Below are 288,358 nucleotides of genomic sequence, written 5' to 3' on the forward strand. Positions count from 1 at the left end.
ACTGCCAGAATACAGAAAGGCCACCCCAAACACAGCAATCTAAACAAGATGAAAAGGCAGAGAAATACACAGCAGGTAAAGGAACATGATAAATGCCCACCAAACCAAACAAAAGAGGAGTCTACCTGAAAAAGAATTCAGAATAATGGTAGAAAAATGATCCAAAATCTTGAAAACAAAATGGATTTACAGATAAATAGTTTGGAGACAAAGATTGAGAAGATGTAGGAAATGTTTAACAAGGACCTAGAAGAAATAAAAAAGAGTCCATCAATAATGATTAATGCAATAAATGAGATAAAAAACACTCTGGAGGGAACCAACTGTAGAATGACTGAGGCAGAAGATAGGATAAGTGAGGTAGAAGATAGAATGGTAGAAATAAATGAAGAAGAGAGGAAAAAAGAAAAAAACCGTAAATGAGGAAAGCTCAGGGACCTCTGGGACAATGTTAAACACCCAACATTCTAATCATAGGAGTCCCAGAAGAAGACAAAAAGAAAGGCCATGAGAAAATACTTGAGGAGATAATAGTTGAAAGCTTCCCTAAAATGCAGAAGGAAATGGTCACCCAAGTCCGAGAAAAGCAGAGAGTCCCAAACAGGATAAACCCAAGGCAAAACACCCCAAGACACATACTAATCACATTAACAAAGATAAAACACAAAGAACAAACATTAAAAGCAGCAAGGGAAAAACAACAAATAACACACAAGGGGAGTCCCATAAGGATAACAGCTGATCTTTCAATAGAAACTCTTCAGGTCAGAAGGGAATGGCAGGACATATGTAAAGTGATGAAAGAAAATAACCTACAGCCCAGACTACTGTACCCAGCAAGGATCTCATTCAAATATGAAGGAGAAACCAAAAGCTTTACAGAAGCTAAAGCTGAGAGAATTCACCACCACCAAACCAGCTCTTCAACAAATGCTAAAGGATCTTCTCTAGACAGGAAACACAGAAAGGGTATATAAATTCTAACCCAAAACAATAAAGTAAATGGCAATGGGATCATACTTATCAATAATTACCTTAAAAGTAAATGGGTTGAATGCCCCAACCAAAAGACAAAGACTGGCTGAATGGATACAAAAACAAGACACCTATATATGCTGTCTACAAGAGACCCACCCAAATACAAGGGACACATACAGACTGAAACTGAATGGCTGAAATTATAGATATTTCACGCAAATGGAGACAAAAAAAAAAAAAGCAGGAGTAGCGATACTCATATCAGATAAAATAGACTTTAAAAGAAAGGTTGTGAAAAGAGACAAAGAAGGACACTACATAGTGATCAAAGGATCAATCCAAGAAGAAGATATAACAATTATAAATATATATGCACCCAACATAGGAGCATCGCAATATGTAAGGTAAATGCTAACAAGTATGAAAGGGGAAATTAACAGTAACACAATAATAGTGGGAGAGTTTAATACCCCACTCACACCTATGGATAGATCAACTAAACAGAAAATTAACAAGGAAATACAAACTTTAAATGATACAATGGACCAGTTAGACCTAATTGATATCTATGGGACATTTCACCCCAAAACAATCAATTTCACCTTTTTCTCAAGTGCACACGGAACCTTCTCCAGGATAGATCACATCCTGGGCCATAAATCTAGCCTTGGTAAATTCAAAAAATCGAAATCATTCCAAGCATCTTTTCTAATCACAATGCAGTAAGATTAGATCTCAATTAGAGGAAAAAAACTATTAAAAATTCCAACTAATGGAGGCTAAACAACATGCTTCTGAATAACCAACAAATCACAGAAAAATCAAAAAAGAAATCAAAATATGCATAGAAATGAATGAAAATGAAAACACAACAACCCAAAACCTATGGGACACTGTAAAAGCAGTGCTAAGGGGGAGGTTCATAGCAATACAGGCTTACCTCAAGAAACAAGAAAAAAGTCAAATAAATAACCTAACTCTACAACTAAAGCAACTAGAAAAGGAAGAAATGAAGAACCCCAGGGTTAGTAGAGGGAAAGAAGTCTTAAAAATTAGAGCAGAAATAAATGCAAAAGAAACAAAAGAGATCATAGCAAAAATCAACAAAGCTAAATGCTAGTTCTTTGAGAAGATAAATAAAATAGACAAACAATTAGCCAGATTCATCAAGAAACAAAGGGAGAAGAATCAAATCAACAAAATTAGAAATGAAAATGAAGAAATCACAACAGACAACAGAGAAATACAAAGGATCATAAGAGACTACTATCAGCAACTATATGCCAATAAAATGGACAACTTGGAAGAAATGGACCAATTCTTAGAAAAGTATAACTTTCCAAAACCGAACCAGGAAGAAATAGAAAATCTTAACAGACCCATCACAAGCACAGAAATCAAAACTGTAATCAGAAATCTCCCAGCAAACCAAAGCCCAGGACCAGACGACTTCACAGCTGAATTCTACCAAAAATTCAGAGAAGAGCTAACACCTATCCTACTCAAACTCTTCCAGAAAATTGCAGAGGAAGGTAAACTTCCAAATTCATTCTATGAGGCCACCATCACCTTAATACTAAAACGAGACAAAGATGCCCCCCCCCCAAAGAAAACTACAGGCCAATATCACTGATGAACATAGATGCAAAAATCCTTAACAAAATTCTGGTAAACAGAATCTAACAACATTAAAAAGATCATACATCATGACCAAGTGGCCTTTATCCCAGGTATGCAAGGATTCTTTAATACCCACAAGTCAATCAATGTGATACACCACATTGACAAATTGAAAGATAAAAACCATATGATTATCTCAATAGATGCAGAGAAAGCCTGTGACAAAATTCAACATCCATGTATGATAAAAAACCCTCCAGAAAGCAGGAATATAAAGAACATACCTCAACATAATAAAAGCCATATATGATAAACCCACAGCAAGCATTATCCTCAGTTGTGAAAAATTGAAAGCATTTCCCCTAAAGTCAGAAATAAGACAAGGGTACCCACTCTCACCACTACTATTCAACATAGTTTTGGAAGTTTTAGCCATAGCAATCAAAGAAGAAAAAGAAATAAAAGGAATCCAGATTGGAAAAGAAGTAAAACTTTCACTGTTTGCAGATGACATGATCCTCTACATAGAAAACCCTAAAGACTCCACCAGAAAATTACTAGAGCTAATCAATGAATATAGTTAAGTTGTAGGATATAAAATAACACACAGAAATCCCTTGCATTCCTATACACTAACAATGAGAAAACAGAGAAAATAAGGAAACAATTCCATTCACCATTGCAACGAAAAGAAGAAAATACTTAGGAATAAATCTACCTAAAGAAACCAAGACCTATATATAGAACTATAAAACACTGATGAAAGAAATCAAAGAGGACACAAACAGATGGAGAAATATACCGTGTTCATGGATTGGAAGAATCAATATAGTGAAAATGAGTATACTACCCAAAGCAATCTATAGATCAATGCAATCCCTATCAAGCTACCAACAGTATTTTTCACAGAACTAGAACAAATAATTTCACAATTTGTATGGAAATACAAAAAACCTCGAATAACCAAAGCAATCTTGAGAAAGAAGAATGGGATGGGAGGAATCAACCTGCCTGACTTCATGTTATACTGCAAAGCTACAGTCATCAAGACAGTATGGTCCTGGCACAAAGACAGAAATATAGATCAATGGAATGAAATAGAAAGCCCAGAGATAAATCCATGCATCCCACCTTATCTTTGACAAAGGAGGCAAGACTATACAATGGAGAAAAGATTATCTCTTTGACAAGTGGTGCTGGGAAAACTGGTCAACCACTTGTAAAAGAATGAAACTAGAACACTTTCTAACACCATACACAAAAATAAACTCAAAATGGATTAAAGATCTAAATGTCAGACCAGAAACTATAAAACTCCTAGAGGAGAACATAGGCAAAACACTCTCCGACATAAACCACAGCAAGATCCTCTATGACCCACCTCCCAGAATATTGGAAATAAAAGCAAAACTAAACAAATGGGACCTAATGAAACTTAAAAGCTTTTGCACAACAAAGGAACCTATAAGCAAGGTGAAAAGACAGCCTTCAGAATGGGAGAAAATAATAGCAAACGAAGCAACTGACAAAGAATTAATCTCAAAAATATACAAGCAGTTCCTGCAGCTCAATTCCAGAAAAATAAGCAACCCAATCAAAAAGTGGGCCAAAGAACTAAACAGACATTTCTCCAAAGAAGACATACAGATGGCTAACAAGCACATGAAAAGATGCTTAACATCACTCATTATCAGAGAAATGCAAATCAAAACCACAATGAGGTACCAGCTCAGGCCAGTCAGAATGGCTGCTATCCAAAAGTCTACAAACAATAAATGCTGGAGAGGGTGTGAAGAAAAGGGAACCCTCTTACACTGTTTGTGGGGATGCAAACTAGTTATAGCCACTATGGAGAACAGTGTGGAGATTCCTTAAAAAAACTGGAAATAGAACTGCCAGCAATCCCACTGCTGGGCATACACACTGAGGAAACAAGAATTGAAAGAGACATGTGTACCCCAGTGTTCATCACAGCACTGTTTATAATAGCCGGGACATGGAAGCAACCTAGATGTCCATCAGCAGATGAATGGATAAGAAAGCTGTGGTACATATATACAATGGAGTATTACGCAGCCATTAAAAAGAATATATTTGAATCAGTTCTAATGAGGTGGATGAAATTGGAGCCTATTATACAGAATGAAGTTAGTCAGAAATAAAAACACCAATACAGTATACTAATGCATATATATGGAATTTAGAAAGATGGTAATGATCACCCTATATGTGAGACAGCAAAAGAGACACAGATTATAGAACAGAGTTTTGGACTCTGTGGGAGAAGGCGAGGGTGGGATGATTTGAGAGAATAGCACTGAAACATGTATATTATCATATGTGAAACAGATAACCAGTCCAGGTTCGATGCATGAGACAGGGTGCTCAGGGCTGGTGCACTGGAATGACCCAGAGGGATGGGATGGGGGGAAGGTGGGAGGCGGGGTTCAGGATGGGGAGCACATGTATATCCATGGCTGATTCATGTCAATGTATGGCAAAAACCACTACCATATTGTAAAGTGATTAGCCTCCAATTGAAATAAATTTAAAAAAAAAAACATGGAGTAAGTCTTTGTGATCTCAAATTTGGAAGTGGAACATTAAATATGACACCAAAATATGAGCAACAAAAGAAATAGATATTAAAAAAAAAGAAATAGATAAACTGGATGCCTTCAAAATTAAAGCCTTTCATGTATCAAAGGATACTATCTAGGATGTGAAAGGATCATCCATAGAATGGAAAAAATAATTACAAATTATATTTGCAAAAAAGAGCTTGTATTCAAAATATATAAGAATCCTTACAACTCAATAATAAGGCAAATAACTCATTAAAATGGACAAAGAATTAGTATAGATATTTATCCAAAGAAGATATATAAAGAGACAATAAGCACATAAGAAAATGTTTAACATCTTGCAAGCTAAAGCCACAATGCTGCTGCTGCTTCTGCTACGTCGCTTCAGTCATGTCTGACTCTATATGACCCCATAGATTGCAGCCCACCAGGTTCTGCTGTCCCTGGGATTCTCCAGGCAAGAACAGTGGACTGGGTTGCCATTTCCTTCTCCAATGTTTGAAAGTGAAAAGTGAAAGTGAAGTCACTCAGTTGTGTCCAACTCTTAGCGACCCCATGGACTGTAGCCTACCAGGCTTCTCCGTCCATGGGATTTTCTAGGCAAGAGTACTGGAGTGGGTTGCCATTGCCTGCACTGAAAGCCACAATGAGACCACTTCATACCCAGTCAGATTGGTATAATTTTAAAAAGTCAGATGGTAACAAGTGTTAGGATGAGGGGAAATCGAATCCTCACAGATTGCTAGTGGGAATGTAAAATGTTGCAACCACTTTTGAAAGAAGTCTTGTAGTTTCTCAAATAGTTAAACTTAATGTTGTCATGTGATTCCACTCCTCAATACACACTTAAATGACAATGTAATGTCCATATAAAATCTTACACAGGATTGTTTATAGTAGTATTATTTATAACAGCAAAAAATGGAAACTGCCCAATGTCCATTAACTGATGAATGGATAAATAAGTCCAGTATATCCACAAAATTGGATATAATTTGGCTATAATAGGGAATGAAATATTGATTCATGGTACAACATAGAAGAGCTTTAAAACAGTATGTTAAATAAAAGAAGTCAGCCACAAATGATCACATATGTGATTCCATTTATAGGAAATATCCAGAATAGGCAAATCTACAGAGACAGAGTAAACATTAATTATTGCCTGAGGTGGGCAGGGTGAGAGTGCTAGAACATATGGGGTATCTTTTTAAGTTGATAAGAAAATTGTAAAATTGACTATGGTGATGGTTGCATGTATCTGTGAATATACCAAAAACCATTGAATTATATACCATAAATGGGTAAATTGTATGATATATGAATTATATCTTAATAAAAGTATATATGTGACTTCCCTGGTAGTTCAGCTGGTAAAGAATCCGCCTGCAATGCAAGAGACCCTGGTTCAATTCCTGGGTCGGGAAGATCCCCTGGAGGAGGGTATGGCAACCCATTCTAGTATTCTTGCCTGGAGAATCCCCATGGACAGAGGAGCCTGGTGGGCTACAGTCCATGAGGTCACAAAGAGTCAGACCCGAATGAGCAACTAAGCACAATGCAGCAAAAGTATATATACCATATATATATTCTTATATATATTTACATAATATAAAATATGTTTATAAGTAGTTATATTTAACATGTAATGTATTTTTCATATATGTAAATATAGTCAAAGCTATGGTTTTTCCAGTAGTCATGTACAGATGTGAGAGTTGGACCATAAAGAAGGCTGAGTGTCAAAGAATTGATGCTTTCCAACTGTGGTGCTGGAGAAAACTCTTGAGAGTCCTTTGGACAGTCAGTCCTAAAGGAAATCAACCCTGAATATTCACTGGAAGGACTGATGCTGAAGCTGAAGCTCCAATGCTTTGGCTACCTGATGCAGAGTTGACTCATTAGTAAAGACCCTGATGCTGAGAAAGACTGAGGGCAAGAGGAAAAGGGAGTGACAGAGTATGAGATGGTGGGATGCCATCACTGATTCAATGGACGTGAATTTGAGCAAACTCCAGAAGATAGTGAACGACAGGAAAGCCTGGTATGCTGCAGTCCACTAGGACACAACTTAACAACTAAACAACAAACAATATATATTTTTATATTCTTTTATACATAAAAGAATATAAAATAATGCATTCAATTTGGCTTCCATATTAGATGGAGTTGGACAGCTCATCCTTCCAAGGGCAGACTCTTCCATAATGTGAAGGGCCCCCAGGGAAAGGACATCTACCACCTCCTACAACTCCTAGCTTCAAACAACCCTCAAGGGCAGAACACTGTCATCATCTAGTCCATAGAGCTTTACTGAGAAATTTTGATATTCTACATCTTGGTGTCAAATTTAGATAATTTAGATGCCCGTAGGGACAAGCTAGGTAGTAGAAATGTGGCTAAGGGCAAGGGAGCCCTGGGACATTTGGTGGACAGGGGAGCAGTTGGGAACTGCCACTCTGTGATGTACACAGACCTACAGCCCTGAGAACTCAACGAAGACTTCTGAAATTAAAATAGAACAAAACAGAACACATAGCCAGTACTAGGTCAAGCAACGAAAGCATGGCACTGGGCAAAATTTCTCCTGTGGATCATGGGTTCTTGATCTTTGGTCTACAAGAGATGAGCAGTAGCTGTAAGTAATGTCACTTTTTCCTTTTCCTGGCTGAGTTTTTCAACATTCTAAAGGTCTTGCAGTCTTAAAAGATCATCTTTCTTTCCCTTATTTGCCATCTCTGGTGCTGGTTGTGTGCTGGGCTGATGAATTAGTTAAGACCTCCATTTCAACCAGGAAAGCAGCCTGTGTCTGAGCCTCTGCCTTCAGCTTTCACTACTGGCTCACATTACCCATCTCGGGGTTTGCAGTGCGCAAAGGTGAAGTGGACAGACGCACTGGTTGCCATTTCTTGTACTTCCGTTGTGTCTGCAGAGAGCCTTGCTACCTGCAAACTCCCACTGGCTCCTCTCTGTTCCCAGCTGCAGCCCTCATTAGTGGTGAATTGATTGCTGGGGCTGCAGCACCCGGTCAATGGCAGACACCCCCTCCCTCCCTCCCCCTGGTGAGAGGTAAAAGACTGCAGTCCCAGTGGGGCACTTGCGCTTACTGTAAACCCATCCAGATGCCCCACCGTGTGTTTGCACACAGTCCCGACGTGTTCAGCCCCCTCACTATAGAACCTCCACAGTAACCATTTCAGCAAAAGTGCATTTTATGCGAGGCTGTGAAATGTGAGCTCTGAAGAGACATTTTGTAGTTATGGGAGAAAAGGACACCCCAAGTCTCACACATACAACACTTATTAATGGGTGAATACTTGGATTTTATATGAGTGTGGAATTCTGTTTCTAAATTCCCCTATTATCTAGAGATCAGCAGGATTAGTTTCACTGGCAAATAATGAGACAGAAAAGGCCCAATTAGAGTATTTAGTCCTTATATGGTACATTTCATCCAAGTGTTTCAAAGCCCTTTCTGTTAGTCATAAAATTTACCCCTCTGTCCTCCTCCCCCAATTATCTTGGAATCTAAGACAGACCTGCAGTTGAGACCAGAAACTTGTCCTTTCAGACGATTCTTGACACTTATCCTTGTCTCATTGCTTCTTTTCTGATTTCTGCAATCAGTTTCAGTGCAAATTTTCATTTGCTGCATGTCTAAGACCTATGAAGGAGTCGTTGTGTTATGCGATCGTTTGGTTTTTAAAGAGAGGTCACTGGTCTCAGGCATAAAATTCTTGAATTATGAAGCTGGAAAGGACCTTAGAGATCACTTGGTCTTATCTCCTTTGATGTCGATACTATTCAGAAGACACAGAGAGGGGTCACACAGCAAGGTAGTGGCTGAGACAGGACTAGAACTCTAGATCTGGAAATTGGGAGGTTTTTGCGGGGTTTGTTTTTGACAACCATTAACAGAAATTCAGAGATTATATCAGCAGATTCTAAACATGATGAATATGCAGTTTGAACATTATAATGGTGAAATACAAAGATATCAGCCAAACTCTGAATTTAGGTGATTGAATGGAAGACCACCCTCAATCTCCCTGCACCCCCTCCAACACACACATATAAAAGATAAACACAGCCCTCTAAGCATTCATTTCCTAAGTTAGTCATAATGGTGGTGATATCAGCAGACCGTGGGGAAAATTGAGCTGGGCAGCCCGAGTTGAGGGTGCTGTCTAGTTTTCTTCAAGGGAGAAAGGCTCTGTGTTTAGTGAACTCACATTGTCCAGCCATTGATTGGATAAACTTTGTCAGAAGGGCAGGAATAATTCACCAGGCCTTTCAGAAACTGGATAGAAATGTTGCACGAGATTGTTCTGCTCCTTTCATTCTGATTACATACTCTTCTATCAAGTGTCTGATTCCTACCTTGGTATTTTAGGCAACTGGGTTCTGGAAAGGTGGATCCCTCAAAAAGTAGGGATGACCTTTGTTAAAAAGAAAGCAAGAGAGTTCTATCTGTCATTATAAACTAATGCACTGGCTTTCTGATTTATACATTAATTTCTTATAAGTTTGGTTACTGTGAGCCATCCAGTTATCTCTGGATGAGCCATTCATCTTCAGACTGTGCAAAGATACAGAGATAGTACCATGATGATCCCCCCTCTCCATTCCCTCCACACCCCCCTCACTGAAAGCTGGAACTCTGAGACCCAGCTGGAGACAGCATCCTTGTGCCATTAGATATTGCTAAATCATAGCATAAGAATATGTGGATTTCAGCAGGGGTAAAAAAAACCATAGGAATATAGCATTTAATATAATATAGAGACAGTGGTTGTGGCAGGTTCATGCACATAGTGGGTGAAACAAGGGAGAGTCCTTTCCTACTACAGAGGAAGTGACCTTGAGCAGCACTCCAGGGAGCTTGGGTGTTGTGGGGTGCAAACAAGGAACAGTAACTGTGGTCTGGACATGTGGAGGGAAACAGGAGGTGAGAAAAGTTGACTGAAGTTCCTGCCAGAGGCCAGTAACATGCATGAATTACACAAGGTGAATGTTTGTCTGTGAGTTGAAGGACACTGAACTTGTATGTATAGGATGCCCTTTAAGAGATGGTTCAGAGGCAGCATTTAGGCTTTAAATGAGGATGATGGATGAGTGGGTTGTAGGATCCATGGGACACAGTGGTGGAAGTCAAGTAGTCAGAGGAGTCCCCACATGGGGCTTCAAAGCTGGCATATAGATCATGCACCTGAGCAAAAACCCTTCTAGTGAGCGTCAGTGTATGTTAAAGCCACAGGCAAAGAAGACAGTTTCAGCAAAGACACTGAGGAACAGCCACAGAAAGACAGTCCTGGAAGCGGGAATGAAAGACGCTATCTGAGGAAGAGTAGCAATGAGGGAAAATGCTGTGTTTTAAATATTTTGCAGTGTAATTCTCTTAGAAGTGAAGTTTTAATAATCCATATGAACTTATTATTCACAATTTTTCTGAAGGATGACAGGCAAAATGGTCTTCTCTGTTGTTAGGAGTGACAACAGAGCCCAATTATGCAGAGCTTCTGTTAATAATGGAGCAGAAGGTGCCTACTTTCCTGAGGCATGGCGAGCCAGCAGCCACTGTCACCTTTTCTGTCAAACAAAAGGAGAAATTCATCCATTCCTGCATCTGGTCCAGACAGCCACTCAACATCTACTGAACTGTGCACCAGGACTGGGTAAGTGCAGGGTAAAAAAAAAGCTTGATAAGATCCAGGCCTTGTTCTCCCAAAGCTTATAGTGAATGGAGGAGGCAGAAGAACAGGAAATTACATTTGTGTGAGAAGCTCAGCTGAAATGCAAGTGCATCTCTTCTCAGAGGGCACTCTCACCTCCCCACCCTTCAGTTGGAAGGTTGTCTCGGTTCCTTACTCTCTCCTTACCCTGGTTACAGACACTGTGTGGCTCAGTGTCCCATTTCCACTGAGCCAGTGTTCTTTCCTTCTCTGCAGAGCCAGGGGACATAACGAGAGGAGAGACTCTTTCATTCCCTGATCACTCTGTCCTGCTGATAGCATCAGACCCACGTGGACTGCTTTGCAAATAAAAAGTTCTCTCCTGAAAGTTAGGGCAGCCGTGGCAGAGTAGTAAATTCTGGCTCACTGGGACTGACTGTGCTGCCCAAGGCAGGCCTTCAAAAGGACACTTTACAGGGAGAATGTCTCACATGTGGCCTCCACTGTCTTCTGGGCTCCCGTCCCCATGGCATCCACGAAGATGGTCTATCTTTTCAGCTCTGGAAGATTTCAGGATATCTGTACTGTTGGTGTGGAGGTTTTATGAGGCTGTATCTAGGTGTGGTTCTTTTATTCCTCATCCTGGAAACTAACTGGACTCCTTTGACATGAGACTCATGAAGTTTCACTTGTATGTTATGTCTTTGATTGCTCAGAGGTTCATCCTCCTGGACTGGAAATCTGGGTTTCTTCTTGTGTCTTAGGGCTTGTTAACTACTTGGTCAGCTTTCTGAACTATTTCCCTGACTCCCAAATTTTCTGATGAAATGTTATAACTATGACACTGATCATTTTATTTCAAAGAATTCTTTATGGATTGCTGGTAGTTCTTTTATCATGGAAACATGATCTCATTTCATGGATACAGTTTTCTCTCACATCTCACAGAATGCCAGAGAAAGAGAGTTTGGTTCACTGAATTATTGCCAGTTCCTCTGGGGTCATTGTGTTTTTTCACCTGGCTCTTTCTTATTGATGTTTGTGATCTCCTCAGGTGTCTGATATTCCTTGGTTATCTGTTCATGGGAGATTGATAGGGTTGGTGTGCATGGGTGGAGAGTGTAGACTGGCAGGATTGAGCAGACAGGGAGCCAACCGGCATCTTGAGAACTCCTAAATGCTTGAATGTGGAAGTTTGGGCTGTACTATCCCAATGCTCACATTAGCTGCCATGGTTTTCCTGCCTGAATGCTTGAGCTTATGAAACTAACATCTGACATCTTCATTTTCCAGCACTCTGACATTTCCAGCCATCAGACCTGCTAGTGTTTTCAACTGTACATGTCCCCAGTACACTCTCTACCTCCCCAGCCCTGTTTCCTTCCCCAGGCTTCCTGTTTCTCATAGCTACACTGTCTTCCCAGTGTTAAAAGCCACAGAATAATATTGGAATGATCTTACCCTCCACACTTAGTCTGTTCCTGAGCCCTTGAAGATACCTCTGTCACTGTCCATCCTCCTCTTCCCTCGTCAGCCTCTCCAGTCAGATTGTCATTATTAATACATAATGGAAAAAATTACAAGTTTCCCTTTAGTCTCCAATCTCTCAATGTTGTATTGATATTCCCCAAATGTAGTTCTCCTTATATTATTCTGATGCTCAAAATTCTTTCCTCCAACACTTCTTTTTACTCATTACTACTGAATTCTTTAATCTGGTATTCAGGAGCCCTACCCACTTCTCCCATATTGCCCACCGGGGGCAGAAACATGCAGGTGGGCTCTGGGGGCAAAGGGACACAGTCAGGGCCTGCCGCTGATGCTTATGCGGCAAATCATTTGCCGTCTCTCAGCCACAGGTTTCTCAGCTATAACTTTGGAATAACGGAAGTACCTACTTTATGGATTATTGAGAAGACTTAATGAGATAATGCTAGTAAAAGAAGTAGTACATGACCCCGTGCATAATAGTAAATGCTATTTAAAAGTTATACTTATGATCACTCCTCTTGTTATTGTTATTATTGTTGAAACCAATATCTTTCAGCCAAATTGGTCTCCTCCGTGTTTCCTGAATGAAGCCCATCCCTCCCATTTCTGTGCTCTGGCTCAAGTGCCCTTTCTCTTCTCAACACTTTTAAAAATTGTGGTAAAATAGATGTAACATTAAATCAACCATTTTAAGTGTACCATTCAGTGACATTGAATGCATTCTCTTTATTGTGTAACCATCACCACCATCCATGCCCAAAACTGTTTCATCTTGCCTGACTAAACAAAAATTCACTTTCTCTACCCTCCAGCTCCGGCCAACCTCCATTCTACTTTCTGTCTCTATGAATTGTACTCTTCCAGGTACCTCAAATAAGTGGAACCATACAATATTTTACAATATTTTACCCTTTTGTATCTGGCTCATTTCAGTGAACATGATGTCTTTAAGGTTCATCCATGTTGTAGCCTGTATCAGAATTTCATTTCTTTTTTAGGCTGAATAATATTCTGTCATTCAGATCTATCAAAACCTCTATCCATTCATCCATCATTGGACACTTGGGTTGTTTCCACCTTTTGGTTGTGAATAATGCTGCTGTGAACATGGGAGTGCAAATTACCCTTTTTTGCCTCCACTTTCCCTTCTTTTGGGTATTTGCCAGAAGTGGAATTGATAGATCATGTTGTAAGTCTCTGTTTAACTTTTTGATGAATGGCCATACTGCTTTCCATAGTGGCCACATACACTGTCAATTTTAATTATCCTTTAAGGTCCACTTCCATTGCTTCCTCCTCTCTGAAGCTCTTCAGTTCCCTTTTTAGGTAGAACTCAGGTAGCACTGGGGTTGGGTCACGACTGTGCCACCGGGGAGGCACAGTCTACACCTTGGGTTATGGTGTGTGCTTGTAGATCGCCTTCCCTCAGCTCCTTCAAAGGCAGCTTGTTTTCAATGCTGCCTCAGTCAGAGCACCAGATGCTTGATACGGATTTTGTGAATGAATGAATGAAGTCATCACCAGCCTTGCTCTGAATTACCAGGAGATGACGACTCCCCTCAGGGGAGGGTGCAGGGGAAACTCCCCAGCCCAGAAGAGGTCAGCTCCCCAGATACTTTCCTACCTGAGTGAAGGTGGTGAGCCTCTCCTGCAGCATCCCCATAAAGCCAGCATCACGTCTTCGTGTTGCTTGCCTGGCTCGGTCTCCTCTAACACAGTAAGCAGCAGCCTGTGTTGCCAGTGTCTGTCAGATTTCCCTAATGAGGAAAACGGGTTGCCACCTGGGTCTGCAGAGACATTGCATTTAGATGCATTATATTTAAATTTGGTTTTCATTGAAAATTTATAGCCACCCACTTCTACTGTAATGTAATGAATAATTAGAAGCAATTACAAGGAAATTTAGCAAATTACTAAACCATCTAGGAGTAAAAATGAGTGTTTATGATATTTTTCCTTTGCTGCCTGGCAGTCCAAAGTGATATATGATGTGCATGCAGACTCCATGCACAGATAGCTTTCTATGCACCTAGCAGTTTTCCAGTAAGATCATAAAAATCAATGCATGGCAGTAGAGTCTTGTGACATTAAAGGGCCTGCTTAATAAATATTGGATGATGGCGGAGGGGGGAATGATGAATTTCAGCAGTAGAAACTTAACCACAAAAGGTTTTATGCTGGTGCATTAGAGATAGCTTTTTTAAAAAGTTTATTTTTCTATTTAAAAATGTACATTTTAATTAAAGAAGTTAAGGGTAAAAAAAACAGAAAATTGAGTGAAATTTCAAAAAGGCTGCCCAGACTCTGCACCCAGGGAAGATTATTCTTCCATTTTGGCATATTGACCTTATACTTCTTATGCATGTTTCCACATTTTTTATTGTCATAGTTTTTATCATATTGCACAAATACTTTACTGTTTTGATTTTAAAATTTAATAGAGTCACTTAAATATACCCTCATGTTGCTATATCCTCATGTTGCTTCTTCCTGGAGAAGGGAATGGCAATCCACTCCAGTATTCTTGCCCGGAGAATCCCACAGACAGAGGACCCTGGCAGGCTACAATCCATGGGGTTGCAAAGATTTGGACATGACTGAGCAATTAACACTACTACTACGTGTTGCTATGGGCAAGTCACATAGATAATGCATGATTATTTTACACTCCCTATGATCATAGTTTTAGCTTGCTTCCACTTTTAATGAACTATAAATAGCACTGCAGTGGACCTCATAGTACATATAGCTTTTATCTATATTTTAAAATTAGGATTCTAAGAAGAATGATTCCTGGGATATAGAGTTTTAGAAGTTCTCAGTTCTTCTTATCTGATTGCTTGCCTAAGGGCTAATACTTATTTGCTCCTGAACCCGCGATGTTGAGAATACCTGTTTTGTGGCACCAGCACAAGTATTAAGTAGCACTGTTAAAGCGTTTTGCTATTTTAAGAGGCAGTTTTTATTTCTTTGGTTGGAACTGAGGTTGGTTGAACTTGGAATCTGTTAAGTTCAGTAGCTGGGAAAAGAATCCATCTGATCTGGTTTATGGAGAAGATTTATTTCATTACATGCTGTGCAGAAGAAACAGGCCTGGGTCTGCCTTCCAATTTAAATCACATCTAGAACTCTAGTTGCAAGGGAGTCCTGTAAATGTGGTTTTGAGATTTCTAGTTTCTGTGGCACAGGGAGACCCACGAGAAGGAGGGCAGGATAGATGTTAGGTGCCAGTCTCCCACACCACCACAACACTGTAAAGTGTGTCTGGGGTATTTGTTAACCTGTTGCATTATGTCTTAAATGAATGGTCATTTCTTAACCCTTTTAGGCTATCTTGTAAAAGAAGCTACTAGCAACTAGAAAGACATGATGTCATTATTTCTAAGAAACTTATAGCCTTGCCCTTAGTAAAACTGAAGGCCAGGAGAAAGTGAGAAAGGCCAAGAGATGACCCCATTGGCTCCCAAACTGCAGGGGCGTCCAAAGGTTGAAAATGGGCTTCTTTGCACATATATCAGTATTAAGCAAATTAAGAAACTTTTATCCAAAGAGATAAAATTTTTATCTGTATTAATGACAGCACAGTCATTCAAATATTATGTTCTTTCCCTAATAATAATTGGACTTTATGCATTTATTAACTTCTAATGCAACTTGTTTTCTCATTAAATAGGCTATGACCATTTAAACTTAAATCAGTAATAATCGGACTCCATCATGCCCTCAGCTTACTTCCTGGGGCTGCATGGCTCCAGAGATGACTGTTCACACAGAAAGTAATCTAAATGGCAGCCCATGGAGTTGTGCTCTAATGCTGAGACCCTGTCAGCTCCCCAGTTCACTAGAGGGTTGGTTTTACTTTTACTCCTTACTATGCTTTTCAGAAAGATGCTAATACCTAGGGCAGTTACAGGATTTTATGGGCAACTGGACCCTTAGAAAGCCTAGGATAGACTTTTTAAGAGCTAGATTAAACTCAGGAGACATCACCCAAGGCCACCCAAGTTTCCCTTTCTAGTTAGGCCTTTTTGTCCTTTGAATTAGCAGTCAAGATTGAACAATTTTGCCCATGGATAATAGGGTTTTATTTTTAGGTATGGCTTTTGAAAGGCTGACTAAATCTAAAGTAGTTGGATTAATTTAAGAAAGTGGGAACAAATCAATTGCAAAGGCAAAACTTTAACAGTTTCCTTTCAAAATCCCTCTCCAAAGTTTTTGATTTGGGAATTAACTCCAAACCCATGACTTTTTGGGAATTGCTCCATATTGCCTTGCATACCTAGAAGGAGAATTCTGAGCTCTGACCTCTTCTCTCCAACGGTTCTGGTCTAACATCATTCAGATGTGAATTGACAATTCCTATCCAATGTCTGCTAAAAAGAAATTGTGTGACCTCTATGGGTGGATGGATGAAGAGCCATCCTAATTCCTTATGGAAGGGACTTCAAATTCTGTTGTAAGAAGACAGAAGGCTATCAGATTTTTAATTATCATTTCTAGTTTTCCCGTAGCCAAGAGTTGAGCCATAAGGACAATTTGGGTTTAGGTAAGGGATGGTAGAAGAGAGAGACAGAGGAAGAGAAAGACAGAGTAGGGGAGGGAGGAAAAGACAAGATATGAAATTTAAAGAAATTTCACTTGTGAGAAGAGAAATAACCCTCTATCCAGGCAATGCTGTGTCAGTTGATTAGTTGACTTATACCAAGAAGATATAAATACCAGTAGGAGGAAATTCCTTTTTTTTTTTTTAGAGTACTGTTGGTGGTTTTGGAACAGCTACAATCTATAATTACCATATATTCTGTGTTTTCCAGAACAGTCTGGATTTTAAATAATTGCTTTCATTATCCCCATAAAACATCAAAAATATTCTGGAAATGCAAATATTTTGACAAATGCCTAACTGAATGAATCACATCATTGAGCATTACAAATGTGTGAATTCATTCTGTTGGTTCTGAGCATGATTCAAAGACCTCAAACAGAAAGCCCAGGGTCACTGATTAGCAGCTTCTGGACTGTAGAGAAGTCATCTGCAATGGACTCTAACACTGAAAAAGAGTCTCTTAAAATGTAAATTAATTATTCAGAGACTTGTCAAGAGATGTTTCAGGGAAAATAAGGAAAATGGTTGCTGAATGAATAAGGTTCTTCTTATGAGTATGAAAATATGCTAGCAACTTCACCAGAAGATGAATAACTATGATGAATGTAAATACTATACTAATTGTTATTTGCCTTTTGCTTATATATAATACATTTTCACTTAAATTTTCCACTTTCAATAAGATAATTTCTTTAATATATAACTGATTGGTTATATCTTTATAAGCTTTTTCACATAAATAAGTAGTAAGGGATAAATGTAAGAAATAAGAAATATGTATAAATAAATAAATAACAAATCACAGAAACTTCTCTAGTGAGGAAGGCAAGTTAAAAGCAGGAATTTGGGAGCTAACTGGATTAGGAATCAAAGCCAGTTTCTGCCGCTTGCTAGAGGTATGGTAAGTTAATCTCTCTAAGACTTTGGTCCCTTATTTTAAAAATAGAGGAAATAAATATCTCATAAGTTTATTGTGCTTGGGATTAAATGGCTGTAGAGGGTTTTACCCAGAGTAAGCATTCAGTAAATTATAGCTACTCTGAAGAATACTAATATTGAAATGTGAACAAAAGTCTTTGAGAGTCAGCGTGTTTACCCTTTGCCTTTCTTTCTCCTATGTGGCTAGCTGTGCGCTAATTGGCTCAGGATCTATTAGCCTGAGCCTCTCAGGCCAGAGTGGAGCAGAGCCCCCTGCTGTTGGGAGATGAACATGTGGAATGAGTAAGAAATAACATTCTGTTTGAAGTCTCTGAAACGCGGGGGTGTTTGTTACTGCAGCCTAAGCAGCTTCTCCTGACGGATGCAAGATGGAACCCAGAGGCTTCCACTGCTAGCCTGTCTAGGACCCAGGGGGAGATAGGTGATGAGGACAACGCCCTGGACACGGGGCATTAGTGACTGTGACTAAAGGGAGGAAATGGTCACTTCAGCTGTGAGCATTAGACAGTGTATGGAACCTTGTATGCTAAAGACATTGAAACAAGGAAAATACTACTAGCTGGAGACAGTATTGAATATACTGGCCCGGTTCCAGGAAAGTCTCAAGGGAGGTTAAAGTGGTCTGGAGACCTCCCGCATGTTTTAATAGCCGCCATCTCTTTTACCTGTCAAAATTGACAGGATGGAAATATCATGTTAATGTCTGCAGAGGGAGGACCGTAGGCTGGGTGACTGTGGCTTAAGGCTCCCTGCCCAGCGGTGGGACGCACCACCCAATGCCTCCTAGAGGAACCTGCCTCTCCCCTTTACCATGTCTGTCTCTCAGATTCACCCAGGGGTCTTCCAAAGAGAGTCTGATGTCTGTGTCTGGATTCCTGGAAAAATATGCTGTCTACCAGGATGTATTTTCAGACACAAAAAGTGATTACTTTGTGTTCCCACCAGGTGGGTACACTTCATTGCTAAACTTGAAATTGACATCATTTGCAAATAAAAAGGCATGAATATATGGGAGAGCTTCTTCAGGCCCTTTGCCTCTCTTTCTAGCTTCCTGTATCCTCTGTTAAGAAGAAAGATCCAGCACTCCAGGGTGTTCTGCTTCTGATAGAATGTGGTGTCCTCGTCAGTCCCAGCAGATGAGTCAGTTATCTGCTCCTGCAGCCTAGGCCTTTGTAGATGGAAACCCTGGGGTGCTGGCATTTCACCACATCCAAGAAGTGGATGAGTAATAAACAACCTTCCATACACTGAATTACCGATCTCCTGATGCAACCCTGGACAGAACGCCATCATCTAAATAGTTAATGCTCTGATTCATTGTTTTCCCAGTTCTCTTCCACAGAACCCAAGTTCTAGAAGATGTACCTGGGTACCCTGCTGCAAAGAGATTCAAGATCAAAGCCTCTGGGGTTATGTTATATTTTACATTTCCCTTTAGTGGTTTCAACAGCTTGTTATCATATTAAAGGCTCTGACAGGTCCTCAAATGAAAAATCTCTTTGATTCAAATAGGTGTAACTAGGTTGGAACTTAGCTATGTTTTTCTCAAATTTGTTTGAATTTGACCATAAGCCATTTTTAGTACAGCAAAGTGATTAACATCCTGAGAAACAATGACTCTTGCCACTGACTTAAGAGTTACTGCCCTAATTTATTCCTCATGACTTGGGGCAACACAACCTCTGGTCTTGTCCAAAGATATAAATTTGTGAGGCTAGAGATGAAATTCATAGGCCGTGTTCAATCCAGGTTGTTTGTATGAAGTCCCCCAGGGAGACAGCCCTTTCCAGCTGGGAAACCTCCAAGACAGGCAAAGGTGATTGTGAATTTCCAGGGTTCATTGGGCATTACCAACTGCTGCTTCAACATCTAAAAAAAATATTTTACTCTGTATGTTCCAGTAACTGATCATCTCAAACTCAGTAAGGATTTCACCCAAATTAGTCCCAACCAAGGCTTTCTGGTGTTAAATACACTGTGGTAGATAGAATAATGCTTTCCCTTCCCCACCACCGCCAAGATGGCCACATTCTATTCCCTGGTATCTGTGAATATGTTACCTTACATGGCGAAGGGACTTTGTTGATGTGGTTAAATTAAGAATCTTGAGATGGGGAGATGTCCTGGGTGTGCCCATTGTAATCACATGGGTCCTTCCAAGAGGAAGACAGAGGGTCAAAGATAGAAAAAGGAGCTGTAACAAGGGGGACAGAGGCTGAGGTGATACATTTTGAAGAAAGAGGAAGGGGCCATTAGCCAAGAGCGATGAATTTTTTTTTATTGGAGGATAATTGTTTTGCAGTGTTGTGTTGGTTTTGCCTTACAACATCACACATCAGCCATATCTATATAACTATGTAACTATATAACTATATATATATATATATATACATCCCCCTTCCTCTGGTGCCTCCCTCCTGCCTCCCAAGGGCAATACATTTTTAAGAAAGTAGAAGGGGCTGTTAGCCAAGAGGCACAGGCAGCCTCTAGCAATTTGAAAAGACAAGAATAAACCTTCTTCCCTAGAGCTTCCAGGAGGAATGCAACACTGTCTGTGCCTTGATTTTAGCTTGATAAGACTTATTTTGGACTTCTGACCTCCAGAGCTGTACATTTACATTGTTTCAAGCTACTAAGTTTATGGTGATTTGTTACAGCAACAGTAGGAAACTGATATAATACCTTGATTTTGTCCTATCTCTAACTGGCCCAGAACCACAGAATCCAGCCCAGAGCACTCCACTCTAAAAGGAGACTATTCTGAGTTAAGAGGAGCCGTCCCCTTACATCATAGCTTTTCTGCCTACTTCCTGGAAGCCAGAGGCCCTATGGGAGGCATCACCCGATAAGAGAGTAAGAGTTATCAGTTGCTGTATGGCTGCTTCTAGGCATAGAGGGACTGCCTAAAAGGGAGTGCTCAGACCCCCAGAAGCAAGGGCAGTTGAGACAGACTAAGGAGCACAAGTCTAAGACTAAGGTCACAGACTAAGGAAACCAGGAACTGTGCACAGAACAGACATTGTTGGACACTGTCTTTTCACGAGTTTGGTATTGTCTTCTGCTGTACTCCATGCAGCCAGTATCCTGAACAAGTCCCCCATCCTGGAAACTTGAGTCCATGTCAAGAGGCTGTCCCATTCTAGGAATCCACGTGACCAAAGGAAGTTCTGACCATGCATCTTGGACATAGCAAACAGAGGCACTAGGCAAGAGCAAATAAGAGAAGCACTATCTACGCATATGGCACCTGAGATTTAGGATCACTCAGAGGCAGCCCTAGGAGGCCCAGCATGCTGGGATGGCTTGTCCTTTAGAATCTGTCTCTCTGTAGGTAACATCATGAAAATGATCATTTCCATGCCCTGCACAGGATCTCCATCTCCATCAGCTCTGCTCCTTTTAAGAAAAGACCTTCTACCTTCCTGGTTTTCCAAGTCACTTCTTGTATTCTTAATGTTTGTTTGGGGTGGGAGGAGTAGAGAGCATTGTTTGCTTTTCATTTCATCTCTTGATGGTCATCCTGGTTTTAGAAGATGCTTCCAAAGACTTACCTCATGAGGCTTGCCTAGCCACCTGCTTTTCCCCACAGATTATGGCCCTATGGAGTTTACCAACCAGGTCCCAGAGTCACAGCTTTCCTGCAGTGACTCCTAAGACAGCGTGGTTAATTCACTCAGAAGGACAGGTGTGGTAACCCATCTCTCCCTTCATAGGGGAACCTAGTGGTTTCAGAGTCCTCTTCTAGGTAGATCTGAGGACACCCAAAACCTGGTTCGCCAGAACCAGGATCTCAGAAGAGGCACTTAGTATTGGATAGAGAGAATCAACCAGTTATTAGCAATTCCTCAAACATTTGTGCTTATTTGATCACATCTAACGTGGGTTCTCTGGCCAACAGTACAGACCCTCCCTCCCTGAGGCCTCTGGTATTGCAATGGGAGATTCCTAGGCAGCTGCTCCAGGTACCTGGATTCCAGCCCAGGATTCTCCAGCCCTTGCTCCTTCCCTGCCCTGGGTCTTCTCTCATTTGACCTCTTGGGCCTCAGTTTCACTTTCTGTTTAATCCCCTCCTGGACCTCTTGAATATGCAACTTTTGGTTTTTCTGCTCGTCAACTGACAAGGCAAGAAGCATTTACTTCTTCCTATTCATGGGCTCCACTAAAACTGGGCAGGGACATTCCCTGCCCCACCTGCCAGGGGAGGGAGCTAAGACAGGGATGGCAGTTAAGGGTTTAGTAGTGTTAGGAAAATCATTGAAACTGGAAGCCTAATGGGGTTCCATGGTCTGAATGTATGTTCTCCCTCCCACCCTCCACCAATGTGTATGTTTAAATCCTAACCTCCAAGGTGGTGGGAAAATGGAAGTGAGGCCTTCAGGAGGTGATTAGTTAATGAGGGCAGAACCTTCGTGAGTGGGATTAGTGCTCTCATAAGAGAGGCTCCAGAGACATCTTTTGCCCCCCTCCACCATGTGGGGACATAACAAGAAGTTGCCAGTCTGCAGCCCAGATCCTCAGCTGATCCATGCTGGCACCCTGATCTTGCACTTCACTCTCCAGAACAGTGAGGAATAGATTTTTGTTGTTTATAAGCTGCCCAGAGTGTGGTATTTTATCATAACAGCCCAAACAGACAAAGACACTGGGTGAGAAGGAAAAAGTTAGAAATGTGGTTTCACTGGGTAAAAAGCAATAATAATTGCAGCATTCATGAAAATGTTTATCATCTATATTTAAAAGCATAAAATGATTATGTATATTGGTAAATATGTATTATATTAGCATATTGTCACTTTTGATTTCCCCAATTAACCCTCCATGAATTTATTCAACCTTCTTAATTTATTGCTCATGTAGCAAGGTCATAATGTGTCCCACCTAGAAAATTAATGGGTATATTCCTTGACCTTATGAGCTATCAGTTCTATGCCTTGACATTGAGCCTGGAGATGTAGGGCAGAGGTAGTTTGGTGGTTTCTCAGCCCAAGGTTGAGTAAACAGATGTCCCGGAGTTGATCTTCCCCAGAATAATTGCATACAATGAGCACAAATGTTTAATTAATCAGGAATCTTGTGCTTATTATCTTTTCACTGGGTTTTCACTGATAATGACCCAGAGGAAAATTCTTTTCCTTTGTGTGAATGATATTTTATTTAAGGGTTTTCATTTCATCATCTGATTTCCTCCCCTTTTCTAGTGAGGGAGAAAGACCCTGAATGAATGAATACATGTGCCACCAACAAAAGACAGGCACACCCAGGCTGGGGCCTGTGGGGCGGCCTCAGTGTAGCTGGATGCGGGGGCATGTTCACCGCGCGAGTCAACCTCAAAACTATGCTGAAGTCAGAATAATTTAACATTTTATATTCAGTTGATGCAAACTTCCTTTCCCCAAATCAAAGTTGGGAGAAAGAAAAGGGAGTTAAGGAGAGGTTTGACGCATAAGAAAATGCGAAGACAGTTGTGTATGAAATGAGGTTTGAGTTTTCAGAACTGAAGGTTTGCAGTCCAGGCCGGCTCACTAATGAAGGACTTGCTCCTCTAACCTGGTGCACAACACAAAACATTAATCAGGACATTGTTTGCATTAAAGGGCTGCGTTTTCCAGTGGGTAATCATCAGGGAAATCCAGTCAAGGGCAAACAAGGACGAACAAGGACGGCAGCCCTGATTAATTAAACATCTGCACTGGGGCTAAAAGCAAGACTTACCCTGTTGGTTGTACAAGAGCTATTGCTATTAATGCCACCCGTGGAACTGGGAGATGTTGTTTGCTAAAATCTACTCTGTACAGAAGGCTCAGTGTTCAGGGCATATCAAGTTAAGTCCTGTTTTGGCTTCTCCCTGTGGCACAGGTGGAAGGGATTGTGGGCAGGGTAATGGTGTACATACCCTTTCTCTTCAAGGAGAAAGCATTTGAGCTAGCCATGAAGCACAGGGGCAAAGTTGGAAATGTGGATTTGGGAGAAGACTACCCTGGGAGGGGCACTCCGGGGAAGGGGACTAGTGTGAGCAGAGGCAGGATGTCTGGAATGGTGCAGAGCATGTCTTTAAAACTATCCAGTCTGGTCTGGAGGCCAGGAGCCATAAGTGTGGGAATCTGTATTGCAAAGTAAGGCCAAATAGAGCCTGAGGAGCTTAAGGTTTGTTCTGAAAGTCATGGGAGCTCTTGGAAATTGCTTGGCCAAGGGCTGGCATGGCCAGAATGGTGTTTCTAGAAGATGACTTAGAGAAGTGGGCAGGGAAGAATGGATGACTGGGTAGGAGAGAGACCGAGACAGGAGGGACCTGTTAGGATTATGTCCAATTACAGGTCCTATTCCAAAGATAAGGGTTTTCACAGATAGAGTCTAAGGCAAACAAAATTCCAGACATCCCTATTTGCCATGTTCTCAGACTAAAAATGATTTGTTGTTTATTTGAAATCCAAATGTTTTTTTCTGGCTTTATTAAGATATAATTGACATATAACCTTGTGTAGTTCTATGATTGGATACATTTATAACAAAACAATTTTACCACCATAGTATTAGCTTCCACCTCCATCTGGTTGTGTAGTTACCATTAATTTTTGGTAAGAGAACACTTAAGATCCACTCTCAGCACCATTCAAGTATATAATGCAGTATGTTGTATTATTATATATAATTATCATGCTGTACATTATATCCCCCTATTTGCTAATCTTGTAACTGGATGTTTATATCCGAGGGCCAATATCTCCCCATTTACCCCCCTCCCCCAGCCCCTTGGTGGTCCGCCTCCCATATGTTTATTTGTGAAATCCAGCAGCCCCAGCCACTGTCAGTGACCTGGTGTGGCAGCTCTGAGTATGTATCTTTCAGATCTGCAGCGGCAGGGAGTCACTCATCGGCCAAGGGCTCAGCTCCTGTACTCTGAAAGCTGCTGCAGTTGTGCTGAAGTCATGCTTCCCATGGTATGCTCCCAGCCAATGACTTAGTTTGGCAGGGATGTCAAAACACCGGACTCCTCTGATGGTGACTTTGGCTCCAGGACCTCCCGAAGGCCGTGCTACACTGCAGTCCAGAGTGCTTGCACCCAACCTTCCTTTTATCTCTCTCCTTTTCAAGGGGTCAGACCCTTGGTCAACTCTCCCATCCCCTTCTGGCCCCTTCCACACGTTCTCTCATAGATCTTTGCACTAGTAAAGCTTTGCACATCTAATCTCAACCTGACATCTGCTCCTTGTAGGTTATACCTGTCTTGGTATTCAGTTCAGTTCAGTTCAGTTGCTCAGTCATGTCTGACCCTTTGCGACCCCATGAATCACAGCACACCAGGCCTCCCTGTCCATCACCAACTCCTGGAGTTTACTCAAACTCATGTCCATCGAGTTGGTGATGCCATCCAGCCATCTCATCCTCTGTCGTCCCCTTCTCCTCCTGCCCCCAATCCCTCCCAGCATCAGGGTCTTTTCCAATGAGTCAACTCTTCACATGAGGTGGCCAAAGTATTGGAGTTTCAGCTTTAGCATCAGTCCTTCCAATGAACACCCAGGACTGATCTCCTTTAGGGATGGACTGGTTGGATCTCCTTGCAGTCCACGGGACTCTCAAGAGTCTTCTCCAACACCATAGTTCAAAAGCATCAATTTTTCGGCACTCAGCTTTCTTCACTGTCCAACTCTCACATCCATACATGACCACTGGGAAAACCATAGCCTTGACTAGATGGACCTTTGTAGGCAAAGTAATGTCTCTGCTTTTTAATATGCTGTCTAGGTTGGTCATAACTTTCCTTCCAAGCAGTAAGCGTCTTTTAATTTCATGGCTGCAGTCACCATCTGCAATATACTCAGTGACAAACAGAAGTTGTGGGCTAGGAAACAGAAGCTGGCTAGGAAAAGTTCAAGGTTTGTAGTTGCAGAACATGAACCAGTGAAGATTACAAGACAGCGGGTGGCAAAGGCGAAGAGAGGATTTGAAGGGGAAAATTTTCTGGTATGGGTTAGTTTTACTTAGCTCTAATGAAGACTGCATAGTGAAAATTACACAGAATGCATTTTACACTGCCTGTATTCATAACCACAGATTCTTCTTTTGATCTTGGGTCCCATTCAGGCACCTATGCTGCTGATGCTCAGTTCTGGTTGAAGAATCTTATTTTATAGGACCTGGATCAAGGGTGATAAACTGATTCTGTTTCCAAAGGATCTCTGATAAATTGGTGGTAACTTTGGAGGGATGTGCTATGAGGGGCTCTGCAGTCATGTCTGGGCTCAGGGGAAAGAGCACTGGGGTTGATTAGTGTGGTCTGTTATGGTTGAGGGAGTTGGGGAAGCAGGATGAGTGCTATGCCTTTGTCAGTCCTGCCCACGTTGGTGGGTTCCTATAAGTCACATCCTGTGCCTGAAAGAAGGCTGTTGGGGTCATCTGGGAAAGAAGCAAGAGGGCCTGAAATAGAGATGAGGCATCCAGGATTGGAGAGGAAAAGATAGGAAAAGATTTATGAAGCTAGAACAGGAAAGACTTGGGGAGCAAGCACAAAGGAAAAGAGATGGAAGAATCAGATTAGATTCTAGGGTTTCAGGGACTGGAGAGGTGTGTGTATGTATGTTTGTTTCATCAGACAATAAGTTCCTTGACAATTGAGACTAGTCATGTAAGTTACTTTATGGATGCCTCATAGTAGTAGACTCATCAACATGATCAGTATGACTTTCTGTAGCCATTTTACTGTGTGTGTTTTTATATGGATGGAATGTTTGGATGACTGGATCCATTCCATTCCATTAAATTTATTCAGTTGCATTCATCCAAATGCACAGATTCTAATTTAGATATATAAAATTTTGAAAAAATGTACATATATATATGGTAATTTCATCTGTTCCAAAGTCACGTCAGGAAAAGCAAGTTTAGAGTCCACTATGCATGTGTGCATGCTAAGTTGCTTCAGTAGTGTCCAATTCTATGTGACCCTGTGAACTGTAGCTTGCCAGGCTCGTCTGTCCATGGAATTCTTCAGGCAAAAATACTGGAGCGGGTGGCCATGCCCTCCTCCAGGACATCTTCTCCCCTGAGGGATCAAACCTGTGCCTCTTATGTCTCCTGCAGTGGCAGGTGAATTCTCTACCACAGGTGGCACCTGGGAAGCTCGGAGTCTACTATAGACAGGTATTATTTGATTTCTCCTTACTGAAAATTGCGTGTATTTTGAAAGTGAGTTTAGATTATGAATATGGACAACACTTGATATTCAAGAGCAGCAATTTGCATGGTTAAGGACAAAAGAACAATTGTCTGGCCCTGCCTCACATGGGAAGCCCCATGCCTGGTCAGGCACGCACCCACAGGGAGCGGAGACGGTGACAGGGCTCTGGGTTCATCACCACAGAAGTCAGAGGACTGACTCACTTCCCTTCCTGAGATGCCAACCGTGGTTTGTGGTGGTGCCTCACCGCACTGGCCAGACCCTTGCCTCTCCTATTCCATGTGACCTTGTCCCCAGGTGCCAGCTCTTGGCCTTCTATCTTAGGGACGCATACATTTTTTTCAAGAGGGTGGAGGGAAAATCAACATCAAGATGAATGACCTTTAAAGCAGGGAAAGAATGAAAATACTGGAAACTTCTGCCCATGTTTCAACTTTCAGGGACATAAGAGTACACTAGAGACAAGGATGGAACCAAGTCTAGTTTTGAGGCCAGAACCTTGAGTCGAAGAGATCATTTAGAGAACTCGCCTTAGTGTAACATGTCTGTGAGAGTAGTTGCTGAAATCTGCCCACTTTCTCCCTCTTTTTTTTTTTTTTTAAATGGTGGTGGAGGCTTAGCTTTAAAATGAATTTAACTTTAAGAGAATTCATTTTAAAAACAGCTTCCTCAGCCTGCTTTTATAAAAGTAATTTCTCCCAACTGGAACACACTCACATATGTTCCACATATGTGGTCATTCCATGGTACAACATGCTCCTTCTGAATCCCACACAAAAGTAAATTACTAATCTAATTTTAAGTAGCATGGGAAATTTCTAGTGAAGAGCTAATTCAGTAGTTCACACCAGAAAAGCTTTTACAAATGTCCAGGACAAATATAATAGTAAGTGTTAGGGTGTACCTCCCCAGACTGGCATACCCAGTCTGCATGGTATATGTCGGTGAAAATCTAGCCTAGCTCTATTCACAGTGTTTATTGGGATATGCTGAATTACTTGAATCTGTAATACATTGATGTCTGTCTAAAATACTCAAGTTGTTCTTTGCCAGAGAGCTGCTCTCTCAACTGGATCTGTACGGGGCTTCGGGGAAATGGGATGGCCAGTTAAGTTAATCACAGGTGTGAATTCCTTATGGTCCCCCAGAGGACAACCCATAGAATGTGTTTCTCAGCTGCAGGAGGTACCCTGAATTCTAATAGGTAACCACTTCCTGAGGGGCGGGTACAATCCCTGGCTGGCAAACAGGACCATTTTTGTAGCGGCTCAATTAGGTGAAACATGTTTAGGTGGAATAGATGCCATGACTGTGATCATGCCCTCAACCCCTGGGTTGGGTGAGGATGTGGCAACTCGTAAGAGCTGGGCTAGAGAGGCAGCCCAGAGACCCGGGTGGGGGACTCAGCATGCCCTTGGTCAGCTCGCGTGGCTTCCTCTCCAGCAGGGGGAGCTTGGCCAAGGCCGCTCAGTTCACAAGATGGCGCCAAACGGGCCCCCAGAGAAACATTATCAAAGGCTTTTTTGTCTCAGAATGCATCAGGGCAGAGGAAGGGAATGTTATACATGGCATGCATGGATGGGCTTTCAACCCACCCAAGTCCAAACCTCATTTTCTCTCTGGGAGAGAGGAAGGTGGCAGGAGAAGAAGCCAAAAGCCCAGGACGTTGCCAACATTCAAGTGGGAAGGGCCCTCCTCTGGAATGAGCACACTGGCAGAGGAATGAATTGTAGAAATGCTGTGGTGAACGAGACACCGAGATTTATTTTAAAATGAAAGATTTATGAAAATGGCCTGGTACCAGAGGAAAAAGAGTCTTGAGAGTTGAAAGAGATGATGGTTTGTGAGCGGGAATGACGTGGAACACTGGAGAGTGATATGCAGTGAGGGGAAGCCGAAAGGCCGAGAGGAGAGTCTCTGGGAGGGTGCTGTATGTGGGGGCAGAGGGGCTCAGGCTGCCAGTCTGGAAGCTGTCTTCTCACCCACCCATCCATGTTAGTTCTGGGGCCTGGGAATTGCTTTCTTCATCTGTGGGGGAAGCGGGTACTGAGACGCATTGTTGCAAGGCATGGAAGTCCATGCTGACTCCAGGAAGCGGACAGGGAGTGTGTTGTGAGGATAGAGAGTCGCTTCTAGAACCTAGCAGAGGGAAGGGTGAGAATCAGGGCAACGGCTGGGCTGCAGCCGAGCAGGCCGAGGGGTAGGCTATCAAGACCTGGATCCCAGCTGTAAGAAAACTCTGAAAGTTTTCTCTCCTGATGCCGTCCTGCCCCAGATCCCTCCTTCCCAGAAGGGCCCTTCCAGCTGGTCTGGTGTGGGTAACGTTCTCAGCTCTCGGCCAGAGGAGGGCACCCAAACCATGGGCAATGGCACGGATGTTCTCCAGGAGAAAACTGAGGGGCTGTTTTCAGAACAAGAGGGCCTAGGAGCTGGGCAAGCAGGAACACAAGTGCCCTCTCACTGTGCAGGGCTAGGACAGAACCAGCGCAAGGTGATGGCTCAGGTACCAGGGCATTGTGGACGGGAAGGGGTTAGTATGTATCTGATGTGTTACTTCATTTATTTCTTACAAGTGCCCTGAGAGAGAGGAAACCAGGTGAGGTCTCAGGAAACGTCCTGGGACTCACAACGCCCTGGGCTGACATCCAGTCGGGGGCCCCACAGCAAGAGTGCTTTCTGCTTCTCTCTGGTGCCCACACAGGCAGCTCCAGTGGGGCGGGGAGTGCCATGGTATTTTCCAGCCCAAAGCTGCCCAGATTTCTGAATCCTCCACCTACACACAATAGAGTCTTTTCACCTGAGCTTCTTAATAGAAATTTGAAGTCTGAGTCTGAGTGCTTATCCCCTATCCCAAATATTTACAGAGGTGCTAGAAGCAAGGGAACTGCCACCCAGCAACATTTTCTGGAGAGAATTACCTGGGGAAAGGAAGGTGAACTGTGCCAGGCTCAGTCTCCGCCCCCCGCCCCCCCATCTTGGGCCAGGGCAGAGTGCCTCATTTTTTGCAGTGGTTCCAGTTGTCATACTGCTGGGTTCCCACTGCCAGCCCATCTATGAGCCCCTGCGATGAAGAGATGCAAAGATTTAACGGTTTCCAGAGGGAGGCTACCTAATTGGACACACATTTGACACACACACATTTGACCCATTCCACACATTCCTGGGCTTGAATAACACCACCTGTAAGCTGGTGAGATGGCGTTTCCACGGGTGCTAACCAGGAAGCTGCCCTTTTCACCCCACTGTGGGAATGGAGCTCTCACACACATTTTTTTCCACAGTAATTTGATTTCATCTGAGAACAACTGCAGGAGCTACTGTTGGGAATGCAACCCTAGGTTCAGCGTGGAGGTCATTGTTGGTATTAGACGTTCCAGTCTGTGACAGAGTTGAGTTCTATTGAATTCCTCCAGGAAGCCTCCTGTCATGAGTTCTGTGGCTCAGAATGGGCAGGGGGCCAGCACATCACCATTGTGATGGAGTTCACCCCCAGTCTGGGGCACCAGGTGGTTTGAATGTTTTGAAAAGCCAAAACTTTGCCTAGCAAATCTTCCCTGGACCCTGGATTGGCACTAATCTTTTTCATGCTATCGGTGTCGTTCTCCGGAGTTTAACACAGAGTGCTCCATTCAGTTTCAAGTTTCTGAGGGACCAAAGGTTAGTTTGGGAAATGAGGTCTAATCTTCATCCTCCCCAAGCCACCCTTAATAGACACCATTTGAGTAGGAGCATAGCATACTTGGTATGCAAATAGAGTTTCAGATCAAGTCTGCTAGCCCCATCTTTCAACCAGATGGCTACCCCTAAGACTTTTTCTGAAGAAATTATGGAGACTCCATTTGTAGACTGAATCTAATAAGTAGCACACTTAGGAAAAGAAATCCCAGGTAAGGCATTCTGTAAGGGAACTGCTTTCTTAGCTCCCCAGCTTTGACTGCAGCTCTTAGCTAATCCACCTATCTAATGATAATAGCATTTGGAGAGATCCTTCAACTTGGGTGTTAAAAACAAAAACCAAACAGAACATATGAAGAAGGAACCCACAGGATGATTTGAACTACATATATTTTAACACATAATTAACATGGGTATTGTATATACAGAAATATTAACACAGGTTGTCCCTTTAAACATTTTTCAGTTCCTCCCCCTTAAATCCCTTGTGCAGATGTGTTGAAAGTAAATGCCTTTGCTTTATCTGAATGTAATATCCAAGTTCACAGTGACCACCCCCGCCCCCCACCCCCACCCCACACTGGGAGAATCTGTGTGGCATGTCACCACCCATGATGGCGTCCTTATTTATGATTTGAAGAACATTCTCTGTCTTGGCCTATGTGCTAATTCCAAGCCCACTCCAAGTTCTGAGGCTTTTAGAAAGGTTACTTTCGTCTAGCCTTCTTTGCTTACTGCCTGCCTTGATTTACTCATTTCTCTGGGAAAGATTTGGGCTTCCCTGGTGGCTCAGCTGGTAAAGAATCTGCCTGCAATGCGGGAGACCTGGGTTTGATCTCTGGGTGGGGAAGATCCCCTGGAGAAGGGAACGGCTACCCACTCCAGTATTCTGGCCTGGAGAATTCCATGGACTATATAGTCCATGGAATATATAGTCCATGGGGTTGCAAAGAGTTGGACACTTTCTTCTTTCACTTTTTTCTTTCAGTGAAAGAGCAACTTTCACTCATTGGGAAAGATTACCTTTCTCTTGGCCATGGCCTTGAAGCTTTCTGTCTCTCTTTGAATATTTTCTGCCCTGCTGCCTCTGTGAGCTGCATTATATCCTTATTCAAGGGTGGAGGAAATGTTTGATGTTTTATTCCAACAAATATTGAATGTCTACTATGTAAGGCATTGAACGAGGTGCTGTGTGGAAAAGCAACTTCCAAATTTAGTCTGAGTGGAAAACAAATCCCACTCCCCTGGAGAAAATGTGCATCGTGCTCTTTTCTAAGAGGCACTGTCAATGCCCTCCCTGGTTACAACCACTCAGACTCTTACACTTAACAGTTTTATGCCCGCAGTGGAGGCTACACAATCAATGACAGCAGAGCTTACATAAGTGAGGTTTTGGAGAAAAGTTCTTGGTTATAGAGATGCTAATTATTTCCTCCGATGGTTATTTCCTTCTTTCCTCTAGGACTTCTTGCTAGAGAAGTTCTCTCTTCAAAACAGCCCCAAAGGGAGTTCCTTAAATGTTGTGAGACCCTGTCACTGTCTACAGCTGGTTGCACTGGATGTGGATTTCTGACCCAAGGTAAGCTAGCCACGTTTAATCTAAGGACATAGTATGTGTGTGGTCAGTTGCTCATCATGTCAACTCTTTGTGACCCCATGAACTGTAACCCTCCAGGTTCCTCTGTGCATGGGATTTTCCCAGCAAGAATATTGGAGCAGGTTGCCATTTCCTTCTCCAGGGGATCTGCCTGACCCAAGGATTGAACCCATGTTTCTGGCATCTCCTGCATTGGCAGGTGGATTCTTTACCACTGAGCCACCTGGGAGGCCCAATAGACAATGTTAATTTTCTTGGGAAGTTGAACTGGAAAGGCAAGTAATTGTGAATTCTGAGACCTACATGTTGCAGCCTCCATATTGGGTCAAAGGCAGGCATTGACAGGGAAGCTGTCAGCACAAGGAGAAAAGGGAATTTGTTTGTCTTAACCTGAGATCTGGGTACAAAGAAGTATGTTTCAGTTATGAGTCAAGAATTCTCAACCAAGAACCTAATGCCTTATTTGGATTTGAGGTTTGAATTTATGCTATATATGTGGTCTAAGGGTATTTGAGATGAGATAGTAACATGAAAATGTGATGCTAGACCATGACGTCACACAGTTATGAGTCAACAACACTGTCCATTGAGTCTCACCCTCAGTGGAGACCACACAGGATTCCCATAAAGACAGTGATCCTGAAGACAAGCTTACTCTCCAAAATTACAAAACATGCTAGGAAACAATCCTCATGAAAGAGAATCAACAGATAGAACATACTTAGAATCAGATTCCCAGTAACTTCAGATAGTAGATCTATTGTCTATGGACTGTTTGTTGTTGTTGTTTAGTCCCTAAGTCATGTCTCACTCTTTCGCAACCCCGTGGTCTACTGACTGCCAGGCTCCTCTGTCAGAGGGATTCTCTAGGCAAGAATACTGAAGTGGGATGCCATTTCCTTCTCCAAGGGATTTTCCTGACCCAGGGATTGAACTCACATTTCTTATGTCTCCTACATTGGCAGGTGGGTTCTTTACCACTAGTGCCCCCTGGGAAGCCCACCAAGGACTATAAGTGTGTTTAAAATGATTAGAGACATGAAGTAAGGAATTGAAAACCTAATATACAAGGTATAGTAGCATGTAAAAAGAAAAAACAGATTTGTAAAAGAAACAAAGATTCCAGAATTAGCAAGTATAGTCATTAATTTTAATGAATTAGATATGGCTAAAGAGAAAATTAATATGCTGGAAGAGAGGTATGATTCTCAGAACACATCACAAAGATATAGACATATTAAAGAATAGAGATAAGGGTGATAGAATGAGATAGAATAAGAATTTCAAGGGAACATAGTAGAGAATGAGGAAAAGAAATAGTCAAAGACAAAAAAGGCCAAGAATATAATAGTTAAAAGGTAAGGATCATAAGATTCAGGAAGCTACATCAAGCCATGAGTTGAGTAGATGAGTAAATCCAAACCTTAAGTTCACTATCATAAAAATGTAGAACACCAAAGCCAAAAAGTTCTTAATGCAGCCATAGAGAAAAGGCATATTTCCTATAAAGGATATATGATTACATAGGCAGCAGACTTCTCAACAATAACAACAGAAACCAAAAATCAATAAGATAATGTACCCAAAATTTTCAGAGAAGATAACCATCACTTCCTCATCCACTTAACTTATTATTCAACAACAATGTTTTTTTTTTTAAGTTACCAAAGACTCTCAGGAGGAAACTTCTAAAGGATTTATTTCAAGTAGAAGACAATTAAAGCCAAAGAGAATGCATGAGATTGAAGAAGAGGTGCTAAATTTAAACAAGCATCATCTGTAGAAAATAGCAATAATATTGACAAATTTTAAGTTACCAAATTATGTGGAACTGAAATATTGGACAACAACATAAAGGAAGGGTGGGAAATGCTTGGATCTCTGAAGATTGGTAGGTAAGTAGAGATGCTGACTTATTTTATATTTTTAAAGTCAAGTATAGTTTGTTAATCACTTAGTCATGTCCGAGTCTTTGTGACTCCATGGACTGCAGCTTGCCAGGGCCATCTGTCCATGGAATTCTCCAGGCAAGAATACTGGAGTGGGTTGCCATCCCTTCTCCAGGAATGTCAAGCATATGTGATAAAAATGTAAGGATCATTCAAGTCTAAAAATGTTGTATGTGTATACAAACATAAAAATGAGATGAATAATTACCAAAGTGGTAGGATAGGCAAAGAAGGGACAAAGAAAACTTGATCACTCCATTAAGAGATAGGGAAAAAGAAAGCAAAGATCATATACAGAAAGATAAATACAAAGCCTAAAATAAGATGGCAGAAATAAATCCTAAATAAATATAAATGGACTAAATGTGTCACTTAAAACACAGAGATTATTAACTTGGTTGAAAAAAATCTAGGTGGTTAGTAAGAGACTCCTCTAAAATACAAGGGCAGAGAAAAAAACAAGGGCAAAGAATTGAAAAAGAACTGTCAATTGAAAAAAAGGGATAAGTAGAATTATATTTATACCAGACTTTAGAGCAATATTCATGATTAGTAGTAAAGATTGTTATAAAATAGAACAATTCTAGTATGTACCTAATAGCCTCAAATAAAAGGCAATAATTGAATTCCCAGTACTAGTTGTCAAACATACAATCATAATAGAAGGAGATGTTTTAACACATCTCTTGAGACAGGTAAAACAATTTTAAAAATTATTAAGGAAGATTTGAATAAGTCATTTTTGGAATGATAGTGACAATTGACTAAATATTCCTTCTGATTCCAGCTCAAAAATGTTTGGGGTCCTTCTCTCTGAAATTTATTTGGGAAGGCAAGCTTTCCTCCAGACACTCTTTTATGGGAGGGAGGGGGCTAGATTCTCCAACATTCCCTCTAACCTGTCCAGTACTCCCTGGTGTGGATGAGGCCCTCTGCAGCCTTGCCTCAGGGAGGGGTGATTTTGGCATGTGAATACTGCTGACTCTTCTGTAACTTGGCCATGATTTTTTTCCCTTCTGCTTTTTAAATTAGTGCAAGCTAGTATGGCCTCAAGATTCTTTGTGCCCAGCTGAGGCAGCAGAAAGTCACATGCATTAGTTAAAGTGCGGGCTAAACTGCTGTCACAAAGACACTGAAAAATACGGTGACTCAGATGAGATTGCTTATTTCTCGCATGGACTGTAGCCCACCAGGCTCCTCTGTCCATGGGATTCTCCAGGCAAGGACACTGGAGTGGGTTGCCATTTTCTCCTCCAGGGGATGTTCCTGATCCAGGGGTCGAACCCAGACCTCCTGCATTACAAGTGGATTCTTTACCATCTGCGCCACCAGGGAAGCCCTTCTCTCTCAGGGACCAGTCCAGATATAGGCGGACAGTGCTGGGCACCCTGGTGGCCGGGTATAAAGTCGTTCGACTTTCTTCTCTTTTCTTGTCGTCTGCATCCCCATATCTGCGTTCCAGCCCATGGGAAGTGCCAGGAGCTCCTTTTAGAAGATGTGACCCAGGATTTGCCCACATTACTTCCACTCACCTTCCTGTCTCTGTAACTTAGTCGTGTGACCACTTAGAGCTGCGTGGGAGCTGGGAATCATTGTCCCCAGCTGGGTAGCCATCTTTGTTGGTCCTCAGTAACTCTGTGTGTGTGTGTGAGTGTGTATGTGTGTGAGTATGTTTTGTAAGGGGGCAGGTGGTCGCTCTGTTGCTGGAAGGAAGAAGATGGGACTGGAGAGCAGAAAGTAATGAGCAGTGTCAGCCACAACATAAACCTTTATTTCTAATCATAGCCCCACTCATTACCTGTGGGAGACGTTGGAACTGCTCGGAACCTCATTTTACTATTAGAAGATCTTATCTCACAGGGTTGTTATTAATAGCGATCAGGATGAAGAAGGAGAAAGAGAGCGCTCCCAGGACTCTTGTGGATCCCGGCTCTGCCATCGTTCCCCTGTCCACGGGCACTCTTGGGGTGGGTCACAGTCGGCCTGGGCCTGCCTCTGGCTGCTCTTCCTGGAGCCCCTCTTTCCTTTCCCTGATCCCCCGTCTCCCTTCTCACCTCCTCAAGGGAAGGCTTCTGTAGATGGATGCACTGTCACCTGGAAGGTGGAGGCAGACCCCAGATCCCTGTGTCCTGGAAGGAAAAAAGGATTAACTAGCCCCCCTGAGTTATCTCTGGGCTGGAGCTCATCTGGGTTCCTGCTCTGCAGCTCTGGCTGGGACAGCCCAGTGCAGAGAGAAAGGCAGGCGGCTGCAAAGCTCTGGTCGTTCTGCCCCCTGTGTGACCTGCAGGTTTGTTTGCTATCCTCTGTACCCAGTGGTGCAGGTCACATGCTGAGCTCCTCCCAGGAATCTGATTGTTTGCAGTTGTAAAGTGCGGGAGCTTGGATCTGTCCGAGCAGAGGGTTAAATCATAGAGTGTTTTACAAGGGCAGCTATAGGGAATGTCTTGTTTTCTCCTTATATGGCTATTTTTCTCAGTCCAGAATCCCAGGGTGTATTTTACGTGGTTGAAATACACAAATGGAGTCACAGTCTTAGCCAAACAGTCTATGTGGCTTTAAAATTAACAAGCTTCGCTCGGCTTCTGAACCCCAAACACACATTCACATGCATGGTTTCCGCTGGGACTGTGGAAAGATACTTCTTCCTTTTTAGCCAAAAATATTTGATGGCATAGATTTCTGCAATTCCATCGCTTCATACATGAGAAATATTTCTTTTGATCAGAGTAGTTTGCAAGTGCGTGGGTCAAATTTAAGCATCGAGTTTTTAACGAGTGGCTCCTGTGTGTGAAGTGCTACATGAGCTAGCTCTGGGGTAGACAGGCAGAACAGGGCACCAAACATTAAAATGGGCACGGGAAAGATGTTTAATGATGGTTCAAGGTGGACACTAGGAGGAGCATGAGAAAGCAGCACACGGTGAGTAAGAAGGCGAGCTTGCCACGGCTGTCAGGGAACGGAGATGTCTGCTCATGCTGGCATGGTGAAGGCAGGCTTCGTGGAAGGAGTGGAGCTTTGAACGAGATGGGTTGGTTTTGGTCATGGGGTGTCAGGGAGGCATTCTGGGTGAGGGGAGACCAGAAGGAAAATGCAGAGAAAGGAAAATGCACGATCTTTTAAAAGAAGAGTGGATAATCCAGGAAATGGTTCATGTAGGAGAAAGGGAAGTTCAGATGGGAAAGGCCAGTTGAGGCTGGAAGTGGTTTGGGAAGTCAGGCTGAGAAGCTGGGATATTTATTGCGTGATCAAGAGGAGGTGTTGAAGGCTCTCAGGTATTTATTTTGTTCTGAACCAGTCTGAGCACCAGGATTCTCAACAGTTCATGCTTCCAAAACTTGTTGTTGTTTTTTTTTTTTTCTCTTTTGGCTACCTCAGTGAAAATGACTTAGTCTAGAAATTTAAGATTGGATTATTTAAATATGATTTGGGGATGTTAAAATAAGACTCCTTACTGAAATTTCCTTATTGGTGATTTCACACATGAGAAATGCAGAGTTTATTACTGAGTAGAATTCTTGGCCACACCTTCTGGAACACAAACTATGAACTCAGGTTTTGCAAGGAACAGTGGATTGACCAACTTTAATTCTTTGTGGGCAAAGGGGCAAGTGTTGGAGGAAAAAACCCGGCACTGGATTCAGATCCAAAAACACCACATTTTGAGCAAATTTGGATGAAAATTTGCATTTCAGGGCCAGTTTGGAGATGAAGTTTAGCATGGGAATTATGCCCCCAAAAGGCCACTTTTTGAGTCTCATTCGATCTTCAGTTGAGTTTTCTTTCAGAGGTAGAGCTGGGATTATTGTCTGTTATAAATGGAAGGAAACTGTCGAAAAGTTTTAATGACTTTCCCAGATTCACATGGTTAGTTCGTGGTGGAACCAGAGTCTCAGGAGCTTGGAGGGATCCAAGCATTGTCCTTGGAGCTGTGAGTTGGCAGGGCATAAGCTCCAGAGTATCAGGCATGGACGTACTGTCAGGAAAGCAACACAATTAGCCAGAGAGACTGTCCCAGCCATGCAGGTGGGAGGTGATGACAAGATGACTGGAGGTGAGGCAAGAAAATGACATCATGAGGATTTTGACAGGAGAGAAGAGTGACACCACCAAGACTTATATGATAGTCTTCAGAGGCCAAGTGGTGTGGCACTGGCAGGGAAGGGCAGCAGGGCCAGCTGGAGCAAAGACGCTGAGGCATTGAAGGCAATTGGGTCCCTGGGACCTTGAACAAGTTACTTAATCTTTCTGAGCCTCAACTGCTCCTGTGCAAAATGAATTGAATTATAACCCTCTATAGTGAGATGTCAGGATGATTAGATGGGAAGATGGCGGCAAATTTTCTAGCCCAGTCCCTGAGACATGGCTGTATTCAATACAGATTTTTAAAATATGTGCTATTAAGAACTATCAAGCTGGTAAATTAGAAATGATACAGAGATGTGCAGTTTGTCTAGCCATGAGGATGGTGTTGGGGTTTACATCTAAGAATGAAAGAGAGCCTCTTTTTGGTGTTGTCTATCATAGATCATTGAAGATCAGGCAGAAGAAGCGTGTACACACACACTCATTGGGTAAAATTGAGTGGCTGTCTCCTGCCGAGGACTTGTTGTAGGTGAGCAAAGTGGACCTTGGCAAAGGCTTGCACTGGTAGATATCTGTTTGGGGGGCTGTCAAGCAGAATTTGTTGATGATGACGTTTTCCAGTTTTGAAAGCTTTTCCTAAAATATTTAGTGCTTGTAAGAAAGAGTGCCAGGCTTCCAGGTTACTTGCACAGGTATTGGCGGGATGTTAAGTCAGGGAAGTGCAATAATTCCAAATCATCTCTCATGTAAGCTCAGTGTTGAAATAGAGAAGGTCGCAGAATGGTGAAGCCAGAGGGCTTGGGGAGGACAATTAGGATATATGGATTCTATATAATTGTTCCATTTGGGGAGCCATTATTTATATTGCCATGTTGTTATTAAATGCCATCAATGTACCCTTAAATTTCATATCTTGGTTGATTCTCTTATTTGTTTTGACTGTAGGATTCATATTGGTAGACTACAATACCAGCATATATTTAGGGTATTGAAGAGCAATAGATGTATTGGTTTGAAAGATCACAGAATTATGGGGATGAGTACTGAAGTGTGTAGAATCTGACTCGTTACAAAGATGCTAGCAGATCTAATAAAATTACTTTTGATTGCCCCATTTGCTTGAGCTCTTCCAGAGTCACATTCTTGCTAATTTTTTCCTTCATGAATTCTCTCTTTTTGGATTATGAATTTTTAAATTGATGTATAGTTGATGTACAATGTTGTATTAATTTCTGCTGTATAGCAAAGTGATTCAGTTATACGTATATATTGTTGTTGTTTTAATCATTGAATTGTTTCTGACTCTTCACTACCCCATGGACTGTAGCCCATCAGGCTCCTCTGTCCATGGGGTTTTCCAGGCAAGAATACTGGAATGAATTGCCATTTCCTTTCAAGGGGTTCTTCCTGACCTAGGGATTGAACCTGTGTCTCCTGCATTGGCAGGCAGATTCTTATCACTGAGCCACCAATTTCCTTTTTAATATAAATTCTTTTCAATTATGTTTTACCATAGGATATTGAATATAGCTCTTTGTCCTATGCAGTCAAACTTATTGTTTATCCACTCTATATATAAAACCTTATATCTGCTAACAAACCTCTCACTCCATCCCTCCCCCAGCCATCTCCCCCTTGGCAATGACCAGCCTGTTCTCTATGCCTGGGATTCTGTTTCTGTTTCATAGATAGTTTCATTTGTGTCATATTTTAGATTCCACCTATAAGTGATATCATGGTATTTGTCTTTCTCTTTCTGACTTACTTCACTTAGTATGATAATCTCTAGTTGTATTTATGTTGCTGCAAGTGGCATTACTTCATTCTTTTTTTGTGGCTGACTAGTATTCTACTGTATACATGTACCACATCTTCTTTATCCATTCCTCTGTCAATGGATACCCATTCCTCTGTCAATGGACATTAGGTTGTTTTCATGTCTTCACTATTGTGACTAGTGCTGCTATGAAAGTAGGGGTGCCTGTATGTTTTTGAATTATAGTTTTGTCTGGATTTATGCCTAGGAGTGGGATTGCTGGGTCATATGGTAATTCTATTTTTAGTTTTCTGAGGAGCCTCTATACTGTTTATCACAGTGACTGCACCAAGTTACATTCCCACCAACAACGTAGGAGGGTTCTCTTTTCTCCATGAATTATAGAGCTATGTTTCTAATCGGAAGGCCATGGTGTCAGAAAGTCCCGATACATTATTTGTTTTGCATTGTTCCTTTAAATGTGTGTTAAGTGAGCTCAGCACCAGGAGGACCACATTTACTCAGGCCACTTCAAAAAGTGGAGTCATTCTGAGGAGAGACTGGCAAATACAGTAAAAGAGGGTATCTATTGTTTATTTGAGGGACATTCCAAGAAATCACAATACTGAATCTTAACACAAGGACTGTTCTACAAGTTTCCCATTAGGAAGGAAACTTGGATCTTGCTTGGGTCTTGCTTTCAAAGAATGATGCGATGCCCTAGTAGTACTCAGATACGACTATCTGAGTTGCACTTACCTTGTCCCTGGAGCTGGGAGAATGGCTAGCATAGGCAAACCCAGCTTCAGGGAGAGCACTCCTTGCTCACTAGGGAAAACTGTGCCATTTATTCTGAGAATGTGCAGAAACAGCATTTGATTGGGAAGGGGTCATTTATCTCCCACTTTTAAAATGATGAGATCAGTGTGTCTCCCCAGTGGGCTGTCCCCCTTCTATTCAGCAACAATACACTACTTCTTTTCAAAGAGAAATATGCTTCCAATAAGGGGGAAGGGAGGCAGGGGGTGGTAGCAAAAGGGATCAAGCAACTTTCATTGAAGGATTCATTTTTGATTTAAATATTTTGTTCTAATCTCCAACTTCCTTTTTAACTTGGCAGAATGACCAAAAGAAAAACAATGTCCCTCCCTAGCCCAGTTTACAGCCTGCCAGAGTAGAGGATCCGGTTACTTCTTCCAAATCGTATACATTGGGTTGTTCGATATATCAGTTTTTTTTTTTCTTTCTAAATCTATTGCTTATACACAAAGGGTTTTCTTTTAATGGCACGTCAAAGTGGACTTTGGTGAAAAACTACAGGAGTAAAAAAAAAAAAGGATGAAAAATATAGATTGAATTTAGCCAGCTATTTAATACTTTTTTTGGGTTCTTTGAGTATGTTGTGGAAGGAATTCTCTGCAAGTGATACATCCTGTAACTGTAGGCAGATGTAATCCCCTAGCCGTGACACCAGCAAAGATTTCCCTTCACGTTGGATACATCTGCAGCCATCTTGTTCCCTCCCACCAAGAGGAAGTGCTCAGGGAGGACTGAGCTCAGAGGAGGACCACTCACGGCGGTCCCGGGCTGTGTGCATTCCCTGTAATTCCAATTCCCCGGGAACCTCAGGAGCCTGGTTTTGGAAGGGGGCTGCAACCAGGGGTTAGAATCTGGAGAGCAGGCCACTTTCTGTGCTCAGAAAGCCTGTTCTCCTCCTTGTTGCCATGTTGCCCTACTCATTGCTTTGAATTTTCTTTCTCTTTTTTTGTAATTTATTTTTATATATTTATCTGTTTGGCTGCCCCGGAGTTGGGGGTCGGGGCGGGGACGGGTCTTAGTTCCAGCATGAAAACTTTTAGTTGTGGCATGTGGGATCTAGTTCCCCAACCAGAGATGGAACCTGGGCCCCCTGCATTGGGAATGTAGAGTCTTAGCCACTATGGGCAGTGGGATCTTGATCCTGCTGGGTGTCTCTCAGCCTCAGTACTACTGACATTTTCAGCCAGGAATACCTTGTTGTGGGACTGTCCTGCAGTTCATGGGAAGTTTAGCAGCATCCCTGGCCTCTTCCCACTGGATGCCAGTAGAAAGCCTCCACCCTACCTGGTGTGACAATAAAACATGTCTCCAGGCAGTGCCAAACACACCCTGGGTGCAAGCAGAAGGCTTGTGGTTTAGAACTACAGGTGCCACGGGGAACTCAAGGTAAGGTGAGGTATGGCAATTGGATGTTTGGCAGAGATGGTAAAGCCCAGGGCACATGCCAGGGCTGGGTATTGGAGTGCCGGTTGCGTTCTTCTCTTGGAGACTGAGGAGTGAGGGGAACTGTGACCACTCAGTGCTGCTGGCTGACTGCTGATGGATCCAGAGAGGGGGCTGGCCTGAGATAAAACCAGCGGAACTACTGCTTTCTGTAACTCCTTCCTAACTCCACGAGCTCCTGTCACCTGTCACCTGGGTGTCCTCTCACCCTTCACTCCCATTACTCTTCACTGACAAAAGATTAAATACAATCACACTTCTTCCCCGGGCTGCAGACACTCTCTGAGAGCCTTGCCCTAAAGGAAGATACCGTTTCTTGAGCCTGAGAAACAAGGCACTTTACCGGGAGCTCTCTCACTTCTTTCTTAAATGAGAAAACCCACTAATCTCTCTCCAGGTATCCTTAAATCTGTCTCCTTCCTGAAATCTCTTTTGCCTGGTGGCCATTTATATATGAAGCTTCTCAAGGCAGAAAACTGGGAGGGTCCTAAACTTCTCCCTTTCACCCTGCACCCCTCTATCCATCTCCCACCTAACAAGTCTGTTCTATTATCTCCAGTATCTCCTAGACCTGCCTCTCCTCACTGCCTTCTATCATTGCTTTAATGCAGGTGACCTTTGTTATTCATCCTTCCAGCATCATGAGAGCCTCCATGCTGACCTCCTTTTCTCCATAATGGCAAATATGACCATCACCACCTTCTGTCATTTCCACCACTTCTGAAATGAACTCGAATGGTTGATGCAGGCATACTAAGTCCTTTGTTGTCTGAGGAGGGAGAATGTTAGAGTGGCTTAGAGTCACTACTCCCTGGATTGAAATCCTGACATCTCAGGTGAATATCCTGTCCTTTCTCAGCCTCAGTTTCCTCAAGGGTAAAATAGGGATCAAAAGTACCTGTGTAAGTAATCCATAAGAAACACTTTTTGTCAGAACCTGGCCCCTATTAAGAGATCAGTAAATGTACTCTATTGTCATCGCACATGTCATACATCATCTCATTACTGTATCCTGTTCCTCATCTGATACTTGGAATCCTTGGCTCTGGACTGGGGAGGGAATGCAGATGCATAAGGATCAGTACATTGCCAGCATTGACACTGAATCTGGAAGCAAGGCCCCAGTAGGAAAGGACACATGGAGGGTGCCTGGGTGAGGAACAGAGTTGTGAGTCTCTGCTGTGTCCAGCGATGAGCTCTTAAGATTCAGGCAAAGCACCAATGGACTCATCAAAATTTGACATTGGAGGCCAAACTTGAGCTGCCTCCTGTCCAAGAATTCATCAGTCTGACCTGTGCACCTCCTGGGGAGCACAATTAAGGGGCTTAGCGTGTGCTCAGGGCACACTGTCTGACCAGGTGGACTGATGTAGACACATGCACCCTGCGTGGCAGCTGGGCTGGCCAGAGAAGGCGCAGGCTGGTGGGCTGGGTTGGTGTGCCCCACATGTGCTTCAGCCTCCCCACCAGAACACTCTAGGAGACCTAGCTGGGGGAGAGGGAGGTCAGGGGGTCCCCTTGGTGGTGCCCACCTTGGAGATTGAGCTGGAGGCACAGGCAGAAGATGCCCCATTCCAGCAAATAAGTGATGACCTTGCATCCTGCTGCCTTATAACAGTGACAAGACCCCTCCGTTTCTTCAAGGGTCTCCCTCTGACAGTTCTCCATTAGAGGCTATCGATTAGATCCATTAGATCAGATTATCCATTAGCTCAGATTATCTATTATATTAGATTTGGGGTGAAGTTCTCAGTGTTCAGACCTCAGTTCTGCCACTGACTAGCCCCTGTGATCTTAGCTAAATGACTTTCTCTCTCTAAAGGTTTAGGTTCCTCATCTGTAAAGTGGGCATAATAATAGAATCCACCTAATCGAGTGGCTGTGAGGATTTAAATGTTTAAGAGACTTAGAACTGTGCCTGGCACGTAGTGAGTGTGGTGGACAGGAGAATTAGCAATGATTCCAAGGAGGCATTTAGGCCACAACCCCACACGGAGAGGACTCTAGTTTCATTTGTATGTTTGATTATCCTCTTTATCACCTCTCCCCTCTGACTTCAATTTACTTACCTACAAGTAGTTTGGGGGATGATGTGTGTTTACAGCCAGCAGCAGGCCCCGGGCCTCAGTTTGTACCTTGTCCCAGGAGGGCCCCAGGCCGTGCTCTCTCCCCGCCATCCACTCTCAACTTACCTTCTCAGTGGCCTGGATGGGCTTGCTCTGGTTTCCCATCTCTAGGGAGCTGTTTCTCAGGGTTCTACTGCCCCCCACCCCCGCCCTTTGGGGCCCTGTTGATAACAGCTCTCTACGTCTAGCTCTCAGGTACCACCTACCTCTTCCTTTGTTGTTTTTCCTAAAGTCAGCCCACACTACGTTTTAAAAAAATCTCTTTATCAAACTCTCCTTGTTACCCATCTTGAGTGTGCCATGACAAATCTGAAATCCATCCCCAGCATTCTCAACCACTTATACTGTACTCATCATCTCCGGATACAAGTGATGTCATATCTCTGTCATCTACCAACTAAACCTGGCTTGAGCTCCTTCCATCCGGGGTAGTGGAAAGCCCCATGTCTGTGGGTCCTCTCCATCCCTCTGAATTGCCTGTCTCCATCCAAAGGGGCTGGGGCATAGAGGAAGAAAAACTTCGAGGAGAACAACCTTTGTCCTGGTCCCAGATCCTGCTGCAGTTTCTCTAGCATAAGGCCGTGGGACTCTCACTGGGGACACTGGCCTTGACAGTCTGGCCGTCCTCGCCTGCTGCTGCCCATGAGGTCACTATTCCTTGAGGCTCTTTCTTATCACCGAATGAGTGACAGCACTTTCATGTTAAAATCACTGCTGAGTTACACACGTGCAGCTTCGTGTTCACGAAACCCTCATGAAGTACAAACTTTTCCCACCAGAAATGAAGAAGCTTGAGGCCTAAGGAGGTTAACTAACTGATGTGCCCTCTAGACACTGGAGCTTTTTTGTTTTTAAAATGAAGTGTTTGTTTTTCAAACCTAATTTCAGGCATTAGAATATGGAGAGTCAACTGTGGCCTCCCTCCACAGGCCTGTGCTTTACTTGATGGGCTGAATTTGTTTTGGTTTTATCACTTTTTCTTTCTTCCTCTCTGTTCACTCCACAAACCCTCTTCCTTAACTCCCCTTCTCTCCCCAGTTACACTTTGAGAGGTCATTAAAATCCAGCGTCAGTGAGCACATCCCATTAAAACGCTTTTTCTTTTCAAACAGACCATGAGCCTTTCCAGAGTCCCTCCTCCCATCACCCTGCTCGTCATTCAGCCCATTTAAGCCCGATACTGACAGACGGACTTCTGCTCTTTCCAAATACCCTTCCCTGGCCAAGAATATTCTATTCATACTTTGTTGCTGGAATGGTAACATTTGCAAAGCCCTAACAATCTGAGACTTGTATCTGCGGGAATAATTTTTCTCAAAGTTGTAGCTGGATAAATTCTCACCGATGGGTGTGAGTTCTGAAGATCAAAGAATATTAGAGCTGGGAACTCTTGGGGATCTCCAGGTAGGTCCACTAGAGACAGATGAAGAATCTGAGGCTGTAGAGCTCAGCAAAGTAAAAAGTGGAAGTGTTAGTCACTCAGTCATGTCTGACTCTTTGGAACCCCATGGACTGTAGCCTGCCAGGCTCCTCTGTCCATGGGATTCTCCAGGCAAAAATACTAGAGTTAGTTGCCATTCCCTTCTCCAGGGGATCTTCCTGACCCAGGGATCAAACCCGGGTCTCCTGCATTGCAGGTGGATTCTTTACTGTCTGAGCTACGCCCAGAGCTCAGCGGACCTGCCCAGAGTCACCCACCATCTGGACTAGTGCCCAGGCCTGCTGAGCCTTGAGTAGCCCCTGTCACATTTCTGCCCATCTCACATCTTCTCCCACCTCCTGCTTCATGAGATTGCTTTTGGGGAGGGAGAGTGTAACTGACAGATGGGGAGGGGTCCAGGGGAGTGAAGACTAGTAAAGGCTCCCATCTCAGCTCTGCCACTGCCATGGCCTTGGACGAGTGACTACACCCATCCAAGCTTCAGTCTCCCATCCTTGTATGCTTGTTTTCAGGATGTGAGGATGGAAATAACTTGGCAGGATGTGAGGCACAGATACAGGTCAAGGAACACCTGCCTCTCTTCTCCCTCCCTCACACTCCTTTGCCTCTCCAAAAAGCAGTCTGGCGGTCAGCCTGCCTCCTGAGTGTGGTCCCTCACCATCAGGGGTGACAGCAGCTGCTGTTTGTCATGAAGGCCGAATCCCCAAACGCCGCACTGCTGGGCAGAGAGAGCTCCTGATGTGAATCTGACACCTGCTGCGGCCCTGGCGATGCTGCGACTGCCTTACTGTGGCCACGCTTCTTCATTTCACAAGCTTTTTAGAGTGAAGAGTTTTAAGGCACAGTTTCAGAAGATTTTTGAGTCCACAGATGAGTGTAAATCTGGCCATCCTTTTCCCCCAGTGGGTTGCCTCTTGTATAATAGATGCATTCATTTCTAGTCCCTGTTAGTGCTCTCATTTCAGTTTGGGGCTGAGCTGACCTTTGTCAAGGGGGAGGGGGTTGGAGCTGGTTCCCAGAACCTGTGGCTGGGCCTGATGCTGCCCTCTCTGACCTCCTACAACCTACCTGCCTTTTCCTGCAATTTTTCCAAGTGTGCTCACAAGGCCTTCACATCTTTGAGTGCGTGGAGGATTGTGGTCCTTCTCCAGACCCACTCTCTGAGCCCTGGGTGCTGCCTTGATATCAGAAGTTGGTCTGATATGGCTTCATAGGCAGCAGCCAGACCATGGCCAGAAAGGACAGAGGGCTCCTGGCACCACACCCTGGGAACCCACTGTCTTGCCACCTTAAGAAGGAAAGCAAGAGGGACAACCCCCCAGGGGCTGCTGAGGTGGGGTCTATTAGAGACAGCGATGGCAGAAAGGCCTTCAAGGTGACCTTCGAGCAGATTGAGTGCAGGAGGCGGGTGGACAGGTGGAGGCTCCCAGGAAGCCAGAGCAGACGGTGTGAAGGCCCAGATCAGGGAGAGCCAGACTCCACGTGGGGAGCTGGAGTTGGGGACTGAGAGGGGAGGGTAGATCAGGGGAGACCTCCTAAGGTCATGGTATGAAATTGGGTTTTATTCTGCGTGGGGTGGGGATCCATGGGAGGCTTTGAACAGTGGCTAACAAAATCGACTTTAGTTTTAAAAGGATCTGTCTGCTTCCAGCTTCTCAGTGCTGAGCTCTTAGCATTTGGGGATGGATAATACTTAGCTGTGAGGGACCATCTTAACATTTAGGATACTGATCCCTAGGCACTAAAGGCGACAGGTGTTATTGTGACAACCCCAACTGCTCCTGTGTATTTTCGAACACCCCAGGCAGAGTGGGGCAGGGGGACCCACCTGGGTGGAGAAGGAGTGCCCTGAGGGGCATGTGTGGAAACACAGACCAATTAGGACACCAGCCCCTCTGCCAGGGTGGCAGAGAGAGGGAAGATTGAACTTGTGGGATTTAATGATGAGCTTGATGATAGAGAAATGTGAGAGCAAAAGGACCCCAGATTTTTTAAAAAGTTGTCACCTGTCCCCCAGGTTTGTTCTTTTGTTTGTTGGGAAGAATGGGATAGAATTACATTTTACTTTTGAAGTGGGAGATATGCCTATAGAAAATGTTCAGGGGGTCTGAGAAACTGGAGTTCCAAAAGAGATCATGAGGCAGAGAGAAATTTGGGGGTCCTCATGACCCCCTTACCTGGTTTTCTGTTGGGCTTCCCTTGTGGCTCAGCTGATAAAGAATCCACCTGCAATGCAGGAGACCTGGGTTCGATCCCTGGGTTGGGAAGATCCCCTGGAGAAGGGAACGGCTAGTATTCTGCCCTGGAGAATACCATGGACTATATAGTCCATGGGGTTGCAAAGAGTCAGACATGACTGAGCAACTTTCACTTTCACGATTGTTAAAGCCAGGAAGCTGGCTGACATCACCTGACAGAGAGTGAGGTCCAAAGATGGAGCCTGGGGCCCTGGACCCTCAGAGTCCTGGAAGCAGAGAGGGTCCTCCAGAGGGGATGGAGGAGCAGTCTGTGCAGGAGGATAAGCGCCTGCAGAGGGGGCTTCTGGAAGCTTGCCGGAGAGCGTGCCAGGTGCTGTGGGGGGCCCTTTCAGGTGACTCACCTCCTCAGCCCGGGGAGGCTCATGGGATGTCACAGAGAGAATGCTCTGCTAGCGCATGATCCTTCCGCCTTAGCTTTTGGCAAATAAAACGTGTAATTTCATGATGATTATCCTCATTCTGCAGCAGGTTGCCCTCACTTAGTGTCTGCTGAGCACAGCCTTCAAGTCGTGGGAGACGGGTGTCCTGAGGCCTGATGGCCTGTGTGCAGCCCCCAGCATGTTCAGGAGCTCAGGTGGGTAGAAGGCCCCTACTGGTTCAGGTGGATTATTCCTGGATATCAGCTAGCTGTTCCTGGCTTTTGTGTATGTTTCTAGTAAAAAGCAATTGATGACACACTGCCATAGAATGAAGCAATTTCTCTGCCCCCTTTAAGCTGGCGAATGGTATCGTTTTAAAATTTACTTTTATTTAAAAGAAATTCAAACCTGTGCCCTGTTTATGCCTAACAATAGGATAATGGTATCACTATTTAATGTATTATTCTCCAGCCACTGACAATGTTTCTGAACAGGAGAAAATAACATGGAAGTATGTTTATATTTTACTGTTAAAAAGGCAGACTGTAACATTATAATGTTGTTTAGATCACAACCATGCAATGTAAACAAAATGAAAGATACAGATGTGCAGAAAAAGGAAAACATTGTAAAGAAGCTAATAGTGGTTTTCATTGGGTAGTAAGAAAATAAGAAATATATTTCTCTTTTTCGTGGTTTTATGTATTTTCCAAAATTTTGTAATGACTATACAGGTGTAGGGCTTCCCTGGTGGCTCAGATGATTAAGAATCTGCTTGCCATGCAGGAGACCTGGGTTCAATCCCTGGGTCAGGAAGATACCCTGGGGCAGGGAATGGCTACCCACTCCAGTATTCTTGCCTGGAGAATCCCATGGACAAAGGAGCCTGGCAGACTACAGTTCATGGGGTCGCAGAGTTGGATATGACTGAGTGACTAACACACACACACACACACACACACACACACACACACACACACGCACACATACAGGCATAGCTTATTTTTGCACTTGACAAACATTGTGGTTTTTACAAATTGAAAGTTGGTGGCAACGCTGCATTGTCAGATGATAGTTACCTTTTTTTTTTTTTTAAAAAACAATAAAGTCTTTAACTAAAGAATGTACTTTTTTTAGACATAAGGCTTTTATTGCACACTTAATATATGGACCACAGGATAGTGTAAACATAAATTTTATATGCACCAAGAAAACACAAAATTCATTTGACTCATCTTATTGTGGTATTTGCTTTATGGTGGTGATTTGGACCCTAACCCACAATATCTCTGAGGTGTGCTTGACTGGCCCCAGGGTGGCCAGGGGCAGCAGAGAGACCAGAGAGCCCTCCGCTTCTAGGCATCCTCCAACATCGATCAGCTCCAGCCAACAACTCCACCAGGGTCTTTTCCCAGGCTGCCAGGTGGCACATTGATCAACACCCAGTGGCTGGTGAAGATTTACAAACTCAAGAGGACCAGCAGTGGGATATCCAGGGCACCAAGCATGTCCTCTGGCTTCATGGACCTTGTCCCTGCTAGTCAGGGCCTGACAAAACATGGTCCACTGGAGAAGGGAATGGCAAACCATTTCAGTATTCTTGTCTTGAGAACCTCATGAACAGTATGAAAAGGCAAAAAGATATGACACTGAAAAATGAGCTTCCTAGGTTGGTAGGTGTCCATTATGTTACTGGGGAAGAGTGGAGAAATAGCTCCAGAAAGAATGAAAAGGCTGAGCCAAAGCAGAAAGGACACTCAGTTGTGGATGTATCTGGAGTGTTAGGTCCATGAATCAAGGTAAATTGGAAGTGGTCAGGCAGGAGTAGGCAAGAGTAAATGTTGACATCTTAGGAATCAGTGAAATAAAATGGATGGGAATGGGCGAATTTAAGTCAGATGACAATTATATCTACTACTATGGGCAAGAAGCCCTTGAAAGAAATGGAGTAGCTCTCACACTCAAGAAAAGAGTCTGAAATGCAGTACTTGGATGCAATCTCAAAAGTGACAGAATGATCTTGGTTCGTTTCCAAGGCAAACCATTCAATATCACAGTAATTCAAGTCTATGCCCCAACCACTAATGCTAAAGAAGCTGAAGTTGAACGGTTCTATGAAAACCTACAAGACCTTCTAGAACTAACATCAAAAAAAGGTGTCCTTTTCATCATAGGGCACAGGAATGCAAAAGTAGGAAGTCAAGAAATACCTAGAGTAATAGGCAAATTTGGCCTTGGAATACAAAATGAAGCAGGGCAAAGGCTAACAGAGTTTTGCCAAGAGAATGCACTGGTCATAGCAAACACCCTCTTCCAACAACACAAGAGATGACTCGACACGTGGACATCAACAGATGGTCACTATCAAATCAGAATGATTATATTCCTTACCATCTTCGCCAAAGATGGAGAAGCTCTATACAGACAACAAAAACAGGACCTGAAGCTGACTGTGGCTCATACCATCAGTTCCTTAATGCAAAATTCAGGCTCAAATTGAAGAAAATAGGGAACACTACTAGGCCATTCAGGTATGACCTAAATCAAATCCCTTATGATTATACAGTGGAGCTGACAAATAAATTCAAGGGATTAGATCTGGTAGATAGAATGCCAGGAGAACTATGGATAGAGGTTTGGAACATTGTACAGGAGGCAGTGACCAAAATCATCCACAAGAAAAGAAAAGCAACAAGGCAAAATGGTTGTCTGAGGAGGCCTTACAAATAGCTGAGAAAAGAAGAGAAGCTAAAGGCAAAGGAGAAAGAGAAAGATATACTCAACTGAACGCAGTGTCCTAGAGAATAGCAAGGAGAGATAAGAAAGCCTTCTTAAGTGAACAATACAAAGAGATGGAGGAAAACAATAGAATGGAAAAGACTAGAGATCTCTTCAAGAAAATTAGAGATTCCAAGGAAACATTTCTTGCAAAGATGGGCACAATAAAAGACAGAAACAGCAAGGACCTAACAGAAGCAGAAGAGATTAAGAAGAGGTGGCACGAATACACAGAAGAACTGTACAATAAAGTTCTTAATGACTGGGATAACCATGATGGTGTGATCACTCACCTAGAGCCAGACATCCTGGAGTGTGGGCCTTATGAAGCATTACTATGAGCAAAGCTAGTGGAGGTGATGGAATTCCAGCTGAGCTTCTCAAATCCTAGAAGATGATGCTGTGAAAGTGCTGCACTCAATATGCCAACAAATCTGGAAAACTTAGCAGTGGCCATAGGACTGAAAAAGGTCAGTTTTCATTCCAATCCCAAAGAAAGGCAATGCCAAAGAATGTTCAAATTACTGTACAATTGCACTCATTTCACATGCTAGCAAGATTATGCTCAAAATCCCTCAAGCTAGTCTTCAGCAGTGTGTGAATCGAGAGCTTCCAGATGTACAAGCTGGATTTAGAAAAGACAGAGGAACCAAAGATCAAATTACCAACATCTGTTGGATCATAGAAAAAGCAAGGGAATTCCAAAAAAACATCTACTTCTTCTTCATTGACTTCACTAAAGCCTTTGACCATGTGGATCACAACAAACTGTGGAAAATTCTTAAAGAGATGGGAATACCTGACCACCTTACCTCCCTCCTGAGAAATCTGTGTGCAGTTAGAAGCAATAGTTAGTACTGGACCTGGAACAATGGACTGGTTCCAAATTGGGAAAGGAGTATGTCAAGGTGGTATATTGTCACCCTCCTACATCATGTGAAATGCTGGGCTGGATGAATCACAAGCTGGAATCAAGATTGCCGGGATAAATATCAACAACCTCAGATATGCAGATGGCATAAAAGCAAAGATGAACTAAAGAACCTCTTGAAGAAAGTGAAAGAGGAGAGTGAAAAACCTGGCTTAAAACTCAACATTCAAAAACTAAGATCATGGCATTTGATTCCATCACTTCATGGCAAATAGATGAGGGAAAAGTGGAAGCAGTGACAGATTTTATTTTCTTGGGCTCCAAATTCACTGTGGATGGTGACTGGATGGTGACTGCAGCCATGAAATTAAAAGACGCTTGTTCCTTGGAAGAAAAGCTTTGACAAACCTAAACAGCATATTAAAAAGCAGAGACATTATTTTACTAACAGTGGCCTGTCTAGTCAAAGCTGTGGTTTTTCCAAGAGTCAGGTTTGGATGTGTGAGTTGGACCAGAAAGAAGGCTGAGCCTTGAATAATTGATGGTTTTGGACTGTGGTGCTGGAGAAGACTCTTGAGAGTCCCTTGGGCTGCAAGGAGATCAAGCCAGTCAATCCTAAAAGAAATCAACTCTGAATATTCGTTGGAAGGACTGATGCTGAAGTTGAAGCTCCAGTATTTTGGCCACATGATGCAAAGAGCCGATTTACTGAAAAAGACTCTGATGCTGGAAAAGATTGAGGGCAAGAGGAGAAGGGGGCAACAGAGGATAAGATGGTTAGATGGCATCACCGACTTAATGGACATGAGTTTGAGCAAGCTCCAGGAGATTTAAAGGACAGGGATGTCTGGTATACTGCGGTTCGTGGGGTCACGGAGAGTCAGACATGACTTTTTGACTGAACAGCAATGCTTAACAGTATTTTATTTATTTATGGCTGCCCTGGGTCTTAGTTGCAGTGCATGGACTTTTCTAGTTTTGGTGCCTGGGTTTCCTGTTGTGGTGGCTTCTCTTGTTGCAGAGCGCAGGGCTCTGGTTACATGGGCTTCAGTTGTTGAACAGGGCACATGGGCTCAATAGTTGTTACTTGTGGCGTTAATTACCCCATGGTGTGTGGGATCTTCCCAGACCGGGATTGAACCCATGTCCCCTGCATTAACAATGGATTAGCAGGGAGATTCTTAACCACTGGACAACCAAGTCCCCGGACAGGATTTTAGAACAATGTTTCTAAAATAGAACTTTGTGCAGTGATGGAAACAGTCCATGTTTTTACTGTCTAATCCATGGCCACTAGCCACATTCTGCTACTGAAGAACTGAAATGTGATTCGTGTGACTGAGGAACTAGATTTTTAATCATGCCAAGCTATTACCAAGTTAAATTTAACTTTTAGTAGCCATTTAAGGCTAGTGACTACTATATTTGACAATAAAGTTTTAAAAGTACAAAAAAAATAATACAGGTATCTTCTGCTTTTTTGAAAGTTCACTTTTCGCCACCTCACTTTTACAAAAGACCTGTATTAGTACCCATTTCGTTAACCAGAAAGAAATCCAAAGACAATTTCACTTTTACAGAAAAAGACAAAAAGTGAAAATAACGTCCAAAGTTGGTTTTGCAGTGAGCTGTTATAGGGGCTGACAAGAGTGGCCCCTTGGGGTTCCTTCCAGGGAACCACACACAGCATCTCAGCATCAAGCCACCATAGCTTTGACCTGAGTCTGTGAGCATCTGTGTTTTATCCTGATTTATTTCATGCATTGGTTAACAAGATGTGTCCTTAGGTAATTGATTCTTTGCTTCATGCCGTTTTGGCTTATGGAAGGTTTCATAAGAGCACTGTCCTTTTGGATAGTGGTAAAACCTGTCTATAAGGACACGTGTATCCTATCTCAATAAGCTATTAAAAATAATATAAGCATTTAAAATGTGATCACTAAGGTTAGAAATTTTATTGCAGCATGGAGTGAGTTTGGATTTCATAATAGATAATGTGGATAGAGCACAGAAAAAAACTGTGGCTTTTATTTATATAGTTTATTTTACAACTCAATAAAAAATGATCCCACATTAGGGTTGGTCATGCCCAAGTTCAGTTTTAGACTGGGAAGAAACAAATGACAACCTGGATGTCATTAATTGTTGTTCTACAAAAAGTTCTGCTATTGTAAATAATATTCTTCCATGTACACATCCAGATGTAAATTCAAACATGTAAAATCTTTTGAGGTGGAAGCAAAGCTTGTTACTCCCATTTTACAGATAAGAAAAATGAGGCTTATGAAGGTTCAGTTCCCATAATCAAGAAACAAGAAGCAAAAGTAATGCCTCTTAGCTGTTGAAGCCCAGAGGATTTTATTATCTTACACAATATGATCAAAACAATTTCTGATAAACCGTCTTGGGAAGGGGACTTCACCAAGGAGCTGGAAGGATTTGCCATTTTTAAGTCCTTCATTTAGAAGTCTTTTTGTTTTTTGTTTTGGCTTTTAAAACTGTCCCAAGATTAGTTCTCAGAAGGCAGAGCACTGTGCATTTATCAAAGGTTGCCCTTTACTGGGTTGGATCTGTGTTTTTATGCTTTCCATGGGAATGCCAAGTGAAAAACCCTAGCCTTTACTCCCCAGTCCTGTACCTCTGTCCCTCTTCCCTACCTTCACTGTACACAGCCCCTCTTCCCAGGTAGAAAGTTAGCCAATCATAATTCCACATCTGGCAGTTTAGAAAGATTTAGAAAGATGCTAAGCTCTCCCAGGATCACGTTCCCTGGACGAGGGGAGGTGCAGTGGACATAGTATTCGAGAGAAGACCTCAGTTGGACAAGCCACCCCGCTCTCCGTGCTCCCTTCATCTGGGTGGCCCTGAGTGTTTGCTAAGAGCAGCAGACAGCAGCACAATTTAACACAAATGAATACACTGAATGTTTTCAAACTGAAAGTCTTAATCCTTTTTGGTTCAAGTTCTAGGGGGAAGGTTGGAGCCAGTTGTGATTTAAAAAATAATAATAATAAAAAAAATTGGTTCACCCATCTGTCAGTACCGCCAAGAAATATTCACATGAGTAGGACTATCCAAAAAAATGAAGAGTAGCTCTTTTCCAAGACAGATCTCTGGAACTCTCTCCCTCCCTTGCTCAGAACCACTTCCTCTCCTCAAATCTCACTTTAAAACCTTCCTGTTTGCTTTAGCCTATGACTGACTCAGGCCCCATTCATCTTTCTTTCCTCTCTCCCCATGACCACATCCTTCCACTCTCCCCTCACCGGCCACCGTGAGAACACTCGCCGGCCTCTTCCTCCCTCTATGGCTCAGCCCCTTGCCTGCTACCCTGCAGTGACAGCCTGACTTGTGGGGGGTCCTCGCTGGCCTACATGAGTCACCTTCATACAGCCCAGACGTGTTTGGAAGGGTGAGGGCCGTCTCTATCAGGGTCCTACCCCTTGGTCCTCAGAGGAGGAAGAGGTAGTGAATTTCAAGGTGACTTCTGTCTAAAGAGGTGCTTTGCCAGTTTTCTTTCACAAGTTACAGACTCAGAAACTTGAGAAGCAGAACACAAAAAGACCTTGTAATAGACCCACAAAGATACAAACTCTCAGGCCTGTTTCCCATAGGAGACTTTAGGTGAAGCCTGAAGGCTAGATGGGGGTGAAACACAGGCCAGACCAGAGCTGTTGTTACACCTCCAGAATAGAGTTGTAATTGTCTCAACTGCCTTCTTCCCCTCAAAAAACGAAGTAAAATTCCTCAGCAAAATTCTAAGGCAGGATTGGCTCTGGGAAAACTGTCTCAAAGTAAGCCCAAGTGTTGGAATCCTTTTCATCACGGAGTACCCGCAGCTCTTTCTAAAGAGTGTGTCCAGAAACAGACTCACAGACTTAGAGAACAAATTTATGGTTACTAGGGTGGAAGGGTGGGGGAGATTGGGATAGATAGATTTGGGAGTTTGGGATTAACATCTACACACTGCTATATTTAAAGTAGATAACCAGGGACTTCCCTGGAAGTCTGGTGGTTAAGATTTCGCCTTCCAGTACACAGGGCGTGGGTTCAATACCTGGTTGGGAAGCTGAGATCCCACATGTCTTGTGGCCAAAAACCCAAACCATAAAACAGAAGCAATATTGTAACAAATTCAATAAAGGCTTTAAAAATGGTCCACATTAAAAAAATATATTATTAAAAAAAAAAGGTAACCAACAAGAAGTTACTGTATAGGGGAACTCTGCTCAATATTCTGTAATAACCTAAATGGGAAAAGAATTAGAAAAAGAATAGATGCATGTATATGTATAACTGAATCACTTGCCTATACACCTGAAATTACACAACACGGTTAATTAACTTTTGCCTGCTTGCATGCTAAATCTCTTCAGTCGTGTCTGACTCTTTGCGACCCTACGGACTGTAGCCTGCCTGTATAGCCTGCCAGGCTTCTCGGTCCATGGGATTCTTCAGGCAAGAATCCTGGAGTGGTTGCCATGCCCTCCTCCAGGGGATTTTCCCAACCCAGGGATCGAACCCGCATCTCTTATGTCTCTTGTGTTGGCAGGCGAGATCTTTACCACTACCGCCACCTGGGAAGCTCTGCGCCGATATAAAACGGGAGCGTGGTTTCAGATTGGCTGTGTAGGCAATAGGCAAGCTGTGGGCTCTCCCACAATGCACCGCTCTGCGATCCCGAGGCACAGCCGCTCCCGCAGACATGGAGGCCAGTCAGGCCGCGCCATCTCCACAGCAGCCTCCCCACCAGCTCTAAAAGAGGTGCTCCCAGAGGCCAGCGCCTCAGGTTTTATCTTATGAAATACACACTGGTCTTACTTTTGATTTATCATAATAGCAACAGCTGCCTTTTTTTTTTTTTTTAAACCGCATCGCTTTTTTCCGAAGCACGTTCGCGTTTGCTACCTGATGGACGTCAGTTCAGTCAGTTCAGTTCAGTCGCTCAGTCGTGTCAGACGTCAGGCCACTAATAATTTTCCCATTTTGCCCTTAAGGGATTAAGACCATTGCAGTTTGACTAAGGTCACAGAGAAAGTAAGCAGTAGAGTTGAAATCCACATCAGCCTTCTATGGGAGCCATGCCCCAACTCTCCACACGCCCAGGTGAGCACTTCAGTGTCCCTAGACTGACAATCTGGGGAGGGCTTCCACATGGTGGATTTGCAAACAGTCCTTGGAGATGGCTTTCCAGTGGATTGTGGGGGTTTAGTTTCATTTGGGGTCACAGATCTTCTTTTTGATCTTGCTCAATCCTAAAGTAAATCAGTTCTGAATATTCATTTGAAGGACTGATGCAGAAGCTGAAGCTCCAATACTTTGGCCACCTGATTCCGAGAGCTGACTCATTTGAGAAGACCCTGATGCTGGGAAAGATTGAAGGCGGGAGGAGAAGGGGAGGACAGAGGATGAGATGGTTGGATGGCATCACAACTTAATGGGACATCAGTTTGAAAAAGCTCCGGGAGTTGGTGATGGACAGGGAAGCTTGGCGTGCTATAGTCCATGGGGTTGCAAAGAGTCAAACATGACTGAGCAACTGAACTGAACTGCCCTCATTTAAAACCATAAGAGTGAGTCAGCGTTACCCAAGCTCACCCAACAGGTGGTAGAGTGATGGGCCTCTGAATTATGCTTGTGGTAGAGCCTACCTGGGGTTAAGTCTGGAACAATTAATTCTGCTGTGTGAAAAACAAATCATTAAAAAACATATTTTGAAAAATTGGAAAAAGAAATAATTTAAAAAGTGCCCAATTTCAGTTTTGAAAGGTATGTGTGAGAATTTGTATTCAGTTGTGCCATGGTGTTCCTCCCCCCAGAACCTCCTGTGTTATCCAGAAGTTTCTCTGAAGGTGAGCAGCTTGACCTGCACTAATGTGACAATACATGTCCAGTTGTGAGATCTTGGGCAGATGGAACAGATGATTTGGAGAATGGGACAGGGAAGGAGAGAAAAGGGGCTGTTAGCATGGACACTAGGACCTGGAGAGCCATTTCTGAGTGGAGGCAGGGAAAAAAGGGAGCGAGGCCATGAGGGTCCTTGCACGGTGCCTCTGTGCCACACCTGGGAACAGGGACTTGAGAAGTGGTTGACGTGTTTATTTGGTGTGAGGTCAGCTACAGCTCTGAAAGCAATAACACTATTCCCATAAAACAGAACTCCCAAGCTGGGCCACCAACCTGCTTGCTGCCAAAGAAGGGTGGTGGCCTAATAAGTGAGACATTGCTGTCAGCTCTCCATAAATGGAGGATTCTTTCACTTTGTGAATTATGCAGGCTCTTCCTTGACCTCCCATCTCCAACCCATCTATTGCTTTAACCCATTTCTTGTTTTGTGCTGCTTCTTTCAGATGAAGAAGGGAAAAGAGATTTGATTTCTGTGCCTATTAACCACGCCAATAGAAGGTTGTGTGAAAAATGAAGCTATTGGTAGAAGTTAGGAAAAAAATCTAGTTATAAGACCAGCAGAAGACCTGAACTTCAGAGAAGACCACAAATGAATTGAATTAAAAGCACAGTTCTCTTTTCAAAAGCTAACACGAAATGAGGATGGGTTTTGTACAAAAGCAGCTGCTCCTGCCAGTGGGCTTATGCATGTCCTTCTTTCATATGCCACAGTCAGACCTAGGAAATTCCCTGGGAAGTCCCCTCTACCACAGTGCTTGCAGTTTCTCCATTTGACTATGATTCTGTTGGATCTTGGGAGATTGATCTTCAGGAAGCTGTTATCACAAAACAGCTCTTCCTGGAGTGAGGAGAGAGCATGGTACCTGGGAAGACAAAGGGAGTGGACTGGGACGCGGAAATCTGGTTCCCATTTTAGTTCTACAACTAGTAGCCTGGTGGCTTTAGGAGAAGCCTGCCATTTCCCTGGCCTCAATGGTTTCGTCTGTAAATTGGAACGGCCTGGAGATGATAAAAGTGAAAGCATCTATCACCATGCCTGGAAGTGTTCAAGAAATGATTCTTTCCTGCCTGCTGACTTCCATTTTCCATCTGTAAGGTAAGGAATTAAACAAGAAGATCTCAGAGGCCCTGTCCACTCTAATGCTTTAAGGTTAAGTCACTTTTAGTGACTTATTGGTGACTCTTTAGTGACTTATTGGTGACTCTTTAGTGACTCTATTGGTGACATTTTAAGAAATTGCCAGCTAACATTCTGTGGTTCTAGTCTGTTAGATTCCATCCAATCAGAATAGTGTTGTGATTGTGACTTTGTATTATGATTTTTTATTTTCCCTTATCCTGATTTTTATTTTCTATTTTATGGCTTGTGGTTTATTAAGTTGTCATAAATCCTTTGGGGTATAAGAAAAGAAGTATAACAAACTGGATGAAAGAATGCCTTAATGGAAAGCCAGAGAATAATGCTAATACTAATAAACTGCTTTTATTGGCTACATACTATGTATGAGGAACCGTGCTAAGCACTTTATAAACATTAGGTCACTTAAAGGCTCACAATAACCCCTTGAAGTTATAATTATCATCCCCATTTTATAGATGAGGAAATTGAGTCTTTGAGATACCAAGCAGGTTGTCCAAGGTCACACAGTTAACGAGTGTCAAAGCTGAGTCAGAACTCCAAGTCTGGCTAAATCAGGGCAGTGGTGGGCTGACAAACAGGCTCCCAAAAAACCAAAACCAAAACAAAACTCTAAATGCCTGATACAGAATATTTACTGATTTCCATCATGTAAATACTTCCACCATGACCAATTTCAAGTTTCTAACAGTTAAATCAGCTAAAAAAAAATCCCAAATATTTAACAATCTGCTCTTGCAAGCCAACAGGAGCCAACCCCAAAACACTCCAGAAAAAGCCTGAGTCATCACCACTGAGTTACACTGAGTTCCCTGGATCATAGGCTGAGGTTGGGGATAATAGAAAAGAAAGGAGAAAGGGAGGATGGTCATAAACAGAGAAAGTAAAGAGATGACAGATTCATTCATTCATTCATTCTTTCCACATAGGCTTATTGAGTGCTGGCTAAGGACCAAGCATTGTGATATGTGCTTTGGATTTGGGCAAGAGTAAGATAATCAGGGTGCCCAAGCCAAAAAGTCCAGAGTGTTTGGGGGGAGAGAGTAACACTTAAACAAATAATTGAACACATTATGTGATAGAAGTATGTATGAGTCTACGGGAGCCCAGCAGAGGGAGGAATGAATTCTGTCTGAAGGATGCAGTTAGCGACATACACATGGGGACTCCTAGGTAACACACATTGTTCTTCCTTTCCAATTTGTAAAGAGGTTTGCTTCACTAGAGAGGTGTGCTCAGCTTAGAATTCTGCATTTCTGATTATAGAGAAACCAAAGATGGGGTTAAGAAAGGGACAATGATATTGAAAGTAAGCTCTTAAGAGTTAGGGGTGTTGTCTGATTTACCCCTATATTCCTGAGACCTAGCACCATGCAGAGAACATAGTAAGCCCTCAATAAATATTTGTTGACTGGATGAACCACTGTTGAATAATGATTTATGAGCTTCAAAGAATTTTGCTTGAGGAAAGAGGACTAATAATAGGTAAGAAGTAAACAATGTAAATGGGCTTCCCTGGTGCTCTAGTGGTAAAGAATCCACCTGCCAATGAAGGAGATGCAGGAGACCCAGTTTGGATTCCCGGGATGGGAAGATCGCCTGGAGGAGGGAATGGCAACCCGCTTCAGTATTCTTGCCTGGAGAATCCCACGGACAGAGGAGACTGGCAGTCTGTAGTCCACAGGGTTGCACAGAGTAGGACACAACTGAGCGACTTAGCACAGCACAGCAAGCAATGTAAGTGTATGGAGGATCGTGTAGAAGAACAGGGTAGGTGGAGGGCAGTATATGGGCAGGGACTCCAGGTGTCCAGGATGGAGGTAAAGGGCCCAGGAGTTTGTGTGTCATGCGATGCTGTCACCTGTTGTGATGGCTGACCTCTCTGAGGAGCATCAGAGGATGGGGCAGATCACTGGCTTCCTCTGAGAAGCAAGCTGTCCTGTCACATGCCTGCAGTTGTATTTGGTGAGCTGGGGAATGCCAGGAATGATACCATTCATCATTTGACTTCAAAGTTCAATATGGGAAGTGTTAGTTACTCAGTCATGCACGATTCTTTGAGACCCCATGGACTGTAGCCCACCAGGCTTCTCTGTCCATGGAATTCTCCAGGCAAGAATATTGGAGTAGGTTGCCATTCCCTTCTCCAGGGGATCTTCCTGACCCTGGGATCAAACCCAGGTCTCCTGCATTGCAGGCAGAGTCTTTACCATCTGAGCCACCAGGGAAGCCTTCAGTATGGGAGAAGCTAACAAGTCATTGGTGTGATGAAGTTTGAGGATTTCAATGGATTTCCTTCACATTTGTTTGTTCTTCGCTTCCTCTGATTATTTGAGCGGAGGCTGCTGTTATGGAAAACCAGGTAGTTTGAATATTCATTCTTGGGACTTAGGACTGGTTTTGTAAGAAATAGGTCTGCTACAAATGTGTAATTTGTAGATTATTTTCATCATAACAATGCCTTGTACATGTGGATGGTTCCTAGCTGCAAAGATTTTTCCGGTAATTACTTTTGATGCCTCTTCAAGACAATCCCATGAGGACATTAGAAAAGATGTGAGTGGCTCTATTTTACTAAAGAAGTCAAATAACTCACTCAGAATCACAGAACTGAGTTCTAGTAGAGCAAGGGCCCAGGATTTGTCATTCCAGACGCAGAGACCTCCGTGTCCTCTTGGTTTCTCTTACGATAATGCCTGCCTCCTGGAGTGAGCTGGGACCCAGCAGCGTCCTGGAATGGTCTGTCTTGGTATTCGAGAACTTTTTTCTCTACAGTGAAAAATGGAACCTGCCTGCCCCAGTTTCCAAGCCACCTCATGATTCGAAAAGCAATTGCTTTAACTTTGACAAAATTAGGCCACTTCCAACCTAAATGGAGCCCGTTTTCAGAGTAAGACCCTGCGTGGAGACAGCTCTTTCCTGGAAGGATAACAAAAGCATGCTTATGTGTGTATTTCACTTGATGGAAAGGAATCCCCAGTGAGGCCATTTTTTCCCCCTGAATTCTCCCAAGTCCAGAATGTGTCCAAGTTTCCAAGATAATCTCAGAAGAGCCATTCATCTATGAAGATGGCCAAACTGTCTTCCAGCTCAGTAGACAGGGTCTGTTTGAGAGAAAGAAGGTGAGGGGGTGAGAATAGGGGTGTGGGAAGAGGGTGAGAGAGGCAGAGAGCGAAGGAGTAAGACGTACAAGGAGAAAATGTGTGTGGACGAATGCTGACGGGGAAAGGAAGGAGACCAAGGGGCCAGCCCTGACTCCAGGATCCCATCTGCCAGGGACATTTGCAGCTGATTCTTTTTAGAACCTGTCACGGTCTGCCTGGCGAGCTGTCACTTCTCATCACTTGGCTCTCACTGAGGATCTTTGTGTCTTCACTGTCATGAAGAGACCTGGCAACTGGCAGAGAATTTCCTGGGGTGCTACGTGATACGCCATTATTTGCCTCTTATCATCTTAGTAGAGTAGTTACACCGCTGTCAGAGGTAATGGAGACCATGCCACTAAGAAAATTGGCTGTAATTTATTTATCAATTGTTTCTGCATACCACAAAAGCGGCCTTCTACTTTACAGTTGTGTCTAAGGTATTTGAGAGCCCCTGAAGTTCATGGTTTTCCGGTATTCTAAGTTCTACTTATGGCCTTTCCTGTATATGACACACAACACCACCCTTGTGGCTTGCAGGCCGTTTTCTTCTTTGCTTTCTTTAGTCACAAATCATCCTGAGGCATCCCTTAAGTGCATTTGTATTGTTAAGTGCACCGGCTTGATTTGGTGTTAATTCAATTTGAGTGCCCTTAATATCTTGTGGGGGTGATGCAATGCGGGCCGCCTGTACCTTGTAAAATCGGGTCCCAGGTCTGCCTGGGAGCAAAGCACCTTTCCCATAGCCATTTACCAAAGTTGCTGATAAAATTTTCATAAGGGAACCTTTTTAGTCTGACCCTATTGTGTTATTGTACCATTAAGTCTCAGAGAACTGAGCTGGCTTCTAGTGACAGCTTATCACGTTCTCCATTATTGCTGGCTGCCTGAAGAGCTAACGGGCTGGGTGCAGTGCAAGCTCCCTCCTCCCTCCCACTTCTGGTCCGTTCTGGGAAAAGCTTATGGGCCAGCACCTAGGGGCTAATGTGTGATTGTCTCTCTGTGGGTGCCAGAGAGCTGAGCTCTCTTTCTGATGAGCCTGGGAAAGCTTGAGAGGCCCTGAAGGACTTGGTAGAGCCTTCGTGACAAGAAGGGGAGAAGAATGGGTTGAAACAGAATAAGAATTACAAAGCACTTTGCTTAAAAAGCAACCCTCCGCAGCGGTAGTGATAATGTTGACACCACTTTGACACATGGCTGGAGGTAGTGGATTGGGCCACGATCTTTGGAAGGTTGGCATTAGAATTCTGACAACATGATTAACTCAAAAAAGAACTCCTAATGCTGGGGTTTGAATGTACCTGGGTTTGCATCCAGCCTCATTCATTGGCTTACCTGCTCTGTGACCTTGATCATGTTTAGTCTTGGAGCTTCAGGGTTCCATCTGTGAAATGGGAATATCAAGGTCAACTCCATAGACTTTTTGTGGTGATGATGTGAGCATGGAGTATGGCTGGCACTCACACAGCATGTCTTAGGGTTATCTTAGAATCTCAGAGGTCATAAGGTGAGAAATCTGGTTCACATGGTAGGAAACTAGCCGGCTACCACAAGATGAAAAAATGAAAGAGAAAAATCTAGAAATCTGGTCTCCAGACCCTCATCTAGGTGTCTTTCCATTTTTCCCTTTGTCTACCTGATGCTGTCCACAGACATCAGAAATTTGGTTGGATTTGGGGTGCAAGAGGCCACATTCCACTTCCCTAATGATGGTATTTCTTAACAGCAGACTAGACCTTCTCAGACCTTCTGCTTGTCTTGGTGGAAATGGCTTGAGTCTGCCTAACCGTGTGAGCCTAGGCCCTGCTTGTCTCTGCTGCTCTGGCTGAAAAATCTCAGTGGTCTGAGAAAAGAAATGGAAGGTGCTCTTTCAAAAGAACATTTTTTTTTCATTTATTTTTATTTCAAAAGAACATTTAAAAATCATTCTTATAAAAGCAATACATGTTTACTGTGGAAATGAGAAAATCTAGGTAAAATATGGAAACTCTAGTGAAAGAAAAAACCCACCTGTAACCCTAGGATGCTGCCTTGTGTTTCCTTTCAGGCTCCTTTCCATGCCCACACACGTGCTAGCTTGTTCAGGCCCTTGCTCGCTGCAGGATATTTTAGGCATTAAAAGTGCAGTCTGGCTCCACAGGCAGATCATTTAACTTTTCCACTATTGTTTCCTCGTCCATAAACTAGGGCTTCCTCAGAGGGTGGATTAGAGACCTAAATGAGCTCATCCACCTGACACACAGTACGGAGCACACAGGAAGCCCTGCCGAGGTTTTCCTTAGGATGACTGTTATTCAGTGTAAATCTGGGATTACCGTATAATCTGCTGGAAATACGGCTCTTATGGGGGCCATTTCTTCTTTGCTCACCCCCAGTTCCTCAACTCTTATGCTTCCTTAAACTGCTCACCCAGACAGGGTCTCAGGGTCAGACTGACCCTGCCCTTCCCTGGCTGAATGGTGATAATCATGTGTTCATCTTCCCGAAGGGTTAACGCACGAATTCTCACATCTTGACTCCTGGTGGGTGTATTAGACCCACTTTATAGGAGGGAGATCTAAGATGGGGCAGGCATTGAAGTGGCTGTATGAGGTCTCCAAGCAGATGAGGTGGGTGTCCTGGTTGCCGAGAAACGAACAGGGCCACCCATAGGAGTGGTTGGGCTACTCCTGGGCTTAGGATTTGCCTTTATCATAGTGGAGATGAGGCTTAGATGGTACAAGGAGGAAGGCTGAAATCACAAGAAGACAAGTTCTTGTAAATGAATATCTTATGGAAAAGCTCTGAGAGTCTTGTTGATGTGTATTTGTGTGTGTGCACGTGTGTGTCATCTTTTTGGTGTTTTAAAGCATCCTTTCCTGGGATTCAAAGATTCTGAGAGCGAAAAATGATCATTTTAAGCCAGACTGGGCAAGATAGGATCATAAATCAGGAAGGATGATCAGGGTCCTGCTTTGTGTGTGTGTGTGTGTGTGTGTGTGTGTATGTATAGCACATGCACAGAGAAGGCGCCAGTGTGCAAGCCTCTTGGGGTGAGTGGGAGGAGCGGACATGGGCCTGCAGAAGGGAGCTGGTTTTGATGAAATATTGGCTAACGCTTGGGGCACCGAAGGAGAAGAGGCTCTGGTCAGGGAACTGCGCTGCATTAGAATTTATAATAGATTAGTTTATCTGCCCCTTGATCTTCAAGGGTATTCGGGGAGCTGAGGATGAAGCATGTCTGCCTTGATTTTCACAGTGAGAGGAAACCTCTGGAACAGAATTCCCAGCTTCTCCCTCTGCACAGCCCAAGGCGGTGAGAGCTTGCTATTCACACCCCCGCTCAGGTCATTTGGAGGAGGCTGATGGTGCCCAGGAATGCTGACATACTTCACAACATCACACAAGAAAGAGCCCACTCAGATTCCTAAGGGGAGCTGCTGTCGGTCCATCCGGGACCGAGTGCAGCACTGGATGTGATGACCCCTGCTCCCCCTCCCGCTGCAGAAGTTTGCAATCCATATTCGTCCTCACTGTCCACAGGATTCCCTTCTCTCCTGTCTGTCTGTCTGTCTGCCTCTTTCTTCCTCGCTTACTTTCATGAAGAGGGGAGCCTGCTACGGTGTTTCGGATGCTCTGCTTTAAACGCCAATGAGCTGAAGTGGCCAGGAAAGAAAGAGCAAGAGGTGAAGTGTGGTTTGATGTCTCGGGGTGCTGGCGAGATGATTCATATAACATGAGCCCCTTGGGGTCCTCGGTTAAATCCCAGCCTAGCACCGCCCCGCCCCCCAACCCTGGCTGAACTGGAACTCTGAAGTCCAGCCAAGGAGCATTGCTGGTGCTCCCCTGGCAAACAATCGGAGGGTAAGAGGCAAAGGCCAGGGGAGGGGTGATTCTTTCACTGGAAAAATTACCTGCTGGGAAAGAAGGAATGGTATGATGTGTGCGGTGAGAAGTCCGGTCAGGAAGGACCTGGCTGTTGCATTACAAGGCCACTTTCTGAAGCCAGAGGGACTTTTTATTGCCAGAGAGGTCTGCAGGTTCCAGCTAAAGTGGCTGTGGCAAGTCTTTGGGAGGGCATGGTGATGAGGAGCTGTGAGCCAGGGCTCTGGATGCCAGGTTGGGAATGAGGGGGGCAGAAGCTGAGGAGGGGGCTTCACTGTCTTCAGACTCACTCTCCTAAGGCAGGAGGGAGACCCAGCGGAGAGAGGGGCTGCCTGCTTCCCGGCTAGCCAAGGGCAGTGCACCCTCCATTGCCCCCACCTTAGGCTTTGTTTGACATCCCCTGTGTTTGGCCACACTCTCTCCACCCCCAGCTTCTTAAAACCTCCCCCTCTCTCACTAGACCGTCTCTCTGCTTCTCTCTTTCTATGGAAGTTGCATAACCATCTTTCATTGAGGGCAGCCCCTTCCCCTCAGGCTTCCTTCACGTAGGTATGGGTGCAGAGACTTTGGGGCACCTGACCCAGGTCTGGCCAGGTGACCCAGTGAACCAAGATGGTCTAGTCAGAAGCAAACCTGGAACTTCTGTTGGAAACTTCAGTTGGAACTTTGGGGATGGAGAAGTTCTCTTTTATCTTGGTTGATGAGATGAGAGGATAAAAGCCTGGCTTCCAGGGAGGCCCATCAGGATTGGAAAATCTGTGTGAAAGTGAAGCCACTGGAAAGGGAAGAAGAGTGAAGAGGTGTTTAGAGATGAGTTCCTAATGGCATCCTTTGAGCACTAGGATCTGATCTTACTGGAAGGCAGGGTCTATACCTGGACTCTTCAGTTTTACCAGCCAATACATTTCCTCCCCTTCCCCCTTTCTTGTTCAAATTTTTCCTGCTACTTACAATTGAAAATGTTATGTCTGTATGTTAGGTGGATATACTTTTCTCTCTTTCCTGCATGGAACCCCCTTTCTCCCTTTCTACTCCTCATCTATGACTATCTCCCAAAGTTGAGTGCTTAGCTTGCTCTTTTTCCTGACTCACTCAGGCTTTCCATGCTCTCTGTGGTATCAACTGTGTGTGACCACTGTGAGAGTGATCCTGACTGCCACATTTGTGTTTCTACCTTAGATCTTATTCCTCGTATAACACATTTCCACATGGGTGTCATACACATGGTCACGCACAGCTAGCTGAAGTCAATATGTTACTCCTGATCCTTGGGAATGGTGAGGGGCCCCCTTTTCACGTTTCTCCTCTTCAGCCTGGGCATCTGCTCCCTCTAGTTCAAAGTCAGGATTATTTTTTGATTCCTCCTTTTCCTCTTTCCTGCCCTGTATTGCATTTTCCATTAAGCCTCAAGAATTTCTCTCGCGTATGTTGTTTTCCTTCATCTACTGCCATCCTCTGGTCTCAGATCTCATCGCGATGACCTCAAAAGCCTCTTACCTGGCTTTCGAACTGTCCCATCTATGTAGCACCCTCCAGCGTATTTTTAACTTCCTCAAATACCTCTCTCACTTCACAGCTTACCTGGGAATGTTGGATTTCTCACTGTTGGGCATCTTGGTGTCCCTTAGATATTGGCATTCGTGAGGTGTGAGAAGTCACAGGAACATCTTTCTGGAATACTAATTTAATCTGAAATCTTTCTTGGGGTGTGGAAAGTTAAGTGTTTTCATGAGAAAGTAATTAAAAATGTTTTTATATTAAAACAGATTGATCTTGGGTTTCCCAGGTGGTGCTAGTGGTAAAGAACTCGCCTGCCAAGGCAGGAGGTATAAGAGACGCAGATTTGATCCCTGGGTCAAGAAGGGGGCATGGCAACCCATTCCAGTATTCTTTCCTGGAGAATCCCATGGAAAGGGGAGCCTGGCGGTCTGCAGTCCATAGGGTTGCAAAGAGTCAAACATGATTAAAGTGACTTAGCTTGTACACACAGATTGATCTCATATAAAGAAAAACATAAAATGCATGTAAATTTTAAAGATTAAATATTGATTTCAAAGAAGTTCTGAGATTATAGAAGTCTGCTTCCAGCCACCACCCGAGAGCTCTGGGGTTCCTTTTCCTATGCCATTGGGAAGAAAGTTTGGAGAAGCATTGACATGTTGAGTCAGGTCTCACGTCCTCAATTTGGTGTCTACCTCAACTGCCCCTGTCTTTCCTACACTCCTCCTTGTCTCTCATCGTTTCTTGGAGGTAGTGGGCTTTCCTAGTTGTTCTTTGAACTCTGTACCCTCATTCCCAACTTTGTTTCTTGTCACTGTCTCCTTTCTCCAGTGATTTCCCCTTTCTTTTTCATCAGCCTAAATCATCTACCTCTTTCAGCCTTAATCACCAGCTCACAACCGTTTCTCCCTTCTCATACCCTTGTAGCCTTTGGCAGTCCAGATCAATAAATGGATTATGTACTGGCCAAGAGTCACTAGCCTGATCAAAACCCTGACAAGTCTCCCTATTATCTGGCTGTGGGATAAAGTCCGGATTCCTTGGCATGGTTTACTGACTCTAGGCTGAGCTGGTCCCTGCCTGATGCTTCAGTCTCATCTCCCCTGTGACTTCTTCTGATCTTTGCCATCCAGACTTCAAGAACGATTTAGTGCACCTATAGCACAGTGGCCACTCTCCCCTTTATCTTAGCCCTCTTCATCCCCTTCTCCTTATCTTGTCTTTATCCTTTACAGAAAGTATTGAAGAGAGTGAGGTACAAAGAATGGAGCTAGAGAGGGACCACATCATGTAGGGCCTCACAAGCCCTGATACTGAACTTTATTCTGAGGACAGTAGGAAAACATCAGTTGCTCTGAGTATAAATGTGACTACTTGGTTTATGCTTTTTTGTGCAGGGAGGGTGTTGCCTTGTTTTCTATTTCTCCCATTTTTATCATTATTACTTTATACATATTGAATCTATATTGTGAAGTTCATATATCCCAATGATGGTTATATATAGTTCTTCTTTCCTGTTCTTCATATTCTCTTTTTTGTCTTAAATTCCGTTGTCAGATATTGAAAGTGATGCTATGACTTTCTTTGATTCATATTTTCCCTGAATATTTTTTCATCCTTTCATCTTTCTGTTTTCTTTTAATTTTTCTCACAAACCACATATCGTTGAATTATATGCAAAAAATTTAGCTAATCTGAGAGTCTCTGTCTCTCCTATACTTAAATCTACTTATCCCCACAACTATCTCAGATCTATCTCTATTCCATCCACCTATCATCTATTATTGATCATCTATCATCTGTCTGTAATCTTATCCTGAACAAGTTGAATGTGTTAACATATCCTTATTCATTTTGCTGTCCATTCCTTTCTCCCATTCCCTTGTTGATATTGTTTGAAACTTTTGTTCTGAGTTCTTATCAATACACTTATTTATTTTTATTTGTTTCTTAACTTTTTAGATAGCAAAAATTCTAGTAATTATTTGAATTTCTTTATTCTCCATATTTCTTTTAGTAATCGCCTGAATTTATTTCTTACCTGAGTTGTCTAAATAGTTTGTTGTGTAGCAAGCCTGCTAAAGCCTTGTATGCTTGAGAATATATCTATTGAGCTCCCAGATTTAAATGATAATTTGCCTGAATATAACATTCTACTATAAAACTCCTTTTTTTTCCCCTTTAGTAACAGGTGTCTGGTTATCTATATTGGTAGAGGGGCTCTAGAATGATGGAGCTCCTAGAAAGGGGGGTCAGAGATGAACTCCAAGGCAAAGTATCCAAGTCCCCCAGAACTATAGCATCTTACCCCAATTTTTTGCCCCTTCACAGGCCACAACTCTGGCCAGAATCCTCTTTTAAATGTTCTGAGAAAGTACCCTTGGAAGGAAGTGATCACTGTGGATAAGCTTTTCAAACTCTGGGTGGCAACCCATTAATGGGTCATGAACAGTTTTAGCGAGTCAGCCAGTGGAGGTATGGGGAGGAGGAGGGAAGAGAGAGGAGGAAGAAGAAGAAGAACAGAACATGCAGAACAAGGAGGAAAATGAGGAGGAGGAGGAGCAGATGGAGGAGGAAGGAGAAGGGGTGGAGAGGTAGAAGAAATAGAATGGAATAGAACAAAATAGGTTGAAAAAAAGTGGAGGGCATCCCAATAGTAAGCACATTCTTCTGTGAAAATTTTCTTTCATTTATTCAGGGCTATATGTGTACTGAGTCAGCACATGAAATGTGTTCTCTTATTGTGAGTGGAAGTCAAATTTGAAGAACACAGCTCTTGATGTGACCCACCAACCTTGAGGTGAGGGGGCATGGGGGCAGTGGTTTGGTGGTTTACTCGCTTGATCGTGTCCAAATATTGTGACATCATGGATGGTAGCCCGCCAGGCTCCTCTGTCCATGGAATTTCCCAGGCAAGAACACTAGAAAGGGTTGCCATTTCCTTCTCTAAGGAATCTTCCCTACCCAGGGATTGAACCCAGGTCTCCTACATCGCAGGAGGAGTCTGTACTGACTGAGCCATCAGCAGGGGAGTGAATGCTGAAGACTGGCTGACCAGCCCATCAGTTTGTCACTCCACAGGGTGTTGCGTTGTCCCCGTTTTACCCCTGTCCCACCAACCATCTGGCTAATGTCATTGTCTTCTTTTCCACAATAAGGCAGGAGATTATCTGAAGGTAATGGCAAGGGCAGAACTTGGGAGCTTCTTTTATCACTTTGCTCATCCCTGCTGCATCATACCTGCTGTCCCTACCCACGTTCAGTCTACCAAGGGCTTCCCCACAGTTTATGTTAGCTCTCCAAATCCAGTCTTGCTTCTTCTTTCTGTAGTTCTTCCAGGTTGGTTGTGTGGGAGGGAGCCAGCATCTCAGGCTGGTTTTCATGCTGTCAGAAAGCAGAAACCTTATTTGCAATCTGACACAGGTCCCATACCCTGTTCTTCCGTATCTTTACCTTTGGCAGGCTTCATCCTCTTCCCATGCCACCCCAGGCCCTCCCACCTCATAAATCCTCCTGCTTCATTCTCTTCCTTCCCCCATGCACTATCTATTTTGACTTTTGCCTTTGCCTGTGATTATTGGAAACCTCAGGCCCCAGCCAGCAGGGAGATTTATAGCTAAACAATTACGCTGTTGAAACCCTGACAAGTCTACCCTGGTTAATGGCTTTGAAAATATGGGAGAGGTGTGAACAACTAAGTCTATGAGGCTCCACGTTGTGGGCCTACAAAGATAGACTTGTAGAACCTATTTACTTTAATGGGAATTGTTCATTTTCTCTTCCCCTTACATTAGTGTTCCAAATGCTGGTCTCACTCAATATGGATTCATTACCTAGAGAATGGCTTGGATATTTGGATAATCATCTTCTAAATAGTTTCTTTTTTCCCTTTCCTATTATGATTTTTGGAGCTTGGCCAACAACAATGCAACAGGCAAGCAACAGACTGAGGGAAAAAGCAAACAGTGCTGGGTTATATTAGTAAATTATCGTCTATTAGATGCAGGTGGGATTCCTCAGCTTCCCAGCCTGGCAGAAAGCTTTTAATAAAGCAGCATGAGAAGGGAAGAGCTGCTTTTGAGGTGGTGTCACGGAATCTGGGGAGGAAAGGATCAGGCAGGAGAGTTCAGTGGTCAAAGACAAGACTCTGTGCTGCTGGAAAAGTGGGTACCTAGGGGCGAGCCATCATGGGCATCCTGAAGAACTGGGCCTCTGCCTTATCAGGGGAAGCAAATGACTGATCTGACCCGTCATTCCCTTGGAGCAGTTGTACCTGCACACCTTTTATGTGACTTCCTGGTAGGGAGGTATACTTTCCTGCCCTTTGACTTTAGAGTGGGCCAAGTGATTTGCCTTGGCCAATGGGAGGTTTGTGGATATGATGTGAGCCCGAGTTTAAAATACACATGTGAGATGGGACTTGCCATCTTGTGTTCCTACTTTCACCATGGAAAGGACACGCCTCAAGAAAGTGCTCTTCCAGTGAAGATGAGAGACGTGGGGGAGCTCAAAACCCAATCCACAGGTTGGAACCGAGCCTAGCCACACTCATTCTCCATCACTAGCCAAATCCCTGTCAACTCATAGATGTGTGAGTCAAAAAGAGCTTTTTGCTGATTGCTGCCGAGATTTTTGTGGTTGTTTGCTATGAAGCACATCTCACAGATGTACCCAGCAGGGCTGCCCTGGGACACAGTGGGGAGGCACACTCTGCTCTTCACTGAGTTGGTGTAAGAAGTGGAGGTGGTTTTAGAACCCTGGTAAAGTCTAAGCTGTTGCTTTCTGTGGCAAGATGACCCATGCAGATGGCAGTGCCATTTTCTCCACAGAATGGGTCTGGAAAGGAGAGCAGAGACACAGTCTCCAGAACTTCCTGAGACGGAGGAAGAATTGAGAGAGCAGTTCTGTAAAGGAGCAGGAGTCCAGCATTTCAAAATGTTGCTTCAAATGGGAGGCTGAAGTCCTTTGTGTGATCTGCATGTAGTTTGTGCCAAGACAAAAAAAAAAAAAGTGCTGAGAGGTATTATGGCCATGGCTTAGTTAAGAGTGAGTGGGAATCCATATTGTCTTGACCGGTGTAGCTTTTAATTCAACACTGGAAGTTTCAAAATGTTTTATTTGACTGATACTCGGTCTCAATCTTCAACACTTAACACAGTACTAAACAAATAGGAGATGCTCAGTCAATTGACTTATAATTGATAGATTATCAGGAAACTTAAACCTAATCACAGCACTGCCATTAATTAATTACATGACCCCAGACTAAAAGCTTAACCTCTCAGTTCCCTCATGTGGAAATGAGCATGATGTTATTTGATGTCCATAGTCTCCATGATGATAGTTGGGAGGATAAAATGACATGAAGATGGAAAAAGTCTGCAGTGCTCCAGAAGTGATAGACTATTATTCTCCCATAGGCACTGCTGTATTGGGTGCTTGTCACTTGTAGAGCACAATGGAGACTGAAGCAAGAATGCAGCCTTGAAGGGGTCAGAAGGTGCTACTTCCCTTTGCTGTCTCTACAGGAAAATGAATAAAGGAAGTAACAATAATATTTCCCAGTCCTTTTACTACTGTAATTTGTGAGGCCAAGTCAGGTCTCTGGGTTGAGAAATCAAGCTTTTTATTGCACCTTTAATTGCATGGTGTGAGCCCTGATTTGACCTATAATTGTTTTGTAAAAACATTTCCTCAATCAGCTACATTGGAGGATTGAACTAGCAGCATCTCTGATCATAGGCCCTCTGACCTCTTTTTAAAGTTCCCTGGTGACATAGGGTAGTCATGTATGGATGTGAGAGTTGGACCATAAAGAAGGCTGAGCACCTTAAGAATTGATGCTTTCAAATTGTGCTGGAGAAGACTCTTGAGAGTCCCTTGGACAGCAAGGAGATCAAACCCAGCAATCCTAAAGGAAATCAACCCTGAATATTCATTGGAAAGACTGATGTGGAAGCTGTAATACTTAGGCCACCTGATGTGAAGAGCTGACTTGTTGGAAAAGACCCTGATGCTGGGAAAGATTGAGGGCAGGAAGAGAATGTGGTGACAGAGGATAAGTTGGTTGGATGGCATCATAGACCTTATGGGCATGAGTCTGAGCAAACTCCAGGAGATAGTGAAGGACAGGGAGACCTGGTGTGCTGCAGTCCATGGGGTTTCAAAGAGTCGGACATAACTGAGCAACTGAACAACAAGAAGAAGTGACATAGGTATGGTTTGAACTGTGTCCCTCCAAATTCATGTGGTAAAGTCCTAATCCCCAGTATCTCTTGAAGTGACCATGTTTGGATATAGGGTCTTTACAGAGATAAATTGCAAATAACCAAAATAGCCTTCTGTGATCACCTTACTTAAAATAGAAGCACCCTCACCACACACGTATTTCCTATTTCCCTTTCCCACTTTACTCTTAACACCTGTATCTGCATGCTTTAGCTTGTTGGTTATATAGTGCCTAAATCCCTGTACTGGACTGCAGACTCCATGAGGGCAGGAATTGGGTCAGGAAACTGCTTTATTTTGTGCACCTAGAACAGTGCCTGGCACAGAGTTGCCATTCAGTGATGTGTTTGTTAAATAAATAGATTGGCGTTTGACATACGGTGCACTGATAAGGTACAGTGTTGTATCATCAGAAATTGTACCATAATGTTCAACCCTGATTCATTCTTAGTGATATGGGAGTGATAAAAATGACAAGTAAGAAATCAGTTTTCTAAGGTATATATAGTAGAAGATCCTAAATTATATAAATACATGTTTCCAGGAAGAAATAAACCAAGATATTAATAGTTATCTCTGGTGTGACTTCCCTGGTGGCTCAGGCAGTAAAGAGTCTGCCTGCAGTGCAGGAGACCTGGGTTCGATCCCTGAGTTGGAAAGATCACCTGGAGAAGGAAATGGCAACCCACTCCAGTATTCTTGCCTGGAGAATCCCTTGGACAGGGAATCCTGGGTGGGATACAGCCCCTGGGGTTGCAAAGAGTCAGACATGACTGAGCAATAAGCCCAGCACAAAGATAAATAAGTTAAAATGAAGTCATTGCTGTGAATCCTAGTTTAGTATGACTGGTATCTCCATAGAAAAAGAAAATATGGAATCAGACATTCACACAGGGAGAACTCAATGTGAAGATGAAAGCAGAGGCCAGGGCAATTCTTCTAAAAGTCAAGGAACACCAAAAATTACCAGTGGTCTACCAGAAGCTAGGAAAGAGGCATGGAACAGATTCTCATAGCCTTCAGAAGGGGTCAACCTTGCCAACACCTTGATTCAGACTTGTAGCCTCCAGAACTGTAAGACAATGAATTTCTGTGATTCAAGTCACCCAGTTTGTGGTATTTTTTTAGAGTAGTCTTAGCAAACCAATACACATAGAATTTCTGTTTGTGAAAAAGCTCGTTCTTTGTATTGATAGCAAAGATATCTACAGTGCTTATGATTTACCAGGCAAGGTTCTAAGTACTTTACTTATGACTTATGTATTCCTCATCAGAAGTCTCTGAGGTAGGGACTCCTAGCATCCTCGTTTTGCTGATGAGGAAACTGAGGCAACCAGGTGATTTAGCAACCTGCTGAGGGTTAGAGTTAGTATGTGGCAGAACCAGGTATGAACCCAGGCTGACTGGCTCCAGAGCGTGTCCTTTTGCTTTCCAGGAATGTGAGATAGGACATTAGTGGTGTCCACTTGTTCGTGTAGAGATCCCAAATCTGCTGCCTCGGTCTTTGCTCTCTAGAGTAAGGGAACAACTTTATTTCCAACTCTAAATGATGCTTTTCCTCCTACATTTATGATATAGTTTCCCAAACTTTCCCCCTTGCCTTCTCCTCTGAATATCCCCTACTTTGTCAACATTGTCATTCATTTACCTCAGTTATCCAGGATCCCAAACGTGGTCTGATCCAGTTGGAAAATGGTAGAGTTATCACCTGCCATGATCTAAATATTATATTGATTTTTTTAGTAGTTGCATTACCCTAATGATCACATATTAAATCATGGTCAACTGACAGACCTGGTCAAAACTCATAGCTCTAAAGCTGGTATTATCCTGTCTGTACAGTTTATTCTTTCAACCAAAGTAATGGACTTTGCATTTGTCCCTGATGTTTTTTCCCCCAACATTTACACTGTCAAAATTATTTGAATCTTGATTCTATAATTCATGGCCACTTACAATTTTATAGTAGATTTCTTTGTTGGAATATATTATGGGCAGCTAGGCTTCTGGAACATTCTATCCTTTCTACCTAATTCAAGATGACATAGCCAAACAGTTACTTTGGTCTTAATGAAATGACAATTTCAGGCAAATGTGTGTGTATGTGTGTGTATATTTATGTTGGTATGTACTATATTACAGTTTTAAAAAATTTGGTTTGCTCATAATTTTCTTTGATTTTTTAAGCTCCCTAAGTGTCTCCTACCTTTTTTTCTCTAACTTTAAAATAGAAATATTGAAGCATGTTTAGATGAAGAGGCCATGCCTTGTTCTAGGCTTGATCTCCCCAAGATGAGCACTATTCTGTGACCTTCCTATGTTCATGCAGCAAGTCAGGAAATCCAATCTGCTCACCTTTGGGGAGTTCTTGGACGATCCTCTTTTATAAGAAACATTATTTTTCACACTGAGAGAGAAAGGAGGGCTAAGCAAGTATTCTTAGCAGTTCACCAAACACTCTGGAATTATCTTTACATTTTCAGCTTCGAGCCCGTATCTAAAAGACATACTGATTTCCAAAGTCATACCAGCTTCCTTCTTTTCCATGGTAGGTAACTTTTGTCTTCTTGGGCTTTTCTCCTGCTACCATGCTACATTTATCCATTCTGCTGCTTGCTATCCTAAACCAGTAGCTGCTATTTCTGTTCTGCTGATATGGGGAATGTCTTTGTTTCTACTGATTTTATGGCTCTTATACTAGGCTCTGATAAAGTTTCATCAGTGTATTTAAGTTTCTTTGCAGCCCTCTCTCTTAAGGAATGCAGAATCTGTTTTTCTGAGGCTAGGTGGAAGCACATGGGTTTTTAATTAGAAATACCCCTTCTTACTGACAGTGAACCACTGTTCCACATAAATTCCAGACACACCATCAGAGGTCAAATTCTTACCACTTGTGGTAAGGTAAGCTCATTGGGTTCTAAGGTGGACATTGTCAATTGTTTACTAACATCCATTCTCTTTCTTCTTTCCTAACAAAATCCTTATTTTCTTCTTGGTATTCGACCTCTGTACCCAACTCAGCCTTGTAACTCACGGGAGGTTTTTTCAGTCTTTCATTTCAGGGATGGGTCTTGATTGGTCTAAGTCAGTCCTTACCACCCCATCTCCTTTGCTGGTCATTATCCCTGAAGCCAGGGATAGGACAGTTCATACTTGATGGTTCCCTGGCAACTACTGGTCCATTGGGTAGTTGGGACTCCCTGGGACTCCCGTTGACCAAATAAGACTGAAGGAAAGAATTTTTAGTTCACAGTTGGGGGAGAGTTTTTGTCTTTTGCTCACTGAACATGAATAAGGAAAAATGTAACCCTCTATGCTGCTGAGAGCTAACTTGTAATCATGAAGGAAGTCGGCTTGAAGACAAAGCCAACAAGTGCCAGAAGAACAGACTAAGGGAACTTCAGAGGTTCAGAGTCTGGGCCGTGATGTGCCCTGCCTTCCTGATATGTGGGGTAACACCTTCTTTCATTGTTTATACCCGTTCTAGTCAAACATGTTCAAATTAATGCAGCATCTTAAGGAAACGGGAGTCTTATGTTCTTGCAGGTTTGGTAGAATTCCTGAGGTGGGCTTGCATCCAGGGGAAACCCAGCTTTTAAATGGTAAACTGTCAGCTTTGTTTGTATAGTGCAATTGAAATATTTGTTTCTTATGGATTAGCTTTTTTTAACATGACAGAGATGCTCACTGGACCCTCAAATAAATTCGTCTCCATTGATCCAGTGTCTTATCCCAATTATTCTCAGCTTCCCAGGTGGTGCTAGTGGTAAAGAACCTGTCTACCAATGCAAGAGACATAAGAGACACAGGTTCGATCCCTGGGTCGGGAAGATCCCCTGGAGGAGGGCATGGCAACCCACTCCAGTATTCTTGCTTAGAGAATCCCATGGATAGAGGAGCCTGGTGGGCTACAGTCCATAGGTTCACAAAGAGTTGGACATGACTGAAGCGACTTAGTGCATAGCATGCATAGGGTGGTGATGATCATGTCTGATCATGCCTTATAAATGAAACATAAGTATAAGAACCTTAAAAACCTTTAAAAATCTGATGTTGGTTTTATAAAGCTATATAAATTATGTTGAAGAAGGGAGACATTTAGTTCACGCATGACTTAAAAAAAAGAAAAAGTTCATTGCGACCATCCATTCCAAGATGCCTGCTCTTAGGAAAGGTACTTGGTATCTTCCTAACAAAAATGTAAATACTCTTTCCAGCGTGTCATCTCACTGGTAGCTTGGAGAACTTGGAGAAAGAAGGGTTTTATGTGGTAACATGATTATTTCCAGCATTTCTAATCAAATAGCTTATAAGGAAGTGAATTATATATGGTCCAAGTTGGTTTGAGGCAGAATAAATTCATTCACATCTTCATGCTAGGTGTGATGTGTTTTTAAGTTTTAGATGTTCAGTCTGTTTTTGTGACAGCCTCACTTTAATGTCTCAGGTTTCCTGAATACCAAACTCTCTTTGGCTGATGTAAACTTTTATTAGTGTTTCTGATCTAAAGGTGGGATAATTTGCTTTTTAGGGCAAAGATATACCTAGTTTCATTTCAAGTAACCAATAACCTCTAGTTTATCTTTTAGTTGAACTTATATATTTGTGTAGTGTGTAGTGTGTGTGTGTGTGTGTGTGTGTGTGTGTGTGCGCATGCGCTTTTGTATGCCTCCTTATGGACACACATGCCTGAGCTTTTTATAAACCAGTAGCAAACAACTTAAGAGATGTGGTCATATAGAATGGACCGAGCATCCTTTTCTTGAGTGAGAGATAATAAATCATTGTTCTCAGGTGGAATCTTTTATTTATGCTTTGGGATTCCATTTTATCGAGAAAGCTTTGGTTTTCCTTTTTGGCTTTGTCTAAGCTCCACTTTAGTAAGTAATTCCAATCAAGCTGACATTTATTAGTGAGGACATGGTCCACTCCAGTCTCATGCTCACAGTCCAGCTGTTGCCATAACAACTTTCCTCTGGACTTCCCTATTTGTAAGTATGTGTATATAATGGCAGTGCTGTGTGGTTGCAGATTTGCTGTTTGTTAGTAGAATAAAATCACTATCTACTCCTATGCCTTAGGAATCAGTAAGCAAGGGTTTTTGTCATTAAAAGAGTTTTAGCTTAAAATTTGAGCAATTGAATAGTATTACCATAAACTGGAATACAAGATTTTACTTATGGGTTGTACGCTGAGAATATTTCTGTTTTCTAAGACATTTCACACTCATCGTTTTATCCTCACAATAATCATGGGGGTCTGAAAGGTACATGCACATCCTGCCATCATCACTGTTTTATAGTTGAAGAAAATCAAATCAGAGCAAAGTGATTTTTCCCAAGGCCACTCAGTTAAAAATTGGCCAGTCCTGAGATTCAAACTCAGAGCTTCTAAATTCCACCATGGTTTTGCCACAGGAAGAAACAAAGGTTGAATCAGTACTCTGAGGTCATTCCAAATTATTGTCTGTTGTTCTTTTGTGTGTGCGTGCGTGTGTGTCTCTGTGTGTCTGTGTGTGTGTATGTGTGTACCATCTCAGAAGGTAAGAGTCGCCTGTGTTATTCTTGACATTAATTTTCTGAGATATCCCAAGGAGATTTTAAATAACTTACTTAGTTGGAAAATAGAGCTGTTTATTTGGGTGCTCCGGCTGGTGTGCCAGTTAAATAATTTCTGTGTTGTTAAGTACTTCTTCCTTTATTTCTTACAGATCCAGAAATTCAGATTCCCTGGGGATGGAACCTCTTTAGCTTCAGGGTTTTATAATAATCAAATTTATTTATTTTAATGGCAACCCACTCCAGTATTCTTGCCTGGAAAATTCTATGGACTGAGGAGCCTGGTTTGTTACAGTACATGGGGTCACAAAGAGCTGAACATGTCTGAACAACTAACACTTTCACACTTTATTTATTTATTTTTAATTGAAGGATAATTGCTTTACAATATTGTTTTGATTTCAGGTTTTGAAAGGATTTGAGTTGTTAGCTCCCCCATGGAAGAGTTTAAAACTTTTAGTGCTCTTTCTACATGTAAAAGATAGTATTTTGTCCTGATTGTCACATCTCCTGGAGTTCTCTCTGTGATTTCAAAAATTCATAAAGTGAATTTTTTGAGTGTCTGTATATGCTGGCAGTGCTCAGCGCCTCCCTTTGGTGATCTCAGTTTTCTGATTTACAGAGACTGTATTCTGAAGCAAACAGTTGATTTTGCTGAAACTAGTGATAAACTAAAGAGACCAAAACATTGTTTTTCTCTCTAGTTACTCTGCTCTTACAGACTATTCCATTGAGTTAATGTTGGACACAGGTGGTTCCTTTTAAACCTGGATCAATATGTTCTAGAAGTTGTGCTATTAACATCTGCAATCTGTATAACAGGATGCTTAAAGTAAAGGCTATTTCTTTAAAATGGGGAAGGAATAGTTTTGGAGGCTGGGCACCATTTTTTCTTAACTCTGATGAACATCAGAAGGGGTCTTCGAGACTGGGAATGAGCCCGCTGAGCTGGAAGGCAGGCTGTTGGCGCAAGGCAGAGGAAGGAAGGACATAGCTTATGTGCTTCTTTGTCCTCTTCTTGATCTACACTCCCTCCCAAAGTGATTTTGTCCTATCCCAATGGCTTGCTGCATTTTTCAGAGCTTGTTCAGGGAGATAGAAACCACTCTAGGGAATTCCCTGGAGGCTCAGTGGTTAGGACTCTCTGCTTCCAGTGCAGCAGGTCTTGGGTTGGAGTCTAAGTTGGGGAACAAAGATCCTGTATGCCTTGCAGAGTGGTCAAAAAAAAAAAGAAAAGCATTATAAACAGTAATGACTTGAATTCAGAGAATTAGAGGCAAGCAAAACCGTTGGAAGGGCTGTGGAGCTAAGGTCAGGGAAACTCCCAGTGATGATTTCAGCTGCTGGCAGCGCTGGAGTGGGTAATTCTGGAAAGTTTCCTCAGAAGTCACTGTGAACTTCAAGTCTCCAGGAGCAGGTGATTCTCCAGAGCTTGCTGGAAACCCCCGCCATATATGCTGATGTGTCTGCCTGGAAATCTTTCTGGAAAACTCTGGCTTCCAAACTTTGTGCAAGGGCCTCTGAGAGGAGACCCTAAGCCACAACCACAGAGGGGAAGACTTCTAAGAAATGTGTTTCTGGCTCTCCCATGCCCTGTGATACAGAGGAGAGTGTAGCAGGAGGTGGTGCTGATGCTGAGTTATCAGCTGACAACCAAGGACATTGCCTGTATCCATTTTAAAGACCATTATTTTCAGTCCATACCATGTGAAAAACAGTTACTATATGAGAATGTGCAAGTCTGAGGCTCCATGATGATCACAAATGTGAATGAATTTGGTAGCCTTTATCCTCTTAAAAGTTGTTCTTTTAGCAAAAAAGTAGGGAAATAAAAAAGAAGAAATTAGAGAACCAATGATAGCCTCACTTTGATCTTTGTCTCTGTCCCCAAAGCAAACAACCTCACTAACCAGCGACAGTAATTTTTAAAACTATCATATGAATCATTACAATTGGGGCTTTCCTGGTGTCTCAGTTGGTAAAGAATCTGCCTGCCAATACAGGAGACCTAGGTTAGATCCCTGGGTTGGGAAGATTCCCTGGAGAAGGAAATGGCAACCCACTCCAGTATTCTTGCCTGGATAATCCCACAGACAGAGGAGCCTAGTGGGCTACAGTCCAAAGGCTCGCAAAAGAGTTGGACATGGCTTAGTGACTAAACCCCCACCTCCCTTGAATCTTTACTAAATCTGAATGAATTTCAAATATTGGCTAAGAGTTTATCTATTCTACCATAAAGAGAAGCTCCTAAATCAACAGTTCTCAAGTGTTTGATACAGTGAAGTATTTCTGGAGTATTAACACAATGAAGAAAAACACCTTTTCTTTTACAAGTAAAAGAGGATGATCAGGAAAATAGAAATAATTCTTGTAAAGTAGAAAATCTTCTCCTAGCTCTTCCCCTCCAGCTGTTTCTTTTTTTTAAATCCCTGTTTCATCATGTGCTTTTTCTCTAATTCCTCTTTCTCTCCTCACACCAGTTGTACCATTAGCTCTTCCTTCTCTTTGTTTTTCCAAGGAGACTTGGTCATGGCCAGGATGGTCATCCCCCACCTCAGGAACACTGACTGTGCTAATATAAATCATTTGTGGAGAACATACGATAGCCGACAGCCCAGGCCAGCAGGTCTTGGAATGTGTTCTCCTGCCAAAGCCCCTCCTCCCTCCCACAGACATTTTCATCACTGGATTTCAAAGACAGATAATGCATGAGAAGAAGTAACAGCCGTTTTTCTTCCCCCAGCATACCTTCCTCCCACCAAAACTCACCCTGATACCCAATGGGAAAGAAATGAGACAATTAGATTTTTTTTTTTTCCTTAGAAAATTTGCAAGACGAAGCCCCAGAGACAGAGCATGCCAGATGTTGTGGAGAGCATGGCTGCTGGGTCCCTTCGGCCACACATGCTGAAGTCATGAAGTCAGGAAACCTGACTCAGTAGTCGCTGTTCCAGTGTGGGGGCTGACAAAGCACCGCATGGTCTGGGACGGCTGGAAACCGAGCCCATCCCCGGAGCCCAGTCCTCTTCTGAGTGTGTTCTTGGGCTGGGGTCAGCGGGAGGGAGCCTGGAGACTTCGGACTACTTCAGCACTTTCTGGGAAACCGTGAAAGGTCAGGATAAACTGGGGGCTTGGTGTCCCTGCAGTTGCAAGGGGAGTCCCGTCCACACTGTTGATGGATGCTGAGTGCCTGGAGTCTAACCGTGGGTCCTGGTACAGGGTCTTGGATGCATACTCCCACAACGAATGAGATGAGATGTCCAATAGGTTTAAATGAGAGAAAGTAAGAAAGCACATGCTTCCATGTTTTTCTATTCCAGGTTTGCCTTTATTAAAATTACAGTGAGACAGTCCTACAAAAAATGAACACAAACACAAGAGTGAACCAACTCTTAAAATGCAGACTCTAGGCTCAACCTGCTCCTCCTTGAGCCCAGATGCAATCAACTCCCCCTCTGCCATATGCTGTTGTTCCAGGTCGAGGTGGCATATTTATACCAGACTTCTGTGGATTCAGAAGACTTCAGTGCTATGCTCATTTGCTCCAGACTTGACACAGCCTGGCAAAGCAAATAAGATCCTCCTTTTTGGCCCTGCTGATCAGCTCTGGGAACAGCCCCAGCTGCCTCTGATTCCCTGGAGACCAGAGCATCCTCCTGGGCTCACACCTAGAAACGTTCCCCAGATACGGAGTTGTACGATCAACATGGACCCACGCTCTGGTTCTTAAATTAGTTCAGAACATTCACCAGGGAGACTTTGGGGCTGCCAGCCCCAAAGATTTGAGTGGACTGCTACAGACCAGGGCATCTTTCCTAAGTTCCCAGGTGGGTCTGATGGACTTGCTGAGCATCGGTGACCTGTCTGGGACAGCTGCATTAGAAACTTTTTCTTACAGTGATGCCTCCAAGTGCCTCCCTAGTCCCCCCACCCTCCCCCAACCAGACAGGTGCAGACATTTGCTGTTGCTATTCATCAGAGCATTTTACAACTAGCTTTCTGCAGAACAATAAAAAACAAAAGAGTTCAACTTAAACATAGCCAAATGACTTTTCACAGAGCAGTAAAGTGATTTCCTCCCCGGCTCTGCTGTGAAGCAGATCTGAGCAGCTCTGTCCATGCCGGACATTTTTGCAAGTTGACCCTGGGCCCACTTCAGAATCACCCTACAAGGGACCTGGACTGCCGGGTCCAAGGTCCATCACTGTGGTTAATTCCAGGCCTGCATCCCCAGGGGTGGGTGGGAGCTGGCTGAGGCCTCAGACCAGCTGGGTAAAAGAGCCCCATGCCCACGCTGCCTGGTGGCCTTCAGAGCGCTGCAAGGTGGGTGGTCTGCGAGCTGGCAGAGCTCAAGGCTGCAGGAGTTCACAGCCCCCTCTGGGGGACATGACGAATGGCCGCGCTGACAAATCCTGGTCTGCTTTCCATCTCGGAGCTGTGCACGGTTTCGCTTTCAAAGCAGGAAAACAAACCACGGGAAGCAGACACAACACTCACAGGCCACAAATGATACAGCCATTTTCTCCTCTCAAGTCAGGGACCTGCAAAAGGGAAAGAAAAACTGCTCTGTTAGAATTCCTTGATGAAGAGTGGATACAGAAATCTCCCCCAGGGCTTGGCCTGAAACCGCCCCCGCACCCTCCCTCGTCACCCCTCCTTCTGACCAGCTTGAGATTCAGTCCTCTCTGGTGCTCAGACCCATCTGATACTGGTCTTTTCCAGGGCTTCCCAGTTTGCACCAGCCCTGATGATCCCCAGGCCACTGAGGAAGGGCCACACAGTACACCAACCAGTCCATGTCTGCCGGATATGCTTCTAGAGTGCCACTAAAACCTCTTCTGAAGAAAAGACTCTGCAGGTAAAGGACGTTCACAATATTCTAATCTACTCTGACCTCACCTCCATTTTAAGGATGAGTCCAGTGAAGAAAGGAGGAGAAAAGAACAGTGTCACGAGAAGTGGGTTGATTTCTGTGACCCGCTTCTCTCTGATGTTGCCTTGTCCCCATTCCCCTCTTTCACCCTCTGTTCCTTCCTTTAGGATGTGCGTGGTAATTTAAGGTTGAATTATCAAGAACCAGAAAGAACCACTAGAGAACTTTGTCTCTGTAGATTGTGAATGAAAACCATGTTAGCTAGCCAATGTAATAAGTGATTCCCCTGCTTCAGCCTCTCCCAGTTGGCAGACGGATCTCTGGGATGCCTGGGTCCTGTGTGCCACACGAGATCATGTCATGAAGCCTGTCTTCTCTGTGTTCTCACGGCAACATAGGAAATGTAGCAGACAATTGGGGTGGTCCCCTCCCCTGGCTGCATGTATATAAAGTGGCTTTGTCCCTAGCCATAGCTAGCTAAGACAATCTGGACCAGTGAATTCCTTCTCTTTATTGTGTAGTGGTTAGCAGCAGGGATATGCTCATGCAAGAGGTGCTATAAAAATTAGGGCCATAAGTGTTGTGGGTAGACAGGACACTATGAGCAAAGTTGCTGCTGCTGCTGCTGCTAAGTCGCTTCAGTCGTGTCTGACTCTGTGCGACCCCATAGACGGCAGCCCACCAGGCTCCTCCATTCCTGGGATTCTCCAGGCAAGAAGTAGGGAGGATCAAATGAATAGAGTTCAGAGTAGGCTGTAGGGAGCACTGGGAAAGAAGGGTAAAGCCCCTGTTATATCAGGTTAAAGTACTTGGAATACTCTCTTAGGCAATTGGCAGACATTAGAAGGTACGTTAAATAAGGAAGTGAAATGATCAAATCTAAGTATAACAAAGTTAACTCTAGTGGCTCAGTGGAACATGGATAGGGAGTGAAGAGGTGGTTAGGAAAATCTATCTTAAATGGTTTATTTGTTCAGTTGTTCAGGAAAAAAGCCTATAGTGCTCACTGGGTGTCAAAGGAGAGTAGATAAGAGCTTTAACTGTGGTAATCCCTGTGAAAAAAAAGGAGAAAGGGATTCACAACCCAGGTCCAACAAGGCTTGACAACTGATTTGCTGTGGACATGAGGGAGGAGCGGGACTCAAGGGTAACCGAGGCCACAAAGGGACTGTGCATGCACGCGTGCTAAGTTGCTTCAGTCGTGTCCGACTCTTTGTGACCCTATGGACTATAGCCCATCAGGCTCCTCTGTCCATAGAATTGTCCAGGCAAGAATACTGGAGTGGGTAGCCATGCCCTCATCCAGGCAATCTTCCCAACTCAGGGACTGAACCCACATCGCTTATGTCTCCTACATTGGCAGGTGGATTCTTTACCACTAGTGGGAAGCCCACAAAGGGACTGACAGGCCATTATTCTGAAAGGGACATGTAGGAGGAGGGGCTCTTTGGGATGGAGTTGGGGGAGTGATCAGGATATATATCGAAATCTGCTTCCTCCTTGACTGATGAGGCTATCCTAACATTAGAGAACTATCCAGAGGTCTGCAATCAACCCACGCCACCTACAAAACTAATGTGAAAACAAAGGAGTATATTTCATGATGATATGAAACAATCAAAATGTGCTAACAGGGAGGTCACGAAGGAAATGAATTATTAGGAAAGAGTGTGAGCCCAATACTAATATGAAAGCCCTTTTCAGGAGCAGAGGGCCTCTTAGAGATTCGTAGCAGGGCTAGGATACAGTCACCTTCAATGAGTGTGGGCTTCTTTGGAGAACTGAGATAAACATTTGGGCCCATGGCTGGACTTCTTTGGAGGAAGGATCTCAGGGGATGAGTAGAGCAGAAAATTTTATCTTCTGCCAGTTTTCTCTCCTTCTTGCGGGATCCCGGTGTTCTAGAACATTCCTCAGATGTGGTCTCCCACCACCTTCTTCTGAAATTCACACTTGGCTCTCTCTCTCTCTCTTTAATGCATACCACATGCACCTGTGTTTTGAAATATGGATAACTCTGACTTACTAGGGTATTTTTTCTGTTATCACCTGCTTCCCTGTAGAAATGTTAGAAAGATGGAGTGGGGGAAATCATAGAAAAAGCCTGGCTTTGGTGCCAGAAAAACCTGTTGTCAGATTCTACCTGATGTGACCTTGAGCAAGACACTGAGCTTCTCTGGGCCTCAGTTTCTTTAAAACTTCATTAGACTATTTCAGTAGTTGGGGTGATGTCTAAAAAATATTCAGTACTTAGTAAGCATTTGGTAACTATGAGAATGACTGTGACTCTACACTCTTGTTTCACTGTTCAATATCGTAAATGGTCCCAGCTTATCTGCCAACAGGTAAAATTCTCTAGAAACAAAACTTTAGCAAATATCAGTGTGGAATTTATTCATGTTTTATTTAATTACTTAGGGCATTTAATGAAAGAATGAATTATTAAGTGAGAACATTGATTGTTCCCTGTGTATGGCAAGAAGATCTCCTGCGTGTGCTTAAAATAACTCCATAAAATGTAGATCAAGCCGTAGTAAATTAAAGGAAGGGAGAAATGGCACGAAGATGAAAAACAAAATTGAGCCTGCAAGTTTGCACAAAATGGTAGCCACACCCCAATGATCCCACATCCCTCCCACTCAGAATTCTGGCTCTCTGGAGTGCTGGTGGGTGCTGGGTTCATGAGCCAGAGTGAGACAAGCTCTCTCTGTGTCTGTGTTCCTCCAGACCCTCTACCCTTCTTCACCCTACTCCGGGCCCTGGAAGCCTTGCTGTCTGGATTTTCATTGGGTCTGTCCAATGGGAAACCCTTGTAGGATGTGGGAATGAGGGAGAAGAGAGATCTGAGGTATTTATCGCCCTGATTCTCTCTACTGAGTCTCTCTCTGACATTTTCTGGGTTCTAGAAGTTGAGTTTCAGGTTCCCTCTCCCTCCCTCTATGGGCCTAGAGGTGGTGACAGCTCCCGTGTCTTTAGACCCAGGGGACTGGACCATCTCTCATGTGGTATACTCTACCTACACTTTGCAAATAGTCCTTTCATTAAACCTTTCTAGAATTCTTTGGATTTGAGTGTGCCATCTGTTTCTTGCTGGGCAGTTAGCAGTTGATACCAGCCAAGTCACACTGATACAGAAGGCTGAGAAGACTGGAGGAAAGGAAGCAAAATGAGAAAACAGAAAATTAGAAAGAAGGGAGGCTATGACAGCCATGGAAAGTATCACTAGAGGACAGAGGGATAGAGAAGGCAGGAAATAAACTAGGATCACACTAATGGAGCAGAAAAGTGGTGTGTGGGGCAAAGACACGCAACACCAGCCTAGAGTCTGGGACTACCCCTCACACTTGGCCTCACCAGCCCTTGAGAACCTCTCGGGTGTCCAAGTAAAGCCAGTCAGAGTGGTCCACACATGGGCTGGAGTGCTTAGTGCAAGAGTAAATTGAGTCACACATAAGGCAGTAACCTCTGAGTTACTTCACTGTGTGAAGACATAGTCTAGTAGCTGATAGTTAAAATGTATGTAATCTAGCATCTTGAGATAAATCTGCATTATATTCCATACATTCCAAAAGGGAAAACCATATTTATTGAGGGTCTAGTTCTTGCCAAAGCAGGTTTTTTGTAGTCCTCATAGCAGCTGAAAGGAGAATAGTGTTACCCTCATTTCATAGGTGAGGAAGTACCTTCAGTGAAGCCAACTAACTGGCCTGAGCTACATAGCTTGTATGTTTCAGATGTGGGAGCTGACCAGTCTTTCTGGTTTCATTGAGGAATTACGCTCTCTCAAAAACAATGAATCCTTATCCAGAGGGATCCGTGAACCTTCTCAAATCCATGAACGTTTGAGGCACGACTAAACATTGCTCTGGTTTGCTTTCAGTTTCCAGAGGCAATGTCTTGATTCATTTTCCTTTCTAATGTTCCTCTCCTTGTGAGAAATAGACTTGCGTGTGTTAGCCAGAGATGGTGTGTGAACTGGGACTGGGGAGTGGTAATGGTGTGGTGGCTCAGATGGTTCAGAATCTGCTTGCAATGCGGCAGACCCAGGTTCGACCCCTGGGTTGGGACGATGCCCTGGAGAAGGGAATGGCTACCCACTCCAGTGTTCTTACGTGGAGAACTCCTTGGACAGAGGAGTCTGGCATGCTACAAGTCCATGGGGTCACAAAGAGCTGGACATGACTAGGTGACTGACACACTCCTACTGCTATAATGGTATGATGTGCTGTGCTCACGTTACATTTCCAGGAAAACCGAGGCTGCTCGGTGAATTCCCAACACCACGTACTAGGGCAGGGTGACTCACGTTGTAACTGTGACAGGAGATTGTCACTAAGGGTATAATGATACCCCCTTGTGGAAGGTTTGTTTTGTTTTTTAATAATTTTTCTTAAAACAGGAAAGAGCTAATCAATATAAAATCTAGTTGATTCCACAACTGTGTAGTGAGTGACTGTTATATGTAGGACCCTGGGTTTGGAAGCTCCACCTCTTTAAGGCTTATTTAAACGTCAATTTTTACTAGAATTAATCAAACAAAGCACTACCAGGATCTTGGCCACCCTGCTTCCTTGGTGGCTCAGATGGTAAAGAATTTGTCGGTAGGGCAGGAGACCCAGGTTTGATCCCTGGGTCGGGACGATTCCCTTCCTGGAAAAGGAAATGGCAACCCACTCCAGTATTCTTGCCTGGAAAATCCCATGGATGGAGGAGCCTGGCAGGCTGTATGTAGTCTGTGCGGTCCAAAGAGTCAAACACAACTGAGCGATTAACACTTTCAACTTTTACCTTTCAGAGGGGTTAACACCCAAATGCCTCTTAGGGGCAGCTGCATGTGCCCGTGGGACTGTAGCCTGTCCTCCTAAGTTTATTCTTTCTGTTTCCTTTTCAGAGCAAAGAGGAAAAGAGGCACAGGAATTCCCAGGCAAGAAATACAGATAGTAAAAGCTGTTGCACGGAGCTCCTGGAAGGCTGGTGAGCAGGTGGGTAAGGATGTCAGGGTGAAGATATGGCGAGTGAAAGAGACTAAGGTTAAAGTAACCATGATTGCGTTTGAAGCCACATCAGCTCTTCCTGATTTCCTGTTGCAGACAGGAATTTTTAAAACATTTTAAAAGACATAAAGACATTTTAAAAGACATTAAAAAACATAAAAAGACAAGACATCAGAATATCTGATGTCCTTTTCATAAGAAAAATACCATAGGATTCCCTAGTGACTTCTATGACAGATTCTAAAAAGCATACAGTGGAGGCAACGTTTGCATGAGGTGCATGAAGAGGTTAATGAAAGAGAGTATCGGAATCCTATTAAATATGCCCCAGATACTCATATTCATGGATTTCTGATGCGAGTCTCCGGCCTGCACTGGTTTGGCATTGGGAGTGCATCAATAAGAAAGACATTGCACAACTGATACATTTAATAAATGTGATGATGAAGGAAAAGACTTGAATAGATCCTCTTCTGCAGGCAGTTAGGAAACTCAGAGCAGACACAAGACAAGTTAGTATGTCTTGGCCAAAAAGGAAGATGGAAAGAGAGAATGATTATAAAAACACCTACCCATCCTTTCAGTGGCCATTACTTAGCTATGGAAAAGGCAACTTACAACAAACCAGAGACTCTAAGAACCAACGCTGTAGCGAGATAGCTCTTGGGTCAGAAAAAATCCTCACTAATCCCTCCTTTGCAAAACATCAACAAGTACGTCTAATACTAGCAAAAGCTGAGCTTTCAATAAATCAGAAAACAATGGAGGCATTGTCTGAACTCGCCAAATAGTTCTCTGCTCCCACCACACAGAACACTCCAGGCTGTGTGCAGCCAAAACTCAGCCCAATCTTATCGAACTAAATTGATTTATGAGAGGAAAAACCTAAAAAGGGAAGCAGAGAAATAATGATATTAATTCTAATAATGCATTGACTAGTGCGCGTATAAATCATTCTCCCCACTCAGATTGGTTTCATACAAATAAGAACTCTATGCATAAACTCGTCTCCAGCCGCCCAGGCAGCCACCCAGAGCCTGCTCTTGCAGATAGAGCTCAAGAAAAAGGGTGGGGGGTCTGCTGGAAGTTCACAGAAGTCTTGCCTGAGAAAAGCCTGTGGGATCAGCCCCAGAGGTACGATGTAATTGGCCACACACACAAATGTTGCCGCATCCGAACATTTTTGGCAATTCATGAAAGCCTCGTTCCTAGAGGCCACTTGAGTGTCCAAATAAAAGGGGATTTTTGTTAGTGAAAACTGGAAAGAATAACCCATCCTAGGATCAGGCTAATAGGGCCTGGCCTGTTAAAATGTAACACTGGGCCGGCCAGAGTTTGAAGTGTTGCTGGCAAGGATTTGGAGCAGCCGTGAGGAGAGCCAAGCCTCTCTCACAAGGAAAACTCTGCTGGTGAGGGGAGCTTTCCACAGCCCAAAGAGCCTGTATGGCCCACCTTGAGAGGAGAGCTTCTTCTGGGACAGGGATCTTCCCATACCGGGCTGAAGGGGGAGAGCTTGGGGTTGCTTCTGTCTCCCTCAGCACCTCGGGCTCCACTCCCCAGTTCCCTACTCCACCCACCAGGCTGTGCTTCGAGGCAAGTGAGACTTAGTGGCTGACCTCTGGGGCCGCTTTCGCACATGGCCTGGGAACAGCAATTGCTCTCCGTGTGTCTGCAGGGTGTTGACAGCCCTGGGCCGAGGGAGCTGGGGGAGGGAAGCAGAAACAGTGATGCTGTAGAAATCAGGCCACAGAGGCCTTCTCTTATCACCAAAGGGCCCCCAGCTGAAGAAAGTTCTACTGCTGCCTGCTTCACAAAGGAAATGCCTTCTCCTACTGCAGGCCAATCTTGGCCTGTTTGAGTAGCAGAGGCCCCTAGGTTCTGCATCTAGTATTGCCAGATAAAATACAGGATGCCTGCTTAAATTTGAACTTCAGATGAACAATGAATGGTAAATATAAGTGTGTCTCAGGTGTTGTATGAGAAAATACTATTTTCATTTGTTGTGTTAGGTGGAATTCTTAGACACCACCAATGACCCTGACTCTTGATTAATCTTCTCCTCTGAAGTGTGGGTAACACCGGTAACTAAATAAACCATCACTGCTGTGATTGTCTTACATTACATAACAAAAGGGATTTTATGTTTGCAATATGCTATTAAGGTAACTAATAAGTCATGTTTGAGTTAATCAAAATGGATTAACTGTTCCTATCCATATGAACCCTTTATATCTGGATCTAGAGGCCAGAGACAGACAGTGTCCAAGATTCAAAGCAGTAGAGAATTCTCTGCTGGCCTTGAAGGACAACACTCTTGTGTTGCAGGGAAGCCTCACAGCCAGGCACAATAGCCAGCCTCTAGAACCTGAAAACCGGAGAAAGCAATGGCACCCCATTCCAGTACTCTTGCCTGGAAAATCCCATGGACGGAGGAGCCTCGTAGGCTGCAGTCCATGAAGTCGCTAAGAGTCAGACACGACTGAGTGACTTCACTTTCACTTTTCACTTTCATGCATTGGAGAAGGAAATGGCAACCCACTCCGGTATTCTTGCCTGGAGAATCCAAGGGACAGAGGAGCCTGGTGGGCTGCCGTCTGTGGGGTTGCACAGAGTCGGACACGACTGAAGTGACTTAGCAGAAGCAGCAGAACCTGAAAACAGCCCCCAGTTAACAGTCAACAAGAAAACAGGGACCCCAGTCCTTTACCGCCATGAACTGGATTCTGATACCCTGAAAGAGCTTGAAGGAGGATCCCGGGCCTCAGGAGAGATAGCAACCTGGCTGGCCCTGATTGCCCTGGGAGACCCTGAGCAGAAACCCATCCATGTTATGCCAGACTCTGGACCCCTGCAAACTGAAGGAGGAAAATCCTTTTGTTTTCAGCAGCTAAGTTTGTGATAATATGTTAGGCAGTAATAGCAAATAAATATTTTTGCTGTATCTTAGAGCTCTATCTGTATCCTATGGTCTCTAAGACATACTTGTAGAGGTTCCTGGTGTAGACAATAAGAATAGAAGATGTATGAAGGGGCAAGGCAGACCTGGATAAACTGGGCATCCACTTGTTAGCAACCTCAGTAGAAGAAGAGCAAAAGCAGGAAGACAAACCATAGTATTGTCTGCTCTGGTGCTCATGTCCTAGCAGGCAGGGGTGGTCTGGCCTCCTGGACCTCACAGCCCCCAAGTCTCAGTTTAGACCTGTAAACACACACACACACACACACATATGCACCCTTATATATACCTTGTCTCCCAGGGAGGAATGTGGGAATGTGCAAGACAATCTGTCCCTTGTCTCAGAGACAGATACAGTTAATACATCTGCGTATAAAAGTGTGGTGTCAGCCAGAGCCCATTACTGATCCAAAGCTATAGAAACACATGTGTTCTGTGTAAGGATAAAGTGTGTGTGTGTTGGAGGGTGGGTGTGAATATAAACAAAGAAAGCAAGGGCTGTTCTAGTCTAGAACTTCCTTGGGCATCAGTTCAGCTTCCATTCAGATCATGTAAACAAGTCTTCAGAGACTAAAAGAAACTTGGATATCATTTTTAAAAGGCTCAGAGGCTTGGTTTTGTGTTTCATTTATCCAAATGTTCTTTTGCTTATGGATTCCCCTAAATTTTCTTTCCAACCTCTTCTCAGCCCCTCTGGCCTCACACTACCCTTGAAAGTGGCCAGGAGGAAACTCTTAGGTGTCAGCCAGTCGGCATGGAGAGTTTCTCTTTCATCCCCTGAGTGTCTGGAGATGTGAGTTTAATGAGAGTCATCGACCTTTGAATTATACAAATGGACCTCTTTAGCAATCACTTCCCTCCCCAGTCCATACCCACCCTCAGCTTTTAATCTTCTCAATTATATTTCCTTTTCATTGATTACTACTTTGCTAACTTTCAGATTGAGCAGGCAGTAAAACCTTAGCCACACAGGTAATGCAATTGCTTTTTGAGCCTGACGCCTACATCTCACCTCCTGAGGGGGCTTTCAGGCCCCCCTCCCACCCTACTGGATCTTGGCAAGTCCATCAACCTTCAATTGATTTTGCAAAATGGCCCCTTCCAACCAAAGACCTGTGCAATCCTAGTTAGGAAGACAGAATTACCATTTTGAGCTTTGGTAGCAAAGATTGGTGAGGCGGGGGTGAGGGGGGTGGGGAGGAGGGGGCGTGTTGCATGCTGCTGTAGGGAGTATGGGAAGGGGCCTCACAGAGGCTGGCTGTTCCCAGCTCTGCCTGGGAGTAGCAGGTGATAGGTTTGGGAGCGGGGAGTTCCGGGTTCTGTTCCCACCTCTGCTCTGACTTTCTGAGCAACCTTCGTTGAACTGCTTAAGTTTCTGTGCTTTCCTCTCTGTGCCATCTGGAAGGGGGAGACAATGACACTTGTTTGTGAAAATGCTTTGAGGGATCCTGGCATAAAAGATCCAATGTAAAAGCAAGTGATGGGCAATGCTTCCCATAAAGAGCCCCTTGTGTGCATCTGCAAGAGGCCCCATTTGAGGGCAAAGAAGAAAACTGGAGAAATTTCCTTGATATCAAGGCCAGGCAGAGGACGGACGTTCCTTGGGACAAGTTAGAAATCCCTGCTGTAGCTGGGGGCTCCAGAGCTATAGCTGGAATATGAGCTCGGCGAGGTGCATGCTGGGACCTGGCCAGCAGAACAAACAGATCTGAGGTCTCTGCACCAAGCAGGACCCTGTACCGTATCAGGATTAGCCAGGGGACCTGACCAACAGCAAGGGACGGGGCGGTGGCGGGGTGGGGGGCGGCCCTGCCTCCCATGATTTACAGGCACTGATGCAGGGACCCGGCGGGGGAGGGGGGAGTCAGAGAACTTTGGGGACATTTTCAAAACTGGAGGTCGTTCAGAGGAAATTACTCAATAAAAACCAGGTTTCTCTAACTGAATAGATCAATTTACAGCTCATAAGGTGGAAAAAGTCTGAGACTTCAAGATTCTGGTTGGGCGGGTCTCCTAAGGTTTCCTCCCTTGGCAGAGCGGCTGTGGCTTTGGCTCTCTCAGGCCAGGCACCCCTTCTGTAGCTTTCAGGGCCAGCACTTTTTCTCTCATCTTGTTTCTCTCTTTCTCTGCTACTTAAATTTTTCTGGTTAAGATTCCTCCTCCCTCTTACAAGCCTCCAACTTTCACCTCCCTACAGTCCTATTAGAGAAGCCCCTATTGTTTTTGTTTTCCTGATGATACAGTTCTTTTTTCGTGGTTCGCCCCTCTTAGCTGCCTCCCCCTCCCTGTGGGTAGTCTCAGAGCCTCTCTTCCCTCTGTTTTCCCTTCAGGTCCCTAAAGCTTCTGCCTTTCTCCTCCAGCTGCCCATGGTCTGTTTTTCTGTGCACCTCTCAACCTCTCTATTTCTCCCTCTCTGCCTTTTATCTTCCTAGCCCCTCTCTTTGGTTGCTCTCTTGGCCTTTCTCTGTTGCTACTGCAGTAATTCATGATGAGCGTCCAGTAACACCATCACCTATTGACTGGACTGCTTTAAGTTAGCACAAAAGCAAGAGATTTCTCAGGGAGGCAGGATCCAGGACCCTGGAAGGAAGATAGACAGGACCCAGATGGAACTGTATTGGAATTCCATTATCCATCAATCATCATTCATTCATCATCCATCTATCTACTCATCGACCCATCCATCCCTTCATCCAAACCTTCATTTAATCATTCATTCAATGAACATTTGTTGATGTGTGCTACATGCCATGGACTGGGCTAGGCACTTGAGAGAAAATGGAGATCCAGTATAGACCTGAGCCTTGATTTCAGTAAGGGCTAAGGAGAGGTATAGAGTTACCAAGAGACCATCTCATCAGGATAGGAGCTACTTAGGAATAGGAATTAGGCTGAGGGGAGAACATGCAGGCAGTGTACATGACTTTTGAGAAAGGCTGCCACTCCTCATCCCTCCCAAATCCTCTCCCATTGGCAGACCAAAGGCTCTAGTTCTTCTAGCAGAAGTCAGTGCCGCTGGGCATTGACTTCAAGTGAAACACATCCTGTGACCTGGAAACAGTGACTTGGTCTAAGTGGTAAATAAAAGTCATTAGTCCTTTCCTGGGAACAGCCTTTATGAGTGGGCAGAAGGCATTTGACACCTGAAGGTGGGAGCTTGTGGGAAGAAGTCACCTCTCGAATGTGGATGTGTCCCCAGGATGATGTACTTGCTCTGCACGGTGCTGGGGGTGGACTCTGAGGGTCTGAGGGAAGAGGCCGTGCCTCCTCGCTAGCCTGCTCTTCCAGGTGTCAGCTAGCAGGCCCCACAAGCTGCTCCTTCCCTCTCTGGAGCCTCAGTCCTTCCATAAACTTTGGAGACTGGGTAGTTCTCGAAGCCCCATGCCTCCCTCCTCCCTCTCCCTGGCGTTGGTCACAAATTCTAAGCGGCCCTTGAGTTTCATGCCTTGATGGCCTGGTAATTGTTATTGGAACTCGCCTAGGATGGATTTACGGTAATGAATTCACCTAATAGCAAACCCGTCACAGGCCTCTTTGCAGACAGGATCTTTCCCAAGTGAAGATATTAGAAAACCATTCTGCAAAGGAAAAGCAATACTGACTGGTGACTTCAAGTTTAGGAAAAAACACCACTGTTTGAGTTTTTCTGTTGGCCTCTAACTTTAAACACTTCATTGGCCAGTTGCTAACCAATACAGTTTTTGGCCAAGTTCCTGTTTATATTGGCACCAAATGTGTGTATCACAAGCAGTTTGTGTGTTTTGGGACATGTGTGTATGTGTGTGTGAATCTGTATATGTTACAAACTCCAAAACTTTTGAGTACAAGGTCTTGTGCTCTGCTTTTTGCAGATTGTTCTGTCTATAGACTGAACTAGCAGGCAGAGCATCCGTGTGCATGAATGACTTGTTGTCATTCACCCTTCCCCATCACAGCCACCCTCTGGCTTGGCCTGACCTGGCATGGAGCTCTCTGGCTTCCCTGGCCCCTGTCCTACTGAGTAATGAATGAGTGAGATGGCCTCTGCCCAGTGAAAGGGGCTCCGGGGACAGTGGGTGCTTTTTGTGTCACCTCAGTCTGCAGGACCAGAAGGCAAATCATCAGGAATGCTTGGGATGAGGAGGAATTTGCTCCTAGCTTGAGCCAGGAAGGCTCCATGTTTCTGTGGCTTGGCATTAAGCAAACAGCTGCTTTTTTGTTCTCTCCTCAAATTATTTGTCCAAACAAAAGGCAACTGTCATGGGGAGAAAAGTACAATTTTTCCAGCGCTTGCCCCTCTGTGTGCCTCTTCTCACAGCATGCTCTCTGACTGTGTGCATTTCCACAGTTCAGTGTCAAGTTTCCAGCTGACAGCAAGGCAGGGTCTGCTGCCCTGCAACGTGAAAGCCTCTCTGAAGCCTTCTGACCCAGCGCAACATCAGAGCTAAAGGCCAATTTCCCAGGATGGCACCTTCCCTATCCAAAATCCCCAAGGATTTCCTAAGTCTGTAAATCATGAACTGAGAAACATTCCCTTGGAGACTGAAAGTTTGGGAAATCAGTGAAGCCTAGAGGAAAGAAGATGCTCCCTCAAACTCCCATTTCTTTAGAAAGTTTTGTAGTTGGTTCTTCTGCCTGGCAAAGGATTGTTATTTAATTGCGAGTCATCCTTTAGAAAAGACCTGGGTTATTAGTTTGCATGTCTTTAGAATATGGTAAAATATGCTAAACAATGCAACTAAATGATATAGAATTTAATCTTCCTCTGAGGCTTATTGGGATTAGGCCATGTCCTTATCTGCCCAGCACACTCATGACTTTTCTTTAAGACTTGGGGCAAATGTCATCTTTCTAGTGGGGACCTCCCCTGTCACCTGACCCAGAACTGCCCTCACCTCCCCTGCAGAATTAGGGCAGCCTCGTCCAGCCTCCCATAACTCTCCTAGTACTAGCACGTCACAATGTTTACACTTTCTGTTCTGAAATAATTTCAGACTTATAGAAAAAATTGGAAGAAGAGGATAAAGATTTCCTACATACCAACGTTTCTCAACCCTTTTCTCATTATTGCCCCCTTCCCCCCCAACCCTTTCTAGATTTTTTTTCCTAATTACCTTCTGCCATGAAATTTTAATACCATAGATTTGCGGTAAATATGCCTGTGAACTCTCTGTATGTCTGAGCTTTACATGGAAAAAGAGTGAGTTTTGTTGCCCCCAAGAACAATTTCCATTCTTGTGAACACAGTATTGCCTCCTGGAGAATGTAGGCTGTATATCCTTTACCTAGATTCCCCACATGCTAGTATTTTCTTGTATTTGCCTTATTGTTCTTTCTCTAAATATGTATTATTGTTTAGTCGCTAAATTGTGTCCAGTTCTTTTGTGACCCCATGGACTGTCCATGTGCCCAGGCAAGACTAGTGAAGTGGACTGCCATTTACTTTTCTGGGGGATCTTCCTGACCTAGGAATCGAAGCTGTGGGTTTGCATCTCCTGCATTGCAGGTGGGTTCTTTACTGCTGAGCCACTGGGGAAACCCCTAAATATGTGTGCATACACACACACACACATATATATACATAGAAATATACACATTTATTTATATATATACACAGTATATATTTTTTCTGAATTGTTTAACAGTAAGTTGAAGACATGATGCCAAATAATTTAGAAAGTGTTCTTGTAAACAAAAAGTTTGTCTTTGCATTTTAACAAAAAAAATTTTTTAACATTTCCATCTTTTCCATATGGCTGTAGGTTTCTCAGGGTCTACAACCTGTTTTTTACTATCTTTGGAGACTGAGTACCAGGATAGGGCCTAGAATATAGAAGGAGTTGCCATAAAATAATACATTTCATTGAAATATAGCATATGCAGTGCATTTTGATATAATTTCCATATAATTTAATAGATATGATGAAATTGTTTCTCTTAGTATAAAATATATAATGTAAAATATCATATGCTGTACATAAAAATGCAAACCATTTTTATTTATAAATGAATGGAAATCCCAGGGTCATCAGTATAAACTTAAATCACAAAGTAGTCTATAGTTTCAGAAGCTAGAAGAAATTGGACTAAAAGTTTTCAGACTTTGGAAGTTGCTTTAAAAATAGCAAATAGCAAACCAAGAAACTATTCACCTGATGTCAGTGTCATAGAAAATTACTTGGAGTTGTCTGAGCATGGCACTTGCCACCTGGTCTCAGCGTTTGTGTTACTCTTTGGGAGACAGTGTAATACAGTAATTCAAACACTGTCCTGTCTTCTTGCATTCACTCATAAAGATTTATTGACAACCTTCCATTGACAAACAGGTATCAGAGGATCCTGAATTTTCTTTTTCATTTTCTATGTACTGAAAAGTTGCCTAACCCATATTTGCCTTGATTTCTTTGACTGCAATATGGATATCAATATATTGTGTCCTGGGGGTCTGCACATTGCTTAATGTGATATAGGATATGCTGGGGACTGATTCTTCATGAATTTTAGAATGAAAAATGTAGAACAAAATTCCAGGGACTAAGATAACTCAAATAAGACTTATTCCAAGAATTTGGCATCATAGGTGTGAATACACTTGGTATGAATAGATAGCCATCCCACAAAATATGTAGCTGATGTACAAAACATGTAAAATATTTATGTTAGGTTAATTTATTTTAAAATAAATTATTTTGTTGAATTAAACTTTACCAATGAAACATTGACAACCCTAAGCATAAATGAGAAAAAAAAGTAAGTATTTGCTGTTGTGACCACTATTTAAAGATTTTCTTGACTTTCTTGAAGATTGCCAAACCCTGATGTTTCCTTGTGTTTCGTCCAGTCTATGCAGTCTGCTCACCAGATTACCCCAAATATCATCTGAGAGTCCTGAACTTGGGGGGGAAAGCTTGGGTTGGGGGAGCTGAGAATAAGCTGTGATGTTCAATGGTTAGAGAGTAAGACTATATCAAAAGCTAATTTTGTTGAAATCACAGTATTCACAATTGATGTTTCCATACTTTGTGCCTTTCATTTCCTCCAGAGCAAATGGACAAGAGAAGCTATTCACATCTTCCAAACTCTGAGACAAGACATCCTGGGACAAATCACTGTGAGGACTGCAGCCAGTTATGGCAGGAGGTCCCGTATCACTGAATCTGGAGCTGGAGGGGTCCAGGTGAGTAATATCTCATCCTGTAATGTTGTAGACAAAGTTAAGTCCCTGTGGATGGAGGTGACTTGGTTATGGTCACAGAACAAGTTACTGGCAGAACTAAGACTAAAGTCCAGGTTTAGCCCTAAGTCTTGGTGCTAGGATACTTTCTTTTTTTAAGTGCCCTCCTTGGAAAATTTAAAGATTAGTAGATGAGAATATGTTTTGTTTCCACTTCTTCAAAAGAAACATTCTGAATAAATTTAAATACCTTATGCACCATTACTTGAGATGATCAAAGGGTCCGATTAGATATCATACTAAACTCATGAGACTAAGAAACAGAATCAGTATTCTCATCCATTTTTAATTTCCCCATTTTGCAGATGAGAAAAATAGGGTCTAGTTGCACTATTTTTGGCACTGTGAACTTTCCTTGAAGATCAGCAGAGTTTGGATGAGAATTTTTATCCTAACTCAGTTATCTGTGGAGTTTCTACTAGATTTCACTCTTCCGTAGTGGTGAGACTAGGTATTTTGGACAAGTGAAGTTTGATTTCACTTCTTTCTCATGTTTCCTTGTGAGTATCTTTTCTTTAAGCCTCAAGGTAACCTATTAGGGTATATATTGGAACTCTTTTCTTCCATCCTCTGTCTGACTCCCTTACAGTCCCATTCGTCTGCTGTTGGGCACAGTGGGTCCCAATAGGTTTATCATAAAAGTAATCTATACCAATGAATAAAATAGGCAATGTGTTAGTCTATCCATATAGCTTGATGCCATAACTAATTAAATGTGTATATAGTGTAAACAATTCCCTCCCTTGTGGTAAACTAAACTATTTTTGAAATTTTAAGTCCCTTTCTTAAGAAAATTATATTTGCAGCAAAAAGGATAAGATACAAAGTGACTGGTGAAAAACTGAGAACGTTTTTCCATTTTGCAGGAAACACCAGCAGTCATTTTGCCGGAGATATTGATCAGCCAGAGAATACTCGTCTGTGAACTGGGTAAATCCAGGGGCAGGACTGGAGGCAGGTTTACCTGAAGTAAGCAACAGTGTCCGGTGGAATGAGGAGCCTAACATTCTAGGTGACAATTTTTACATCCAATTCACTGGAAATATGGTTGAGTTTCTTGGTAGGAAAATTAATTTTTTTAGCACTAGGGCCTCTGAACCAGCAGAGTTCCAAGAATGAGAAGTAAACATTTAAAAAGTCCAGCATTGGGTGAAATACTAAGGGTTCCTTTCCTATTTCTGCACTTTGGTTGGTGGAATTGTTTTCCAACTGTGGAAGAAACACTATATATTGGTCACTCGTTCACAGCATATGTCACATCCTATTGTTCAGTTGTGTCTAACTCTGTGACCCCATGGACTGCAGCAGGCCAGGCCTCCCTGTCCTTCACTGTGTTGCATTCTACAGGACTCAGTCCAAACTTGGAATATGGTATCTTCCATTTGCAGCTGAAACTGAGTGTCCAAGACCATTTTACCATTCTGTGAGACTGGCTACTTCTGGGTGTTGGGATACATAGTAACACAATGGATGCCATCAGCTCAGTCTGTTGCCTCACTTTTTTTGGTTGAAAATTAAGCAAGACACAGAAAGAAAACCATTAAATAAAATGTGATCACTGAACTTCATCAAAGTTCAAAGCTTCTACTCTTGGAGAAGCTATTAAGAAAATGAGGTAAGTCACAGATTAGGAGAAAGTATTCATATTTGTATATCTGACGAATGACTTGTTTACAAATATATAGAGGACTTTAACAACTCAATAAGAAAATCAATTAACAAGGGGCAAAATTTGAACAGAGACTTCACAAAAGATATAAAAATATCTAATAAACCCATCTCAACATCATTAGACATCAGGGAATGAAAATTAAAACTACATTTAAATAGTTCATCACAGCACTGTATAATAGCCAGGACATGGAAGCAACCTAGATGCCCATCAGCAGACGAATGGATAAGGAAGCTATGGTACATATACACCATGGAATATTACTCAGCCATTAAAAAGAATTCATTTGAATCAGTTATAATGAGATGCATGAAACTGGAGCCCATTATACAGAGTGAAGTAAGCCAGAAAGATAAAGACCAATACAGTATACTAACGCATATATATGGAATTTAGAAAGATGGTAACGATAACCCTATATGCAAAACAGAAAAAGAGACAAAGATGTACAGAACAGACTTTAAGACTCTGTGGGAGAACGCGAGGGTGGGATGTTTTGAGAGAACAGCATCAAAACATGTATATCATCAAGGGTGAAACAGATCACCAGCCCAGGTTGGATGCATGAGACAAGTGTTCGGGACTGGTGCACTGGGAAGACCCAGAGGGATGGGATGGGGAGGGAGGTGTGAGGCGGGATTGGGATGGGGAACACATGTAAATCCATGGCTGATTCATGTCAGTGTATGGCAAAAACTACAATATTGTAAAGTAATTAGCCTCCAGCCAATAAAAATAAATGGAAAATAAAAATAAATAAATAAATAGTGCTAAACTACACCTACTAGAATAGCTAAAATTTAAAACATTGACAGTACTAGATACTGGAGAGGATGGGCAGCAGCTAGAACTCTCCTATATTTTGATGAGATTGTAAGATGGTATTTTGAAAAATAGTTTATTGGTTTCTTTCAGATTTAAATGTGCACTCATCATATGCCCTCAAAATTCTACTCCTTCAGTGTCTACCCAAGAGAAACAAAAATATATGTCCAAACAAATACTCTACAAGAATATTTATAACAGCTTTATTCATGAGAACTATAACCTGGAAACAACCCAAAAGTTTATTAATGGACAAAAAAATTGTGGTGTGTCCATACAACGTGTTATTTCTCATTAATAAAAAGGAGCAAATTGCTAATATTACTGATACATGTGACAGAATGGAGCAGTCTCAAAAATATTACACTGAATGAAAAAGATCCCAATACAAAAGAGTTAATACTGCCCGATTCCATTTATATAAGTCTCCAGAAAAGATAAATCAAGTATATAATGGCAGACTTAGTGGTTGCCTGGGGCTAGGTTCAGGGACTGGAGTAGGGATTGGTGTGAGGGGGCATAGGAAGTTCTGGTTGGAAGAAAATGTTCCTTGTCTTGATTGTGCTATGGTTTCTTAGGCATATAAATTATCAAAAGTCATTGAAATGTGTGCTAAAATGGGCTTGTTTTATTGTATTGTACTTACTTCAATACAATAAAACAGACGGAGAAGCTCTATATCATCAGCAAGAACAAGAGCTGGGGCTAACTGTGGCTCAGATCATCAGCTCCTTATTGAAAAATTTAGGTTTAAATTGAAGAAAGTATGGAGAACCACTAGGCCATTCAGGTATGACTTTAAGCAAATCCCTTATGATTATACAGTGGAGGTGACAAATAGATTTAGGGAATTAGATCTGGAAGATAGAGTGCCTGAAGAACTATGAATGGAGGTTTGTAACATTATGGTACAGGAGGCAATGATCAAAACCATTCCAAAGAGAAAGAAATGTAAGAAGGCAAAGTGGTAGTCTGAGGAGGCTTTACAAATAGCTGAAAAAAGAAGAGAAGTGAAAGTCAAGGGAGAAAGGGAAAGATATACTCATCTGAATGCAGAGTTCCAGAGAATAGCAAGGAGAGATAAGAAGGTCTTCTTAAATGAACAATGCAAATTGAAGAAAACAGTAGAAATGGAAAGACTAGAGATCTCTTCAAGAAAATTAGAGATATCAAGGGAACATTTCATGCAAAGATGGGCACAATAAAGGACAGAAATGGTAAGGACATGACAGAAGCAGAAGAGATTAAGAAGAGGTGGCAAGAATACACAGGACAATACAAGAAATGTCTTAATCACCTAGATAACCATGATGGTGTGGTCCCTCACCTAGAGCTAGACATCCTGGAGTGTGAAGTCAAGTGGGCCTGAAGAAGCATTACTATAAACAAAGCTAGTGGAGGTGATGGAATTCCAGCTAAACTAATTAAAATCCTTAAAGATGATGCTGTTAAAGTGCTGCACTCAGTATTTTAGCAAATTTGGAAAACTCAGCAGTGGGTACAGGACTGGAAAAGGTCTGTTTTCATTCCAAGTCCGAAGAAAGGCAATACCAAAGAATGCTCAAGCTGCTGCACAGTTGCATTCATTTCACATGCTAGTAAGGTTATGCTCAAAATCCTTCAAGCTAGGCTTTAGCAATACCTGAACTGAGAACTTCCAGATGTACAAGCTGGGTTTAGAAAAGGCAGAGGAACCAGAGATCAAATTGCCAACATTTGTTGGATCATAGAAAAGGCAAGAGAATTCCAGAAAAACATCTACTTTTCCTTCATTGACTATGCTAAAGCCTTTGACTGTGTGGATCACAACAGACTGTGGAAAATTCTTCAAGAGATGGGAATACCATACCACCTTACCTGTCTCCTGAGAAACCTGTATGCAAGTCAAGAAGCAGTGGTTGAAACTGGACATGGAATAACCAACTGGTTCAAAATTGGGAAAGGAGTACAACAAGGCTGTATATTGTCACCCTGTTTATTTAACTTATATGCACAGTACATCATGGAAAATCCAGGGCTGGATGAATCACAAGCTGGAATCAAGATTGACTGAAGAAACATCAAAAAAACCTCTCAGATATGTAGATGATACCACTCTAATGGCAGAAAGTCTCTTGATGACGGTGAAAGGGGAGAGTGAAAAAGCTGGCTTAAAACTCTAAAAAAACTAAGATAATGGCATCTGGTCCCATCACTTCATGGCAAATAGATGGGAAAAAAGTGGAAGCAGCCATAGATTTTATTTTCTTGGGCTCCAAATTCACTGCAAATGGTGAGTGCAGCCATGAAATTAAAAGACACTTGCTCCTTTGAAGGAAAGCTATGATAAACCTAGACAGTGTATTAAAAAGCAGAGACATCACTTTGCCAGCCCAGGTGTGGATAGTTGAAACTATAGTTCTTCCAATAGTCATGTACAAATGTGAGAATTGGATCATAAAGAAGGCTGAGTGCCGAAAAATTGATGCTTTTGAATTGTGGTGCTGGAGAAGACTCCTGAGAGTCCCTTGGACTGCAAGGAGATCAAACCAATCAACATAAAGGAAATAAACCCTGAATATTCATTGGAAACACATTTGATGCTGAAGCTAAAGCTCCAGTAGTTTGGCCACCTGATGAGGAGAGCTGACTCACTGGAAAAGCCTCTGATGTTGGGAAAGATTGAAGGCAAAAGGAGAAGAGGGCGTCAGAAAATGTGTTGGTTAGATAGCATCACTGAATCAATAGACATGAATCGGAGCAAACTCTGGGAGTTAATGAAGGACACGGAGCCTAGAGTGCTACAGTAAATTAGGTCACAAAGAGTTGGATTCAACTTAGTGACTGAACAACAACTTATACCGCAGGAAACTTGTTTTTTATAAAAAGTGTATGCTTATATGATATTGGATATAATCACCTTGTGATTCTATCAGAACTTGAACTCTTCATTGTGAATCATCTTTCAGGGATTGACATGGATTCCAATGAGCATCCTAACCTAAACACTTCAAGCTCCATTAGACTCACTAGTCAGAAGACCTGCTGGCAGAATGACTTGTGTTGTGGCCTGAATCAGCTTCTCCAGCCTTGGACTCCACTCAAGACTTAATAACCTTATGCCTTACTCAGCAACATGGTCAGAGGAGGACATCCATATGTGGTATGTATTGACCCAACAAAGGCCAATAAAAGTGTTGCTCATTCTTAGTGGTGATACATGTATGATACAACAGTATTTCTTTCATCTTGGGGGAACTATTCTAGTATTACAGAAACATGAGCTTCTAGAAATGCCCCTGAGATCCACGAATTTCCAGTGGATGTATCTCCCCACTTGTGACACATGTGTGCTTTACCAAAATATCTCATCCTGTCTGCTTACCTGGTTGATTAGCCTGGTGTCAGCTAAACTGTGGTCCTGCAGAACATTCCATGGAATAACAAGAGGATCAACAATCTTTCCTGATCTAAGTTATGGCACAAAGCAGAGTCCCGAGGCCAGGGTGGTGAATATGTATTATTATTCCTGTCAGATAAAAGCAAATGTCTTCTGATAGAGCGTGTACATTCACCAGGTCAGCGGGATTAGATAACTAATTTGGTGACTTGGCAACAAGCTCTTCTGCTGTCCCAGCTATTACTCATGCCAGTCGTGGGAATTATGAGTCAGATGAGAGAGAACCATTTATATGAGGTCAGTGGGGGAGATATTTTGGGAAATATTACTTTTCCTCATACCATATCTCTTTATAAACTGTGACAGCCCCACTGTGTGATCTAGCCGTTGATACTATGATAGCTTAAATTTGCAGGGTACTTTAGAACTTATAAAGAAATAGCTTACAAATGTATTTATTCACATTTCCTTCACAGTAGGTCTATGGAACAGAGAGAGCAGATATTATTTTCTTTTTTCTAAAAAAATATTTATTTGGCTGCACTGGGTCTTAATTGCAGCATGCAGGATCTTCTTGTTCCATGACCAGGGATTGTACCTGGGCCCCCTGCATTGGGAGTGCAGAGTCTTAGTCACTAGACTACCGGAGAAGTCCCAGGGCAGATGTTATTTTCAAATTTGGAATGAGTGCTACATGACCATGTCAGGATTTGAGTGTAGATCTCTCTGATTCCACAGCTGAGCTGCCACCATGCCCCTTAAAGCAATGCCATTCCTAATATGTGGGTTAGTTAAATTCAGCTGAACATACTTAATGGTGAGAAGTGATATCTAAACAGCACTTGGTACAAGATAGAAGAGTCACTTGTTGTTTAGTCTCTGAGTCTTGTCTGACTCTTGACAGCCCCGTGGACTGTAGCCCGCCAGGCTCCTCTGCCGATGGGATTTCCCAGGCTCCAGGGATTTCCCAGGAGCGGGTTGCCACGCCCTCCTGTAGGGGATCTTCCCAACCCAGGGATGGAACCAGTGTCTCCTGCGGCTCCTTTACCGCTGAGCCACCGGGGAAGCTCACTAAGTGGCGGCTCCTGCCAAGACTGACATATGTACATTTAGGATGTGCCAAGTGCTGGGAATACAGATGAGGTCCTCCCCTTGAGGAGCATGGTGTGGGAGGATAAAGCAGAACTCGCTGAGGCATCTGCTTCCAAGATTGCCTCAAAAAGCCAGCGGCCCTGATTAAAAAAAGAAAAAAAAAAAGATTACCATTTGAATTCTGTTTAGGCCAGGCAAATTAAGGCTGGTGGTAGAATGCCCAGGGTTCTTTATGGATCAGAATTCTGTCCCTTCTCTGATGTGCAGGTAGGTTCCTCCCAACCCCAGTGATTTGCTCTGAAAGCGACACCCACAGAGCAGGTTGCTTGGAAAGAGGAGTGCAGTGATCACTGTAAACATTCCATTTTTCAGCTTAGCCAATGATCATTGCCTTATTTCTTGGATCTAATGTGACTTATTGAGGTATAAAAATCAGCTGGAACACCTTAAGGAAGAGCACCCTGGAATGAGCTTCCTATCTCTGTGGGGTCACCCAGGAAGCGTCCACATTCATATCACTTCTCAGCGTTCACAGGACAGAAGAGTCAGATGGGTTGGGGGTAGCAGAGGAGGCCTGCAGAGAGGCAGAGTGAAATTGCTTACGCGGTCCAGAGAGGGAGGAGGCTGACCTGGGCATTAGAGAGGTTTCTCTGACACCCAGAGGCTCCAGAGGTGCCCTGGTGCCCCCAAGGGCTTTCCCCAAGGGAGGACAAGAAGCATTCCGAGTGGCTGCTCGGGGTCTGCATGGCGCTGAGAGTGGCCTGGTTTGGTTGGGTTTCTCTTGTTTTTGTTTTTCTGTTTTTCAGAAACGGTCACCAAATTCCCATCATTCTTTGTATGCAACACCCGTTAAACCTAAGCGATTTTCCAAGACAAAGAAAACATCAAGTCTGGGAACACGTGCCAATAAGAAGTACATGACCTTCTCTTGCTGGGGCACTGGTATTTTTAAAGCAACAAATGCTTGATATTGAATATCCCATCAAGGCTCCCTTCTGAGCAGATCCAACAATTGTCCTGGGGAAGAAACAATCTGAGAAATGCCCCCAAACCGTTATGGGGTGCCCACAAAAACAGCTCATCAAATTCTTCTCCCTAATCAGGAAGGCAGGGGGTAGTGTGTGTGTCTGTGTGTGTGTGCGTGTGTGATAGAGAGAGGTGCTTGGCATGGTGCTTGAGACCCATTGTTGTCCCCTTATCAACCTTTTGCTTACCCCAGTAAAAATACAACACAACTTCTCTCTGAGAACATTTTCCAACCAGAGGTCTCTGCCTCAAGGCAAATGCATCAACTCTTCTGGCCCCTGCACAGGCCTTCTGGAAGCCGAGCGCCCTCACTTGGCTAAGTAAATATCAAAGTGCTGGGGCTTGTGAGCAGGTGGAACTGAGCCCAGTGGGCCTGAGCCCCAGCCATGGCCTTTCTGATCCTTTGTTTTTCAGCAGCAAGTGGAGGCGAAGGCAAAGGTGGAGGGAAGGGAAATGTGATCTCCAGTGAATTGCAGTGTTTTGCTTTCTCTAATCCTATTCAGGTGGTGACTGTAGCAAAAAGGAAAAACAGGCCAATATATAGGATGCAGAAAAATCCTGATTATTACCCCGATGAATGTGCATTGGCGGAATTGAATTCAAGTCTCAGTGATTCATTATTAATGGGTCCCAAGTTCTGACCCAGGGTGGAGGTGGGGCTCTTGTGAAGGCGGAGATGGTAGCAGAGGGAGGGTCTCTGCCCTGGAGAGGAACTGGGCCTGGAGCAGGCGGTCCCTGAGCCTGGCCCAGACCACAGCTGGCCCAGGACTGCCCTTCTTCCAGGACTGCCTACTGCGCACCTGCAACTCAGCTTCTCTTGTCTCAGAGCTGTGCTGTCGGTGATTCATTCCACCCTGGAGCCTCCCAGAGGCCAGGCCCAGGGAGAGACTGTGCAGAGAGTGTGTAGGGGGACTGTGCTCCATCTCCGCCATTCCCCAGCGAGGACTCCCCAGTGAGGAGGATGGAAAACACTGTCTTGCATGAATAATACACCTTCCTCTTTTTGAAGAGCTCAGAGCACCTAGCAGACAGGATGCTCTTCACCCTCAACCACTCCCTGAGGCTAAATCAGGTTTTGATTTACCCCTCCCTGCCTTTTTTTTCTTAAATAGATGAGGAAATGACAGCACAGAGCAATTGGTCCCTGGGAGTGAGTTGTGTTGGGGTAACAGGAAGCAGACCGGGAAGAGCTGATTTGGTAAGAGTCCTTTATAGAGGCAGAAATTCTCTCAGCTAACCCTATGCTCAGTCAGCACAGACACACGAAAGGGATACCAATCATTTAAAAAGCTCCGGTCTACGTAATTGCTTACCCCAGATGCTGGTCAATGCACAGGGCTTTTTTGTCTGTTTTAACTCACAGGAGGGTTCCCTTCTAAGAGGACACTTCTAGGTCACATAGAAATAAAATTGAAACCACACCTAAGAATTGGAAAGGCCACAAAGAGAACTGTGTATTCAAACTTCAGTTCTGTTGAGCTCAGGAAATGAAGGCAAAAATTCCCTGTCCCCACATTTTTCTGCCAAATGAATGGAACAAGAAGGGAGACCCAGGAGTTTCTCTGTGGTAGACTCCCTGTTAGGTAGTGGTGACTAACCTCTAATTCTCTTTGGCCTTTATTGTGCAAATTCTTACTAACCTTGTAGCTGCCCCCAATTGACTCAGTGGTAAAGAATCTGCCTGCCAAGTAGGAAATGTGTGTTCAGTTTCTGGGTCGGGAGGATCCCCTGGAAAAGGAAATGGCAACCTACTCCAGTATTCTTGCCTAGAGAAAGCCATGGACAGAGGAGCCTGGCGGGCTACAGTCCATACGGTCACAAAGAGTTGGACACAACTGAGCAACTAAACAACAAGTCTTTCCTTCACCATGCTACAGCAAAAATGATCTTTTACAAAACCAAACTCTTGTCATGTCATTCCTGGACTTAAAGCACTCTGTGGCATCCCATAGTCTTCAAAATAAAATTCAAACTCCTTAGCATAGCATGAAAGACCCCTATCTGTCCCACCAGATGCCGGAAACAGCCTGCTACTTTTTATACTTGAGCTTATTAATTCATTCAAGACATCAGACTGTTATTGACTGGGTGTTGGATGTGTTAGTCTCTCAGTCATCTCTGACTCTGCAACCCTGTGGACTGTAGCCCACCAGGCTCCTCTGTCCATAGGATTCTCCAGCAAGAATACTAGAATGGGTTGCCATTCCCTTCTTTAGGGTATCTTCCCAACCCAGGGATCGAACCCAGGTCTCCTGCATTGCAGGCAGATTCTTTGATTAAGGACTCAATATTTTTCAGTAGGTTTGCCAGGCCCTGGAAATGTACTACTACACCTGGTAGAGCCTAGAACATGATCTGACCAAGACTCAAGGAATCCACCCCTAGCCCCAGAACTTACTTCTCTCTCTGCCCATAACTCCCTCCTTTTCCACCAGCTAGGTTTTTAGCTTCATGAATTTTCTTCATTTCTCCCAAATGCCTCTGTTGAATTTTCTGATAGCCCATGGTGCTGTAATTGGGTACTTATCTGTTTTCTCTCTTTGTGTATGAGAGTTTTGAGGACAGGGACTTTGTCTTGTTCATGGCACCTCATATAGGGCCCAGCTCATGGTAGGTGACTCTAGGGGTCATGGTTCCACAGCCACACTGGTTCTGGCCAATGTAGGGTGGTGTAGGGGCCCTGGAAGAGAAACCTTTAAACACACTGTCCCTTGTTTTCTCCTTGGTGTCATATCTAGACATGATGCCTGGCACTGCTGCAGCCGTCTTGCTGTCCAAGTGGCACTAGCTTTAGAAAGAAGCCAGTAATGAGGGCAGCAGGGCAGAGAGTTGCAAGTAACCTCAGCCTGGGATCCTCCTACATCTGGACCTGAAGTTATGTAAATAGCAAATTCCTCATGGTTTAAGCCATCTGATTCAAGGTCTTTTCTTTCCTTCTCCTTTTTCTTTTCCCTCCTTCGTGTTCTTTTTCTTTTAGCTTTTATTTTTTGCTGCCCACATCTTTCTAACTGATTTGTGACTCAGTACCTGTCTTCGGTCGGGCTGGCAGTAGAGGGCCTAGCCACCGAGTCCAGCTGACAGCATCTGCAATTAATTGTATTTATTTAAAGGTCTTATTTTCCCTGCTAAACTATAGATTCTTCTGGGGGGAGGAAGTGATTTTGTCTCATATTGTCCTATTATTCTCTTCTTTGAAGGATCTACCTAATGCCTATTACGTAATACAGCGTTCCAAAAATATTGAGTCAAACTGAATTGAACTGGCATCTTCAAATACTTTTTTCTCCTTTTTCTTAACCCTCAATATATCACTTATCTTTATACCACATAATTTAGTATTTTGTGCTATACGGTGGTTCTTACATTGACTTCCATTGAAAGTCTTGCACTCCCCATGAAGATGTTAAGGTTCTGGACAACAGCATCTGAGTCTCATCTCGTTATTTCTTTGATATCCCTTGTGGTTCGCATTTGTAGGGCTCACAGAGGCATCTAACAACTTCCTGATGAACTAATGCTCTGAAACCTTGCAAACATTACATCCTACCAAGATTTTCAGTCATGCACTCTTTCATGTTTGTCTCGGTTCCTTGATGGCAAAAGTTGTCACCATTTTTGCTGGACACCCTATAGACATAGAGTACGTTCTCGTCTTTCCCATGTGCATAGAGGTGACATCAAATAAAGCCTTTGTGACAAATGGAGGAGAATATTAAAGTATTGTCTCCCCACAGATCACAATTCCACAAAGCGATTTTGGTGAACTTAAACCTCTCAAGGACTTTTGTGGTGGAGGTGGAACTAACATTCAGAATATTGTTTGGGATGGAGGGCTGTTTTTGGAAGTGACACCACACACTGATCACCTTGTTTAGCCATTAAGCCTGCTTTGCTATTAACTGTAGGTAGTTACAGAGCCTAGTTTTCTTTCTCATCTCCAAGACATTTCTATTTTTGAAGCTCTACTTCTTAAGTATGTCCCTCTGGATTTTTAAAGAAGTCTATAGTCACAATTACTGCTTGTTGAAAGGACACTTGGCACCCTGTTTTCTATCCCTTAGAAGGTCCTCTAACAAGATGCTCCAATTGCCTGTTTTTCACACATTTCCCCATGACTGAGATTCAACAATACAACTCAGCAGTTTAAATTATTTAAACAAGCTCCCAACAAATAAAAAATCAGGGAGAAGTAAACATAGGCACCTGTACATTCTTATTTTTCAATGCCTCTTTGAACATCGCTTTCCCTCTCTTGGTGATGGATTTTGACTCTGGTTATAATAACAGTATCTCTTAGAGAAAATATTTTAAAAACCCTAAAACCAAGAGAAAGCAGGAATTAAGAATTGACAAATTTGTCCTCATTTCCCCCTCCTTATTTTATATATCTGAGTGGTTTTGCTCTCAGATCTGATGAACAAGTTTTCTTTTTGAAGAATGGTCATGCGTTCTTTGGGTTATTTAGTTTCCAGCCAGGTATGTGAAGGTGGTAATAAATTACATGTGTGCTTAGGTGTCAGGAACATCCATAGTATAATCGAGGGGATGCCAGAGAGCAGGGCTTTTAATTTAATCTCCTGTGTCAAGTACTGTACAGTTCAGTTCAGTCGCTCAGTCGTGTCTGACTCTTTGCAGCCCCATGGACTGCAGCACTCCAGGCCTCCCTGTCCATCACCAACTCCTGGAGTTTACTCAAACTCATGTCCATTGAGTCGGTGATGCCATCCAGCCATCTCATCCTCTGTCGTCCCCTTCTCCTCCTGCCTTCAACCTTTCCTAACATCAGGGTCTTTTCAAATGAATCAGTTCTTTGCATCAGGTGGCCAAACGATCGGAGCTTCAGCTTCAGCATCAGTCCTTCCAATGAATATTCAGGACTAATTTCCTTTAGGATGGACTGGTTGGATCTCCTTGCAGTCCAAGGGACTCTCAAGAGTCTTCTCCCACACCACAGTTCAAAAGCATCAATTCTTTGGTGCTCAGCTTTCTTTATAGTCCAAGTCTCACATCCATACATGACTACTGGCTTTGACTAGATGGACCTTTGTTGGCAAAGTAATGTCTCTGCTTTTTAATATACTGTCTGGGTTGGTCATAACTTTTCTTCCAAGGAGCAAGCACCTTTTAATTTCATGACTGCAATCACCATCTGCAGGGATTTTGGAACCCCCAAAAATAGTCTCTCGCTGTTTCCACTGTTTCCCCATCTATTTGCCATAAAGTGATGGGACTGGATGCCATGATCTTAGTTTTATGAAAGTTGAGTTTTAAGCCAACTTTTTCACACTTCTCTTTCAGTTTCATCAAGAGGCTCTTTAGTTCTTTGCTTTCGGCCGTAAGTGTGGTGTCATCTGCATATCTGAGGTTATTGATATTTCTCCTGGCAATCTTGATTCTAGCTTGTGCTTCCTACAGCCCAGCGTTTCTCATGATGTACTCTGCATATAAGTTAAATAAGCAGGGTGACAATATACACCCTTGACATACTCCTTTCCCTATTTGAAACCAGTCTGTTGTTCCATGTCTAGTTCTAAACGTTGCTTCCTGACCTGCATACAGATTTCTCAAGAGGCAGGTCAGGTGGTCTGGTATTCCCATCTCTTTAAGAATTTTCCAGTTTATTGTGATCCACACAGTCAAAGGCTTTGGCATAGTCAATAAAGCAGAAGTAGATGTTTTTCTGGAATTCTTGCTTTTTTGATGATACAGTGGATGTTGGCAATTTGATCTCTGGTTCCTCTGCGTCTTCTAAATCCAGTTTGAATATCTGGAAGTTCACAGTTCACGAACTGTTGAAGCCTGGCTTAGAGAATTTTGAGCATTACTTTACTGGTGTGTGAGATGAGTGAAACTGTGTGGTAGTTTGAGCATTCTTTGGCATTGCCTTTCTTTGGGATTGGAAAGAAAACTGACCTTTTCCAGTCCGTGGCCACTGCTGAGTTTTCCAAATTTGCTGTACAACCGATGGAAATATCTCAGCTTAAGGAAACTTGACATGTGAGACAGTGTGTTACATGCCCTAGGGGATAAAAGATATGTCAGACATATTCAAACCCTATAGGTATGCTATAAGCAATCAAAAAGGGGGAAAGAAACCTTTTTTTCAAAAATGGAAAAATTGTATTACATAAGTAATTCACTGCCATAAAATTAAGTTAGAAATAGATTCAGTGTAGAGACTAAAATGTCTAATTCTCCATCTGTCATCACAGAGATAGACACTATGAAGAGTTTTGTTGAGACTTTCAGAGTTTTTATGTGTATAGTATAATACATGTGTATAGAAACGTGTATTTTTATGCAGTGGGATCATATTATATATATGGTTCTTTAACCTCTGTCAGTGCGTATAATTATCTTTGCTTTATTTCTCACTGGCTGTGTACTATTCCATTGTATGTGTGTATCACACTGCCTCATATTGACAGTGGGACCCAGTTCTCTGAGCTTTTTAAATTGAAGTATAGTTGATTTATGTTGTTGTTCAGTCAGTCATGTCTGACTCTTTGCGACCCCGTGAACTGCAGTATGCCAGACTTCCCTGTTTTAGGTGTACAATCTAGTGATTCAATATATTCATAGATTATACTTATTTAAAGTTATCATAAAATAATAACTGTATTCCTCTGTGATGTACAATATGTCCTTGTTGCTTTCTCTGAGATATTTTTTACTCCATTAGAAACAGTGTTGTAGTAAATATCCTTGTTCATTTATTTATTTATTACACTTGTTAAACCAACTTCTTAGGAAGATCAGGGAAGATTTCAGAGAAGTGGAACTTTATTAGAACCTGGAGGATGGTGTGGCATGAGCAAGGATGGAAACCACAAGATGTAGTCTGGGGTCTGTGAATAGATGTCTTTGGGTGAGGTGTAGATTTTGTGGTCTCCATCTTGGGCAATTGACTCACGGTAAAAAGTTAAGATGAAGGGGGAGTTTGCAAAAGAACATGTAGTTCCTACAGTTTAGACATTTTGAGTTTGCAATGATGCCATGATGAAATGCCTAGGAAACATTAGATGTGGGAATGGAGGGTGTCAGGTAGATGGGAACCACCAGAGAGGAAGAGGCATCGGTTTCCAGGAAGCACTGGGAAAGCCATGGCACACAAAAGAGACATCATGAAGGATGGTTCAGCAGGGCTGGGGGACCGACTGGATGTGACGGAAGTCAGGAGGCCCTGTTTCATTATCTAAAATTTGGGGGACAACAATTTCCGTCCCTCACGGTTAGTATGAGCACTAAGCGAAATAACAGGCAAACTTTTCATAAGTAACAGTTACTCCTGTAATACCATTTCATTAGGTTATGAACTTTCTCTGTAGTCCCCCAAATAATGGTCATCCCAGCAGGGCTCTAGGAGTTGTTCGTTTATGGAACGAAGAGGGTGGATTACAATGACCTTTTCAGGGAGCAACTGTGAAGTCACCAAAGGGGGTTGGCAATGTTTTCCCAGTGATTCAGTGGAAACTTAAGAGTTTAACTTAAGAGTCACCTCCAAAGATGTGAATCTGGTCTAAATACTTTGGGGCACTTTCACATCTGTGGTTACTGAGTTAAATTTTCCCTTTTATCTATTTCAACACCCCCTATCCCACCCCACTCCCCATCAAATTACAGAGATTTGTTTTTGCTTTTAGAGCAGAAAGGAAGGATGGGAAGACACATTCCAAATATTTAGTTAGTTTCAAAAGTATGTGTTATTCAAAGCACCTTCAAGTACTAGGTTTCTTGAAATAAGAAACTCTATCATCTCTCTCTGCTGTGTTCCCTTGGCAGGAACAGTAACCATCTACTTCAAGTGCAAAACACTCAGCTCTTTGCAGGGAAAGAATAACAGCATGAGAGTTGGGAGAGGGGAATTCCATGCTCAGCTCTCCTCATCCAGGTGGGAAGACTTCTCTGGGCCTCATGATCCTGATCAGTAAAATGAGAGGGCTGAACAGGAAGCCTTTAGTGCCTTATTGGTAAGAAAGCACAACCTCAGGTTCACAGATCCCTTGTGAGGTTGATGGGGCAGTACCATGAGCCTTGTTTTGCAGACTTGGAAATGGGAAACCCAAGAGGTGAGTGACTTGGCTAAGCAGAATATGATTTCCCTCCTCAGAGATGAGACCAGAGCCAGTGTCTGCCAGCTGGTTTCTAGCGGCAAACACTGTCTTCTGAAAAACTCTGCCTTTGATTGGGATGGAGGCTTCTAAAAGGTCAGGGATCTGCTTCCTTCATGTGGAAATCACCTCCTATCCCTTGGCAGCCCCCATTATTTCTTCCCTTCCCACTCCCGCTTTTCACTCTTTATTCCAGCCTGAACTACTTTGAGTTCTTCATATGGCCCCACTTCCTCTCACATCCTGCTCTTTGCAAAAACTGGGTGTATTTTTCTCTTCTCTGGGAAAACTTTTCTCCCCATGAACCTTTTTCCCTAGTTAACTCCTCATCTTTCAGGCTTTTGTTCTGTCCTTGTCTCTTTCAGATAGCTTTCCCCAACTCTCCCTCCTAGCTATGTTAGAGATACTTTCTCTGAACTTTTCTAACCATTGTGATGATAGTATTTACCACTCTGCAAGGTAAGTGCCTGTTAACTTACCAAAGTATATGAAAAATATACTTGATGGTTATCCCCAGATTTCAATGGCTTCAACCAGGTAAAAGCTTTTCTTTCATGTAACAAAAAATGTAGAAATATGCTCTCCAGAGTCAATGTGGTAGCTTAACAGTCAACAGGGACCAGATCCTTAAAGCTTTGTGCTTCAGTGTCCTTAATGTTGCCTCATGGTTCCAAGATGGCTGTTGGAATGCAAGCCATCACATCCATGAGAGGGGCCGGAAACAAAGGATATATCTACCAGATGAGTCAGCCCCATTTATGAAACTTTCCTATAAGCTCTACCAGAAGTCATCTACTTGCCTATCCTAGGTTGGTAAATATAGTTTGTCAGTATCCTGAAAAACACTGGATGCTCTTGGGAAGCTACAGGAGAGAGGAACTGTTTGGTAAACAATCTGCATCTCTGTCATCTAATCTACTCAAGATGTGATAGGCCATCATGTCAGTCTGTGAGCAGACAAGTGAGGAAATGTAAGAATTTATGAACTTTTATAACAGCTTGACATTGACATGATGTGGTATCTATCCACAATTATAGGCAGTAAAACAGTAACATTTGGTTCTTTCCCACAGAGTTTGAGAAGCCCTACCTGCCACAGGTCCTCTGTCTTCCCCGCAAGACTGCAAGCATCAAGAGGGCAGGTAAGCTTTGCTCTCTGTTTTGTTCATGGGTCCTGCTGCTATAACACCTAACGAAGAGGTGGTTTACAAACCTGTGAGTCTGGATGATGCCAGAAACTTGGCCTCTGCACTGATGCTGAATTGAATCTTGAAGACAGAGTTTGGGGTGAAATAGAAAAGAATAGGAAAAAAAAATGCTTTATTGCTTTGCCAGGCAAAGGGGCACACAGTGGGCTCCTGCCCTTGAAAACTGTGTGTACCTACCCAGGAGGATTTTTTGAGGAGTTTTATAGCAGTAGTTCAAGGGTAAGGTTGCTGATAAGATTAGGGTGTGTGAAGGTCCTGCACTCCTTTAATCTGGTCTCAGGTCACCTTCTTGATGAGCTGCCCTGGTTCCTTTAATCTAGTCTCAGGTGGTCTCCTGTGGCATGAAGACTGCTGATATCTTCCATTTATAGAAAGTTAATTCTATGAAGAACTTAAAAACATTGTTATGTGTATCACTTGAGGCTGAACAAGAACCCTGCCCCAATACTGCACTACTGTTTCTTGGCTACTCCTCCCTGGACTCTGCATCCCCTCCCTTCCTGGATTAGCAACTGTTCAGATCTGTGCTTTGAAACTCAGGGAAGGTCATGGAGGCTGGAGTCTGTTCCCTACAAGAAATGGGGGTACACACAACAGCTTCTATACCCAGGGGCCCCACAGGGTCCTGGTGAGCTTCAAGGCTAAGCATTGATTTGTCACCATCTGGTTCTTGCTCAGCTCACCTGCTCAGATGTGTCTGAATTTCTCTCCTGTGTCTCTTCACGATCTCATGTTCTTGCTTCTCTCTTGCCCTACTGTCTGTATCTCTATGATCCCTCTTTTCTCTTCCAACTCTTGAATATGCCAACTCAGCCCTGAGCCTTCCACTTCTCTCTCTCTACACTTTCTCCCACTGGGCTTACCTACTTCATCAGCTTTCCTGCTCCTACAGGAGAAAGACCTCCAGATCTTGGCCTCAGGCTGAACTCTCTCTTGGCCCCTGGTATCTTCCAGGTGCTTGCTGGAGTGCCTCCAAAACTGAAGTCTCTCTTCTCCTAAGTTAGGCTGACTTCCCGACTCTTTCCCCAGAAACCAGTGGGATTTGACAAAGACCCAAGAGAGGCCAAGCCTTGGGAACGGATAAATCTAAACAGTTGGGGGAGATAGGATGTGCTTCTACATATGAGCAAAGGAGGCTCCCCACGCTTAGACCAGGCCCAGAGGGGCCCCTCCTGTAGGGCTCTGGGAAAGTGGTGCAGGCCTTGCTCATGAAACTACAATGCATTCTGTATTGGGGAGGGAGGTGTGATTGAAGATACTTCCTCCCTCAAGGATGACCCTTCATCACAGTGAGCAATTGCTCTTCTCTAATTAAGTGCAAAGCCCACCCACTGTGAACTCACTCCCCAGATCTGTCTAGGACTGCCCTGGCCTTCTCAGCTTGCTTCACAATCAATAGCTCTAGAAAAAAGGAAGCTTTATTCACTGAAATCGCAGATCAATGAGACAAGATTTGCATATGAGCTTAGTATATAAATCCTGGGCTGAGGTAATAATTTTTTTTTTCACCTCCTATCTCCTGATTTTCCCTCCCTTTCTGTTTTCTCAGTTCATTCTCCTTTCAGCTCTTTTGTCCTTCTCTTCACTGATAATATCCTTTCCTTAAAGACTCCTACTTTTCCCCACCCCACTCCTATGCACTTCCCCCAGGCCCTGTGTGATGATTATCTGTGAATTTGCCTCCTTCCACCCAACCCTGAGGGCAGAGATACTATCTCCCTCTGGGTCTCCAGAGTGATGGTTTTCCTGATAGCTCAGTTGGTAAAGAATCTGCCTGCAATGCAGGAGACCCCAGTTCAATTCCTGGGTCAGGAAGATCCTCAGGAGAAGGGATAGGCTATCCACTCCAGTAGTCTTGGGCTTCCCTTGCAGCTCAGCTGGTAAAAAAATCCGCCTGCAATGTGGGAGACCTGGGTTTGATCCCTGGGTTGGGAAGATACCCTGGAGAAGGGAAAGGCTACCCACTCCAGTGTTCTGGCCTGGAGAATTCCATGGACTACAGTCCATGGGGCTGCAAATAGTTAGACACGACTGAGCGGCTTTCACTTTCACTTCTCCAGAGTGAGCTGGGCATGGGGGTTTGGGGGCTGCCTCATGGCCTATGCTCAGCACTGTTCTTTGAACCCATAAATCTGTTTATTGAACAACCTCTCCTATTCCTCTCTTTCTCCATTCTTTCCTCTTCTATCTCCCAGCTTCTTCTCCTTTCATTCATCTTCCTTAAGAGGAAGATTCCTAGTAGGTACCTTGACAAGGAGGAGCTAGTTTGTATCACCATGGTTGGGACTTCCCTGTCCCAGAGGCCAAGGGGTCACCTAGGACAATTGGGGATCATTTTCCTACCTGGCAGTGTTCCCCAATATTCTCCCTTACTCCCAGGGGACTTGAAAGACCTGAAGAATATTTGTGCCCTTCTCTTGCCTGAAGGCTTTGAAAGCTTCTCTTAGACAGAGAGGTGGAAATGGTGTGATGGAAACCCCTAAAACCTGATCCTAATGAGTCTCTCCAGAAGATAGTGCCCATAGGATTCTTGGGTTTCTATTTTCTGTCTTGACTAAGAAGTTGTAATGTGTGCAGTCTTTCAAAACAGATACAGCATTTGACTTTATTTTTGCCAGTTTAATCATGTTTTGTTGTAACTTTCTTTTCTTTCCTCTGGGATATCAAAAACTTGCATTGACACATTTGGGGGTCCTCTTCTCAGTGTGATACTTATATTTAGAGGTAAGTGATTGTTTGAATAAAACTTGGCATGGGTAACTGCCAAGACAACTTCCTGCAGTGTTAGAGGCAAGTCCAGATTGGAATGGAACCTGGGGTCCCGTCTTGTATGCTGGCTGCTCAAGATCAGAGGCTCCAGTGCTTGTGACTCACGACAGTGCTGGCCACTGACATTCCTGTAGTGTGTCACTAACAATGTGCCTCCATGTAGGATCTCATTTGAATCTTGTGTCAGTGCTCCTAAGGTCAGTTGTAATCACCTACATTGTAGGTGAGTGAGTTGAAGGTCAGATGTTATGTACTGAATAACTTGCCTGCAGTTCCACGGCCAGGAAGCCCTTCCTAAGGCTCAAACCCACTTTTTGCTGCTAAATTCCTTGTTCTTCCCACTGAGCCACATGGTCCAGGTATGAGCTCTGCTCTAGGGTGATGAGCGTCATGGGATTCATGGGATGGTTCTTGACTGCCACTGTCCTAGCTGTCAATGTGAGAAATAGCTCCTGATGAAGTTCACTTTTCCTGGGAGAGAAGGAAGGTGAGTGATGTGCAAATAGCTGAACTTCCTTGCTCCAGTTTCCAGAAAATGCTGCCAGGGCCCATGGATAGGACCACTTTAAATCCTTCCCAGTCTCTCCTCTTCCTGTGCATACCTTCTCTTCCTTGCAGCCTCTCAGTACTGCCTTCCTTCTGCCTCCGGCTCTCTGGGCATCCCAAAGCCTATTAATACCCATTGTTGCAGTCAAAAATGTTGTGCAGTTACTCTCCTGTCCCAACCTTTGCTGAGAAAGATTCTGGTTAATTAACATTGATTGCAATCCACCACTGCAAGTAAAAATCGATCGCTAGGGTCCCTAATTTGAATGTACTTCTCTCTCCTTATCTCTGGTGAGAAAAAGAAAGGCAGAGAGGGTGAGAAAGGGAAGAGGGGAGAGGACAGAGGGTATTTCTTAAGCAGTCCAATTTCCAGGGTCCCTGGTGAGGGACATTAGTGATGCTGCTGGTCTTTAGATCTTGCCCACTCGCCTTCAGCGTGGCCGTTTTTCAGTGTGACGTCTAATTGCCACAAATAGTCACTGTGCCCATTTGGGCCTTGTTCATAGCTCCCTACTTTATTGAGAGAGGAGTGCTAGTATTGATTCTGGATGGCCAGGGAGAGCACCAGAGAATATTAGTAAGGAGCAGAGAGAACACAGTACATAAACTTTTATGACACGATGTCAAGCTGGATTGTGAAGACATAAATGAAAAGGACAGCACGCTCTGTAATTACCACAAGCACACGTCTTCTGTCTGCTGGGGAAGGTGGCCCAGGCTGGCTGGGGCAAATTGCAGAGGGGGATGAATTGTCCAGCTCACAAAAACAGTGGCCCGTAGTGGTTGCCCTCATGCTTGAGAAAGAATATATGGAATGAAAAAAAAGAAAAAGCCCTTCTTGTTGTGTGTGGCAGTGTGGTCCTGAGAAAATTGTGTGGGTTCTGATGTCAAGTTTGTCACTGACTTTAGCCATGTGACAGAGGGTTATTCACTTAACCTCTCTGAGCCCCAATTCCCTACAGGGTAAAAAAGAGGTAATTATAACTACTTTGCAGGGATGATGTAAAGATTAAATGAGATAATGCATGCAAACATTTTGCATGGTATTGGAAAATAGCAGGCTCTCAGCGTAGTTGGACTTTCCTGGTGGCTCAGCTGGTAAAGAATCCGCCTGCAGTGTGGGAGACTTGGGTTTGATCCCTGGTTGGGAAGATCCCCTGGAGAAGGGAACGGCTACCCACTCCAATATTCTGGCCTAGGGAATTCCATGAACTATAGAGTCCATGGGGTCGCAAAGAGTCAAACACGACTGAGCGACTTTCACTTCCACTTTCACTTCTTTCAGCAGATAGTAGATATAATCATCATTATTCATTTTTGATTCAATAAATATTTATGGAATATTTGCCCTCTGCCAGCACTATGCTTGATGCCAGAGGTAGATGGACACCCCAGACTCATGGATCATACAGTTCTATGGGTGAGACAGACATTAATTAATTATCAACCCAATATGTTAGAAGCTGGGAAGAAGGCCATAGTGCTACATGACAAGGTGAGATTGAGGGCAGGAGGAGAAGGGGATGACAGAGGATGAGATGATTGGATGGCATCACCAACTCAATGGATCTGAGTTTAAGCAAACTCTGAGAAATAGTGGAGGACAGGGAAGCCTGGCATGCTACAGTCCATGGGGCTGCAGAGTCAGACACCACTTAGACTGAACAACAATAACTCCTGTTCCTGCCTTTTCAACACTCAACATTTATTTGTTTATTATCTGTCTCGCTCACTGAGAACAGGGACTTGGTTTGTTTGATTCTCTGCTTTGTCTCCATTGCCTAGAAGCATGAATGACATAGTGAGTGGGCACTCAGCAAATATTTACTAAACCAATGAATAGCTGTATACCCAGGATTCAGAGCAAGAATTTGTACCTGACTTTTAAGAGCTTATAGTCAAATGAGGTACAGAGGAAATGCATAGTATTTAAGACTCAGTGAAACCATTATCAAGTTTAGTTACAAAATCACAATGGAATGTGTACCTAGAAAACTCTCTGCCTGGACACTGGCATCACATACCAGCATGGGCTGGTGACACAGATGTCACACAGTCAGTATTTAGTGAGGAGTAAGGAAAGGCAATCGAAAAATAATGTAAGTGGTTGTCCCTTCTGAGGTTTGTGGCTGTGTTCACCCAGTGTGAGTAGTTAGTCAAGGTAGGTTGACTTGTTTAGCCAACAATGCCCAATCTCAGCAGTGAGGTCAGCACAGGGATTCCACTCCACCAACTATTCAGGACACAGGCTCTGCTGTTCGGGTCTTGGGTGCTCCAGTGGAGCCTCCTTGTCCAGCTGGCCGGTGACTCACTGCAGCAGCCTGGAGCCTGCCAGGGAGCTGGCTCTGGCTCACGTTGTGTTGGTGAGACGTCACGCGGCTGATGCAGGGCGGACTGGGGAGTGCAGACAAGTGGTGTGTCCAGGAAGGGGAGCTGGTGGGCACCCTTTGTCTCTACCGCCATGAGTTCAGCAAACTCATGGAGACCCAACTGTGTGCCAAACACCAGGTTCCAACGTGGCCAGACCCCAGAGCCCTCCAAGAGAATGCCATCTAGTGGGCAAAACACGGAACAAAATCACGAACGGCAGGTCTTAATAAGAGCCATCGTAGAGGGACAGCAAGTACAATAGCAATGCAGAGGAAGGAAGGAGTTATTCCATACCAATTATGGGGCAGTTGCAATGGGCACAGTTAGACTGGAAAGGAAGTTAGGCCTGTAATCCCTGGGGTGGTGCGATAGCTAACTCTACACCGTAGACTTGTGTTCCCCTCCCGTGGTACAGGCTGGTGACAGGTAAGCAGCTGTCCAGGGTCTCCATTTCACAGATCTCCTGGTGAGCTTTCACTAGCTCTGAACAGTGAAGTGTCAATCAAAAGGACAATGTTTACTTCTGGGTCAAGTCGGGAAGGAAAGAGGTGTTCTTTTTCCATCTACTCATTCTCCACCCACTGGCCAAACGTTGATAGTGAGTTCCTTGTAAGCCTCATTTGGGGAGGCAGGGCTTCTAAATGACTGAGGAACAACCTCCCCTTAACACCCTGATTCGTTGGAATTACCCTGGACAGTATGTGAATGAGAAAGAAAAATGTTATTGAGTTTAAAAATGTTATATATTTTGGAAAACAGTGCGATAGTTTCCTACCAGCTTAAAAATGCACCAGTCCTGTCTTCCAGCAGTTCTACTCCTAGGGATTTACCTAGGAGAAATGAAAACATATGTCCACAAAAAGACCTGTGCTAGAGTATTTATAGCACCTTTATTTGTAATAGCCAAACACTGCAAACAGTCCAAGTATCTGCCCGCAGGTGACTGGATAAAAATATTGTATATTGCATATTCATATAAGGAATACTCTTTGACAATAATTAGTAGGTAAAGAATCAATTACCAGTATACTCAACAGCATGTGTCAATATTGAAAACATTATGTTGGGGAGAAGGAGTGGGACACAAAAGAGTACATGCTGTGTGATTCCTCTGTGTAAAGTTCAAAGCAGACGAACTAATTTGTGGTGACAGAAATTAGGATAGTAGTTTCCTCTGGGAGAGAGAATTGGCTAGAAGGGGACATGAGGGAACATTCTGAGATATGGAAATGTTAAGATTTGAAACACTGATTGGTAGCGTGGTTGTGTACATTTATCCAAAGTCATCAGTTGGTACCCTGAAGATCTATGCATTTCATTGTATATAAATTTTACTTTAATGTTAACTAAGCAAAAAAAAAAAGTGTTCAGGCAAAATGAATGGATAATTTTGATTAAAGTGCGGGGTTCTAGATGGAGGGATAAGGGTAGAATACAGTAGTATTAGTACTTAGTATAGAATGCTAAGTAGTATTCTAAGACTGGTAAACAGCTGGGCTTCCTTGATTGCTTAGATGGTAAAGAGTCTGTCTGCAATGCAGGAGACCTGGATTTGATCCCTGGGTTGGGATGATTCCCTGGAGAAGGAAATGGCAACCCACCCACTCCAGTATCCTTGCCTGGAGAATCCCATGGACAGAGGAGCCTGGCGGACTATAGTCCATGGGGTTGCAAAAGAGTCCGACACAACCGAGCAACTAACACTTTCACTTTTCACTCACAGTAGCATGTAAGATTGGTCTACATTTTGGTCATCTAATGCCGAAGGATTGGATTTTATTACCTAAACAATAGGGTGCCACCCCAGGCTTTTGAGTAGTAGAGAAACAAGCTCACATGCAAGTTTTAGGAACGTAAGTGCTGGCGTGTAGAGAGGGGAGGGCAGTATGAATAAGACGACTAGTCGCCTTAGGAGCCGGGACCCCGTGAGTTGTACGCAGACTGGAATTTCCCTCTGCACGTATGCAGTGGCCAGTCCAGGGAGCCGGCCCGGGATCTAGTAGCTGTGTTGGCCAAAGGTCGAATTGTGAAACAAACAGTTTCTTTCATGCAGAGAATATTTTAATCCCTAGGACTCTTTAGTAAGATCAGGCCATGTGTTTTGATTGGAAATGATTTCTATTATTAGTTACTATTACTACTCTTGGACTGTTGAATGCCAAGGCTTGGGAGGAGCTGGGCAAGACCCAGAGAAAGAAATAGTCTGTGAAGTTTGCATTTTCCAGAGCTCAGCAGACAGGCCCTCAGCCTTGCAGCTAGTCATTTTATACTCATTCACCCACACCTCGGGCTGTGTCCTCAGTTTGCGTCAGAGACCAAGAACCTGGAAGCGGTGATGGTAGAGCCACAGGGCAGAGTTTCAGAGGTGAACAGCTACTTAGACCCATACTCAGCAGTTCATGTGTTCCTCAAAAATCCTAGGAAAGACCGTGGCAGAAGTGCCCCCATGCCATCCTGAGTTGTCACCTCGATGAGCCTCCCGTATCTCTTGAGGGCCCAGAAAAGATGAAAGAACTACCAAGTCAGCTCAAAAAAACTCTTGTTTATTAAGTCAAACATTGCATAGGTATTTTCTGAGTGTTGACTCTGTGTGGGCGATGGGACGTGGAAGTAGGTGAGACACACGAGGCTCTTCACCTCTTCTGACTCCTTCCTATCACCCAGCAGCATCTCCATGTCAAGTATTTTCCATGACAGTCTTGAATGTATGTATTTAGTCCTTTTCATCAGAGATGATTCATGAAATAGCAAACCAAATGTGGCCTTATTTTAGTACCATTGTCAGATTTTTCTCTTAAACACCTCCAGTAATCGGAACAACGAATCCTTTGTCAGTCTCTGAAGCAGAGTCTCAGAAGTAGTCATTGTAGTTGGACATACCAGGTGCTCAATAAGTGCTGAAACTGTGCCTAACCAGGGACTCTCTGGAAGGTAAACCAGGTAGCTTCTTCCCAGGGTCCCAGTCATCCTGGCTGTGATGCCCCAGGGGGCTCCCATCCACGCTGACTGGGGGTGTCCAGCAATTTCATGGTATGAGTTCCCAGTGAATTGTTGCAGTGTTTGCGATCTCATGGTGCCAGGGGTCTTTCAGTGGTCTTTGGGGTGGGAGTGGCCCTCATGTAGTCTGCCAGCTGTCCTGAATGCACAATGCTCATCAGCTTAGTAGTTCTTCAGGGGGTCCTTGCTTTGCCCTGAACAGCAGAGGCTTGGACATGAGGAATCAATCTTCCTGGAAGCTGCAGATGGTCAGCCTTCCTTCCAGACTCCCCTGGAGGCAGGACTGATTACCAAAGAAAACTGGCTTTCTCTGCCAGGGAGGCCTGTGTTCCCACTCTCGGCAAGTCTGTGGACCTCAGAACCTTTGCCACACGTGGACCTTTGCCGGGAAGAGACAGCAAAGCAGAAAAAAAAAAAGTTCTGGAGGCAGAGAGGCCTAGGTTTGCATTCTGGCTGTACTGTTTACAGGAGGTGAGACCTAGTCTATTAGCCCAATCCTCAGTTTTCTCATCAATAGGTGGAGGTAATAATAATGATGACTTGTATTAGAGTAAGTAGTACTGGGAACCATAACCAACAACCTTAAATATCAGTGTCCTACCACGAGAAAAGTTTATTTCTCATTCATGCACAGTCTAACGTGGATGGTTTTGACAGATGGCTCTCCTGGATGGCTCCTCTATAAGAATGGATTCAGAAGTCAAGATTCTCTCCATTGCCTACCTCTCTTGTTCTAGGGACCTGAAGTCCTGTGTCTCCAGCATTGGGACAGAGAGAGAGAGAAAGCCAACATCTTTAATAAGATAATCCAAAACAAAAACTGTCAGTACCTTTGCTCACAAAATGTGCAGAAATACAAGAGGCCAATGAATCATCTCCCCAAAGTTGGCAGCTTGAAATTGACCTCGATGGGAGTATTTACATCTCAGAAATCAGCAGATGCTACAACTGAGGACCATTCCCCAACTGGCTGCTAAACATTTCTGGGAGCATCCCTGGTCCCCTTCAGCTCTGAGTTAGATGGGCATCCTGAGGGCTGACCGCCCTCCTCAAACACTGTCAAATGATGTTTGAGAAAGAAGTGATCCTATTCTTGAGTCTGTGCAGAAAAGCAGGTCCTGAGAAGCAAAGAGAACAAAGTATGGCCTCTACCAGGAGTCACATTCTGTTCACAGCCTCTGGAGGCTGCAGGCCTATCACTAAGCCATACTTTATCTCAGTGACAAAACCCAGAGCTGTGTCCATGGCATCTCACCTTCTGAACCCTGGAAGCAACGCTTGCAAAAGCCATGGGCTCTCTGCCTGAGCTCTCAAACCTGCCTCATTGTCTTCCTGTCTTGACTGCTACTCCAGCGGTCTCCAGGCCAGCAGAACTGAGAGCTTTTCAGCAGTTGGGAAGCTCAGCAAAAGGCTCTCCTCTACAGCATCCCCCATATAGAAGAGCTGTCTTCTAAAGATAATTATGGGTCCTGCAATACATGCACCTATGCACATTCCCTGTCTCCTAATGCTCACATTTCCTACTCTTGCCATTTTCTTTTCTGAGACCTCTGGGAACCATTAACAGGGTTTTCCTGCTCCCCAGGATTTGCAGGAGAATGCAGATGGGCCCAGAGCGGCCTCAGTGACGTCTAGAAGGATGTGATAGAATTTGCTACTGGAACACTTGCTTTTCTTACCTGTGGCGAACATTCGTCATCACTCCCCAAAATCGCACAGGCAGAACCAAGGCTTCTGGGTCTCTGGGCTGGCCTTGGCCTGGGCCTGTGTGTGCTGAGTAGAGAGGGCTGGGGTTAGTTTCACTCACCGTTCCAGTGGAGGAAAGGCAAGGTTCAGTGCCTTTCGGTTTGTTTTCACAAACTCAGTGGGACCACCTCCATCCCTACTACCACCCAGTTTGCAATTAGACCCTCCCCAGACCCTGGAACACAGCCTCACGCAGCCACAAGCTCCAAATGGCAGTGGATGAATGGCCAAGCCTGCAGTGATGTCAACGGCCTGTGCTGAGGCCAAGGAAAATATGCGGGGGCCCGGGATGGCTTCATCCCTGGGCTTGTTGTAACGCAGCTGCGAGTCGTAAGTTTTCCATCTGAGCAGACAGAGTACGGTATATCTGAATTAGACTCAGAACCTAGCATGCCGTCTCCGGAAGCCTTGCCCCCTCCCTTGACTCCTCATTCTCCTTGAAGAATCACAAATTTTCCAAGCAAGTGGAGCTTGAAGGGGCTAGAGATGGAATGTGAGGTAGCTAGAACTGTCGGTAATTTGGAGATTTGGGGGAAGAAACCTTGAAGTCCACAAGTCATGGCAATGTGGGGTGGGAGTAGGGGCAGTGAGCAGGCAGGGCCATGGGGTGGAAGAGACAGAATTCTGGAATTCTTGACATACTGCTGAGAGCAGAGACGGCTGTTTTGATCATTCAAGCTCCTATGCCTACTTCTTCCTGATTTATATAAGTCGTTCCAAGTTGTAGTTCCTGTTTTGAAGGGGCAGAGGCTTGAGTTGCTTAAAATCATTGTTCCAATCTTTTGCTTGCAACTCCCCATGAAGACACAGCCAGCGGGGCTCTGAGCACCCTGCTCCTCCTTCAGGCTGCTGGTGGTGGAGCCATCTCCATGGTCAGTAATTCTCCTTTTGAATCTGCATCACACAGATGCAGCCCCAGGGGGACCATCCTTAAGTACCCAAGCGATGCATTTTATGGATCAAATGACAAGTGGAAACCGAATTGTTTTTCAGAGTCCAGCAAGGCCTTGGAGCCTGGGAGCAGTTTAGCATGACTCCCTGGCTGCCCCCTCCTCCTCCTCCCAGTTGCCTCCTCCTCCCCCAAGTCTCTGAATTGCTCCAGCAGAGTGGAGGTTGAAGAAAGTAGGGTCTGTATGGCCTGACAGCCTGATGGGCTGCAGGGCCTTTCCTCCCCCACGCTGACCGGGGCTGGCTGGACACAGCCAGCCATCACCAGGATCACTGCCTCCCCCTTTCCTGCTATAACCCCACCATCACCGACACTTGGCTCTCCTTTTATGACTGTGTTTATACAGCAAACATACTTCGGAAAAAGAAGAACCCTCCCATGGCTGCTGGCCATTCCACCTTGTGGTTGCAGAAGCAAAGCAGGGCTGGGCCTGATCTCTGGATGCCACAGTGTCCTCCCCAGGGTCCTGGGGTGCTCTGAGACAGTTGGGCTTTTGACACACATCTCCATCCCCTCTTCTGGGTCACCTGCCGCCATGAGATGATGCTGGGACTTTAAGTGTCCTGGGGAAGGTTCAAAGCTGAGCCACAAAGTTAGAGACCCATCTGTGTTTGTACCTGTAATACCTATTTGCTTCCCTGACCGAGAAGAATAACCTAGGAGCTTCCAGCTCCTGAGAACATAGTAAGTGCTCCCCAGATTTTGGCTCTTGTCATTATCAAGACTGTGCTGGGTATTGTCTGGGTGCTTTGTGTGTTTTTTCTAATCTTTATGCCATCTTAGCAGGAAAAGTACCGTTAGCTTCATGTTAGAAGTTTGACTCAGAAAAGTTAAGTAACTTGCTCAAGGTAACAGAGCTAGGCAATGTTAGAGGCAGTCTAACTCTGAAGTCTAGGCTCATTATAGGAAAGCCTGCAGCCTCCTCATATTTTTTCTCATGCATGCATGCTAACTTGCCTCAGTCATGTCCAACCCTTAGTTACCCCATGGACTGTAGCCCGCCAGGCTCCTCTGTCCATGGGATTCTCCAGGCAAGAACGTTGGAGTGGGTTGCCATTTCCTTCTCCAGGGGATCTTCTCAACCTAGGGATCGAACCCACGTCTCCTGAAGCTCCTGCATTGTAGGCACATTCTTTACCACTGAGCCACTGGAGAAGCCCAATATATTTTTTTTCTGTCCTCTGTTTTTTCTCTGTCTTGATGGACTGCACAGGGGCTGACCACTCAATCCTCAGGGTCCACGAGCCCTTGGCCTCTCCTTGGAGAGCAGATGCCTTCATCCTGTGTACTCGCCTCCGGGACTGTTTAAAGAACCCCTGCTGGTTTCTGAGCAGCAGAGCTGTGACGAGTGGTGGTCTGTTGGCCAAATGCCCTTTCCAGCTCTCCTCATGGACTTGTTGAAAATTCAGCTCAGTCAGGGTGGGGTTGACTTGGGCCTCAGAGGGTTGCCTCCCAGGAGAGGCCTTCTCACGGAAGCGACTGTATCTCCACGTCCTTCCCGCCTGTACTGGATGGTGAGACCCAGTTGGCCTAGGGAGGTTCAGCAGGCCAAGCTCCAATAGCTGAGGACGTTGGGGAGATGGCCAGTGAGTGAGGGGGCCAAGGTCACACAGTTGGGCCCTGAGGAGTGGATCTGAGAAGGCAGGCAGCATGGAGGGCTGGGGTCCACCCGGAGAGTCCATCAAGGACCTCAGAAACCATGGCCACTGCAGCCACTGTTGTTCCAGGTTTAGTGGTCCTCTAAGAAGCAGAGGAAGAGAGAGAAGTCTGTGATCCCAAGATCTGTGGGAAGAAGGAGACATCTCTCACCATTCATTACCAACATTCTCTCTTTCACGGTGTGGTCTTCAGTTTGGCCAAAGCTGTGTGTGTGTCTGTGTGTCTGTGTGTCTGTGCAAAGACCATTACATGCTCAGAGCTCAACCTCCTATGTCTAGAGTGTGGCTAGGAACTCTCCAACATAGAACCTGTGGCATTGTTTGGGGGGAGCTAGCCAGGGCACCCCACAAATCTGTAGTGGAATAAAAGAATGACTGTGTGAGTGAGTCCATGAGTGACTCAATGAACAGATGAGATGGGAGACCTGTGCTGGGCTCTTTTGCTTGTCCTTATCCTTTCTCTCTGTATACAAATTCCACATGCTACCTCGATTTCTACTTCCTCGATGAACACAATTTGGATCAACCTATCAACAACCCTCACATATAGTATCCAGGGTCATTACCAAGGTGAATACCCTCTCCACGGCCTCTTCCAGGCAGTCTTGAGCGAGCACTGGACTGAATCAGGAGTCCCACACTTGAGCTCTGACTTGGTTCCCAGTTAACTGTGTGGCTTTAAGTAGAACTCCTGCCTTTTCCAGGCATTAGCCGCTGCCTCTGCCAAAGGAGGGTGGCCTAGGTGGTCTAGGGGCCATCAAAGTATGGTTCTCTGTAAGTGGCCTTTGAGTGAGCCATAGCCAACATACCCTTGGCCTTTGGTGCAAGAACCACAGTCACTGAAAACCATAGACTCCTTTGAGGCTTCAGCTTAATTATCAAGTATCTGAAGCTTGAACCTTGTCTTCCTATTCATGGAAAAGAGGCATTGAGGGAGCCTAGCACAGTGCCTTCAGGCTGGCAAACAGGTCTGTCTTTGGAGTTGTAACAGAGAGCGAGGGAAGAGGGATGGGATGTGAGAGGAAGAAGGCCCAGGCTGGAGGGCAGTTACAGGGCAAGGCTCCTCTCAGAAAGGCAAGGAGAGCCCAAAGCAGGCAGGGTCACTGAGGAACGTCAGGTGCCAGAAGAATGTGGCTCCTCTGGGCTCGGGGACAGAGAACAACAGGCTTTTCAGTGCTGCAGCATTCTCCTCTCTCCTCCTCTCCTCCCGTAAACACCACCCCTGGGAGGAAGGGGGCAAAGGGTGAGCTGGGAGTTTCTCCATCCTGTGTCAGTAGCTGTGGACCGAGTTGATGATTCAGATGATTTAGTGATGATAAAAGAGTCAGTGAGACTCTGGAAGAAAAGCACAGCTTACCAAAAAGCCTCGCAGGGAGTCTAGGTCAGTTAGGGAACAGCATCTGAAAGTGGAAAGGCCATGAGAAACCTGCAGACTGGGCTGCCAGCCTGGCATTTGCAGGTGCAGCTACCAAGGAGCCTGAGTCACAAATCATCTCCCTGGTGAGGGCTGAGGAGCTGTGAGAAGGGCAGGGGAAGAGGGGCTAGGTATGCCGGGGCTGAGGAGCCCAGCCTCCGCCCCGCAAACAGCAGATGTCCAGGCGACACCTCTCCCGGAGTGGGTGCTACCTAAATTGTATGCTTCAGTGCTGACAAGCAGATCTTCTGTTTTCCCTAATCCCCAACTCCTAATAACCTTCCCACAGGCACCTGGAGTTCTGTCCAGGTGTGGAAAGCTTTATCACTTAGGGAATTAATGATCATAAGAGAAAACTCTTCTTGAGCACAAACTGGTGCCAGGAACTATACTCAGTACTTTGTAGATACTGTGTTAGTCAGGCTTCTCCGGAGAAACAGAACAAATAGATCTATCCATCCATCCTTTCATCCATCTGTCTGTATCCATCTGTCCCTCCATCCATTCATCTAGAGATGGGGAGAGAGAAAGATTTATTTTAAGGAATTGGCTCACACAATTGTAGGGTCTGTCAGGCATGTTGGCAGGCTGGAAACCCAAGGAAGAGTTAATGTCACAGTTGTGAGCTCAAAGGCAGTCTGGCGGCACAATTCCTTCCTTTTCTGGGGATCCTCAGTCTTTTCTTGTAAGACCTTCAACTCATTGGATCAGGCCCACCCACATTTTAGAGGGTAATCTGCTTGACTCAAAATCTATTGATTTAATCTGCTTGGCTCAAAATCTACTTGGTCCTAGTGCTTGACCAAGTCACTGGGCATTATGGCCCAACCAAGTTGCCACATAAAATAAACCATCACACATACTTTATTTCTTTAATTCTCTGTGTGTGGATAGGTGCTAGAATTATTTTAAATCTTGTAACTAGGTTAAGCACAAATTTTGTTTTCCTTTATCCTCATTTATAGGCCTAAAGGAGATTAAAGGAAGTTAACAAGTCACCAAAAATAACACATCTAGTAGGCAACAGTCAGGATTCATGTTCAGGACTGTTTGATTCTAGAGCCTACCCCCAGCCACTGTACTGCACTGCCTTCCTGCTTTGGCTCCCAAAGTGTTTGTTTAAAACTACCTATGTTTGGGAGGTGTGTCATGTTAAATAATGACCAGTGACTCTCTTGTTCATTCCCCTTTTAAATATTTGGGAGTATCTATGATAAGTAGGACATGCTAGTGAATCAGGCTGGTCAATCATCTCTTACCCATGGGGTCAGGAGTTTTTGACCTTTCCTATTGAGAGCAGCATCACTTGACAAGCATTAAGGGGGATGCCCAGCATTGGGGGTGGTGCCGCCTGCACACTTGTAGTTTCTCTTTTCTTTTATATTCCACTACAAAAGTACTTTCATTCCCAGAGCGTTGCCTCTCTGAGACTCTTTACAAGGCCATACACCTCCTGCCTTCCCTGCCCAGAGTCAAGGCCCCATTGCTCTCCTCCTGCCTATGCTTGGAAGCCTGGGCATCCTTCTTCTAACTCCTAATCAAAGATAAGGAGAGAAAAAGAGAAACTTAAATTCCCATGATGAGCCTTGAGAAATGATGGATTTAAACTGGAAAGCAAAACTTGTTTCCAGCTTCAGGCCCCCTAGAGAAGGATAAAGAGCCCAAGAAAATGAGGCAAGAAAGAAATCATCTGCCCTGTCTCTGTCTGCCAGCCTCCCCCTCACATGGCTCCTTCTCCCCAGGGTCTCTGGTCTCTTCCCCCTTGGCTTCCACCTTCTATGTTGACCTGGATGAAAAGGGTCAATGCAATGACCACCCTGATTCCTATCAACTGAAGTCCCTCAGCCCATACATACATACACAGGAGACCAGTGGCTTTGCTCACTACAAATCATGATCCTGACAAGCTGCTCACCAAAAGTCAAGTACGCAGCAACTGTTGAGACTCCCACACTCTCTCTGCCATGGAGGAATTTGCCTAATAAATTTCCTTTCCACTGTGTGAGGGAGAAAGGGAAGAGCAAAGCCGGCCAGCTTGGACAGGAAGCCCTGCATGCTGACGGTGCGGCGTTTGCTGCTTTGTTGGGTCTCCCTTGTTCAGCACCAGCCACTGGCCCTTATTCAGCATCTGCTCCCTGGTAGTGCCCCACACTGGTTGATGGAAGAGAAGAAAGGCAGACAGATGTTACTGCTCAGGTTTCAGAGTTTTAGGACCCACTGGCTCCCCGAGATTCTAATACCACAGGTGTTTCTCAACCCAAGCCAAGAAGGTCAAGTTACAGCAGGAGACAGAACCTCATTATGGGCAGAGACATGGTGGGGTGTGGGCCTCTCGAAGTAGCTACTTAAGTCTAAGTAAATCAGTTGACTGGTCTTATCTTCTGCATAGAAACCTGAGTTTCCTTTCCATTTTCTTTATCAGAGAACTTATTTGATAGCATTTTATCTGAATAATGATGTCTCCAGGAGGATCTCTCTGATCATAAGATCCACTCTCCTTACTCTTACTCATAAGGGTAAGACAAACATAGAACCATTAGAAGATTCCCCTAGTGGCCAGCTATCTCATTGCCATGAGCTGGTTACAACATGGAAGAGTATTTTGCCCTGTGAATGCCTGTTAAGAAAGGTAGTTACACATACTCTCTCCACTCGTGTAGGAGGAAAATGCAGAAGAAAGTGTCATTCAAAACAACTATTTGCTAAAGAAAATGGTGTGAGCAGTAAGGCTGACACACGAACCAGGGCCACCAAATTTTCTAGCCCCGCAACATATGGGTTACAATGGAGGATACCAGGAAACTCATAATTTCCACTGATATTTGGAAAAGAAGGCTATTTTCTATCTCATGGATATTAATTGCACATTTTTAGGTCTTTCACTTCTTTCCTACCTTCCTCTCTCTTTCCTTCTTCCCTTCCTTCCTTCTTTTCTCACTCACTTCCTTCCTTCTGCTTTCATTTCCTTGGTGAAAATAGAACAATATCACCATGAAATAGAACAATGCATAAAATAGAACAAATAGAAAATAGAACAATGCAATGAAATAAGTAAGACTGAAAAGATCACTAGCTTCCCTGGTGACTCAGTGGTAAAGGACCTGCTTGGCAATGCAGGGTCAGGAAGATCCCCTGGAGAAGGCACCCCACCCCGGTATTGTTGTCTGGGAAGTCCCATGGATAGAGGATCCTGGCCGGCTGCAGTCCACGGGATCACAGAAGAGTTGGACAAGACTTAACGACTAAGCAACATCAAAGCAAAACCACTTAGAGTAGGTCTGGAATTTATGCTGGAATCTTCATGTTATAGGACTACATCACTGGCCTTGAAATGGGTTGAATTGGCTTATCTTTGAGTGTGAGTCTGAGAAACAGAATTTTAAAGCTGAATGCATCCCATATAAAACTATGTAGTCCAATTCCCTTTTCTTCTAACAAACAAGGCAGCCAAGGCCAGAGAAGTTAAGATTCTTGAAAATCATTGCACAGATAACATAAGACCAATCCTGAATTCTGAGTTCGGAGAAATAGAGTCAATTGCACCTTAAGACTGAGGAGGAGGCCTTCTTTCTCCTGGTGGAGCATGAAAACCTTTTGAGGGCCATCACCATCCTCATAAACTCACCTCCTTTCGTGGCTGCTGCCTTTTCCCTTCACCTTTCTGTCCCTCGGACTCTAGTCTCCTCTAAAAACAGAGGATCGGGAGGTCTTCTGTCTTTTGCACATGTCTCCAAAGGCATGCTATCTTGTGAGATTCTTAGCAGGAGAAGAAAACTTGAACTTGGAGAACCTCTGACATATTTTATCCTTCCTTTGAAAAATGTCTTGATGCCAGCTCAAACTGGTAAAGAGCCAAACATCAGAGAAGGCTCACCCTTAGAGATACTGGGCGTTACTCTGTGTCATCATTTTTCAGAGCTGAGAATGATTATTAATAGATAGAGGATTTAGGCTAGCTAGGCTAAAAGGGTATTCACCTTTTCTCCTGGGAGCCCAGAAACTCCCCCTTGTGCTCTCAGATCCCTATGGGATGATCCTGGTATCCTGGTTTGGTATCCTGGTTCTGTGATTTTATTGCAGTGTTCCCACAGTGAGATTCTGAGAGAAAAGGATAGTCACACAAAATGGATTCATTTGAAAATCAAACATACAGGACTCTGGTGATCATCCTGCCTTGAAATGGAAGTTCACTTATAATCTTAATCATCATCATGGGACTCAGTATAAACAGATTTAAGCCTTCCTTGTAACCCGCATTCTCTTTTTTACACTGCAGTAGCAGAAAATTTTTCAAAACTTAAATCCAGTCATGTCATTCTCTTGCTCAAAAACTTCCAGCATCTCCCCTTCATTCTCAGAGTAAAATTCAAAGTTCTCAGCATGACCTAAAGGGCCCTACATGACCTGGTGCTTGCTACTTCTGTGGCTTCACTTCCTATCATCTGTCCTTCACTCTGTTCTAACTACATTGGCACATTTGTTTCTCTAATTCATAAAACAGGTTCTGCCTCAGGGCCTTTGAACTTGTTTTATCTTCCTAGTTTATTTTCTGGGCAAATAGCCCTGTATTTAACTCTTGATTCATTCCTGTTTCTATTCAGAGGGGCTCCCTTGACTGCCCTGTAATGCCCCACCCATCATTTTCCATTACCTCATCTTTCCCTTTATAAACAGCTGTTTTTGTTGTTTATTCCCGGTCTCCTTCATTCAAATATAGATATCATGAGTCTAATAACTTTCTCTGTATTTCTAGACATGTACCTAGCACATGGTAGGCATTCAATAAATATTTGTAGAAGAAAGGAATGAAAAAAAAGAAAGGAATGAATGCCTTGTATTTAGTGTTCACCTATATTTATATCTCTCTCTCTGTTTTTGTTCCAAGCATGCACACATACATCACATACCACAAATCAAACGTACACTAAGCACAAAACACTTAGGCAGGAGGTCATTTCAAATTCATTAAGCATTAATTGAACACCCTCTTAGGGCAAAGTCCTCTGCCAGGTACAGGAATGAGAGGAAAGTCCTAGGAAAAGAAACAAAATAATCTCTCTCTCCAGCAAAAGGCCACTAAAGCTATTTTACTTCTTGCAATTATAACACAAAACTTACATGAGAAATTATTTGTTTACACTCAAATATCTGAAATTTTACTTGGTTTTTAAGCATATCACTCCTTTTGGTTTTTCCTTTTTGTGTCATCCTGTCTTTGAGTTTATAATTTTTCTTTTACACTGAGTTGTGATTTTGGAATTCTCTATGAGGAATAATCCCAGTGCTGAGATCACACAATTAATTTTTCAAAATGAGATTAAGAAACTCTGCATTCTGGATGGGAGACCCTGTCTGGTGATTAGTTGCCTGGAAGAGCTTGTTACAAGCCAAATAGAAGGAGCTGTCATCCTGTTGATGGTTTCCAGGGACTGAGGCTCCAGGACCTGCAGTAATTTCATTTGTCATCATTGCAAAGCCAGAGAGTCACGTGAACCACCAAAGCCTGCAGCAAAGGAAGTTCACTTGCCAACTGTCCTCAGGAATCGGAACACAAGATAGACACGGCAACTGCTGGAAGTGAGTTATATCCAGCAGTTATATTATCGTTGTCATGAAAAATAGAGGCAGTGAATTTGGATCTACTTGTAATAATTTCCGAACTCCAGGCAAAGACTTTTAGTGATGAAGATATCTTTAGAAATCATGATGTTAGCTCCTTTCCTTGTCATTATGAAAACAGGCTCCAAGAAAGCTTTGGTCAGCAGTAGGGCTGGACTGGAGAAAAGAAAGGAGAGTCATCTTACCAGCATGCTGTGTGAAAGGAGAAAAAGTACCTGCTTGAAGATTCAGCAGTATCCCAAGGGTATAAAAGTACAGGTGATGCTGAGTCAGTCAACAGAGTCAGTGAGCAGTGCAGGGCATCATGACCCCAGTGGCAAGCAGGGCTGCACTCTTCTTCTGCTCAGTCTGTCCATCTGTTGATTCATGGAAACACCTCAGCTGATAACTGGGGATAAAAGGAAAGGACTTCAAGTGCCCAGGAAAGGGATTAGCAAAAGCTGCCAACCCTCACAGCCCAGACAAACTGAAATTATGTTGTAGGAACAAATAATACCCATGCTCAGTGACTTAAAACCATGAAGGTTTGTTCCTTGCTCACAGTAGTGGTGTTCGTCACTCAGTCTTGTCTGATTCTTTGAGATCTCATGGACTGTAGCCCCCCAGACTCCTCTGTCCATGGGATTCTCCAGGCAAGAACACTGGAGTGAGTTGCCTTTCCCTTCTCCAGGAGATCTTCCCAACCCAGGGATTAAGCCCAGGTCTCCCACATTGCAGGCAGATTCTTCACCATCTGGGCCACCAGGGAAGCCCTCCAGGCTCATACTATGTATGTGTTACACATCAGCCACAGGCTTAGCTGGTTGTGGTCATTCAAGGGCCGAGTTGCCAGTCTCCCTGCTTGAGAGAACAGAAGGCTCTGGCAGTCTTGTGCTCATAATGAAATGCTCCACTGTAGAAGTGACCCACAGACATTCCGCTTGCAAGTCACTGGCCAGTGCTAGTTATCCCAGCACCTGCACAAGAGAAAGTACAATCCTACTGATTGGGTAGGTTGAGGGCTGAGAACTGGAAACACTTGGTGAATAACATTAATGACTTGTGCAACCTCTTGTAGGTCCTGCGGGGTGCTCAGGAGTAAAGAGGAGAGGGTTGTCTTAGTCAGGGCTGGAAATCCAGGGGAGTTTGGGAGAATGAGGGGGAGAATAAGAAATGGAGGGGCCACAGCAGAAACCCAAGATTTGAGACCAAGTCTGCAAAGTGGAGGTGGGGGGCCCGAGGTGGTGGCAGCTCAGTGACCATGCCTAGCCCAGGGCTGTCCCTGGGGTTTGGGTCTGGATGGTGACTAACTCACTTTCAGAGCCATCCTCTCCCAGTAGGAGACTGAGGTCAGGAGATATTCTTTCCTACAATCCTGAGTGGTTGTAGGTCCTCCAGGCCTTGCAGGAGGAGCCTGTCAGAAGACGTACTTGGGAGGGAGCCAGGGAAGGGAGGCAGTGGCTGACATCTGGCTCTTATCTCCCCCTGACTTAGAAAATGCCTTTATTTTCAAGGACTGTCATTCTAAGTCCTAACACCCATGAGAATAGACACAAGGAAGAATTTTCTGAAGCTTTTGAAATTCCCAGATGAGTTCCAAGGGAGGGAGAAGACTTTTGTTTGCTTAAGACTCCACAGCAGTATTTTTTTGCAGTATGTAGTTCAAGGCCACCTGCATCTGAATCATGGGGGAGCTTGTCAAAGAAGAGGTTCCCTGGGCTTCTCCTCAAACTCACTGAATCATGACTCGTGAGGATGGAGCCCAGAAAGTTGTGTTTTTGACATGTTCCCCTGATACAAGTTAAAGTTGGAAAACCATTGCCTTAAAAAGGAATCAAATTGCCGTTGGAATGGCACAGGTTGGTCTTCCCTAGAAACAGAAAAGGAAACCCTTCTAGTCCAGTGGTCATGTTTTCCAGGGCTGCAGTGTAAAGATTCCAGTAGATTTCACTAATTAGTCCTGTTTTCTGGTTCATAACCGTATTCTGGCTTCAACCTCTAAAACTGTTTCAACTTTCCCCAGCATTTGCTGAAGTCTGAGCACCCGGTTGCTGCAATGGGAACGACAGGTGGCTGGGTCTATGGGGTAGGGGGGTCTGCTCTCCGCAGGAGACAATTACATGCTCTGAAAAGGACAACCATGGCTTGTCCTAGGCAACAGAGGGGAACTCTTGTCAGCATTTTGAAAAGCTGGCGCCATGCTTGAAAGGGGCTGACGGGAGCCACTGATGGGTCTGGCTGCAAAACAATTGCTTATGAGGAGGATCAGTGTCAACTTTGAAGTGAGCCATGCTCGAATTAGCACCGATGTGGTAACAAGCAGAATGAGCGCAGCTGAAATGACATATTTAGTCAGGAGAGAAGCCTGTGTTTAAGGGAAGGACTCTTTCACAGGAAACAATGTGCGAGACTTGGATGAGATGCTTTTCTGGCTCCTTGTTTGTCTGCCTTTAAGAAGCTTCAGCAAAGTTCAGACAGAACTGAGTGGCTCATTCCCCGAACTGAGTGACATGTGTATCTTCTGTATTTACGTAGTGGATGGAGCCTGCCCTTTCTGGATTGTGGTATGGGTTCCATCATTCATGCCCTGCATGTCCCTAGGAGTCCTGGAGCTCCTGTTTGCTCCAGAGTCTCCAAAGGTGGGATTCATGCCTTCCCCCACTGACTGAGGGGTCTCTACAGAGCGCCATGGAGAAAATGAACCATGGTTGCTGCACCTGGGAAAATTGGGTCCATTGTCCCCTCCTCCTTGGGGGTTGTCTCCCTCAGATGTATTTGCAGAGAGTGATGGTGTTGTTTTTGGAGGTGATGGTGGGCTGAGAGGGGGTTTCCAGGTGGCACTAGTGGTAAAGAACCGACCTGCCAATGCAGGAGACGTAAGATGTGTGTTCAATCCCTGGGTTGGGAAGATCCCCTGCAGGAGGACTTGGCCACCCACTCCAGTATTCTTACCTGGAGAATCCAATGGACAGAGGAGCCTGGCAGGCTACAGTCCTTGAGGTTGAAAAGAGTTGGACATGACTGAAGCAACTTAGCACGCATGCACGCATGTGGAGGGAGAGGAGTGAGGGGTGATGTCACCTCTTCCCAGTCTCTGCAACTTTTCCTCCCTCTGTGGCTTTTTGCTCTGCCATGAGCTACACTCACAAACTCCTCTAAATTCCTTTCTCTTCACAGAGCCTTCTTATGCATAGCAGTCATGGCCAAACTAAGTTCTTGGACCAGGTCTTTTCCTCTCAAGCTCTGGGTGGAAGGTGGAAAATGGGGCATGAAGTAGGGTATTCTTTCAACTATACCTTCATAAGCCTTTACTTTCTCAACTTCCCCATATATAAAACATAGGAATAATACCTCCCTTTAAAGATAAAATACAATCTCTAAGAAGCCTAGTCCAATATCTGGCAAAAAGTCAGCACATGATACATACTTCTTGACTTTAATTGGGCTATTTTGATTAATATTACAAATGATATTATGATAATGACTTCCTATTTGGGAGTGGCATTGATTCAGGCTCCTACGTCAGTCACATTACAGATGTCACAAAAGGCGGGATTTTTATTCTGTCTGTGGCATATAAAACAAACAACTCTACTTGTCTTCATTTAGGTGAAGTGTTTTTGCCTCTTTTCTCTTAAAAGCATTCTTTAACAGAGCCCAAAGTGCACAGTTGGAATACAGTGTTCAGTTTATAATTGAAATCATTATTAGCTCAATTGAAATTGAAATCATTATTAGCTCTCTGGACTTGTAGAGACTAGTTACTTCTTCACCAGGTTCTCTCCATCTGGAAGATGGGGATAGTGTTCATTTTCCTGATGGTCATTTGTCAGTTGTGTTATAAAGATGAATAAAAGAAAATCCTTCAAACATTTTCAGTTCTTAACAATAACAACAAAAGTTGCCATAGCAACCCGAAGCATTAGTTGAGGTTTCAGTTCATCGTTGGAAAAGTCTCTCAAAAACTAGCTTCCATGTGGGGGAAAAAAAGAGAGACATCATGTTACAATCACTCGTTCAGGTAGCCCTTGGCACCTCTCATACAGATCAGGAATCACTTCCGGAAGGTTATAGAGTGCCTGTGCGAAGAGCAAGTTGCAGCAGAGAAACAGCTTAGCACAGCTCCTCACAGCTCAGCCATCTGGCTGCCCTGCTCTCCACCACCCTTCTGTCGCTCACCTGGTGGAGCGCCTGCCCGGGGACGGCAGGGGGCGGCCTTGCAGATCCAAGGCCAGGCTGCTCAGCTGCAGCAAGCGCAGCAGTCCAGCCACGAGACCAGAGAGTCCATTAATTGGCTAATTTTGCTTATAATGTTTGGTCACTGCCTGGCAGGCCCCACTGTCTCTCGGGTGGTTTGGGGCTCATTTGGAAAAAACAGCCTGGCTTGGAATTGTTTTTTTGAATGGCTTGTGGCATCTTCTAATGGTGCCTTTGCTCCACTCCCTAGTCTAGATCAAGTCTTCTGGTCCTAGGCTACCCGGCAAAGCCTGGTGTGGAGGTGAATCCCACTGAGTCTCTCAAAATGTCTGCTCCTTCTTAACTGAAGGTTCTCTGGTTTTGGGTGAAGGAGAATGGCTGGGAACTCTAAGCTACCTTGGGAATCCTCTTCAGACTAGACTCTTTAATCCAGCATGTCACTATCCCAGGGAAGTCCTGGGTTTCTCAAGTCATCCTACGTTTCCAGCAGCAAAGGAAATGAAGCCCCCAGGTGTTTGCTACAGTCAGGACTTCAGAATTTTCCTCCTGAGTTGTGTATGTGTGTGTTGTCTGTGTCTCTGTGTGTGTTCCTAAGGCATTTTTTGGTTCTTTGTGAAAATTTCCTAGAAATGGCTGAATGAGGTTGAGCCCGTCACTCCACCCTTCATTTGATGTTTTGCTTCAGTGCCAGTTACCCCTAGATGTTTTTCTATTTTCTTAGGATTTTGTCTCTCAAACTTCTTACAGGCCTTAGAAACATGTCTTTTCAACAGAACTTCATCCCTAAACCCTACCCTTAAATTCTTCTTCCTTTAGACCTAGAGAGGGACCAAGTCTCCTATTATTGACTTCAAAGTCCTTAAGAACTTCATAGTCCTATCTTTCCCCTTCTTCTCCTTCTAAGAAATTAGTGTCACCACTTTATCTTTCTAGTCTTGTGCTGGAAATGGCTTTTTATTTCTTACAGTGTGCCTACCTTCTGCTTTTATCCATCAAAGATGTTCTGAAATCCCATCTCCTTCCTAGTGACCATTCTGCCCATTGGAGGAATATTGGTGACTTATCTCAACACCCAGTGCACATGCATCCTTTTGTCTTTTCGGGTCCCTCAGCTTTCACATAATGAAAATTCCTTAATTTTCCTGTTTGCCTAATGCCTGCCCCTCAGTGTGTGACTTGCCAGCATCTCAGGTTTTCAGTAGGCTGAGTCCTGTCAGATGTTTTCTTTACCTAACCTCGTTCCCTAGCCCCTGTGGCTCCAGGTACTTGGGGTAATTTAATTTTCTTGCACAGTGATGAGGAGCTCTGGTTTACAAATGGCAAAATGAGGTGCAAATAGATTCCTTGGAACAAATGAGTGACTTGATTAGACGTGGAGTTAATCTTCCAGCTCATGAGTCATTTGGCCACGGTCCCCAGAGCTCCGCATTTCTTTCAGATCCCTCTCTGTGTGCAGAAAAGAGAGGGGCCATTTTTTTTAGTCTCTGTTCTGCTCCATTTCCCCTACCAGTTGGTGGACATTTTATAAATGCTATTTGATGAAAATGAAAACCTCACATTACAAAGAGCAACAACATTTGAACCTTTATCTAATTCTTAAACTTCTAATAAGCTCTCAGAATGTGACTTGTTTTTCTGAGGGAAATAATTTAGTTAACAGTCCGTTACGGTTCTTCTCAAGGATAAGATAGTTTCATTGAAACCCAGTTCTTTTTGAAGTTATCCTTTCTAGTGAAATTGTTTAACTCTGGAGCTGGTGTGGGTATATGAGAGTGATATGTGTATGTATGTGTGATATGTTTGCGCTATGAGGTGTCTGTGATGTGTATGTACATATGTATGCTGTGTTTATGCTATGTATGTAAATGTGCTATGCATGTAAATGTATGCTGTGTATACATGTGACATCCTTGTGCTGTGTGTGTGTGTACATGTGATGTATCTGTACTTTGAGGTGTCTGTGTGTTTATGTGTGATGTATTTGTGGAATCTGTGTGTGTGATGTATTTGTGCTATGTGTGTGTGTGTGGTGTGTATGCATGTACACATGTATGCTGTGTTTGTGCTACATATGTAAATGTGTGTGTACATGTGACATCCTTGTGCTGTGTGTTTGTACATGTGATGTGTTTGTACTTTGAGGTATCTGTGTGTGTATGTGTGATGTATTTGTGGAATCTGTGTGTGTGATATGTGCTTTGTATGTGTGTGGTGTGTGTGCATGTACACATGTATGCTGTGTTTGTGCTATGTATGTAAATGTGTGTCTACATATGATGTGCTTGTGCTGTGGGGTGTCTGTATGCTGTGGGGTGTGTTGTGATGTGTTTGTACTATGTATTTGTGTGCTGTGTGTGTATGTGTGTGTGTGTGCGCTATGTGTATATGTACATATGTATGCTGTGTTTGTGCTATGTATGTAAATGTGTGTGTGTATGTGATGTGTGTACACGTGATGTGCTTGTGCTATGGGGTGTCTGTGTATGCTGTGGGGTGTGTATGTGTGTGCTGGGTGTGTATGTACATATGTATGCTGAACTTCTGCTATGTATGTAAATGTGTGTATGTGATGTGTGTATATGTGATGTGCTTGTGCTGTGGGGTGTCTGTGTATGCTGTGGGATGTGTTAGGATGTGTTTGTGCTGGGTGTGTATGTGTGTGCTGGGTGTGTATGTGTGTGCTGGGTGTGCATGTACATATGTATGCTGAACTTCTGCTATGTATGTAAATGTGATGTGTGTACACGTGATGTGCTTGTGCTGTGGGGTGTCTGTGTATGCTGCAGGGTGTGTTGGGATGTGTTTGTGCTGGGTGTGTATGTGTGTGCTGGGTGTGTATGTACATATGTATGCTGAACTTCTGCTATGTATGTAAATGTGATGTGTGTACACATGATGTGCTTGTGCTGTGGGGTGTCTGTGTGCTGTGGGGTGTGTTGGGATGTTTGTGCTGGGTATGTATGTGTGTGCTGGGTGTGTATGTGTGTGCTGGGTGTGTATGTACATATGTATGCTGAACTTCTGCTATGTATGTAAATGTGATGTGTGTACACGTGATGTGCTTGTGCTGTGGGGTGTCTGTGTATGCTGCAGGGTGTGTTGGGATGTGTGTGTGCTGGGTGTGTATGTGTGTGCTGGGTGTGTATGTACATATGTATGCTGAACTTCTGCTATGTATGTAAATGTGATGTGTGTACACATGATGTGCTTGTGCTGTGGGGTGTCTGTGTATGCTGTGGGGTGTGTTGGGATGTGTTTGTGCTGGGTGTGTATGTGTGTGCTGGGTGTGTATGTACATATGTATGCTGTGTTTGTGCTATGTATGTAAATGTGTGTGTATGTGATGTGTGTACACGTGATGTGCTTGTGCTGTGGGGTGTCTGTGTATGCTGCAGGGTATGTTGGGTGTGTATGTGTGTGCTGGGTGTGATATATACATATGTATGCTGAACTTCTGCTATGTATGTAAATGTGATGTGGGTACATGTGATGTGCTTGTGCAGTGTGTGTTGGTGTGTATGTGTGATACATTTGTGCTGTTGGTGTGCACGTGTGTTGGGGGTTCCTGGTGAGGAGAACACAGCTCCAGGCATCTTGGAGGGAATGTTTGTAACTGAATTTGAAGTTAAGAGCTTTTCCTGGAGCTCAAGTTTCATGAAAACCCAAAGCATGGGCCAAATTCAGCAACAGGCTGATTTGCGGTTGTGACCCTTGAGGACCGGGCAAATCTGATAGTTCATCAGGATTGGTTTCTGGGGGAGCCCGGGTCAGTGTGTGGGAGAGAATCTGTGTCCAATTAGGACTTGATGGGTGAGAAGGGTTTGTTGGTGATCTGAAGAACAATTTAGGGTTCCTCTGAAGGGAAGCCACACAGGCCTGCACAGACAGACAGACACCATACCTGGGTTTTGGAAGATTTGCCTGTGAGGGACTGTCCCAACTACTTTTCAGATGGATGGCTTCTGGCTTAAAGAACTGCACTTAAAAATAAAGACGTTTTCTGTGGTAAGACATTCAGAAACCAGAAGCAAAGGAGAGAGTGCGCTGCACGCACCCTGGGCTTCGGCAGCCCCCCTGTTCCTCCTCTGACTAGACCTTCTGGGAAGAAGGGTGCTCGTCACAAGCTCTCACTTTGGAATTCCAACTTTAAAGAAACATTTCTGACACATAAATAAATTTGCAGACGCCGTATCTGGAAAAGCCTGGTGTGCCTTTCCAATTATTGAGTACAGACAACACTCATGCCTGCTTTGCTCCCGAGGTTCTTTTTACAGAAAACAATTATATCTGCCTATGTGTCTTGTCACTAGTTAAATCATTGTGTTAAAGCAAGACAAATGTATTCCTTGCATGAGGAAAAAGCATAAGTGAGTTATTTTGAAAATTTGATTGTGAGATGTATCTGGAGAGAGAGCGAGAATATGAAAGAATGGCGTTGAATGTCCATCTGTGTCCTGCAAACCCCAGCTTCCTGAACTAAGCTTCTTGTGTTTGCTGATAAATGATGCTCGAAAGAATTAGGCAATTGCTACTTTTTTGAAAGACCATGAAAAGTAACACAAAACCAAAGCAAAAATAAAAAGCCAATAGGTGAAAAGAATGAAAAATCATTTCCAGGTAGTAGTTGGCTAAGGTATATGAAGAGTAGCATCTTTCTCTCTCATGTCCAGCAGTGTTTATCTCTTTGTTTTGACTCTGACCTTAGTTTTCCACATCTAGTGTGACAGGTGGCAAGAAGGCTGAATTCTTCAACATGGGTGACATCGTAAAGCAAGTTTCAGTTCCATGGTAGAAGTTTAGAAGAGCTTTTTTTTATACTAGAGGGAAGATAAGGAGGGGGTGGGGAAAGTGCCTCTGTCTCTGCATCCACTCAGGCAGAATGTGCCTTTAGAAACAAAAATCCTGTGTGTCTGGAAATAATTGAGACTGCACAAGATATATAAATCAATAAGAGAAAACACATAAACAATCCAGATAGCAACTGAGAAACAGATTAACATAAAATAATATAATTTGGTGACACGTTGGCTTCTGCCTTCTTTACAGGTAATGAAAACACATGTTTGTATAGTCTGGTTTCCGGGACATTCCTTTAAAGTATCTTCTAAAACCTTATCTTATCTCTGGCTCACTCCCTGCTTAACATTGGTCTGATGTCTGGGATAAGAGTGGGGATGCTCCGGAGAACCAAAAAGCGGTATGTTAACCATACAGTGTTCAAAACTGCTCATCGGATGCAGTGTGTGCATATTTCGCAGTGCAGAGCAGAAAGGCTGGACGGAGGGCCTTTATGTTGTCTGATAATGCAGCTCTTTGAAACATTGCTGGCAGACTTTCTTCACATCATGTCACACAAGACAAGAAACGGGACAGGCCCTCTCTGCTTCTTGATTCATCGACCTGCCATACAATACAACAAACCAGCTTTTTCAAGGCCCCCTGAATGAAGGCCTGTGCCTGCAAGGGAAATTTAATTGGATTTCTTTATGGGTTGCAACAATCCAATGAAAAATTATGTAAGAATGGTGTGATTCAGTTTCAGCATGCACTTGAATAATAATAATTTTTTTATTTATAACAAGAATTCTTTAAAAAATAAAAAGAAGAATTTTTAAATGAAAACACCCTGAAATAGCACTTTTCAGCTCAACGAGACCAGGCAGCCCAACTGTATCTGCAGCAGCTTGTGTTGTGTGGATGTTTGTGTCATTGTCCCAGCTCAGAAAATGATTTTAAATGCATAGATTACATTCAGAATGGAGTCAGAGCCTTTCAAAAGCACTTGGTTTGGCTTTCTGGAAGAATAATGTTGTCTTTAACAATGTCCCCTGCTTTGAACCCAAGTGTTATTTATGAATCCTGGAGAGGAAGAAAATGGCCATCCCTCCATGCATTCTTTGGAACATCTATGTGACAATTGAAGATTAAGTCTTCTGTAGTGTTTTGACATCTTCAGATTGGTTGAAACTACACTGAAGATTATTTCTTTTCCTCCTCCTGGAAGTGGGCAAGTGGCTAGTATCTGCCTAAAATGCCTTCCTTGATATCCCTCCTATTTTCATGGTCACTGGGTACCCTTTTTGCTACTTGGGCAACATAAGGAGCTAAAAGCACCTCATTGCACCCACCTCCATCCATAACTAGCCACATGGTTGAAATACAAGGTGGCAGATCACTTAGGCTTATTTCCTTTGTGACTGCAGCTGTCTCTTCATTTATTTGTTCTCTTTTATTCATCAAAAAACATGCTCTTCTCACTTCCTGTAATATACCTCTTTCACCTGGTTTACCTGGGAAACCCATATTCATCCCAAGACTGGGAGCCAATGTGTCCTCTGAAAGGCTCCTTATGATCCTTCACCCATTCCAAAATCAGCACCCTTCCCCCTGTGCTTCTACTGCTCCTTGTGCCTCTCCAGTGCAGTTCATACCACATCGTCGTAACTGTGACTCACAGATTGGGCTCCCACACTAGACAAAGAGCTGAACACAAGAGCCATCGGCCGTATTTATCATTGTCTCCTCAATAACTGATACAGTGCCCAGCACCAAACAGAAATTTAATAAATAGTTCCTTCAGTGTATGAGGCTTCCCTGGTGGCTCAGATGCTAAAGAGCCTACCCACAATGTGGGAGACCCAGGTTCGATCCCTGGGTTGGGAAGATCCCCTGGAGTTGGAAATGGTTATGCACTGCAGTATTCTTGCCTAGAAAATCCCATGGACAGAGGAGCCTGGTGGGCTATAGTCCATGTGGTCGCAAAGAGTCGGACAGTATTAAGCGACTAACACTTTTTTCAGTGTATGAATGAATTGGTAAGTGCGTAAATAAAATGAAATGTCAGTAGCCCACATATACCTGCCCAATCAAAAAGAGAATCTATTTTTCTGAAGACACTACATTAAAATGCAGGATTTGATACTTTTGAATCAGGGCTCTTTGCTGAATTTCTTTAGAAATGTCTGAAAACATCATACTCATTTATGTAGAAATGATGTGCCTAAAAACTGTATGGTGGAAAGTAAAGCTTTTTAAATACATATATAAATTGGTTGAGCAGGGTGGCCCCGTAACCAATCACTTGGTATTTGCATGATGTTTCATAATAATAATAGTATCTGACATTAGCACGTGCTTTACAGTTTTCAAAGTATTTTAAGATTCTTGTTCTTGCATTTATTCAGCAAATAACTACTGAAGGCTGCTTTGTTGTAATTGCTCTGACAATGTGCTATGTGGAGCAAAATAGGCCTCAGGGTGCTTACCATCTAGTGGAGGAAGAAGATGTGAAGTGAATCATTGAACAGATGATTTTAACAAAGACTATTATGCATTAGGATGGAATATTAAGAGAGTATCTGTTATATCTTATGTTACTTGAGTTTTATACTTTTGTGAAGATTGAAGATCATTTTGTATGGTGTCATGTGTCACATTAAGCAAGAATGGATAGAGTTTACAGTGGCTAGCAAGAATGGAAGCAAGAGTAGAATCCAGTTGTACTTCCAAGTGGGAGCAGGCATTGAGAATTGCTGGAGGCTGAGTCACATAAGTTACTGGCCTGGGGCCCTCCAGAGATGTCTCCACTGAGGTAGAGGAAAGAGTTCCCAGCTTTGTGAATGGGAAGGAATTGGAGGCCAGAAAGTAGCTCTTATGGGAGTGTAGCACACCTGGGAGGCTTGGTTGGTCGGATGTGTGTGTGTGTGTGTGTGTGTGTGTGTGTGTGTGTGTGTGTGTGTGTGTGTGGTTGAGATGGCTGGCGTTGGAGGGAACTGTGTTCATAACATCTTCTAGCTCCTGTGATGGAGTGATAATGGTCTCCATTTTAGCACTTATTAGATGCAAGGCCTTTACATACCTTAATCTCCATTTTACAGACCAAAAGGCAGAAAAGCATGAAAGAGCTTAGAAAAAGTAAGGAACCTTCCCGTGACCACAGAGGTAGAAGGCGATGGGACTGGGATTTGAACACAGGTCTTGTTGCTGTCACCTATTCTGTGTCTACTTCCTGATCCTCAGATCTCAGTTTTGTAAATTTGGCGGTTGCTGTCAAAAGAACTTTTCCATCATCTTTGCTGTTACACTGGAGCATAGATGTTAAAGGATTCCCAGGACAAGTAGGTTGGCTGATTTTAAACTATAAAGATTCAAAAATGGTAAGAATCTTCCACCCATGCAGTCTCGTACACACACACACCCACCCAGCCACCCACCCACGCACGCACACATGCACACACACACACACCCTGCTCTGGAGATTGTCCTTACAACTCCACTATCTTTCCACCAAGGAGAGACTTCAAATGTGTTTGGAGCCTCTCTGACCTCAGTGGGATGCACATGTGTGCATCAGGAGACAGCATTTGGCTAGTGGAGAAGAAATGAACTGTCCCCATCAGTGACCGTGGAGGGAAATCTTGAACCAAGAGTCTCTTTTTACCATGGGAAGTAGCTTTGTTGGTAACAGTCCTAATCTTCTTTTTCAGTGGGTGAGCAGGGTAATGACACTTCTGGCTGAGGCTCATGGGGAAGTGTGGCACGTGGGGGAATAGTCGAGCATTCAAGGGGAGGAAATGTAATCACAGGAGCCATAAAACCACTGCCATTCAACCCCACTCCAACAGCCCCAGTCCCTCACATTTCAGCCACTCAAAACTTTACGACAAATTCTGCTTTGGGGATAAAACTTTCCAAGTTCAGTCTCTGCTCCCTGAGGGTCAGCTTTTTATGGGAAATTTGTGCTAAATCAGCATAGCTCTGTTCAAGTTGGAGAAATACAAGATATGATATGCTTTCCCTTCGCCAGCTTGAAAGAGATGACCAGCAGGGAGTGTCCCCTGAGGTCACCGTCTCAGGGATGCTTCTCGTTTCTGAAAGTTCCAGGCTTGGATATGATCTCAGCCATGATGAGAAACAGCATTGCCAATTTTCAGAGATGTCCGAATCAATGACAGAGCCAACAAATGGATATTGCCAGGGAACAGGGGCAGATGTGAGAGAAATTGGGAGGTAGTAACAAATGAACAGAGAGATTTCATAACACAGAAAATGTTAATTGAAAGGGCTGTCTCTGATGAAAAATAAAACTTTGAGGTTTAAATAGAGAAACATCCTGCGAGAACGCACCCATCTGTGCGCCAAAGCTTGTCTTTCAGTTGGGTATCTAATGTCTCCTGAGGATGTACCTGGTGTCAGACTCCACTTGAAGCCACTGGCATCATGTCCACTTGTTCTCAGCACGAACCTGTGTGGCAGAAATTCCTGTCCCCATTTTACAGGTGAGGAAACATTGTTCATTTATTCAGCCAATAAATACGTTGGAGAGTTTAGCATTGTTAAAAGCAGCAAACCAGACCACAAGTTTCCTCTCTCAAGAAGGTCCCATTCTCACAGGGCAGGGCAGAGAGAGACAACAGTTACATGTCAAGAAGCGATCAGAGCAGTGAGCAAAAGTAAAGCAGGATGTGCGCTGCCACTAGGGGCCAGGACCAGGCTCGCTGGTGAGGTGGCGCGTAAGCCGGGCCCTGAGGATGGTATTCTTGGTGGCTGGAGCATGAGGACAAGGGCAAAGGGGAGAAGAAATGAAGGTAGAGAGTTTGTCAAGGGCAAGATCGCACAGGGCTCTGCGGGTCCCTGGAAGGTTTTAGCTTTTATTCTATTGGGTTGGCCAAAGAAAGTTCACTTGGGTTTTGCTATAACATCTTACAGGAAAAAACCCAAATGAACTTTGTGGCCAACTCAGTGATGGAGAATCAAGGCCCTGGAGGGTGTGAAGCTAGAGTTCATGTTCAGCTGCCGTAGGAATGGAACGAGATGCAAGTCTCGTCCTCTCAGGTGATATCCAGAGGTGGGAAGCCCAGGGTTGTCAGAGTGGCCATGTGAGGGTGGACATCACTGCACCAGTAGGCAGGGCTGAGAAGCAGTGAGCTGTCCCCCTCTTTCAATGCTTAGTCTGGACGTTATACGTGTTGCATCTGCTCATGGCACACGGACTCCAGCCTAGCTTCAGGGACACACCAGCTGCTATGGAGGTGGAAGATGCAGTCTTTACCCATTATTCAGATACATTTTGGAGAGTCTATTATTAGAGGAAGAAAGGGAGAATGGGTGTTGGGGGGCAGCTGAGAGTCTGTCAGAGAAGGTTTTAAGTGGAGAAGTAGTGTGATCTGATGTATGTTTTTGAGAGACTGCTCTAAACACTGTCTTGAAAAAAAAATCACCTGGAGGACCAAGGATTGAAGTAAAGAAACTAGTTAGGAAGTGATTTTAATAATCTAGGTAATGAATAATGGCACAGGCTGGGGTGGCAGAAATGAAGATGGTGAGAAGCATATAGATTCTGGATATATTTCAAAGTAAAGCTAGAAAGATTTATTTTTTAATTAAAAAGTTTTATTGAAGTATAGTTGATGTATAATATTATGCAAGTTACAGGTGTACAATCTAGTGATTCAAAATTTTTAAAGTTTATACTCCATTTATAGTTATTACAAAATATTGGCAATATTTCCTGTATTGTACAATGTATCCTTATAAGCTTATTTTATACATAATATTAAAAGTTTGTACCTCCTTAGAAAAATTTCTTTAAATTTTTATGGATAAAAGCATGAGATGTGATAAAAACAAAAAGAAGTCAAAGATGACTCTGAAAATTTTTGATGGTTTTGCGTACTGAAAAAATGGACTTATTGTTTACCAAGATAGGAAAGACTGGGTAAAGGGTAGATTTTGATGTAAAATTAAGAGTTTGCTTTTAGACTTATTGAGTTTGAGATGACTATCAGACACCGAAAAGAAATGTCTAGAAGGAAATTGGAATTTTGACCTTCCATTTGGGAGGAAGATTAGGCCTGGAGATACAAACTGGGGAGTTGTCAGTGTTTAGATGATGTTTGAAGCCACACTCAGATGTAGTGACCTTCTTCCAGTCACTGGTGTAGTTAAGATCTGTTTGTCTGTTTATGACAAAGCCTATGCTTTCCCCACTAGGCAGCACTAGTGATCCAACTCTCCATCTCCTGGGAAAGGCTAATCTGTCTTCTCAGACCCACTGTGAATCACTCCACCCCTCCTTCTCTCCCCCAACACCCATTTAAACTTTAGTTTGTGCCTTCACTATTTCACTAAAGAAAGGAAACAAAATAGATTCCAGTCAAGCAGAGAGACTGCACAGAAAAGGGTGCCCTCAAGTCCTTGTTATTCAGAAACTCCTAAAAGTTATCCATAGGGCGTGAGATGAAAGCAGAGCTGAAAGGAGAAGCTGGTGAAATGGGATCACCAGGGAAAAAGTACTGTGAGTCTCTGAAGGCACAAGGCATAGACAGAATATTGGGGTGAAGCAGTGGCTGGGGCAGGTGATGGAGGTTGTCAGGACAATAGAATGAAGAATAGTGCAGAGCTCAGGAAGTCCGATGACCAGCTTCTGGGACTTTGAATGCTGTGCAAGGGGTGGGACAGTCCTATATTTCAGAGCCCTGTTGACCTGGTCAAGACCACCACTGGAAGGGGCTGTCCATTGTGCAGCTATTAAGAACAACTTTTATAAAGGTATCATGGGAATTGAGGAAACACTGGAGCAGAGTTTGAGGACTTACAATAAATTTCCTTTAACTTTTAGCATCTCTTAATTTCTACCCTGTCTATATTAGCTGAAAAAGATGAGTGAGACTCTAGAACAATGGAGAAAATTGAGAATGCCATCCTGAAGCTTTGCTTCTGTGGTCTTTCTTCTGGAACTCACTTTCCTGATGACCTGCTTTCAGCTGGCTCATGGAGACAAGGGATTTTTCTGCCCTCCTACACTAGAGGCCTCATCATAGGTTGAAGAGTATCCCCCCCTCCCCCCCCACCTCCTCCACCAATTTCAGTGTTGAAGTCCTAGCTCCCAGTACCTCAGAATGTGACCTTATTTGGAAATTGGGTCATTGCACTTATAATTAGTTAGATTGAGATGAGGTCATTAATGTGGGCCCTAATCCAGTAGCACTAGTGTACTTATGAAAAGGGGAAATTAGGACACAAAGCCATGCATAGAGGGAAGATGATATAAGTAGACAGAGGGAGAAGAGAGTTATTTACAAGCTGCAGAGAGAGGCCTAGAACAGATCCTTCCCTCACAGCCCTCAGAAGGAACTTCAAAGTATAGTTGATATACCATGTTGTGTTAATTTCTAATGTATAGCAAAGTGACTCAGTCTTATAATGCTTATATGTTTTTATATTCTTTTCCATCATGGCTTATCCCAGGATATTGAATATAGTTCCTTGTGCTATACTATAGGACCGTGTTGTTCATGCATTCTATATATAATAGTTTGTATCTGCTAACCCCAAATTCCCTCCATTCCCCTCACCCCCCACCCCCTTGACAACCAAACATCTATTCTCTATGTTTTTGAGTCTGTTTCTGTTTTGTAGTTAACTTCATTTATGTCATATTTTAGATTCCACGTATAACTGATGTCTCATGGTATTTGTCTTTCTCTTTCTGACTTAATTTAGTATAAAGTCACATCCATGTTGCTGCAAATGGCATTATTTCATTCTTTTTTATGGGAGAGTAGTATTCCATTGTATATATGTACCACACCTTCTTTATCCATTCATCAGTTAATGGACATTTAGGTTGTTTACATGTCTTGGCTATGTGTATAGTGCTGCTATGAACATTGGGGTGCATGTATCTTTTTGAATTATAGTTTTGTCTCAATATATGCACAGGAGTGGGATTGCTGGATTGTATGGTAATTTGAATTTTAGTTTTCTGGGGAACCTCTATACTGTTTTCCATTGTGGCTGCCCTTATGTACATCCCCACCAACAGTGTAGAAGGGTTCTCTTTTCTTTCCCCACCACTCCAGCATGTGCTACCTGTAGACTTTTTAATGATGGCCATTCTGACTGGTCTTAGGTGGTACTTCATTGTAGCTTTGATTTGCATTTCTCTACTGATTAATGATGTTGAGCATCTTTTCATATGCCTATTGACAATTTGAATTTCTTCTTTGGAGAGATATCTATTTAGGTCCTCTCCCCATTTTTCAACTGGACTGTTTGTTTTATTGTTCTTGTTGAGTTGTATGTCAACCCCTCGATTTAAGACTTCTAGCCTCCAAAAGTAAAAGACAATAAATTTCTGTTGTTTAAGTCACCCAGTTTGTGGTGCTTTGTAACAGTAGCCCTAGCAAACTTTTTACAGGCCTCCATACACATCACTGCAACAGGTATCCACAACAGGATACCAGACTTAGCCTGAGGACAAGGCATTTATGCAAAAAATGTTTCCTTCTCTCCAATATGTTGTGAAGTCCTGTTCTATGTACCCAAGATTTTGTCTTTGCTGATGCTTTTTAGAACCTGAGAATCTTTTTCCCAGCAGCACCATGGCCTTGATTAAAGAGATTCATGGCATACATGTATACCTTAAAGAAAGTGGACTATACCAGTTCAGGGGAGAAAGAAGAGCAGTTTAAATCAGTGGTCCCAACCTTTTTGGCACCAGGGACTGGTTTCACGGAAGACAGTTTTTCCACAGATGGGGAGAGGGATGGTTTCAGGATGATTCAAGTAGAATGATGGGGAGCAGTTGTACATACAGATGAAGCTTTGCTGACTTGCCTGCTTCTCACCTCCTGTTGTGTGGCCTGGTTCCCAACAGGCCATAGATTGGTACTGGTCTGTGGCCTGGGGGTTGGGGACCCCTGGTTCAAATGATCCTGGCAAGTTTGCCCACCATCCCACTCAGTAGATTTATGCTTCAGAATGAGTAGGAGCCAAGAGGCAGGAATCTGCTGTTCCAACCTACTGTTTCCTCCTGCTCTTGATTCTGGCCTGCCTTCACATGGGAGTCCCTTGCCAGGGAAGGGTGATTCATCTGTATAAAGACCTTTGGGGTTTAAATTTATTTAAATATTTATTCAAATATTATTTGGGGTTTAAATTATTTTGCTTTGTAAGATGACTCTAACACCCGTCCCTGCATAGGCAGTGACCCCACAAAAATACTGCCATGGGGGTACGTCTGGTGGACACAATGGCATGGGAGGTGACCCTCATGTGAATATTGTGTTCCATGGTGTGGATCAGAATAGGCTCAAAGACCAGTTAGAAGATGCCATGCAGGGAGTGTTTATGAAATTATTTTTTTCCTCATGCAAGTCAAAGACAACAATGAATGGATAGTTCTTGTATGAAAGAGCAGGAAGATCATCTAAGTTTGATTTTCTTTTTAAATGTCTCTTTTACACATAGCAAACCTATGTGGAACCCAATGTAGAAATCAGATAAAGGGGGAACTTCCCAAGGCCAGAGTCACACTGGTCAAATATCTCAAGGTAGGTCATTCAGCTGAGTGAAGTGAGCTGGGTAGATCTCTGTTGAGATGGAGAGAGTGTCCCTGGTCTTAAGAGGCAGCCACTAGATGGCTTCAGCCCTGCAGGAATGGGTCCCAGTGTTACCAGATCTACTTCCAAGGGAAGCCAGGAAGCTAGAATACGTGAACGCGCCTGATTTCTAAACTGCTGCTCTGTGATGGACACTGCTAAAAAAAAAAAAAAGTTGACAATAAGAAAACAACCCAATTTAAATGGGCCAAAGATCTGCAGAGACACATCACTAAAGAAGATATACAGATAACAAATAAGCATATAAAAATATGCTCAACATCATATAATATGACCCATGGGAATTGCCAGTAAAAACAGGGAGATGCCATTACACACCTCTTAGAATGGCTAAAATTTCAAACACTGCTGCTGCTGCTGCTAAGTCGCTGATAACACCAAATGCTGATAAAGATGTGGAGCAATAGGAGTTCTCGTTCACTGCTTGTGGGAATGCAAAATGGCACAGCCACGTTGAAAGACAGTTTGGCAGTTTCTTCCCAAACTAAACATAATCTTACCATATGCTTCAGCAATGATGTTCCTTGGTATTTACCCCAATGATTTGATAACTTGTGTTCACACAAAACCCTGCACATAAATGTTTATAGCAGCTTTTTCATAATTGCCCAAACTTATAAGCAACCAAGATGTTCTTCAGTAGGTGAATGGATAAATAAACTGTGAGACATCCATAGTGCTAAAAAGAAATGAGCTATCAAGCCATGAAGAGACATGGAGGAATCGTAAATGCATATTGCCCAGTGAAAGAAGCCAATCTGAAATCACTACATACTGTCTGATTCCAGCCATGTAACATTCTGGAAAAGGCAAAACTATCAAGACAGTAAAAAGATCAGTGGCTGCTAAGGGTTGGGGGATAGAGGGATGAATAGGGAGAGCAAAGGGGATTTTTAGGGCAGAGAAACTACTTTGAGTGATACTGCAAGGCTGGGTACATGGCATGACCATAAAATATACAACACGAAGAGTGAACCCCAATGTAAACTACGGACTTTAGTTAATAGTCATGTATCAATTCCGATTCATCAGTTGCAATAAATATATCATACTGATGCAAGATGCTAATAATAATAAAGAAAACTGGGAGCCAGAGAGAAGTGAGAGGAAAGAGTAGTATCTGGGAGCTCTAATTTTTGGCTCAATTTTTCTGTAAACCTAAGACTGCTCTAATATTGATTTAAAAACTCCTGATTTTGAAAGCTTAGCAACCAACTCAATAGGTAAGGAAAACAAAACCATTATACAGGTCAAGGAAAAAACTCATCTGCAAGCTGAGCGTGAGCTGCTTGATTCTGACCTCTGCCCCAGGCCCCTCTCCCTGGCGGCTCAGACTATAAAGAATCTGCCTGCAATGCAGGGGACCTGGGTTTAATCCCTGGGTTGTGAAGATCCCCTGGAGAAAGAAATGGCAACCCACTGCAGGATTCTTACCTGGAGAATTCCATGGATAGAAAAGCCTGGAGGGTTACAGTCCATGGGGTTGGCTGAGCAACTAACACTTTCACCAGGGCCTGCAGCAGCCCCATGGGCACTGCCGCCAGATGCCAGGCTCCATGGGACACAGCATGAGAACCACGTTGCTTCCCCAGTCTCCATCTGTAGAGATAGGGAACTGAGGCCCAGCAAGCGGGGACTGGCCCAGGGTCACCTGGGTGATTAGTGACAGAGTTCAGACTGAGACCCCAGCCTTCTGCTTTCAATTTCTTCCCCAAGAAGTCTTTCCTGAGGCCTCAGGCCCTCAGCTTCCTTTCCTTCCACTGCTTAATCAAAGAGAAAGGGCGGCCAGGTTCATTTTAATAGAGGCAAAACTGAATCCTTGAGGCTTGGACTTGGCAAAGGGAAGATAAAAATGGAGTGGAGAGATTAGCCAAACAGACAAAGATAAATTCTTCCAGCAGGGAGCTTCCTGCAAAGCCATAACGACATTCAATGTTTCAAACACAAGTCAGAGGTTGAGGCTGACTGTATGTTGAAAACAGTTGGGCGACACAAAGGATTTGAGGGGGAACAAAGCCTAGCATTTATGCAGTACTGGTGAGTAATGATAGCTATCGTTATGGAGCACTAACTCTGTGGCAGGCACTGTATATGTCCTAGGCTGTGTTACCCTCAGCAACACCGTACAAGGCAGGTGTCATTCTATCACTGCCATTTCACAAGACAACTGAAGCACATAGGGGTTAGCTGTTGGCCCAGTGTTATATAAGCACTAAACAGTAAGTCTGGGATTTGAATTCTGGTGGGGTGACTCCCTACCCCCTGCTATAATGCCTCTTTAACACCTATCAAGTGCCCAAATTGGTGGTGTGGTGTTTTGACTATGTAATTGAATGTCCACATAGCCCACTTGAGGCAGCTGCAATTGATTATAAACATTTGTGGTCAGATATTCTGGCTTCGGGCTTCCCTGGTGGTCCAGTGGTAAAGAATTCGCCTGCCAATGCAGGAGACAGAGGTTCGATCCCTGGGTTGGGAAGGAAATGGCAACACACTCCAGTATTCTTGTGTGAGAAAACCTGTAGACCGAGAAGCCTGGTGGGCTACAGTCCATGGGGTTGCAAAAGAATCAGATACGACTTAACGAGTAAACAAACACAACAATTCTGGCTTCAACACATACCAGCTGTGTTGTTTTCAGGCACCTGAAACAGCTTAGCCTCTCTGTGCCTCAGTTTCCCACCTGTAAGATTGGTCTGATAGCAGTGTCAACCTCTTGGGGCAGCTGTGAGGTTTAGAAGAGGTAATGTGCCTGAGAAACCTAGCACTTTTCCCCCCCATTTAATAAATGGGAAGAATAAGTTTCCGAGAGATTAAGTCACTTGCCAAAGATCACACAGCTGGTGAGTATATTGCCTTCTTGGACAGGGGGGAGAAGGGAGTTGGGGGCTGCTTCTGAAATGAATGTAATTCACTCTAAAATGAATGTAATTTGGACACCAAATGCAGCGGAGAGCATCGGACTCTAATAGAGAAAATATGATTTAGTGGTTGGTTTTTAAACTAAACAAATTTACTGTGGTCTCTAAATGAGTCTCATGACAAGACCAAAACATTTCTTTAGCCCCAGATTACCAATATCATATGTTAAGGAGAGAAAGCCAGATGGCTCTTAAGCTGGTGTCAATAGAAATATATATAGGTGGGTTGTTTTTTATAGCTGTTGGCATATAAAATAAGTCATTATTCTAAATAGAAAAATATTGATGATGTCATCGAGGCCATTGAAAGAACATCAACCTGATCTGATGAACCGGGAAATCAATAGATACTTTCCAAACAAGATGACATGCCTTTTTAATTGGTTGTGTGAGTGTGATATACTGTGTACTGCAAAGTTCAAAGTTAATTCTCACTGGTTTGGGGTTTTGATTGTTGTTTCTGTATGCGGGCACTTTTGGATCCACTTAGTGTATTATTAATAGCGATAATAGTACCTGCTGTGTGTGTTTTCATTCCAGCAGGGACAAAGTCATAGGTATCTTTGTCAGCAACGTAATAAGAAGATTGGTATTTCTACATAGTTCCTTGGAGTTCAAGGGAAGGCTGGTGCAGGTTTGACCTACATCTAACGCATGAGACACCAACCAAGAATTATCCTATTTTCCCTTAGGATGTTAATTCAGACGGCAGGTGTCTCAGTAGATAAACTTGACTGATTCTGGTTGTGGGGTCTCTGTGCTATTGCCTTGGCCCCAGATAAGGTCCATGTGAACTGTATGTACACCCTTGTCACTGAAGCACCTGGTTGAAAAGGTCTTGGGATCAGAGAGAGAGAGAGAGGTTTATGGGTCAGGGAGGTGGTGTCTTGCTGCCATGCCTTGTGGCTTCTGGTCAGGAAAGTGAAAGTGAAAGTTGCTCAGTCGTGTCTGACTCTTTGTGACACCATGGACTATACAGTCCATGGAATTCTCCAGACCAGAATACTGGAGTATGTAGCCATTCCCTGCTCCAGGGGATCTTCCCAACCCAGGGATCGAACCCAGGTCTCCCACATTGCAGGCAGATTTTTTTTACCAGCTGAGCTACAAGGGAAGCCCTGTGTTCAGTACTTGTACAGTGATTTCTTGAAGCACCTTCCTAAGAACCGGGGCCTGGTGAACATGAAAATGCTTTGTCCCCAAAGGACTTGCCAGCCTTTCCTATGTTTCTTGGTGTCTTTCCCTGATTTCACATGGTTTGGTATACATTTCCTTTGAGAAAGTGACTGTACCTCTAGAGAGGCCCATTTCAAGGAAGAGGCATGAGTGGATTCTGAAAATTTCCTGGGAAATCAGTGCTAGAAGGAACCTGAGAAATGATATAGTCAGTCCGCTCTTCATCAATGGGAAGGAGTTTCAGTTTATAAAGCAGCCTAAAAACATGGGCTGTATATCAAACTAATTTTAAAAATTGTAATGTTTGCTTTTGTAATGATGTACGTAATTACGCAGTATAATTTGAATGGCAGTAGGGAAAAAAGTAAAATAACTTGACCTCTGTGAAACTCCAGAAAGGAGTTTCACATTTTGGAGAAAATGATATATGAAAGAAAGGGAGGAAAAGTCAGAGGATTGGAAGAGGGGAAGAAGAGGATAGGGGGATGAGAGAGAGAGGAGAGAGTGAACAAGAAGGCTCCCACACCAGCATCTTAGTCCTCACACCCCTGCCTCCCCAGTATCCCAGTGCTTTGACCTGGCCGCAGGAAATGGTTCCTGTTGACCACTGTGGAAGCTTCCATCCCGTAGGCAAAGATACACTGATGTTTCTCTCTGCATCTCCTCAGCATCTCACTGGGTGATGTCTGATTGCTTTCCCCAAGGAAGTAAAAGCAGTAAGCCCCCAGTTGTTATGAAACATGAGTGGGTAGAAATCTGGTTGACAGGGGTTGAGGAAAGTGGTATATGGAACCTGGAAAGGGGAGAGGTCAAAGACCGTGGCCAAGTGGGTGGGCTGGGAAGTAGGGCAGGACACTCCTATGCTCTCTTCAGAAAGTTCTTCAGCCCCTGCAGAGGGTCCCTGCACACGGAGTACTCACATTAGAAGACAAAGCAGCTGTCATGCTCCAGACCAACCCCATATTTATAGTGACCAACCCTGCCTGAGATTTACAAGCTCGGCCCTTAGGAGGGAAGCGCCTAAGAACACACACCAAACCCTGAGATGAAGTGGGGCCATCACTCCACACCTTATCACCTCTTCATCCATCAGAATGACATTTTTTATAGCCTTCTTCCCAGCCCAAGGTCAGCCGGAGGGCAGTTGGGCTTCTCTTGTTTTCCCTCATACTGAGAATGTTCGGTGACCTTGCTGCACTCTTTCCCACCACGCCTCTTGGAGGATTTTTCCTGCCTACTCTTAGCTGTTGATTATTGATGTCCAGTCCTTGCTGTGAAGGTGGCGACCCATCCTGGGGGCGCTTTGGCTGGTTTTAGTTCAACCGATTACAGTTTCCAGTCAGAAGTCCTTTCTCCCTTGAGGCACTGTCAATACCACTCTAGGTAACACCCTGCCAGAATATACACCTGGAGGAAGCACCCTATGACGTTACAGAAAGGGGCTTAAATGCAAAAGTTCATTATACTTTCTCTATAGAATTGTGACCTTGACCAGGTTCCCTGGAATTGAGTTTCCTCCTGTTGGACAGCAACAACAATGCTAATCAGTAGAAGAAGCGCTAACATTTATGCTGTTCTTATGTGCCTGGCACTATTAGCACCTATGTGTTTAGTGTGAGTCAAATCTCTCAAGAACCCTGCCATGCAGGTATGAGTATTATACCCTTTTCACAGTTGATGAGACTGAGGCCCAGGGTGTTTAAAATGTCTCATCTACAGTTTATTCAGCAGGACTTGGGGCCCAGGTAGCATGACTTTGGTTTAGAGGCCTCAGAGAGTTTGCGAAGCTGTTTCACTGATTCCTTAATATAGTTCCAGAAAGGAAGCCCGATGAGGATGATAATTCCCATTTTTCAAATAAGAAAACTGACTCTCAGAATTTAAAAGATGTCCAAGGACAGCTGGCTTGGGCAGAATGGGACCTGGCACCTGTTCCTTTTTGGGAAATCTAGACCTCTTAGCTCTGAGGCCCTGTAGGGTGTAGCTCTTGGCCAGGCGATTCCTGAGGATCCTTCAGAGCCTCATTCAAGACTATAAATTGGAAAGTGTGAAAGTGTTAGTCACTCAGTCGTGTCCCACTCTTTGTGACCCCATGGACTGCAGCCTGCCAGGCTCCTCTGTCCATGGGATTCTCCAGGCACGAATACTGGAGTGGGTTGCCACTCCCTTCTCCACATAAATTGGAGAATCCCCTCTCTTGGCCATTGGGACAAATGCTCCTTCCATTTTTTAAACAGTGATTAGAATATAGGAAGGAAATTCTTCTCAGTGAAATGAAACAAGTTGCTTTATGTAGGAAAATCTTGCTGATAACCTCCTTACCAACAACAACAACAACAAAAAACCCAAAGCATTCGGTTGGATATTTATTTATTTATTTTTTAACAGAACTCTTTAAAGGAAGCCTAATATTTACTCAGGATTGCCCTATCTACAGAATATTAATTAGGAAATGATTAAAGGATATTGGATTGCCTTCCATTCATTGCCTCAATTATTTATGAGGAATGCATATTTATGGAAATGCTCATTTTGTCATCTTTGAATCTATTAGCTTTCATACTGAGTTGCATTTTGTCAGGTTGCCCCAAAATCCAGTGGCTAAATAGGACCTAAATCTATTAAATATTGACTCCAGCTCTGCCAGGCAGAAACGTTCCTCCGTTAATAATGCAAGTCTATTAAGCATCATTGATACTGTAAGTGAGACAACTTCTTGTTCGAGTGGCTAAGTTTACTCTCAGGCAAGGGAGCAGAAAGGGGTTTTCCAATCTGATGTCAGCGAGTTTCTTCTACCATGGGATTCTTGTGAAAGAAAAAAAACTGACCAAATTAAAACTGGCCTGTGGGCTTTGTTTTTTATTTCCTGTAGCTAAAAGTGTATAAATGGAACTGCACTAAATAAAGCACAATAATTTGTTCTTGAAATTAGCAAGCACACGTTTCACCCATAAAACCGTTGCTCTGTGATGTGAGGCTGGATTTCATTTCAGTGGTCTTGATTTATTGTTTGGTTTGTTTTATTTTGAGGAGGTGGGGATAAGACCACTGCAGGACAGATCTATTAAAATGGTTGACAAGAAGAGATTTGAGAAGGTTTATTAATCTTTAAAAATCTGAGTCAGTGAGTTGAAAATGTTTAAATGTTGGGAAGAATTATAAAATACCTTAAAGATGTATATATGCAATTTAAACCAAAAATATTTGATGGTAGTTTGGAGATATCTTCTTGTCTCTATTCCATTCTTCTTTTTAAGGTCATTTTCTATGCCCTTACTTTTTGTGTTTAAGGGAGATTGTTTTGCCATGCAGGTTGAGAATCTGGTGTATTAGGATACCCTGACTGGCTTTGAGAGAGCCTAGCTGCTGCCTGTATAAACAACCACCACCACCATCACCCTGGCCCCCCTAGACCCTGTTCTTCCCCTGCTCATCACATCTGTTTGCATTCTCTGATAGGAGCCAGTTTAAACGGAAAAAAAGGGAAGCATTTTGATTGGAAGTGCAAACCAGGGGGCAATATGAAGAGAGGGGTTAGAATTGCAGCTACTTTCTTGGGCTGGTTGTTAAGTGTCTCTGGAAAGACAGGTAAAAAGGCAGAAGCCATCAGAACAGCTCGAAAGTAACTCGGCAGATTGCTAGACACAAGCGTTAGTTGCTTTGGATCATAGATAATAGGGTTACTCTGCCAAACAAATTATTCAGTTAGGATTCTGGGTTCCGTGATGACCTGACTCAACTCAACAGGCTTCAATGAGTAGAAGAAAGAACATGTTGGTTCATGTGACTGAAAATTTCAAGAATCGGCTGGTTTCAGCTATAAGGTAGTCCCAGGGGCCCAAATGATGTCACCATCCTCCTTCTCTTCACTCTGTTCTTTCCCAGATGGTCTCATGATGAGGCTCTATGGAGTGGCAAGATGGCTGCTGGCAATGAGTCCAAGGGAAAAATGTTAGTCTCTCTCCCAGAATACCCAGCAAAAATGCCATTGTATCACATTGCCTCTGGTTGGGCCACCTGACCATCCTTGAACCCATCACCAGGTCTAGTGGAATAAATGCTCTCATTGGTCAGGCCTTGAGTCGTAGACCCACATTTGGGATCAAGAGAAACAAAATCTATCCAAGTACACAAGTTGAGAGAGAAGGATCAAGTGGTTTTGCAGAGGGAAAAAAGGATGGTTGAAAAACCACATGGCAGGAACAGCAGAAAGCATGGTGTTCTCAAAGAGGCAGGTTAACAGACAGAGCAGGGCCAACAGCAGGTGGCAGCTGCTGTCACAAGTTGGGACACACAAGGCACCCCTGTAGGGACACCAAGAAATAACTGAGAAACACTGCAAGGGGGCTCTGTCTGCCAATTAACTGGATGGGAGACTTGGGCCATTGTGACTTGAGTACAAAAATGATGGCTTGATTTTCCTTCCAAAAGCGAGGCCTAGGGCATTTGATTATACTTGGAACTCTAGAGAAGGCAGATGTCACTTAAAACAGAGTTGTATGAGTGTATGCAATAAAATCCCCACAACATTCTATTTAAACTCTAGTTATGGTTTGTTTTAGTGCAGTTTTTAAATGGTTCGTTCTGGTAGAAATACAAATCCATTTATAGGGCGATTTGGAGGAGCTGGAGACAAAGAAGTCTTTATCCAAGGCAGTTATTAAGTTGAAATTTTCCAAGGCAACCTCAGCAGCTCAGAGATATGATTGTATTTGTCTCTTGAAATGAATTTAGTCCTTTTGGTGTCTGTAACTGTGACTTTTCTTTCTCATTCCTCATGTTGTATGTTTTAGTTTCCTGTCTTAGGCTTGCTAAGGGTTGGTAAATTTTTTTTGTCTTTTTGAGGAATCCACTTTGATTTTACTAGTCATATTTATTTTGTTATTTAAATTTCTAAAATTAATCAACTCCAGCTTTTTTCCCCTATAATTCCTCTTCCAACTTCCTATTACTTTATTTCTTGCTGGTTTTGTTCTGTTCCATTGAGTTGCATGTTTAGTTTACTTATCTTCTTAATTAGTAAAGCTACATGTTTTCTTTTGAATACAGCTTTAGTCACTGTTCATTAATTTTTTATATCAAGTGTCACCTTTCTGCCAATTTCTGGGTAATTTGTCTTTCAATTTGATTTCTTCTTTGATTCAAGAATTTTTTAGAGTTATTTTAATTACCAGTGAATGAGTTTCATTAATGTTAATACTGGTTTCCAGTTTTCCTTCATAATGATAAGTGAATATGATCAACATTTTGGAGGTTTACAGTTTTATTTCTGGCCAAGAGCACTATCAGTTTTTTTGTGAATATGTATTAGGCATAAGAAGATAAAGTAATTCCTTGTAACATATATTATACTTGTGCAAATATATGTAAATGTGCACACATAGGCACAAAAACACTTATACACATATATACTAGATAGACGCAAGACACTCATATACCAGATAGACTCTATAGATTGTTTTTCTAAACCTTTATATCCTTTTTTCACCCCAAAACTTAGACATTGAAATCTGAGAAAACCAAAGTCCCTCACTATGATCATGATTTTATCAAATTATTCTTACATGGTTAAAAGTTTTTGTACGATACACGTTACTGTCTTCAACAATTCGAACTATTCCTCTTTACCTAATTTCATGTTTTTGGTCTTAAGTTTTACTTTATCTGACATTAATATCACCATTGTTTCATTTGGTTTGTATTTGTATTTAATGAATAGTTGCAGCTAGTCTTTATTTTCAAACTTTGTTTTTCATTTTACTTAAGGGACATACCTTACAAACCAACTAAATTTTTGTATTGTTGCTGGTTGGTTTGTTTTTTTAACCTAATCTGCAAGTCTTTGCTAAATGGGCTTCCCTGGTGGCTTAGATGGTAAAGAATCTGCCAACAATGCAGGAGACCTGGGTTTGGATCTCTGGATCAGGAAGAAGGGAATGGCTGGAGCAGGGAATGGCTACCCACTCCAGTATTCTTGCTTGGAGAATCCCATGGATAGAGGAGCCTGGTGGGCTACAGTCCATGAGGTCACAAAAAGTCAGACACAACTGGGCAACTAACACTTTCAAGAAAACCATTTGCATTGATTGTGATATCTGACATTTTTGCTCAGATCCCATCCATGTTATTTTAGATTTTCTTTTTTTTTTTTAGTCTTGCTTATTGTTTCTTCTTTTTTTTTTCTGGTTTCATATTTTTTGCATCCTTTTTCTGTTCTTTAATATGAAGGTCAATTACGTTTCTTATTTTCTTCCTAAATAACTTTATATATCCAGCAGTAATATTTAAACATACTTCTCTAAATTCAGCAATAAAAAAATTAAATAATAATTGTACCCCTGCCTCTGCCCCCAGAGCACAAGATTTTTAGCGTGTTTTTGCTTCCCTGCTCTTTAGCCCTGTGCCTACTCCTTACCCTACTTTTATGCTTATGTGCTCATAAGCTTTACCCTACTTTTATGCTTATGTTGCTTTATTTGCATCCGACTCTTTGTGACCCTACGGACTGTAGCCTGCCAGGCTCCTCTGTCCATGGGATTCTCAAGGCAAGAATACTGGAGTGGGTTGTCATGCCCTCCTCTAGGGGATCTTCCTGGCCCAGGGATGGAATTCCCATCTCTTATGTCCCCTGCGTTGGCAGGTGGGTTCTTTACCACTAGAGCCACACGGGAAGCCCACCCTACTTCTGGGTACTGTTTAATTAATATGGCATTTTATTTCCAACCAATTATTAAATTTTTATTCGAGTTACCTCATTCTTTTCAAATATTTTTTATTAATACTTACATTATAATTTATGACTGCATTATTATGAGGATATTTATAGAGGTCTTATGGTGCAGAGGATAAGTGTGCAGGCTCCAGAGTCAATCCATCTGAGTTCAAATCCTGGCTATATGACCTTGGATAAGTTACCCACCCCTCAAATAAAACTAATAGTAAAATTTGATTTTTTTCCTACAATGTGAGGAAAGTAATAGTAAGTTATATCTATAACATGCTTAGAAAAACACCTGAGACACAGTAAGCAGACAAAAACTTTTAGACAGTATTATTATTATCTAATTAGATTTAGTTGGAATTATTGCATTAGGCATTTCGTCACCCCTAATTCTTATATTCCATTAGCTTCTATCTTGAGATCTGTATTCTAATTTTATTTTTATTTGACATTTTATTAGGTAATTCTTTTAGAAAAAATACAAAAGTCTTCGTATGTGTGGAAAAGTCTTTTTAAAATTTTTGCTTCTCAATGCCTTGGTCAGGTGGATAATTTTGAAATTATCATCCTTTACTTACCAGACAGGAAAATCAATGACAGTCTCATTCTGTTTTCTGTGTAAGTGAATGGTTCTCTCTTTATCCTTTGATTTCAGATATGTCTAGAGTTTTTGGTCTGTTTATTTTAAATCTGCCTGGCTTTTAGTAAGCCTGTTTTGATATGAAAATGCAAGTCATTTTTTCTAGGTCAGGAAAATTTTCTTCTGTAATGTTTTTGATTATTCTCTTCAACCTGTTCTTTCTCTCCTCCTGGACTTCTGTTATTTCATGTTAGGTTTCCTGCGTCTGTCCTCCATATCACTTATCCTTTCACTCATTGCCATTTCTTTGCATTTTTGCTATGTTGTGAGACCATTTGTCTTATTTAATTTTCTAAATCACTAGTTTAATATCCATCACGGTCCAGTCTATTGTTCAATTTCCTTGTTCTATTTTAATATTTAGAGGTTTTTCTTTTTTTTTTTTCCAGAAACTTTTAGGGGCTTGGGTTGTTTTAGCAACATCAGTTTGTATCACTTTAGGAGTTTTCATTTTAGTTTACTATTTTGTTTCTATCATATTGTAGCTTATTTCTATCATTAAGTCATCCTTAGTATGTGCCACCTTTCTGATTTTCCCTTGGTCTCCTATTTTGGAGGCTACTGATTTCATTTGCATTCTTTCCTTGTTTATTTACATTAGCATATGTGAGTTGTTTTGGCACCTGAATAGGTCAGGCTACCAGTATCTCCTGACCATACACATATGGTTGGTAAGATTGTCTGGTGACCAAAGGGAAAGCAGATTATTTTTCCCATCAGTTACCGACAGAACAGCTCACTGAGTTCTGTCATGTAGGCTATGGGGACAGCCCTCAAGGATTTCATGATTCTCCACAGTGATAGAGATGTGCTGTCCCCAGCCATAGAAAGGGAGCTGTTCATTCCAAGATTGATGCTGCCCTTGAAGGCAGCCAGCATCAGTGGGATGAGAGGGATCAGTGGGGAGGCCCAGGGCTGCACACAGCCAGCAGGTGGTGCAGTTCCTTTGCCTGTGCTAGGTGCATCCTTGGGCTCAGCTGCCTGGCAGCCCTGGGAGAGGTAGTCTTTGTCCCAGAGCCCTTCAGAGGCGGCTCACACCTCCAGTTCCTTTCCCCACCAGCCCCCTAGGGCTGAAAACATGGAAAGCTACCCCTCTTGGCCCCTCAACTGCACCTCTTCTCAAGAACCTTTCTCTTCCCAAACAAACCCTACAGATTTCCTCCATGCTCAGGAGTAGACCTCCCTCAGGATGAAGGACATATCCCTAAAGCCAGGGGTCTTCTAGAGTTGTATTTGACCTTAAGTAACTCCTAAGACACAATTTAGTGCTAGAAAATCCTGTTGCGAAGGAAAAAATATTTTTACGGAAAAGTAGGACATTATCTCTTTCTGATTCAGAGAGAGAGGTAGATTGAGATGTACAGACTTATACAACAAAGCTATGCAGTTTCTTTCTGTGATACCTGAAGAGGGAGGACCCAGAGGAGCAAAAAAAGCAAAACATCCTACCTCTGTGCATATTAAACTGAATGTGGCTGGTGCTGTTATTTGCTGTTCAGTGGGCATCCCCACCTCCTTATTCCCAGTTAGCCATACTCCAGAGGAAGAGTTAGAACTAGCCTGAGTCAGTCATGGAAACTCCATCCCCCTTTGCCAAACTCACTCTCAAGCCTTCCTTGTGGCTAAAGAGGGTCATGATGAATTCTAGCCAAGGACACTTTAAGATATGTGTTTTGGAGGATTTCTTTGCCTCCCTTTCATTCTTCTTGGGATGATGGTTCAAAAAGTGATGCCAAAGCTTGGTAGTCATTTTCTGATCAGAAAAACAACAGCCACAGGATAATAATAAAAAACCAACACATTTAAGAGGTTGAATTAACCTATGTTGGAAAAATCAGGTTGTTGATGATAGAAGTGAATCACTAACCGTTATTAAGTATACTAAGTAATCATATAGATTACTTACGGCTTAGTCCACTATATTTGAGTATTCTATTATTTGTAATTTAAAGCATTTTTAACTGATACATTGACATTTGGATTAATGTGTTAGGATTATGCAAAGGCAGATAATAACTATTATTTTAAAACTAAAACCAATATATTATAGAGTATAACTCAAAACTCCTGTGAATTTTTTAAAATAAAATTTCATTAAGTCCTTGCAAGAATTCCAGAGCAATTCATATATAGGGAAAGCAGGACTTAGAAAAGTTATATAATTGGCAGATTTTAGTCTGCTGAGCCTATATTCTTAATGCAAAACTATGCCCTCTTCTAAAACGCAATTTAATGCCCCTCCTACCTATCAAACATATTTTAACCCAGTGGTCTGGCTCTTTTAACCAATGTACCTGTTGATGGTGGCATATTTAAACTTTTTTTTACCTTTTTTAAAATGACTTCCTACATCTTTGAAATTGTATTGGCAAGATTAAACCAATCAATTATCAATAGAATGGCATGACACTTCTTTATTATCAGCCACTGGGGTATTTATTAAATAGTAACATGCATACTTTCATTGTATTAGATTCTTAAAATATTAAATGAAACACAATTCTGATGGTCCTTGAGCCATAGGTTAAATGAAAAAAAAAATCAAATGTGTTGTGGGGCATGTCACAGATAATTTGGACATAGTGGAGTAGTTTTCTTCATAAGACAGTGCATATAGTCTCTGACATTTTTTCTGTATTGACAAAAAATAATTCCAATTTTCACACTGTCAGGGTACAAATAGAAGTGTGACTTACGTCTCATAATTTGCATAGCTGATTTCATGTCCTTTTGGCCATTCCATCATGTGCCTGACAGTTACAAAATTGTTTTTCTTTGGGACATCATTGGTATATGCTTATGTTGCAAGGAGTTTCCAAATTAAACCATGGGTTTATTACATGACACAAAGGGAACCTGATCCCGTGTGTACGAAAATCAGGTTTATTATGGATTTTCTGGGCCAAGGTACTCAGGTGCCCAGTTGTGAATGATGGATAGACTCAGCACTCCTAAGACCTGGGGTTAACCATCTCAGAATCCTATTCTCCTGTGTTCAGTCCTGAATATACTTTTCTTTAATTAAAAAAAAACATATTTATTTATTTATTATTCATGGCTGCACTGGGTCTTTGCTTTTGTACCTTCTCTACTGCTACTTTTTGTTGCAGTATGTGGGCTTCTCAATGCAGTGGCTTCTCTTGTTGCAGAGCAGGGGCTTCCGTAGTTGTGGCTTGCAGGCTCTAGAGTGTGGGCTCAGTATTTGAGCTGAGGGGCAACGAGTTTGGTTGCCCCATAGCATATGTGATCTTAGTTCCCAGACCAGGGACCGAACTCATGTCTCCTTCATTGGCAGATGAATTCTTAACCACTGGACAACCAGGGAAGCCCCTTGAATATGCTTTTAACTAGAACTCCATAAACCTGCAGATGGTGCCTAATGAAAAGCCAAGTTTGGGAGAGCTTAAAGGCCTTTACATTCTAACACAGGGATAATAAAAGAAACTTGAATGGCTCTGGCTTAAGGCCAGTCTCTCTACCTTGGTCACCCACTTCACCATGAGTACCTTGTTACAGCTCTATGACCACCTACATTCTCCCACCCCTCTTCTTAGAGGTGCTTTCCTGCCTATAGCTCTCAATAAAAGGCAGCCATATTTTATATCATATGACTTGTCTGAGGCACAGCTGATCAGAACAGAGGTGGTCACTGTCCCAAGGAAGCCAAGACAAAGCTTGCCAAAGACACAAGACATAGCCTGTCCCCCAGAAGATGAGCTGAGTCAACCAAGACCTCTGTTTCAGTTGAAAGAAGGGAGGGAAGTATCATTGATGGAGGCAAAGTAGAAAGGATATCACACGACAGAGAAGAGCTGGACAAGATCCTGGGGAAACAAATTCTGAGTGAGATGGGGAAGCCAATGCCAAAGAGGCAGGATCTATGAGGCAGAGGAAAGGTGTGATACCCAGGGTAAAAGCTGATCACTGAAAGGATAGATGAGAAAGCTGCATGGGGAGAAATAGAGAAGGAAAGAGGGAGGAGCAGAGAAAGGCTAGTTCCTAAAACTGTGGAAGGCTAACACTTTCCAATTCCTGTACATGATCCTGTGTATCTTTATATTAAACCCTCATTTCCCTAAGAATTGGTCTCTCCCCTACAATCCAGAGTCTGAATCACACAACAGGCAAATGAGGAGTGGACGATGGAAAGCCTAGATACATCATGATGAATCCAGGTGAATACAAACCCTAGGACCTGTCTCTGTGTCCTTTCCTCTGTGATCCAAGGCTCCATGGCCCAGTCTGCCCTAGAAGATGCTGGAATCTCAGTCCTGGAAAGGTCTGGGATGCCAAATGGCTCACACTATGAGGACATATTCAGAGGCAGAGACCTTGAAAAACTCTCTGCATTAGATCTCAACAGCCCAGAAACTGAAGTTGGCCCCACTTGGGGGTGACCTTGGCTCTGGTCACACTGTTATCATTAAGAACAAACTATCCTGAGGAAGGGCACATCCTGTGACCTTAAATGAAGAGTCTAATTCAAAAAAGCAGACTCTTTGGGTTTTCAGGTCTTTAAGGAGAAACTCAACAGTTTACTTGGTGGGGAATCATCTTCTGAATTGCCTGTGACCTAATTCTGTGAACAAAACCCCAGAGACCAGCCACTGTTTGTAGCTGAGGGAAGTATCTGTTCACTTAAATATAGCCCATCATGCTTGTAGCCAAATGCTTTGACAAGTGGGAAAGGACAGGTGAAATTATCTAAATGGCTCGGGCTATTTATCTATCTATTGAGAGTGCTGTTTCCTGGAAAGAAGCCGTGAGTTAAGAAAACAGTTTTAACTTGTTCTCTCAACTTCCTGGCTGTTCTGATACTCAGACCACACTTCAATATTTCTGGGTTTCGTCTGACAAAGTAGAAATGTGTGGGGAGGGGAGGAAGGGAAAGGATGTAGTGAAGACAAAACCATGAAACTGGAAGAATTTCAAGGGTTCAGAGGCGGCAGTCTCTGTTCACTAGCAGGGCTGCCTCGAAACAGGGATGAATATGCCTCTTGTTTCAAATTTGCAATGAGGGCATTATATGTATATACCACTCCTTTTTCCTCATCTGTCTCAAGTCATCAAAAGCCAAGAAGAGGTGATCTTACTTGGTGTCTGTGTAACAGGGTACCAGGTATTTGCCCGTCTTCCAAATCTCTCATCCTTTGTGGTCTAAAGTTTTGTAGACTGAAAGTCATTTCTTTGGATTACACATCTCCAAGCGTCTTCTTTTGATCTTTATATAAATGTATCAAATAACTTTTTCCCAAGGGCAATGGAGAATTATTAGTGAAGTTGAGATTACTGGGCATCTATGTGATCTGTGGAGAAAAACGAAACACAGTTCTAATATTTCTGCAGCACCTGAAATCTGTGGTTTGCAAAATGCTTCATATATAATCTCATTTCATTTCTGCAACTCAAAAGATAGGTAAGATAAATGTTCTTATTTTTCCCAAGTCTCAGATGAGAACATTGAGGCTTTAGGAGATTCTATGAGTTTTTCAAAGTGTGAATGTAAGAAGCTGAGGCTAGATAAGACTCGACCCATTGAGTGTTTTTATTTTTTCCACTCTAGGCAGACTCTCCAGGGAAGTGAAGAGACTCACTTCCTAGACTGTTCTAGGTCAGCCTTTTAGCCAGTGGCCAGCAGCCTGGAGGGGGTTAAGTATAGTAGCAGGCAGTGGGTCCTCCTATCCCATAGGCAACTCTTCTCCATGAGGAGAGCATCCAGGAGCCCAAGGCACCCCTAGGTGAGTGGCAGGTTGGCTAGCCCTAATGAGAGGTGCTGTGAACTGTCTCTGTCCCCAAGACAGAAAGCTTTACAGGAAATTACCACCCCTCCTTTCTGCCTTCTCATTTTCTACTTGAAGTTGCCCTCTTAAATTCATTGTTTACGTGGTCTAGTTTGCTCTTCTTTGATCCATTTCACAGACAGTGACCACAGCTAGCTGTGACCTGGCCGGCCATCCCACTGGTATGTCTAGCCAGTTACTCAGTGGTTAAACCTCATGTATTTTATTAGGAGTGAATGGGACGCACATCTTAATGACAAGAACCATCTTTCTATGTGAAGACACTCCATAATGAAGCACGTTATTGCCATATTAAACTCCTGTCTGGCCTAAGTAAGATTGTAGTTAGTTCAACATTTTGGTTAACAAAGGATTCCTATCGTTACTGATTTTCAAAGAATTAGAATCCAGTAAGACACTACTTTTTTCTAAAGGAACTCTGTGCATGATTTAATATTTCTATGAAGACTCAATGCACTGCAGATATTAAAGTTTCTTAAAGTCCACATTGGGATGGCAAGGTTAGGTAGATGAAATTGAGAAGGAAAAAGAGGGAAAAGAACATTTTTCCTTTGGAAACCACCAACCTTGCTCTGGACTTTGAATGTGGAGGTCAGCTTAGGAAATCATGCATCTTCTAGGTTGTTCTGGGAATGAGCAGACTTTCAAAGAGGAACACAAGGCCATGTCGGAAGAAAGATGCTGCCACAGATAGAGTTTTAGAGCTTTCTGACCCATTTGTTGAAAACTTCCCTGCTAATCAAAACCAGCTTCGGAGGTGGGTCAGAGTGTGATTTCTAGAAGCATTGCTTCCTAAGGGCACTAGAACATTGCTGGGGTGCTACATCTTTCTGGAAATATAACAAGATGGAGAAAGTTGTATTTATCATAAGTGTCGTGAAATTGAAATATTTAAAAGAAATGTTATTTGAAGGAGTTGCGGTTTCATAGTAGTTGCATGGTATGTCTTCAAAAGAGGGTAGGTCTGGTTGGCTACCTACATTTGTTTATCTGAGAGGGTTATGCAGATTTGGGACTGAGCAGAATTGTTCAGAGAACAGAGGAGGTGCCTAAGGCTGTTATTAGTTTTCCCCTCCCTCTCTTCCCGCCCCTCCACATAGTGTTGAACAGATATGTAAAGAAAATCATTTTGGAGAAACACTGAATTATGAGGCATCCCACTAAAGGTTGTCATGTCTCTGTCTGGCTTTGTTCCTAATGCACTGATGCTTTAAAGCTCACTAGTTAACTTATCTTGTGACCCCAGTCACCCCACTTTTTACTGTTTCAATGTTGACTATGTTTCCTTCAGAAAGTGGAAAAAGTTTTTTTTTAAAAAAAGAAAAGGGATCAAAAGCAATCAATCAATTATTCTACTTTTTAACAGCTCTTTTTTAAATAAGGGGGTGGGGAATGAATGGAAGAGGTTGTAACTGGTGTTTAAAATGAGGTTTGAAAATTGCCTGTATCTGGTTTTAAAATACTTTGTACTAAAGAGGATCTTAAAAATGATGTAAGAAGCTTTGCGGATGAGGAAACTGCTCTCCAATATGACTTGCTGCAGGTCACAGTGCTATTACAATATGTAATTAAGTGGTAATCAATGAGATCCAGGAAAAGTATCCCCAAGATAGAAAGACTTTGAAGGATGTGTCCATCTGGTCATCATTTGTGCTTTCCCTTCATTTACCTGATAAGAAACAGAGGAAGAAGAATTACTCATGATTAGTTGTGATTACCCAGGATTACTCTCATGAAGAACACAGCCACCTTGGACTATGCACCTTTGTTCGACCACATTTATATAGCACTTCTTCCATGAAAGGCATCGTTCCAGGCAGATTCCAAACATGAACCCTTTTCACAATGGTAACAGCCCCCTGGGACAGGTACTCTTGGTATCGCCACTGTGCAGATGGAGAAACTGAGGCATGCAGTTAGCAACTTGACAAAGTCAAGTCAGGCTCAGAATCTGTGCTGGTAGCCACTAAATTAGCCTGGCTGCAGAGCTCTGGGCCTTCTCTGGTGACTCAGATGGTAAAGAATCCACCTGCAATGCAGGATATCTGAGTTCAATCCCTGGGTCGGGAAGATCCCTGGGAGGAGGGAATGGCTACCCACTCCAGTATTCTTGCCTGGAGAATTCCATAGACAGAGGAGCCTGATGGGCTACAGTCTATGGGGTTGTCAGGAGCTGGACATGACTGAACTATTAACACACACACACACACACAGAAAGAGAGAGAGAATGCTGCTCCTTGTTTTTCCAGAAGTCTTCATTGTAATCCCCTGTGATCCACCTAAAGTAATGAAAATGCGGTGAGCTATGCTAGTGAGAACACAGAACCCTTGCTGGCTGGGAAGGGGTCCCTGGAAGGGTCCTCAGGATGGAACAATAGAGCAATACCAGACATCCAGATGAGATTTTTTTCCCCACAAAAACATCAGGCTTTTTGGGAACAAAGAGAGGAAGGTGGGTGAAGGCGAGGCTGAGAATGTGTAATAAGATGCAGTCCATATGGGATTACATGAGGACATATGTATATATGTGTTTGGAAGTCTGCACACATGTGGTTCTAGTTGTGTGTGAAAGTGTTTATGCATTCAAGTTTTGATACCCACTGTGTGCATGTGTGCGTGTGTCCATGTGTGTGTGTGTGCACGCGCGCATGCACCCGTGGGCTTGCTAATATTCACAGAAGGTGCTAGAATAAACTCCTCCAGTGACTGGGAGTCTGCCTGCTCCATGATCTCATATCCACATCTGGGTTCATTCTGCCTCAGAAGTGCCTGGTCTTCCGTGTCTACTGAAGGAGGATTCTGCTCACCCTTCTCTTGGAGCCAAAACAAAATGAAGCTAAAGAGGAAAAGTAGAGAGAGAATTTATAAATTAGAACTTTTCATTTTTTCTGAAAGGGCCATTATTTGCTCAGAAATAGAAATGCATGGGATGAGCAGTGCAGTTGGAAAATTTTCCCACCTCTTTAAAGAAGCTGAGGCCCAGTTGGAGAGGACCAGAGTCCTCTGACGTCCCAGCCCCTCAAGCCCACAGCCCATCCTGTGGATGGCCAGGACCTTACCCCTGTGGCTCACACGTGCCAACTATCTGGCCAGGAACCAGGAGCCTGGGAGGGCCCTCAGGTCCTATTTCCCCAAACCCTTAAAATGCTAAGCCCCTGTTTAAGGCTAGCCCTGCTATCCCCAGAAACTCTGTGTGTACACAGCCTTTCAGATTACTGCTGCTAACAGGCGGCCAAGCAGACAGGAGGAAAGAAACAGAGAATGCTGTGGCTGCTGCATTTTAGCACACACCCTGAACATAGCTGTGGGCTTGTGTCTGTCTACAGAAGTGGGCATCCAGGCTTCCTTCCCTGAAAGGGGATGGCAGGGGTGGTCTTCCCCTGCCAGGAAGGGGTGATTGCTTGGCAGCTGGGATGATAAGCAGGACCAGCAGAGGGCGCCACCGTGCTGACTCTCATCTCACTCCGAGTTACAGATGTGTAGGGGGGAAGCTCAGGAAGGCCAAAGATGGATCGATTCAATACTGTACCCTCTCCCCTGTCTCCCGCCTGCTCCCATCTCTTCTCTTCTCCCTGCCCCCTCCTGTGTTCCCTCCTTCCCTCTCCTCTCTGTCTTTCTTTCCATCTCTAGCCCCCACACCCTCCCCCACTTGAGGAGTTCACCCCAGGGAACCTCAAGTCTAGTAACTGAGTGTTAATTATGTCTGAGTGGATTCTAGAGAAAAAGAAAACCATATACTGTATCAGCAGAGAAATGGTTTCACTATGAGGAAACTAATGATGCTTTTATCAGGAACAATATAAAGATTGCTTTTTTACTAGTGTGTGTCCCATAGGGTTCAGGGCTATGAGATATTTCTGTATCTGGCTTTAGGTTCCTCTGAGCTTTTACATAATCAAATCAATATAGCCATGATTCACCCTCTGGCAACAACTACTCCCTGCAAGTTTGCTGTTGTTTCTTTAGCGGCTAAAGAGAAAATAAATAAATATATGGAAAGGAACTTATTATGAATCTGTAAACATTGATTTGCTCGGTCTTCGGGCTTCCTTTTTAATTGCTCTGCATACACAAGCGTGCACACACACACAAGTGAGGGTGCGAGTTCATGGTCAGAAAACAAGGTGGCACGTACCGCCCGAGTGTTCACTGCTGCCTGGTTTTCACATTCAGAGATGTCTTGCCTGTCTATCTACCAGCGTCCTTTTCATATCTTTTCTTTTCATCCATCGCTCCGGTGAGTTCCCTACATTCTGGGCGTGATTTTGGTTCTTGCCTTTCTCTTTGAGTCATATTGTTTATATCAGGAATTTCCCTCCCCTCTGCCAGGCAGAAATGATCCCCTTCAGACCTCTGTCTGGTCCCAGGGCTGTGGGAAAGAGAAAGAGAGCCCATGGCAACCTGCAAACAGGCTCACCGTTTCCTTAGGAAACACGTCTTCCCTTTGTGTGTTTTGGAGTCTCAGCCCAGCCTCTACAGTTCCAGAAGAAGCCCAGCTCGGAGAAAGGTTGACATCCTTCCTAGCACGTGCGGCGTGCCCGTGAGGCCTCTCCTCCCCTTCTCTAAGTAAATAAACACAGCCGTCTGTCTTTCACACTAAAGCCTGGGGGAGGGTTCCAGCCCTCTGTCATCCACTCTTCATAGGCGAATCCAGATGACAGAGGCCTCTAAAGATGGCTTTTTCAATGTCACTTGCTGCTTTGGATCCACAGAGAGTCAACAGAGGAAATCAGTGTGTTTAGCTGGATTTGGAGAATAAAGGTGGACTCTTACAGGCCTCTGGTCTGTAAGGGACAGGCAGACTATTCAGTCATTACCCCTCTAGTCCTGAGCCTTTGAGGCCTTGTTCATGATATGCTGTCTTTTCTCTGTCCCTCCAAAGAAGCAAAAACATTAGAAGTAATAGCAGAGACAAGGCAGGAGAGAAAAATCACTTATGTAATCAGGTGTGCTGAGCCCTGGGGCTGATAATTATCACAAAAGTGAAATGGCTCCCTAATTACGAGGGAGTCTGATTATTGAAGCCATGCTTCCGTGACAGGGACGCCATACTCCTCTGAGAGGTCTGTGAGAGCAAAGTTCCTTAAAGCTCTTCCTTCTCTGGGTAAGTATTTGCCACTGAAGTGCTCTCTGCTACTATACTGCAGGACTTCCAAGGCTCCAGGCAGAGGTGGTCTAGCCTGTGGTCTGGGAAGGGAGGGGGCATGCACACAGTCCTGGGTGTGGTGATGCTGGCAGTGCAGCGTGTTAGCCTGTGAGGGTCCCAGAGGCTGCCGTCACTGAACATCTGCTCTGTACCAAAGACTGCTTTGTGTGCATTATTGCATTAAGTTAGTTCTTATCCTCTGGACAGTGTGGCAAAGAAAGTCTTATTATTACCATTTTATGAAAAAGGAAAGTGAGACTCAACAAGTTAAATGATTTGCCCAAGGTTGCAAAGCTGGCATATGATGGAGTTTTTCTCTTTCTCTCTTTTTTTAATAAGTGTAATTAATTTTTAACTTTTTCTTTTAATATTTGTTTGCTTATGTAATTTATTTGGCTGTGCCGGGCCTTAGTTGTGGCACACAGAATCTTTATGGCAGCATGCAGGATCTTTTTAGTTGAGGCGCACAAACACTGAGTTAGTTGTAGCTTGTGGGATCTAGTTCCCTGGCCAGGGATCAAACCTGAGCCCCCTGTATTAGGATCATAGAGTCTTAGGCACTGGACCACCAGGGAAGTCCCTGATGGAGTCTCTTGAACTCCAGTCTGTGGACTTTGCACCATCCTGATGTCCTAAGAAGTGTGGAAAACATACCAAGGACAAACTTATAAAAATGATATGATTATGTGTTTCTTCTGAACTCGTATTGAAAATCGTCCTGCTACCACGTTAAATCCAGTTTCATAAATCTTATTCTTAGAAGGGGCTGTTTTTTGGTTAAAAAGAAAGAGAAGCAATGTAAAGCAATAAAGTCAACTATATTGAGATGGTGGAGGGTGCTGATGCCGTAGACATCACAGAGGAGGTCAAGGCATGACTGGAGGTTGGCGAACGCCACTACTGGCCACATGGCCTCACAGAGCAGGAAAGTAGGGGGACTGTTACTTGCTCCCTCGAGTTTTGTGTTGAGAAGGATTCTGAGGCCCCATGTGTTATCTATTTGTGATGCCTGCCTTGGGACACCGTGCAGACTTGGGGGAAACCAACAGTGACTTGTGAGGCCTCTTTGATCAAGCCAACCTGCTCCTTTCCCAAAGGAAGATGAAGCCCAGAGAAATTAACTGAACCATTCAAATGTTTTGAATCCATAATTCTACCAAGAGAAGCTTTTTTCTAACAGTTCCAAACATTTGCTCTTCGATATCTTTTGTCCTTGGGGAAGAGATGGAGGTTATGAAATATGCATACTTTCTCCCAGTTGAAGTTATTTCCAGTGGACAGACAGGACTGGATTAAAATCCTACCCTTTTCCACATGTGATTGAGAGGAAGTGACCTTTGAAGTTTACTCCTCCATAGAGTTGAGATTAACATGGTTATGGTGCTATTGCAAGGGTTGGATGAAATAAACTACATAAAGCACCAATTCTGATAAGCAGAGGAAAAGTTCAAGAAATGATACCTAATATTCAACTATTGCCTTATCCAAACATTGGGTACTTGTTCAGTGCCTCCTATGTGTATTGACCAATAGGTTTGCACAACAGTGAAAAGATCAAGGCAGTTCATCCTTTGGTACAAACTTAGAAGGCTCAGCTGACACTTTTCCTGATGCCTTTATGGACGTCATCGCTCTGGCACACAGCCCTCCACCCTCACCAGCACATGAATGCGCAGATCCTGACCACATGCTCTCACACCAGGAAAATCAGAAAATACACTAAGAAAAATCCAATAATACTGACTTGAGGTTTTCAGACTCCTTGGGGGTAGATAGATACAAGGCAGTAAACCAGCATAGGGAAAGAAAAACAGTTTTTAAAAAAAAACTAATAAAAAAAAATCCCATAGGAAGGAAATGGAAACCCCCTACCCTCCAAATGGAGCTAAATTGTGTGGTTACCAGAACTGCTTTCCTGGAAAGGGGACCAGAAGCTGAGCGCATGCAGCACTTAGACTGGAACTGTTTTCTAAACAGATTTTTCTCTTTTTTTTTTTTTAACGTGTATTTTTCACATATTTTAACCTTTCTCAAAATGCCCTGGCCAAAAGCACTAAAAACGCTGTACTGTTAAACTTAAATTAGGGGCCTCTGTCGGTCGAGGCACCCAGCTGGGTTTTTTCTGGCAACTGGAGAAGGGCCCTGGGGGTGGTGGGGGAGGCACACAGCAGCCTGTCACCCTCAGGTCCTCACGGGGTGAGGAAGTATACTCGGCTCAGCGGCCCCTGGTGAATGACAGTAAAAGAAACTTAAAAAAATAATGAAAGGACATGAGTATGCTAAGAAGTTTGCTGGTTTGTTTTTTTTTTAAGTTTAATCTGCCTGTTTTCAGAACCAGCAAGAGAGGTTATGACTACAGTTTCATTTTGGATTCCTGATTACAAGAAGTGGGAGTGGGGGGTAAGACTTGGCAGGGGGTGCCTGGAGGAAGGGTAAGAGACTGGGTATGAGGTAGGGTAGGTGGAGAGTGGCCCAAGTTTTATTCACAACAGTAGGTTTTAGTTGAAGCCAAGTTGGGCAAAAGAGACATGTTCACAAGTCATCACCAGTTGTGGCCAAAGAAACGTCAGTTTCCATCTCATGATTTTCCGCAGTCCTTGGGGACCAAATGGAAAACTTTCGGACTTCTTTCTTCAGGAAAGCATACCCTGGGTGAAGTTGAAGTCCTGGGTGACACAGTGGGTCACCAGGCCATGATGAGAGTCCATTCAGCACAGCCTGACTCAGTCAGAAAGAACCCGAAGGATATTCTGTAATCTGGGATGAGTGAGTTCATTGATCTTATTGGAAAATGGGCACTTCAGCTTCTTTCCAGGGAATCAACCTGGACGTGTCAGCAAAGAGTCCCCTTGGACACATCGACCCAAGCTGAAAAATGTACTTAGGACACTTCACGTGTGCTACTGGCTGTATTGTCTGATGGGCCATGCAGGAGGAAAGGGAAGTGGCAGAGTTGGGATTGCCTCTCTCTGCAGCACTGGGCACCTCACAGCAGGCCCTGGAGCATCTGTGGAGGCTCTCAGGGACCTGCTGAACCTTGGCACAAAGATTGTTGCAGTTGGGAAGAGCCTTTGGAACATGGGAAGTGGTCCGCTGGTGCCACCAGGCCTCGTAGTTGGAATTGGGGCTCAGGCTGCTGCTAGCACATGACCAAAGGCAACAAATGTTTGACCAGACATCTGAGAACATCTGTTTTGTTTTGCTTGTGTGGATGAAGCTCGCTTGGCCTGAGATGTCTGCTTTTGGCCAAGATGCAAAATGGATGCCTGTGTGCAAACATGGGCAATGCCAAATATGGGCAAAGCCAACTTAGGTGACTGCATTTTCCCCTACTTAAATCCCTCAGTAAAGATGAGTTTCTTCCTGGTTTATTCCAAATGTAAATGTTCAGCGTATGAAGGGAGGTAACACAAAGGGACCCGGGTGTCTTGGACACCAGCTATTCTCTGGGCTTTGAATGTTTTTTTTTCCTCTCCTTTTCCCAACTGTGGATGCTAATGGGCCTCAAGTCGCCGCTGCTCGGACCTCCCCATGAACCCCTCTTCTTCCCTGACCAGGACAGGAAAGTGATGGTTAGGGAGAGGATGTGTAATGGAGCTGTCCTGGGAGGAAGCACTGAAAAAAAAAAAAAGAAACAGAAGGAGCAGTGACATCCTGGTCATGATGCCATAGGCTTTTTAAGAATGCCCAGGCTCCCAGCCAGGGGTGGCGGCCATTGCTCGGTGGCAGAGTGATGCCTGGTTTATTCTTAGTAAAGTGCTTGGTGAGCGTGAGCCCAGGAGTCCTAGAATGGAAGAGCAACCACCAAACAGAAGAGGCTCACTCTGCCTGTCTTCTGGACTATTCAGAGCTGGGGAAGGGACGTAGATGGAGACCAAGACCCAGACATCATGGCATTACAAGTGCCCCCAGCCCCCTGCCTTCTGCCCCCCCAAATCATGATTGCTTTATGTGGTTCATTTTCCCTTTGGTGAGGAAAATGGGATGCGGTGTCAATTACTAGGGAAAAATATACAAAGTCCTAATGGCTAATCTATTCTTCTAAGTACAAGGAAGGCTAGTACACCTAAGAGACTTGATCTAATTGTATAATAAAACTCAAATCATTTCAAGCAGGATTGGACCTGCCGGGTCTGTTGGAGAAAGCTCAGGCCGCCGCTGCTGCCCTGGGCTAGGAGAGTGGTGAGCTGACCCTGGAAATTGCTTGTGGGTAGAATCCAAGGAGGGACTGAAGGGAGACAGGAATATGGCTGCAGGGAGCAATGAGGGACCGTAAAGATGTTGGACCGTAAACAGCATCTTCTCATTTTATGTGTCTCCGTGGTGGCAGTTGTTTTCTCAGCTCTAGTGTCTATGTCAAGAGTCTAACCTTGGAACGGAATCCACAAGCTGCCTCTCGTTGGTCTCTCCTTCTTTCCACGTCCCGGCTCTCATCTTTTGTAGATTGATGTTTAGAAAACTTGTGGTGCTAAACCTTTTCACATAATTCTCTTGTTTAATTTAATCCTCCTGACACCCCTGGTTGGAAAATCCAATTATCATTTTACTGATTAAAAAAAGAAATCCAAGAAAGGCAAAGTTGTGCAAAGTTACACTGGTAAAAAGTGATGGTGCCAGGGCTCAAACTTGAACTTTATAACCCATTCCTGGCCTCTGCCATGTCCCTGTTTGGGGGCAACATGCCTCTTTGCCAAGCCCTCTAAGCGATTTGGGTGTCAGGGCACTGTGGGGACTTCAGGAAGGTGGTGTGTGTACGGGAAGCTAGTGGCAACATGGATCCTAAAATTAGCTTTTCTCCTTTCAACTCTTTCTGATCCGATCTAAAAACATGAAAAGACTTGCAGCTCCTTTGCATGTAAGTCCAGTGACAGCTTCTAACGCCACCACAAAAGGCAAAGCCTCTGTTTATTTAAGTGTTGGGTTTTTTTGTTTTTTTTTAAAGAAAAATACATCTGGGAGTAGAAGTCGCTGGGTTATAAATGAGCTCTCACCCCACCAAAGAAAAAAATAATAATTATAATAAAAATAATGGCACCATATTCTCTGATAAACCAGTGCCAGAAAAGCTCTTGGGGATCAAGTTTTGTCAGTCCCCAGCTTTTACCAATTTAAATTCTTGGCAGAGTATTAAAAAAAAAGTATAAGGTATTTGAAACTCCAGTCCCTCAGGTACTAAATCTAGTGTTTCCTGGCACTAGATGAATGTTACTGAAGTGAAAACCTAGCACCACAAGACCATATCTCCATGGCTGTTCATATTTATACTTAACAGACAAATATGTCATTCTTTCGGGATCGCTTTACAGGGCCAATTTTTTTTTTCTCATATGTTACCCACCCTTTTCTGATAAAAATGAAGGCAGACCAAGGCCAGGACACAAACTCTGAGTTAGTGAGATGCTCTTTCAGTATCAGAAAGCATGTTTCCCCAAAGCTGTGTCTAATATCCCAAGCCACAGATCAAATGAAGAAATAGGACAGGCAGGACCCTGTGAGATGATAAAGGGGAGCTGGATGGATGTAGTTTGGTGACATTTACTCCCTGGTCACTTCCCTTGTTTTTTTTTTTTCTTTACAGTATAACTTTAATCCAAAGGGGGAGTAGGAACTCTATGGTCCCTCAGATGTTTTTGCCAGAAATCTGGCTTGGCAAAGGATGTTCAACTCCCTCTACACAGTTAGCAAAAAGATCCTTTTTTAATATCCATGTCTACACTCCATTCATGAACTAGGGATCATCTTTTCTATCCTGGGCTCCTGCAGTTTGACCCCATCATGGAGTCCTCTAGTTACCTTTCAGAATTTTTTTCTACTCTTTGGCTACTGATCAAGTTTCTTCTCTCTCCTCTCCCCTAACTCCAGCTAATGAAAGTTTAGTCTAGAAATAGCTGGAAATATCTCAAATGACTCAAACTCTTCAAGTCTGTAGACTACATTTTAACCTTCATCAGATAGCAAGGGAAGATGACATGTTCTTATTGAACACCTACTATGTTTGGGGCACTTAGTCCTTACTCAGTTTTAAAACTGGATGACGAATCTTATAAACTTCATGAAGAAAGGAATGGTATTAATATTTCAAGTACCCCGAAACCCTGAGAAGCACTGCATAAAATATTGCAATATGCCACTTCCATTGCTTTGTCTAATCTAAAGGTTCACATTTTTGCAAGTGGAAAATACATCCTTTAACTTTCAGAAAAATGAGTTTTTAGTCAAAGTGTTAAGATATCTCAAAGTACCCTCTGTACTTTGTAAAATATTTATATCCTAACCTGAGGGACACAGAATGGAAAATAACTGGAGTGAGGATTTTCAGCAAGAAGTTGCCACGGGAACTTTCCACATCTCCCGCGGGTACCACTTAAGCTTTAGCCCACATGGCAGGCTCATCTTGGCCCGGGCTGGTGAGATGCTACTCAACTGTCTAAAGCAACTGAGAATCACAGCATCAACCAGCAACGGCAATGAGGTCGACTTTTTCTTTTCATTGTCCCGCTCCTGAAGTAAGGCAGCTGCCCACCATAGCCCCCTGCTCTCCATCCTTTCTTTTCGTTCTTTGTTGGGAGTTGCTCATCAACTCTAAATTCAATCACGATTTCTATGCTAATCTCTACTCCCCATGCTGACTTCTCCTTAGGGCATCTGTCCTGTGTGCTGAGTTACCGGTAGGACATTTAAACATGGTGGCCATACCTCAAACTCAGAGTCCCCCCCAAAGGAACCTTTTCTCTCCCAGTGCACCCTGCTTTAGCCAGTGTCCCCATTTTTCAATTACCCACCTCTGAAATACTAGACTGTTCTGACTCTCCAGTCTTTAGTCTTTCTTAGCATAAACAATAGTGGTATGCTTTGCCTTTTTTGGCTTCATAGTCTCATTGAGTCTTTATCACAATTCTATGAAGTAGATATTATTGTTATTTTTACTATATGGTTGAAGGCTTAACTCAGAGATGGAACATGATTGGCCAGAGATTACACTGCTGAGTAAAATACAAGTAGTGGCTTTCTATTCAGATTTTGTTCTTTTTCCAGAGCCTACACAAATCACTACATTATATGGCAAGCAGGTAGAGTCTGACCAGAATTCCTAATATCTCGTGAAGACATCTGTCCTTGTCTATTCCAAGTCTACCTAGCCCCTCACCGTCTTTCTCCTAGACTGATTTCCTAAAACTACAATTTCCTTGGATTCAGCCTTTTCCTATCAGAAACATTATCCAGAGCTCATCTTGTTAAGATACTGTGTTTACTATTTTCAGCAAGAATCAACTTCTAGTGGTTCTCCATGAGTGCAGCCTTACCCAAGATGTTTTCTGGAACATTCCACATACATCTCATTGGAGGGTCAAGAGTCTGCTCTGTACCTGGAAGGGGTCAAGAGAGACTAATGAAGCTTTCAGTCTAATAAAAAGATAGGCATTAAATAACAGTTATAGAAGTGATGAATGTTTTGAGGAAAAGCACAGAAAGCTTATGGAAGCCCCTGAGAGTACACTAATCTTATCTAGTCTGCTGGTCAAGGGGGCCTCTTTTAGGAAGATCCAAAGGGTTCCTCTTTCATAGGGATTTTTTCCTAGCATGTTTTGTAGTTTTGGAGGTAAGCTTGTCTTCAGGGTCACTTTCTTTATGGAAATCCAGTGTGGTTTCCACTGAGGGTGTGACTCAATGGAGAGTTTTGTTGGTTCAAAACTGTATTACATCATGGTCTAGAATCACCTTTTTATGTTACAATCTCATCTCCAAACATCCTTAGACCACATATGTAGTATAAATTCAAACCTCAAATCCAAATATGGCATCAAGTTCTTGGTTGAGAATTCTTGACTAAGGCAAACTTCTTTGTACCCAGATCTCAGGTTAAGACAGACAAATTCCCTTGTCTCCTGTACTGATGGCTTCCCTGTAAATGCCTGCCTTTGACCCAATAGGGAGTCTGCAACATGTAGGTCTCAGCATTCACAATTACTTGCCTTTCCAGTTCAACTTCCCAAGACAGTTAATGTTGTCCATTGGGCTTCCCTCAGGTGGCTCAGTGGTAAAGAATCTGCCTGCCAATGCAGGAGACACCAGAGATGTGGGTTCAATCCCTGGGTCAGGAAGGTCCCCTGGAGAAGGAAATGGCAACCCACTCCAGTAGTTTTGCCTAGAGAATCCCATGGACAGAGGAGTCTGATGGGCTACACTGCATGGGGTCGCAAAGAGTTGGAGACGTCTGAGCGACTGAGCACACATGCAATAGGGTGTCTACAGGTGAACCTAGGGATGAAGAAAACGAAATACATTTCCTTATCCCAGGTTTTCTCAAAGCCTGACAATGTGCTAAGTGTAGCTGGTAGTCAGCTTCAAGATGACTGAGCTTGCCTTGTCCACCTGTGTTCCAGGGCCTGGAAAGCACCTGGAACAGAGTAGACTCTCAATAAACATTTGTTCACAAGGCTCATCATTGAACAATGAAATGCTTTTGCATGCAATTAATGTAGAGATCATGCCACTTACAATATTTATTAAAATTCATTATGCCTACACTTTTGCGTCTCCTAAAAGATAAATTTCATTAAGACTTTGTTTCCTTTAGGTTCTTTACTCCAGGATGAGTTTCAGGGGATTCAGAATGGAAGTCATGTAGGCCTGGATTTGAATCTTCCTCCATGTATTAGCTGTGTGAACTTGGGAGACTTACTTAACCTCTCTTCTGGTTTCCTTGTCCATAAGATGAGAATTATAATCTCAGCCTTTCAGGGTGACTAGGAGGAGTAAATACAATAATGCATGTAAAATCCTTGGCATAGAGCCTGGCATGGAGTAATGCAGTAAATAGTCAATGTCATTTGCCATTGCAATTGTGATAGGTAGCTTGTCCTCAGCCTCAAAAGGCTTGCAGTCTAGAGGGGAGACACAGAGCACCCCAACATGCTCATCAACAGATGGCTCACACTCAAGTGTAACCAACACAGCAAGCTGAATTTTTTTCAGCCCCTTCTAAGGTCATGTTCACTGTCTACCCTGAAAGGAACTGACCTTACTCCACTTGCCGTGTACCCTTTAGACCCCAGTTGGAATCCTAACTCCCTAATTGCATAGCTGAGTGATCCTAATAAAGCCAATGTACCTATTCTCCTTTCTGGTTTCTGTTTCCATGCTTATGAAATGGTGCTAGCAATGCATATCACACTGGGAGATGGTGGAGATTAAATTAAAGAAGCTAGCATTTGTGAACAGGCCTTGTGTAGAGTAGGTGCACAATAGCTGTTAGCTGCCTCCCCTTCTTAGCCCACTGCCCCCTGCCTATGGGAAACAGCCCTCCTGTGGTGGCCCCCGTCCTCCTCCTGGGGCTGGGGTTTCACTCTCACCCTGTATAAAAATGACAGGCACTGTCCAAATGTCCATGTGAGTTTCTGCATCCTGTAAGAGGTAAAAGGATTCTTCTTGTGAGAGTTTGCTCAGCTATCTGGACCACCAACAGAGGGCCAAATGCAGACCCTTCCTTCCCCAAGTCCTGACTTCCTGTCTTCCCTCCAATTAAACCTGCATGGTGGCCCTGGCTCCGAGGATCCTGCAGTCAGAAGGGTGCAGTGTGGCCTGTTCTCTCTGCTCCCCAGCAGGCCCATTTCTGGCTCTCAGAGCCAACCGTGTGCCTCTTTAAAGATCCAGAAAGCCCCACTGGAAACAGCTCTACTGGTGTCCGATATCCAAGCTTTCTGATCAGACTCGCTCATCTCTGTGCCAGCGAGTACCTACAGAGAAGGGAGAGAAGTGCTATCTCCCTCCCCAGCCTCCTGTTTCTGGTTTCTGTGGTGGCTCCTCAGCATTTCTGCCTGTGTGTCCTTGTGACCCTCGAGGTCCTGAAGGAACAGTTGGGAAGAGCTGGAGGAGGGTACAGACCCCGATTGTAATGTGACAACATTCGGTTCTCTTAATAGGGTGCCTGGCAATGTCTCTGGAAGAGGGAAGTGATGTTGTGGAAGGAGTGGGGTGACTGCTTGAGGGCAGAAGCAAGAAGCTGAAGAATGTGTCTGAAGCCTGCACAGTTGCGGGGGAGGTGGAGGGGAACCAGAGGTGACACTGAGGAGGGACAACAGAGACCAGAAATGTGGATGGGAATTTAATTATCTGCTGTAGAGTCTCTGTGGACCCCTATCAAATTTTCAGTAAGATCTGTGCAGCTCACCGAAGCACTGTGCCAATGGATTCTTTCTGGGGAACTCCCATAGGAGCTGGATTCTGCCCTGGGTTGTGCAGGACAACAGTACAGCTTAAGGAGAGGTGGGAGGTAGAGGACCTCTGGCTTCCAAGGTGACCACAGCTACAATAATGAGGACAGGAGACACAGCCATGGCGGTTTCCTCAAAGGCTGCTCATTTTTAAATTCAATGCACTCTGAGAAACACCTACCTTCCTGCCCGTTGTGAAAAACTTTACAGTGTCTCTTTTCATGGAGCAGATGATCTAATGGAGAAAACAAATAAGCAGACACCCAACTTGGATCCACACACAATGACCTCAAATCAATAATGGTGGGGCCATTAACTTCTGACCAGGAAAGCTGACGAAGGTATCAGGAGCCTTAAGAGATGACGTAGGTGAAAATAGGTAAGGTTATACCCATGGGGGTGTAAAGGAGCATGTTGGTGATTATGGGAGCAGGATTGAGTATTGTCATGAGACTCATATCAAGAATGGGGGCCCCCACCAGGAAGAGTCTTGAAAACACTCCTTGGAGCTAGGATTTTATTAGGCAGGCAGATGTTGAAGGTATTTAAGGACACAGGTGACATGATCCAACCATGTTCGACAGCCAGTATAGGATAGATTGGAGGAGTAGTACACCAGGGGCTCAGAGACCAGCTAAGAAGTAACTGTAGTCATCCAGGTACCTGAATGAGTGACACTAGAAGGGCCCTCTTCTCAGCCAGACAGGCTGGGTTTAATTGTCCCCTGAGATATGCCCGTGGAAGAATGCTCAACACTGAATAGTCAATCCTCAGAGTCCAGCTTGTGTATCTGAACACCAAATCTGGCTTTGGTTGTTCCCCTCACCCCTCCTTTCTCCATTCCCAACACATCCATCAAGGACACGAATCAAAAAGCTCCAGTCAAGCAGGTGATCAGCAGGTCGGAAATGATACTGGGAGAGGGTGTGGTCAGCCTGCCAGTGTGGGAGCTGGGTGCTGGGGGAGGAGGACTGATGTGAATCCACGTGTGAGATTCAGCTGCATATTGATCCAGCCCATTTGCGCGTGCACCTCATCATCAGCTCCTGCTTAAGCCCTCGCTTCCCCGGTAATTGACTCTCGCATATTGATTAAGATGTTGATGTGTCCCAGGATTTCTCGGTGGCGATGCCGGCTTGCCTCCCGGCAGGCAGGCTGGGAAAGCTCTCACTGTACGCCTGTCACTGAACACTCCTTAATGGATAAAGCTGTCATCTGAGAGCTGGAATGTCTTGCAGGCACAAAGACGAAATTAACTGTTCAATAATGTATGGGACATGGAAAAAACTTTACCCAACAACTTGAATTGATTGCTCTAAGTGTTTTGACTGCACTTGCCTGCTTTGCATAAAGTCAGCGACTTTGGCCGATTTTCACATACAGCCATTTGTTGGCCGCTTTCAGAGTAAGAATTGAGACACTTCCGCTGCTGCCAGGAATGGGCTGTCTGGAAGGGCGGGGGCAGGGGTTTCAGGGAGCAGGTGGGCATGGCCGACACTCACCCCTTGGGATTCTTGAGTGATCCCAGGTCTTTAAAGCAATGAATTCCTGGCAGTTCTGTGGAATCTTGCTGGAACTGATCATCCCGGGTGAGGTGGGTGAATCACTGGGTATGGAATTCCTGTGACCTCACTTGGCCTGTGGCTTTTGTCCTCAATTCCAACATAAAGTCAAAGGCTCCTGCAGAGAGAGGCTATGTGTCGGACCCATGGGTGGGGAGAGGGCAACTGGGTCACATATTTAACACCAGTTTGATAAACAAGTTTTGTATCACTTAAATTGGGCCTTGCTCATAATTTGGAATTCATACTCTTGAAGTATCCTACAGGTACTAGAACCCACGGTTGCTTCTCTCTGACTGTTACCCATTTCTAACCTGGAAAAGGGGGAAAGTGGGGAGGGAGCAAACCTATACTCTACATTTTTTCTGCCAAGCTCAGCCTTTTAAAAACATAACAAGATCCTTTGAACATAGCTCTGTTTTATCACAGGATCTTTATTGAAGTTTTAATCAACACAAGCAGCTGACAAAATAGGAGAGTGCAGATTCGGCTGTACATTATGTATCCTCCTTGTGAGTCTGAAAAAAAAAATCATAACATTAAAAGAAGAGAAAATAAACAGCCTCGTTTAAAAAACAAATGAAACCCACCAAACCAAGGAAATCCTCTTGCACCCAGAGGAAGGCCTGCCGTGTGGCATGCCGACTGCAGCCCTGGAGTTTGCAGCCTCATGGAGGTCATTACCATAAAACAAATAACCACCTCCTTTTTGTCACCCACTATGAGCGGAGTCGAAACCTCAGGCCCACGTCCAAAGATTCCTTCTTCTCAGGCCCAACCAGCCATGGATCCGGATGACGCATCTAGAGGAGGAAAGGAGGGCACGGGCCTATGTCCCAATCCAGGTTCTCTTCTCAGTCCAGCCGCTGTGCCTTGGCCCATGGCCTCCTCTCATCACGACTGCCTTCAACTCCGTTGTTTCCTTTCTCTCCTTACTCATGGATGGGACAAACATCCCAGTCTGGGTTTATCCACTGAGTGTGTCAGGGAGAAACCACTAGATCAGGAGGGGTGGATGCGTTTCTTTTTCTGTTCCCAACTAGATATTTCTTTTTTAAAATTTATTCATTTTTAATTGAAGAATAATTGCTTTGCAATATTGATTTCTCATTCCAGGGAGATCAGCTTGTCTTTTTGGAGGCCTGGGGTCTTCTGCTGTTGTTTAGAAGTTGCTCTGTAGGGGTTGTTCCATGTTTTGATAAGTTTATGAAGTATTTGTGGGAAGGCAGGCAATCTGGCCATCTAACTCCTCCACCATCTTCTCCCAACAGCCTATATTTCAAAAGAGCTGGGCTGCTGTCTTGAATTCCAGGAAGGGCATCCCCTGAATGTGTATAGCAATATAGCAATTTCACTTCAAAAGTGGTACATGGGAGCTACTGAAGAGAGAGACCCTCAGTTGGGTGGCCACAGCCTGACTGGTAGGACTCCTACCTTTGTGGCCAATGCTGTCTTTCTTGTCACTGAGATAGGAAGGAAACGCCAGAGGGGAATGGGACCCACTGCCTCAGGGAGGGCAGAGTAGTGTTGTGATGGAGAGCTGGACTCTCCTGTTGTCAGGATCTGGATTTGAATCTAAGTCCTGCCACTTAAAATGTGTGGGCCCAGCATCCACTGTGGCTCACTGAATTGGGATGCATTGGCAGAAAGAGTGACTGAGGACGAGGCGGATGGTGAGGTGTAGATGGGACAACAAGTAAGGCAGAGATGCAAAGTAGCAGGCAGATCAGCCGGATTATTGTCCTTTAGGAAGGTTTCTTAGAACAGTGCTTTAAATGGGTTATGAAGTAACAAACATACACCAGTTGGCAGGGAAGACTCTAGGTGGGACCAAGCAAGATGTGGTGAAAGAGGATTGGCCCTCAGGTCCTTGGGGAGTCTGGAGAGTCAGATGGAGTCACTGACAATGTTGAGCCTTGAATGCCAGGTGGGGCCTGGGAGTGAGCACCGGATTCTTGAGTAGAAGACTGGCAGCATCTGTCCTTAGGAAATGATCCGTGGCCACAATGAAATGATGCTGAATGAACCACAGGGAGTCAGGACACGTGCTTTGTCCTGGGTGGCCACCGGGGTGTGGCAAAACAAGGGCCAGAACTAAGGCTGTGGGAATCAATATAAAGAAATGATACAGTATTGGCAGATCTCAGGGGAGGCTGCCTGGCCATCCTGACCCACCCCCTGAGATTGGAGTGGCATTTGAAGCAGAGTTTCTACATTGGAATAAAGACTTTCCAGGTAGCTTTCCTAGAAGCTCTATTTCTGTGCATTTTCTTGCTTTGCAACCAGATCCAGAGAACTGGATCACCAAGCCAAGACTTCTTCCCATCATCCCTCCCTCCTTGCTTCTTCAGACACCTGTCCCACACACACTCGGGCAGGCAGCGGCATACACAAATGCAAGACACCAGGTCCCTCTTCCCACATGTTTGCAGACCACAGCAGACAGACAAACTGGTACACAGACATGGCCATGGTACTGCGGGGACCAAAGGGACAATGTCACTAACTCAAATGAGAGTCACAGTTCATAGGCACTCATACCTCTGGATCAGTAAAGTGCACACAGGAACTTGGTCTCTGCAAAACAAAAGTAAAAGAGAGGTTCCAAACCTGTTTCCTTGTAATGTGATGAGAGAAAGTTTGGGAGAAAGTGGAGTTAATACAGAGAAGGGCATGGTTGAGTCTGATCAGGTTTGATAGCAAGTTACCCAACTTGGTAGAGAAGCCAGACTGGCCCAGCAAGGGCACCCAATATACCGTGGGCTCAGGCTTTCAAGAATCTATACCGCTGGGGTTGGGGGACTCTTGTAGAGATTTCACAATTTATTCTGGTCACCTTTCGCTTCTAGACTTTCTGAAGTACAGAGAGTACTTGCCCCTTAGCCATGGGGAAGAGCAGTAAATTAGGTCAGAATTGCAATTTATCTCCACAGGTGACTAGGGGAGATTGTCCTAGAGCCTGGGTGACCAATAGCTGACTCCCCAAATCTGTCTCAAGGCAATCACAGTAAGTGATTTGCAGTGGTGGGAATGGAAATGATTTATTCTGGGAACCCTGTCAGTGTTGCTGTTAAATCATTTGTATTTTGTTATGGGACATGAGTGGGCTAGCTGTTCCCCAAAGGATATTCCTGTGCTTGGGGGCCCCCATGCTATTTCCAGAACTGGTTATTTCAGGTGACAATTAACAGGAAATGATGATAACTGCCCCCAGGGTGGTCACTTTTTCGAGGGATGCTGCATATTAAGTTTCAATTACTTACAGTCTCTAATCTAGGTCTCCAAAAGGAAACGAGCTGCTTCTGCAGTTGTCAGAGAAAATCAGTTTCTTTTTTCCTATTTTGTCAATTTTCAGGAAGTTACAATAAGAGTTAAACTAAAGTTTCTCTGGGGTCTCATCTGTAAGAAACACATCTATTTCCCTCACCATCCAAACTCTAAAAGGCAAAGTAGGAAACCTAAGAAGAAGAAGCAAATAAACCGAACAAAATGACATTTATTTGCCCGTTTCCCTTCATGAGATGAATGCTGTGTTATTGAGAATGCTCCGGGCAGAGTCCCCGGGTGGAAACGTGACAATTGAGCACTCCCTGCCCTGCTGGATGACAGGCTCATTCATTCTCCTCTGAGGAACCACGTTTCTGGTCCCCAGAGGAGGATGTGCTAGTATTCAGATGAGACAGCGAGCCAGGGTCCAGCCTGGACATGCCGAATATGTGGGGTTTCTGTTGCCTGCTGCCTCCGAAGTTGGCATGGTGTTTCGCTGCCTCTGCTACGGCAGCGAGCAGTGTCTGTTTGAAGTCTGGTCTTTGGGAAGGAGACCCAAGAGAACATGAGCTGGGCTTGTCTGGATATCAAAGTCCAAATTAAAAATTTATTCCAGTGTTTGAAAAATTCCCGACCAAACCTTCATATGGATTAAAAAAAATACAGACTCCCATGTTTCTGCAGTGTCTCCAATTGAGAACTAGAGGATTTATTCTGAAAAAGGAAAATAAAAGCAAGGTCAAATAGCTCCATAAATGGACTCTGGTCAGACAGCTTCTTAGCTAAATCTGTAAGGAAAGTAATCTGTTTAACCATTTTGGGCAGTTGGGAAGCATTTTTTTAGTTATCATTTTTGAATCATTTTTAAAAAATTTTCTCTTTTCCTATTATGTGTCAGATCACCTAGCTCCTCACTGCTGGAGCTGGAGAGTAGAGAATGATAAAGAATTTCTCTTATTCAAACCCCTCTCCCCACTCTACCCCATTAGACAAAAAAATTAGAGAGAAAGGCTTTTATTCAAAGTTGTGGATTTGAGGAAGAAAATGATGGCCAGGCAAATAATCAAATAATAATTATGAAATCATAGATAACAAGAACATAAAAGATGGTTAGTGAAAACAGGAAATAATTAAATAAAGGAGTAAACGTTTAGACAATCCATTTACAACAAGATCATTAACAAAATTTGCAAAAGAAGTAGAACTAACCTGAAATGGCGACTTTTAGTGAAATACTGAAACAGAAGTTGAGAATAAGAAATCAGCTTCAAGTGCAAAACACCTAGATGAAGGATCTGGATCAATGTATCAAGTTCTGATTGAAAGCAAAGGGCAGAATAGAGGAAAGTGCTAGAACCATGTCAACAGAGAGAAGTGATGGAAACCATGAATGGAGTAATGCTAGAACTACAAAGACATAAAGCAACCTGCAAAAGATGCATGCTGGGATGTAAATGCATTTACACTGGTCCAGGGTTTTTGCTGTTGTTGTTTTGATAAACTTTGGTGACTTATATGCCTATCATTAGTGTGCAGTTTGAAGAATTTCAGAGAGAGCATGCCTATTCAGATGTGGCCATGGAGCATCACCAATACCCCCAATGCTACTGTCTTGATTCCTGCTTTCAAAATGTCATATCTCATCAGACATCCATCATAGATTTAGCCTGCTCATTTGGGAAAGCCATGTAGAGTCTTAACAATATTTATTTCATTTTTATTTCTCCCTCTTTCATTCAATTTTGATAAGACCAATTTACCAATCTTTTGTTTTAGGGATAGTGAATTTCATGTCTTGTTCAAATTTACCTTCACCAAAATGAAGATATCCTCATGTATTACATTCTAGAAGCTTTATTGTTTAACTTTTTACATTGCAGTCTGTGATCCATCCATATTGTATCTTTATTTTCAAATCCATTCATATAGAATTATTTATAATATCCACTTAATTTTTTTAATGTCTGTACAGTGTGTCTTGGTAATTTATGCCAACTCTCTTTTTATCTAATTCGGTCTTCCCAGAGATTTCTTTTTCTTTCTCTAAAGGATATAGACAAATACGTAGAAATCCATTATGTTATAAAGAATTAAGAGAATGCCAACTGAAAGATGTATAGTGAGTTGGTAGTTTAAAGCAGGAGAACTGATTGACTGAAAAGCTCAAAAGAGACTTGTGAAGTGAGAAGTGTTTGAGATAATCCTTGAAGAAAAGGTAGAATTTGGGCAGTATAAATAGAAGCATTTGAGCATTGCTGGCAAAAGGGAAACCTGGAAATAGTCATTTGGATAAAGTATAGCTGAGAGTTGGTAAAAATACAGGAAGTCTGACAGAGGATAGGTCCAGACTATCAAGAGATTTGAATCATAGATCACTGAGAAGACGGTAAATATTTTCAGTATGTTGTTAACTTGAAACCATGAGGAGTGACGTTGAGAAAAGACTCCAGGTTTTCTAGCCTGGTGATTGGGAGGATGGTGACATTTCTAAAAAAGGAAAAGCAGAAAGGAGAAAGAGCACTGCAGACTTTAGAGATGTAGATTCATGGGTACCAGCATAAAGCTGAAGCCTGGAGCTAAGTCTGAATGAGTTATCAAGGGATGAAACAGCTCAAGGAGATAATCAGGCTAAGTCCGGCGTCATTGGCCAGCTCCCTTTAAGTAGTAAGAGGAGTGTGGAGTCAGGGAGCACAGGAGAGAGGAACGTATGGAGGGAGCCATGGGGGTCAAGAAAGCAGGATTTCAAGCTGAGGAGGGTTCATCAAATCTAGATTCGATGAACTACTGAGGAGCTAAGTGATGACTGGGAATGCTACTAGGCTTGGTATCTAGTGGGAGATCACTTTTGACCTTGGCAGTATTTAAGGAGATTGTGAATGTTTGGTGTCAGTGGAAAGAGGAGAAGATCCTCGTTTGAATGGGTCTGCTCTTCCTAGCTGTGCAACTCCCATTTTTTTTTTTATCCATTCAGCAATTCTTCACTGACTCCTCCCTTTTGTCAGACACCATGCCAGGTATTCATTGTATGGTGGTAAACAAGAGAAACAGGATTCCTTTCTTACTGAGCTTACATCTAGAAGAGGGGCTAAACATCTCACAAATATAAAGAAATGATTTAAAAAAAAACAAAACATGATTAGTGGTCAGGGCAAAGGAAGAGAGAATTATGGGAGAGAATAAAAGGAGCTTGATTTAGGAAGCAGGGAGGAGTCAGGGAATGCTTTAGCATGGATGGCATACAGGAGCATGAATGGATTGGGACAGTATGGAAGTGACCTTGAGAGCCTCATTCAGGGGCCATGTGGACTATGAAGTTCTGAAATTTACAGAATATCACAAGTCCCCATCATATACCTATCTTTAAGAGATAGAGATCAATGGGAAAACTGTATAGTTTGAGGCAAAGTTTTCTTTGAAAACACATGGGGTATATGAATCTACCAGTGTTAAGTTATAATGCTGGGAGACTACGAAAGCTCATATGATTAATTGTAATTATCATTTATAATGTATGCTCATAATCACATTGCTGCAAGAACATCTACATTATCTTTCACTTTTGAAATGCTTGTGTTTCCCAGCAGACTTGGGAAGGGGCTTTTATTAGGTCCATCAATCCAAACCTTTTAAGGTAAGGCTGTTGCTACCTTAGAAGGCAGAAATGCATTTCCTAGCCTCGAAAGAAAGCACTAAATAGTCATTAGCTTCTTCAGTCTGCTTACCAGACTGCCTATCATTGGGGTTAGACTGGCCTCAAATTAACACCCTGCTCTATTTGTCCACTGGTATCGTTGTCTCATAGAATGTGTTCTCAAGTGACCACACGCGCAGACCTTACCCCATGCCAGAGCTAAGTTCCTGGGGAAAAAAAGTCTAAATTAAATTTAGTTTATTCAGTTCCATTTGAAATGAAATCTGTGTTTAAAAGAAAGTCCTACTCAAACCTTTTTCAAGCCTATGTCCATCATTTGCACTGATTGGTCTCAGAAATCTTGATGTAGAGGAGGTTCACACCCTTCTGTTATCACCATGGTAACGTCATTCTCAGGATGCTTTCTTCTCTCCTCCTGTGCTCCCTTCACAGGAGCAAGGATGCTTCAAGGGGGGCCCTGCTCTCCCCAACCCCTGCATCTCTCTCTGCCATCTCCAGCCATCCTCTTCCTTTTTCTGTCTTGTATCGCTTGTTCGCTGGGCTCTTGGGTCTTGTCTCCCTGGGGTATCTCTCTGTGGAAGCCCTTGTGCCGGAGCATGGTGGCTGGCCCATTCACCTTGATCTGTCAGTGTCAAGACCCTTTGGAGCCCACAGGGACAACTCGCCAGTAAGCAGGGGCAGAGCAGCTGTATCAACTCAGCTTGGGGAAGCTCAAGTATCCAGTGATCTTGGCTGTGTGGAGTTTGAAACTAAGCCCAACATATTACTCACGACAAAACTAGGGACCGGCCAAGTTAAATAGAGCTCTCCCCAAAACATTCACGGACTGAGTGGAGAAGGAAGCTGTGATGTGAAGAGGGGCTATTTTGTGCCTGCTTTTATTTTTTAAAACAACACACTCTCCATAAGTGAGATGAGAAAAGTAGGAACCTCAAAGAGCAATATCTATTACTTTAAAAAGTTTGGGCCTATGGCCATATGCTATGTCCCTCTAACTTCATAAGCTTGGTCACAATTGTAGTAGTAGTGTCTTCTTTTATCCAGAAACTGTGCTAAGATGAGTTACAAACACATCCTCATCTAGTCTTCATGGGCACCATTGCTGTCTCCCTTTGCAGATGGGCAGGCTAAGACCCTGGGGCAGTACGTGCTGTTATATGGCTGTTAAATGATGGAGCTGGAATTTAAACCCCAGTAATCTGCCTCCATGGGCTTCCCAGGTGGCTCAGTAGTGAAGAATCCTTGTGCCAATGCAAGAGACGCAAATTTGATCCCTGGGTCAGAAGATCCCCTGGAGGGAATGGAACCCACTCCAGTTTTGTCGCTTGGAGAATTCCATGGACAGAGGAGCCTGGTGTGCTACAGTCCATAGGTTTACAAAAGAGTACACCTTAGCGACTAAAACAACAAAACAAAAAAATCTGTCTCCATATTGGTACCTGGCTGCAGGTACCAGTGCAAACAAACGCAGGTAACCAGGAGCTTTCACAAAGAGGACACGTCAAGAGAAAACCATGATGCCACCTCTTGGGTCTGTGAATAGAAGCCCATCTGTGTTTGAGAGAAATTGGAAGTTCATAAAAGTTGGGCATGCCCCATTGACCCAAGCAGGGCTTGAGTCTGCAGATTATTTTCCAAACCAGAGGGAGTTCATTAAGCTGGAGGAAAAAAGAGGATCATTTAATAGACACAGAAAATATTTTTCAGATTTTTCCCCTAGCAGAACGGGTCAATCTTCCCAAGTCATAGTTCATACCTCTGCTGGCCTTCCTACCTGGGATTGTTTCGAGAGGCCTGAAGCAGAGGCCTGGGTCCCCAGCTGGTCAGGCCTGCCCCTTCGCCAGATTGGGGCACCCACACGGCCCTCTGTAGCAGCTCTTCCACACAGACACTGTTTATTCGAGCACTGAGAATCTCATTTCTCAAAAGTCCGGGGAATTAGATTGTTTGTTTTCCACACTGAAAGTTTTCATTTGAAAAATAACCCTCTTTGTTTAACTAATGAAAAGGTGGGGGGTTGGGGTGGGGGAGCCACTTGCTTCTTAAGCTGGGTAAGAATTCCATGGGCAGTAATTCTGTTTCTCAGTGGAAAATGTTTCGGTTTCTTAACGTTGTTTGGCAGACTGGCCGCTGCCCGGCCCTCGCTCCACGGACCACACATACACACTTGTGCACACTCTTTCCACCCTTCCCTGTTGGGGGCTGGGGATGGCTGCCTCCTCTTTCCAACACCTGCAGAACAAAAACGAGGTGGGTCCACGGCTGACGGCCGGCCAGAGTTATCCCCGTCTGTTTGGGAACAGAACTCGTTCCGGGGCCGCGCTTTCGACCCCAGAGGCTGGGTGGGCCACAGAGGAAGGAAATTGGACTCCGAACGTCTCTTGTTTCTGTGCATCTCCACGTCAAGCAATTCTCTCACACCATGGAGGGGGTGGTCTAACATTCCCTCCTCATTAGGTTAGTATGAAATGGTGATAAACACAGTGCTGTCATCATTGGCTTTCCAGCACGGTTGGCGTGCTGCTGAGTGGTCTGCATAACCTATCAAAACATGGCCCCAGAGGCAACTTAGTGGAGGGAGAGAAAGCATGGATACTCAGATCAGACAGATCTACTCTGTCACTTAGCACCTCAGCCCACAGGCAAGTGACAACCGAGCCACTCGGAGCCTGTGTCCACGACTGTGGACGGGGAAAGTATTTTATTTCGCAGGGATGTGCAGTGCGGGGGATGGAGTTCATCACATTGTAAATGTCCATGCAACATCAGTCTGGTTCCCTCCTTTGTTCTCTGAACACTGCCTGTCTCTGGTCCGCTGAGATGACAAACCCCATTCCTGTGGAATAAGCTACCAGCCATTGAGTGCTGTCCATGCAGAGGTGAGCACAGAGCAGGGCACCCTTGCTGAGATCCACAGCAGAGGTGGGGGGCACAGTGGAGCCGGTCCTGGAAGCACTAGGGACTTGAGGCTCTGTCACCAGTGGAAACAGTTTTGTCTGTTATCCACGGAATTTGAAGACTTCCCTCTGTCTAGATTCTTCATGTGGGAGAGATCCATCTGTTCTGAGAGGCATGGCTGAAACACTGCTCTGCTTCAGGCAAGCAAAAGAGATGGGCAAGATGGCTGCAGTGTAAAAGTGGACATTTAAAAGATCCACACATGTAAGGCGTTAAGGAGAGAGTCAGCAGTTAGCATGGAGTAAGTGAATAGCTTCCAAAGGGGATATAACATGGAACATGTGGGCTTCCCTGGTGGCTAAGTTGGTAAAGAATCTGCCTGCAATGAAGGAGACCCAAGTTTGATCCCTGGGTGGGGAAAATCCCCTGGAGAAGGAAATGGCAACCCACTCCAGTACTCTTACCTGGGAAATCCCATGGACAGAGGAGCCTGGCAGGCTACAGTCCATGGGGTCACAAAGAGTTGGACACGACTGAGTGACTAAATCACCACCACCACAGGTGTACTAGTAAGAGCGCTTTGGGTTTTAAGTGATAGAAACCCTCTTCTAATATGACCTTAAGTAAATAAATACCTAAGACAGTCATATCACTAAGACATTCTGGGTTGATCTTCAGCTAGGGCTGAATACCCAGTCATAGTATTTTACTGGAACTGACTTATTTGCTCACTTCTCTCTCTCTCCCCCTCCCTCTCTCTCTCTCCCCCTCCCTCTCTCTCATTCACCATCTCTTCATTTTGTCTGCTAACCTTATTCTCTCCTCTTTGTGATTAACTTCCTACTCTCACCTTAGCAACTCTGCAGAGAGAGAAATTCTCTCTCTCAAGATCTGTAGATCAAAGCCAGGGAAGATTCTAATTGACCCAGCCCTGAACTTCTCCCTGGCTGGAGCATAAGGGACTAGATTTTGCCGAAGTCAACCAGAGTGTTGATGGAGCACCCGTTCTGTGCGAGGCACTGTTCCAGCCGCTGGGGACCTGGTGGTGAGCAGCAGCACTCCCTGCCCCCGAGGAACTTGGTCTTGTGAGAGGCCAGGATTTTAGTTGAATCCTGCTGCTTCCTGCTCTGCAGTGTCAGGAGCCAAACAGTAGGAGCAAGTCTTCACTCTTGACAAAGAAGCCAGTTCCTTGGCAAATTTAATACAAAGTCACCAAGTACCATTCTACGTGCTGAAGGTTCCCACACAAAAGACAAGGGTACATGTGGTCTCTCCACATGCCAGCCGGCAGGACAGCCTCAGTGTGAAGGGTGCCTCCTGGAGGTGAGCTTAGGCAGCACCACTGGCCAGAGTGGCTTAGGTTCTGAGGAGACGCCATGGCTATGGGGTTTCTTGCAGGAAACTCTCACAAGGAATGCACATGGTTTCTGTCATGGGTAGGGGTAAAGCAAGATGACCTTATAGCTCATGACATCTCTGGCTGTAGAAGGGCTTAGAGTTGTGCAGCTTCTGCTGAATTGTCAGCATCTCCTGAGGACCCCATGAAGACCTTAAAAACTCTAGTATTCTTTTTAAGGTGTGGAGGGGTACATATGTGTGCATGCATCAGTCTTTTCAGTTGTGTCTGACTCTTTGTGACCCCATGGACTATATAGCCCACCAGGCTCCTCTGCCCATGGGATTCTTGAGGCAAGAATACTGGAGTGGGTTCCATTTCCTCCAGGTTATCTCCCTGACCCAGGGATCGAACTCATGTCTCTTCTCCTGTATTGATAGGTGGGTTCTTTACCACTAGCGCCACCTGGGAAGCCCAGGATATATATATGTACACATATACATATATAATTATTTGCTTTCTGGTCAGAAGATGGGATGCTCTCTAATTAGCAGCAGAAATGGACTTAGCCCTGTACCTGTTGGAGTGCTCTGTAATGGGCATTGTGGTTTTAGGTTAGAGGGAAAAAATAGCTTTTCAAACTGTATGTAGACAGAACAGTAGATTTGTGTGTCTTGGTGACTTGGATATGTGATGGGGTGGGAGGGAGGACTCACTACATGTAATTGATTCAGTATTTATTGAGTACCTACTATGTGCCAATCCCTGGGTATATATAATCCAGGCTGTCTGCTTCAGGATGGAGTGACAAGCACAGGAAGCTGCATATAGACTGACAAAACTATCGTGTCTAAGAGAGGTGGCAAGTGATGCCTCCTGTGTCCCAGACACATGTGGGGAGGTTAATGCTTATGGTGGATATAAATGATTTCCCCCTCACTTCCGAAAGGCTGCCTGAAGCCCCAGCAAGGAGGCCTGGCTGGAAGCCAGGAGGTTTGGGAGAAAGGTGAAGGCAGACTTTCATGTCAGGCTGTGGAGTCATCTGAGGCCACCACCCGCTGAGCACGCTTAGCCTCTGCAGGCCCAAGGTGCTGTGTGACAGGGCTCCCAGGGGCCTGTGGACAATCATTACTTTTATTACGCTTCTCACTGTCAGGGCTTCCGAAATCCACACGGACTGCTCTTATGATTTCAGGTTGTCCCCAAAGAGAAGCTCAAGAATCAGTGATGAGCACAGCGGGAGAGGGAGCCAGCTGCCTATCTCAAAAGGGCACATCACCATAATCACGGGGACATGGGGAGCATATGCAGAAAGAATGAATGGGGCGGGGTGGAGGTGGGGTGGGGCTGTGTGTGTCAGGAGCAGCCCAGACGGTGTACAAACCAGGCGTCCCCTCTCTGCATGCCTCCCCCCTCCACCACCAAAGGGTGCCTTTAAAATACGTGATGGGCACCCGCGTCTTCTCCCCAACCCTGCCTGGCCCCCTCCCATAGTAGCCACCTTGCCTGCTATTCCAGTCAATTCACCCTGGGTCTCCCCAGGGCTGGCTGTTGCCTTCATATTTCATGCGGAATGTGCAGCCTCCCAGGAGCCCGAGGCATGCCCTGCATTCAGATGCATCGGCCGGCTCTGACACCAGCCAGCCACGGAGCATGCCTAATGAGGAGGCCGACACCGAGGGGGAAGAGTCAGCCCAGCTGCGAGGGCCTGCCATGGACCTGGAGTGGGGCGGCAGGAAGGCGGTGAGGGCAGACTAGGGGAGAGACCACATTCCATCACCAGATACTACAAGCGCGGGCCCGTTTAAACAACACTGGGAATGGACCAGAGCCTCAAAGGAGGAGCAGTGCAGTTCAGGGAACGAGCTGGGGGAGAGCTGTGGAGACTGAGAGGAGGGAGACGCGCTGACTCGCGCGGGTTTCGGCAGGCAGGGCTGCGCCTTTTCAGTGTTTCCTACTGCGTAGGGTTTCTTCAAGCTTCCTTAGAGACCGCTTCATCAGCTCAAAGATCCTGCCGAACGGAAGTTTTTCCCTTGGTTAAAGCCTCATCTACCTTAATTTCATGCACTACTCCTTCTGACTGGTTCTGCCAGGATAACTGGGCCCAGGCTTCCCCTGAGACTGAGGGCAGTTATACTCGGGGGCAGACGGAGCGCCTACAATCTCAGTCCCAGAGCTACAGGGATGCAGTGCTGACTCCGCCCCTCCCTGACATTGAGCCCCGCCTACTTCCGGTGGGTCATTCCCTTGCCGAGCAAGTAGTGAGGCGGGTCCCAGTGTACAGACAAAAAACCAGGAGAGAAAGAAGATCACACACCAGAAATAAGCTGTGCGTGCGTGCCAAGTCTGTCTGATTCTTTGTGACCCCATGAACTGTAGCCCGCCAGACTCCTCTGTCGCTGGGATTCTCCAGGCAAGATTACTGGAGTGGGTTGCCATTTCCTCCTGCAGAGGATCTTCCCGCGGGATCTTTGAACCCGCCTCTCTTACATCTCCTGTATTGGCAGGTGTCTTCTTTACCACTTGCACTACCTAGGAAGAAGCTGGTCACCCCTAAAATCTTGTCCACCGTTCGTCTTGAAATATGTGTGAAATGAGGTAGCAAAGCATGATTCCCAATAATTTCACTTAGACATACACTGAGAGTGAGATGTTCACATTTAATCGAAAAAAATCATTTTTAAGTCATGAATGTAACAAAAAATTTCCTTTAAAGCTCTGATTTCTGTCATCCCTCTGTGTGTGTGTAATCAGCCTTCTGTTTGGGTGCTGGGGACAATAATTTCATAACAAGAATAGTAATCCCTTATTGAATTCTTACTATGTGCCCCATACTTTTCATTAATTACCTCAGGTCATCCTTGGAACACTGGGAACCAGGTGATATCGTCCTACCCTTGCAGGTGAGGAAATTCTTGCTCAGAGGAGTTAAACAAATTGGCTAAGGCCACAAAGCTCATGAGTGGCAGGAGAGGAACCTGTTTGCCTTGCAACTCCATGCTTTTAACCCCTACAGCTAATGCCCAGATTAAGCCACTTTGGTTTGCAGCCACATCACATAAATACATTTTTAATATAATTCATTGCCCCCTTTACTTTCAGCATCACCGTTCCTCATGTATTTCCTGCTTACTTGTTAATACCTATACTTTTTCTCATGTGGAATCATAGCTTACTGGTTCTGGTTTTATGGTTCTTTAGATTCTGTCCTGAAAACAGAGTAATTTCCACTTTCAAGCAGATGTTTTATTGTCATGGAATTCCTTTAGAACTAGAACAATAAAAATTCTATTGGAATTCCTCTAACTGGAGGAAACCTTGGAGACGATCCATCCCTGTGTCACTGCTGAAGCAGGAATTGCTCCTACGTCATCCTAGGCAGGTGGTCATCTCCACATAAGCATCCTCAATGCTAGAAAGCACGCCGCACAGAAAGTAGCTCAGCCTGCTTTCAGGCTGAGAGGTGGGCAAGGTCTCCCGCTGCCTCCTGTTGAGTGCCTGCTTCCCACAGCCACTGAGAGTCGTGTCTACCACCCAAGGACTTCGGCCGCTGTGTGAGTTTCCCGAGGATGTCATAACAGAGCACCATGATCTGGGTGATATCTCTCAGTTCTGGAGCCTGGAAGTCATGATTCAGAGGGTTGTCAGTGTTGGTTCCTCTGAGCGCTGTGAGGCAGAATTTCCTCCATCCTACTCTCCTGGCTTCTGGTGGCTCATTGGCAATCATTGGTATTTCTTGGCTGATAGGTCTCTGCCTTCATTTCACCTGGCATCCCACCTGTGTGGTCTTCTGTCTCCAAAATTCCTCTTATCAGGTCACCAGTCATATTGGGTTGGGGACCCTCCTTATTCTGTGTGTGTGTGTGTGTGTGTGTGCGTGCATGCGCTTAGTCACGGAGTCGTATCTGACCTTTGGCAACACCTTGGATTGTAGCCCACCAGGCTCCTCTGTCCCTGGGAATTTTCCAGGCAAGAATACTGGAGTGGGTTGCTATTTCCTCCTGCAGGGTACTCTTCCCGACCCAGGGATTGAACCTGTGTCTCTTGAATCTCCTGCATTGGCAAGCAGGTTCTTTGCCACTGTACCACCTGGGAAACCTTCTTCTTGCTCTAGTATGACTCATTTTAACTAATTACATCCTACAACAACTCTGTTGCCAAATATGGTCATATCCTGAGGTAAAGGGGTTAGGGTTTCAACACGTGGATGGGGCAGAAGGGGGTCATAGTTTGACCTGTACCAGTCCCTCTTCTGCAAATCAGCCTTTCAGACATAAGAAGACACTTGTGTTGCCCTGAGGCTTCTCCTTCTTATTTTAACAACCTCCAGCTTTTGGCCAGATTCTCCTGTCCTGGGAGTCTCTTCCAAACACACCCCTCTCTTGGTCAGTGCCTGAGAGGGTGGCACCCTGCCAGGTGGGCTCTGAGGGCCCACTCCCCCAGCCCAAGTCTCTGCTCCTCCAGGTCAGCTCTGTGGGTCCACACCCTCGACTGCTGGAATGTGCAGAGCTTGACTCTACTAATCCTTCTGGTCTCTGTCAAATGGATTGCTCTTAAACCTGGACTCCTCCACCCACAAAGATGCTGGTTGACTCCCTTTGAGAACATCAGTGAAACAACCCTGGCCAGGAGAGATCCTTTTGGCACTTTGCTGAAAACTTCTTGTCCAGATCAGAGGCAGTGCCACCTATTCGTGGGTCATTTAGTCACTCTCCATGTCCATCACTGCAAACCCTTTTCTAGTCTTGGTATCAAGTCCATCACAAAAACAAAGGAGTATGGAGTGCTTTGAAGCCACCTCATTTGTTAATCCTGAAGCTGAAATGTTAGAAGATATCCAGTGTGTTTGGCAAGCTCGGTTTTTCATAAACACGCTGTGTTAAGTTCTCGCTGCCCTGTTGTCTTGCTCACTGAGCTTTTCTCACTTAAGATTTGTTCCATTTTCTTGCAAAATAGTGAAATTCCCAGTTCTCTGTTTTCCCTGGATTATTTCCAGGGAGATAATGCTTTTCTATTTTGGAAATCGGTCCCACATGTCTTCTTTTAATACTTCTGATAAATCCCCTGATCATGATTCATGGTTTTCAGTCCTTTAATAAGTGGGCTTCTTAAGCAATTTTTTGATCAGTTTTCTAATTTGGGCTTGGGGAGGGCTGTTGCTTCAAATCTACCGATCTGAATTCTTTCCAAGGGCACCATTTTTTGGGTAGTCTTCCTTGGTATATATCAAAGAACTAAGGCAGGGCCTAACAAAACCTGGGAGTGGAAGTAGGGTAAAACAAGTGGCAGGCTTAAAAGGGGAAAAATAAGAATAGCCAGCTCTGTTTTCCCAAATTCTTTTGGGGAGAATATGAGATAGGGGAACCAGACGGGGTTCTGAGTGGAAAACACCGGGGAACAAGATGGAGAAAGGTAGAAAAGACAGGAGATGAGGGAACCTGGATTGCCTTGGTGTATGAAAATGAGGTAACCCCACCAACCCAAGTGACATTCAGGGGAGAGTTCAGGCCCTAATCCTTCCAGGACAAGTTCTGGGGTCTCTGGAGAGCTGTGGTGTCACTGCTGTTTGACATGCAGAGCAGGGCATTCTCACCCCCTCCTCTATGCTACAATATTAATTTTTAGGAATTAACATGTAGTGTTCTACATAGTAATTATTTCTAGTTCTCACTTAGTTTTAAAACTAGAAATTTAAAGAAGAAAATCTCAATTTTGAAGATATTATTTAAAGTCAGCAAAATACTTCGTGTATGCACCAAAATGTGGGCTACCCAGGTGGCGCTAGACTGGTAAAGAACCTGGCTGCCAGTGCAGGAGATGCAAGAGACACAGGTTCTATCCCTGGGCTGGGAAGATTCTGGAGGAGGGGATGGCAACCCTCTCCAGTATTCTTGCCTGGAGAATTCCATGGACAGAGGAGCCTGGGGGGCTACAATCCATGGGTCAGATACAACTGAAGCAACTTAGCATGCACATACTAAAATGTATGTGTGTTAAACAAAATATCACGCCTACAGTTTGCACTCTGTTTCACTGCCTTGACTTTGCAAAACAAAAACTCTGTAAGAGGTCACATAAAATAACAGAATTTTGTTCTTTCCTCCTCACAGTCTTTTACTATTGCTCTTCTCTTTTGCTTTTATTGTTCAAATGCAGAGATATATTCTATCATAGGAGTTGAACACATAAATAGCACCAGTGTGAATTCAAAGGCTCCGTAAATAAGAATTTACTCTCAAAAGCAACATGAATGTGTATCTGCTTGTATTGGAGACTACCTGGATGAAAATTTCTGATTATATTTTTATATAATATAATATATATTATTTATAAATATATATTTATAAATAATATTATTTATTATTTATATTATATAAATATATATTATATAAAATATAATATATATTTCTAATATATTTTTCCATGAAAATATATCTGTTAAATGATAAGCAATAAAATAAATAAAAAATGTGCATATATATGTATGTATATGTCCATGTATGTACACACATGTATATAACAAAAATGCCACAGTAATGGCGACAGTTGTGTAACTCAGACCAACAGAAGATTTTGGGGGTGTGGGAACAGGACTATTTTGTCATTGGCACTTTTTAGCATCACTGGCACATGGTGAAAATAAAAGCTGACCAACATCACACTGGTAGCTGGGGCATTCTGTTCCCCCTCACTTCGGGGACCATCGTGGGGGAGGCAAGCAGGAGAGTGTACTCAGATGAGCCTAGAGGACTGTTGCGGGCAGGCAAGAATTAGGGCCTGAAATAAGGGTCTATGTTGTTTGAACGGTAAAATGACACATGATTATTTTGTTCCGCACATTTCTACTTTGTCTCTTTAGCTCTGCAAAGATCTCCAGGGTCCCCCATCAAGAGCCCTTGGAGGGCACAGGCCCTGTCTGTACGTCTCTGTATTACCCACCTCCTCTGCCTGCCCCCTGGAAGCAGCGCAGCACTTGGTTCATTCTAAGTGCTCTGTAAATGTCCACTGATAGTGAGATTTCTCTAACCCGTATCATCAACAGTTTAAAAGCAACTCATCCTGTCTGTGCATGTGAACTCAGGAATTGCGGCCTCCTGCTCTTGCATTCATTACCCACACCAGCGGGCTCGCTCTTCCCCAACATGGTTATATAATGGTCTTGATTCTCCAAAACCCTGTTAGCTCACCTTCACTGCCTTGACTTCTGCTGCCTCAGGAGACTGACACAGGGGAAGGGAGAAAGAAGGCAGGAAGTAGAAAGAAGACCCCTGAAGACTTCAGCGAGTTGGCTCCACCCATGATCATTCAGATACAGGTTCTTAGACCCCCAGGCCTGGCAAGGTTCCCATTATCTTTACAGAATGGAAAATGACATATGCACAGAGGAGTCCCAGGGCCCTGGTGGGAGCGCCTGAGGGAACTGGAGGATGGAGCCTTTTGGAAACTCTGCAGGCCCTCGTCTGCCTGCCTGCTGGGGGGCAGGGAATCAGCCCTGCGATTTGGAGCACTTCCTCCTGCCCACCTCCAGACCCCACAGTTTAGTTCTTCATTAAAAGAAGGTCCGTAGAGGCGCTTAAACACAAAACTCCCCATAATGGTGAATACTCAGAATTACTTTCCACCTGATACTCCTTCATTTAATTGGACTAAAGCAGGCTCCCCTGGCTCCAGGCTCCCTTGAAATCCTGCCCAAATTTGCCTGGCTCCTGCATGGGCCTGGGTAAAGATGAGGCAGGTGCGCCGAGGGGCTGCGAGCTGGGCTCCCATGAACTGTAATGGTTGCTGCATGACTGATTCCCCAACTCCTCCGCCTTCCCGCCAAATCCCAGGGCCCCCCCGCTTATGCAAAGAGCAGGCTCCCTAGTGCCACCTTATGAAGAAGTGGTAGAGCAATTTCATTTAATATTGCTAGTGCTTCCATTAACCTGACTATATTGCTCTCCATCCTCAATTTAAGACTCTCTCTTTCTCTTGATTATCAATGTATTTCGGAGCCTCTGAATGTCCTCTCCAGACCTCTAAGCCAGCCTGGAATAAGTTGATAATCGAAAGCTTCAGTTCCTTGAGCTTTCCTGGCTTTAGAGTAATGCAACCTTCCCATGCCCTACCACCCCCAGGCCTTAGAAGCCATCCTGGGGTCTCCATTTTGTTCTAGTGTGCTCTGATGGTCTCTGTATTCCCTCTTGCCTCTATTTCTCTTCCTCCCTTCCGCCTTCCCTCCCTTCCTTCCTTCCCTCTTTCCCTCCCCACCTTTTTTTTTTAAATTGGTCTTTTCTTTTTGTTGTTAAGATTTACTCAATAAGAAAGTGTTTTAGCGTTATCTTGGAAACAGGTAGACAGAAGTGTATTATGGACCATTTTTACTCTATATGATTGATTGATTCAATTGTTAATTCAGTAAGTATGCATTAAGTGTCTACTATGTGTCAGGCACTCTTGTAGGTTCTGTAGATGAATCAGGAGCCAAAGGTTGTGCTTTCATGCAGCTTAAATTCTAGCAGAGAGAGAATAAGTTAAAAAACAAGAACAACACATTTACAGCAGATGAAGATAAAAAGTGTGAAGAAAACTAATGTAGTGTAAGGGGCTGGAAAGTGATGGGAAACCCCCCATGCCTGCCCTTGTGTCCATACATGCTCCTTTGAATGGCAGAGGCCTCTCTACATTTAAATTCTACAATAAGGACGATGTGGGAGTGAGATAGGAATACTCTCTCCGGGGGGGAGTGTACAACTGGCAGTGTAAATAAGCTTACACCCCCCCTCCCCATGACTTCCCTGCCATGGCATGCAGAAAGCTGGGGCAGGGCCCCTAGGAGAACAACCCCAAGCTTTCCTCTGGAGTGCAGCCCTGGGAGGATGAGGCATCGATATGACCACAGAAGAAAGATGGTGAGTCACCCTGCTCCATCCTGTCACCGCATTAGAGCTCTCACTCCATCGCCGCTCAGTTACCAAGGTCTGAGAAGGCCGTCACCCCCACTCCTTGCACCCTGTGGCAGTGCAGGATTGAAGGGAAGCTGGCTTTTCAAACCTATGGGAATCGGGATAAAGGCTGCAGCTGGGTTCCTGCAGCCTCTGATGCCTTCAGGGAGTGGTCCACTGTAGCCTGGCCAAAGGAGAGCACAGTTCTCTGACCTCAGCAAAGAATGGAAACCTCAAATGCTCGGACCAGAGGATGATTCTGTAAGAATAGCAGGCCAAGACTAAAGTAGGGCTCAGAGCATGAGAAGAGTTACATGCCTTCCATGAAAATGGGTCCCTAGGCTTCTGGTATGCAGTGAAGGAGGGATGGAGGGAAAGCTTTGGACTTGGTCAGACTTGGGGCTGGATCCTGGATCCGCAGGTCTCTGCTTTCTAGTTGTGGATAGTTTACTAACCCTCTCTGGGATGTAGTGTCCTCACTGGTAGAATGGGCCAGTCATACCTTATTCATAGACTTCTTGTGAGGACTAAAAGAAAAATGTAAATGGATAAGTCCAGGCATTGGGAAAGGAACCTGGCACTGAGTTAATGACCATAAATGTCCTTGTCTGGAATTTCACTTAAGTAGGAATATGTCCTCATTTATTTGAAGCCTGATGAATTTAGGGGTGAATAGCATGTCTGTAATTTACTTTTAAAATTCAAAAAATATTGTGAAGTAAATAGTACCTTTTCTGGAGAGTCTCTAGCCAATACACTTATCCACTTTTATTCAAAATCTAGGTAGTGTCATTCATTGTCTAGGTTTAAAAACCATCTACTTGCCAACAGTGCCTTATTTTTATCTCCAAGCCAGTCCTCTCTTAGGAACTTCAGACTCACATATTCAACTGCTAATTTGACATCTAAGAGCGTGCATATCCCAAACAAAATGCTTGATTCCACATCCCAACCCTACCCCCATAACTTGGTGCCCGGCCCAGCCCTGCCTCACCTTTTCTGTGTCAGTAAACAACCACCACAATTCACTCAGACACCTCAGCCAGAAACCCTTCTCCCTCCTCCTCCTCCATGCCCCTCAGCCAGCCCATCTGCATTCCCTGCTGATCCTACCCAGGATCTTCCTAATCCGTCTCCTTCCCACCACCTCCATGCCACCTTCAACTGGATCACAACAGCAGCCTGTGAAATTCATCTCCCAGCTTCCACTCTTGTGCATTGTAATCCAACCCCTGCACGGCCAGCACCATCCTTTTAAAGCACAAACCAAGTCTTGTCATTTGCCCCCTTAAAACTGTCAGTAATTTCCCTTGTACATAGAGTCAAATCTAAACACCTCCCCACAACCCGCCACACTGGGAGTGTGTACCATCTTCTTTTCCACCTTTCTCCCCCTCCTTCCCTCGTCCATCCATCTGCTTTTCTCACTGCACTCCAAACACACCACCCTCCAGATACATTGCCCTTCTTTCCGTTTCTTTGACACACCAATCCCCTTCCCCGCTGGGCTTTCCGCTAGGCTGTTTCCTCTAGCTTGAATTCTCTCTCCCTTTCTCTCCCCATACCCAGTTCCTTCACATCCTTCAGGTCTCAACTTACATTTGACCTGTCTGAGTATTCTTCTGTGACACCCCAAGTTCCAAATAGGCCCCTCAGTCATTCTCATAGCACATGGCTCTGCTAACCTTCAGAGAGGGAAGGATTGTCTATTTACCAGTGGATAGCCAAAGCCTTGCATAGAGCTCATTAAAATTTAATCTCTTAATAAATGAACCAATTAAAAATCACACTGCCCTCATTCTAAATCCCCATCTCTAGGGCCCCACGCCTTGCTTCTCAGCCACAGGTATACCGGGCCATTCCTTTTGCCAGGCCCCCGTGGCTTCTTTGTGAGACCCTCACACTTCCACCTCAGCCCATCACTGCATCAGCCTCCCTGTTACTCTGCCAACATCCCAGTGCCCTTGAAAGGCAGGTTGGCCAACCTGGGGCATGAAGGGTAGCTACATTCTGCACGCGTGTGTATGTGTTTATCACACATTTCTTACTCAGTCTTTTATTTCTCCTGCAACAAATGCGGTCTTTGTTTGCCCATCCAGCAACCCAACCCCTGCAAAATGAGACGGTGCCAACATTGACAGCAGACCACAGGCCCTTGCTTGCCATGTTGGCTCCCTCGGAGGCCTTCTCCTTGCACTTTCTGAGGTGGTTTCCTGTTGTTGCTGAGGTCAGCATTCAGACCAGCTTTGCACATGGAAGCCTCACCCATCCCAGGGCGACTCTGGCTTTCTTATCAGACTCTGCCCTAATGGGAAGTGAATGCTGCAATCGCGGGGCGCACTCCGAGGTCACAATTACGTAAGGATTATTAATGAAGCAACGATGTCAAAATTGTGTGAAATCAAACTCAGATTTAAGTACTTAAAATAAACAGATATAAAGTAACAGATGTCCCGTTTTGTTCTCAGATGATTTCATCCCTTGTTAAAAATAAATGTCTGGCTTGAAAGAAGAAAAAAAAAGAAAAGGGGAACTTTACTTCCATGTTAAAAATTAATTGAATCCAGAAGTTGGTAAAGCAACTAAGTGGTGTGGATTTTTTTTTTTTTTAAGGCAAAGACATATTTGTGTTGATTTTTATTTCAGCGAGTAATAAATTCATTGCATAGCCCCAACTTTGATAGACCAAGCTCACGTCCTTTGAAACCCAAAGGGAAAATTTCTCCATAGTTATTATGTAGATAAGAATGGGGCCCAGTGTATCCATCTGAGGAGAATTTAGTTCCATGCTTAACCCCAAAGGATGCAACAGCAGGGGCTTCAAATACCACAAGTCCTGACTGTCACGCTTGCAGCCATCAGAAACCCATGGAGGTGGACTTGCCTTGGAATTTCAGTGTGGAATTCCCAGAGAAGACGCCTACTGAAATTAGTAATGGGAAAGGCAAATTAGGTCATCTTGTCCGTCCCCCTGCCAGCTTCCTACACTGTGGTTAATTTTCTCCTCCTTTGATCAGATACATTTTAAATGTTTCAAGAGATGGAAATTGCACCAGTTGGCTCCCTCTAGAGTTCCACAGTCTACTGAAGTAACAGGACTCGATTTTCTGCCTGTGAGACTCAGTGGGAATTTTTCCAAGAGTGGAAGGTTGTTTGTGAACGGGGGCTGCCTTTACCTCCCCCAAATGTCTCTTCCTCATTCTGTTTATGGCCCAATTCAGAGGATTTAGAAATCCGGAGAAATGTTCATCTGTCCAAAATCACAAAATGGCCCCGGGAACATTCAAAGGAAATAATTTATTTGTAGATTCTGAGTAAAAAAACACAAGGGGATTGGTATTGATGCCCTTGAATAAAAGATGGAGCAGCTCATAGCCCCGATGCTGGCTGTCTGTGCAAGAGAGTTGCATGAAGCACCATTTATTGAAAGGGATAAATAATCCAGATAAAAAACCATATGTTTCCAGGCAGAAAATACATGTTACTAAACTGTTAGTCACTTTGAAACGTAAAAATACTTGGTTTTTCAATCGGTCAAAATTATATTGCCTGTATTTCCAGTCCCCATCTCTGAACCCCCATGCCTGAACAAACCAACATTAGATTAGCAATGAAAAGTAAAGAATGGGGTAGTGGTGACAATTGCACAACATTGTCAGTGTACGTAATCGCTCCGACTTGTATGCTTAAAAATGGTTGAAATGTTTTTTTAAAAGGGAGGGAGGTAAAAAAATGAAGCCATTCTGATTGTGTCAGAGGTAAGGAGTGGACAGTTTATGCAATAGGTAGAGTGGGCGGGAGGGATGGGGTCTAGTTTTGCTCAGATTTGTTTCATTTCTCTGCACTTGCCTCTGCAGCTTCTGCATAGACTGAGGGTGGGCCAAGATGTCCCAGAAGTGTCCCAGGCCCAGCACGTGCCTGCTTTGTGGTGGACACTGCTGTTGCCAGCTCCCCAGTCATTCTCCTTTCCTACAATAGAACCTCGCGTGGGGTTTTGAGTGTCGCTTTGCTGAACCACTCAAAATAAAAACACAGAGCTCACTTACCGCCTCCCTTGCAGCTGGCGACTGGCTGTGTGACTTAGCTCTGAGCGATGAAATGCAGGCAGCATCCCCAGGGAGGTAGCCTTCCACATCCCACTCTGCGTCCCTTTGCCTTCCACCTTCTTCCTTCCGCTCCTTTGTGGTTGTGATGCTTGGAGGAGCCGCAGCATCCAGCAGCTATAGGGACAACGCAGACAGGGAGAAGGCAGCTGGTGACGTTACAAAGTTGCCCTTCAAGCCCTTGTAGGGGCAGAAAATGCCCCCTTCTTCACTTATAGGTTCTTTGGATAGTCTTATAATTAAGTTGACAAAAACAGATTGATGGGAAAAAAAATTTAATTCCATATGTCCGGAGGTCCCAAGGATATGAGACTCAAGACCAAGTCAGGCAGTTGAGCTTATGTGCCAGCCTCAGCTAAGGAATGGGATAGGGGTCAGGGGCTTCAAGTGAGGGCGGGGGGAGGATAATTCACAGAACAAGGAGATGAGCAGATGTTTGCTAATTAGAAATTTGCCATGCCGTGCATATATGCCTTTCAGATAAAAACGTTATCTCTGGTAATAATCCTTTTTTTTTTTTTTTGGTACAGGTCCCTATCTAAATTCTTCAAGGCAGGTAAGGGAGAAGTAAAAGTTTTTCCTGAGTCTCTAGGTCTTGATTGCCTTCAGCTCAAAATAATTCACATGCCTAAGTGGCATATTTTAGGATAGCATGTTTTGCTCCCCTTCATCCTGGGCAAATCAACACTCGTGTGTGTGTGTGTGTGTGTGTGTGTGAAAGAGATGTGTGTTTTCCTATAACAAATAAACACTTTTCCTTGTTTAAGCCAGGGCAGCAGGGTTCTCTGTTATAGCCAAATGCATTCTTAACTGATACAAGTTCTATGTCATGTCCTTTGAAATTCCACATTACTCGCTCCTTTGAATTAAGTGCTGAAGGCCAATGTTAAAACATAAATGCTCATTGAGAGAAGAACATTTTAAGTTGTAACAAGCCATTGACATCTTACTGAAAGTGAGTTCATCAGAATAGCTCTCTGGTCCAGTAGCAGGGGGCTGAAGGATAGGCAGGGAGGCAGGTGGGCTTTGATGGGAGGGAGGGGGTTCTATTCCCACTGAGTCACTATAGTGACAGTCCTGGGGTCTGGGAGTTGGGGGTCTTAGGGGAGGTGGGCAGTGCTTGAGGGAAGATGAAGGACTGGAAAGAATATGGAAAAGACCAAAAGTGGCCTTGAATTCACCTTCTGAAGAGAACACTTCAATCCTGAGCAGCATCGGAACTACCCTCAGACGTCTACAGGGGAGATGGGAGAGCTGCATAAATGTTGTCTGGAGAGTTTAGACTTCAACAGGAGATAATTCTGATTACAGTTTCTTTTCTCAGGGAAAAGGTATTTCCCTCCCCTATTGCCATCTCTTCACACCTACCCCACTTTAAAAGCCTGCTCAAAGCCTAGAGCCTGCCAGGACCCCTGCCCTTCCCCAGGACACTGACAGCATGCCTGTGTTGGCTTCCCAGCCCTTTGCTCCCAGCTGCATGACTACAAGTCTCAGCCTCTCCCGGTGAAATGTCCTCTTTGGCTGGACTGCCTTTTTTGTTTGTCTTAGTGTCTCTTGCAGTGCCTTATGCCTGGTGGCCTTTTTTTAAGCTAACATTTGTTGAGTGCTCATGGTGAACTGGGCTTCCCTGATAGCTCAGTTGGTAAAGAATCTGTCTGCAGTGTAGGAGACCCTGGTTCGATCCCTGGGTTGGGAAGATCCCCTGGAGAAGGGAAAGGCTACCCACTCCAGTATTCTGCCCTGGAGAATTCCATGGACTGCATAGTCTATGGAGTCGCAAAGAGTCAGATACGGCTGAGTGACTTTTGCTTTCATGGTAAGCCAGGCACCATTCTAAGCCATTTACAGAAACTTCTCATTCAGTCCTCAGTCCCCGATTCAGCCCCACTCCTAGCCAGGTCCTCAGTGTTGGCCTGGCAGAGAAGGGGCCCGTGTACTAACCCTGGTTCTGTTCATCCCACTCCCTCCTCTTCTCTCAAACCCTCACTCAAGTTAACCACCCTGCTTTCCCGCCAACAGAGCTGAGCCCTTAGCTGCTCTACTGCTAAAAGATATACCATCCCTATAAAGCTTTTAATGGAGGAAATGACTTCATCAGGCTCAAGTCAAGAGGTAAGAAAACAAAGGGTCCTGGAGAAAGAGCATTTAAAGAAGACAGCCCACTAAAATCAGTCCCACACAGCACAGGGGAGGAAGATCCCAGCACTGTGAGCCTCTGTGCATGCGTGTATGCCAAGCCGCTTCAGTCATGCCCGACTCTGCGAGCCTATAGACTGTAGCCCACCAGGCTCCTCTGTCCATGGGATTCTCCAGGCAAGAATACTGGAGTGGGTTGCTATGCCCTCCTCCAGGGGATCTTCCTGACCCAGGGATCAAACCCACCTCTCCTGTGTCTCCTGCATTGGCAGGCAGGCTGTTTACCACTAGCGACCTGGGAAGCCCTGGTGAGTCTCTAAACCACCTCAATATAATAATCTGATGGGGGAGCAGGCTTGCTTTTGAGGTGTAGAGTTAAATATGGGAATTTTAGGCATCAGGTAGCCCTGTTTTATGTCCCTGCTCTGCCCCCACCTTGCTGTGTGATCTTGGGTCAGTCACTTGGTGTCTCTCAACCTTAGTTTTCTCATCTGTAAAACAGGAGCATAGTTTTATTATAATAGCTCACATCTCCTATGTTTCTATGAGAATTCAATGAGAGAATCCATACGAAGCACTTTCAGTGGTTCATCAGGGGAGATTTAATACCAGACTACTGGGGTTTGGGGTGGGCTGTTGGAGCAAAACTAGGGAGACAGTGTTACCAGAGGGAGGTTAGTAACTGCAGGAAGACCCTACCCTTTGAGACAGGAGGAGCAAAAGAGGAGAGGGGGTTACCCTTGGTTACAAGCACTATGTCATGAGGCCACACTGCCCCTTCTGCTGGAGCCACCACTGCTGCTGCAGTGAAGAAGCAGAACTCTAGGCCCTTGCAGACACTGCAGGACCCCAATAAACCCGAGGGTGCTGCTGCTCACCAACCAGGCACAGCAGCCTGCGGTCACCTGAACCAGACCAGGAACTAGTTACAATATTGATATAATGACTTCTCCCTAGTCTCTGTGAGTGCTTCCCCATGATAGAACCTAACCCAAGCTAGCAAGGAAGTCTTGGAAATGTAATTTTCAGGCTTCTGAATCCTGGATACAGAGGAGGAAATAAGAGTGTGAAGGAAGCGAAGAACCAACTAAGAAATCACCAACACTGAGGTTACACTATCCGAGCACTTGATTATGTTCATTATTATCATCATCATCATCATCCTTTTTTAAATTTTTATTTCTGCAACCAGCAAGTAGTGGGACCTCAATCATGTTGTTTCACCTCTCTGGGCTTCCCTGGTGGCTCAAATGGTAAAAAGTCTGCCTGCCAGTGCAGGAGACCGGAGTTCAATCCCTGGGTTGGAAAGAGCCCCTGGTGAAGGAAATGGCTACCCACTCCAGGATTCTTGCTAGGAGAATTCCATGGACAGAGGAGCCGGGTGGGCTGGTCAGGGTCATTTAGAGTTGGACACGTCTGAGCAACTAACATTAACTGATTAACCAGGCTTTTATTTCTTTATCTTTAAAGTGAACAATTTGGGCTGGACAAGTAATGGATCCCTCCCAACAAACAATTTTCTTCTTTCCCTCATGTACCCAATCAATAAACATTTTGCTGAGGTCCCAAGTGTGAACTGGGCACTGAGGTAAAATCAGCAAGATTGAGTTTGAACTAAAGGTCACTTGTAGTGACAGAGACAAACAAATTTGTAATCTCAAACTCATCCAGCTAGTTAAGGGCAAAACAAACTGACTTCCAGGCCAGTGCTCTTTCCTGTTTATCACCTTACTTCCCTAATTGATCTAATAAATTCCGCACAGAAGAATTTCTTCTTCTGGCTCTGGATGTGCACAGAACCAATAGTCCTTTCTCTGATAAGCTCCATTTCCCATTGTCCATCATCTACCTCCTCCCCAACCTGTACCCCAATATCAACCTGTCAAGAATGTAGCAGACAGGTGAGCTGCAGAGTGGGTCATCTGCCTGGGGTCCTAGTCAGCACCTGCGGAGCTCTCAGAGTAATAACGGGTGTGAAAATATGAATGCTCTGGGTCTCCGTGATTTCCCTGTTTGCCCCCTCTGTCATTGTGCTGCCTACAGATTTCCCACTATTGCTGATGACCCTGATGTGGAGTAGGAGACCCTGTGTATTCCATCTCTTACTCCTGCTCACTCTGAATGCATTTCAGATATTGCCGTGGAAACGTCAATTCCCCAAGCCAAGAAGACCCTGTTTCCCAGAAGCTGCTTCTACAGACTCTAGAATATAGATGAGCCTGGCCCAATCACACACTATATCTTGACCCAGCGGATTTGCAGCATACCTGCATTGGAGGTAAATCGATTGGTGCTGCTTAATCCTGGCTACTACCAGGCAGGTTCTCCCCTACTCATTGAAGCTTAGTAGCAACAAGCCCTTCACTGTAAAGAGAATTTTTTGTCCTCTCACTTGGGACTAAAGGTCAAAGTTTAAATCTATATTTAATGCCATTTTCTGAAAACTGGATTTGTGATTCCCTTTATGTTGGTATTACATATCTTAAGGGATTTCAAGGGGAGAAATCTGGGAAGCCCAGTTTCTGAGAATGACCTTTACTTTAAATGTGTAAATAGGATGGAGCTTGTGTTTCTGCTTTTTAAACCTTTTAATTGTGCTTCCAAAGACAATTCTGGAAAGCATGGGCTGTGCTGAGTGGTTACCTGGAAGCCACTTTGAAGAGACTCAGATTTTTGTCTTCTACAGAAAGGCCAAAGGTTAATGGCTCCTGCTCTGTTGGCCTGCTAGGGACAGTCTCTCTTGAAGCTTTGTACCTTGAGCTATGGTGATCCCATATTAGAATATGCAAATAGTACGGCCTTTAACTGCCTCGGAAAAGGGAAAGTTCAAATTTACTTAATTCTATTTTTCCTCTGAATTTTATAAAACATTATTGAAGTGGTATCAGAATATCATTCAGAATGTCAGTTTTAGAATATTTCAAATATTTACCTAAAGTTTTTTTTAAAGGGCCGCTTTCACTGTCTGAATGTAGCACTAAAGGCAGTTATAAAATTGACTTTCCTTGCACTTCATAAGCTCAGACTTGCATGTTTAAAAAGTAGTGATGGGAATTTCTCAGTTTGCAAACAGCCTCTGGGCATGGCCAGATAGATAGATACATAGATAGACAGGAAGAAATAATTCTAATATTTAATAAATATACCATGACACGCTTAAAAAAAAAAAAAGTTGATCCTCATGTTATTATCACATAATCTCCAATACTTCCGACTCCTAAAATTTGGAGCTTGTTATTTTGAAGCTAGATGTGATTTGTCCTCCATGGTCTCTGTATGGTCAGGCCACCCAGCATGGCTGTCCTCTTGCTGTCTGTCCATCACCTGCTCCACCAGTACCTGCTTCACCCGACCCTACTCACAGGACAGACCTTCCTAAATAGCTGCCTCCACCCCAGCTAGTGATTGCTCTAACCTTTAGATCAAAACATCTCCACCTGTTATCAATGTGGTGGTGAAGGGTATGGCCTCTGCTGGTTTCCCTGGTAACTGATGAGCCCACCTGATGTCAATTCCCCCTGGACCCTCCCCTTCCTCCAGGGAGCAGAGACTGCCACCCTGGCCTGCCCGTCATCTGCCGCACACTTTGGGGTGTTGCTCTAGGACCTGGTTCAGACGTGTAAGTCCCCCACTCATTGAACCACTGATGGCTCGGTCACCCTCTCTGGAGCCCTTTCTTTGGTCTTGAAGCTGGGCAAGCCCAGGGCTCATAGGCTTGTGGGGTGAAGCCCAACAACTAGCGGAACAGCCAGGAGACTGAGGAGACTCCAGTGAGCACTGACACTTTGGGAAACAAGGATGGGGGATGGGGAGTTGCAGGGGACCGTGCACTCACATGTGGGGCCTGAAAGTTGCAGGGGTGATCCTGGGGTGGCCGTTCACTTGCATATGGGGCACAGAGGTTCTGGGGTGATCCCAAAAGTTGTGGGGAAATCCCGCATGGCCATCCACTGGTATGCAGGAACCTGGGGTAGATGTGCCAAGAGGGTTCAGAGAGCTCATAGAAAACCCTAAGGCTGTTGTTGTTGGCCACAGCTCTGGGCTGGCCGCTGGTTTTCACATAAAGAAAGACTACAGGGGCTAACTGCCGAGGCGAGGGTTAACTTAAATGCTGATTCTTGTTCCTCTGAAAGTGAGTGAATATGTATTATATTCTATTACTGTTATTTGTTTAAACTGAATTGGCTATCTAGAAACGGAAAAGAAATCCCTGAAAATGTCCAAGATGGGACTCTTGACATTGTGAAACTGGTTTTTATTACCGATAGAGGAATTTAGCTTTCTAGACGGAATGGGTGTTTCTATTCTTGTGCCTTTGAGATGTAAATGATCTATCTAGCTGGGCTCTCGGGAACTTTCATCAAATCCCTAAGAGTGAAGGGGGAAAAAGGAGGCCTTTTTAACTCTCGCAGGAAAATTGTGAGATTTCTGTGTCTGTACAGATACCTGTATATCTATGTGTACCTTACAAACCTGAGGTGTCTCTGCCTTCAAATGGCTTTGCCAAGATCAGTTTGTGGATGAGCTCTGTTTCCCTGGGTTAAAAAAAGATTGTGTGATGCCAAAAACTGCCTCAGTTCACCAGTGCTGAATCAAATCTAAGAGACAGAATTCTGAGTGAAGTAAAAAAGAATAGAGTTACTGCTTTGCCAGGCAAAGGGGAACAGAACAGGTTCACACCATCAAAATTGTGTGTCCCAGGGACTTGGGTGGTGGTCCAGTGGTTAAGGCTTCACCTCCAATGAGGGTTCAATCCCTGGTCAGGGAGCTAAGATTCCACATGCCTCATGGTCAAAAACCCAGAGCATGAAAAAAAATAGAAGCAATATTATAACAAATTCAATAAAGAATTTTTTAAGAAAAGAAATTGTGTGTCCCAACCCAGGGGATTTGGTGAGGAGTTTTTTGATGAGCATGGTTCAAGGGTGGGGTTGCTGATAACGATCAAGTTATGTGCAGGACCTGCAGTCCTTTAATCTGGCTTTAGATGGTCTACTGATGAGTTTCTGTGGTTCTTGAGGTTTTCAAACTGTGACCTCTCTGGACTAAAGAATGCCTAAACAAGTAGTAGTAGTTGTTCAGTTGGTCAGTCGTGTCCAACTCTTTGGGACCTCACAGACTGCAGCATGCCAGGCTTCCCTGTCCTTCTTCATCTCCCGAAGTTTGCTCAAACTCATGTCCATCTAGTCCTTGATGCCATCCAACTATCTCATCCTCTGTGGTCCCCTTCTCCTCCTGCCTTCAATCTTTCCCAGCATCAGGGTCTTTTCCAATGAGTGGGCTCTTCTTATCAGGTGGGCAAAGTATTGGAGCTTCAGCTTCATTCAGTAGTCAACATTTTCCACTTGTTGGGGTTTTAATTCTGCAGAAAAGTTCAGAGATTTTGGTACAGTTATCCCTTGAGGCAAAACAGGACTCTGTCCCAAGACTACACTATTGTTTTTTGACTGCTGCTTCCTTGTCTCTGCATCCCTTCCCTTCCCTGATTAGCAACTGTTTGAACCTGCCCTGTGGAACTCAGGGAAGGTCATGGAGGCTGAGGCCTATTCCCTACCAAAAAAGAAATAGGGGACACAGAAAGATTTCCACGCCCAGGAGCCCTGCAGGGCCTTGCTAAGTTTCAAGTGCTAATATAAATTCTGAGAATTCATTCCTGAAGCTGGGCAAGTATAGGGCTTGTAGGCCTGTGGAGTGCAGCCCAATGTCATATGGAAAGGAGGGTGGCTCCCATATTAGACTTTTCATTACTCAGCAATGTAACAAAATCTAGCCCTAGGAAGTTGTTTCTCTGGGTCCTTCCAGATAGTTCTGCCCCCATCATTCCTACGGCTGACTTGCCCACCCATCTCCAGGCGCTTTCTCTGCACAATATCTATCCATGATGCCCTGTCAGGGGTGCTTTTGTATGCATGAGGCCCAGGAAAGGGGCACACCTGGCCCAGGTGCAATTCAAAAGTGGCAGGACCAGGTTTTAACCTCTAACCCATCTGACCCAGAACCTACACCCTTCCCTTGACTCCACTCTGCTCCAAAATGGAGTTCACTGGGCTCTCTCCTCTGAAAGAAAAGAAAAAAAAAACCTTTGTTTTATAAAGAGAACCATTTCTTGTAACATTTATTTTTTTTTCCCCTTTCATCCATACCTGTTGCTCAAGTGCCTCCTCTCAGCCCCATGCTTCCTCCCTCAGAAACCAAAGTCACAGACAGGTTGAGGAAGAAGTGTGCTGGTGTTTCAGTCACTTTAATAACCAGATCAGGTGTCTTTGTGGTCAGCACTAAGCTAGCCAGATGGAACAAAGCTGTACATGCCTGGGGCAATTGTGTTCATAGGTCATAGCCACGGTGAGCTTCAATTCTGCAAGACGCATCTAAATATTCACTTTATGCTTGCCCCAAACTTTCCCCTGCTTCTGTGGTCATTTATGCCTTAACGTTGCTCTCCTGCCAGCAGCCAGCAACTTGCAGCTCCTGAATAGCCCCGTAGGGAGATGGCAACTCTCCTGCCTCAGTCCCTTCTTCATTTTCCTGGCTGGTCTTTGTCTCTTCATTCTTGCAGCTGGGCTCCTCCCACTGTCTCCCCACCTTTGTCCCCTGGCCCCCAGATAGCTGTCGCTGAGACCACTGTTGACCCTGGCCTCTCCAGGACCTGTGTTCCTCCGCCTGGCATCCTTTATTTAACTGCGGCTGCCTTAGGCAAAGCTGATTAAACTCACATCCTCCACTGCCACGCTCCTTCCCCGGGGCTTTGTGCTACCTCTGGCTTTCTTCTTACCTCTCCTGTGATCTTTTACCTTCTGTTCTCCCAGCTCCCTTCAATTCTCCCTCTGCACTTTGTTTCTGTCTGACCCCCTCTATCCCTTCACTTTTAACTGTAGCAGACTCAAGGGAATGTCTTAAAAAAAAAGAAAAGAAAAGAAACCTGAAACACTATCTTCCCTCTATTCCCTGCCATCTCTCTCCCAGCTCCTCCTTTCTCTTTTAAGGCAAGTTGCCACCATGTCAAACTAAAATCGAGTTTTATTGTTTTTGCCTGAGGCCCTTTCCTCTCTCATTCCTAATTCCTAAACTCCAAGCCTAAAGTACTCATACGGTTTCTCAGATTGAGACCCTCTTTTTCTTTTTTCCAGAGATCTCCAGAAATCAGTCTTCTGCTCCATCCTCAGCAGAAATGTCTTCATTCAGGGTCTGTGTAGTATACCTCGGCTAGCAGAATTCTTGGCTTTTCATCATTTAGCCCAAGACAGAAACCAAGACTGCCACCTTCGAGGCCCTCTTGGATGGCTAGTACAGATGTAAACACAAGAGAAGTGTCTTGTTCGTGGCAGGCATGTAATAAATACTGATGGAGGTAGGAGTGTGATTTCTGGAGTCAGACAGATGGAGGTTCCAATCCTGCTGGATTCCGTAAAATCTCCCCATTCCTTCCTCTGTGAAGGATAAATTATAATGACTGCCTACTTTATGTGCTTGTTGTAAGGATTGAGTGACATACTGTGTACAAAAGTTGAGCCGTAAGTCCGGTACAAAATACTATTCAAAAACATTAGTTGTTATTAATAGACAAGGAACAAATTCCAAGAGACAGAATTGTAGCTTCTTACAGCTTAACTTCTAACTCTAATTTTAAAAAAAATTAAAAATCTCAGCGTATTGCTAGGTTTAATTGACTAAAAGTGGTTCCCACTGTGTCTTAGGCCTGTTTCTAGTTCTTATATGTAATACACATTTGGAGTATGAGCAGTTCAGCATGAATCAGGCAGCCCCCACCACAGCTTTATCTAAAAATCCCACAACTCACCTTGTCGCTTTCCACTAGTATCCCCAGTCAGAGAACTTTGAGGTGCCTAGGCTTCCCTGGTAGCTCAGCCAGTCAAGAATCTGCCTGTAGTGCAGGAGACCTGGGTTTGATCCCTGGGTTGAGAAGATCTCCTAGAGAAGGGGATGGCAATCCACTCCAGTATTCTTGCCTGGAGAATTCCATGGACAGAGAGCTTGATGGGTTACAGTTCATGGGGTCACAGAGAGTCTGACATGACTGAGAGACTAATACTTCAGGGGTCACTTGTGGGGACAAGTTTATGCCTTAGGAAAGAATTATTTTAACTTGCTTGACCACCCACCCCCAACCCAGCCCTGTGCATTATATGTTGCTTAAGACAGTCACAGGAAAGGCATGGACACAATTCTTCCACAGGAGAGGTTGTACTCTTTTAACTCTTTTAATTAAATTGGCCAGTAAATTCAATAAGCATTTTAAAGAAGGATCAATGCAATCAAAGAAACAAGGAATTCAGTATAGCCACAGGTTTTGGGTTGTTTTGTGTGTGTGTGTGTGTGTGTGTGTGTGTGTGTGTGTGTGTGTGTGTGTGTGTGTGTGTGTGTGTGTGTGTGTGTGTGTGTGTGTGTGTGTGTGTGTGTGTGTGTGTGTGTGTGTGTGTGTGTGTGTGTGACTTGTGGATGAGCCACTACTTCAGTTGAGACGAAATGGGAGCATCTGGATTCGATCAACTTCCTTTAAAGCACTTGCAAGTAAGTTGCCTTGACCAAGGGGCTCAGAAGTCGGCCTTTCACTACCTTCTCAACAAATGATAATTTTTTTCATCAGCCCTGTAAAGTCAATGTCTGAAGCCAAAGTGTTTGCCATTATTCCCAGAAGAAGAAAAGGGAGCCCAGTGCTGTTGCCTGAGCCAAGAACCGGCCGCCAAGACTTGGAGCTTTTGGTTCTGTTGCATGATCAAGGCTCTATGAAGACGCACGGCTTCCTCTCCCTCACCTTCTGCATCTATGAAATAGGAGTGAGTGATGTCTAGAATGGACAGAGACTCAAGGAGAAACAGGCATCAGTGAGGCCCTGTGTGAAATGTTTGGTGAGATTCTTGGATAAAGAATTGCCAGGGATTACATATGTGCCTGCCCACTTCCAGATTTATCAAATCTGTTATGTTTAATGCATAGTCAAATTCAAGGAGAGCAAGTCCAAATTGTATTAGAAGGAAGGACTTTAGGTGCAGCCAGTTTGGGAAAGCTCCTCTGACCATCTGGGCTCATCCTACTTGCTCTTCCAGGTCAGGCACTAGTCTCTGTGTGTGATGGGTCCCCCAGGCCTGCAGTCTCAGGGTCACCCACTCCTCGCTGCCCACCACCTCCTGCAGCTTTGTGCTGTGTCCTCCGATCTTATTTCACAATAGGAGATCACAAGGCTGCCTTTTTGCTGCTAAGTCTCAAATACCCCTGATGTTAATCCTTGGAGGCTACAAAAGAGTATCATTTTTTTCAGTGCCTACCTCTGTTCTTATCAGTGGGTCATCTAAGCTCAAGAATATACACACCATGCGCTTCACCCTCAACTCCATGAAGCCATTTTTCCTTTGAGTCAGGGAGTAAGATGCCTCCAAAAATGTATTTTTTTTCCCCTTAACTGACATTTTTGTGAAGAAGTTATGTAGCATTTGCCCTGCTCTCAGATTGTCTCATGCAGTGAGCCATGTTACAGAGACAGCCTTTCCCAAATATCCTCCCACACCTCATGCATCCCCTCTGAAAAAAGCAAAGATATGTGTGCTAGACTTTGGGGAATGGAAATAGTTCAAGGCCCCCACTCACTCAGAAGGCACCTGGTCTTCCAGCTCCCCAAACGTCATCCTTACTCCCCTTACTGTTTTTCTTTGTCCTATTTCTTAAAGGAGCCAATTCAGTGCATGTGTGAAGCTGGTCTCCAGGGAGAAGCATTCTCTCTCTAGTGAACCCAACTAGGGGGGGAAGCCAGACAGGGTCACGTCCCCCCATCCCCTTGGTGGAACCAAGCCAGCAGTCAGCTTGGAATGTCTGCGGAAGAGGACTCTGGCAGCCAATCTAATTGCACAACCCTGCAACTCCCCTGGGCCATGAGTCACCCTCCTGCTGTGAACCCACAGCGCTTTGATGCAGCCCTTCTCAGACCCCTGGGCCTGCTGCTCTCATGCTTGTCTAGCCCATTTCCCTGTGAGTCCAGGCAGGCAGCATTAAATGCTTTTCACTGTGTCCCTCTGTGCCTAGCACTGTGCCTGATGCTTTGGAAGCCTTCCCTAATTGTCAGATGAACGAACACAGATAAAATATCAGTTGACAATTAACCCACTTCAAAGGATACGAAACTCTATTTCTGGAAACTGTATTGAAGTAATTGGTTCACAGCTTAAATTACTAAAAGTGCTTACTGGATAAATGAGTGACTTTCTTGGCACACTTTATAACAAGTGACACATCTTTGACCAGTCACCAGAAATGTGAGTTTACCCCTCCAATGTATGTTGAGATCCATCTGTGCACCCACGATTATTTAGCACATGAGAAAGGGGAAGACAGAAAGGGAGACATAATAGAAAGGGAGACCTCAGCTTTGTCCTCACGAACATCTTAATCCTAATGAAGAGGGGCAGATTCAGAAAACTCTTTGCAGAATCCTTCTGATATTGCAAGCTGGTCTCAGATCCCCAGACAAACTTGCTGGGATTTAGACATTGCTCAGCCAGCCAGATTGGTTCTGGTCACAATGTCTCAAGAGCTCATCATGTCATGATGTTTATGGTCACATCACTAAAATATTCAGACAGGCGTTCAACCATTATGAAGCCAAACCAGTGTCTGTGGGGAGATGAGTGGTTTTCATGTAATCCCAAATCTGAAAGCAGAAAAAGCAAATGGAAAACTTCATCAGACATACCAACTGAAAGAGGAGGAGATGTGCCAGCCTCTTCCATCAGAACTGTGGTCTCTTCCTTCTGCCTGTCTAGATCCCCTAACCATCTCTTAAAAGGATAGTGTGGCTAAGTTTTTTGATGACACCTATTTCCAACTCCCTTTTCTTTCACATTCCTCCCCTTTAGAGGCTGGAGAAACTATCATTGTTCTCAGCCTGCATTATGAGGAAGGGTGGTCATTTGATCTTTGTAGCCAAGAGATGAAAGTCTTCTAGAGGCTTCTGAGAGTGCTTCTGCTTTCCTGACACTACCTCAATTGAACCCCCAATTTTCTGTCTTTTTTAAAATTATTATTTATTTGGCTGCACCAGGTCTTGGTTGCGGCACATAGGATCTTTAGTTGCATCTTGTGGGCTCTAGTTCCCCAAGTAGGGATCAAACTTGGGCCCCTTGCTTTGGGAGCATGGAGTTTTAGCCACTGGACCACCAGGAAAGTCCCCTACTTTCTGTCTTGAATACAGATATGATGCTTCATGTTGGACAGTCTTTTTGTAAACATGAGAGATAGATGAAGAAAAACATCAGTCTCAACACCCTTGAATCGCAAAGCAACCTTCAGACTTTCTTATGTAAGAAAAAAATTGACTTTTGTTAAAGGCATGGTTAGATTTCCTGTTACTTGCAACTAAATATGTTCCTAAATGGATTAAAATTTCAAATGTGTTTTTAACTTTTCATGAGGAATAATCAACAAAACATTAACAGTGAACAACAACTGGGAAAGAGGAAAATGGTAACAGAGACTCAGCTGGTCTCTCTGGGAGGCATTTATGAAAGAAGAGCCCATTGTGACTGCTAGTGGATATGCAAGAGGGGGCCTTTTCTTGTTTCCCAATTAATACACCATGGAAACTTTTTTCAGTTTTAATATTTTTTTTAATTGAAGTAAAGTTGATTTACAATGTTGTGTTGATTTCTGCTGTATAGCAAAGTGATTCAGTTTTTTGTTGTTGTTTAGTCACTAAGTTGTGTTGGACTCTTTGTGACCCCATAGGCTGCAACATTTACACCAGGTTCCTCTGTCTATCTCCCAGAATTTGCTCAAATTCATGTCCATTGAGTCAGTGATGCTATCCAATCATCTCTTCCTCTGCTGCCCCCTTCTCCTTTTGCCTTCAGTCTTTCTAAGCATCAGGTTCTTTTCCAATGAGTGAGCTCTTTGAATCAGGTGGCCAAAGGATTGGAGCTTTAGCTTCAGCATCAATCCTTCCAATGAATATTCAAGTTTGATTTCTTTTAGAATTGACTAGTTTGATCTTCTTGCTGTCCAGGGGAGTCTCAAGAGTCTTCCAGCACCACAATTTGAAAGCATCAATTCTTCAGCCCTCAGCCTTCTTTGTGATCCAACTCTCACATCTATACATGACTACTGGAAAAACCATAGCTTTAACTATATAGACCTTTGTTGGCAAAGTGATGTATCTGCTTTTTAATATGCTGTCTAGGTTTGTCATAGCTTTCCTTCCGAGGAGCAAGATATACATTCTTTTATAATATTTTTTCCATTATGGTTTATCATAGCATATTGAATATAATTCTCTATGCTTTAGAGTAGGAATTTATTGTTTATCCATTCTATATATAAAAGCTTACACTTGCTAACCCTGAACTCCCAATCCACATCCCTTGCTCAACCTTCTTCCCTTTGGCAACCACCAGTCTGTTCTCTATGTGCAAAATTCTGTTTCTGTTTCATAGATAGGTTCATTTGTGTCATATTTTAGGTTCCACATATAAGTGCTATTGTCTATTTGTCTGTCTGATTTACTTCACTTAGTATGATAATCTCTAGGTCCATCCTTGCTACTGCAAATGGCATTATTTTATTCCTTGTTATGGCTAAGTAGTATTCCATTGTGTGTGTGTGTGTGTATGTATGTATATATACCTCATCTACTTTATCCATTCATCCATTGATGAACATTTAGATTGTTCCCATGTCTTGGCTGTTGTGAATAGTGCTACTCTGAACATATGGGTGCAGGTATCTTTTTAAATTATACTTTTATCTGGATATATGCCCAGGAGCAGATTGCTGGATCACGTGGTAATTCTACTTTAATTTTCTGAGGAATCTCCATACTGTTTTCCATAGTGGTTGCACCAACTTGCAGTCACACAAACAGTGTAGAAGGGTTCCCTTTTCTCCACAACCTCTCCAGCATTTATTATCTGTAGACTTTTTAATTATGGTCATTCTGACCATCATTGTGTAAGACGAGGTGGTACCTCATTGTACTTTTGATTTGCATTTTTCTAATAATTAGCAATGGTGAGCATCTTTTAATTTGCCTAATGGCCATCTGTATTCCTTCTTTGGAGAAATGTCTATTTAGGCTTTCTCCCCATTTTTCAATTGGGTTGTTTTTTATTGTTGAGTTGTATGAGCTTTTTATATATTTTGGAATTTAAGCCCTTATCAGTCACATCATTTGAAATATTTTCTCGCACTCCATCGGCTGTCTTTTCATTTTGTTATGGTTTCCTCTGTGCAAAAACTTTAAGTTTGATTAGGTCCCATTTGTTTGTTTGTTTTTCAATTACCTTGCATACTGACCTAAGAAAACATTGGTACAAGTTATGTCAAAGACTATTTTGCCTATGATCTCTTCTAGGAGTTTTATGTTTAAATCTTTAAGCCATTTTGAATATGTGTGTGTGTGTGTGTGGTGTGAGGTTGTGTTCTAACTTCATTGATTTATATACATGCAGCTGTACAACTTTCCCAGCATCACTTGCTAAAGAGACTATCTTTTTCCCATTGTATATTCTTGATTCCTCTGTCAAAGTTAATTAACAGCAGGTGAGTGGGTTTATTTCTGGACTAGGTATTATGTTCCATTGATCCATATGTTGAGTTTTTGTGCTGATCCCAAACTGTTTTGATTCCTGTAGCTTTTTAGTATTGTCTGATGTCTGGGAGGGTTATGGCTTCTGTTTTGTTCTTTTTCTTCAGGATTACTCTGGCAATTCTGACTCTTTTTTGGTTTCATATGAATTTTAGGATTCTTTGTTTTATTTCTGTGAAAAATCCCGTGGGTAATCTGATAGAGATCACATTAAATCTAGGTTGCTTTGGGTAGTGTGGTCATTTTAGCAATATTAATTTTTCCAATCCAAGAGCATGGGATATCCATTCATTTCCTTCAGTCTTCTTCAATTTCATGGAAACTTTTAAATAATGTTTTTAACAACAAAACTTCAATTAGCTAGCTCATTGTCTTCAAGTATCTAATTATAACTCTCAAATAATTGGCCAAGCTCACATCATTGATGATTAATATTTGGATCAATGCTTTCAGGTATTAGAAAGCACTTTTACATATGTCATCTGGTATGATCACCATATCCTTCATCAGCGCCATGGATACAGATGTATATAGGCAGGCCTGCCTGGTATTAGAAGGGCAATTTTGAATCCTAAAGGAAATAGACCTACTAACTAATTATTTACTGCATGTGAAATATATGCTGGTTTTTAAAAGCTTGTGGTAGTCATTATAGTATGCTGGTCCATAGTACCATTACTTATGATAGCCAAAAAGTAGAAACAAACCCATGTGTCCATCAACTAATGAATTGATTTTTAAAATTTAGTATTTCATACCACAAGATATTATTTGGCCATTCAAAGTATTTAAGTACTGATACATACTCCTACATGGATGAACCTTGAAAATATCTTGCTTGTTGAAAGAAATTGGACACAAAAGACATATTGTATGACTCTATTCTATTTTTAATTCCATTTATATGAAATGTCCAAAATAGACAAATCCATAGAGACAGAAAGTAGATTAATGGTTATCAGGGACTGGACAAAAAGAAGAATGGGAAGTAATGCTCATGCTTACCAGCTTTCTTTTCGGTGGTAAAAGTGTTCTAAAATTAAATGGAGATGATAGTTGTACTAGCCTGGGAATATACTGAAAACCACTGGATTGTATACTTTAAAAGGATGATTTCATGGTATATAAATTATCTCAATAAAATCATCATTATCTATATCTAGAGAGATATGAAAGCTCAGACTCTAGAGCCCAACTTCTTGGGTCTGGATTCCAGCTCTGTCACATACCAGCTGTGTGATTTTGGCCAAGTTACTAGCTTCTCTGTGCCTCAGTTTCCTCATCTGTAAACCAGGGATAATAAGATTCATGTCTCATAGGACTGTTGGGGGGATTAAAAATATAGATAAATTGCTTAGAATCATACATTACATATAGAAAGTACTATGTATTATTATATTAAATATTATTTATTATTATTGTTATTATTAAAACCCAAGTGTCTTATTTGGTACAAGGACCATTATTTATATCAAGTTGTAGATAAATTTATTTGAAAAACAGATAAATTTTAATGTATAGATTTGGTTTCCCTGTCTTCATCCATTTACTACCTAAATGGGTATCTGTTATAGACTTAGTTGTTTGTAGATACAAAGGTAGTAATCACCAGCTAGTGATTTTACACACACATACACACACACTGTGACTTTGAACTCCACATATGTTCAAGTATAAAACTTCAAAGACCCCTCTTTTTTTTCTGGAAGTCCCAACAAGGAGCTTGCATGAGCCCTCAGTCTGTCAACTTCCATGGGTAGCAGGTGCCCACTTTTTCTTTCTCTCTCCCTCTGGCTAGCATAGAGCTGCCTGAAGGATCCCCATCTACACTGGGACAGTGAGCATCTGCAGTGCCATTTCTCACCTAGACTGCTATCTCCAGTGTGCCCAGAGTAGGCAGGGGACCTATACAGAAGAGAGAATAGAGACCTTTCCTGCCATACCACCCCCCATGCTGCAAAGCTGCAGTCCACACCCAGAATCTCACAGAATAGTCTCAGGAGAAGCTTTCTCTCCTGCTTTTACTCTTCTTCCTCTGAGGTGAATTCAAGCCTTATCCACCAGACCATACTGAAAATGGCTATTCCTACCATCTTAGCCAACACATTCTTTTCTCTCTTGCCTCTTTCCCCTGCTAGTTAAAAAAAAAAAAAAAAATTCCCCATGCAATTAAAGGAAGGATCAGAAATAGATACAAGTAGCACATAAAGAGTAGGCTTGTCTATACTAGCAACACCCAGGAATGGGGATCCAGTTTGGTCAGCAAAGTGTTCCACCCACTTCTGGTAGAGAACTGCTGTCTGAACCCCTCTTGAGGCTGAGAGCCTGTAAGGCAGTCTTTTTTTTTTTTTTAAGGCAGTCTTTTAAAAGGTCAGGCCATGCTAATTCATTCAGTGAATTGTTACTGATCACTTACTAAGTGCCTGGCATTGGGCTAGTGCCAGGGGTACCATGATGCATACACATAGAATCTAACCTAAATCATAGTTCTCAGTGAGGTGAAAACATGGGTGAATTTGCACATGCTTCCTTTCCCAGTGAAGAGCACATCAGTGATGTGCTCTCCCTTTTGGATGAATAAGACACATTCCCAGCCTGGACTCTCCAACTCCCTCCATAGAGAACAGAAAGATAAACATTCTTTTATTTGCAGTTGACATGGTTTTATTTTCATGAACTAGGAGTGGCCTTAATAGACAACAGGCCCTACTCTCCAATTACTGCCAAAAAGAAGAGCTACAGAACATCCTTTCCGAAACCATCTCTCTGAGCATTTAACTCACTCAAAGTTCACAGTCCTATACAGTTACCTTTTGGTCTATAGTGTAAATACATATATTTGATACCTTCTAATCTAAATTTTCAGGATAGCACATTAGGTACCTAGTGTAGTCCCCAGGTGCTCATTTTATAGAATTCCTCTAGGATAAAGAGAAGTCCTCCTAGGAAAGGCTGCATAACTCATCTAAAAAACAAACCAAAATGTTTGGGAAGAATCTCAGCAAGAGTGATTGGAACAAAAATGGAGAATCCTAACTAACCCTCCATTAACCAGACTATCCTCTGCCTGTAAGCATTCTAAGTTTTATTATATTCTCAAGAATTTATAGTAAATCCTTAGGGGGCCCACTTCAACATCTAATGGTATATACTTCACCTCCCAAAGAATTAAATGGGGGGCTCCAATAGATATTTGTATGTAAACACATGAAAAGATGCTTAACATCATTAATTATTAGGAAAATGCAGATCAAAACTACAATGAGGTAACACTCTACACCCACTGGGATGACTACTATAAAAAAAATGGAAAATGACAACTGTTATTGAGGATATGGAGAAATCGGAACCTTTTTGTACAGTTGGTTGAAATATAAAATAGTGCAACTGCTATTGTGGTTCCTAAAAAAATTAGAACTTGAACTATGTATGATCCAGCAATTCTGCTTCTAGGTATATACCCCAAATGTTTGAGATTAAGGTCTGAAAGAGGTACTTATGTATCCATGTTCATAGCAGTACTAGTCACAGTAGAAAAATGGTAGAAGCAATTAAAATGTGCATGGATGGATGAGTGAATAAAAACAATATGGAATATACATATTATGGAATATTATTCAATTTTAAAAAGGAATAGAATTTTGATACATTCTACAATAAGTGTGAATCTTGAAGACATTTGTGTTAAATGAAATAAGCCAGACACACAATGACAAATACTGTATGATTCCATTTATATGAGACACCTGGGGGAGTCAAAAATCAGACCGACTGAAGGCAGAGTAGTGATTCCCAGAGGCTGGAAAGGGAAGTATAGTGGAGTTTTTGTGTGACGGGTACAGAGTTTCAATTGGGGAAGATGAAAAATTCAGGAACTGGATGGTGGTGTTGATGTACCATGTGGATGTACTAATGTCATTGAATTGTGCACCTAAAATGATTAAAGTGGTATATTTCATGTTATTTATATTGTACAAAAAATTAAAAATTAAGGGAATTCCCTGGCTGTCCAGTAGTTAGGACTCCACGCTTTCAGTGAACCTGGATTCAGTCCCTGGTCAGGGAGCTAAGATCCCCAAAGTCACAGAGCAGCCAAAATAATCAATAAATTAATAAGATTTTTAAAAATTAAAGAGAGAATGGGTGTACTTAGAATGCCACTTGCATGTATGTGCATGAATAGAACAGGCCACTTGTCTCTTCAAAATCTGAAGACCTTTGCCTTCTAAGGTCTGTTTATCCTATAGCAGGATCCTTGGCCATGGTCTCTACGTCCACCATCCAGTAAGGAGGTCTGATTAAGTGACACTGCTGTATCCACATGTGATTCACAAAAACCCTTTCCGTCTTCACCATCAGTACTGTTTGTGGCTGCACACTGAATAGGAATAATCAAAAGGTTCCAGCTGGCCTTCCTCAAAAGGTAAAGAAAATCCAGCATTTTTAAGGTCTCTCTAATCTTTTGTTGTTTCAAGTGAATGCTTCCTCTGAAGGACTATTTCAGCATTTCTGGGATCTATTAAGAAGAGCGTAATGAATGTTATAGAACCAGTCAACTTAAAAAAGAGAGATAGAGAAGAAAATACTGCCGACTTCCAGACACCTCCCCTACTCCTTTTATACCAAAGGAGCCATATCTTCATGCCATAATAAATGCAAATTTGGAAAGGCTCGCAAACCCGCCTGCCTCTTCAGCTGACAGCCTCAATTATGGGGCCTAATCCTGCATTCCTGACACTCCCCTTACCCCTGCATAACTTCCAGAGGAGTCAAAGGACCCTCAGCCTTGGCCCTGGCAGGGAGACATTAGTTATGCAGGAGCAGTGCCTGGGGCGTGCTGGCAAATTTAAGGGTCTGTTCATATAATGACACACACTTGGAAGCCTTAAATCCTCATGCTTTGGACTCTTCACCTTCTACTGAAATAAAAAGCCGCAGCAACTCCATTAAAAAATATAAAATTGCTCCACAGGAAATGAACACTAGTTTGCTTCCAATTTACATTGGTTTTAGGTTTCTTCTTCCTTGCCCCTCCCCACTTTTACTTTTAATGTCAGTGTCCAGTTTTATGGAAAATATTTTCTTTATGGAAAAGAATAAACACAGGCCTCGTGCTGGGTCTTTGCTTTTTATTTACTGAAGTGGGCAAAACAGCTTTGACTTGCTGGCTCTCACCCTCCCGTAAATCAGTTGGAATTCCTCACAAGTATCCACACAGGCTACCCTCTTATGTCACCCTGTGAGGACACCTAATGACCTCTGGCTTATTGAGAAGTGGCCTTGTTTTATATAAACTAATCATCCATCCAGCTATATTAATAACGAGGCTATAACTCATTTTCATCCCAGGCACACGCTGTACATTATCAGTCTCCTAATTAATCCCAGGCAATTCAGGGGGCAGGGATTATTCCTTCCAATTTTCCTCACCACTCCTCACTCCCGAGACCCAGCCAACAGAGGGTCAGGCTCTGCGTCCCGCAGCCACGGCCCTGAGTCCCGGCCCAGAGCCCAGCCCGCCCCAGACTTGCTCCCTCTGCCCTGGGGAAGCCTGGGAACTCGCACACCCCTCACCCCTGCTGATCTCAGAGGCGGCAGGGCCGCCTCCAGGGAAAAAAAACCTGGGGTCAGCAAACATCTGGCAAGCCGGCCGAACGGACAAAGTCCACAGCTGCTCCCCTGAGTCAGAAAATAAACTCAGAGCCTTGGGGCAGAAAGCAGAGCTGGGCCCATGCTCTGGGCAGCTGAGATATTCACCATCCGCCCTGAAGTCCACCTTGCGGGCACCTTTGTCCTTTCTGGGCACAGGTCGGGGCAGCTCCAGGTACCCCACCCGCTACCTCAGTCCAGGCTGCTAGCTGTTCAAAGTAAAGTCCAGGGATTGAATGTTCAAACCTCTCCAGCACATCTCCCCACCTCACACAGGGAAAATCAGAATCCTTTGATGACATGGTGTCCAGAATATTGAATAGATTCTTAGGCTTACTGAGAAAGCAGTTTCTCTTCCTCTTCCTCCTTGGTTCTCAGAGCCTGTGTCTGACAAGGTGACATGTTCAACCATGAGCATGAGCATCTCTAAACATCTTTGAAGGACAAGGTCCCTTGACTCCCAGGGTGCTTGAGCACTGAAAAAGCTTCCCTTGTTTCATTTGAAAGACCGCAGGGTCTGGAGTGGTGGTTTAATCACTAAGTCATGTCTGACTCTTGCAACCCCACAGACTGTAGCCTGCCAGGCTCCTCTGTCCATGGGATTCTCCAGGCAAGAATACTGGAGTGGGTTGCCATTTCCTTCTCCAGGAGATCTTTCTGACCCAGGAATCGAACCCAGGTCTCTTGCATTGCAGGCAGATTCCTTACCAACTGATCTACAAGGGTCTGGAGACCAGTGTGCAAGTCCCCACTCTCCCATTAACCTGGTGCTTACTTGACGTCCACAAGTCTAGGTTTTCTTATCTTTAAAGTGGGGATAATAATGCCCTCTTCCTTTGCAGGGTGCTTGTGAAACAACAACCTTTTCAGGCTCCTTTGTAAGCTTTTCTTTAGGTCAGCCAGCAATTTTGAAGTTCCTGAGAACAGGATCCCTGACTCTCCTCCCTTCTCACTCTCTCTCTGGCAATCCTGTCTGCCCCAGTAATGACCATGTCAGTGTTCCACCTGGTGGGATTTTGATCCTTTTTGAGAGTTCTGTGCCTTACCTGTGGCTCCTAGGACAAGGAGGAGGACTGCCCTCAGGCTGACTGCATGGCAAAGAGAGGGACATGCCTGGGGAGGTATCACACCATATGTGGTTCCTACATGGTGGGCGGGAAAGTTGTGAGGCTTAATGGGTTCTCCAGAATTCCCTTTAAGGAATCAGGCTGACACTGATGCCAAAAACTCAGCCTCTGTGCATCAGTGCTGAATCAAGTCTCAGAGACAGAGTTTGGGCTAAAGTAGGAAAGAATAGCTTTATTGTTTTGCCAGACAAAGGGTACGCAGCAAGCTCATGCCCCTGAAAAGTGAAGTGTCCCAACCTGTGAGGGTTTGGTGAGGAGTTTTGTAGCAGTGGTTCAAGGATGGGGTTGCTGATAAGACTTGGGTGTGTGCAGGGCCAGCACTCCTTTAATCTGGTCTCAGATAATCTCTTGATGAGCCTCTCTGATTTCATTAATCTGGCCTCAGGTGGTCTTCTCTGGAATGAAGAATACAAATCCTTTTGTCAGAGGTTTTCTTCTGTAAAGAGCCCAAAGATATTCTTGGCTATTCCTCCCTAGTCTCTGCATCCCCTTCCTTCCCTGATTAGCAACTGTTTGAATCTGTGCTTTGGAACTCAAGGAAGGTCCTGGAGGCTGAGGCCTATTCCCTACAAACAAGAAACAGGGGACACGAACAGGCCTCCATGCCCAGAAGCTCCACAGGGTCCTGTCGATTTCAGGATCAGGCTCACACCTCCCCTCTGCGAGTTTGCCTTCATACGCTTTTGTGAAATGAAATGTGACTTCATGAAATGAAATGTCTCATTATACTCTTATGTTAAGACAAAATATTAGAAGTTTCTGGTTCCACTTAGTTTCCTCTCTCAGCATTCAGCTCATTTTCCAGACTAAGAGCTTGACTGGTTTTGGGGAAATGAAACCGGACCTTTGGAAACATAAGAATGAAGTTTTTTCTCTTTAATTGTTGCATGACCCAATCACAATGATTAATTTGGCCATGGGCTGGAGTAAATTTCAGACAGGGCTGATGCTTTTGAGCAGGGAAGTGAATCCATGCTGCTTCATTTTTTACCCTAGAACCTTGACAGCCCCAGGTAAGCAGCACATCCCAAGGCAATTCTTCGTCTGGGACTTTGAGGATGGCCGCACACAGGGACCATGGCCTCAGAGTCCATGTGACAAGGGAGGCCTGCTTCTCTTGGAATCCATTTTATATTTCCGTAAATGTTGGGTGCTTTATACTTCTTTGCTGCCAGGCTTGTCTTGCCGAAGTCTGCCTTGATTTGACACTTCCCTATAGTTTACTCAGGTTGAGGAGCTGGGTTGAAGATCAAATTCTCAACCTTGGACAAAGCTCTTGATGATATCATTCAGGACCAACACTTCAGTGACTGTACAGTTTATACAATGCTTTTTTATATATTAACTTTGGGGCCTGGTCTGGCTGCCATCTTTTTGGTAAGTTCTATCCCAGGTCTTCCCTCCTCTTAATTCAGATCTCAGTGTCATCTTCCCTGACCAATGCTATGAGCAGGCCCTTACACAGCTGTGTATTTTATTTCCAAAGCTCTCATCACTCTTCTGAAATGATCTTGTATACTTTTCTGTTTCCTTGCTGAATACCTCTCTCCTCATACCAGAATGTCAGCCCCACAAGGGACCTGTCTTATTAATCCTGCCTCTCTGGGGCCAAAAACAGTGCCTGGCCCTTTAAAACACTCAGCATTTTTTTTTTTTTTTTTGGCTGTATTAGTGGATAAGTAAATGATTTTATTTGAGTATTGTGGTCATGTAAGGTAGTTGTTATCTTCATTTTTGAAATGAGTTACCTACATCTTCATGAGATTAAGCAATTAGCCTGAAGTCCCCTGGAATAGGAAATGGCAACCTGCTCCAGTAGTCTTGCCTGGAAAATTCCATGGATAGAGGAGGCTGGCGGACTAGAGTCCAGGGGTTCGCAGAGTTAGACATGCCTAAGGATGCATGCACACACACACAGCTGGTCTGTGACAGAATAATACCTCAAACCCAGGTTTTCTACCTCTGTTCTGGAGTCTTCTTATGGGAAGGAAAGTGAAGTTTTACCCAAAACTGGATCATGCTTGGTACTTTTAAAAACAAGCACCCCCTAACAGTTTGGAGTGTAAAAACTTGATAAAACCCTGACTCTATTCCCTTTATCAAAGATGAAAAAGCAATCTACAAGATGGGCTTATAAAGCAGAGCCCAAGACTGCTTCCTACACCAGCCCCTGGATGGATCACTGCCCTTCTCCTCTGACATACTGCGGACCCTCTCCCATCCCTCCCTTCTCTGGCCTTGGACCTCACTGGCCTCTGGGTCCCTCATTCCAGGAGGCCCTGGCCTGGGTTTCTAGACTTTCTGCAATTTTTCTGATGTCCTAATTTCTTGATCACCTGTGCTGACACGATCCTGATTTCCTTCAATATGTCTTTTTTCCACTCCTGGGAAATTTATGTCTGTTCTGGCATATGTCCCCATCTTCCTTTGTGAAAAGAGAGGTAAGGAGGGGAAGGAAAAATGCCTTTTAATATTTTTTCACAATGTCTTCATGTTCTGTCAATAAATTACCTCTGTCAGCTTTTAGAGGCCCTACTGGCTCTTGTACTGACCTCTTGTTCCTCCTGTACTTGAAAAATGCCTTATTATTTATCTCAGCCTCTCTCGCAATCTTCTTTTCATTCTTCACCTTTGCTTTCCTTATCATGTTTTTGCACTTTCTTAACTTTGTACTATAATTTCTCCAGCTGAGTTGCTGTTTGGTTTTTTTTTTAAATACTTTCTCGCTTTCCTAGTTTTGATTACTTCCCCTACCACTACCACATCCTTTTTAGAGCTATTTGTTTGGCCTGTTTTCTATGCAGCAGGTTGCTAAGGGAGCACGCATTTTCTTTGGGCAGTTTCTATTCATTTCTCTCTGATTACACTCTTCCGTCAGCGGCTTTTCTTTCCAATCTTTCAGTGCCCTTGGCTTTTCTTGGTAGGACCTGACAACTTCTGTTCCTTCAGGAGTTACTGCATGTCCTTCTAAGAGGGTCCTAATTCCTGCGGGGCCTTACTTGGAATGAGCAGTTCCCCCAGACGGCAGGCTGTAGGTCAAGAGGAAGCTGGGTACTTTGACACATCGCTCAGGCTTCCCCCACATCAAACTGCCTGCGGGTACAAGACCTTACAGCGAGTGTAGGTACCCTCTGCATGCTGGCAGGAACTCAACCCCGTGCGAAGAGCTTGCCTCAGTAGTTGGGAGAATCCCGTGGGCTCACCAACAAGACCAGTCAGGTGTGAACAATACCCTCGGGACTCCTTGGCCAGTGTCTACCTTCTGGATGCCTTTTTATCTGCTCGGCACTGTTGCTAACGCTGGGCACTGCCGCCACCTCTGTTGGGTGTTGTCACATGGACTGCTGTCACCACCTGGCCACCACCAGACTGCTGCTCTGCCATGGCGAAGACCACAGCTCTCAATACCTCAAAGCCACACTGTGTTTGGACAGACTTCTGCTCTCCTCATTATGCCATGGGTGTTGAGTCACCCTTGCTTATAGAGCCTTTGGGGAGGCAGAGTGTCTCATCATTACTTCCGGCACTCCTTTACTGGAATGAGAGCCCTGAGATACTGAGTCAGATGTACCCTCAGGATGATGGTACCTTACTTGAGAGGGCGTAGGGAACTGGCCCTGATGTCGATGGTGGAGCAAATCAGGGCCACTTATGAGGCAAAGCTACAGAATTGTAAGGACATGAGTAAACAGAGAGAGGAGGGGACCTCAGGAAGACGGAGGACTGGAGCAGATACACAGGGCATGGTGGGTCAGGTCCTTGTGTGCCTCTGACACATTAACATCCCTGATTCGCTGGTCTGGGCCCTCACACGGTACAACAGCACTTTTTTCCTCCTACTTTCCTGTAACATTCTGTGTTGTACATCTAAAGTAACATTCCTCTTCACTTCAGCTAGTTTAACTGGATACTTTTGCTTTGCAACCAGAATCTTAACTAATATAACCTCCCCGTTACCCAGCTGTGGCCTTCTGGTGTAATTTTTCTGGTGCGAATGCCTGCTTAGGCTTCAATGTCCAACTTCATTGTCACCTCCTCTCTGAAGTCTTTCCTGACAGCGCCCTCTCTTGTGACACTTCAAAACTCTGCTCATAACCACTATACTGTAGTGTGATTCATCTATTTATAAACACTCCGCTTGCCAGACCATGAGGTCCTCAAAGACAGAACCGTGTCTTAGTGCCTGAAGCCCAGAAGGTGTTCAGTCAATGTTTGCAAAGATGCCTCAGTGGCTCTAAGTGGATTCTGGGAGCCACCTGCCAGTTGGCACCACGCTGCCTGCTGCTCAACCTTCCAGGCACTCGAGGGGCCTGAATTTCTGCTGACTTTGCTAACTTAGCCCTTCACTCTCAGTTCCATCTTTGCCTAGTCCTCCCTGGGGTCCAGGATTGCTTGCCTGCTGGGACCCTCCTGCTCTGTGCAAACTTCACTACCTTTGGATCGGTGACAATTCCAAGGTGACCCCCTCTGGGGCAGAGCACACACTGTTTCCCAGGGTTCTAGAACTCTATGCTGAGTTTTGGCTCCTCTTAATGGCTTTGTGTGGTTGCCTGGGGCCCTTGTTACCTGTGTGTCTGCTCATGACAGCATCCCCCACCTGATCCAGCCATCTGTTTATTTTGGCTGCATCTCCTTCTTTATTCTCTCACTCCTGAAAGATGGTGAACAGTAGCTACTTCCTTTAATCAGCCAGAAGCCCTGGTTGCCTTGTCCATGGTAGAAAAATTGTCTCCAGATCAGTTGCAGCTTTCTTACATGAGAAAGAACATCAGTGCTCATTTGCTGAGGAAAAGCAACAACAAAACCCTCTCGCTCTGTTTAGACCATTTTTCCTTTATGGATTACAGTGCCCCTAGCACACCCACCAGGTTTCCCTGCCGACTGCCAGCCATGTATCCAAGTTGCTATTTCACTCCCTGGCAGCGTGGGGCAAGGGAAGAGCTTCACAGCCTTGGGTGAGGGGCTGTTTGCTTTACTCAGGTTCTTACACACAGAGTGTTTTGCAAGAAGGGTTTCTGCCAGTAACTGATACTCTAACCTCTGTACCAATAGGTGTGCAGTTGCCTGGGGCATCAGGTGGTTTAAATGCTCTGGAGTTGTAACCCCTTTGCCCCTTCATGTTTTACTTTTCTGACCTCTGCTTTCAGCCAAAAAAGAAAAAAAAAAGTGATACCCAGGCTTAGTTCATCCTCAGGAATTTCAGAATGGTCTCCCTCTGGGCCCCGCCTCTTATGCTGATGGACATGGCTTTCTGAGATTCTGTGATAGCCACATGCCGTGGTCTGAAAATAGAGTCAGAACTTTGGGCAAAACAGTGCCTGCTGGGGACCCAGGTTCAGGCTGTTTCTGGTCTCCATGATGGATAAGGATGTCCACTCAGGATGGGCTCATATCCAAAAGAGCTGCTCCTCGCTTGAGAGGAAAGAAACAGCACTTCTGCACCAGGCAGTGGCCCAAAGGCCTGTTGTTGCAGGATGGACACGGAATGAGAAATGAAAGGCCATCTCCAGTCAGGCTGAGGCTATGAGAGATGAGCATGGTGGAGGATGGTGTTGTCCTGACTCTTTCTCTCCTCGGCTAACTGCCTTCAGTAGAAGATTTCAATGCATCAGAATATTAGCTAAGGAGATACTTCAATCTGGGGACAAAAGGACACCCATTTAAACCTATTTACCAATGAAGGCAGCTAGAAGTGGTTTGTATCTGAGCATAAATTACCACCCCACCCCAACCACCACCACCTGCCCCACTCCCAAGCTGATCTTTTAAAGTGAAAACCTAGTTTGGTGATTTGGGGCAGCCTAAAAGCATGTGTAATAGAAGAGAAAGAGCAACTGGACAGGGAGTTGGGCCTTGTCATTTCTTTATATATATATATAATTTATTTGTTTTATTTTAGTTATTTGGGGCTCTCCTGGGTCTTTGTTGCTACACACAGGCTTTCTCTAATTGCAGCCAATGGGGGCTACTCTCCAGTTGCAGCTTGCGGGCTTCTCATTGCAGTGGCTTCTCTTGTTTCAGAGCGTGGGCTCTAGGGCACGTGGGCTCTAGTAGCTGCTACGCCTAAGCTCAGTAGTCGCAGCTCTCAGGCTCTAGAGCACAGGTTCAGTAGTTGTGGCACACAGGCTTAGTTGCTCTGCAGCCTGTGGATTCTTCCCAGATCAGGGATTGAACCAGTGTCCCCTGCATTCCAAGGAGGACTCTCAACCACTGGATCACCAAGGAAGCCCAGTGTCTCCATTTCTAATGCCAGGCTCATTAGTAATGATGTCATTTGGGGCAAATCATTTCTCCAGCTTCAGTAGTGACCTCAGTGGAAGCAGAAAACACTGACATTCTAATTGCCAGATCCATAGGCTAAGTTTCATTCCTCATCCTACTTGACAATTCCATTGCACATGGTGGTCTTGATTGTTCCTTCCTTTTCAAAACTTAGTCTCTGCTCTTAGTTCCTGGGGCTCGCCTCTATGAACCCTCTTCCCATCTCTCTCCTTGCCCTTCACACTCCTTTCTTGAACCCCTCCTGTCTCACTCCTGCCCATCCATTGCCTGCTGGTGTTTCCCAGAATTTTCCCACTGGGCCTCTTCTCATCAGTCATCCATTTCGTAAGCAATTCCAAGGATCCAACCACCATCTCTTAGCTGATAGCTGCCATATCTCTACCTCAGAGCTCTCTCAGCCTCTCTCCTGAATGCCAACCTCTCTTTCCAACTTTAGATGTCAAGCCCCTCCAACTCAGCCTGTCCAAACTCAGTTCATTGTCTTCTTGTATGTGTCCCATATGTCCCCTGAAACCCAAGTCCTTGTAGCCTGTTCTGCCTTCTGTATTTCACTTGGTCTCAGAAGCTAAATGATCTTTTGTGCTTCATTCTCTCTAAATAGATGTTGTTGCTTAGTTTACCTGAGGCATGTAGGAACATGAAGATATTCCTACATCTTCATGCCATTGCAGCTGGCTCTCTTCTTGTCTACAGGGTCTGTCACCTGAATCTCTAAAATAGTACCGGAAGTAGTTAAGGATGGGTGTAGCTGACATAATAGAAAGTGACTTGCCATGGCTTACCCAGAGAGTTTTGCACTTTTATTTATTTTTTTCATGCAATAAGAAATCCAGATACAGAAGATCCAGAATCAATATGGCAGCCCCATTATACCTCCAAGGCATGCCCTAATTTCCTTCTATCTTTCCATTCAGCCATCCTTGACTGGTGCTGTCATCTGTGGGCTGGTCACCTCATGCTCACTAAATGATTGCTCCTCTTCTACATCTACATTCCGGGCAGAAGAAGAGGAAAGGCAAAAGGCAAATGCCTCTCAAGTCTGTTCCCTTTCAAAGAGCTGTCCTGAAAGCTCCATCCAGTGACCTGACTTACCTTCCATTGGCCAGAATGTTGTGGGACCACTCTCTGCAAGGAAGACTGGGAAAGGCCATGGGAGTTTTGTTTGTTTTTTAAGCAGGGCACATTGCCTCCCTGGGGGGAAATTGAGGATGGTTCTGTTGGAAAAGAAGGGAAGGAATGAAAGGAATCAACACTGCATAAGCAAATATCTGTGACTGCAACAGCCTGATCTTGGTCTCCTGGCCATCTGAATCTTCATCCGCTACTCTGTCCTCTATATCCCCTAAAAGAAATCTGACCATACTGTGCCCCTGTTTAAAATATCTCTGTTGAGTCCTCAGTGGCTGCAGAATAAAGAACAAACACTTTGGTCCATGGGGTCCCATCTTCTTTTCTACGCTCTTCTGTTGTCACCGTCTGCTCAGAACACACTCTAAGATCCCACAGAACCCATAATAGTACGACTGTTCCTACTGCCCAAATGCCCTTCCCATTGCTGGAGATATTTCTTCAACTTTCATCCCTGGGGAGGGTGTAGGCATATATCAACCCCTAGACTCAAGCTTCTTCCTTAATCCTTAGAAGGGAGACCTTCCTCACGCCTCTGAGTCCTCCCCATCCCACACAGCTTGTGATCCTTGGGTACAGACAGTGGTGTGTTGGTCAGTGTTTAACAACCAGCTCTCTGGGGATGGGCTTCCCTCATAGTTCAGTTGGTAAAGAGTCTGCCTGCAATGCAGGAGACCCGGGTTCAATTCCTGGGTCAGGAAGATCCCCTGGAGAAGGAAATGGCAACCCACTCCAGTGTTCTTGCATGGAGAATCCCATGGACAGAGGAGCCTGGCAGGCTACAGTCTATGGGATTGCAAGCGTCAGACATGACTGAGTGACAAAACACTCTCTGGAGATGGGAGGCTCTGGTCTCTAGAGTTTACTGAGTCCTGTAGTATAAATACTATCCCCGTGGCCAGATTCAAGCTACTGACATGATGTAACCCAGCCTGTACTGAAAGAGGCACGGTTGGCTCCCAAGAGCCATTTTCAGTACAGCAGGAGACCCCCCCCCCCAACAGGGAAGAAGGGTGTGTGATTAGGTCACCGCACCAAAACCACAGGCAAAGCTTAGCAGCCACCCCCTCACCATCATCTCTGAACTAACACTCCCCCCACCCCTGCCCTGCCAAATACATCTCTTCTTTCCCCGAGTTCACACTGCTTTTGGTGATTCTTCTCCCACAGTAGTGTTTTTCTTAAATCTTCTTCTGTGTGAACGAGTGTACTTTTTCATACTGTGTGTTCCCTCGATCATTTACTCCACACATGGGGCACTGAGCCCCTTTCATCCATGATTCCCTGGTGAATCCTCACCTCCCTGGAGAGACTGCCACACCTCAGGTCACCACCAGGAATTACTCTTTAGCATCAGATGCAGACACAGAACCTGAGCAGCAGGCAGCACATAGTGGGACTAAATGCCCACTGTTTAAAGGATGAAGGAGGAAAAAAAAACTGATTTTTCTCTACCTGGAGCCCAGTCCCGCCTCCCTGATATCCTAGGAATGTTCACTTATCATTTGGGGCTCAACTTAAATGATTCATTCTCTAGGAAGCCCTTCTTGAACCAGCCAACCCTCATCCCCACCACCAAAGGTGGGCTAATACCCCTTCTTTGGGCTCTCAAAAGCCTTGGCCATCAGTAGAATTGATCACCCTGTATACCTGTGTTTCAGTTATGACAGTTTTGACAGCCTGCGGACCATCAGCTTCCTGAAGGCAGGGGCCTTGTTTGCAGTGCCGCAAAGGAGGTCCTTACTGATCACTTGCAGAATGGGGACTGAGCAGAATGTGTAGCATGTTCAAATATTCCCTGGGGAGGTTTAGTTTCATTTCTTTTGCCTTTGTCTTTTGCTCTTGCTATCCGTATTATTGTTTTTCCCACCAAATCCCTCCTTTCAATTGGTAATACCAGAAGAAAAAAAGACAAAAGATTTCAGTGAATTTCAGCTTCCAGCTGGTTATCATTATTTAAATTCTGGCTTTATCTCTGTGGGCAACTGAAGCCTATGATTTAAGCTATCTCTAGCTGAGCAAGAAGGTCCGGTGCCCGCCCAACCACTCATATTTCCAGAGTGCACTTTGCTGTGTCAATACAGATTACTTGTCACATTGCAAAGAGTCTGAGGAGAAGTTTGATCTCTGCTGTTAGATTGTTGTCATGTATCAAATCACACAGCCCAGGGGGAATGACTACAAATGCACAAGAAAAGCAGACGCTGAGCCATGGTTGGACTGTCTGAAAGATAAACACCTTGTAGAGACCGGGAAAAGAAAGGTCAAAAAACAATCAGAAGCCACAGACATTGTAAGGTTTACTTTCATCTTTTTGCCCCTCTGAGCGTCTCATTTTACCAGCCTGGGCAAATATGCATCTTTCATCCAACTGGCCTTCCAGCTGATGCTCCCTCAAGCAGGGACTAGTTTGAGTATGTAGTAGCATCACTGGTAACCAGGGTGGCAGCTGCGATGCTCTCACAACACAGCTGAGGAAACAAGACAGGTGACTGTGCAAGTTCCTCTCTACCGGCTCCTTCCCAAGGAAAACTCAGAGAAAATGGGCAAATACAACTAGACTCAGGGAAGAAAAACCCACTTCAGGGAGTATGAGCCATCCAAGCAGGAAGGCTGGAATAACTGTTTGCTGTGGCTGGTGATAGTTGTTTTTTTTTTTTTTTCCTTCTTCTTCTTGTTTCTTTTAAGTTGGCTGGAAAAAAAAAACAAAACAAAAAAACCCAAATGGGTACTAGCTGTTCCATATTAAAGAAGGAATGGGCGCTAGTCAGTCACCCCATTTCAAAACGCCCACGCGCTTGAAATAGTTTCCTAGAAAGGCAGATATAATTTAACTGGGTGTAGCTTAGCACACTGGCAGGGCATTTTTACGACACCTTCCAAATCCTCGATGGCTGATTTCGTGGTATGACAGCAGCACACCACATTCATTGCACCAGACAAGGATTAGGGGAGTAAAATTAGTCATGTATGTAAATTGTAATCACGTTGGACGGTTGTATGTGCTCATTTAGGCATTTTAACAGTGTGTGATGCTATCCTCTCCGCAGGACTAATAAGCATTAGCCATAATGAGGTCAGTCAGTCAGCCAGGCATTCTCAGGGGATTTAATTGGGACATGGGTCTCTGCTGAAGTGAAAATTAATAACTTTTGTCAATGTTCTGGTGAAATGTTCTGTCTTATTAAACTATGAGGGTCAATTAGAAAGCATTATGTAATAAAGTCCCCAGCAGCAGAACTCAAATTGAGTTATACCACAGTCATTATTCCAGGGCGAATGCATTTGAAAATGGAAAACCAGAGCGCCATATGGAGGATTCGGGTCAGATTTACAAGCATCGCATGTTAAGGCTTCAACAAGAAGGAAACAATTAAACGTAATACCGAAATAAATCAGTGCGCCCGGCGTGCTGTGCAGGGCGGGGCGCCTGGGGCCAGCGCAGCCCCGGAGCCGTGACACCGCGCAATGGCAGCACAGGCGAAAGGCTTGTTTGGGCTGTATCAGGCAGCGCCGTCCCCGCAGATCTCTCTGAGTGCTTGCTTCAAATCTGGGGCACACCTGGAAGGCTTGGGCCAGCACTCCGCCTCCTATAAATAACTCTTTATTGTCTGGCTATTAAGACGAGAGATTGCTTTTTATTAAAGTGCAAGTTATTGTGGTACAGCAAATTAAAGAATTTTAAAGTACACTAAACAGCCTCCGATAGTCCCCATTCAGTCATGTTTTATGGTACTTAATTAAAAAAAAAAAATCGTAACTCCCTCAGGAAAGAGTTCCACAGGGTTCCAGTAGGGTTGATTGGCCTGCCCCCTCAGGACCCTACTGGGGTCAGGGCACTAGATCTGTTTTTCAGGAGTGCCACAACCTCCATCCTACGAATGATGGAGCCTATCAGCATCTAGAATGCTTCTAGCTTCCGCCAATCAGTGCTCACGAATCCTACGCCTTTTCCTGTTTTCTTTTGGATCTGCTTTTTGCGGGCATCACAAACTCCTTCCTGCGAATGGCGGAGCCAATCAGCATCCAGAATGCTTCTGGCTTCGGCCAATCAGTGCTCACGAATCCTCTGCCTTTGCCGTCTACTGTGGTCTTGCTCTAGGAAATGTGGTAGAAGCCTCTAAGGTACTTGAAATGAGCAGTGTATTATGAGGGAGAGAGTCTAGGCCAAGATTTGGGTTTTGACATAGAACTGTTCAAGCACTTATAACGAAGAGGGATTGGGAAGAATGGATGCTGGGGACACGGCCTCAGGCCTAGGTGTGCGGGGGTGTGGGAGGTGGGGCGCTGGAGCAACTGCCCTGTCTCTACTGGAAGCCTGGGGAGGAGGCTTGTCTGCTGCACTCTTCAAACAGATATTTAAAGATGCGCTGCACCTAAAACAACTAGGGAGTAGAAGAGAGGGAGGGGAGCAGAGGCAGGCGGATGGCAGAGAGGGAAAGAGATACACAGAGTATCCTTACTCTGCCCGTGCTGAAGGACTACAACTTCCTTATCTGTCCCACCCACTCTTTTCTGAACTTTCTCTTCCCTAGTGAAGTGATCTGGGATCTGATTATTTCCCCTTTCCTATAATCACGTATGTTGATTGTGTTTCTCATTAAACGCCAATTATAACAGTGCCCCTTTCTTGATTCCAGACCACAGTAGAAGCCAGTTCATTCCCCTCACCCTCATCTCCATAGCCACAGCTACGGTCTGAGTCCCTGTCACCTCCCACCAGGGCCCCTTTTCCAATGCTGCCCCTTCCCACCCATTTTTTCACACCAGTCACAGTAATATTTAAAAAGACAAACACACACACAGATACGGTCAAGCTGTTTAGACTTTTCGTTTGCAAATGGGATAAATTCCAAAACCCTTGCCGCAGCACACAAAATCTCTCCCGGATGTGTCCAGGGCTCACCGGAAGCCATGCTTCCTCTCACACCGCTCCTGTGGCTTCTAGAACGTGTGATGTTGTTGCCCTACTTGGAGTTTTTGCGCATGTAATTTTCTTAGTGTGGAATTTTTTTCCTCCTGATTGTGAATGACTGGTTCCTCTTAAGCTTAAGTAGCACCATCTGGGAGGCCTTTCCCAACCATTCTATCTAAAGTAGACCCATCTAGAACTCTGTCATCATCCTGTATGTTCCCAGTACAATACTTTCCATAGTGTTTAAGTTTAAAAACAACTTAGTTTGGGCTGTTCTCTCTCTTTTTTTTTTTTTCCTGATTCCTTCTGAGTCTAAGTTCTATGATGGCAAAGCCCAGATCTGTTCTATTCTCAACTATGTAGTCAGCAGTGGGGGGAAGTGACAGGTGCTGTGTGCTCAGTGAATGAAAACCTCATTGATTTAAAGGGTTGCCTCAGAGGGAAACATGAAGTTTTTCCAACTCCTTATTTTGTAGAAACTATTTCTGAGGATGGAGAAATAATACGCACAAGAAAGTTTTGGAAGAGTTGGGACCAGTACCTGATTTTTCCTCAATATATTTCTTTATTACTTTCTCTTACCACATCACCAGTCCTATCTATCAAACACATCTTGTCTTTTTCCCTATTTGAATAAACACCACCAAATCCTATGGTGAAAGCATGTTTAAAACCATTTTAAAAAGTAAAGCTGCTTCATCAATAAGAGATTATTTGAATTCTAGTATATTCACATAAAGGAATGAAAATGAATGAACCAAAGCTATGGGCCTAAAAATGGTTGAATCACAAACACATAATGTTGAATAAGAACAGCTAGTTACAAAATAATATATAATTGTGATAGCACTTATATAGAGTTTAAAACATAAGCAAAACTAAATAGCAAGTGGTTAGTGGATATATGGTCAAGCTCTAATTAAAAATAGGAATAAGGAATGTTTTTTTGAAAAATAATAAAAGCAACATTCAGATGGTTACTTGCCAAGTGTAGAGAGAGGTGGGAAGGAAAGGAGCCTGTGGAAGGAAGAGCATGGAGATGGGGTGGGTGGTGATACATTAGTTGGGTAGCAGTTTCATGATTACCCATTTATTTTTTATGCTTAATAATTGGCAAGCTTATATATATAAAAAGGACTTACCAGGTGGTTCAGCAGGCAATAAAATCAGAAGACACAAGAGATGCACTTTCAATCTCTGGGTCAGGAAGATCCCCTGGAAGAGAAAATGGCAACCCACTCCAGTATTCTTGCCTGAGAAATTCATGGACAGAGGAGCCAGGTGGGCTACAGTCCAAAGGGTGGCAAAGGGTTTTGACATGACTGAGCAACTAAGTACATGTAGGAGAAATTGATTAAATTTTTAAGAATTAAAATTGACATGATTCAGCTTTGCCTGACTATACCCAATCTCAGAAAGGAGTTCTTTCTCCTTCAGGAGTGCCTCAGAGAGCTTCCTCCAGCCTCACAAACCTGGCAAACTGGAGTTATTGGGGCCTGTTCCTGAGCCAGGTCAATATTGTGTCAAAAAACATGCAATAATCGTTCAGACTGTGTGGAAGATGACTTTGGCATTAACTACCCAATGGGGTAGAGCCCTTGAGCAAAGTAACCTCTTATTTGTCTTTCCACAATAACAGACTTTTCTTTACTGTCCTCGGGCTTTTGCTCATTTTCTATCCTGTGATTACAATGCAAACACCCCTGGGAGTTCCACATCAAAATCAACACCCTAACGATCTTCACCGATGCTGAGCAAGTGGTATGTTGAAGAGAGGCATGGCAGTGGTAAGGGAGGTAAGAGAGCCTCAAAAGCAGGTCAGGCCACTCTCCTCTTGTCCAGGTGGCCTTACCTGTTTTTTGCACAACCTCATTAATTGAAGGAGAAGGGGGTGACAGAGGATGAGATGGTTGGATGACATCATTAACTCAATGGACATGAGTCTGAGCAAACTCCAGGAGATGGTGAAGGACCAGGAAGCCCGGCATGCTGCAGTTTATGGGGTCACAGAGAGTTGGACACGACTGAGCGACTGAACAGCAACAATTTTATTTCACATTCTTCGTCTCTGATTTGAGCCCTAGACTTGTTACCTGCACACAGTACCCCCAGATAGCCAGCAAGTGTGCCCCTAGTGGTGTTGCCACATGCTGAAATTAGCCTCCTTAAGCAATTCCTTTTTCTAATGTTAGTGGAGGGAGTTCCCACCATAAGGGTTTCTGGTTCATTTGTGTTACTGGGTCTCTCAGGGCCACACTTCTGTTTTGAGAGAGAATTTTGGCATCGGGCTCCTTCTGACATGTCAGGCTGAAAAGTGATTTTGAGCCAAAAGTTCTGTTGCTTCATTTCGGTTATTTATGAGAAGCTGGTATTTTCTGCTAACAAAGACAATGGGAAATTTCAAAACCTAAAAATTATCAAGCTGTTGGGATAATGGTGGGAAAATAGACATTGCAAAGTATTTCTCAACAGTTGGAGTAACTTGCCTTCCATATTTTTTCCCAAGATAATTATGAAGATAAATGCCACTTGCCTTTTGGAATCTTTTTGCTGATAAGTATGAAACTATTCCAGAGAGATTCTGGATGCCGGGTCCCCATGACCACATACTTCTATAGGAAAATGCAATCTGCCTGCACTTTCATCTGTTGGTTAATGAACAAATGGAAGAATAAATGAATGAGAAAATCACTCAGCTACACACACACACTTTGCCACACATACTCATGCATTACTATCTTAGTTTAAGGTTAGATTGTTTCTTTATCTTAAAAAATGGGGGGGTTTTCTCTGATTATAAAACTAATGTGTCATTATAAAACACTTGGAAAATACAGAAAAGTATAAAGAAAAAAATAAAAGCATCCATAATCCAGCCTCACAGAAAGATCTTATTAACACTGAGGTTTATATCACATGATTATTTTTTTGAGCATGTAAATGTTGCATGGCTGAGATGTGACTGTGCATACTGTTAATATCCATGTTAGACAGAATTCTAAGATAATTCCCCAATGCCCGACACCCTTGATTTACCTCCTCCTCCTGCAGCATGGGCAGAAGTGACCTGCAAATGGGAAATAGATATCACATCCATGACTGGGTTATGTTACAATGGGCTTTAAGAAAAGGAGATTATCCCAGGTGGGTCTGACCCAATCAGGTGGACCTTAAAAGAGACTGGACTTTTCCTGGACACAGAAATATGAAGCATGAGAGGGATTTAAAGTGAAGGAGGTTCTCTCTTGGTGGCCTTGAAGATACAGAGGCCCACAGGGCAAGTAATTCTGGAAGATTTCAGAAGTTAAGAGCAGTTCTCACTGATATCCAATAAAGAGACAGGGACCTTGGTCCTAGAACCACAAAGAACTATATTCTCAAAATAGTTGAATGAGTTTAAAGAAGACCCCAACTCCAGATGAGGACTCAGCCAGGCCAACATATTCATTTTGCTCATGAGATCCCGAATCTACAGAACCACAAAATAATAAGTGCCTACATTTGTAGTAATTTTCCATGTTGCAATAGAAAAATGACCAAATATTCTTTTTCATTCACATTACAACTTAAACCTTTTTTTCCTATTATTGTTAACTAAAATTTTCATATTTTCATCTAACATGTGTACAGATCATTTGTTGTTGTTCAGTCACTCAGTCCTGTCTGATTCTTCATGACTCCATGAACTACACCATGCCAGGCTTCCTTGTGCTTCACCAACTCTCAGAGTTTGCTCAAACTCAAGTCCATTGTGTTGGAGATACCATCCAACCATCTCATCCCCTGTTGACCCTTCTTCTCCTGCCTTCAATCTTTCCCAGCATCAGGGTCTTTTCCAATGAGTCAGTTCTTCACATCAGGTGGTCAAAGTATTGGAGCTTCAGCTTCAGTATCAGTCCTTCCATTGAATATTCAGTACTGATTTCCTTTAGGATTGACTGGTTTGATCTCCTTGCAGTCCAAGGGAGTCTCAAGAGTCTTCTCCAACACCACAGTTCAAAGGCATCAATTCTTCATCCCTCAGACATTTTTATTGTTCAGGTCTCACATCTGTACATGACTACTGGAAAAACCGTATATGGACCTTTTTCACCATAGTAATGTCTCTGCTTTCTAATATGCTGTCTAGGTTTGTCATAGCTTTTCTTCCAAGGAGCAAATGTCTTTTAATTTCATGGCTTCAGTCACTGTCCACAGTGATTTTGGAGCCCAAGATAATAAAATCTGTCACTGTTTTCCATTGTTTCCCCATCTATTTGCCATGGAGGGATGGGATCAAATGCCATGATCTTAGTTTTTTGAATGTTGAGTTTAAGCCAGCTTTTTCACTCTCCTCTTTCACCTTCATCAAGAGGCTCTTTAATTCCTCTTCCCTTTCTTCCATAAGGGTGGTGTCATCTGCATATCTGAGGTTATTGATATCTCTCCCCACAATCTTGATTCCAATTGTGCTTTATCTAACCCAGCAATTTGTATGATGTACTCTGTATATAAGTTAACGAAGCAGGGTGACAATATACAGCTTTGACATACTCCTTTCCCAATTTGGAACCAGTCCATTGTTCCATGTCTGATTCTAACTATTGCTTCTTGACCTGCATACAGGTTTCTCAGGAGGCAGGTAAGGTGGTCTGCTAGTCACGTCTCTTGAAGAATTTTGCACAGTTCATTGTGATGCACACAGTCAAAGGCTTTAAGGTAGTCAATGAAGCAGAAGTAGATGTTTCTCTGGAATTCTCTTGCTTTTTCTATGATCCAACAGATGTTGGTCATTTGATCTCTGGTTCTTCTGCCTTTTCTAAATCCGGCTTGTGCATCTGGAAGTTCTATACACTGTTGAAGCTTAGCTTGGAGAATTTTGAGCATTACTTTGCTAGCATGTGAAATGAGTGCAGTTGTGCAGTAGTTTGAACATTCTTTGGCATTGCCCTCTTTTGGGATTGGAAGGAAAACTGACCTTTTCCAGTCCTGTGGCCACTGCTGAGTTTTCCAAATTTGCTGGCTTATTGAGTGCAGCACTTTCACAGCATCATCTTTTAGGATCTGAAATAGCTCAACTGGAACTCCATCACCTCTGCTAGCTTTGTTCATAGTGATGCTCCCTAAGGCCCACTTGACTTCGCACTCCAGGATGTCTGGCTCTAGGTGCGTGATAACCAACATGGTTATCTGGGTCATTAAGATCTTTTTTGTATAGCTCTTCTTTGTATTTGTCTTAATATCATTTTCTTCTGTTAGGTACATATCATTTCTGTCCCTTATTGTGCCCATCTTTGCATGAAATGTTCCCTTGGTATCTCAAATTTTATTGTAGAGATCTCTAGTCTTTCCCATTCTATTGTTTTCTTCTATTTCTTTGCATTGTTCACTTTAAAAGGCTTTCTTATTTCTCCTTGCTATTCTTTGGAACTCTGCATTCAGATAGGTATATCTTTCTTTTTCTCCTTTGCCTTTTGCTTCTCTTTTTTACTCTGCTATTTGTAAGCCCTCCTCAGACAACGGTTTTGTCTTTTTGAGTTTCTTTTTCTTGGGGATGGTTTTGATCACTGCCTCCTGTACAGTGTTACAAACCTCTGTCCATAGTTCTTCAGGCACTCTATCAGATCTAATCCCTTGAATCTATTTATCACTTCCATTGGATAATCATAAGGGATTTTATTTAGGTCATATCTGAATGGCCTAGTGATTTTCCTTACTTTCTTCATTTTAAGGCTGAATTTTGCAATAAGGAGTTCATGATCTGAATCACAGTCAGCTCCCAGTCTTTTTTTTTTTTCCTGACTGTATAGAGCTTCTCCATCCTTGGCTACAAAGAATATAATCATAATTTATATTAACCAGTCTGTATTATTGGGCATTTAGGTGTTGCCATTATCATGTTGCCATTATATGTCAGTACAGTCAAAGTATGGTTTTTCTGGTAGTCATGTGTGGATGCAAGAGGGGACCATAAAGAAGGCTGAGCACCAAAGAACTGATTCTTTCAAACTGTGGTGCTGGAGAGGACTCTTGAGAGTCCCTTGGATGGCTAGGAGATCAAACCAGTCAAAGGAAATTAACCCTGAAAATTTATTGAAAAGACTGATGCTGAAGCTCCAGTCCTTTGGCTACCTGATGCAGAGAGCCAGCTCATTGGAAAAGCCCCTGATACTGGGAAAGATTGAGAGCAGGAGGAGAAGAGGGCAACAGAGAATGAGATGGTTGTATGGCATCACCAACTCATTGGACATGAGTTTGAGCAAACTCTGGGAGATAGAGAAGGACAGGGAAGCCTGGCGTGCTGCAATCCATTGGGTCACAAAGAGTTGGACATGAATGAGCGACTGAACAACAACAATTATAGGTGTTATAGGTTAAAAATTAAGTGTTGTCTTCTTATTTTGTAACTGTGCTTTTTATTTCATTTTTTGTCACATGAAAGAAAAATGAAACATCTGCTAAGCTTCATTGCCTCTGAGAGAAAGAGACAGAGAAACAAACAGGGACACGGTATGTCTAAAGTTTTCTCTGCTCCTGAACGGAAGGTAAAGACCGTGTGTTTCAAGGATGGAAGTCCTGAATACCTGCAGGCTACATTGTTCAAGGGGAGGGATGAAGGCTGAGAGCTACAGAGGTTAAAGACTGCCTTCTGCCTAGTTAGTGGTTCCCCAGGGCTGAAGAGAAATATGGGTTGGAGCCCTTATGGAGCTCTGGTCCCGTCTGAGCCTGGTGCTCTGGGTCACCTCAGAGTGGGCCTGCTGCATGACCGACTATGGGACTGATGAGGCTCTGCCAAGGTCCTCAAACCCAGTTTGAGGTGGGCAAACTGAGAACTCGTCTCATTATGCTTGGTTAATACTGGTTTCAACCAAATTTAATTTCACTTTGAAAAATAAATATGACATTTCATACCTAAGAGATATTGGGCATTGCTACCTGTTACATAAATGGTACTGTGATAAATAGTCCTACATAAAAGTGTCTCTCTATTTATTACTATTTATTTGAACAGATTTCTAGAGATAGGTTAAAGGATATAAGTATTTTGCCATCCTTTATATAAATTGATGCTTTTGAACTGGGGTGTTGGAGAAGATGCTTGAGAGTCCCTTGGACTGCAAGGAGATCCAACCAGTCCATCCTAAAGGAGATCAGTCCTGAATATTCATTGGAAGGACTGGTGCTGAAGCTGAAACTCCAATACTTTGCCCACCTGATGCGAAGAACTGACTCATTGAAGAAGACCCTGATGCTGGGAAAGACTGAAGGCAGGAGGAGAAGGGGACGACAGAGGATGAGATGGTTGGATGGCATCGCTGACTCGATGGACGTGCCTTTAAGAAAGCTCCAGGAGTTGGCGATAGACAGGGAAGTCCGGCATTGTACAGTCCATGGGATTGCAAAGAGTCAGACATGACTGAACAACTGAATGGAACTGAACTGAACTTATGTAAATTATCAAATTACAGGCTTTTCGATTTCTTAAGCTAAAATATATAGAAGACACTAGATGCATAATAAATTCTCCCTTCGGCCTCTTCCCACAAGCACCCCAGTGTACCAACCACAGAAGATTCAAGCCCAGTTGAGCAAGTGTAGGCACTGTATATTTCCTCCTGGTGAAGGTGCTAGCATGCAGCCTAGGCTGTGTAACAACCGGCACAGACATGGCCTGATACGCACCCACCTATGCCAGTAACTGGCTGTGTGGCCTGGTGTATGCGTTTCTTGGGGCTGCCATGACAATCTACCACAGCTGCATGGCATGAACTACATAAATCTACCATCTCACAGTTCTGGAGGCTAGAATTCCAAGACCAAGGGTCAGTAGGATTGGTTCTTTCTGGAACTGTAAGGGAAGAATCTGCCGAACCCTCTCTCCCAGCTTCTGGTGGCTTCCTGGCAATCATGGCTGTCTTCTCCCCATGTCTTCATATGGTCTCCTCTCCACTCCAAACTCCCCATTTAAAAAAATAATTTTATTTGTTTATTTATTTTTGGCTGGGCTGGGTCTTCGTTGCTGAGCAAGCTTTTCTCTAGTTGTGGCAATCAAGGGCTACTCTCCAGTTGTGGTACATGGGCTTCTCATTGCAGTGGCATCTCTTGTTGGGCAGCATGGCTTTAGGGTGTGTGGGTTTCATTGTGCAGTGTATGACAGTCTCAGGAGTTGTGGCACACCGGCTTATTTGCTCCATGGCACGTGGGATCTTCCCAGACCAGGGATTGAACCCGTGACTCCTGCATTGGCAGGCAGATTCTTTACCACTGAGTCACCAGGAAAGCCCCCATTCACCTTTGCATAGGGATACCAGTCCTACTGACCTCATCCAAACTTGAGCATCTGCAGAGACCCTTTTGCCGTACAAGGTTACATTCACAGATCCTGGGGGTTAGGACTTTAGGGGGACACAGTTCAATTCATGACACTTTGGAGAGCCATATACACTCTCTGAGGCTCTGTTTCTGAGGAACAAAACAGGAATGATACTACCCTCCCTATAGTGAGGATTCAATTTACATGATAAATGGGAAGAGAGGTAAGTGATAGAGCAGTTACTCGGTGCCTGGCACACAGCACTTCCTTAATAATATTGACTAAGTTACCAAGTAAAACTGTTGCTCTAACTGTTGCGGTGTACTCACATGGGTACAGAAACCCATCTCTAATTATTGAGTGGAGATGTGTGTTTATGTGACCGCTCCAGCACCCCTGCAGAGGAGAGGCAATCTCACTTTTCAAGTATCTGGTACGTTTTCCTGGTCCAGTCTTCACAGGCTGATTGTTAGCCAGACACAAACCTCGCCTCTGCCACAAAGCCCACTTGGGAGATTGGTGCCTGCCTTCTGCTGCTAGTTCGTTGTTTGAAAAGTGCCAACGCCCCTGTTCATCCACAGTGCCAGGACCCTGTGCAAAGTTGCCCACCCAAGCGAGGCTTCCCTGAACTCCAGGGTTTCAGAAGGTGGACCTGGCACCAACCAAATGTAGTGAGAGAGGCCTTTGTGATAGACACACATGTGCATGCACACACACACACACACACACACACACACACACACACACACAAGCCAAAGCAAAGACCCCAATCAGTGCTTAAAGCAACTTTTAAAAGGAATAGAAATTGCTCAATCTCTTTGATGATATTCAAAGAGTCTTTTTTAATATATGAGAAAGCCCATATTAAATTCTGAACACATCTGGTGTCCCCAGCTCTTTCTCCCCCCACTCTAAACCCTCTTAAGTCCATAATTTAGAAGGTCTGAAGACACACAAGGATCTCACTGCAGCATAATTGGGCATCCTGAGCCCTCTGGGTTGGTTTTGGTGCCCCACCTCAGCCCGGAGAAACTTTTTCACGGAGTAGGAGAGGGAAGGTTTGGGCAAGGGGCAGGGAGCAGGGGGCGTGGACAGTGGCCTGCCTTTGATGGGAGAGCTAAGCCGCCTGCAGGAAAATGTTTGCTATTCATTTCGCCCTGACACTCCAGGAGAGGAGCACAATTTCTTTTGTGATTGGAGGTAATGTAATCTACAGGAAAATCAATGTGGGCTGACAGGAGAATCGCCCAGCTGATCCGCAGACCAGAGACACTGAATCACAGCAGGCTGCAGGCGGCCGCTCACTCTGTACTACTGCTGCCTCTGGGAGAACGAGGTTTTGGAAAAGCTCACACCCTGGGGTGCTCCTGACTCCGCTAGGCTGTCAGCCCGGCTGGCTGGGCTGCTAGAAGTTGAGTGACAAAGCAGTCAGTTGGGGGGACGGTGTTGGGGGCACAGAGGGCCAGAGCATGAGGCAGGGTTTCTGTGAGGAGGGAGACAGAGAGGCTCATATTGCAAAAATATGGGAGAGACAGACCCACACACAGATACACGTACACACACACTCAGTTTTAAATGATCTTCGTGACCTTGTATTACTTTACTGCTTTTTAAATTAAAAAATTCAGACTCTCTACCTCTGCCCCCAAACATGCATTACTCTAGTAATCAGAGAATAAAATGTAAAAATAAATCAGAGAAACTTAACGACTATACCTCTTGCCACCCTCAAAACACCTGCACATCTGCTGGGCCCCTCTGCTGGCCTGGTGCAGCGGACCTCAGCACCCATAGCCACCACAGCGGCAGCAGCAAGGTTAGCAGGTGTCACCCCACTATGGCTGCGAATCACATCCTTCAACCTGGAGACATAGTCAGGATGCTGGGCACATGCTGTCCCCACCGCAAATGCCCCTTTTACTTGCACCACGGCCACAGACAGCCTTCTGGTCCCTGGGTGTTTGATTTAAGGCCTTACCAACACTTCCCCTTTGGGGGTGAGGGGACTTGAGATCTGTGTAGTTAAAACCTGTAGTCTGTTGCAAGAAGCATGTGGAAAATGGCATTTGAGAAAGTAAGGGGTTAAGAACCAGAACCCAGAGATTGAGTCCTGGTGGTGCCCATTGGTACCCAAAACCGATTCCCAGACCCAGGAGGCCGGGTGGCCCAGAGCAACTGGCGAGCCTCACAGGCCTCTTGTGACCCCTCCCTCTCGGCCTAGCAAAACCACATCTCTCACAGACACTGGCTCCTCCACATCTCTCCTGTCTCCTGCCTCCCCAAACTCCCTGGCAGAGGCTTTCTACTTCACCTACTCCGTTCCTAGCACAAGTGTTTAAGGCCGTAGAGGCATCAGCCTCAAGCCTGCTCTATTCCAAGATCCGGGGGCAAGTCTTGGTCTGAACTGGCGCCCATTCCTTCCTTTCCCCCCTGCACAGTCCCTGCTCTGCAAGGAGCTGACAAGGGCTCTGGACAGCGGGACAGCGGGATCCAATAAATCTGAGGCCTGTCTAGGTGCTTCATTTATCAAGAGGCCTAATTTACCCAGGCCCTTTAGACTAATTGCAGATTTGCAAAAACTGCTGAGAGTGTAGAACAGAGTATTGTGAGTGTCCCTTGCCATATTTCTGCTAATGTGTTTCATCTGGAGTGCATAAAGAGGCAGGGATGCTGATTTTAGACACAGCACTTTGGGGCTAATCCAGCTAAATGATTAGCCCTAAAATTCTGCAGTGATGTCATTTTCCCTACAGTGCTCTGCCAGTCGGCTTGTTTGCTTTATAGTGAGAAATATGTACTCGCAGCCCCTGCTAGCTGTCTCGGCTTCAGGGAAATCCGCCCTCCGTGGTTTATTTGGGGCAGCGATGCAGCCCACTCGTCAATCTCTGGGTCTCTTCCCGGGTTGACAAGGATTGCCAGCAGACAGCAATAATGGCAAAATGTAACTTATTCAGGGGACTCTTGGATATACTGCAGTCTCCTCCATCACCCTAGGCATGCCTGTGGGCAGGTTCTGCCAACCAGGGGTGCCATCCAGATTCTGAGCTCCAAGCCAGATGGGTGTGGATAAGAGGTGGGGGTCTCAGCTCTGCGCCCAGCTGTGTTGGCACCTGCCGGTTCCACGACCTCTCTGAGTCTCAGTTTCCTCCCTCTAAGAAACAGACATGAACACCTACTGAGAAGCTCAAAAGAGATAATATGCATTCAAGGGTTACCCAAGGGGGCAGCCCTCATGGCAAGGATGAACAGGGAGCTTTGGAGTCAGATGGCTGAAGTTCGAGCTCAGTCACTTCTGAGCCCTAAGATCCTGATTACTCATCTGCAGTGAGCTCTAGGCCCCTCCTACTTCAGATGCACGAAGTAGCCTTGCGGGATGGTTGAACTCAGCATCCACTCACGCCAGCTCCAGGTCTGTGTTCTACACGTGACGGGTGTTCAGAAAACAGTGCTCTGATTTGGGTTTATGCATGTCCCCAATGTTGGGCCCATGTATCTATTTCAGAAGTAGTTAATGGTTGTTTCACAGCCTAGCAAGTTACTTTCCCAGTAAGTTCAAACATGTCTGCATTTGGCATAACCTCAGAGTTGAAAAATAAAATTTCTAAAGCTTGTTAGACTTTCTGGAATTCCTTGCTATGTTTTGGAGGAGGGGTAGCAATATCCAAATTGCCTAAGTCTTTGCAAGTTCCAAAGCACATATCCTCCTGAGCATTTATAACAAACATGTATAGAGTGCTTAGTACATGCCAGGCACTGTAATAGAAGCATTTTATATACAACTGCCCATTTCCATCTTAACCACACCTCTGTAAGGCAAGTGTTATTATTATGTCCATATTAGTGATGAGAAAAAAAATCTTTGTAAGAGTGAAGACTTAAACCAAAATTGCTCTCTCTGTTAAGGAACAGAGAAGAAACTCAAACCTTTGGGTCTAGCTCCCCTCAAACTGATGCTTTATCTAGAACATCACACAGGGGCAAAGACACACGAAGGGAAACCTGCAAACACAGGCTCCAACCCAGCAGTGGTCTACAGAGCACCGGTTATTAAGCTGGGTGCTGTCCACATAGCACCTCTAATCTTCCCAACAATGCCACAGAGTGGGAAGTAATATTGATCCAAGTTACAGATGAAGAAAGGAATGCTTCTGCGTTTCCCCAAGTTACTGGACTTGAAATGGGAGGAGCTGGGAGTAGAATCCAAGGCCAGCTCCCTCTAGAGGCTACTTCTTTGTGCTAATCTGGGAGGAGGATGAGCCCAGCAAATGGGCTCATGAAGCAGACGCCCATGATGGAATCGCTGGGCCCGTAATCTTTAGAAACTGGCTCTTGTTCAGTTGTGAGCATGATCTTCGTAACTAGGCCAGAATAAATGAGGCTGTGTCTTTGACACCTTCACAAGGCCCCTCGCTTGCCTAAAAACTCTGCAGCATGATCCTTTGGCCTAGAGAATTGTTAAATAGCAGCCCTGGAGAAGCTGAGGGCAAAGAACTCCTCTGTGTTGTGAGAGGCTGGGTGTAAAGCCATCTTATTAATTGGCCCGCCTGGTGGGAATGTTTGTCCTGACGGATCAAAGCTTGAAGCTGAGACACAGCACCCAAAGCCATGGAGGCAACATTTGTCTTGCATCTCCCATCTCTGATTAAGAAGCCGGGGGCATGGGCCAAATTGCATGATGGATTCCTCACACATCATACCATAAATTTACCCCCGAGGGCCCAGTGCCGTGGGTCCCGCCTGTGTCAGCATGCTAACACACAGCCTCAGAGCCATAACGTAGTGTTCTAGGGGGAGGCTGAAATTAATGAAACCCTGGCTGACATTTTGAGCACGCACACACATATCTCAAGATTATCCCACAAGTATATTTCTTGTAGAGAGAGTAGTTTTTCCATATTAAAAGATGGCATTAACCTTCAATAGTCCATCACTTGCGTTAATCCTTTCCACCTGTAAATATTTCAGATAAAAATATCACACTGGCTGTGCCTGTGTCTTACAAATGTGGCTTAGATCTGGACATGGGGGAGATGATAGGTTGAATTTTTCACTTGCAAATATCCATCAAAACTAGAAGCAGTGGGTGGTGGTGGAAGGAGCATGGGATTTGGGGTCTGCAAAGCCTGGATTCAAATACCAGCTTCATTACTAGCCCAGGGACTTTGGGAAGGTTCCTTGGCCAGTCACCCACTACATGTGTGGAGTTTATGCCTTGCAAAAAAGGGCTTTGTGTAATTAGTCCATCCAGAGGGGCTGAGTTTTTATAATTCATCTGCCTGAAGGGGGTGGTTTCAATACTTACACCATTGTAAGCATGACCGCAGTCCTTGCTGTCCTGGCTTTTTCAAGGCTCAGCAGCCTCCTCTGTAAAACCAAGAGCATGCCTTCTTTTCCAGGTTCTGAGCTTGAGTGATGCTGTATGTATAAGCCCAGACCCATATTTCTATCATGGAAAGGAGGCCCAGTGCATTCACTGTAGCTAGAACCAGGATTATAAAATGGCAGCCTGTGTGCAAGGGTCATTCCACATATGGGTTTTATTTGGCTCACACGTGATTTTAAAAATGTTGAAGCCAGATCCTTTAAAAACCACAATAGTCAGGAGCCTAAAAACCTTTTAAAATCAAGAGTTGTTTGTTTTTATAAAAACTGTACTTCCAGTTGTTCGCTGTTCAGTCGCTAAGTTGTGTCCGACTCCTTGCAACCCCATGGACTGCACCACGCCAGGCTTCTGTGTCCTTCACCATCCCCTGGAGTTTGCCAAACTCATATCCATTGAGTCAGTGATACCATTCGACTATCTCATTCTCTGTCACTGCCTTCTCTTCCTGCCCTCAATCTTTCCTGGCATCAGTGTCTTTTCCAATGAGTTGGCTCTTTGCATCAGGTGGCCACAAGATTGGAGCTTCAGCTTCAGCATCAGTCCTTCCAATGAATATTCAGGGTTGATTTCCTTTAGGATGGACTAGTTTGATCTTCTTGCAGTACAAGGGACTCTCAAGAGTCTTCTCCAGCACCACAATTTGAAGGCGTCACTTCTTCAGTGCTCAGCCTTCTTTATGGTCCAACTCTCACATCCGTATGTGACTACTGGAAAAACCATAGCTTTGATTATATGGACCTTTGTCAGCATGTCTCTGCTTTTTAATATACTGTCTAGGTTTGTCATAGCTTTTCTTCCAAGGAGCAAACATCTTTTAATTTCGTGGTTGCAGTCACCGTCCACAGTGAATTTGGAGCCCAAGAATAAAATTTGTACTTCCAGTTCCTCTTGACAATTGGAATGTCTGGGCACATGAATGGCACCCCCCCCCAAGAGTGATAATCACCAGGACCTGTGAAAGGGTGCTTCTTGCAGAAAGGCAAGCTCATTGCAGGTCTCACATCCCCTGCTCTCAGCCTGCACGGGCGCCATGCAGGCCATCTCCCTCAGGCATATTCACCACCAGTTCCTGTTCCCACTGCCATTCAGATGTCCAGGCTCCTGCTCCCTGAAGTGTGATCTCCTGGCCAGCACCTGGGAGTATGGGCAAGATGAGGAAGCTCAGGCCCCAGCACAGACTTCTGGATCAGGATCTACAGTTTAACAAAGTGCCCGGAGTGATCCACAGGCACACTAAGGTTTGCGAAGCCCTCAACTAGGAAGAGGGTGGCAGTCTGTGGTCTGCAAGCCAAATCCAGCCAACTGCCTGTTTTGTCAGTTAAGTTTTATTGGAACACAGCCACGCCCATTTGTTTATATGGTCTCTATGTTGAGTAGTTGCAGCACGCCCTCAAAGCCTGAGATATTTACTGTCTGGCTCTTTACGGAAAAGATTGCCAACTCCTGCTCTAGAAGAATGTTTTTTCTAAAAAAAAAAAAAAAAAAGCAAAATATATTTCTAAAAGAATATCTTATTATAGGTTCAAATTGGACATTCCGAGTGCTATAGATGCCACAGAGGGAGTAACTGTTCAGGAACATTTCTTCATACAAACTGCTAGTTTCACCTTCTCTGGTTTCTCTTGATTTGGGGTTCTGAGTTCTCAGTCCTTAGGGAGACCACAAAACTGTATCCCTCACGTTGGCAGAGGAGCCTCTTCCACTTGGATCTCTGGGCTCTTCTTTGTCTCTCTCTCAGGCTTCCAGGCATTTAGCCCCTTTCTCATCTCTTCCCCAGGACTTGCTTCTTCTTTTCTTGCCTGTAACACCTTCAGCTAGGCCAGGTTTCTTCCTGGATGATTTGGGTAAGTACAGCCCTGGGCCAGTCAGGATGGGGAGGACAGGCCGGGTTGTCAGTGCAAAACCCGTGAGATAAGCAGGCCTTTCACCAAGCCTCAGATTCATAGTTCATCTTCTACACTGGTGCTTTGCTATAAGCATGTCTCTCTTTACCTTATGCCAGCCTTGTGTGTACAGACCCCAGAGGACAAAAAGAGCAACGCAGAGACTCATCCTGCAACCTGATGAAACAGCTGGCCCACAGGAGGCCCTTGCTGCCGGTACCTGGGGGCCTTCCCACCTGAAGCGGCATGGTGTTCTTTTTCTTTTACTAATCTGAAGGTAGAAAACTGTGAAATACTGCAAAGTAAAATTGTTTTGGAGCCAAAAAAGTGTCTAGAGCCACACAATTTCCATATGTGGGTATGATGAATTTTCAACTGACCAGTCAACAAAGACTCTTCGTCTTCAAAGTGGAATTCAGCATTTCAGAAGGTGTGCCAGCCAGCAAGGTGTTCACCACATGGGGAGCCTACAGTGATGGAAAATTCAGGTGGGCCTCAGGCCTTCACAGAGGATCTGGAGTGTTAGGCATGGTCCCAGACCTCCCCTTGGCACCCAACAAGGAGACTGGAAGCCTCAGAGGCCGGGGGGCATCACACTGGATTGTAGTGTCTGAGCCGGCAGAGGCTCTCACTCCTGCCTTTCTGCCTCTTTGTCTATTTGGATGTGAGTCCATCAGGGGAAGACTTCCAGAGATCCACGCAAATCCTTTGTATTACTGAACAAACAGAGGGTCTCACAGCCCACTCTGGAACTCTTCATCATCTCTGTCAGGAAAGGATTCTTAGAGAGAACCTAAATCCCTCTTGCTGCTTTCTCTGCTTTCTATTTGTTTTCTCTTTTCTAAAGAAGCATCGGTTGCTACTCTCCCCCTGCCTTTAAAAAAACTGTTATTTATTTATTGCTGTGACTGCACACGCTTTTCTTTAGTTGTGCCAAGTGGGCGCTACTCTCTAGTTCCAATGCGTGGGCTTCTTGTGGTGGCTTCTCTTGTTGCAAAGCACGGGTTCAGGGCACACAGGCTTCAGTAGTTATGTGCGTGGGCTCAGTAGTTGCAACTCCCAGGCTCTAGAGCACAGGCTCGGTAGTTGTGGTGTATGGGCTTAGTTGCTCCGCAGCATGTGAAATCCTCCTGGACCAGGGATTGAACCCATGTCTCCTGCATTGACAGGTGAATTCTTTACCACCGAGCCACCAGGGAAGTCCCCATCCTCTCTTTGATAATCTTTTGTCTATAGGGAGAGGATAGCACCCCTATCCTCTCTGCCATCTCTTCTCCAAGTTATAATTGTACTTCCTTTCATCTTTCCCCATTAGTCTTGTTTTACAACTCTTAAGTATCACTACCCTGGAACCGTTTCCAAATTCCCTGCATTCCTACAAACCTCATTCTTATCTTGAAAATTATATAAAAATGTATGGAGTCAACATAGGAAGAGGATGGTTGTATAGGTATTAAACTCTATCATGTTATGGACGTGGCCAGGATTTCTTCTGAAGGAAGTGTTCAGGAGTAGTGAAAGTGGGGATCCAGAGCTGGAATTTTCTCACATTTGTTTCTTGGAGTCAGGGGATGTAGGAGATGGTTGACAAAGGCCTACTAAGAATAATGGTAAAGTTAATAATGATGACAATCATATTGAATGCTTATGATGTACAAGGCTCTGAACTAAGGTTGACACGTAGTATTTCACTCAGTCCTTATAATAACCTTTGGAGAAAGCACCGTTATTATTTCTGTATTCCAAACAAGGAAATTGAAACACATAGAGATTAAGCAACAGGCTCAAAGCCCTCCTGTAGTAATTCCAGATGATCTCACAGAAAGGTTCCCTAGCTGCTATGAAGGATATATAATTTCCCTGATTGTAAGAGAGGCATTGAGAAGCCTGTTCAGGGAAGAGGCAATCTTTTTATTCCCCACTGGACCCCCAGCACCTAGCTGCATGCCAGGCGCACAGTGGGTGCTCAGCAAATGTATGTGGGGTGAGTGGGTAAATAAACTTCACTGCTGGCTTTGAGCGTGGTGTCAGGACTCAGCGGAGGCCTGTAACTGAGACCCAGATGATGATGCATGCTTACAAGAACATAACTGAATTAAGGGGTTATCCCTCCACCTGAGCAGCAGAACCACCCAACGCATGCGCAAGGTGCAGCTCCTCTGGGCTCACTGTGGGTCTCCTGAATTGGAACCTTCTCGAAGCAGCCTGGGAGTCTGCTTGCTATCACATCTCTCTAGGTTATCATCAGGCAGGACTGCCCAGGGACTCCTTCACCCTGCTTTGTAGCCAGGGAGGGGGACTCTACAGACTGTACTCGTGTGCAGACTACTTCTGTGGGCTCCTGCCCTCTGACTGCTGACTGGGCCCAGGCATGGCAGGGTACCAGCAGGGGATCAAACGAAGGAGAGCATCCGTGCAAGTTGCTCTGACAAGAGCTGCTTCCCCTCCCGGAGGCCATGGCTCACCAGGCACCCGGTCGTGGCTCCCTCCTGCCCTCACCCCTTTAGCCTTTCTGGTTCTCTGTTGTTGTTAACCTGGGTGCCCCTCAGCACCCCTTTTAGATTCCCCTGGGGGCACCCCTCCCCACACCTTTGAAGACAGTCACTGAAGTGTGCAGTCTGCCCCCTCTTGGGACCCTGACTGGCCACGTGTGACTGCGAGGTTAGGCACACTCACACACATTGGGGGTGGTATGAAGGGGGCTACCATGGGTTCCTTTCTAGGGAGTCTGCTAATGGAACTATTCTAAGCCCTTTATCCTACTGCTGGGACCCAGAGGCTAACCGTTGACAAGGTCTACCTGTGTTCCAATTTGCAGTTTTCAACCCAGATCTGATTTATCAAATTTTTGTTCAAAGTAAGCTGGAAAAATCCTAACACCGTCTTTTGGAGTACTGACCTGTACCGTCATGAGCCTGACTTGAAACATTCTACTGAAATGAAAACCTTTCTCTTGTGAAGTTTCTGTGTCCAGGTTATTGCAAAGCCACTCTGCTCGAGGTTCCTCTGTTCACTCACTCCCTGCATCCTGGAAGGTTGGGGTTGTGGGTGAAAGTAGATGAGCCTTATAAGAATGAACGTGGGGAGAAAGGGCCAGCATTCCCTCCAGGAGGTAAAACTCAGGCTTTAGTCACTTTCCCAAAAACCTCAAAGCGAAAACTGCTCACAGCCCCAGGCTTTGCCTGTGTTCTGCCCAAATTCAGTAAATCAGCCAGTTTGCATACCACCCAGACCAGCATCTGCTGAAACAGGCTCAGGCCCTGAAGAAACCCAGGCTGAGAAAGCCCCCTCCAAACCCAGTCTAGAGATTTCGAACCTTGGCCAACCTTTCCCAAGCGTTTGGCCCAACACACAGGCCTGGGCCCGGTTTAGGGTTTCAGAGTGGCAGTTTCAAAGCCGTCTCATTATTACTGAAGACCAGGGCTTGCCGAGAGCAATAGTGTTTTATAGCCCGCTGAGCAGAGGGCCCCAGGAACTGTGGGGGATACGCTGCCTCTGAACTTGCACAAGAACTGTTCACAAAGGGGGTGGAGACCACATGCTTAGCTGAAGCTACTCCAAGTGAAGGTTGCAAAAAGCAGACAACCAACTCTTAGGCTCCCACACAGCAGCCCAGACAAACAGCGGTATCCAGCTGTGGCCTCTGACCTTGTCTGTGGGCCTCTCAACTGTAGGGAAAGCAGAGGGAAGCTGTAGGCAACTGCATGGTTTTGAAGGCAGGTTTTGGTCCTTCCGGACATCATCAGGTGCCCTTAGGATTACTGTTGTTCCAAATTGAATGATGCTTGTACTCGTTCCTGGGCCATCTTGCTTAGATGTAGACCTGAACTCTCATTCTTTACCAAAGTCGATTTCTTTCCTGTCACCACTCACCCTCTGCTGTCCTGGCCCAGTAGAAGTCCTGAGAAAAACTGGAGTGTGAGTTTCAGGGAGCAGAAGGAATAATATTTATTGACGCCAGACTGTTTTCATCCTTTGAGTTTCACGTTTATTCTTCATAGCAGTCTTAGGAAGTAGCAGGCATGATCGTTCTCATTCTCATAGCTAAGGCTGACACATGGGTTTTTAGGCACAGTCACATAGCTGTGGGCCTCCATGGTGGCTTAGATGGTGTGTCTGAGACGTACGGAGCCAGCTTTGCTCTCTTAGCTTCATGGCAGATTCTAGAGTGAAGCACTGGACAATCTGTTTTCCCCAGTGCTGTTCTTGGGAACTGTTTATGCAACTTTTGTTATCACACAAACTCCCTTGACAGACTCTCTAATACAGGTCCTCCGGTTGGGGCGTCAGTCTTGACCGTGGACCTCAGATCTGTGGTGACAGAATTTGAGGGTGTCTCCCAGAGGAAGGCCACGAAGGCAGCAGGGACCAAGGTGACCTCCCAACCTACCTCTCTGTATGAGATTGTCTGTTCCTTGAAAAGTCAAACAGGACTTGATTATGCTGGGTTGGCCCACAGGTTTCCCCACACCAGCCTTTGTGGCACGTGGTGCCTCCCTCAGCATCAGATTTGAAGACGAAACTGAGCTTAAAAGACGCAGTTTGTGCCTTCTGGCTTTACCCTGTTCTGCCTGCCTCTCCCTCTTTCCATCGTCGCTGACCTGGGGACAGTTTAGACAATGGACTCTGGAGCCACCTGTCTGTTACTTACCAGCTGTGTAACTTAGCTCAAGATACTTAAAGTCTCTGTTCTCAGTCTCCTTACTTGAAAAATAGGAATAATAATCGTAACCATACCAACCTTGTAAAACTGTTGCGAGTTGTTACACGTAAAACACTTTGAACAAAATCTAGCATATGGTAAGCCCTTTGTTAATAATAGTAATAATACTAGTATTATTATTCATTCTTACACATCATTGCAAACTCTGGTGTCCCAGGCACTGAGGAGATCAAAATAAATGAGCAGCTGTCCTCACTCTCAGGAAGCACATGGTCAAGGAGGGGAGGCAGAGGAGTAAACATAGATAGGCAGTGACGCATTCCAAGTACTGTGGAAGCCTCTGTACAGAGCCCCATGGAGGACTGCGGTGGGAAGGGTGGTTACCCTGCAGACCGCCCTTGCTCACTGTTTCATCCCCTGCCCCAGCAATAGCTGCTCGTCCAGGGTCAGCATTCTGCTGGCCTGAAAACAAAGTCAGGAGCTGAGCCTGAAGAGGAGCTTACCAGAGAGGAGAGTTGGAACTGACTCTGGGTTTTCTAGGGGAGCAAAGGGGAAGAGGTGAGGAACAGCCATGAGCAAATGTGCCCTAGCGTGAAACAGCCTGGAACATCCTGACAACTTCGAGTTCAGTGTGGCTGACCCTCAGAGGGTGGGGGTGGTGGGAGGTCAATGTGAGTAACAAGATGGAAGTAAGAAAACCAGTTAATAAACCTAGTGTTAATACGGAGGAGAGCTAATGAGGACCCAGATTAAAGCAGGCCAGTGAGGAGAGCTGGGAAGGCTGGCTGGGGGACTGTGGAGGAGGTAACCCTGGTGGTAAGCTGGGGGCGCAGTCAGCCCAAGGAGGCCGCCCTAATATCTCGGAGCTCAAGGGGACAACATGCAGATGAGGACTACTGGTACCCTCGTCTACATGGATGAACAGATTTTGCTCAGATAGAGCAGCACTTTCTGTTCAGCTAGTAACTTTGCAAGACAGTTCTTTTATCAGGTATTTTCTCTGAGGAAAAGAAGTCATGTCATTCCATGTTTAGAAATAGGATGCGTGTGCCCAGTCAGAGCTTCCCAGGTGGCTCAGTGGTAAAGAATCTGCCTGCCAATGCAAGAGACGTGGGTTTGATCCCTGGGTCAGGAAGGTCCCCTGAAGGAGGAAATGGCAACCTACTCCAGTATTCTTGCCGGGAGAATCCCATGGACAGAGGAGTCTGGTGGGCTACAGTCCATGGGGTCACAAAGAGTCTGACACCACTGGAGTGACTTAGCACCAACAGGGTTCCCAGTCAGGGTTCCAGGAATGCTCTCTGGCCCCAGGACTGCCTCTCACTTTCTGACCCAAGGCGCCCCCTACTGGGGGTGTGAAAAACACCCATGGCTGCAGATCAGTCAGGGCCATCAAGTCAATCAGCTGTCAGATGTAACCAAGACCTCAGAATCTGTGCTTTTGTAAGCTCCCCCTCAGGTGTGAGAAATGGCTCAGGATTTCAGAAACGAACCTGTAAATTCACAGCATTGCTGCTGTTACGATGCAGGAGGCAAAGGGGATGTGGCTGGGTGGTCTGTGTGGAGTCACCCACCCGTGAGTTACTCTACCCCAAACCAGCAGCATCGATGCCGAGAGACATATAGGGAGCAGACAGCCCACATGGAGAGCACACCTCAGCCTCACCTCAAGGGAAACATCTTGTCCTCAGAGTAGCAAACATCTCTTGTCTCTGTTGTTTATAATGGTGAAATCCCTCCCTCAAAAAATGAGTGAAAACGTATCTCAATGTGACATCATCTATCATCACAAATGAACAATAGGGGAGAGCACTGAATCCTAGCAAGTTCATTTTGTCCACTTTCATTTGGTTATTAATTTTTAATTCATAAAGCAGTTCACCATTATAACAATTTTAAATAATCCATTAAATTGTTCTGGGCACTGCTAGCATTAGAATATTTTTAAAGTAAATTTATTACCAACAGCCATTAAATTGTGTTGGTAGTCTTTTGATCATATGTTCCATTCAATACACTTTTCTGAGATGCCTTTCAACAAGTACATGTTGTCAAGGTTGCCTGTCTTTCTGATCCTATATGTTAAAATATATTAACATTTGTTTAAAGTACAGTAATGAGACAAACAGCTGAGTTCACCTTACTTTATGCAGTATGTATACTCCTAAAAAGTTGCACCTACGTGGCATTTTTGTAAGTTTTCTCAAACTTTAGTATTCTTGCTGGGAGAATTCCATGGACAGAGGAGCCTGGCGGGCTACAGTCCATGGGGGTCACAAAGAGTCAGACACAACTGAGCAGCCAACAACACTTTCACTTTTTTTATGTTCTTTTAGAAAATAAAAAGATCAATACTAAACTTTTTTTTTTAATACATAAATTGAGATTCCCCATCTCCAGTGTGCTTAAACTGAAGTATACCTAAGAATCATTTTAAAAATTATGTTAACAGTGAATGTATGTATGTGTGTTTGGCCTTCATTCAATACATATTTACTGATTACCTACTGTGTGCCAGGCCCTGCTCTAAGAAGCTGGGAATTCAGCAAACAAGCTCATGTCCCTTCCCTTGTGGAGATGATATTCCAGTGGGACAGTCATACTAGCCAAGTAAATAATTGTGTAATGTAATTTCAGCAGCAAAAAAAAAAAAAAAAGCTATGAAGACAAATAATGCAGGATAAAGAGAACAGTGGTGGAGAGGGTATCTTAGATGTTGTGTTCATTTTCCATTGCTGCCTAACAAATTACCATGACCTCTGTGGCCTAAAGCAACACAAATATATCATCTCATATTTTCCATGGTCAGGAATCAAGGGAGGGTTAGCTGGGTTCTCTGCCTAGGTCTCAAGGCTGTAGGCAAAGGGTCAGCCAGGGCTGGGTTGCATCTGAGCCTTGGGGTCCTCTTCCAAGCTCCTGTGTTTGTTGGCAGAATTTAATTCCTTGCAGCTGTAGAAATCATGGAGGCAAAAGGAGAAGGTCTGTGACTGCTCATCTGGTTAGGTCAGATCCACCCAGGATAATCTCCACTTGATTAACTCAAAGTCAAATGATTAGTAACCTAATCATGGCAGTTATATCCTATTAAAGTACAAGTTCCCAGGGGGGAAATCTCGGAGGCCATCTTAGAATTTTGCTTATTACAGAGTGGTCAGGAGAGAACTTTTCATGGAGGTTACATTTGAGCAAAGACATGGGGAAAAAATCAGAGACTGAGTGGTGTAAAGGTCTGGGACAAAATCACATTGGCATGTGCAAAGGCCCTGTGGCAGGAATTGGTGTATTCAAGGATTGCAAAAAGGCCAGTGGAGCTGGAGGTTAGTGAATGAGAGGAAACATGATATGAGGTCAAAGAGGGAAGCAGGCCGCAGATCATGGAGAGTCTTGCAGGTTATGTTGAGGAGTCTGGAGGTTTCTGGGTTGGAGGTGATTTATGATCTGATTTATATTTTAAAAGCCTGACATATTTATATTTTATATTTATATATTTATATTTTAAAAGCCTGACTTCTTTATGAAGAAGGAATTGTAGGGAATTATAGAATAGAGAAAGAGAGACTATTTTTAAAACTTTGGCTGAAGTCCAGACTGAAGTCCAGGCGCAAGGAAGGTGGTTTGAACTAGGGTGGCAGCTGTTGGTTAGAGAAAAGGAATTCAAGGTGGGTTTTGGAGGTAGAATCAATTAGATGTACTTAACATGTAATGATTTAAAAGCATATACTCTGGATCCAAACTTCCTGGGTTCAAATTCTTGCCCTGCCACACACCAGCCATGGGAACTTGGACAAATTATTTAACTTCTCTGTGTCTTAGAGTCCTCGTCAGAAAAATGGGATTTATAATAACACCTACCTTGTGGGGGTTTGTGAGTGTTTGGTGAAATAATTCTGATAATAACTGTATGAATGTCATTTACGTGTATATGAATGGTGGCTGTTATTATATTTATTGATGATAGACGTGGAATTTGAGAGAAAAAGATATCATGGGTGTTTCCAAGGCTCTTATTCTGAGTAACTGGAAGAATAGTGGAATGGGAAAGACTGAAGGCTGCACCGTGTCAGCTTGTCTAATATTTTAGTGATTAGAATACAGTTACACAGTGCATGCATTTGCCACTGACTAGCAGTGAGAAGTTGGATTCTCACTGAATCCAAGTTCATGACCCCTCGAACCTCAGTTTCCTCATCTGAAAAAATAAATAGGGTTAGTAATAGTCATTGAGTTAGACAAGGCTGTGATCCATGTGATCAGTTTGGTTAGTTTTCTGTGACTGTGGTTTTCATTCTGTCTGCCCTCTGATGAATAAGGATAAGAGGCTTGTGGAAGCTTCCTTATGAGAGGGACTGGCTGTGGGGAAAACTGGGTCTTGCTCAGTATATCTTTAATCCGATTTTCTGCTGATGGGTGGGGCTGTGTTCCCTCCCTGTAGTCTGGCCTGAGGCCAAACTATGGTAGGGGTAATGGCAACCTCCTTCAAAAGGACTTCTGCCGGCATTCAGGGGCTCCCAGGTCTGTTGTAGTCAGAGCCCTGACCCCACAGCGGGCCACTGTCAACCCACACCTCTGCCGGAGACTCCAGGATGCTCATAGGCCAAGTCTGGCTCAGTTTCTTGCGGGGTCACTGCTCCTTTCTCCTGGGTCCTGATGTGAACAAGTTTCGTTGTGCCCGCCAAGAGTCTGTTTCCCAGTCCTGTGGAAGTTCTGTAATCAAATCCCACTGGCCTTCAAAGTCAAATTCCCTGGGGGTTTTCAGTTCCTTTGCCAGATCCCCAGGTTGGGGAATCTGTCGTGGGCTCTAGAAATTTTGTAACAGCGCAAGAACTTCTTTGGTATAATTGTTCTCCAGTTTGTGGGCTCTCCGCTTGGCAGCTCTTTGGTGGGGCTAATGCCAACCTCCTCCAAAAGGGCTTATGCCACATGCCGCACCTCCAAGGCTCTGCTGCAGCCAGAGCCCCTGTCTCCGAGGCAAGCCATTGCTGACCCGTGCCTCTGCAGGAGACACTCAAACACTCAAAGGCAGGTCTGGCTCAGTCTCCTGTGGAGGTCACTGATCCTTTCCCTGGGCCCCTGGTGTGCACAAGGTTTTGTTTGCACCCTCCAAGCGTCTCTGGCAGGTACAAGGTTTGATTCTAAACACAATTGCCCCCCTCCTACTGTCTTACTGGTGCTTCCTCTTTGCACTTGGATGTGGGGCATCAAAAACAAGACTGGAAGCTGACTGTGGATCAGATCATGAACTCCTTATTGCAAAATTCAGCCTTAAAATGAAGAAAGTAGGGAAAATCACTAGGCCATTCAGGTATGACCTAAATCAAATCCCTTATGATTATCCAGTGGAAGTGACAAATAGCTCCAATACTTTGGCCACCTGACTGGAAGAGCTGACTCATTAGAAAAGACCCTGATGCTGGGAAAGATTGAAGGCAGGAGGAGAAGGGGACGACAGAGGATGAGATAGTTGGATGGCACCACCAAATCAATGGATTTGAGTTTGAGCAGGCTCTGAGAGATGGTGAAGGAGAGGGAAACCTGGCATGCTGCAGTCTGTGGGGTCGCAAAGAGTCAGACACGATTGAGTGACTGAACAACAAAAAATAATATTTATCTTGCAGAATAGAATGAGGTAGCCCCCAGCACACCGTAGGGCAGAAGGAAATGTAAGGATCTCTTGCTTCTAGAAAGCAGTGGACTATAGGGCAGTTCTTGTGCTTTTATTACAACTGTTGTAAGAGCTGTCTCCTTTATACTCGCTTAGCCAGGGATTTTGCAGTGTTTCTGGCTCTTACTTAAAAAGCCTGAGATCACTACAGGGCCTGTCACTGGAAAGCTACTAGGTAGAAAGAGCTTTTGGCTTCTACTATCATTAGGGCTAGCTGGAAATCTAGCTACAACCTTTCTGAAAGCAGACATCATAGACTTTCTCCCCAGGGTGTTATTAAGAAGCCCTCATCTCCTGATCTGATCGTTCTGGGACCCTGCAGGCAGTGTTGGGACCCTTACAAATGTGTGTAACCTTATACACTCTGGAAAACAGGAAATAACAGCTAGACCTGAAGAATCAAGAATGTACGTACCCTCTCTCTGCTGACCTATTCTGGCCATTGCTAATTCTCAAGATAAAATGTTCGTTTCTCCTTACTAGTCCTGGGATGAAGTGGTCCTCACAGAACATAAGAACAGGAGAGAGCCCTGGATTCACTGTTTGGGGTTCTCCCAGTGCTCCTTCAAGATTTCAGCATTCTGAAACCAGCTGGGGTTTCAAAGAGTAGGATGCAACTGAGCACCTCCCCTGCCCTCTTAGGCAAAGTCAAGATTTCTCATTGTGTGTCCTTAAGGCTCGCTGTAATATGTCTTCATGGTCAGAGGTCATCATTACTGCTTAGATTAAGGTCTGTGTCACCACCTAAACTATAAACTTTGTAGGGACAAAGACAATCTCAGCTTTGTTCACCACAAATGTCACCAGCCTGTCATAGATAGTCAGCTGATGCAGCTCTGCATCCACCATTGAGCACCAGCTGTTTGCCAGGGCCTGTGCACTGGGAATATGGTGGTTTGCAAGATAGACTCCTTCTCTTTAAAGGGTCTATAGGCAATGCAGTTGTTAACACTCCTGCCAGTGGTCAGCTGGGATGGAATACTAGTAGAAAGGCATATATGTTATTGCTGATGTTTGAGAGGTTTGGAGGAAGTAAAAGGAGTATTATATAGCACTGATCAAATGCGTTCTAACAGCATTGAAAATAAGCACTATTGTGTTCCTGTTTTACCTGTAAGGAATCTGATATACCAGGAGGTTAGCTAATATCCTGGGGAAAATGTGGAAGTGTGATAAGACCATGATATGAATCTAGGCCAGGGACAGAGCTACAGGGCAGATGCATGGGAATGCAGGTGCAGGGGTCCCCATGCTCAGGGGGACCCGGTGCTGGGCTTAATGCTCTACAGTGTCCACGGTGGGATTCCTCGCAATTTTGACTTTGAACTTGGGTGTGTAAGTCAAGTCTGACAGGACCATAGAGCAGGTACGTGAGGAGATGCTCATGATCTATCTGCCAGTCCTTGTCCCTCTATTTACATATAGCATTTGGGATGCCCTGTGGCACAGAATTTCAGAGGCGCCATCCTGTGTGAGGGTCAGGGAGACTCCAAGCGAGTACAGGGTAAGCATGTTATGTCTACGGCTGGATAAACGAGGGTGCTGACAGCCCTAAGGACCTGCATCATTTTCATTTGAACCAGAACTTACTTCTAACACAGGAAGGGAATAACGGCATTCTAAGAAACAAACAATCAGTGAACCCTATCACAGCCTTCCTTATTCTTGCTGCTTCCCATATACTGAGAAAGATGCCAGAGAAGGAAAGAGAGAGAGAAGTCAGTCCACACTTGCTTTTCTTCTCAGTCCTTCTCACTCAGCAGTGAGCCAGACGCAGAGTGTTGCTGAAATGCACACAGATCAAGCCAATGAAATTTGTGTCGTGATTCTACTGTTCTAGCAACAATGAACCACATGTGTGAGCTATGAAATAGGGATGTGTCATTTTGATGACTCCTCGTGAGTTAAATGCTATTATGTTTACATTTAAAATTCCATGACATAAAGTTCAGTGGTAAAAGGGATGCTAATAATTTAAGATTTTAATTTCTCTTTACCTTTAATAGCATTTTTTCCCTGCTTTTTAAGCAAGAGACCCTGCATTTTCATTTGGCACTGGGCCCCCCAAATATAGGTGGTCTTGGAAGGGAAGTACTATAGCTGGCACTATTCAGTGCTACACATTCCTAAGACAAGTTCCATTCTCGTAACTATAGCGTGTAGCTTGATAAGAAGGGTTGTGTAACCACCATTGTCACATGTACACTCCCCGGGAAAGGCAAGACTGTCATTGTGATCTAGGTAGAACCAGTCTGGGAGGAGCCAGTGAGCAGAGCTGGTGGTTGGTTGATTAGCAGACACGAGCTGCTCTCACTTTGAAGCCTCTCATAGAGACTGCATCCTATCCAGAGTTTTGTGGAGGAAAAGTGACTGCCTGTCACATCCAAAGAATGGAGATGAGAGTGCTGCCCAGAAGGTTAGAGAAGGTCGACAAGACAGCAGATCCTGAGCACCACTGAGTCAAAATCTTCCATCTAGAAACCCCAGCGATTCCCCAGCCAAACCCACCAGTTGAAAAGTTCATGTGAACTTTGGGGTTTTGTTGCAAAACCTATAATCAGGCCAGGTTTCAGGTTCCATAACAAAGTGCTTCCCAGCCTGGTGACCGCAAGCCAGACTGACATTTGTGAGTGCATTTCCATGGAAAAAGAAGGTGCTGCTTAATTGCATTAGGAGAATTATACCACAGTCCATGGGGGAACATTGACAGGCTTTGACAAGCATGAGGAAAACGTACTCTTTTCTGCCCCGTGTCCATTTTCTTTGGGTCATGGCCATTACCGTGGAGATGATATGCAAAGAAGAACTAGAATTTATTCCCCTAATGAAAACCGAGTTGGCTGTTCTTTCTTAGTAATAATCACAGCAACCACCCAGTATATTGCTACCAAACCATCCTACTTCCTTCTAGTCATGTGGATTATCATTCGGTTCTGCACAAGGCTATTGTAACTTATGAGTGTCCCAGAGGGAGGGGCATGCTAAGCATGGGGGGAAAATCTAGGATTATAGGGAGGGAGCAGATAGATAATACTGATGATTCAGTGTTGTTTGTTAACCAGGAAAGTATAGAAAGCATGTGAAATAAAATCCTTCAAAGACAGTTTTTCAGAGTACATACGACTCTAGGGAAAGTGTTTTAGGAAGGAAGTCGAAAATTATGGATGTTTCAAACAGGAAAATTGTATAAATGGACATTTCTAAAAGGGAAGTGTGTAACTCTGCTCCCTGAAAGCTCAAAATCGTATTTCTGTAGCAGGGATAATATTTTGCAAATATTACGCTCTTCTAACTTTTGGGTTTTCTCTTAAATCACCTTCCCCTGCCGTCTTCCACCTCCAAGGCTGAGGCTTGGGGCGTCTGGCCCCAGGGATACTGCCTAGAACAAAGAGACCATTGATCAGTTTGAATCTCAAAGCTGACTTTCTTGACCTCTTAAGCAAGAAAATCATCCTCAAAGCCAGGCATTGTTGAGAAGGAAAGAGATTTTCTAAATTCCTTTAGCTGCCGTTAGTATATCAAGAGCCAGGCCTGGTGGAATAGGCCCTAAAGAGATTTACTCCACACCATCGTGATGGGCTATGGAGTAGTGGGAAGCTGGCTTCTCTGAGCCAAAGAGGTTGGACAAAGAAGGCAAAGGAGGCAGGCAGACATGGGAACCAGCGGTGTACTGGACTCTTCTCTCCGGTCCTAAGTCCTGGACCTGGGGTCCTTGGTAGAAAGACCTAGGGAAAGGCTGAGAACATCAGGAGGACTGTGACTCACTTCTTGTCATGCTTCTTGGGGGATTCTTCGGGGTGGCTGTGAGCCTCAAGAAGTCCCCTGTATGGTCACCTCTGACAGGATACAAGGCCGTGAAACACGATGAAGCAGAAGGGAACAGGCCTGTGAGCCTCAGGTGATGCTCAGCTTCCTCATGCCCTTGGTTGTCACATGGAGGATCCAGGGTATAGTGATGAGACGGTGGGAGCGATGAAAGCAAGGATCGGCCTGAAAAGGTCATAACAGGCCCTCAGAGCAGGAAGAATGGCCAGAAGTAGGTACCATTCCATCACCCCAAAAGGCCAGGTGGACACTGATCCCAGTACAGGGAGCAGGCCAGCCCTGCCACTTTGCAACAAAGACCAGCAAGAGTCTAGAGGATCCACCTGGTCCCCTCTCTCCCCTCCCACCGAATTACACAGAAACCTCTCTAGCCACCCCTTAAACCACCTTGAGATGGAAAAAGAGTGGGAGAGAGGACAAAAAAGTCCTCTTACATACACAGAGGACACTCTGTATGTAAAGGGAAAATTTAAACCAACCCTAGAAAGGAGTTGAATTTCTAATAAATAAAATATTTAAATGAAAATGAGAAAATTTAAATTGGAAGAGACTCATATTGTTAATTGGCAAGTGGTGGGGAGGGGTGGTTGTCAGAGGAAGATCAGACCAGCTTTGGGAACTAGAGAGACCATTTGATATTGCGCATCTGAGTGGAGTGTGAGTGAGTTTGCAACGCGGCTACATCTTTATTCCTCCCTCCTCCTTACCATTCTATTGAGCATACACATGTCATCTTCCTTCAAGTCAAAGCAAAGTTGGTGTTTGGAAGTGTCCTCTGGGAAGCCTAGGGGCACGAGAAACTTTCTTTAATGTCCCAAAAAGGCAATAGCAATTTGAAGTTTGCAAGATATCCTCCTGAGAAGTCCTCGGTGCTCTCATCACTTGAATTAAAATCAAAGCTGCTGCGAAGACTCGCTGAGCCCCACTGCTCTCCGTGTAAAAGTGGAGGTCAGCATTCTTTAGGGTCGGGGGAGGAGAATTTGTTGGGAGGAAGTGGGAGACGTGGAATGAAAAATCATGAAGAGTTTATCTCCCTGTAAAAGTCTCAGTTGAACCTGCAATGTGTTGAAGCCAACTAGACCGACTCTAGTCTGCATATGAGAAAGAGACTGAATTTTATGATGAGAGGTAGCTAGTAACAGTTAGTGAGCAGAGCTCCGTTTTCCATCAGCATCTCTGCTCCCTCCATCCCTGTAGCTGTGCAGGGCAGTGCTTGTGTGGCTGTGTGCACGTAGATATGTGGCCCAGTCAGAGCCCAAGAACTCTTTTCAGGATGCTTAAAAGCTGAAGTTCAAGAGCAAAGCTGAACCTGAATCAGGAAAATGGTTGCACATGTTAAGGCATCTCTAAGGCGTTTGACTGTAACTGAATGCCCACTTTATGGTCACAGGCTGTTTTATGAAGGTACCCATCCTGAGAAGCTGCCCTCCCCTGCCTCTGCCAGCCCTCCTTGATGTTCAGCAGTTTCTGAAAATCATGCTGGATGCTTGGAGCAGCCTGACTTCTTACAAAACACACAGAATCTCAGAAAGATTCAACTAAAGGTTATAGGTAGACTTGAGCATTGAAGATTAAAGTATGACCTGGTCTGTTTTATTGCTGAACATCAGATGTTCAGCAGCACAGAAACGTTTAGAATAGCAGTTCTGCTGCCTTGTACTCGTGTGCCACCAAATTCTGATCAGTGTGTAAAATTGATTTTTGTTAAAACAGGGATGTATACTGTTCCAGTGATGTCTGTCAGAGAGGTGAGCAGAGCTCCATGCAGGAGTGCGGAAGGGATCACCCGCCTGTGAAAGTATACACGTTGAGGCATGACAAGGAGCCAGTGCTCGGTAGACTGGTGTTGGCTGAAATGTGGGACATCTTTCCTCAGGAGTGTACAACAGTGGGTGACCGAGGTGGTCAACAGCTCTATTCAGGGACAACTCAATGCCAAAGGTCAGGCAAGTCAACTGTGAAATAGCAGTAAATGTAACCACCCCATCACTTGAGTGCTACTAAATCTCAGATTCAAAGAGCGCAGACAGCAAGCCAGGAGCAGGGAGGGAAAGCGTTGGTTCAGTGAAATATATTCTTGAGGAAGGAAGTCACGGGTCCCACGTACATCGTTGTCCTAGGCTGATGTACATTCATGTGATGGTTAGTTTATGTGTCGCCTGTGACAGAGGTGTCCAGATTTACCTTGCTCCTGGTTGTGTCTGTGACAGTGTTGCTGGATGGGCTTAGAATAGAAATTGGTGGACTCTGTAGAGTAGGTTGTCCTCCCCAAAGTGAGTGGTCATCATGCAGTTCATTGAGGATCTGAGTAGGACACAAAGTGGAGGAAGGAGAAATGGGCCCTTCTTTTTCTCCTGTCTCCCTGCATCAGCTGGGACATGATCTTCTCCTGCCCTTGGGGTTTACACCATCCATGACCCAGACTGAGAAATACCACCTGCTTTCCTGGGTCTTCAGCTTGCAGGTGACAGATCATGGGACTTGTTGGCCTCCATAAACATGTTAGCCAATTCCTCATGATACATCTTGCACATTTATATACAGATAGACACTAGGATATCCATATCTAGTTATAGACTTAGAGATATGTATCTTATTGGTTCTGTTTCTCTAGAGAATTCTAATAGAGTTAATTCACAAACTCCCATCTTTGTGCTATAAAGGGTATCAGAAATCATTCAATCCAATGCATTCATGTTTCTGTACACATTAATTATATGTCCTGTGGACTGTGCTAAAATACGGTGTAACCCTGCCTTCATTGTGCCCTCATTTAAGATGACATTGCATATTTTATGTCATAGTATCATAGGTTCTTCAATTGGAAAGGAATAAAAAATTCACATCCAACTCCCTGCATTTTATAACAAGATTCCAACCAAAACATTCCCATCAAGTGGTCCTTTAGCACTTCAACTTCAAACACTTCCAGTGACCAGGAACTCACTACTTCCAAACACAGCCCATCCTAGCCTTGGAATTACAGTTTTAAATAACTAAATCACTCTTTGAAATTTTTATGCTTTGTTAGAAAGCATCAGAACATTAGCTAATTTTTTTTTTTTACTATTCTCTGCAAAATATTATATGCATATGTACAAATGTACACAGTAAAACATAGAATCAGCTACTATAGTACTTCTCAATAGGATTAATTAGGGAAATGGATTCCACTTGTGTGTGTTTGCATACACATAAGCACACACATGCACACATATTGTTACTCCAGTTCTTAAATTGTCATCAAGAATGGTTTATTTATACAAGCATTGGCTGCTCTTCTCTTTGGAAATTATTAACAGACCCAAAAGAGTTTTGTGTTTTTTTTTAAAGCTCACCAGTTTACCTTGGAGCAGAAAAAAATGTAAGTGCAATTTATCATTTTGCCAAAATAAGTAAGCGTTGAGGAGGTGAGCACCAATCAGTTGCTTAAGTGAGTTACTAATGGGAAGGTCAATATGGGCACCATCCATTCTTTGTCTGGATATCAGTGAACAGAGCCAGTTCATGGTCTCTCACCCCAGCGTGTACCCAGATCATCAATGCACATGCTTCTAGCCATGTGCAGACCTTCTCTCCATGAGGTATGCTGTGGAACAAATGATAGGTCTCTTTGGCATATTTAAAAGATTCAGTACCTTCTTCCCTATTGTATTTCACTGTTGCAAGCACAGTGGTTGACTGGAAGACAGGCCATTGGTTTTATATCACATTTTAGGGGGCACTGATATATCTGATGGACAAGTACACTGTACGCTGTAAGCCTCCAGATTTCAGAAAGGTTGAGTCGTGGGAACATCCATTGCAGTTAAGGAAATACAGTTTACTTTCCTGACCATCAGAGAAATAAAATGCAAGGAATTTCTTCAGCTGAACCACCACAAAGAGGAATGAGTTTAGGTTTGTCTGGTGTTTCTATCACTTGTCCCATTCCCTCTGGCTGTTCTTTCAAGCCCCGCTGTTCTCATGAACGTTATGCTTTCACCTCTGTTAGCATCTTCTTCTCGGTATGTTTACTTTTACCACCTTTATGTTTGGCAGCGGTGCTGAGTTTTTTCCAACCAACCAAAACAGGGCCAGCTCTCATCTGAAGGTGTATCATTTGGGTTTCTTTAAGCTCCTAGGCTGAAACATCCTGAAAACCAGTTGTATCAGGAGAGATACAGCCCATGAATTATGGACATAAATAGTATTGGGGAAGATTGACCTTCACACAGACAGATAAATAAGTGATAACAGTGAGACAAATAAGAGCATGTAGATAAATAAGTGATAATCTCAAGAAAACTTTTCTTCTCCCCACATCTGCAACCTGAAAACTTGGGTGTTCTCTATTCATAGGTCTCCAGAACTCTAGAACAGACCCCTCATTTTTATTCCAGCAGATGGGCCAGTGAAACTGAGACAGTGCCCAAGCTTCTTTGTGAACGGTGGCAGAGTATTGGTGGGGAGTACACCTTTTTTCTCATTATGAAAAAGCCACAGGTGAAGGCTGGGGATGGGGTAGAGGGTTTCCCTCTTTCCTTGGGATAAACTTTGCTAAATATTTGCTTAAATCCTGAGAGGAAATTAAGAGCAGGTCAGGTGCTCTCCAGGTCACTACTTTTTGCCAGTTTCACTGGCAGCCCCTTGCCCAGTTTTGTTCAGCTAATTAATCCCCCCAGACACTTGCATTCACCACATGCAAATTATGGCAGAAAGGAGCTTTTTTCCCCTGTTCTATTTTTCTTTAACATACACTTGAATTATACTCTTCTGACATCAGCTTCCAGCCCCACTGAGGGGTTTCCAACAGCCTAATAACAAACAGATTAGAGGCCAGAAGAGCGTGTATTCCTCAAGTCCCTCTCTGCATCCAGCTGTGAGGCTGCGTGGCTGTTACAGGCAGAGGCGAGCCCGGGCTGCGGCTCCAACTCTGATGTTAAAATGGAAACTCGGTGTGAAGGCCTCGGGGGGATTAGAGAACACTAACTTTGCTGCCCATCAGAAATGGATAATGTTCCCCGTTCTGTTCCTGCTGGTATCAGTTCCAAGTTGGAAAGCCGCCTCCTCTCCTAATTCAAGCTGGGGCCAGAGTAGAGCAAGCCCTCTCAGATATTGTAAGCCAGTGTGAGCTCAAAAAAGAATTCACCGCTCAAGGCCAAATAGCTTCAAAGCTAATAATCCTCCAGAGTCGGTGTGAGAGTGCTACAACTGTCAATGTCAACTTACACGAGGCATGGTGAGAGCGAAACTTCAATAATGACATCATGGAGGAGAGGGCAGAGGGCAGCCGCTGCGCAGGGAAGTGCCGGGGCCCTTCAGATCTTTGAAACCTGCAAGGATTTATCCGGACTAACGTGTCTCCATGTAGTCATTGCGGTCTTAGGCTACTCTGATTAAGGATTTAACGTATTCAAAGGGTTTCGGCAGCAGCAAGATGACACGTCTTCGGGAGCTCTATTGGATTCCATTATCTTCTCCTCTCTTTTCCTGCAGATGCCCTCCCTTCCATCCTGTCCCGTCTCCTCCCAGGCCCCTAGACAGACCTCCTCAAACAAGAGGCTGATCCATTTTGGGGTCTGTACTGGCCCCCATCTCGCCGCCTCCTTTGTTTCGTGCCTGGGTTTGATTGTCAAACAGGCCTGGCCACACTTATGTACTTGAGTGTCAGGATGCAAACCCCAGCAGACCTGAGCAAATTCCTCCAGGATTCCCTGGAGTCTCACATAACTTCCTTAGCCAGCCCTGTGGTGGAAAGAACGCAGGTTCTTGTTAGAATACACCCAGAGATATATACGGTCATGGTCACAGTTCAAAAGAATAAACTTCACAGCATCCCAGGGGAGGGAGGAGGAGGGAAGTAAAGCTCAGGGCAGGAGTGGAAGGTCAGGGAGGAAACTCCCCCCACCCCCATCCCCGAGGCCCATGAGGACAAGGCAGTTCAACTCTGCCATTGGTTGCTGGCCATAAATGAGCGCCTGTCTGCCAGGCACAACAGCAACTGCAGGAAAGAAGGAGTTTAAGAAGGCTCATTGGGGAAGAGAGATGCCCTGAAGATGTTGGCAGCACAGGGAACTTCAGTACTTTGCAGTGGCAGCCATGTCTAGAGCCCCCTTTGGAGGACTATGTGGTCTGGTTTACTAGGCCGCGATGGGTCCAGTGTCAGAGGCCCTGGACTGCAGGGATAAGAGCTCAAAGTCTGAATCAGACAGACTTGAATGCCAGTCCCGGTCTGACTTGCTGTGTGCCCTTGGCAAGAGCCTTCAACCTCTATGAACCGGGGTCCTGATCTGAAAAATGAGGATAATACCTCAGGGAATCAGGGTTATATGAAGATTACTTAAAATAATGCAGAGTATCTGGCCCTAGTAAATATTCAGTAAATGTTAGCTGTTATTATCATCATCATCCAAATGGCAGTTTTCCCTACATCTAAAGGAATTTTCCTGGAGAAGGAAACGGCAACCCACTCCAGTATTTTTGCCTGGAAAATCCCATGGACAGAAAAGCCTGGTGGGCTACATTTCATGCAGTCGCAAAGAGTCAGACATGACTTAGCAACTGAGCACAAAGGAATTTAAAATATAAGAACTTGAGAGAAGCATAAAAACACTTAAGAGGGAAGAAATAAAAAATGTCTACAGATTAAACTATACACAGCTTTCCATAATGGTTAATGTCAATGTATATCCAGATTGAAAATTCCAAGTGTGGTCTACAGGAATGTCTCTGGAATGTTGATGGAGTCCTACTCAAGAACAGCTATTATCAGCTTGGGATGTATTCTCAAATTAATCAATATCACAACCTTATTAAAACATGATTTACACATAACAAAATACATACATTTTTGGTACACAGTTCTGATGAGTTTGGGCAAAATGTGTTCACTCATGGAGCCACTACAACAATCAATTACAGTCATGAGTGCATGCTCAGACACTCCGATTCTCTTGTAACCCCATGAACTGTAGCCCTCCAGGCTCCTCTGTCCTTGGAAATTTCCCAGACAAGAATACCTGAGTGGGTTACCATTTCCTCCTCCAGGAGGTCTTCCTGACCCGGGGATTGAAACTGTGTCTTCTGCATTGGCAGGCAGGTTCTTTACCACTGAGCCACCTGGAAAGCCCCAGTTACAGGCATACCCTGTTTTATTATGTGTTGCCTTATTGTGCTTTAACGATACTACATTTTTTTTACAAATTGAAGATTTATGGCAATACTACAAATCCCAGGTCTATTGGTGCCAATTTCAAACAGCATTTGCTCACTTCTTGTTTCTGTCATATTTTGGTAATCCTCACAATATGTCAAATGTTTTCATTACTATTGTATTTGTTAGGGTGATCTTTGATCAGTGAGCTTTGATGTTACTACTCTGACTTGTTAAAGGCTCAGATGACAGTGTCTTTTAGCAATAAGTAATTTTTTAATTAAGATTGTATGTTGTTTTTTTAAAACATACACTTGATAGGCTGTAGTACAGTGTAAATATAACTTTTCTGTGCACTTCACGTGGCTCAGTTCATTTCTATATTCATTTTATTTCCATGGTTGGAACAGAATCTGCAATATCTCTGAGGTTGTAATGAGCACTAGCCACACACCAGAAAGTTCCCTTGTATTTATTCCTAGTCGATACTCACCCTTGGCCCCGGTCTCAGGCAACCATTGTTCTGCTTTCTGTCACTATAGATTAGATTTCCTGTTCTTGGTCTTCAAATAAATGAGATCAAAGAGTGTATATTCTTTTGTGTCTGGATTCTCTTGCTCAGCATAATATTTGTAAGATTCATTATTTTGTTGCATGTATTGGTACTTTGTTTTCCGTTTCTGGGTAGCATTGCCATGTATGGATGTATCATGTTGTTGAGTCATTCAGCCTATTGATGAACCTTTGGATTGTTTCCATTTGGGGTTTATTATAAAGAAAGCTGCTTGTGAACATTTACTCCATGCGTTTTCATTTCTCCTTGGTAAATATGTAGAAGTGCAATTTTGTAAATTTAAAAGAAACTACCAAGCAGGTCTCCAAGGTGGTCATACCCTATGACACCCCCACTCTTGAAATGTTTCCCCATCTTGCCCAAGAGTGAGGTATCAAGGGAGAAGGGAGGGGGCTGTTGGTGGGGGGAGGCCCTAGCCAGGGAGGAGAATGTTATCACTGACACTGTGTTGCGTGATGATAATAAAAATTGGACTGACTTTTAGTGGTTTTGTTACTGATTTTAAGTTCTCTGCAGACAGTGCACCCCTTCATTGTCCTGGCCAGACAGACTGTTTGCACTGCCTTGCCATTGTCACTGGTGCTCAGTGTTCCCCGAGAGGTGGCATGGTCAGTCTTTTTCATCTTAGCTACCTTAGTGCCTGTGTGGTGGTATTTTATGTGGTTTGAGTTTGCCTTTTCCTGATGGCGGATGAACTTGAATTTTTTGGCTTCTCATACATCTTTTTTTTTTTTTTGGCCAGGTGTCTTTTCTAATCTTTTGCCTATTTTTTAATTGGATTACACATTTGTCTTTTTTTTCTGGTGCCATAGTAGAAGTTCTTTATGTATCCTGGGTGCAAGTCCTTGGCCAGGGGCACGTATAGCAAATATTTTCTCCCGAAGTGTGTGGCTCCTTAAATTTTCGTTTTTGTGTCATCCTGCTAATCTTTATCTCACTGACCTTCATGGACATCAGATTTCTGCCTCAACACCCAGCAGTCCACCAAGTACATTTCTGTTGCAAAGACATAAATGCCACGGTGTCACTGACCTAAAGGGGGCGCTCTTCTTTGTTCCTTCCTGTGGTGATTCTTGCTGCTGTCAATGCCCTTTAACAGATGCTGGTTAAATTAGGAAGCTCTGCCTTCTGGGCTGCCTGCTGCCAGAAACACTTCCCACCCTCCTGCCTTTTCCCGTCTCTCTCCCAATCCCCCAGAATGCTTCATATGGGCTTTTTCAGGGTCTTGCTCCTCAAAATCCTACTCTCACAGTCCCTACCCCAGCCACACCATGACTAAGGGTCTGTGCTGGGCTTAGTCTTCCTGAACACTTCCCACTGGTTTTCTGTCTTTACCACTCCCACCCCGCCCTTGCCTCTTTACCTCTGCTTCTTCATACCTCTGCACGAAGCCCAGAACTTAACTGCAGTATTCTGAAGCAACCAAACTCCCCTGCGCCTACCCCCCACCCCCATAGAGCCATCAGGGGAGGTCAGAGTGTTCCAGGGGAGTCAGGGAACTCCAGGCCCTCCACCAGGAGGCTGTGAGGAAGCTTGGCACTTGTTTATAGAGGTGCGATTCAGTAACGGGCTACTGGCAGGCAAAAGAAAGAAGGCAAGTGGGAGGCAGGAGAGTCCAGGACTTGTAAAAACTGGCCCAAGTGCTACCACAGGATCACGTCAGTATCTCACTCAGGGGTAGATTGCGAGGATTAAAAGAGATGCTACATAAAAGGCACTTAGTTGATGTCTGGCACCAAATAATTGCTCAATAACTGTTAGCTATTAGATCAGGATCCCTTTTATCTGACACAATATGGACTGGTGTTGGTCAGTTAATGGAAAAAGTTGGTTGAAAAGGGAAATCAGAGAAAATTATACTACACACCTTCAACATTTTATTTTAACTTAAAACGTATAAACATACATCCATTCACTGTTGTTTGATGTAAGTCCAGCACCTTTCCTTTGAGTGTGGGTCCATGGATGGGCGTGTCCAGCCACCTTTCCAGAGTCAGCCACACCCAGTAATGTATCATCTACCATTTCCCGTTCCTTTAAAGTGGTTCGAGAACTTACACTTGCCAAGTTCTCTGAGTGAAGAATCATTATAGATGTGTGCATTTCCCCCAATCTTTAATGGTAGTTTACCCACACCTAACTCATCAGCAATACTTTAGCGGCCCAGCATCATTTGCTCATCTCAAACCCAACTCAG

The 288,358-nt window shown here is 44.0% G+C and overlaps 1 long non-coding RNA gene across 2 annotated transcripts; it reads left to right on the plus strand.

Moving 5' to 3' along the window:
- The first annotated feature begins 37,102 nt into the window (after positions 1 to 37,102).
- On the plus strand, positions 37,103 to 218,326 carry LOC122453305. 2 transcript variants are annotated; one of them, XR_006272997.1, is made up of 9 exons: positions 37,103 to 37,206; positions 84,282 to 84,417; positions 89,324 to 89,414; positions 99,404 to 99,538; positions 100,462 to 100,607; positions 105,041 to 105,234; positions 116,774 to 116,842; positions 214,449 to 214,474; positions 218,187 to 218,326. It is a non-coding gene; the product is annotated as an uncharacterized LOC122453305 (long non-coding RNA). The 2 variants fall into 2 exon arrangements; XR_006272998.1 differs by lacking the exon at positions 37,103 to 37,206 and adding an exon at positions 82,416 to 82,671.
- Positions 218,327 to 288,358: the final 70,032 nt, after the last annotated feature.

Source organism: Cervus canadensis, chromosome 14 (genome assembly GCF_019320065.1).
Source record: "Cervus canadensis isolate Bull #8, Minnesota chromosome 14, ASM1932006v1, whole genome shotgun sequence".
In the NCBI taxonomy this organism is placed as follows: domain Eukaryota; kingdom Metazoa; phylum Chordata; class Mammalia; order Artiodactyla; family Cervidae; genus Cervus; species Cervus canadensis.